The following is a 288358-nucleotide window of genomic DNA, read 5'->3' as shown; positions in this document are numbered from 1 at the left end:
TTTTTTTATTTTTATTTTGCAGAATAGAAGTAGAGGGTTAATAATAGTACAGAAAACAATAGAAAAAGAGAACTTTGTCTCATGCGCTTCACTGTCTTGTCTGATCTGTGAAAGTGTTAGATTTTCTACTACTTAGACGATAGGCAATAAAGAATTGGAGGTTTAAAGCAGGCTCCTTTTGGTCACCTAATAAAGTTTTGTAGTTTGTAGCTTTTTGGAGGGAAAAGCAAATCCTTGGATCCCACCATATAGGTCACTAAGAAAATATTGGTATAGGTCACTAAGAAAATATTAGTATAGGTCATTAAGAAAAAAATTCCAACACTTATAGAAAGTATTTGCTATATTTTAGGTAAGACTTACAGGAAAAGAAAAAGAAAGAGAAATATTATAATCAAGAGAGAAATAAAAAATTGCTATTAAACTACAGACAAGTCCAGCAGAATTTGCACATTTAGCAGAAATTCTAAATTTAAATATATACAATGAGGTATACACTGACACTGCATAATCACAAGGATTTGAGGAGACAGAGGATAGATATATATAGGTCAACCAGGCTGAAATATATTTTTGTATGTGTCTTGGTTTAGGGACAAATTTGGGAGAAAACCCCTGAATAGGATCCCTCTGGGAAGCAAACCTAAGTGGCCCCTCCCTCCAACTGGTCTGGTAAAAAAACCTCTTTGGAGAAAAGTGGAAAAAACTATTTCACTAAACAAATGAAGTGCATACAAGTATAAAGAATGAATAATATGAAACAATAAAACCTCTCCTTCTGGAGTGAGATGGCAAATTGAGAAAGTCCTTGCCGTGGGTGTAGCTCGGCTCTCTCAGTCTCTCCTCAGTCCCAGTCTCTCCGGCGCTGCTGGAAAATGCCGAGGTCCAGCCCCGGTGGGCCGCAGGTGCAGCCCCCAGTGCTCCCCTGGGTTTTCAGTCCAGAGCAGGTTTAAACAGTTCCAAGAAAAAGGAAAAAAACAGTCCAGGGAAATTCTCTGCCCTAGCTAGCTGAAACTAACTAAAAGCAAAATAAATCTCTGTCCTGCAGTCTCTCCAAGCCTCCGCCGAACACCCCGTCCGCAGAAGAATGTGGAGTAGTCAGGCAGTTTTCTCAAAACAAACTCCGCACGTCTCCTTGCTCTTAGAACCAGTCTTAAAAGCACAGGACTCAATATACAGCACAAACAGAACAGACGATTGGGGATACAAGCATCAAAAAGTTACCCTATGACAGTATGCTAGGGCTCTCTATGGATTAGTTCCAAAAACCTGAATGGTATGGAAGAAAAATATTACTTTTTCTGTTCTCCTGCTTAGAATAATGAACAAGGAAAAGTTACTGGGGATTCTGCTCACACAAAGCTGATCAGTTATTTTGAGTGAAAACTTGGGAGTGCACTGACATATATTTAGATGCCCACTGGACCAGGATGCTGGCACAGTGAAACAGATGATTTGTCTGGCAGCAAATACTTACCTGTTGAGATAAATGGAGGAAGCAGGTGAATCTGGTCTTGAAACATAACATGTGACATAACACAGGATTTAAGTGGTGGATTGTTATTTTATTTGTAACAACTGATGTAAACTAAATATGTTTTATAGAATGTTTTATATGTTTTAAAGAATTAGAAAGAGTTATCACAGTCTCTAAAATTATTATAAAATTAAAAAGTACACAAGTTAGCCTATAAAATACAAACAAATGATGCACCCTAAGAAATAGGACAGATGAGGAAGTTAATATTATTATTAATTTATCAGAAAATTAGCTGGTTTTGTATTGCAAATTGGGAATAAATTTGCTAAATCTACAGACAAATATAAATTCAAGCCCATTGTGATTTAATATCTGATAAAATAGGAACTTTACCATGAGATATTTTGTCCTTACTGTAGATGGTGCTGTAGCATAAAATATGCATTGCACTCTGACTCCTGATTTTAAACAATTTAGCTATGGCCAACATACAAGTCACTTTGTGCATAGGATTGAGTCACAAATTATTGCGAGGGATCATGTAACTATGCTGTAATTTAAGCATGGTCTTATTTGAGCAAGTGTTTGTTAAAAAAAAAAAAAAAAAAAGGATTTTTTTCTATATTACTAATATGCTGGTGTATATTAAATAAAAAAAATTCTTTACTGAAGGGGGTGTCAAGCTCTGGAACAGGCTGCCCAGGGAACTGGTTGATTCACTATCTCTAGAGTTAATTAAAAAGCATGTAGATGTGGCACTTGGGGAGATAGTTTAGTTGTGGGTTTGGCAGTACTGGGTTAACGGTTGGACTCAATGGTCTTAGAAGACTTTTCCACCCTGAAAGATTCTATGAATCTATGATATGCTATACCATATAAAAGTTTAGAAATATCTGTGGGATATATTTGTTGAGAAGGATAAATCTCTCTATTTTTCTTTGTTTTATACAGATTTCTTCCTTCATTCAGAACCAGTGTGAATTAATTTTCTCTATGCAGGACAAACAGAGAGCGATGGCAAAAAATTTAGTTCAATGAATATGTCACAAGCAATTATTATTTCAAAGAAGTCTCAAAACCCACCCAGTTGTGATGCAAACTAGGGCTAACCTCAAGGGCTGGAGTGACCCCAGGAGAGTGGTGCAGAAGAGGGTAGGTCCCTGCCTATTCCCTGGAGGCACCAGCCTCTTTATCTAAAAGGTTCTTGAGGAGTCCATGTTTTTATTGCATATTGTCTGTACTACCTTTTTTGGAATAAAAATGTTTTTCTTCTTTCTTTCCAGGCTGCTGGAGCTCCTCTTTCCAGATCTGTGCTTGGCAGATATCTGTGTGATGGAAGACAAGAGCTTTCATAAGATGCAGAGTGCATGGGATAAGGATCTTGCTAGGCTGACCAGCAGATGTGCACAGAGGCAGGATCTTCAGACACACCAAAAAACCCAGTCTGACTTTTCATTTCAAAGAATCACAAAATAGCTAAGGTTGAAAAAGATCATAGAGGGTTACCTCTGCACTCAAGCAGGGCCATCCTAGAGCACATGGCACAGGATTGTGTCCAGATGGTTCTTGAATACCCCCAGGGATGGAGACTCCACAGCGTCTCTGGGCAATCTGTCCCAGTGCTCAGTCACCAGCACAGTAAAGAAGTTCTTCATGTTCAGGTGGAACTTGCTGAGCATCGTTTTCTGCCTGTTGCCTCTTGTTGTATTGCTTGTCACCCTTCCTGTGCATCAGTTTCTGTCTGTTGCCTGTTGTATTGCTTGTCACCATCAAGAAGAGCCTGGTCCATCCTCTTGACACCATCCCTTCAGATACTGACAGACATTGATGAGGGCCCTTCACAGTCACCTCTTCTGGAGGCTGAAAGGCCCAGCCTTTCCTCACAAGAGACATGCTCCTGTCTCTTTATCCATAATTTCACACTTAGTTTCAAATGAAAGTTATCTCTGGTGTAGCCAGATTTCTGAAGTCATCAAGCCAAGAACTTCTCTAAGTAATCTTCCCATACAGCTTTGGGTGAAGGAGGCCCAGTCTTACTTATCTCTTCCTCCTAGCATCAGATTTTCAGAAAAAAAGCCTTTTGCTACACCGCAGTGTTTCTAGTACAATATCTGCTAAATTTGGAAGCAACAGCTGCCTCCTGAGCCTCTGAGACTAGCCTGGAGCTTATTTTACCAAGTGCTCCCACATTACAGTTTATTTTATTCCAACCCTTTTAGCCATGGAGGAATCACTAGTTCACTAGTGGAACAGGTCGCTTCCTAAGCCAAGAAAGCATTATGCCAAAAGGGGACACGAGGGAAGAGATGCAAATTGAGAACACTGACTCCATCAGCAGCATCATCATTAGAATGAATATTCTGGTAAATACAATTTAAGTTTTTTATCATCAGCTTGTACTTGTTTTCTAGCCATAGGTTGTTTTTTTTTTATTAATTGTCAGTCATAACTCTTAAATTATTAGGGAAACAGCATAGGCAAGAGTTCTGTCCTTAATCTTCTGGGTGGTGTTGGGAGAAGCAGAGCAAGGGCAGTTGCAGAAGAGTGACCTGTTTTGCCTTCACGGACACGGGGAACGTGAAGTAAAGTCGAACTGTGCTTCTATGCACTGCTTTAAGAAAGATGCTCAAGCACGTGCCTCCTCTGGCTCCAGACTTCTGCATGTGGACAGAAGAGGTTGAAAGCAGTGATAGGATGGCCTAAAAGCAGACATTCTAAATACTAGTTTGATAGCAAGACTGATAAGTAGTCAGTGGCTAACTCTTCTACAGTGATGTCCTCAGTAAAATTATCAAGTGGCAAGACTGTCAAGCTGAATCGCATGTCTGGGCAGTGCAAGGGAGTCTGGTCTGCAAAAGGTGCAGGACTGAACAAAGGGATTGTAGGAGTGAGCTGAGGTCAACCTGTCAGTGTTTTCACCATAGAGGGTACGATTTGTTCCTGTCTTTGGTGTCTGATGGGAGACAGTCAGGCTGGGGGCCAAGGGGAGGGACTGACCCTGGAGGTACTTCTAAGCTTCTGATGTAAAAGCTGAGAGGTCATCTGTTGTTTTCTGCCCTCACCCATTTGTTTTCCAAGCCTAGCTGCTGTTTCCCACATCCACCTCCTTTTCTAAAGTATTGTACAGGATGAAGCAGAGCAGCAAATTTAAAATATGCCAGTTCCAGTCAGACACTGGAATACCAGCAGCCTGCATTATCAGAAAGTTCATTAAGATACAAATATAGCAACAGAAGTTGTCAGTTCTGATAGCTCCTTGAAATTATTTGAGAAAACTCTTCAGCATTCATAAAGTGCTTGTATCAATAAAAACCACAGGCCAGTCACAAGATATTTCTAAAAAAATAATTGATTTGTCTTTCTGAGCCTATTTATAGTCATATTTCTGTTAATTGCCTTAGACCTATGTACAATAACCAACATATGTTAAGAATAATAACATATTAAAAAAACCCCAACAAACTAAAAACCCAACCCCAAACCAAAAACAAACCCCCGATTGCTTTGAGTGACTGCTGAAAAATAAATAAAATTCCTGTCATTTTCATGGGAATTCTTTTTCCTAGTTGTGTAACTGATGCAATATCATTGATACATCAGAGAGTATGTCTGCTTTAGCTTTACTATGACTTCCTTGACACAGGTTCACAATAGCTTGACCACTCCAGTGTCCTTCCAAATGGTTAATATATTGATATATTATTTCAGTGACTAAATCTAAAGAAGGAAATAGCTCAGGCTATGGATAGGCTTTTAGATGATAGTTTTGAACACTGAATTCTTGGCTTTTGATGCTTTTAAAATCCCACTGAGTGCATTTCAGCTTTATTGAGTTTCAAATGCTTGTACACATCTGGCTTGTATAAATTTCTTGTATTTCTAATTGACTTAAAGATTTGTACTCTTCTAATAGATTTTGTCTTTTAAAAGTGAATTTGAGTTCTACTCATGACCTTGAGTAAATGGAAGTCTCTGGAATATTCTGTCTTCTGAACTGTGGGCAAGATCCATAGTTAAGGTAGGTCAATTTAGATGCACTCTCTTCACTGCCAAAGTACTGCATTTAGGAATCAGACCTATTGATGGCTCCCAATTTAATGGAATTAATAAAAAACGTTTAACATAATTGCCAGCTGACCAAGTATAGTGCTGAAAAATACAGCTATGTCATTTCTCCCATATGTTCAGATCAAGTCTTTGTATCTTCATTTGTACGCTTTCCTACAACTGCTAGAAAAAAGCAAAGAATATCTTCTATTACAGAAGGACACCTGAATACAAATTAGCATCATTACTATAAAAGAACTATGTAGTATTTTTAGCATATGATTAATTAAGACAAAAATTAATAGCCCAGATAAAGGCTAGTTAATTTAGGTAGTTCCTACCTCTGATAAAATACCTTATCTACTTTCTAGTACAGCATTGATTTAGCCATAATGGAAGTATGAGTGTTTTAATTAAACTGGAAGACATGCTGTTAGGCTAAATATATCTGGCCAGAATAGCGTTAATTTAGAATTTTGATGTAAAAGCGAAATTCTGTTGAATTTCCCAGTTTGAATTTCACTATTATTTATATCTTAATGTGTATAGTTCTTACTTAATGTGTATTTTTATGATGCATATTTTCATCTGAACTATATATAAAACAGTAGTGTTGCGTTTAATAGGGCTCCTAGACTCATAACTTACAGTATGAAACAAAATACAAGTATTTTGAAAAGTGTAACTAATGAGGTTGGTTAAAGTGAATATGAAAATCTCATCTTCTCAAGGGCAAAGATTCATCAGCCCATATATAATTTTTATTTTAATGATTAAAAGTAGCAGGTATAAGTCCTCAACAATTGTTTCTGCAGTTTTGAAGAGTGAATCAGCCAGCACTGCAGAGGTTTTTAAATTAAATGCAAGTACAGAGTATTTAGTAACTTATATCTGTAGAGTAAAAATTATGTGAGGAAATTCATAATTATGTCCCTTATTTCAGTAACAGGATTTAATTTTGATTTTATAACATATTTTTTCCACAGATAGAGTTTAAATTTTCACCAAAATGCACCATTTCACTTCCTGCATGTGAAAGTCCTTTAGACAGGGCCAAGTTGAAATAATTTTCTTTCAAATATATATTTACATCAGATACAAAATACAACATAACTAAACCACGATTCTAAAACTTTTTTTTTAAAAAACATTAAATATACTAACTCAAAATGATATCATAAACTCAAAAACTTGACAAGCCTCTCATTTTGGTGAATATTAACTTCATATGCAAGAGAAAGGGGAAAACCCAAACAAGTTTTCCTTATTTTGCTCTCAAAGATTGAAGCTGAGAGAAAAATCAGTTGGATCATTTTACTATAATTCATGTTTTTCCACTTAAACAAACACATCTAAATTATAAAAAAAGAGGAATAAGAAATATTAGAGACACCAAACTCCCAGCCAGCCTACACTACCCGGTGTACCGATCAGCAGAAGTAAATCTGATCTATAGTTAAATTATTTCTGTCTTTGGGATGTTCACTCTGCAATAAATGCTGCAGATTAGCAGCGTAACATAGGTTTTGATTCAGACTTTCCACCCCCCTTTTCCATTTATAGTGATGTAGTGAAATTTCAGCTTTGATGGCAAAGGTTTGAAGGAAAGAAATGTCGGCACTGGCTTCAGGGACTTCCTTTCAGCTTCACTTGTCAGATGTTGTTGCATTTTTGGGCAGAGCTCAGCAGCAGAGGATCTTGATTGCATGCAGTATCACTTTCTCTAACAGCTTAGAGTGGCTCTAACAGCTTCAGTGTGGATCCCATGACATGCAATGCCATTATAGTGTTTTAGTTTTAAAATGTAACAGAACTTACAATAACATTTGTATTAATTTTTATTTTAGTGTCGATATGAAAAATACTGGAAAGAATTATAAAAGAACAGATCTATTTGGCCACTTGCCATTTTACAACTTAGAAGACTCATGGAGGGACTGGGATGACTGATAGCTTCCAATAAGGGCTTAGAAATATTAAGGTGCTTGATTTAGGCCAATTTATGGTCTTGTGCAGACAACCAAAACTCCCATGAAATCATCTGGACCAGTGAAGAGATTTACTATGCTCACATTTGCAACATCTGCAGCACCCAGTTGAGCCATTGCACTTATCACAGACTGTTCTCAGCATGAGGAGCTCCTTGATGGTTGTCTTGTCTCTGAGAGGCCTGGTTAAACATTGATTCTCATGGTTAGCTGTAGATGTTTCACTGTCCAGACTGGGACACTTCCAGTTTTGTGAGAAACTGTCCCAGTTGTTGAGCCCAGGCAGTAGTGGTCAATGCCTTGTGCTCCACCTGAATGCCTGAAGCAGGTGAAGCACCTCAGGACACTCTCCTCTGTATATCTTTACTGGCAAAGAGGAGGAGGAGGAGGAAGAATAAACCATCATGAAGTTTGTGGGCAGGGAGCTGAGCCTGAGCCAGCACTGAGCCCTAGCACCAGCAACATTCAACAGCATCCTAGGCTAAGGGGGAAGGGAATATTTTCCATGCTTGTTAAACAGCTTCTGGTCTACTCTGTCCAGGAGAGGATCCAGTATAAAGTGGAATGAGTTCATTGGAGGGAACCAACATACTTAGGGGATAGAAGCACTTGCCCTGAGAGAAGAGGCTGAGGAAGATGGGATTGTGCAGCCTGCAGTAGAGATGCCCTTCGGGGAACCTGACAACAGCTTTGAAACACCTGCATGGTAGTTAAAGACAACATGGAACCAGGCTCTCTGCTGAAGTCCATGGTGAGTGGAAAAACAAGTTGGTATACAAAACAGGAACAAGTTGCCCAGTGAGATTCCATAACTCCCTTCCTTGCAAGTTTTATAGATCCACCTGGCCAAAGAGCTTAGAAACCTAGTCTGAACTTGGTGTAGTCTCTGTTTTGAGCAGAAGGTTGCAGTATAGCCAGTGTGAGTTCCCTTCCAGCCTGAATAATTTTGTGACTTCTTGATGCTACAGGGCTGGATAAATTATTACAGTGGCAGATAGATTTTGCTTTGAAAATTAAACAGAAAGACATATAGTTTAACATCACTGACTCAGCTTATTTCCAATGATGCCAGCAATTTTTCTTGTGTGAATTACTTTTCTTTCTTTCCCACTTCATATGTCTCTCATTTAGGTAAAAAATTCCACTTCTACTTTTTATTCCAAATTGCTACAACTTGTGGCAATGCAATTTTTTTATACCATTCTCCCCGCTTCTTTCCATACTCCTCCTTCTTCTCACTTTTTTTTTTTTTTTTTTTTTTTTTTTTTTTTTTTTTTTTTTTTTTTTTTAAATCTTCAGTGTTTTCAACTGCTGTGACATGATCAAGCTCATTCACAAAAAATATCTGGAGTCTAAATCACTATCTAGCTCTCATTGTTTAAGGCAGACTTTACATGGCATGTGTCTGAAATCACTGGAAGTAGTCGAAAACCTCCTCATTCTTTCTATATTTTAGTTTATCTCTAAAGCTTTCACAGTTCTCGCAGACCCTTTCACAACCACACTCCAAATGGTCATCATTGCTGCTGTCTTAATTTCTTCTTCCCTCAGTATTTCCTCTTGATAAAGGAAAAATTGTCTCCATGCCATGGATAATGGTAGAAAATTATGGTGATGATTGCTTTTCCTGACTACTTAAGCAAATATAATGATTTATGAAAATATTTACAAATGAAGCTTCCACAGAAGCTTCCCCAGGATGTTGCCCAAATCAATGACAATTGCATACAAAAAAACTATTAATAAGGCAATCATATAAAGACATTCCTTAAAAGTTACAAAACCTCACACTGATACTGAAGATTTGCTACACAATGAAAACCACTCATATAACTGAGACAAGACATTGTAGTACTATCTGTAATGCTGCCTGAAAGTTTTGGTAGAGCCGGCTGTTCACTGATAAATCGTCTCTAGAATCCCTCTTTATTCTTTCTCCCCAAGACTATTGCCTGAAACCATGTAGAACAACCATCACTGTAAAAGCTCTGCGATAAATGGCAAACACATTTACACAGCTAAATAGAGCACAATACAGAGATTTCCAAGGTTTTAGATTAATAATTCACATTGCATAGTCAGGATCAATATAGACAAATTATTATGGAGCCCCATACATAGGAATTAGTCTGTCAGGAGTCACAAACTAGTGATTTCTCACTCAAGCTGTCTGGTTAGAAAGTTTGAGTCCCAATGCTGGGCCCTACTCCAATGACATGTGGCCATAAGCCAGGCAAGCCTAAATCTGTATGTCTCTGCTGATTAAATATGTACAGAGAAGGCAAGGATGGTTCATGACAGAAACCTGTTTTATGTGACTCATGGAGGTCTAGACTTAATTTCTGCCAAGTTAATGCTTAGCAAACATCAATGATAAACTATGTTGGCTTAATAAACAAGTATTAAAACACTTTTACACTATCAGCGTAAGACTGCCTTGTTTGCAGTGCCCATGCGATACAGTGAACTAGAAATTCTGCTACCACTTAAAAGTATGTTTAAGGAAACTATGATGGATTAATTAAGAAAAGGATTATTAGAATCAACAAGCCAGCATTTATTGCTTATTTGGGCAGATATTTCAGTCTCACTGAGACCAATAGCAGAATTTCCAGTGCCTGCAAAATTTTGTTAAATCTTAAATTTACTCTATTGCTTACTAGTATACCATATATATATATATATATATATATATATATATATATATATATATATATGCCCACAATGTTGATGTTTTAGCATCAACATTGTGGGAATCCTGATTCACATACAAATATGGGAGAGAGGATGTTGCGGTTTGACACTGGCCAAATGTCACTCACAAAAGCCAATCGCTCACGCTCCTCTCCCACAGTTGGGCAGAGGAGAGAAAAAAATTAACAAACGGCTCATGAGTGGAGATAAGGACCAGGAGAAAACACTCCAAGGGCAAAACAGGTTCAGCTTAGAGGTAGAAAGTGAATTTACTACTAACAGACGCAGAAGAGGAAAATGATAAGTAAAATAAGCCCTTAAAACCCACCCTTTTCCCCCCCAACCCCTTCCCACTGATAGTGTGGGAGATAGGGCATGGAGGTTTGGTCAGTTCATCACTGAGATTGTCTTACACTGCTTCAGGAGAGTAGTCCTTCCCCTGCTGCACCGTGGGGTCCCTCCCACAGGAGACAGTTCTCCATGAACTTCTCCAGTGTGGCTCCACTCTCATGAGCAGCAGTCCTGCCAAAACTGCTGCAAATGTGCATTCTCCTCTTGAGCACACAGTCCCAAAACTGCTGTGACGTGGGTCACTTTTCCATGAGGTCAGTCCTCCAAGGACAGGCTGCTCCAGCCTGGGAGCAGGGGCCTCCTCTCTCCACCAGGTCTTCCACTGGATCACAGCCTCCTCCAGGCATCCACCCGGACCAGCAGGGGCACCTCCCCATGGGCTGTGGGTGGATCTCTGCATCCCTGTGGATCCCCATGGGCTGCAGGGGCACAGCTGCTCCACCATGATCTCACCACAGCCTGCAGAGGAATCTCAGCTCCAGTGCCTGGAGCACCTCATCCCCCTTCTTCTCCAATGGCCTTGATGTCTCCACGTGGTTTTCCTTCACAAGGTCTCACCTTGTCCTCTTCTCTGACTTGAAGGAAAATTGTGTGTGCCCACTTAGTTTTGATTTTTATTACTATGTTATCACAGAGGTGTTACCAGTCTCTCTCATTGGCCCTGTTTTGTCCAGCAGCATGTCCATTTTCAGGGCCATCAGGGATTGGCTCTGCTGGACATGGTGGAAGCTTCCAGCAGCTTCTCACAGAAGCCACCACTATGCCTGCCCCCCGACTACCAAAAACTAGGCTGTGTAGAACCAACATGGAAGGAAATAGAACAATTGAGTGGAACCAACTCAGTCCAGGGCAGGAATGCAATGTGGAACTGATTTTTAACTCTCCTCCTTATTTCTATCTCTAAGAAAGCTGTATAGTGCTGAACAGTCTTTCTCTTGGAAGTTGATTTCATGCTTCTGGCAGAATTTTATACCTTTTATATCCTCTTATCCTAAAGATCTGCAACAGGATGGTAGAGGAAATCAGGCCAGATTAAGAAAAAGAAAATATTTCCTATATAAAACCAGTGGCAACAAAACCAAAACAATTTATTAAGACTGTAAATTCAAGTAGGGAGGATACTTTGAAGATTGTCTGTGACTTTTGTCCCTGTGACTTTTGCTTGCTTGGATATATGCTTGTATCTTTTTTTGCACACAAACCAGTACAGCATTGCTTACGGCCTTCAGTGTATTCTTGTTGGGCTCAATATGTGGCCCCATGCCATAGTCACTGTACACCTTTTAAATTCATCTCTAATTCAGAATGATTCCTTTGTTTGTGGTTTGCATACTAATATCCTAATCTCAGAAGTCAGTCTTGGAGCAATCTTGGAGTAAATCACAAGGGTGCTGGAAATGATGCTCAGAGCCACAACAAGATAGAATTTTTAGTGGTATGGGTCAAAACCCCATACGGATGACTGTAAGACAAATATCAATCACAAGCCCGGGCCTTCTTTCCTAATGCAGATGGAGTCTGTGTACAAAAATAAAATGGCTCTTTATACTGACCACTCTTGTCTACAGCAGTCCTGGAGCTGCATCTGCTTGTTAGCTTCCTACAGGTTTGACAGTGTTTATTCTGCTACAGATAATACCATCTGATATGGTGTCATTCCTAATTTGACATGATCTGCCTATTTGCTGAACATGTAGTTTATATGATATATGTTGCTGATAATGAACAATGTCAGCCCTGCTATTGCCTGGTGCCTTCTGGGGGTAATGTGAAGTGGATGTCAATTTGTCAGTCTTGTGGCAAGCTCAGAAATCTGTAGAAGCCTATGGGTATATCTGCAACATCCTATGTAGCTTTTGGCAGGGAAGAACCCCAAAGCTGGGTCCTCAATGGTACATCCAGAAATGAGACACTGTCTCTATGTGGTGTGTGCAAAACTAACAACACTTTTGGAGTTAAACTGAGTATTTGTGGATCTACTTTTAAACTGTAGACCCTATAGAACCTGTAATTGATTCTTTTTACTGCAAGAAACAAGAGTTCAAGACAAATTGAGTTGTCTTTTTTTTTTTTTTTTTTTTTAAGTATTGTAGCAAGAGTTTAATATTTTCTCTCCCTGTATAGTGTGGGTGAATTTTTTACTTCTGAGTGATAAATGAAGCTCATTAGAGCTGTTCCCTGTTATCTTATAGTGCCTTAAAGTAAATCCTTTGTGCCACAGTACATTGCTGTTATGTCCTACAATGCAGAAACAGAGCATCATTCAGCCATTCCTTTGAAAATGCAATGTAAATTTGACAACAGAAAGGAAAGAAAAACTGTGACGGGACAGTGAAGGCACAGTGAAGCTGGTAAAACCTCATTGTGACTACTTTAAACATATTTTTGATATCCGTTGGCAGTGACACAAGTCAAATAATTTGTCAGTTTTTGTAACTAAATCCTTGCTGTATCTCTGGTCTAGATGGCATTAGAATATGTGTGGTGGTGTGAGAGTTGTTTTGCTAAGTTCTTAAGTATTTTATGTAAGCAGTTTTGTATTTTTAAAAGAAGATCTTTGTAACGGTTCATTCCATGTATCCCTTGTTTTCCCCAGTGGTTTCTCCCTATGCCTGTTATCTGTCAATCACCCTACCCTACACTTGTTCATATCAATCCCCTCTCTCTCCCCTCGGTGCCCTGTCTATCATTTCAGGGCCCTTCCCTGGGTTCTGGAAAGCTCCAGGGAGGGCGTCGAGTGATAGGCTGGTGCCTGGGAAATCCCCTGCTCCCTGCCTGTGACTGGCTCCCCTGTTTCATGGTTACAACCCTGGTTCCACCCCAAGTTATGCTGATTGGTTGTTGCTTTGTTACCTCCCCTTGATCCTCCCCCATTTATAAGTTCATGTTGAAGCTCTGTTCGGGGCTCTCTCTGGGCAGCAGTGGTCAGAGGCAGAGCTCCCGGTCAATCTCCCCTCTAATAAATCTTGTTCAACCCTGTCCAAGAGAGTCGGCTCTTTGTCTGCTGCCAGTGTCATGATTACATCCAGTCCTATCACCGGTGTGGGGGAGCCAAGGCCCCTCAGGGAGGAGGTTGCCTGCCCTCTTCACAACCCCGACCTTACACGCGTTAGCTGCAGTGATTTGGAACTGAGCTAGCCTGCGGTCAGTGCCTTCCTGGCGTGTGCGAGGACACTGGGACAAGTATGGGGGTTTTTTCCTGAATTATACGTGGTTCCATGTTTGTCACAATTCGTAAGCCTTAGGAAAAGTATTTTGCATTCACTCTGGTTTGTGTTATTTTTTAATTGCTGCATTCAACAAACAAAGCTATGAATGTTTTTTTTAAATAAATTTACAGATTGTTTTCTACAGCTATTAAATACAAGAATATTTACAATTTTTTTTCTCATGTTTTCTTTCAAATGAGTATTTGATATGAAAAAATACATATTCTACTGGTTCCTGAAAATCCAGAGAGAAGCTCAGAGAGCAGAAGTAACTAAAATACACAAAACAAGGCTTTCAACACATCCTCATAGGTAAACTCAGAAAGTGTGAACCAGGTAAATGGACAGTGAAGTGAATTGAGAACTAGTTGAACAACAGGTCCTGGAGGATGTGATCAGTGGAACAGGGTCTAGTTGGAGGCCTATCCTTTATGGTGTCCCTCAAGGCTCAATACTGGACTGATAATTTTTTAATTAACTGAAACTTACTGACTTAGATGAAGGTGCAGATGTCTCCTTCAGCAATACAAATCTGTGAGGAGTAGCTTGTACCCCAGAGGGCTGTGCAGCCTTTCAGAAGGACCTTGATGCGTTGGGAGAACTGTGAAATTCAACAAAGGCAAGTGCAGGATCCTGCATCTGGGGAGGAACAACCCCATGCACCGGCACCAGCTGGAGGCTGATCTACTGGGAAGCAGGTCTGTGGAGAAGGACCTGGGGGGTCCTGGTGGACAACAAGCTGCTCATCAGCCAGCAGTGTGTCCTTGTGGCCATGAAAGCCAAAGGTATCCTGGGGTGCATTGGGAAGAGCATTGCCAGCAGGTCACAGGAGGTGATCCTGTCTTTCTACTCTGCCCTGGTGAGGAACATCTGGAGTGCTGTGTCCTAATCTGGACAAGAGAGATGTGGAGCACCTGGAGCAAGTCCAATGGAGGGCAAAAAAGAGGATTAAGGGACTGGAACATCTCTCTGATAAGAAAAGACAGGGAGCTGGGCCTGTTCAGCCTCCAGAAGAGGCAACTTGAGAGGGAACCTCATCAATGTCTATCAGTATCTGAAGGGAGGTGTCAAGAAGATGGACCAGGCTCTTCTTGGTGGTGCCAGGCAGTAGGACAAGAGGCAACGGGCAGACAGTGATGCACAGGAAGCTCCACCTGAACATGAAGAAGAACTTCTTTACTGTGTGGGTGACTGAGCACTGGGACAGATTGCCCAGAGAGGTTGTGGAGTCTCTATCCCTGGGAATATTCAAGAACAGTCTGGACACAATCCTGTGCCATGTGTTCTAGGATGGCCCTGCTTGAACAGGGTGATTGACCCAAATGACCCACTGTGATGCCTTCTAACCTGACCCATTTTGTGATTCTGTGCAAGTTTTAATAGCGTGCAATGGAATTGTGTTTAAAATTAACTCAACCAACAGCAGTAAAAATGAGCTTACATTTCTGAAAACACAGTCAAATTTATAAAAAATTGTAAAAAAATTCATAGACACTTCTGTATGTAACTGTGCACATGAGAAAGCTAAAAAGTCACCTTCAAACTTGCATTAAAAGCTGTAATCAAGACACAATGTGTTAACCATGAGTCATGTGCAGAGATCACCGAGGATACAAATACCAGAAAAAATGAGAATGGAAAATATTGCCATACATTTGTATAAATGCAATTAATTTACCCTCCATTTCTTAACATATTAATCTGTATTGCTTATAGGTCCCTAATTTATTTTTTGGACAAAGATTACCAAACCACGGAATCTCTAAAGATTCTAAATGGCTAGTATGTAAAAGTGGCAATGGGGATAAATAGAGAAAAAGGAAAATATATTTCAAGAGCATATGTCAGTGGTTGAGAATAAAGCATTTATGTAAATTAAATTAAATATCTGACTTTGAGAGAGTATCTCCGTTTGTGGGCATGTTTGGTTGGTTGGGTTTTATTTTATTTTATTTTATTTTATTTTATTTTATTTTATTTTATTTTATTTTATTTTATTATATTTTTACTAAAGATTAGACTGGAGCCAGAGAAGAATAGAGTTATTTGTCATTGTTCACAAAGAAACTAAGAGCACATTTTGGATTTTCCAGAGCAAATACCGTACTACTCTTCATTTGCTTCTCTGGAAGCACTGGAAGAGCCCACTTATTAAATTTTAACATACTCTGTCTTATATTATTAATCATGATAAAGGACATTAAAACCCTAAAATGTTTAAATAAGAAGAAAGAAACTATGCAAGATCTTTGTTAAAAGAAGTTCAAAAGTATCTGGACACTAATGCTCCCAAAATAGTGATTTTTTTTTTTCTGAATTTTTCCATTATCTTTTAAGACATTTTAAGATTTTTACGTGGTAGGTAGATTATGATGGTCCTAATAACAATGAAAAGCGTACTTAAATTTCTATCTGAAGCCTTTCCTGAATTCTGTGCACATGTACAAAATATTTTGCTGATTTGGATCCCAAGTATCTAATTTTAGAGAGCTGAGGCTGATTAATGGCTGCACTAACAAAATTGTTTTATGACTCACAGCTCAGAAGAAAATTTTCATAGTTTTCAGCCTCATCAGACAATGGCGATGCTTGGTGCTAATTTGCTGCGTGCATGCAGGCTGTTGCACAGTCCTTTGGATGACCTAGCCTCCTTTGTACTGAGAACCTTCTGTTTGCAGATGTGGAGCCTGCCTTCCCCCAGAGGAGGGGGATGCTCATCACCCCAGCAACTTGGACAGGATCTTCCAGGGCCCTAAGCCCGGATTTTCCTCTCCATGATCTGTTCTTGTGGCCTTGCACCTGCTAAGTTGGTAGTGTGGCTGTGGTGGGCTCTCAAAGGAAGCACTTATGACAGGCAGGATAAACACTCAATCTTGACCTATTTTCACCTCTTTTGGGTCTTCAGGGTAAATTGGAGATCCAATAATATGCTTCATACTAAGCGCAGCAGTGAGGATGCAGCACCAGCTCCAGTCAGCACATCAGAGATAAGATCACATAGTCAGGAACCATCAACAAGAGTTTGAACATAAATCTTTATCTTTACTACAAGAGAGTGTTATGGGGAATCCCCGCTGCATTGGAGTGGCTGCTTACCTGGGAACCTCCATCACTTCCTGCTGGCCACTGAAGAGAATTTTCTCTTTCTTTTTCTCTTTGTCTTTTACCTTTTGATTTTATTTTTTCCCAAAGTAACTTTCACTGTTAATACAATATATGCCATGAACTATGAGCTCCACTTGCAATTTTTGTGCACCTTTCTCAGCATCCACTCTGTAACAATGGCTCTTTCTGCAACTTGCTGATAAATTCCTGCACCCACTTATCTTTTGTCACCTGGGGTTTTACAAAAACATTTTCTACATCCCAAAGTCCATGTTCATTACTTTTTTTCAGAGCGCAGTTGTCATCTGCCATTTCATGTGTGTGCTAAAACCTACAATGTTGAAAAACAGCTAAATCCAATCTCATACAGATTTACTAGCTCCCTGCTTAAATTAGTATTCAGCTCAGAAAACACTGCAAGCAGGTTTGTACCCCAATTTACATGCAGTGTTCTGTTGATATCCCTAGTCTCCAAAGCTTATTTGTAATCCTCCTTTCTGTGGTACCTCATTTGGAAGGAAAAAATAATTCACTTGATGTCAAGTTCCTGGGTGAGATTAAATTTTGTTTTATTAACGTGTTACAGGTTGCCTCTGACAGCAATTCAAATATTTCATTTCTTTTCAAGGGTATATAAAAACCAAAACCCAGTAATTTGCTCAAAACTAATGAATAAATCATTGGTAAATCATGTAAGAAAGTCCCAGTGTATTACAGTGGGAGGCAGGAAAGCAGCACACACACGAAGGTTATGCAGCAACAGCCCAATTTATTAAGACCTCGTGTCCTTCTATACATGAGAAGGCATGTGCAGTCAATCCTCATTGGCTGAACCAGTTGCCACACAGCCAACCAACCAATAGCAGCCTGAACCTCCAATGGCCTTGGTCTGCTCTCCAACAGAACTTACTCGCTGAGTTACATAATTAAGGTAATTATGTAATCAATCAAATTTCAGTTATAAGATTCTAATTAATTACAACTGTGGTGCCTGCAGACCAGCTGTAGGCGACCACACCAGTGCATCTGCAGGACTATATATGAACACTTCCACACTGTCAACTGCACTTGTTTTCTACACTGTACCCTGGTTTTGGAAACTAGATAATTCTATGTATATATGCCCATCCTTCTGTTGAGGTATTGCTGGAGTTCAAGCAAATATCTTTCCTGTAAGAAAAACTTAGATCAGATGTAGGATTTCACTTCAGAAATATTTTTTTATGATGCTTTAATTTTGGGGATATTAGACTTAACTGGTTGGATCGGCCAGTATGGTTGATTGAGATGTCTTCATCATCATGGCATTTTTTTCAGCCTCTATTTACAAACTAGATTAATTCATCTATTGAATATATTCAATGGACCTGATGTGCTAAAAGAATATGTCCTGTTTAAAACAAAAGAAGGAAGCCTGTTTGTCTTGGGTTGCAATATATAATCAAAAGCATGTATTCTATTCCCAGTCTGTTGAAACCAGTTGAAGAGGTGTTTTTTCTTTATCTCACAACTGTGGAGGGAGAAGGGGGCAGGTGCCATCTGTTAATGAGCCAGCTGTTAAAAACCAGGTGGAGCAATGTTCCTTATCTTTTCCACAACCCATCCTCTCTCCCGGGATATCTTCTGTTAATGGGCCATTAAGGCTCACCAGGTAACTGATAACACTACCTCATTCCATTGCGAGATGCTGCACCCAGTGGGAGGAGCCAAGCATTCCTACCTTGATAAAAGCTGAATTCAGAACACCATAGCAGCCTGTATTCCACTGGATTCTCAGAAGAAAGATGGGACCTGTTCTCACCACCACTGGACCCTTCTACAGGATCATCTCTGCTCCAACAGAACCACATCTGTTACTCCAGGAGGATTTCTTTGGACTGCTTCCAACACCCTGATCAACAGGGTGTCAGGTTGTATTTTGACTCTGTCAGTGTTTCAAGGGTTTTTTTGATTGTTTGCTTTACTACATTTGTATTTTTAACATTCCTAGTAAAGAACTGTCACTCCTATTCCCAAACCTTTGCCTGAAGGCCCTTAATTGCAAAATTGTAATAATTTGGAGGGAGGGGGTTTACATTCTCCATTCCATGGGAAGCCCAAACTTTCCCTGGCAGACACCTGTCTTTTCCAAACCAAGACAATGCTGAACTTCTCACACAGCCAGTAAAGTGAGCAATTCAGCATGAATCAAAACATCTGGGTCATTCCAGGTAAAGCCTAAAGAAATTATTAAGCAAAATTTTGAAATAAAAGAAATATATTATTTAAGTCAGCTTTCAAACTGACTTTGAAAAAGGAAAAAGAAAAAGGAACATTACACAAAGTAACTGGAATACTTCTGTGTAGGTTCTGAGAGCTGAATGCTAGCGCTGGTGGCTGTCTGAATAGTTCAGGTTTCAGCCTTAGCTCTTGAAAAGAGTTTCTGATTCTTTTATATCAGTTAAGTGGGGCAGAGGAGATGCTTTCAAAATACTCTTCTAAAATCCTTCAAATTTCTCTGTTTTTCATCTCACTCCAACTAATTGACAAGAATTTTGCCAAAGAGCACGTGTACACACAGGCAAACACCCCCATATACAAAGGCACGGAAACAGATCAGTTTTAACACTTTGCAGTCATTCTTCTTTTCAGAGTAAATTACTGTAAGACAAGCAATAAAACCCCCATAGAACAACATTTAAGCAGTTCAGATAGGATCCTTACACCAAAATGAATCCTCAGTAGCAATTTGGGAAGGAAAGAAAGGAAAACCAAAAAGAAAGAAAGAAAAAATAAAAAGAAAAAGGGTGAGTTTAGAAAGAAAGAAAGAAAGAAAAAAGATTAATTTAAATCCTATTCATATGTCTGCACCTAGTCACAAAATAATTATTATGTACAAAAAAGATCTTGGCAGTGGTATTTTCTTCCATGCTGTGTGAATTTAGGGCAGGTATTCAACACAGTATTACCAGAGAATGCTGACAAGCAAATGTTAATTCATCATCTATACAATTCTCCTGAAGCAGGTCAGCTATTATACAAGGGGATCACAGAAGTGGGTCAAACATGCATATTGGATCAGTTCAGGAGTTATTACATTGATCCTTTTCTGTCACCTAATGGAGATGCAGTCTGTACTTCCTGCAGGGCTGCCAAAATGTTTAATTCAATGAAGAGTCCACTTATCACACCTTACTTTTTTTCTGCAAAGGAAGGGCAACGCAACAAAGCTGATAAGGCATAGCAAGCTTATGGGAAAAAATGAAAAGATACTTTAAATATTTAACATAAGCAATTAATCTCATATATTAATAAAAACAGAAATAAAATTATATACAAAATCAAGACCTCCTTATACTGCTAACCCTGGATATCAGTCGACCATGACACAAATCTAACAGCATCAGGCCTGGTCTCCTGATCAGTGTGATCTCCTGGGATGAGTTGCATGCAGCTGTAGAGTCCCTGTGAAATCTTGTCTTCTCCGACCTGTAAGCTGTTAGGGGATAAGGGTCTATTTGCAAAAGAAAAGATAGATCCCAGCAATTTGTTCAGGAAAACTCATGTCAGGGTCAGAAACGAAGGTTTAGATCTTGGGTGCAGAAATGCATTCTCCTTCAGCCAGGAACTGAGGTTTCCGGATTGCCTAGGCTTAGCTGTTTGATTGCTGTACTTGATCTAGCCCTTGGGCACATATGTACTTTTATAAATACTCTCTGATGAAAATGAACAAAGATTTTCTGTTGAAATGATCAATAGTAAATGTAGTTTCACTTTGGAATAAGCACAGGAAATTCTAGCAGTTTGTGTAAATTCCTGTCTTGCGTGAAAGGCCAATTAGGAGACCAATCTTTATTAAAATAATTAGTTATCTGTAAATGCCTAGAGGTTTGCAATATATCAGTGTTAAAACAAGGGGTTTTTCTCTGTTGAACTGTATTGAAGGAATGCTGCAGACAGAATACTCAGAAAGAGGGCAGAGAAGCAGAACAAAGACAACTGATTCAGGACAGGAAAGGAGAAGTAAATCCAGGCTTGTAGTTAGCATTATCTTACTGTCACAGTGCTCTTCCTGTTTTTAATAATACTACTGAAGTTTTTTGGGGTTATGTAAAAAAAATGGAGCTCCTTCAGAAACCAGAAAACTCTTTGAAATATATATATATGTCTAATTTTTTTGTCCTTTTTGTCATGTATATCAGAATAGCATCATAATGAATAATAGGCTAGATGAATTGGGATAAATGCAAGAATGTAAGAATGTAGTTCAGTCATGGGGGATATGAGAATGTTGTTGGAGGCAGGAAAGCAGTTTGGATGTCAAAAGCAGGGAAAAGAGTCAGATGCCCACATGTTCAATAATCTTACCTACACAGGCAAATTGGATAGCATAAAAGGATTATATTTGAAATATTTCATAAACATCTAGCTTTCTCATCGCAAATTTTTACTGAAAATGTAAGTATGTCTCAGGAATACTTTTTAAAGTATTAAGTTTGTTGCCACTCCTAAGTTTCCAGTGTACTGAAAATATAATTCCTCTCTGCTGTTAACACTGAAGAATTTTTGTTGCCTCCTTTCCTTAAAATAAAAAATCTCATTCATAGCTTTTCTAGTAAATAAAGATTGCTGTAATTACTTAGAAGTATAGTGAGTAAGAGTTCTACTGCTTGTTCAGATTAGGCTAGCAGTTTCTAAAGTGTTTCTACAGCCTGCAGAAAAATACCTTGTAGGCATATAATTATTTATTATTACTTTTGTTAAACAAATTTCAATTGTGTTTATCAGATTTTTGTAGTGCCAGGTTAATTAAATAAAACAGTGTCTTAAACAAAAATTTTTACCTATTTAAGATGCATCACAAAGCATCTGGAAACAGCTTTCACAGGAGGTATCTCAGCTGTCAAATATCAAACAGTCTTTATTTTAACAGGGAAAAACCTCAAGTTGAAAAGATAAGAGGATTGCATAAAGATTGCAAACACCACCACCCCCCCCCCCCCCCCGCCCCCCCCCCCCCAGTTTTTCCCAGGGGGGAAAATATAAAATAGGGCTGTAACATTTGCATGCATTTTGAAATTGTTTTAGCTTGGGACTTGCTTTCAAGCTGGGCCCCCTCCTGCTCTCTGCTGCATATGCTGCACAGCAATGCTCATGGCAGTCCTCTGTTGATGTGAAACATAAACCTCACTTGTAGGCTCATGTCCCAGTCCAGCCTTGTCCCATCCCCAGTCCCCAACAAGGTGCCCAGTGCCTGGGCTGAGGTTGCCACTGTGGCCCTGGCTGCTCTGCTCTTGGTCGGGAAGTGGGACATGCCCTGCTTGAGTGCCCCTGCCCTGCCAGCCCAGGGAGCCTCTAACATCTCCAGGAAACTACCCTAAAATAGCCTCCAGCTCCCATCACGCCTTGCATAGTTCATTAAGCTTAATGTAGATATCTGTGTGTGTGGTGTCTCTCTCTCTCAGAGCCCTCTGGCTCCATTTTTGCCTCAGCTAGCTTGAAAGACTAGCCACAGCTGGAAGGATTTTTCCTAAGGGCCCTAAAGATCCCAGAGCGGCTGTGAACCTTTTCCTTTAGAGAGAGCAGGTACGCGATGATGGCAAAGGAAAGGGTCTGCACTCGAACTGGGGGGAAATCAGGGCTTTATTCAGTCTTTCTCTTGTGGTCCTGCCCCAGCAGGCTCAGGAGTCCAGTTCCCGTCCCCCAGCCAAGAGTGAGATACATGTGTTCTTCCTGGCATTTATCCAGGGGATGGGCTAGATGCAGGGACAAGCCACTACCCAATCAGGGGTAAGGTGGGAGTGGAACAGAGTTGGATTACATTCCAGTGTGGGAGGATGGGCAGGGAAAAGGAACAGAGACAAACCTTGGGATGATACATTTTCCAGAGGAACTGGGGGGTACAGAAGAAACCATTACAAAACCCAATATAAAAATGAAATACAATATAAACTCAAATAATACACAACAACATGTGTGTTATATGTATAGATTTGTGATGCTGTGTGCTTATGGAGCATTAACTTCATCCTCAGGTAGACAACTGAAGTAAGTCAGAAGAGTAGCAGAGGAGCTGTACCATGAAAAGAGTACATTGGCCCCAGAACCCAATAAAGGGACTGACTTTAGCTACAGTCAGAAATCTAAAATCAAGTGGTGTAAATCCTATTCTCCAACCTTATCTGGTATATGGAATAACAACATGAAGCAGAATGTATCATGACGTGCAACATAATGTTGCCAGAATTCAATACGTGTTTATTAAGCAAATCAATAGAGCAGATTCACAGAAAGAGCACTGTCTGACTCTATCCATTGAAATCTCAAAGATTACATCCATGTGGGGATACACGCATAGATATGGAAGTTTTTGTTCTGGTAATTAATACAAAAATGGAAGAAGAGCAGGTATTGCACCATTTATGAAAAACATCAGAGCACTTTTTACAAGCATGAGTGACTTCACATGTCATAATTTTCCTCATTTATTTTAAACAAAATTATTTATGATTTTGTTTTTTGTAGTGTGCCCTCAACTGTGAGAAATCAACAGCCATGTCTGCTGATTTCTTAAGGAAGACTTCTTAAGTGTCTGTGGAGAAAGAGACACCTTATATGAGTTGCTTAAATTTCTTCTTCCTATTGTTGCCAGGTTTCTTCCACTGAAGGTGTATATCTATTTATTTGGGTTTATGTTTAGCATAAAGAGAATTGTCACCAGAGTTTGCAATAATCCAAGAAAAAGTTTAAAAAATACTACAAAACACAAGAAGGTTTCTGTACAATAAGCTCACAAAAATACTCCCAAGGTACTTATCTCAACTAAGAAGACAGGTTCCCTTTATTTTGAAGCTATAATACACACCAGACAGAAGTGTGGTCTCACCAGCTCAGAAAGAGCTCAAAGAAAATAATACTGCTTTACTTGGGAACTGCCTAAAGGAAGAATTTCTGCCCCAAGAAAGAAAATGGCAGAATTCTACAATGTGAGGACTTGTTCCATGTGAAATAACATCATTCAATGAGTTTATTTGAATAATATGTCAGAGGAATATAATGGGAAAATTAATTCATAAACAGTCAAAATGGGTTAGAGCTGATTATGAATAGCATAATTCCAAAACATAACAATTATTTAAATTCCTTCTGGTAAAATCTGTCATTGTCACATATTTCTTATATTTTAATTAAAATGAAGAGTCAGATTTGATTTTGTAGGGTCCAAATAAGCATTAGCAATTTTTCAGAGATATAGTCAGCATGCTCTTTGTAGCCAGCATCAGCTTGACTATCTTGCCACCAACTCTACTCACAAATTTTTGTGGTGGTCAACAGTCTACCTACTTGGTATTCACAGATCGTTTGCAGCAGATCGGAGTCACTAGTATAAGTTTTGACATGGCAGAGTTAAAAAACTTGGGGTATTGCTAGAGCTATTCTGGATGCAAAATGACCCAAAGAAGTTGAGAGTTTTGTATTTTTGTTCAAATTGATAATAGAAGACAGAAAAGTCCTACCAATTTTCTCAGAGACTGGAATATTGTTAAAAAAAAAAAGTTACAAATGCTGTTGTATTTTTCTTTGTCAAAGAAGTTAGTGTTTCTTAAATGCTTTCCAGCTGACATCTTGGTTACTTATCTTCATAGTGAAAAATATCTAAAAAATCCCTGAAGCATTGTGGAATAAACTTTGATCCATAACTCTAAGTCTTTCCATTCACATAAAGGATCATGGGATTTTAATGACCCTAATGGGTCACTACCGTTGATTTATAGCTCATCTAATGGGGCCCTAACCTCACCCTGTGCTTATTTACCTTTACTGTTATTTGGCTATACAGAGTGTGGTACCAATCATTATTCTTTATTTTAAGAGCTCAAAAAAGAAAGGGAATACAAGGCTCTTATTTCAGTCATGTCAAAAATTATCAAACATCTGAAACTGGGCACTGTAATGTGTAGTGCTCAGACAAGCTGAATGACAGATAAGTACTGGGAAAAAATAACAAAACCACAGTTCATTTTGAGCATTGGCTGAAGTCTCTCATGGCACTCATCCAATATTAACATTTTTTATGTTATTCAAAAGATAATGCTCATCCTTTCCCTTGTGGTCAAATCTCATTCTGCAATCAAATCAGCAAAATAATAATTAACTACAGTTAATTTAGAAATCTCAAGAAATCATGAGTGGAAATAAAGGATAAGCACTCCAAAGTTTTTTGGTAAAAAGTCAGAGGACCAGCATGCAGGTCATGTGTATGATAAGCAAGCAGATGCACAAAATACCCAAAAGGAGAATGGGAAGAGCATGATGATCCTGATGGAGGGTGGTCTGCCTACCGCTTTCCAAGCGTTGTGCAGGCATCTCAACATCGCTCTGCAATGACATGGAGTCTAAAATCACAGCTCTTAGGCTGCACCATGAAACAGAGCGCAATCACCTGCTGCGGAAATGGTCAGTAGACAAACCTTTGCCTTTTCACTGACTTTTCAGAATGAGTTCAGCCCTGTGGCTTGGACAAGGCTGTCAGCCTTGTGGTTGAGTTTCTCTTGAAGTGTTTACCTCTGAGTTAAGCCTGGGCTGATAGGGTCTGCCTGGACGTTGGCTGTTTTTGCCGTGTGCCAGAATTGGTGATTCAGCATGTGGCCCATTACAACAAATGTATTCTACTGCATCCAGCGCCACAGTGTCTTTTGCCTTTTTCACTCTACTGTACTATCTTTCTGAGGCAAATATGATAAAGTAGAAACTGGCAAGTGGTAATAGAGGAACAAAACTTTCCTGGGGGGTGGAATTTGCCTCTGCAGTGATGGGCACACCATGCATCCCCAGCTGCCATCGGTATCCTAGCAAAATTGGTTTGCTGTTTTGGGAGTGGGTGGGTGGCCATCAGCTTGGCAGATGTTTGTGCTTTCAATGCCGTGCAGGTCCGTTCAAAATAAAAATCACTTTCCAGGCTGGGAGGGCTGATTGTGATATTTTCTTGACTTCCAATATCCAAAGGGTGTCATCATGTGACGGATAGACTTCTGAAGAGAGGTATACCAACTTAATTTGCAGGCTGTGAGACAGAATGAAGAATAGTAAAATGAGAATGTTAATTCCTTCTTAGTTTTTCACCAAAAGCCATACATATTAGAAAATTACACTGGTAACTTAGCTTTTTAATTGCCAATGCTTTTAACTAACTATAAATGTAAAAAAAATATTATTATGAGTGCTGAAAGGCACAATGGAATTGCTATGAACACTCACAGAAATCATAATAGAGTTTTAATATTTTTCATTGGAACAATCTAATTAAAAGGCATATGATGCTAGACATAAGGCTCATAGATGCTAAACAATGCTGCTAAAAAACATCTCCTATTTTGTTTTAATTCAAGTAATTAGTTCTGCTTTTACACATCTTGGTCGTTAGTGGAATAAAACTGTGTTTTGAGTTTAGTACATATTTAATTTGAAGTGCTGAACTTTTTTGCTTCAGTCCATTCTCTTACCTACCCCTGAATGTGCTTCACTATTTATCTCAGTTTCTCAGTTAAGCCTTTACAGCAGTATGAATCCATCCACTGCTAAATACAAAATCGAGCACACAAAAGGATCAATTTTGTAAGCATCTGAGTAGCACAGAATATAAAGCTCCTGTTGTAAATTTTTCCCAAAAATGAGCCATATTTTTCCTATAGTTTTGATAAAATTATCTGAAGTTTTGTTGGCTGTTTTTTTTTTTTTGCCATCTCAAACCAGCTGGCTTTCTCAGCCCTGCAGGGTGCTGTGCTGAGCGTACCAACTGACTTTGCAGACTAAAGCACCTGCTGTGATGAGTCACTTCTAACAGCATTCTGCAGCACTGCAAAGAAAGTTCGTCCAATATTATAATTCCACCAAAGTTTAAGGAAGTGTCATTTTCAGGGTTTATGTTCCTTTGGCATGGCAGTAAAAGCATACAAAAAAGTAAGAACATTTATCCAAAGATTACAATCTGTCACTGTCATATAACTCAAAACAAGAGCTAAAGCTAATTTAAATTAGAGGCCAATGACAATATTTTGGGTTGAATGACTATGAGTAATCTTGAGAGTAAATTCTTTTGTGCAGAGGTAAAATAACTGTGGACCAAGAGTGAAGATACTTAAATTGCGACAGTCTTTTTAATGTGGTTCGAGTATGCATAGGTGGAAAATCAAGAATGTTATGGGTTTTATTGTGGTGGTTTTTTGTTTGTTGGTTTTTGGTTTTTTTTTTTTTGGTGGTGGGGGGGGATTGGTTTGCTTTTCTTTACTTCTAAGAATATCACAAAACATGGGCCAGAGTGGTAAGGGATAAGCAATTTTGATTTGAGACCATTCAACAGATTCACTTCCTGAATAGTTCTCCTATACAAGTTTCCATCTGAGCCAAAGACATTATCCAAACCTAGGGGAAAAAAAAAAAAAAAAGCCATGAGGCCACTGATGAATTCCATCAATAAAAGCAGGATGAAGGATTATATAGATTTTCAGTATTGAATAGTTAGTATTACTAGAGCTCTTCAAAAATTTTAAGAGCTTTTTAGTTTTTAGAAGACTGAAACGCTCATAATAATGTGAAGTGCTCTCATAATTTTAAATCACTTTATAGTGCAGATTCCCAAATTCTTATTACTGTTCCGTTTCAGCTGCTCATCTATTATCACCAATATGTTGGTTTAGAAAAGTGTTTCACTGCCTTTTTTCACCAAGTCTCAAAACCTCATTCGAACTGTATGATGAAATTAGCTAGGCCTTATGAATCATGTCATTACAAATGCAAAAATATTAGACCAACAAATGAAGCCACTCAATGACCTTGATAAAAACTTATTATCTGAAATAAAAACACAAATGGCTTGTTTTATGTAAAATTTAATTTTTTTTTTAAATATGGAAATTAAACAAACTAGAATACACTTAGCTATAACATTCTCCTTTCCTTTGTATTTGTTAATTTGTTAATCTTCTTCTAAGCAATCTACTCTCAGGTAGCTAATTGACTCTTTTCTCAATTCAAAAAGTATGAGAAATAATGGTGAGAGATTTACACTAGTATAAGAACCACAGTTTACAGAGAAACCATGCAAAATACTCCTAAAACCCATTCATTTTCTCTTTACCTAAACAGAGAATCAAAGAGTCATTGAGGTTGGAAGGGACCTTTTGAGGTTAGCTAGTCAAATCTCCCTGCTCAAGCAGGATCAGCTACAGCAGGTTGCCCAGGGGCCTCTACAGATGAGATAAATGGCCTGACAGGCATCTCACAGTTCAATATGGGAAATGCAAACTCCTGCATCTGGGAAGGAACAACCACAGGCACCAGTCCACACCAGTGGATGACTTGCCAAAAAATGGCTTGGCAGAAAAGGACCTGTGTGGCCTGGTGAACACCAAGCTGAACACGAGCAGGCAATGCACCCTTCCTGAGAAGGTGGTTGATGGTATCCTAGGATGCATTAAGGAAAGTATTTCCAGCAGATAAAGAGAGGTGATCCTGTCCCTCTGTTCTGGGTGAGATATCATCTGGAGTTGGGTGGGCAATCTGAGCTCCTTGGTGCACCAGAGACAGCGACATACTGGAAAGAGTCCTGAGAAGGGACACAAAGACATTTGAAGTCTGGAGTATCTCTCTCCTATGAGGAGAAGCTGAGAGCTCTGAAACAGCTTAGCCTTGCAAAGAGAAGATTCAGGGGAGAGCTTATCAATTTGTATAAATATCTGAAGAAAAGGTGCAAAGAGGATGGGGCTGGACTCTTTCCAGTGTTGTCCAGTGACAGGAAAAGAAGCAATGGGCACAAACTGGTATACAGTGGGTGTCATCAGGAAACTGTGACTAGGAGGGTAAGTGAGCGCGGGTACTTTTTGCCCACAGAGGCTGTGGAGCCTCCACACTTGGAGAGATTCAAAAGCTGTCTGGACATGCTCCTGGACAACTGGCTTTAGGTGATCCTGCTTGAACAGGAGATATTGGGCAAGATGAATTCCAGAGGTTCCTTCCAACCTCAACCATTCTGTGATTCCATTTTTAAGCACTAGGTCTCACAGAGCACCTTTCCTTGTTGTTTCCTTGATCAGCTTTTGTCAGGAAGCTGTCAATGCTCTCCAAAAACCTTCTAGATTGCATGTACCCTGCTGTATTGTCCTTACGATTGTGGGTAGAATTCCCCATGAGGGCCAGGGTCTGTGAACACAAAGATTTCTCCAGTTGTTTGAAGAAAGACCCATTTACTTCTTCCTGATCAGGAAGTCCATAGCATATACCCACTGCAACAGCAGCCACATGCCAATGCAGTGTCCTCATGGTATTTTTGTTGCATTCAACACCAGTGAATTAGCCACTTTAAATTAATCTGAAAGCAGAATTTGTCTCTGAATTTAGAGGGATAAATAAAGGTAACCATGGTTGATTGGATAAAGGAATAAAGTTTAAATAATAAAGTTAAGAAATGCCTAAAAAACGATGGTTTTATTCTATTTTCTGATTCAGATGAATCTCTGAATTGCTACCACTAAAATTTTTTGGTCTAATCCCATAAAAATTAAGCCCTGAAGATTTGCATTTGCTTTTGCTACAGCAAGAGAGAGATAGGTCCATTCTGACAACCTCCTGTTGGGGAGGTTTTTCTACTGGTGCCTGCTGTGATAGTGCAGTCTCCTCTTGTACTTAATTCCTGGGCCTTTTATGAAGTCACATGGCCTTGCTTAAGGTGTCATTTGAGGAATGAGTTCTCACTGGTGAGATATGCTCATGTGACCTTGAAACACAGCTGGAAAACTGACTGGATGCACCTCATCATTGAAGATATCTGTTTGTTTGCAACCAGGTATTTTTTTGCTAGGGAATTATTATCTAGTGTTTTCTTAGAGCAATTAATAATAAGGGACAGTGTAATCCCACATCATAACCAAGGAATTCACTGAAATCGGAAAAAAAGTAATGTGCCAGCAGTGAGGTTCAGTGTGCTTATGATTGTGTGGCATACAGCACTCTATATGCAACATCTGAGTGGTTTAAACATTATGTGCTTCCCTTGGGCACTTAGATAAAGCAAATACCCATTCACTTGAGTTTGGATTGTAGGTTTTCGTGGAGCTTTCCCCAGAACAGGTATTGCTCAGCTTCAGTGGGCAACTGCACTCATACTCCCTCTAAACTTCTGTCATACAGCTTCCATGCATGCTGAAAAGTTGAAAAACCCAAGAAAATGCGTAATTTCTGCTAACTCTGAAAGAGGACAGTTTTGGAGTATGTCCGGTAGAACTTAGTTAATATTTAGATGCTGAATTTAGATACTAACTAGGAGAAAATCAGACAAATTTGATTCCCTCCTCATGTGCACTGTCAGGAAACAATGGTTTATATGCAATAGGAATGGAATGAAAAGCTTATTTATGTATCAGTATTTTTTATTCAACACCTTCATTTACAGAATCTGTCTGTAACTTTATGCCCATGGTTGTGTAGAGATTCATCACATATGTTAACAGCTCCTCAATAAAATGCAATTTGATGATTTTTTACAGTGTTGCAAAATGGAGCAAAGATTTTAATGGACAGTAGGTTCGCAACCATTACCAATGCATGTTCTTCCATCTTCTGACAGCTTTTAGGGATCAGTGTGGAAACATTTGTAGCTTCCTTTAGTGTTAATGCACGTAGCAGAAGGGGGGCATGGTGGATTAATTTCATTTTCACATTCATTGATGTCTGCAAAATGAGTACACACTGATCAATATTAATTACAAATTGCAAAGGTATTACTAATTTCTCATAAACATAAATTAGGATTCATAAATGAAAGGCATTCTACACTTTCAATGAGACATAAGATAAAAATCTGTATTGTTACTGTTTAAAGGACAAAGTAGGGGACTGTTGTTGTTTTTTTTTATTTTTTGATTGTTTGTTTTAAAGCTGGAAATGATAGGAAAAAAAAAATGCTGCTTTCATAATCCACCAAAAGCTACAAATGACAACTGGCTGTATTTTCAAAATCATAAACCCTAAACTTGAGAGCTGTTCTTGCATGAGTTTATGTCCTTAGATTTTACTTCCTTTATAAACATATTCATACTGTGCTCTACAGAGATAATGAAAATAATAATGCAGACACACTTCTGTATACATCTAGGCATGATTTTGAGAAGCCAGATTTTCTGGTTAGCTTTGGTTACAAAATATATAACCGTAATTTGTGATATCAGTGCAAGGATGGTTGTTTCTAGATACTATATACATTCTGTAAAATGACAATATCCCTGCAGAAGGTTGGGCAGATGAACAATTATCCATTGGAAAATGTATATACACATACTGTTCTTGAGGCCTTTCAAGTTCTTTCACTTTCTGATTATGTGATGAAATGGGAAACAGCAGTGCAGGACAGAAAATGCTCAGTGAGGGAAAGAAAGGGGTCTTTTAATACTTTTGCACCTTTCCTCTTTCTGTGTAATATTTACTTGCATGACTGAATTCACTTGACTAAAAGTAGGTGTCCAGCGTTGTTTTAGGTAATTTACCATTGGTTCTATATATCGGACAGCTTGTTTAATGTCTCTGACCAATGGTCCTGTGAAGCACTGCAAACCCTGTGGACAACTAGTCAAGTCTTAAATGTCTTCTCTTTTTGGTTTTATTTCTTTCCTTCTCTACCACAATGTTTGATCTGCTATTTCACTTATTTTCAATCAGTATTAGAAACTGACCTGTATTTACGGACTCAGTTTAGCATTGTCACTGAGACCAGTTTCCATCATTGGAAATAGGATCAAGCCTTAGAGTCTCAAATTTTAGCACAAAAAAAATAGCTGTGTTCAAAGATAGTTATCAACTAAGACAGTCAAAAGACTATCATGCAGGAAAAATCTAAAACTTCAGAATCCTTAAGAAACAATTACTTTCATAACAGTTCTTTGAAGCAGGAAAATAATGTGTTCTTCAGAATGAAGATTTCTGAGTATTACTCCCTTCAAAACTACATTTTGATTTAATGTTCACTGGTTTAATCATCATCCCAGAAAGAAAACCTGCACCTTTGCCTGCACTGTAATTCAAATGTGTTTCTTCAACTTCTGTAGATCCACAGTCATGCTATCTGCTAACTAGTTAACTTTTCTTCATCACTAAATTGTGTCAGATCTGACCAGCCTACCCTGCTACTCAGAGAGCAGTGGTGTACTAAAGCAAAGTAAAGGGTTATCTATCAGGAGTATGACATTCCTTAATATAAAGGAAGGTAGAATATTTTAGCACTAAATGCCTTCCTGAATCAATAGAAATTATATCAGTCAAAGCCCAAGTTAGGAAGCGGGAATTAACAGCTCTCAGAATCCTATGCCTTTGTCAGCAATCCACTCTGTCTTTTCCAGAGCAGCATATAATTTTGAAACCATCTGCAGAAATGTTAAGCTCCATCTTCCTCATTATATTGCTTGATTTATCCCTAATTTGCTGAATATTTAAAAGAATGGGAACATATTGCACAAACATGTGTGGAACAAAGTGCTTTCTACTGTAAAACTCAAGTAGCATCTGCATAAGTGGGTTTTGATGGTTTTCCTTTAATAAAGGCATTGCTTTTTAAGTATATGCAGCAGCCTGTTTTCTTGTAGAAGATATACAGTCTTTTGTTTACATTACTGAAAATACTTACATATTAAAAGAAACTAGGACAAGGAATTATTCACTCATTTAACTTATTTATTCCATTTGCTGCCAGAACACTAATCTATTGAAAAGGTTTTATTATAATTTATTTAACGGCTTTATTTCTTTATATAGTATTTATGTGGGAGGAATTCAGTGGATAAATAGAATGTGAATAAAGGAAAGAGCTGCAAATTTCATCTGACTTTTTCCATACCAGGTATACAATTAGAATGAAGGGCTTTTTATTCCACTTTCACAGAGATACTGATAAGCAGACTGCTTTGTGGATGAGCTGCAGCACTTGCACTCAATTTACCACCATCCATAACATATTCTGAAATACAGCCTTTTTGGGTTTAGTTTTCTCTCATGTTCTTAAAAAGCAGAGATGAGTGAATATACACACACACATATATACATGTATATATGAGTATATGTACACACTCATTATAAACACACATTTGAAATGTGAACAGAGAGAATTCATTCTTCATAGCATGAAGAGTGAAAGTCTCGAAATATTTGCCACATTCTCTTTCTAACCTATTCTACTAAAAAGTAAATGTAAAAAGAAAACAGAAGATGAAATTATTATTAAAATAACTGAAAAATGTTCCTGTGAAAATGTGCCAGAAATATGTCTGTTTGCTATTTTTCACCTGCTCTACTTTTGTACCTGCAGAAGTAATAACTTCTAGCAAATCTTTTCACAGCTATTTGGGGGAGGGAGGTTGTACCTAAAGTGATTATTAGTTTCCTTAATTTCACTTATTCACTTCACAGAATTTTTTTTTTTTTTCACTTTTACTAAAATTACTAGGATGACGTGACCTAGTGGTCCAGAGTTTAACTTTTATCTAGAACATCCATTGAAACAATGCCGGGTAAATGACAACTCTCTGTCATGCTGTTATGTTGAATGTAGGAGGAAGCAATGTATAATTCTGATTTTCTGCCTTTTTTCCCCTTTTCTCCTAGCCATTCCACACCCCCCCATCCCCCAGGCTGTTAATAGACTTGATTTTTGCTTAATTGGGCAATTTTTTGTGCCATTTTTCTATCATCAACTTGATTGATGGATCAGGATGGGTAGAGATTGAGACAGCAATTCTGGAGAACAGAGTTTTAAGTTTTTGTGTTATTATACCTATAACCCCAAAATGCTATCTACAAGAAAGTATAGGAGTGAATTCACATCTGATGAGCTATGGTGGATTTTAGCTGTTAGAAAATTCAGAAATAAATAATAGTAATAATAATAGTAATAACAACAACAACAACAACAACAACAACAACAAAACAACAATAACACTAATAATAATAATAGAAGATACCCATACAAACTGGAGCCTCAAAGTTCCATCCTTTGCTTGTGCAGGTTAATTGCTCTTCTCCTTGTAACTGAAATCCATAGTAACATGTATAAGTCACTATAGATTTTCCAGATTCTGAACAGTATACAAAATCACCATGTTCCACGCTCTTGGGTGTTCCACATAGTTCATCTATAAATAGAAAGTCTTATTACAGGCTTTTAAAAAATTTCCATCTTACACTTGCAAATGGATGGCATTCTCCATTACTGCTATAAACATTATCTTCCGTGAAATTTTTCACATGTTTTAAGGTGATCAAGACTTAAATTGTTAATTTCTGGAAAAGAATAAATATGGAATACCAGGGGTTTTATTTATAATCCTCATAAAACTAGCATTACAACATAAGAAGGACATGGACCCGTTGGATCAAGTCCAGAGTCGGGAAACATTGATAATCAGAGGCCTGGAGCACCTTTCCTTTGAAGAGAGAGTCTGAGAGTGTTGGGTTTGTTGTTGTTGTCATTGTTGTTGCAGCCTGGGGAAAAAAAGGCTCCAGGGAGACTTTTTTGCAGCTTGTCAATTTAAACTAATCTTTTAAGAATGATTGGAACAAACTTTTTACCAGGAGCCTGTTGCTATAGGACAAGGGGTAATGTTTTTAAACTAAAAGAGGGTTGATTTATACTAAATATAAGGAACAATTTTTTTACAAGAACACTGAAACACTGGCATTAGTTGCCCAGAGAGGTGGATGCTCCATCCCTGGAAACATTTGGATTCAGATTGCACAGGGCTCTAAGCAATCTGATTTAGTTGAATATGTCCCTGGACATTGCAGGTGGGTTGGACTAGATGACTTGTAAAGATCCCTTCCAAGCCGAAATATTCTGTGATTCTATCATCCCACTTCTAAGTGATAGAAATACTAAAGGTCTGATTCAGACCAGCAATTCAAGATCTGCCACAATGCAGGTCAGTACTTCAACTGCCCCTCCCCTCCCCTCCCCTCTACTGGATTACCTTCCTGATAAAATTCTTGCCAAGCTTCTAAGTTTATCCCAGGTATATTGTTACAATGCTTAAAATCCTGTGGAAACTTTCCAAGTTGAAAGGCATCTGACGGCACTTCAGAAATTCCTGTGTTGTCACAAATCACACGGGACAGTGAATGTTTTCTGAGTTCATGCTTTTGAGCTTCTGTGAAAACATTATCATTTTCCCACCAAAATCTGGAAAGATTGATAGAAAATTTTTTTGAAAAGATCAAATTCAAAGAGCTGGCTATTCTTGCTTTCACAGTACCTTATATAAAAGACAAAAAATAAGAATTACAGCAAAAATAGATGAAATATAACAATAAAAAGAGGAAACGCCATGACCATACAGAACCGGTCATAAAAAGGCTAGTGTGTGTCTGATGTACTGATCAACTCAGGTTATGTGTTAAACCCAGCAGAATTGCTTTTCATTGATTAAACAAGTCCACAAAAGAAGTTACAATCCTGAGAGGAAAACTTGAGACAAATTTGATTGAACTGGATCCTTATTCCTACACACAATAATATGTGCTGTTCACTCATAAATTGTTTAAAGCATAAATTACAGAAGATTTGGAGTAGTAACCATAATAGATTTCCCCATACCAGAGCTTTTGAATTCTGCTTGCCCTTACTGAATCACTGCAAGGAAAACAGCTATTGTTGAATGGTTAATTAGGAGTACTTAAACTGCTAAGAAACCTGTAGATATGCAGATTAATTATACTAGAAAAACATAATTATGTTTTTGACCAGTAATTAGGAGTTTGATCATACAAAAAGTATCAAAGAGACAAGCCATGCTTATTTTTATCAGAATAGAAGTGTGGTGTCAGAATAGAAGAACCAGTTGGTGCTACAAAGGTATATCTATTAAATGGTGACTGTATAAAATATATATGTATGCATACATATACATCTAAAGGTAAAAGGAAAGAAAACACTGGGGAGAAAAGGAAAGACAAACATTTTGTATATAAAGACATGTAATTAATGGCAAAAATACTTCCGAAGGGTTTGATAGAGCATCTCCATTAGTACATTAAACAGTGGTAAGTGCTGCTTAGTTCCCTGTGGGTCTCAGGCCAGGCCAGTTAGGATTTTCCCAAATGCTAGGCAGGATTGGTGGTAAAATGCCTGAGGACAGTCAGCAGTAGATATGGGAGTGATTACACTGTACAAACTGACCTCAGATTTAACACAAGACATACGATTTATAATACAGGGGGCACATGGCTGAGGTTTCTAGAAAGTCTGTGAGTTTTTGTTTACATTTGCCTGATTAGGGGGAAACAGTAATATTGACTGTAGACTCTATGCATTTGAATATTGTTATGAGCTCCCTGTAAAGGCACCATACAAATGGGAATTCTGATTGTGGTGTTGGCGGTGTTTGGGAGGATGAGGATTGCCAGTGTGCCCTAGGGAGGCTTTTCAGGGCAAACTGATCCTGCTGCCAACAGGAACATATCTGCTAAATAAGGTAAGTGCATGTGAAATTTTGGAAAACTGGCTTTATTTATAGGCCAATTATTGCCTTCAGAAGCCTGATTTGTTAAAAAAACTCATCCCATTTTTCCTAATTGAAGGAGGAGGCAATGTACAGAAACAGAGTGGGAGCGAATGTCCCACATGTTAGCAGCACTGTGACAAGAAATGCAGGAGATGGAAGTGCTGGAAGAGAGAAAATAAGAAAGGAGCCCTCCTCCTACACCTCATCTGCACGCTGTCCCTAAACTTCTCAGAGCATCCTGAAACCTCATTGATGATTCCGAGGTGCTTTCCCATAACCAAAGCCATTAAAGTCTTTTGTCTGCTCAGTTCTCCTACATCTGTCATGTCCCCTTTCATATACATTAAAACCTATTCTACTTTCACCACAAAATTCAGTTATATCTTCAGGCCTAAATGAAAAAAAAAATTTTTTTAATCTACCCAACAGATAGGTGTTTAACAAACATTTTGGTTTACTCCATTCAATCTGTATCCGGTGACCAAATCCCTATGCAAAGAATGACAAAACCTCAGAATTTTTGCCCAAATATTTCAAATCCTGAGATTGCAAAAATATTCAGAGGAGAAAGTGGTGGAAGAAGGCTGATGGATCAGAAACTATTTTTTTCTATTGATGTGGTTAAGACACTACATGAGTTTAGTAGATAGGAAGAAGAAAACTTATGTTTTGTCAGATTACTAAGAAAAAGGTTTTAGGGCCATCACAATTTGGAGATCAATCAGATGACAATTCCAGGTAGTCCTGAGTTTTGAACTTAAGGATTACATTAGAAGAGTTATTTTTAAAACCCTGCACACACACCTTCAATTAGGGTATCTAGTGTGTTTAGTGTCTCTGGTGCAGTTACAGGTAACACCCAACACTCTACCTGAACCAGAAACTGCAATGAGTGTTAGATTTTCCATTCTTATGTGACAACTATAACAGGTTACATACTTCTAACTGCTCTTAGGTGGTTTCTTTGTAATTAATGACAGAATATAATTTCACATTTAAGTTAGCTGCCACAAACTTTGTGGTAGAAACCCATGGAATACTTTCATTATTAGAACTCTCTTCCTCAATTTGCAGTTAATGTATTAAATTGTGCTTATGTTTATTTAATGCTAGTAGCATTATAAGACACTGAATGTTTAGTAACAGTGTAAAGTACTGAATAACAGAAATGAGACTGGAAAGACCTCCATAGATGCTCCTTCCCAGATAGGGACAAGTATGCTTGTACAATTCAGAGACTTTCAACCATGCTTTTAACACAGCTGAGTAGAATATTTGTTGTTTATACAGTTTCTGCAAATAAAATACCACATTTATGATTACCATTGCTTTTTCTTGTAAGCTAATTAATTAACATTTTTTAAAGTTCAGATTTAAATTCTGCCTTGGATGATTATTTCCATAATGTTTTTTTTTCCATAACAGTGACTTATAAGAGGAGCTTAAAGGTCATTATAAGGACCAGATGTACTTAAAACGTCCCTGCTAGCATGGTGTGAGCAGTTTTAAATTAGTCGTCAGTCGTCTCATGAGATCCAAAATTACTGCCACAAGTACAGGACAGAAATAAAAAAAGGTTGGTTTTATAATTGCTTCACGAGCAGAAGCAAGATATAAACAGTTTATTGTACCCTGTTGTGACCTGAAGCTGCATTTCTCCTGCTCTTCTGGTATGAAGGGCTGTACTGGCACAAGATCCTGGTGGCACTCCTGCAGGGTTCATTGAAGTGATATCCTATGCTGTGTCCAGTGAGGCAACTCTGGGAACACTCTGCAGTCCCAATTCACACAAGGCCAAGTACATAGTGTTTTTATTATTCCCTCTATGAAGCCTGAATTACAGCTTTTTCCTATCCCTTCTGAGTTTGCTGCAGTTGCCAAAGAAAAATATTGAGGTTCTTCCAGCTCCTGAGCCCAGTGCAGCCCTCAGGGGGAATAAAGCCTGCACAGTACTACATCCATCCAAGTTACTGGCCCTTGTCACAATTACCTTCTGCATTTTCAGCAGGAGTGTACAGCTGGACACCTCAGTACCATAGAAACAAACTCCAAGTCATCTGGAATTGAGACTATGTACAAACCAAAGAAGAATAATCAAAAGCTCACCCAACAAAACTGAAGGAATTAAGACAAAAATGTGCAAGATGCAGAGAATGATTTGTTAGAAGCATATTTAAGTGGCTGTAAAATCTCCATTGCTACTGTGTTTCTACACATGATTTGACTGTATAAGAAACTCACCGGTCACCATCCCTTAGTGCTTTCATTTGCTTTCCAATTATACATGCAAACAGAGGACCAGTCCTAGCACCTGGAAGAAAGTCTTCCACAAGACCGCCAAGCCAAACATCAATATTGTTAGGATTATGGTACAGTTCCATGATTTTTTCAGTGACATTGTGATTAGTCATGACTGTATTCAGGTCAGTGTGAGTTTCCAGTTTTGGTAAACCACAAAATTCTCGCCATTCATTATAACCTGCAAATACAATGTTTAAAGGAAGATGAGATTTTTATGTTAGGCATGATAAATGAAATTAATAAATTTATAAGCACTGGGTTTTGACAACCTGGATCATTGTCATGGACAGTTATGTATAAAAAAGGTCTACTAATATTGGTTAAATTGATGAGAGAAATTATGGCAGGATCTGAACTAAGTTCCTCCAGTCTTCCTCTAAGCAGGTATATCCGTGGCCCGATGGGCTATTAACTCCTTGACTGTTAGTTCAATCTTACCCTGGGCTGACTGGAGTAAAAAATCTAGTGCAAAAAACCAGTGACAAACATGTAATATTTCTTAAAATGTGCAGTACCTAACTAAGCCATCTCACCACTACTGGAGACCTCTGTCAACACCTTCTGAGGCTGGTGGAGCCAGTGAGACTGTGCCCAAATTGATCTATCCCACAGGTTTGGGACAGCCTGCTGATGGGAAGTGGCTGCTTCAGGCAGAACACCCCACTTCTCAGAGCTGGTTCCAGCAAAAGCAAGCCTGGGGTACCTACACTGAGCACACACTGATCCATTCACTAGTACTGTTCTAGATTCCAAATTTACCAGATTATTTTAATTCCAAAAGCTGTCAAATACTCTCCATCAAAGTTAAGACTGTACATTTTGAGCAATGTACATTTTAAAAGATACTTAAATGTCTTTCTGATTACCAAAGATATTATTTAAAAGCTTATGATTACATCCCAAATATAAGCAGTTATAGTTCAATTACCAGTTGGAAGAAAAAATCAAGAAAAATCAAGAAAAACCTGGGAGTCCATGATCACGGCCACGTTGTAAATTCAGCGATGATAAATCAAGTGAACCATTATTGGACAACACAAACAGTTTTTCTGTTAACTCCTCATTCAGCAGTTGATCTTGTACCTGCAGTTTTGCTGGATGTGCTAGAAGACCCCTTATTAAATGATCCAGGCCTCCTTCAAAGATTAAAATGATGGTATTATAGCATATATATAAAACTTATAACTTTTGTAATAAATTTGAATGCATATATGTTTCTATGTTTTAAAACATTGTCCACACAATGTTTTTACATTCAAACATATACAAAAATTTCCTTTAGCTTAAAGTAGAAGCAACAGAGGTATGAAAAAGCTCTTCAGGTCTAAAAGAACTTGCAACCTCTTGATAAAGTCATATGCAAAAAAGTCCCAGAAACATCTTCATCATCACTCGTCCCTCCATTGCAAATTTACCACGCTGGTTTAATCTGGAGAGTAATGTTTTTCTGATTCAGTCAGCTATTTCATTGAGAATAATAATTCAAGTTCCTTTTAGTGCTCTGGAATCCAATCAACAACTTAAATAAATGATTTAATTAAATAAATATTCCCATTCCTAATTCAGGATAACTTTGAAAAAAATTTACAATATTCGGAGGAGAAAAAGACCAGAAAGCAACAGAAGCAGTTTAAATAAGACCATACCTTCTTTAATGAGCCTCCAAGGACTAAAGAAAACTTCATGCAAATGAAGATTTGGGAGTTCAGGATCATCTAAATACTGTGCATTCAATCGCCTTACTATTGGTTGGATTGTTGCATGACCAAAACGAAAAGCAGCTGTTGAAAATACATTAGAAACTGTAGGATTCATTGTGGGATCATAACCTGTATAAAGGCCAATATACAGATTAAAAGCATCTGGACCAATGATTTTGGGAATGTAATCTCTTAAAGTTATAATCTGAAAGAAAAGAAAAAGAAACATATTTCAGCTTTTCTGTAGAAGAATAGTAATGGATCCCAGGTGCTAAATGCTTTTTTCTTCACTCATCTATGCCCAGGCATTTGGCATAAGTAAGAACAGTGCTTCCTGGAAAACAGTATCAGTCTTATTTTTTCAGTAAGGGGACAAATGATCAGAGAGAATCTGTGGTACACCTCAGGACAGAGCAACAGTCAAGCCCTGTTATGTCTTACCATAAATGCTAGACCAAAACCTCCCGAGCAGAGATCACCAATGCTGTTCATTTACAAACCACGGGGCTAATCCAGCTCACAGGATGTGTGCTGAGATTAAAAATGTAAATTATAATGGCCTTAAAAATGGCAATGAAAGCATAAGCACTATAATGTCTTTCAAGAGCACTTTCTAATGTGAACAGATGCTATTTTCAGACATATATTTATGACACAAATCCTCTTTTATTATTATTTGAAATGATGAGGCTTTAAAATACTTGTGCCCAAAATCTCCTTGTAGACATTTTATACCAAACTTAGGCCAATTTATGGACTTCTAAAAAATGCACATCAAAAATGAAAAGACTGATAAGCACCTTCTGTCAAATGCTTTTGTAATGTGTTACAGTGGCATGAAAAAGCATAGGACTAATCACGACGAAAGGAAAGAGGGGAAAATGTTCTACTGTACCAAATAAAATGAAAATGCATTATAGGTTAAAGATTATGCTGAACTCAATAAAGTAATATGAGACAAATATGAAGCACAATAAACTCAATAAAATACCTCATAGATTCAATATAATATGCAATAAATACACCGACAAATGTACTTTGAACTTGATATAGTGCCTATTGAAAAAATAGCTGCCATAAAAGGACCTTTTAAAAAACTTGTATCTTTATTTTAGGCACAGAGCACAGACAAGCAAACCTTTCCACAATTGGATCACTTTTCTCAGAAAGCAGAAGTTTAGGTTTTCAGGTTAGGTCGTGCAGTGAACAAAATATATAAAAGACAAAATGTAAGAATCCCTTTTTCAGCTTATTTAATGCAGCATATGAAACAAATGAAATTATTGCAAGAAATTAGTACTGACAGTGTCATTTGAAAAGCTAATCTTTTGCTTTATTCACAAAAGTTTTGCAAGACAGGAGTTCTAATTTTAGATATATAGTTTTTACAATCAAAGACCTTATGGAGGAATAGGTTAGTCACGTATACATGATCCTGGTATGACTAATTTTTTGCTCATTTTAAATGTTCCCAAGCTAAGCTGGTCAGGAAGGCCAGACTCCCTGAAGGAAAGGGCAGCTCAGATTTTTCATTTGCTCCAGAGGTAACATCTTCATTTCTGATTTCCTTGATAGGAAAGGAGGGATTGCCATTTCAAGACATGAAAATTAAAAGGCTGAGGGTTAAAACGGGTCCTATGCCTGCCTACCCTGCACTAGGAGAGGCATCTCTTTGATGGAAACTTCCAAAGGCTAAATGAGGCTCCATCAGGTAAAGGTGAGTTTTAGACAGTACAGGCTAAGTTGTTACTAATACAGAAGAATATGATACTGCTACTGGAATCTGCCAAAGAACCACATATGAAATATCATCTAGCATTTGTGTAGTCTCTGGATGTGGCTAAATTTTTCTGTGTGAAGCCAAGGAGAGGCTCACTATAGGGTCTCACAACTGACACATATAAAAATTTTAAAGATAATGCTAACGGCGGAGAAGCATCAAAATTATTTTTGTTAAAATTCTTTTACATGCAGACCCTTCTCTTAGAGATTGATATAAAAGGTTTATTTACTTTCATAAATAAGCACAGTACTTTCTTTCAGTAGAGTATTTCTTCAATAAATGAGATTCTCCTGTGGAAGCAAAGGAATGTGCTTGTTGCAAAATTGTCAATAAAATCAGACAGAAATCGACTACATGGGAAAGAAACCCCAAACTAGTATAATGAATGGCTCCATCATTTCTGGCCTACTTTGAGTATATTTATTAACAAAAAGTTAACTTTTGGGTGTTTGCAGCAGCACAAGGAATGTATGTGGATATCCTGTGTCTGAATCTACACGGTACTGAGTGGTCTCAACACCTTGTGACATTTATGAGATTAGTGGTAATCCAAGCTCTTCTTAGGCTTCATTTGTCACCTCATAGCATCAAATCCAAGCTCTACAGAAGCTTCATGAAGAAAAAAAGTTTAATCTATAACATCAATACCTCTACTATCTCCTGGCAGTCATTGCTCCAAAAGTACAAATGAATAGAAATTTATGACAAATGAGCACTGTTTTTTAAACAGAGGCCCATACGCTTGGTGTTTATATAAGATTTTTTAAACTAAGATCATTTAAATGTTATTCATTTAGCTGTAGCAGAGAAAATAAAACACTAATTTCTTAGCAATTGAGCCAATCATTTGGCAAGTATTCAGACAGAAACCGCATCTGAGTGTCAGAAAAGGCTTTGTATGGATTATGCATCATATCATGAATCCCATGTGCACTGTTTACAGAAAAAGTAACTGAATCCTGACCTGTAAACACCAGAATACTGTAAGTCAGATAGGATGTTACTGTTAAAGGCAACACTCTTCTCTTTCAGAAGGCAGAATTGCAACAGGGGTTCCCAAGGTTTATGAATTCACTGAGTATCCTGGCTGCATTTTTCTCCAGGCTGAGCCACCTTCAGCAGAAGGCAACCACATGTTATGTATTTGGAAATAGGTTACATAATTTCACTTTATTTTTGAAAATTTTTTTTCATGTTAAACATTATTATCAATTAGATTCAAAAGATCCAGAAATTCTTATCACTTTTCATAGAGCTCAGGAGAATTTCCTTGCAAAAACCCAAACAAGGATATCCCAAAGTAGGTGTGAATGGGGCACAATGACTGGAACAGGGAGAAAAAAAAAAAAGAAAAAGAAAAAAGAAAAAAGAAAAAAAAAAAAAAAACAAAAAAAAGAAAAAAAAATAAAAAAAAAAAAAAACAAAAAAAAAAAATAAGGGCTGGAACAGAGAATACAAAAATATGTGAACTACCATAAGGATAAATAAGGCCAAAAGTGCATCTTGTTATAACCATTGTCCAGCTGTAACTGAAGAGGAATAGCATCTCGCTGAGATAGTGTAGTGCCAATTAAATGAATCTTCTGCGTTTGGAAAAGATTGCAGCAATAATAGAGAATTATCAAATATATATGATGTATAGCTAGGATGTATAAATTAACACTTTAATTCATTAAAGTGCCATGCATGGTTAGTTTGCAGTTTGCACTGAAATTACTAAAGTATTTACAAGGGATGAAGATGATGTTGAAGTCCTAAATTTTTGGGTAAGTGGTGATTTTACAAGGGTTCAATTTTTAATTAAAAATTAACACGTTGTTATGTGTTCTGTTAATGGTCCAAACTACACTTTATAAACGTGAGTTCTGACATTGTTCAAGACATACTATTTTATAATATATAATATTTATCTATCTATTTATTATTTTTAATTTCATATTTCTGAGAGGAGCTATCTAATCACCTAATTTCACAAGCAAGTTTCATCCAAGTAGTTGATGTATACGTCTCAGAAGTCATCCCCTTTTAACCCATTACTTGGACCATGCACGATGCTCAGAGAACACAATGTAGAGATGTAGAAGGAAGTGAAATAAACACCTATATGTACACTGAAAACTAAAGGCATAAATTTAGGATCAAGTGGGAGCAACCGCATTCACTCAGAGATGGTTCTCTGGTACTGTAATAAATTAAAGAGAATTGGATTCAGATTGACCTGTGAAAGTCCTGCTCCATCTGACTAGTGCCAAATCATCCTTCTTTCATAATCTAAATGGCACATCAGGGGAAACTCTCTCCGAAAAGAACAGCATAGGTGTGTGCAAGCTACATATGTATGAGATATTAATGTTAAGACTAGCAGTTACATAATTGAACATCTTTTCTTCAGCTATTAAACAACAATGAAAAAATGTCTTTTTGCACAAAACATGAGGTAAATCAGAATATGTATCTTTACCACTGTATACTGCAGTGTTAATACTTTATATAAAGCTAAGCATGTGTAATTCCCATGAAACATAAAGGACAATTACAACTCCTTATCAGTGAAACTGTGTAATGCAGCCAAAAAAAAATCTGTTTTGTGCAGGATCTCAACAGACAATTGTTATATTTGGTAACTCTGTCGAGTTTCTATTCTCAAATACTTGTCACTAGATATATTTATGGTGCCAAAAAAACATCCAGGAAGAAAAGTATGATCTAAAGAGAGATTTTTTTTCATCTTCTTTATTCTGGGAAGAAGAAAAGTCTTTTTGTTCAATTATCTATAATTACACACCCACAGGCAGGACTTATGCTTGAAAGTATTCCTTAAAAAAAAAAAAAAAGAGAATTTTAGCAATGTGTAGCAACTGGAAAGAAACTTGATATTGGAAATCTCAGGGTAAATTCAACCAGAGCTTTCATTAGCGCGCCAGTTAACATACCACACTAATAGAGAAACTCCAATTATCTTTCCTGAATGAATGTCTCTAAACCTAGAGATATAACTAGATATAACTCAAACACATTTCTAATGAGCCATAGGCAAATCTCATTAGTCTGTGATACCAGCAGAGATAATGAGCAGTGCTGATCCATGCAGTGCATTGCCTTGCACAAAGCGGTTTCTATCAGGCCATAGTGTTTGTGAATGTAAACCAGAGGGGTGTGAATGCACAGAGGCCTGCTTTTGGACTTGCACTTTTCTTCTAACAAGTATTAACAACTATTCTGACTTGTCAATGCCATTCTTTTAATGAAAATAGCATATTTATGGCAGAGGAGCTCATCTGGTTAAAGCAAACAAACCCCCAAACATTTCAAAAGAACTGACTAAATACAATTAAGTGAAGTATGTTACTTCTCTGAAATTTTATGGTTTTGAGTGCAAGTAACAAAAGACTGAAAGTCTTTCTTATGCAGGTGGTTTCCTAAAAGAAACGTGCTTCATATTCTATTCCACTGTCTAAAAATTGTGGCAGAAGAAAGGAAAATTTTTTTATCAGAAAAGCAAAGTTTTCTTGTATCCTTCCCCCAATTTATCTTCAAAAAAGTCTCCTTTGTTAGTGCAAAAAACCTCTAAATTGTAAGAGTCAGAAAACATGTCTAATACAAACATTCTTATGGACTCTTCTGTATTTTCCCACACTTATTTCTCCTGCTGTCTCCTGTCAACAATAGCCCCTGAAATTTGTGCATTACTACTTCATTGAGAGCTTCAAAGGCTTTTTTACACAGGGCATTTATTATTTATGCAATACCTGTGAGAAAGTAAATATTTTGAACATTATATAAATACAGAGACATTACTTTTAAATAATTTCCTACACACACACACATAAAATCTGAAAAAGCCTCTCTTATAGACAAAACAGACATTGGAGAAGCCTGCATAAATATGTATCAGAGTAGAAACTGCCATGAAAATCAGAGCACTGAGGTGCCTAGACAAACTAAACACTGGGACATTGCAATTAGGAAAGTGGAAAGCAAAATGAACTTTAAACATGCCATATTTGAAGCATGGAAATAGGTGGGAACAAAAAGGTAACATGATCTCAAAAGCCCCTCACAGAAGCATATTTTAAGCTTTGTGAGTTCTGTTCTGAGAAATTCACTGCAATGTGTAGATAAGCAAATAAGCAGCCAACCTGATGCAGAGCACCAACAATTTTGCGTGTCTCCTGGTAGACGGTCTCGGCGCTCCAGTGGCCGTTGATGCGTTTGAGGGCTCGGGCCAGGCGGTTGTGCTCTCTCAGCCACAGTGTGTGCATGGCAGTCAGGGACGTGACCTCACTGGACCGGCTGTCCCCAGCCAGGAAACACTCCAGCCTCTCACCTCCACTTGCATTTGACTCTTGTGCACAAGGGGATGGGATCTGGTCTGTAAAAGGCAGGTATTCCCGATGATTATCATAATACTTTAAGTTTACTCTAAGAAGGCCTTCTTTGCTTGTAAAATTCCTCAGTTTGTTTTCAACAGCAGGGGTACTGCCATAGACTGTAGAGGCATCAAGGAAAGAAGTTAAGCCATTGATCTGTTGTCTTGTATTTAGCTCTGATATATTTCCAAAGAGAATAGCATGATCACCAGTGCCGCATGCAGGAGATGAGCGGTAGAAGGGCAGGCAATCCATCCCTGCAGATAATGTATCATTGGTGGTTACCTGCATACAAAATAAGGGTATTTTCTGAGGCAAGGAGAACAGCTGTGGATGCTGAATTGAATCTTGTATAAATATTTACATTCACTGTCTCAGTTTTCCATTGTTCAGACCTCATCTACTGGAGTCACACAGTCTAAATCTATATAGATTGTTTTCCCTTAGATTTAAGGAAAAAGATGAATCTTTTTCAAGCAGAGACATAGAAACCCCAAAATTTTTACTGTATCATAAGCTATTGATGTTATACATCTGCATCTAAATCAGTTAGGCTTTACAATCAAAATTCATCATAAAATATATCAGAGCGAAGACGTGAACATCTGGCCAAATTCTGGTCTACTGAAGAGCAAGTGAAACAGCAGGTTGACCTGTATGCATAAAAACATGATGAGGAGTTTCAGTGTCAGCAGCACCCTGTAAAAGCTTTGGTTAAATTCTGATTTCTAATCCAGTTGTGTAGCTAAAAAGGACAGAAATAAATATTAATTCTGCTTTCCGCCTGCCACTTTATTTTGCTGCAACAGTTGTCTTACAAGTACTGAATTCTGACCATCTTTATAAAAAGCAAAGGCTGCACATAAACTTGGCTAAATGAAAGATTGCCCAGTCCTTTATTGGTTTGATCCTCACACAGTTGAGACACTGAGGTCAAATAGTGAGGTTCAAAAATCTGACTAAGACAAAATAAATGTTTTGTACAGACACCTGAGCAACCCTTATTTGTATTCTATCTGCTTGCTTTTCATTTTTCAGAACTCTGGCAGAAGACAGTGAATGCTGCATATGTGATGTAATTTCTTCTTCATTTTTCTAACAATCTTTGCAGAGATCAGTCTGCAAAGATAGAATAGTCATTTAATTGGGGTTAACAGTAACAATTTTGGAGTGAAATTAACTAAATTTATATAATAATGTTACCTCATTTATTATACCGAGTAAAATTTTCTTACTACTGAGAGTTCATGTCAGTAGGGATTGATTCCAATCATTTACATTAAGAAACAGTTTAATTTTGTTTTCAATATTATTTGGTAAATAAATTCTACCAATATTTCTCCATTGTCTGGATTTTAGAAAATCAAAGTAGGTTATGTTTGAGGAAAATAAGTAATTTTCTTTCACTGATTTCTGAAATCAATAATTTCTCTTTCTTGTGTTTTCTATTCAGCATTTGTTATTAAGTCTTTTGCTATTAGTGTGGCTTCTTTCTCTCTTCAGCTGATAATACAAGCAGGCAACATATAACACAAATATCTGAACTTGACAGCCACAGCCCTGTATGTGTTTGAGTATCTCCTGTTTCTAGTTATTAGGAGATACTCAGAAAGAATTCAGATATTTGAATTATCAGGTAGGAGATGCCTTTATGCTGTTAAACTGCAAGGCTCACAGCAAAACATATCAACACTGAATGAAGTTCATACTGAATAATCTTTAGTTAACTGCCTCTGCCATTTCAATTCAATCCATTCTAGTCCCCAGTGGAGAAAAAGCAACAGTAATGAACATTAAGGGACTGGCAGAGCTGCATAATGCTGTCCTTTCCCTATTCAAAGGGTAAGTAGTTTGCAGTCAGTAGCTGAATGTGTAAATTAGAGGTTTTTTACATTATTATTCAAAGATATTAAAAATAAACTGATTTATTTTTAAATCAGTGAAAAAGAGAGACCCTTTTCTGCTGAAATAGGTATTGAATAACATTTTTTTTTCAAAACTAAAATCCATATGATTCTTTTTTGTTTGTGTAGCATAGTTCTAGAGGGAAAAAAAAAAAAAAGAAAGAAAAAAAAAAAAAAAAAAAAAAAAAAAAAAAAAAAAAGGTAACAAAACCCTGATTGGCCACAATAGTTTTCCTGTATAGCTGCCTGTTGATTTAAATAGTTACTATATATGTATAGTCAAACCTGGTTATGGTGAAATTCTTCTATGTGTAGAAAAATGAAAAGCAATAATTATTTAATTGTGTACCACAATGTCTAAACTGTTATTTCAATTAAAGAAAAATAATTCTTATTGTGAATTTATTCTGTGGGAAATGACGTTGTAAGGGGATTTTTTTAGTAGATTTAAAAGAAAGTCTTGTTTATGGTCTGTGAAAGTTTGAAAAAAAAGGAAAATATTAATGCCTATTTGTGGATATGCAACTTGGAGAAGGATCCATGATCCCATCTGACAGGGAGCTGCTGTTTCTGAAACAGAAGAAAAAGGCAGGGACTCACTTTGCTGGTTGTTGAGTGCAGATGACTGATCTATTTGTAGCTGAGGCTAAGCTGTCATGTTATGTGCCACCTTTTTCAAATCACCTTACTTTTCTGTGACTGTTTCTTTTCCACCTTTTTGTATCTCAGGTAACTGATTGCTTTTCTGGATTGCATCATGCTAACTGTATGTGTCATGTCTAACTTATTGGCGGCAATGTAATTAATACTGAATAAAGTCAGTAGCTCTCTTATGAAAGCCTTTCTGATGCTTCTTTATGTCTCAGCCCTAACCTGAAATAATAATCTGAGGAATGACAAGTTATCTCCACAATCCTGTTCTGCACATCAGGCTGTTATAAAAGAAGCGTAAACAAAGGTTGTGAGTTGGTTTTTTTGTTTTTTTTTTTCCCTATTAGGGGACAACATAAATATACAGAAAAAAGAATGTTCAGGCTCTACCAGAAACTGCAGGCTCTATGTGAGAATTTCTGAGAGAAATTCTGTGGTATTTATTGTAAGAATGTTCAGAACAGAAAATCAGAGTTGTTATTGGTAACCTATGAATCATTTACCTACATTTGTTATTAATAAAAATGCACTATTGCAGCTTTCGATCCTTCCTTGAATTGCACTGAATGAATATTTTCTAGGCAGATTCCCTAACCTGTGCAGTCAGAAGCCTCTTCTCCCTGCTGAAACCTCCAGAGAGGACGTGCAGCTGCAGGCACGGTTGTCCTTTTCTGTGGGTGGATTTTTCCTTGGGTGTCACTTTTTTAGGAACAGCAAGAGTGCAAACTGCAGCCTCTATGTCTACATTGTTGTATAATATGCTATTGATTTCACTGCCTTTGGAAACCAGCCACAGTTTCTTCATATACAAAATGTATGTATAAAACTAACTGGGGCAGTTTTCCAAATATTTAATATGTGGAAATTTATTTAGTTAATAATTCTGAAAGAAGATTAGTTCTAGAGGGTAATAGCATCTTGTTTCAGTGTTCAAAAATTAGTTTGTCATATGTTGCATCACACTATTTACTGCAACAGCCCTTTCTTTTTAAAATTTTTTCCTCTTTTTAAATACAGAATCTGTTTTCTGTCTTTGAGAAAAAAATCAGTCACAAAACACTGACCATATATAATAAAAACAAAAGAACAACCATCTTTGTATCTGTCCATCAAAGCTGTGAATAACAGGTGAATAACAAAATGGAGCTGAAAAATTCATGGGACTGTAACCATGTAAAGGGGCTACAAGTTGGGAAACTTATCTAATACTTACAGGGTTGTGACTGAATTTTTTTGTATGTCCCCTGCTATGGCCAATCATGGCTATATCGAAGGTAGCCTTGAGCCATTCTCCTTCTGGGCTACACTGCTGAGTAGAAGCAGCATCCAGCTGCTACAAGGTAAATACTCGATAGATTCAGTACATTCATGAGCATCCTTGAAACACCCTCTCTGAATCTCGTTGCAGCTCCAAGACAGAAATCCAAAGTCTGTGCCTTGTTTAGAGCACTGAAGGATGCACGTTGCAAGTCTATGCCATGGCAATCCGCACACCTTTTATCCCTCTGCACTGAATACCTCTACCACATGAATAACGTTAGTCTTGGAGTCTTCTTTAAAGATTAGACCACTGTGGTCCCTGTGATCCACATGTCATTCAAGTTATGGGAAACAGTATGAGTCTCCTCCCATGTGGGGTTTTACACTTAAAAATCAATACTAATTGTGCTATTTCAAAGAATATATCATAAACACAAATGACTTTTGAAGACTTTTGCAGTTTTATAGCTACAGCAAACAGAATTTTTAAAACTGGCAGTCAATATATGGTGGTATATGTTTCAGATGGATCCATCTTCACATCATACAAAGCACTGCTAGTCAGGGAGTGGATGTTGCCCTAGCCTCTCTTGGTAAGACTTTGGGAATGGGACTATTTTTAAGACTATTACTTAAAAACATAAACAGAAAAAAACCCAATTTCTTTCCCCAGATGGAAATTTGAAACACAGCAAACTAGAGATTCTAGTCAGAACTATGGCATACTCTTAGTAATTAGGGCTGTTGTGGCTGATTCAGGTTACTCAGTGCTCTCAGTTGCTCACTGTCTGAAAGAATGTGGTTCTTTCTGAATGTTCTCAAGACATGTTTGCAAACTTTGAAAAGTCCCTATCTCCAGGGTGAAAGGGACTAGATTTACCTGCTTGTAGTGAAGTTGTAGTCAATCATTAATTTCACTTAACCTTCCCTTTTAAATTCTTTTGCCATAGGAAAGATGAACCACCTTTTAACACAACCAGATTTGGTTCTCTTTACAGTTAACCAAATATCTTCCTCTATGTATAATGAAAGAGGAATGAGGCACTTAAAGCAAAAGGAAAGTTTATCAACTACAGTAAGCTGAGGCAAAAAAGGTTTTCTCTTTTGATAGAAGCCCTACTCGGCAGTACATAGAGAAGCTGGTCAAGCTCCAACGCTAAGTAAAGCAATTTAGGTTGCTCTGACTTGTACATCACCAAGGGCTGTGATGGATGTAGGGCTTTCCTGTAGCCTGAGTTGGACAGGCTGTGCTTTGAGAAACAGAACCATAGTTTTACTTTGCTACTCAAATTTTTTGGAGTGAAAAAAGGAGCATGCTTTTAAATTAAGTGATCAAAAGTATGGTAACCTATATTTATACCTATTTATGTTTCTTCTAGCCCTCTAACAAGCTTTGAACTCATGTTTCCCATCTGCTCAAAGTAAAGATGTTATGTATATAAGTTCTGGCAGCTCCGTGGAGATCATTTTTATACATGCATTGAAAAGATAGCTCTCTTTGAAAGTTTGCATTAAATGGAAGAAGTATCTTTTCTTTCAATGAGTAATGTCAAGATCCTTTCCCTTTATCTGGCTGAAAATGTAAATGACTATTTTGCTATTTTCCACAACAGAACTCAAAACTTTGAAGCATGAGAACAATAACATTAGGAGGGACTGGTAAGGTTTCTCTGCATCATAAACCTTAGATAAAAACAAAACAAAACAAAACAAAACAAAAACAACAACAACAACAAAAAAGTTTTGATTAAGTACATTAACTATAGTTTATTATCTCTAAAAAAAGAAAGTAAATGCCTACCTCTTTCATTTAATAGTTGTACTGGTTTCTATTTTTGTATCACTATCTGCTCTAATATTTCTTGACTTTACTCACCTGTTTAGAGCCTGGAATTTCTCTTGAAGAATTAAGGTTAGAATCTTACCTTTATTGGAAAACATGGGTTTTGTTTTTCACAAGTCATCTGACACTCCATCCCACTTAGGAAGGTGGTTCTACTTGTGCTCTGGGGTGTGAATGCAATGTCATGGTCTATGTACTGTCCCCATACCATAATGATATCAGAATACAGGTTGTCTTCAGTAATAGCTTCATTAGGAGCATGAATAATTTTTCTTGTCACTTCACGAACCTGATAAGAGAACTAATTTACCTTGAGTATCAAACAGTTTTTATTTCTCACAAAATGATAAAACACTGAAAAAGTAGGGGGAACAGTGATAAAAGCTATCTTCCCCCTCTTTATACTGTAGAGTGTTTCTAATGGTTTGCCTAAAACCAAACCAAACCAAAACAATCTAACAGCAATATAAAATCCAACCTCTATCAGGCTTTTATTTCTGTTCAGGAGCTGAGACCAAGGTGCCACAAGCAGTTTCAAAGACGTTTCAGCTGAGTTTTTCTATATGTTTGCCAGTGAGCAGTGTATCTTTGATCTGTTCCATTCCAGAAATTTTTTGACACCACACATTTATTTTAGACTGTGTAGAAGTTTTCTTTCTATTTTTCCTGTTTTCTCCTCCTTAAATTAAAGGATTTGATGGGAAATCTCAAATCACTGTTGATACTCAGAAGGTCTGAGCTGCTCCATACATAAATGAAGGAGCATATGCAGCCCAGGACATGAGGTAGGTTGCAAACACAAGGTAGCTGAAAGTTCAGCCTCCTTTTCCCAGAGAGGGAGAAGCCAAAAAATATTTCTGATGCAGTTCTGTGCAAGATGCACAGAGATACAGATGCTCTGAGGAGGAGCACATGGAGATACCTATGTTACATATGTCCAGCCTACATTAATAACCAAGCAAAACCATCAGGGCAAAATCAGCACTCAGCCTGTGGAGATGTAAAGGGTATCATAATTCACAGATTCCTCCCTCATGCTGTAAAATATTCCCTGGCAAATAACAATTGCCTTGGAAGTTATGCAACTGAAAGGGCAGCACATAAAATAGACTCACAGAGCTTGTAATAAATATAAGGGCTATTTAATGAATGTGCAAGGCAGGTTCAGTTAAATAGGATTGGTGAGGACAACAGGCAACATGGGACTTGTTAGGAACATCAGGATTTATACTGAAATAGTTGAGAGAAAGCTATCTACAGCTCATCAGGAATTCAAATCTTTAGATCAGTATTTTAACATCTTTGTTGGCCACAAAGCACAAACTTTTTCTTGAAGTCAGTAAAATTTTCCTATCAGTTTTGCTTCATAGTAATCCTCACACATATCTATTGCTTTCACACTATTTTCATGTTACTTTTAAAAGGATATAGTTAGATAGCTAAAAATACAAAAAAAAGAACAATTATGTAAATGAGAAAAAAACATTTATGACATTAGTTTTACCCTATCTTACTCCAAAACAAAGCAGAGAACCTTGCTATGGTGGGACATTGATGATTCGATTCGGTACAGTTATATAATCTTTTTTGAGAATGTTTCACATTACAAACATACACTAGTGAATCTAGAAAAAGGTGGTTTGTACTATCTACTGGAAATTTGCCTGTGTAAATGTCAGATTTTCATCTCTGAGCGCTAAATTGTGCAGCTTAGAGACAAAGTTATTTAATTAATAACATGAGTTGCAGGTGACATTAACACTAAATTCTCTTCCTTATCCTTATTAAACATACAATGGTTAAAATAACAAGACTTTGAGTCCATTAAAAGTCAGGTTTCAATGCAATGATGACAATTCACAAATTGTAAATCCAGCCCAAATCATTGTACACTGCACTGGGGAATTTTTAACCTAGTGCAGTGTGCAAATATCCTTTTTTTCAAACTCCCCTCTACGGCAGGTCTGCTATTTCTTAAGTATATGAGGGGCTAAAATCCATAAATATTGCAATAATTTCTAAGCTGAGTAAGTTGGACCAGTGAAAAAATGAAATTATGATTTGACAGCAACGCTTGTGCATTTATGTCTTGCTAGCCCATGAGAAATGGCATGCATACACACATGCTAGCACGTCTATGTGCTTTATGTCTGTTTAGTTAACAACCAACCCTCTTTTCCCCCTCCTCCTTCCCTGAATAAAGGTGCCATTATTAAAACAAAGAATCATAGAATTTCTGGAACCTCTAGGCTGGAAGGGAACTTTGGAGACTACAATGTGCAACTTTAGATTGAAAGCAGGGATTAAGTTATTTAGAGCCCCATCAAGACAGATTCTGGGTATTTCCCATAAGGATATGCCAGAAGTTCTCTAGACTGGAATCCACATTCCAACAAAAATCTATTCCAACATATAATTTTGCTCACAATAAATTTAATTTCTTGTTTCAAGACAAAATTTTCTCTGGAGCAATTTGTTACCATTGCCTCTTGCCATGGCAGCATGTGCCCTTGTAGATGCATGCTGCCATGGCAAGAGGCAATGGTCCCTCTTCTCTACAATTTCATCATCGGAAGGTAAAAATTAGGTCCCCTGTGCACCTTTTCTTTACCTGGGCAATCATGACCCTCTGTCTGCTGGCTGCCTGGTTCCTGCCAGGCCAGGCATTTGGCTGGCTCCTGACCTGCCTGCTCTCCCCTACAGGACTCTTTGGAGGATGGGGCTGCCCCTCAGAACAGTCAGTGTCCCCTGCACTCCTCCATGGATTTACCCCAGCCAGGGGCAAGAAACCTGTCACCATGTGGCTGAACTTATGCTTTAGCAAAGCCATTGGCTTCTTAACTGAGCTCCACAGATACTTTTGAAGGATTTCCTACAGATACTTCATTTACTGATGCAAATGGAGCTCTGTGGTGGCAGGTATGATAATAACCCATGTAAGTGTTTCAAGTGATCTTGAGGTACACTTCCTAACCGAGGGTAGCTGGAATCCATTGTATTGGACACTGGGATCCCATCCTCGCGGTTGGCTGAGGCCATCTTCATACGCTGCTGGAAGCCACCTAGCCAAGGCTATGTTGGATGCGCCCCATCTAGGATGTTCCCTATGAAAAGAAAAACAAAACAAAAAATCCCCCAAAAGAAACAGCAGCAGCAGAAGCTCTGAATATATTCTGAATCATATATACATATATATAGGATATATATATATATAAATTATATTTATAGTTATAGTTACATTCTGAATATAAGACCTGACCAGAAAAATATAATAATAAAATAATATGAAATAACCATCAGCCACAGAGCAATATGCCATTACAATAAGATGTTCATGTAGCAATCTTTAAAAGCACATAAAATATTTGTCTTCATGTATGCCAATATTAATTTTACTCAAAGGAAAATAATGAAAATTTAAATTGGTAATGAATTATTGTTATTTTACTCCTGTTTATAACATAAGTTGTTTACCTTTTGACATTTTTAAATACTTTAAATTTAAATACCTTTAAATACAGGTGAGTTCCTGTTAGAGTCCTTACTCCCCATAAAGTCAGATATACTCTCAAGTGCCTTTGCATCTTTAAAAAGATATTTGTCTAGAGTAACAGTGAGGAAATCAAAACTTAGGAAAATATGAAAAAAACCTAGAGTACAGGGTAGAATAAAATGAAATTAAATGAAAGTGAATGAAATGAAAAATGGACACTAGTCACAGAGAAGAAATTATTTAGCAAGAACAAAGGAGCCCGGGCCAAGGAGATGAGACCTAAATCCAGTTCCAATGATCCTTCTGGTTGAAGCTGTAACAATTTCTTGGGTCCATCTTTGGGAGGGCCTGTGCACAAGCCCAGGTACTGAACTATGCTAAGTTGCCAGCACTAGCCACAGTGTATTTTTTTCTCATAATTTGCTTTTCTCTTAATGTCACCTGCCTGAGCATATCTTGGCATCATTGCATAACAGGTTTTCATCCCACAGCCAGCCTATCTGGAAGTGGGAAGGGTAGTAAAAAAGTGTAGAAAAATGAGTGAACGTAAGAGGGTGGCAAGAATCAGGTCATAATTAATTTGAGGGTCAGCAAATGATTCTTGGTAATTTCTATTTATTAATATAGTCAGTGAGCCTTGGGTTTGACCCAAATAATTTTCCCTCTATTATGAGTATTAGAAATTTTAGTATTTGTTTTTGTTTTATTGTTTTTCAACATGTCCTGTTCAATATATTTCATAATTGTTAAATATATATCAACACTAAAAATAATAAATAATTTTTTTGCGATGCACTCAGTTGACTAAAATTGTAAAGTAAGCTAACAGAAATATTTCTGGAACCCTGGTAGAAATACATAGTGTTAAAACATACATTTACCTGTCTATCAGTATGCTAAACAATTATTATATTAATATTTCATTGATCTCCAGCACACCGAAGAGACTGAATTTACCAAGCTATATGGTGCAGTAATACACTTAATTATCCACAGTAATTCACGCTTGAAGGTTGAAGTATGCTTTAATAAGCATCCAAATTAGTTACAGTTGATTTGCCTTTATTGAAATTGCATAAAATACTGCACATAGTGTAGTGCTATTTCACTCAATTAAAAATAATGAAATGTTAATGTAGCTGCTTAACCAGTGATTTTTCTCCTGATTGCTTTTGTATTTTAGCAGATCACTAGAATGCTACTTTAGCAAAACCCCTCTCATATGTTTTTTTATTATTGCATTAAACATGTTAATGTCTTGGAATCTTGCTTGAGTTAAAAAGCTGAAATATGAGATTTTGCTACCATACATATTTATAAAGTACTCAGATTTGATTACTATATATGCTGTTTATGGAAGGTGGAAGTTACTTGTGAAATACTGGAATTCTAAATTCTATTCTAAAATCTGGATTTTGTTTTGGCTGCCTGAAAAGCAACCTGGAGTCTTAAGCCACCATTCACTCTCCAGATGTTTATCTTTTGAATCTTATTTTAATGTTCTGCCTAGTTTCAAGTGGATGGAATGAATACCATTTGGCAACTTAATAATTGGAGTTTACAATGTTTTATATTGTGCTGAGCTATGATGCGTGTAACTTCTGGAAACATGGGACACTTCTGGAAAATAAGCCTGCTGATAATTGAACACGTAGTTTGCATTGAGATGAAGTAGCTAACGCAAAGGAAACATCTCAGTTCCTTCTCATGGAAGTCAATTATTTCAGTCAGGATTGCTCATTCTTTCTACTTGGTGAGCCTACTGTATGCTCATATTCCTAACTGCTGGTACTGGACCTCCAGACTGAGCATCAGGTCCTCACCTGAGATAATGGTTAATGACACAACAATGAAACAGAAATGCTGCAGATAAAATTCCTCCCAGATGCCTCAAATGTTACGTGTACAAAAGGTAAGCTAGTTATCTAACAAGTTGTCCATCAAGCCATAAAGTCAGACAGTTCCTGGGTGCCATCCTGTCATTCCATTCTATTTCTCACTATCAGGAACAGCCAAAGATGCAGCCTTGCAGTGGACATATAACTACCTCTGAAAGCTAACGTTAGGTGAAGAAAATTGCACTGTAAGAGTCCATTTCTTTAGAACCTGTAATTCCTTCACCCATGAATTTTTCTCATTGAAATACACAGATCAATGCTAGCTAGTTGGGATTAAAAAATGGGAAAAAAAAAAAAAATCTCATTGGATTCTCCTTCTCTCCCTTATTCTTAATTTTAAAATAATACAATTTTATTTTTCTTGTTTAGGAATATAGGAGACTAGAATCTGTTAATATCTCTCACTAGTAAAAGTGGATAATAATTGCTGGGAATATCTGATATTATGTTTATATTCTCCATAGAAAGTCATGTGTATGCTATTTTACTACACCTTTATTCTAGGAAGTGCACACTAAAACAAAGCAGTCTCAGTGCTGTGGAAAAAATCCTTTGTAATTGATCTGATTTGTCCCAAATGTGCAAACTGATTTAGCAGAGCACCTGTAAAGAATTTCCTTGCTCACTTCTAAACAGATTAAAAAAGATTTTTCTTGTGGACACACAATTAATTCCACTATAAATTTTGTTTCTAAATTTCACTCATGAAATGCAGCATTTACTGATCTATAGTACAGCTACATATTCAAACAGAATGAGCAAAAGTACAAATGAAACATAGGTCTTGATACATTTTCTGCATGAAAGTGGAAGCTGTAAAGCAAGGAAAAACACAGACTGGTATTTCATTTAATGCCTGAAACCTTTGAAGCTGGCTTACATCACAGAATATATTATTTGAATTACACTGTTACAGGCTTTTTAAGCTGATGTATTTCAGTAGAACTAGAGGTATTTCAAGGGGCTCACAAAATTTTTAGACTTAGTTAAGGTCTGATTCACTGGTTTCAAAGCCTTTGGTTTGGAGGCTTTTACACCTTTTACAGACACTTAGAGCAAAAAGTGTAAAATACCACCAAATATGAGTGGTGGGTTTAAGTTCTGATGTGGTACAAGCATAAAAATACACCAAGCAGAACACAGTGACTACAGACCAGACTCAGTGAATCATATTTACCCTACCCAGCTTTAGGTACCAGACTGAAATTCCTGTTCAGTCACTAAGGAGAAAAGGGTCTTTTACCTTACCTAGAGCAGAGTGCTTCTCTCCATCTCTAGGGGGAAAGACTACACAGCCACGCATGTAAATTATGAGCTTCAGCCATGTGTCTAAGTTCAGCTGCATGAATCTTGGCCAATGTATTCAAGCTCTGATGGAGTTGTCAGTGCAAATATTGTACTAGCTGCTAGTTCAGATTCCAAGCAACTCTGAACATGCCTGGGGGAAATTATGGATATCCACATAGTTAGATTTATAACACTGATGTATATCAGGTTGTGTCCTTTCAGCAAGGAGCTTATCAGGCATGTTCCTTGCAAATGACTTGTGATGTAACAAAACAGATTAATCTCATAAGATCAGACTCGGTGAATAATAAAACTGCAGAATTATACTGCTCTCTATTCACCACATTGCAGAGCACCTTAAACTGTACAATGGGAATGGCCTTCCATTTTCATCTCTATAGCACTTCACTTGTAAACTTACAGTCCACCTTTCAGTTTGTGACCTTAGGTCTTTGTATCCAGAGGCAATATTTGTATTTGAGTACAAATATTGTTTACCCTTGTACTCAAAAGGGCTCTCATTCTCAGTTTTACACTCATTGCAATGGAGGGTTCTGAAAAGACAGGCACATCTCTTATGTTGGGTTTTGCAGGAAAAAACTGCCAAATAGATTAGGCAACAAGTAGATACTCGTTGTAAAAAATAGCCACTAAATATATACAAAGCGATATGTCAAATTATAAAAATAACACCTAAAATTTTTAGATTCATGCTTGCCAACTGTTAGAGTTGTGGGAAAATACAAAAATATTTGTCCTTGGGAAGTAATATTGTTTTCCTTCTTTATATAATTTTATCCAATTCAATGAAAAATAAATGCTGGCTTAGAATTAAGTTTTCTTTTTATATAGAAGAAGGTATCTACTAAATCAGTTCTCCCTAAATATAAAGTTCCTCACATAATCCTAGAAGCTTTCAGAGGAAACTCTCTTTATAAAAGGTAGTGCACCCAAGTTTAAATGATGAGTTCTTCCTCCAGAAAATTTCACAGGCGCCTCATTTACAGACACAGTGATGCCAGCGTTAACTGATTAACATCAAGTCACCCTTCGCCAATTTCCTCAGAAAAAGTAACAGCTTCTTGGGTTTAAAGAATGAGAAAGAAGGATTTTTCAGGACACAATTTTTATCGTACATACCTGTTATTGCAGGCACCAGTGATGAGTCTATATTTATTAGTTAAGCAATTATTTGGACATTTTGGTGGCAACATATAAGGCAGGCATCCAGAAGTATTAACAACCTTAGTGAGCAGATCAGCTGACAAATGGTCTGAAAGAAAGAACCCAGACAAGCAATTTACTCTATTGAATTTAGCTGCTAGAGTAGAAAAGGCATTATTTTCAGCTTCATTTACAGAATTCTCCCTCCTCCTTGGAAAGAGCACTTAGTGAGAAGTGCTGCAAGAGGCTTTGTCAGGGACTTAGAGGAAGGTTTTATCAGCTGATGCATAGAGAATGTGAAGAAAGAGGTCCAGCAATGGCCGAGAACTGAGGTTGACCTGCTTGCTGCTTCCTTCTTCCCTGGTGTTCTAGTCCTTTGCTTGCCTGGTCGCTGTGTTTTCAAAAAAAGTGTAAAAAAATGCCATTCAAGAACAAAAGTATATGCCAAGGAAGAAAAATGTGGGACTGGAATGATGCAGAAATTTAAACACCCTGCAGCTGACTATAGAATTCAGTGTTGAGTGGAAGACAAACAGAATTATGAGCTGGAATTTGGAAGCTAGGTAAAATCAAGTCCCTTTATACCAGTAGACAGCATGTTATAAAACTATTTCTGATACAATCCAAGATGGATCTCCCAGTAAGCATCTGATGATGAAGGACAAAGCCACACCATTATGTAAGCTGCAGAGAGCTGGCACCTATTCTCACCTCTGCAGCTATTGAAATATGTATGGCCAGTTGGAAGTGGATGTATGCCTGAAAGAGGAGCAACCTGGTCTAGAGGAAGGTGATGCTGGCCATGGGAGGGGGCTGGAACTAGGGAGTCTCTGTATTCTTTCCAACCCGAACCTTTCTATGATTCTATCCTTCCTGAGTATCAGAGAACCTTTGACATTCAAAGTGGCTACAACCGTCACATGATGAAAGATGAGGGTAGAGGTAATATATAACTATTGCCCTTGTCTCCCCACTGGCTAATGCATGTCACCCAATCCCAATGTCTATTTGTCCTGCCCATTCAGCTCTGAGGTAAGCTGCTTTAGTCCATTGTTCAAACAAAATATTAAGCCACAAAGACAAACAAAAAAGATTCAAGAACCAAATTAGTTCAAAAAATTTTTCTGCTGAGCAGTTAGAACCTGTACAAGGCAGTAGTGAGAACACAGAGAATAGGCTGTTAGACTGGCTACATAATCTTGTCATTATGTACTAATAACATGCCAAATTTGTGGCTAGAGCTGTACTTCCATGTTAGTTCAGGTTAAAAATGATACCCAGAGGCCAGCTCCCCAGTTATCTGAGCTACCTAGGCAGAGACTCACATGTTTTCTTTAGAGCCGATTTAGTTCTTTAATTCATGTAAAACTATTCCGTTGTGGCACATAGACTGTACAGCATCTATTCACATCCTGTTAACATTGTTTCAGCCCTGAAAATTAACAAGAGCTTTGTGCACTTCTTCTGCAGTTTAGAAATTAAATTTCTCTTGAAATCACAAAGCACAAAAATAATTGTATCTGTGTATGTGTGTATAATTTTAGTTCTACAAATGTCCCATTAGTTTAGTAAGCCAGATATTTCTGCAAGGAAATAAAATAATAACTGTGAAGCTTTATGTTTGTCTACAGCACTCTAATGCTTCTATATCTTGGAAAAAAAAAATGTTCTAATACTAAGACATAACACTTCATATAAATGACAGAATTAAATTATGGGGTGTGGGGGGGAATTCAATGTTTCTCATATTTTGAGCCTTCCAGACAAAAGACAGACATAGTGAAATTTATCTCTAATTAACAGCAAGTATTTTTCTTAGAAAACATTGAACTTTCTGCGCTATCTCTCTTTCCCCATCTAATATAAAAATTCCAGTTAAAGTGGAAATAAATGTGTAACAGCAATGACTTATGAAATCAGTGTGGGAAATAAGAACATATTTTTTTAAAAAGGGATATGCACATGTTGAGAGGAAGTGTGTTTGAAAATGCCATAGTGTGATACACGATCAAGCACTAAATCCAAACTGCTTGGGGAGGACAGATATTTCACTGTAAACAAGAAGCTTGAAACACTGAGGATATACAGGCTGATTTATAGGCAATACAAATACACAGTCATGAGTTCACAGGATGCCAATAGCATAATACTATTCTCCTCAACTATAAGAACACCACCCACATTCCAGCAAAGAAAAATGTAAACCTATCTGAGATGCTTTCAAGAACAAAAGAAAGTGCAAAATAAAATAAAAGTGAACTTAACTGAACTTTAATCTAAAATACAGCATTCAGCAAATCAATAAGGTGGTTTGCCAGTGTCAATATACTGTACCTGTTAGATGCAATGAGCGTTTGTGCTTCTGGCAAACTTTTTGTTTCAGCACCTGAATTGACGTTTCCATTCGTTCAGCTGCTTGGGAAATATCTTGACTCTCTTGATCAGGAAATTTTGAGAAAGCCAGCAGCAAAGTAGGTGTTGCTATTCCCCTTCCTTGGATCATTCTATAATTGAGATAAATACAGATGGTTTTGCAATGAATACATTTTTTAGAACTTTTTATAACTATAAAGCTGTCTTTGTTGGATATGTTGTAAGTTTAAGGTACTTAAGATATATTTTGGTATATTAAGGTATATTTTGATTGAAGAGTACACTGGGAAAGCAAAGAGGAAGGTCATTTTGTGACCTTGTCCTGCAAGGAAAGTTCTAAAAGAGAGATTGTACTTCTGTTGGGCACCCACAACAAGAGTTTATTTTATGGGAAGCCTTTAGGATGAGAAAGAAACTATTGGGGTGAGCCGAGCCTGCAGCACTGTGGAAGACTTTGTGCAGGATAGTCACAAAAGAGGCCTCCCAATTAACTGCTGTGAGTAAGCTTTGCTTCCATGTAACATTTAATACCCAGGACCATCCTCAATCATCAACAGGACTTTTGAGCACCATTTCTCTTTAAAGTCTATATATCCACATACCCAGTATTTCAAAGGAAGCTTAATAGTCTAGTGTCTATATTCCTAATAAAATTTAAATTCCTAATTGAAACAATCATTGTTAAGCATTTATTTTAACATCTCTTATAATTTATCATATTTAAGATATTGACCAAATTATTGCCACAATATCCTGTGAGACAGATAAATATCAGTATCTCCATCTATTCCGTGAGGCAGTTGAGCCACTGAAAGCTTGAGACTTATGTTTTTAAATTTTAAATGCCTTAGGATTGTCACCAAAATACAAACACTAAAAAGCGAGAGTGACCTCAGTCTCTACATACATAGGGGCTACAGTTCTTGACAAGTTCTGTCTGTATAAACAGTTAACACTCACAGAGCTCTGCAAATAATGACTCATTTTCAAATCACAGAGATAACTCTTTAGGAAAGTCTAAGCAAAAGTGTGGGGATTGTACTCTGAAAAACTTAGTTGATGTGTTCCAAATTTTGGAGAGAAATTAATTTTGTGTTGCACAGAAATCTAGTCAGAAAATTGTTGAAAGAGCTCATTCTCATACTATAACTCAAGCACAAAGGAGTTTTCCTCTAATTTGTTACCTATCCACAGTCCAAGATAAAAGTTTTATTTCCTTTCCCTGATCTTTCTTTACATTTGTTGTAGATGAAAGGGGAAATACAACAGTCCAAAGCTCCTGATGCCATAGGAGTCCCTGTCTCCCTCTGTGCTGGCAAAAACATAATTAATGTTCAATAATAGGTCCATGATTTTGAGCCATGCTTTAATGGAATTTGTTGTGCTATTTAATTCAGAAAAGCATCCTTATTTACTTTTGTGTTTCTTATTTTGTCTCAGATTTTAAGGGAGCAACTTATACAGTGATAACGCACAAGCTCATATTGGATCAGATGACCAGTGACATAATCATGGACTGGTTTGGGTTGGAAGGAATGTTAGACATCCCCTAGTTCAAATCCCCTTGCCATGAGCAAGGTCACCTTCCTCTAGACCAGACCCCTCAAAGGTAATGGAAGCAGTGATTTTGTGATTATATGGGTTCTCAAAGAAACAGATTGACATCAAACTTTTTTAAGTTTTAACTTTTTAAACTTTTGTTATGAAAGCTTTTTTCCTGAATACATTCTTCACTTTTTTTTTTTTTTACCTTTTAATTTCATAATGTGCAGCATAATCCACCAGACTAGAACCTTTCTGGATAGCTTTAGTAATGCAGTCATCTTCAATTTGTTCTCCACACGGAAAAAACAAAAAGAAAAAAAAGAAAGATAAATATGTTAATAAATAGCATATTTATTAAAATATTTACAATTAGAAAATATACAAGTTTCTAATATTAAGGTACAATTTTTACCTTTTCAAACCATCTCCATCAATATTTTATTCCTGAAGTTAATGTTGTGGCTTCTAAGCTTTCTAAAAGGTAAGGTAGGCATGGTAAATAAATTCTTCCATAATTAATAAGACTTGGGGATTTAGATTTCCTAGCTTGAAATATAAATCCAGTTATGGACATATTATATAGGACCAAACATAATAAGTCCAGCCGAAACATGTTGTGTTCTCTGTATGCAGCTGTGTTCCTTAGGCTTCATATGTATTTTTCATCAAATTGTCCTTGGATTGACAGAACAAACCTGACCTTCCCTCACAGGTAATATGAGCTAGGCTGAGCCACATGAGGAATTCAAGTCCATAATCAGGAAAATTAAGACCTGGGATTAGGCCAGTGCATGAAAGCCCTATTCTCATTTCTTTATCTATGTTTGATGGAAAGTTACATATATATGAACATAATAATACTTCAGCTATGCTATTTTGCATAATGCTATTACGAGGCTTAGCTTATCTCTCTTTTGTGTATATGTTGCTTTATAATAAAATAATCAATAGTGTTTAAAGTCCAACTGCTTTATTTCCATTGGAATTTTGAGGGATGGCCCATTTTTTTCTTAGAAAACAAATCATAAAAAGTAATATAAATCATTTTGGTGCAATTGTTCATCATTTATATATGGTGTAATTTTAGGGGAGCATGTTTTATCTGTAGTCCATACTGTGCTATTCCTATAATCCATTTTTTGAATAGGGCACTCAGCTCAAGGAAGAAAAATGTATGATGAAGAGCAATCTCTCCTAGGCTAAATTATACTAAAGTTTTCAGTTTCTAAATATAGCAGTAGTTACTTCTCTTTTTCACCTATGCATAATAAAATATTCAGATGATTCATTTGGTGTTATCATTTGGATTTCTACTACTTCTGAAAACCTTTTTGCGTCTACGTCAGAAAACAAATTTGATTTTTATAGGCCATACAATAAGTAAGTATTTTAGAATTTAATGTAGCATATTTATAAATTACTTTTAGAGGGCTTGGCTCTGAGAAATATAACATGCTTGAAGTATTTCTTATTGTGTCATATGGATTCTGACTCTGATATAAAAGAGAATACCCACTTGCTATACTTAAATTCCATTTTCTCCCTTCATTTTCTGTCGGGGGCTTACCCCAACACTGAGGTGGTTTCAGGGTCCTTTGCTCCCCTGCATAGCTCTGAACCAAGCCGAAGGAAGAGACAGAGTTCTCAGGTTTAGATTTTTCAACGTTGCATACTTCATTTATTGTTTCTTATCTTACAATTTTCTTGGAGTCCGACAAGATGTTCGCAGCTGCATGGATTCCTCACATCTCCCCCCGAGCTGGGCTGTCCTTATCTTTTATACTAATTACTACGTATTTCTTGTTTACTATTTCTTACCAATGTCTATCACTATTACTAAAAAGGTCATCTTTACTTTGACCCAATCCTCACTAACTACTTTGTGCCACGTCAATGCAGCAATGGAGTGAGGGAAGGAGAAGGAGAAGAAGAAGGAGACAACGCCCCAGATTCTCCATCTTGTCACCATTTACTTCAATGCTAGGAACCTAAAATTACTATTTTCTCATTCTGTGATAAGCTAAACTACTATTTCTCACATTCTTGTGGCCTGTAAACCTTCTCTCAGTGTAGGAAGTTTTTCCCATGGACTGAAATCAAAGCCAGTGTCTCTCTGAGCTCTGGGCTGGGGTCCCAGACCCCCCTGCCCAGGTCTCTGACCCTCCAGGGCAACCAAAGGAATGCCCTGGACTCTAACAATTTTCTACTAAGAAGTATGAATTTGGTACCAATGCACTGTCTTCAAAAATGTGGTTCTTGAGTAATAAACATTATTTTGTATTGTCTCATCAGACCAAGAACATTCACTATAAAAAGAATCATGTTTCACCTATTCTATTTTTATAGTCCATGTACATTTTTGTATATTGGTGCCTTCCCGTGCCTTAGGGAAGGATGTGAAAAGAAGAGAGAGGGACTTCTTATATGACAGGATGAGAGGCAATGGTTTTGAACTGAGAGAGGGCAGGTTTAGATTAGATATTAGGAAGAAATCCTTTAAGGGATTTGAGGGTGGTGAGACACTGGAACTGGTTGCCCAGAGAAGTTGTGGAAACACCATTCCTGAAAGTGTTGAAGGCCCTGAGCGACCTGGTCTGGTGAACAGCATCCCTACACAAGGCAGGGGGTGTGGATCTGGATGACCTTTAAGGATCCTTCCAACCTAAACCATTCTATTATTCTTGGATTCATTTTGTATTAACTAACATATAACATAATGTGGTCATTTTAGAACATACATTTTCCATACAATTTGCATGTAAGCTTAGAGTAAAGAATCCAGTATGGAAAGCAAATCTGATCTCCTGTTTTGCAGTGATGGTACAAAAAAGATTTCTCATAAGAAGAAATAACTTGGAAAATTGTTTTTAATTTAAATTGTTTTACATATTATTTTATTTTATTTTATTTTATTTTATTTTATTTTATTTTATTTTATTTTATTTTATTTTATTTGTGATTCTGCACTAACTTCAGGTTAGGAAAACTCTCCTAGAGAATCATATCACCAGCCCTTATGTATACAGCTATATAAGAGACTGTGGTTTGAAATCATACTTCTTTACTATCTCTGCCCTAATTTCATGTAAAATCAGTTTCTGCAGATTTCTTTTAAAATTCAGTCCAGTATTTGCTACACTTCTATTTTATTAGATTTAACTGATTTAAATTGAGCAGATACAAGTGATGGTAAAAATGACAAGATTACATTTTTTGAACACAGGGAATACTGCAATCTGAGATGCTCTATAATCCACAGGGCGCCACCAGCCAACAAGTCCACAGGAGAGAAGCACCCTTGTGGGACAGCCAGGAGGGTGCCAGGTGGGACATCCTATGGCAACTGCCTCTAGGCCAGGATGATTAGCAGATGGAGAAAGAAATCCAGCAATCATGTTTGGCAACATGTCACCTGACATATGAATGCCACTATGAAAGTAAAATCACTCCTAATCAAAGAAGGGATTGAGATACATTACACATACAAAGTTTTACTTACTGAGTTTATGAAATTGCAGTTTTAAAGAAAACCTTTGTGGAATAATTCTCAGACAAGCCAGATAGTGTATTTTGCACACAAAAGAGATTGAGCTATACTGCCATTGCTAAACTCTCTGCAGCATCACTGTATTTTCAGCTTAACAGTCAACATTAGAAACTAACTTGTATTTTAACTGTTACTTACCAAAGATGATGTCATTCCCTATTTGAAGGAAAGAAAAGAAAACAGCAGTGAAGGCTATAACTGCTGAAAATCCCAAAATAATGAAAACTTTCATCTGCAAGAAAGAAGAGATAACAGTTGAAAATATATATACCTTCATCTTCTAATTATAAGCCAGACTATAAATAATTTTCTATATATGGCAAATTTTACTTTAAAATTAGATTTCCAGCCACATTCTGACTATGTTTTAGAAGTTCAAAGTAATTCACTTTCTCTTTTTCCCTTCCCTACTTATTACTTTTCTTTTACATTTTGAGAATCTTCTAGCACAACTATACATGTAACTATTTTATAACATAATATGTTCTCACAATATCTGCAGCACTTAGCCTATATATTAGAAATTCATCTATATTTTACCCCCATTCATTTTGAACTTCTCTGTGCACTACACTCATTTGGTTGTAAATTAGTGATTGCACATAAGATAATGAAATGGCCAACCTAATAACAATTACTCAGACCCTAATTTATGCTCCTATCCATAGGTAACTGTGGCATCAAAGCAGCACAGTTAATATGCTCACTCAGCTGGGGTGAGCTGCATTCTCCATTTCAATACTGAAACTCTGGCAGTTCTTACAGCCGTGCAAATATATAAACATTGCAAGAGGTATCATTTATCACATGCACTGTGTTGACTGCAGACTGAAAGATTTGAAATATTTTTAGCTCCATATCCTATCAAAATTTTTTTAAAAAAAGATCAAGTCTGAAAATTGTCTGAGAAAGTATACTGCCAATAGAAATTCAACATGAAAACATCCATTTACATTTCATGAATTAATATGATTAATTTTTTCTGGAAAATGGCAAGCAAAAATTTTATTGTCTGACCTTTTGTCTGCTGAGGAGATTGTCTTCCACAGTTCTGTACTTTATCGATGGCAGTAACTGTTCTGAATTATGAAAGCCAACTACTTTCCAGGGGCCCAGTTTATGCTATCAGCTTTATGCACTGGTACTCACTCAAGCTTTAACAGTGCAAGTTATTTCAAAATCTTTTTGGCTACAGTTATGTTCCCACAAAGCAGAAACTGACGTTAATACTTGACTTGTTTATTTTTTCCTGCTGAGAACCAAAATATAACTGTGTAGTCAGTTCTTACATCAGAATTATTTCCCTGAAAATGAGAAGGAAAATAAGTTCATATTAAATATATATGTGTATGTGTGTGTGTATATATATATATATAATTGCCATGTTATCGAGTAAAATAAACCACTTTTCATTAGTTTTTCTCTGTCTAAAAAATTTATTTGACAAAAAAGCAACTTTGTGACCAACTTTATGCATTCTATAATTTGTGCTTTACCAAAATAACCATTTGGAATTCAGATGTTAACCTCCAGGTTGCCCACCAAAATTTTTCCAGCGCTTCTTATTTAGTCTTTTTCTCTGAGCCTAGCTATTTTTCTTTAGTTACACTTTTCAGCCCTATTGCTTCTTTTAAAGTCAGTATTTTGACCTAAAGAATTAGTTTGGCTGGATGTTTTTTCTTTTTTTTTTTTCCCATTTTCCTATAGAGGCAGAGAGATCAAGATGAGATCTGGAATCAGTATTGAGGATTCCCTCATTTGCTCCTTGCTGGTCACGCCAGGGAGATCACAAGGTGGAGCCAAAGATCGGTGTTTTGGTCTCTGCCATAAGGGAGAAGGCGAGTGGGACGTGGGTAGCAGGGAGCATCCTGGAGCTTGGAGCTGACGTACATGATGGTGAAAGGGAAACCTAGGAGCCTGTGAACTGACTGGAGGACAAGCTCTAGGATGTTATTAAAGCAGTTAGGGAATATCATCCATAACCTGTTCACTGCAAAGATGAGTAGACATGGTTGAGGAGTAAGGACAGAGCAAAGGAAAACAGCCCTCTATTGGAAAAGTAGTTTTATGCTCCTCGGCTGGAGGATTTAAGTTTGCAGAGAGGAAGTCAAACTTGCAATACCTCTTTATCCTGTTCCAAATTGTAAATCTTTTAAGATGTTTCCTTACATTAGAAAGTATAAAGGAGATTGATTTCTTCTAAGGCACAGCAAAATATTGAGAAAAGCAGATCCATTCCAAACACCTAATAGAATAAAAACCTTGCACTATATCCTTTCATATACTTCACAAGTACTACAGTTTTAATTTCTGAGAGATGAGAGAGTTCCTTAAAGTGAAAAACAGGTTTGATTTTCTTTGCTGTTTCACAGTCAAAAATCAAAGCTTCCCAATTTAGTTCAAAAAGAGCATAACTACTTCAAGGTTTGTTTGAATGAGGATCTCAACATTTGCTCATTGGTTGCAGTTGAAGTATTTGTCAACAGTGGGCCTTAAATGGTTACATACAGTAAATTGGTCTTTGATTAAAAAATTGAATGGCAACATTTATTTTGTTTTTTTCTGAGTATGAATATTTAACTGCCCTCTGAGCCACAACCACAGTTTTAGTTAAAACCTGCGTGAAATCTTAATTACACTGGACTCACAGACAGGCAAAGCTGAATTCCTATTCTTATTGGAGCACATTCAGAATTCTTTTATAGAAAACTGATGAAAGAGAATTAAGAGGGTAAAAATTAGTTGCTCAAGAACACCCTTAATTTTTAAAATCCAAGATTTGAATATTGCCATTGAAAGGGCAGAAAATTTAGATAAATATCCTGCTGAATGTACCCTCTTTGTTCCAGATTTTCTGTTAGCTGTCCTTCTTAAGCAATTCTTCCTGCAGAGAGGGTGTCAGACCTTTCATGCCCAGTGAAACTGCACCGATCAGTGATGGTCTAAACATGGAGCACAAAACAGTATAAACCGATCTTTATGCTAAAGAAAACTCTTGAGAAAAGCAGCAATGAAACTTAACAATTAACCATATTTAAATTGTTAAGTTTAAAATTGACTTGTTCAGTTTGCTATATTCCCCAAATTTAAATCTGCCCATGAACACCAATGCTGTGTCTGTGTTCTTAAAAGTTAAAGACCTATAAAATAAATCTTTGAGTTGAGGATAAAAAGATAAATTTTGTTCAAGGAAATACCCCAAAGCAATAGAATTCCAGATTACTCACATATATGAATTCTGCAAACCTACTATGGTATTTATAAAATTTAGTTCATACTTAAAATATTATTCAACTGCAACTGATGTTTGATATAGGAAACAGATACAATTCTATAATCTCAAAAGAGCTTACATTTGCACTGTAACAGCCTGCAGCCCTGCCAGGTTCTCTAAGGCATCATCAGTTCTTACAAATATTGGATTAGCATGAGAGACCTCCAACACAAATCTGTGCTGCTGCAGGAGCAATTTTTGACAGCAGATTACAGAGTTTTGTAGCATTTATTGACAATCCTGGGGTCTAGCAAAGCATGAAGGACATCGTTAAGTGTTTCTAATCTCTGTTGGTTTTTAAAGTTCTAAAAACACACTTGCAAGAGAAGAGACAAAAAGTGCATTTAAACTGCACAATACTTCAACAGAAGCAATTTTTCTGAAGTTCCAGCTTAACTACATAGAAGCAACAGCAATAAGCCTCATTTTAATATGTTGAGCAAAATATCACAAGTCAAAAAAGGCAAGAGGGTGAAAGAAAAGTAGTCCTGTAGGAAAGATCAATTTAGCTGTGTTTCAATGATGTCATTACCTAAAGAGAGGAATAGCAAAAAAACCCCCTTTCTAATAAAATTAAATTGATTCCAGAAAAAAACTATGTACTTAAAGTAATCAGAAGTAGAGAAGACCTTGTAGAGATGTCTGTAAGACAAAAATGGAATGAAGAAGGTGAAGAGGCATAAATCATTCACAGTCTATTCCAGCAGAGAACTAAAGGTCACACAGGTTGAAAACAAAGAAAAAAGTATTGTTATTTAGACAACACAAAGCTATACCATGAAACAGCTTGTGTCTGGTAAAAAAATTCATGTAAATTCATAGAAATGTTTTCATAATTTCATGGAATAAAAATATATTAAGTCTTATGAGGTACAACATTTACAACAGGGACTCCTGAATCACAAATTAACTATGGCTGGAATTTTTCTTATCCTTTTTTTTTTAACAGGCTTCTCCCAGCATTAACTATTGTTTGGGTGGGTGTGTGGGTGTGTGTGGGGGTGTTAGTTTTCGGGGTTTTGTTTTGTTTTGTTGGTTTTTGTTTGTTTGGGGTTTTGTTGTCAAATAAAATAATATGATGCTAAATGACTCTTAGGGCTAGGTGGATGGCTGGGTCCAGAAGGTGTTGGTGAATAAATGCTGCCACATCCAGTTGATGACCAGTCACCAGTGGGGCTCTTCAGGGTTTAATATTGGGGCCAGTCCTTTATCAATTATTTGGACAAGGGGATTGAAGGCACCCTCAGTCAGTTTGTTGATCAAACTAATTTGGGTGCGAGTGTTGATCTGCTGGAGAGTGAAAAGGCTCTGCAGAGGGATCTGGATATGCTGGCTCAGAGATGGATTTGGTAATTACATACTAATTTTAGTGTATGATGCTGAAATCATGTTCTCAGATAAATTATTTTTCTCAGAAGCATGTGGAATGTAGCACTTATAGAATATGAGATTGTTTTGTTAAAATGTTGATTTAAACTCAAACTGATGCTTTATCTCATGCAAGCAAGCATTAAAAACTAGTTACAGGAAGAATCCCTCAGAGGTTTTGTTGTTATGGAGTAACCCAACTTGCAGAACAAAACTGTGTAAAGGTAAATTTAACTGCAGGGAAGAGCCCACTCAGTTTCTTGTGCCTGAGTTCATGCAAATCCTGTATATTACTGTTTGAAAACTCTGCCTTAACTAATGAGAAAATTGTGATTTATGTGAAAGGATGTGGAACAGATGAACAATTTTTAAGGTCTATAGAAGTCTGAAATTCAGTGGCTTGGATCACAAAAACTTTTCCTTTTGAAATGAGACAGAAAATTAATCTTTCATCTTCACAGAGCACTAGTTTCAGACCAAACCCAGACTCTTTCAGACAGATCATTTTAATTGCAAGCTTAATGGTGAACTTTCTGCCTTCTTCCAATGTGCAGCCTTCTTGCAGAGACCACTGCAATTTCATATGATGAAGTTTATGGCTTGGATTTGAGGATGGTCAGTAGATACAACATATCTCAGATAGTCATTAAGCTGATCAAATACTAACAAGACACGATCTTTTGTAACAGGAGAAAACAGAAATGGATTTAGCAAAACAAAAACAATGACCACATAATACAGTTTTGACATATGAATTTTAGTATTCAGCCTGCTGAGAATGAGGGTCTCAGGGTGGTTAGTGACAAATCCACAAAAGAATTTAAGATTCTAGAAGGGAAATTGGGAAGTGAAAGAAGTTACAGTGATTCATTATCATACTCAAAAGATGGCAGATGTTTCTGTCCTGCTGTTGTAGTGAAATATTTCCATGGTAGGAATCATGACAAATAGATGTCTTACTTTAGAACCTCTTTTGATAGTACTAGGATCTGGACCAATGCCTTTGACCTCCTGTCTCCCAGGACTAACTTACTGGGTAACTGCAGTCAGTGACAATGTTTGCATTTTGTATGCATCATTTGAAAGAAAAACAAGGTGGTGTAGTCAAAGCGCTCAAGAAAAGGAAGTGACATCTATAAAGGGAGAGGAACAGGGAATCATAACAGAGAGAGAATCTGCCCTGCAGATCAGCGTGAATGCTATATCATGAAGAATGTTCTATGGTAGTTTTGTGTTCTCAGCTGTTCTAACGAGCTGGGTCAGATATCTCAGTCGGATAGTAGTACAGTCCATTCTGAAGAGTGCCATTATCTCTCTGCACTGTCTGAAACCAAAAAGCCTGGTTTTTTTAGGCTATATACTATGCCCAAATGAGGCATTACAGATGGTTGTGATGTGGAAGCCCCTCTGTAGACACAAATACTGCAATAACTTGGAGAGCAGTGCTTGAATTCCTTCTCAAATTTAAATGCTTTTTGCTGTTCTGCTTTAGTGACCTGCCTGGTAGGTTACATCTTCCCAGGTATGGCGTAGACCTTCTAACTTTATTATTTAATTTTTAATTATTTGTTTTTATAAATTCAAAGACAAAGGCTATGGTAGATATTAATACAGTAAGAAATCATTCTGGAGTTGGCATTATCAGTTTGGAAAAATAGGTAGTAAAGGGAAACAAACAGCCAGTGATGTTTGATGATCTCAAGATGGCCACCAACTCATTAAATGAACTGTTCACTAGACACATCCTACATTATAAACACATTTTGTTAATTGAAAACCACATTTTAAATCTGATGAGTTACTCTTGAACTGTTTCATCCAAGTTCATATTCACTCAGGCAAATGAGTATTGCTTCCAAATTAATCTCCAAATTTCCATTAGTCTGTCACAAATCAGGAAGGTAAATGATCTGAAGAAGTTAAATGAAACATTCTTCATAAGGGCTGATATTAAGAGGTCACAAAGCACTACTCTCTGGAATATTTAGTGTTCAAGTGAGCCTTATGGTGGAGTAATAAAAACATTTTGGCTATTTGACGTCATGTCAAGGTTCCAAAAATCTTGAACAGTTGTTTTTAATGCCCTGATGGTTTTGAAGCATCCTGTAGCTAAAGTACATTTTAGAAAACTCTCAGACTGAGCAAACAGGAGATGCTACAGCTTTCTTATTTCTGTGTTAAAACATTCAGCTGCAAAAAGCACATAAGAATTAATAAGCATGCAGCATTAAACAGTAACAAAGGGCATGCATGAAACCTATCACATTTAAATGAGCATTAATAGGAATCAATACTATGTGAAAAATAAGCTGAGGTTACCAAATAAGTGAAGGAACAGGGAAGAGTATCTGCGTGTGTTTTTATGTACATACTAATTATATATATATATACATACTCACTCACACACACAGATAGGCACAACAAAAGAATATATTTTTTTATTGAAGTCTTCATACCTTAACTGAGGCAAAATTAATAACAGATAACATGATAGACTGACAAATAAAAAAAAATACAGTCAAATATAAAGTGGTGTCTTTGGAAATAAATTTTATAGATAATAAACATGTGATAAGAGAATCTGGAGAAACTGTGACTCAGGAGAAAGAAGAAGATATAAAAGAACCATTTAGTACTGATTCTCAACAGACTTTTCAAGTTACTGCTCTGGCAAGAGAAAATAATGTGCATCCCTGATATATAAAAGGAAAAAACCAAAAACAAACAAACAAACAAACAACAACAACAATAAAACAGCTAAAGAAGGACCCAGTGTCAACATTTGGAATTAGTAACTGTACTACAAGTTCATCACATCCACTTTTGAGATCTGCAGACTGTGAGTAAGCTTGAACAAAGTGAGGCTTAAAGGAGTGAAGGAGCTTAGTTTGACGCGAAAATGCTGGTTTGGCATTGTAAATGGTTGAGCATATACATTTAAAAAAACCCTGGCAATGAAATAAAATATAGCTCTTAAAAAACAAACGAACAAACAAACAAACAAAACAAAACAAAACAAAACAAAACAAAACAAAACAAAACAAAACCCACCCCAACAACAACAACCAAAAACCCACTACTTAAAAATTGAAAGTGGTTACAAGGGTGTGCAGTGAAGGAGAAAGAGAAGAAGGAAAGCCTTCTCCACAGGGTCTCGATCCCCCAGGCCTCCCTTACTTCAGGGCTCCTTCATACAATTCCCTTGGGTCCCAGCGTCCAGTAGCGTCACACCAGCTCTTTGGGAGGAGAACCAACCAAACTGACAGAAAGAACATCAGATTTGTGCCTCCCCCCTGCCTCCCCATCTTCTCATTACTCCTCCTGCAGACTGGTATGCAACACTTAGCTGCTGCCCTTCCCTGTGCTCCTGCCCAGCTTCCCAGCCCTGCTCTTCTGCAGGCAGCCGTGAGCTCTGCCTGGACATCCCCCATCCATGACCACCCGTCTGGATGCTTTTTCACACAGCAGTTTATTGCAGGGTATGTAGTAGTAGATAGGCATTTAATCATGGGTAATCTGGGATCAGTTCATTGCTCTAAACCAGCAAGATGTTTTGCATATAATTGTAGGCACCACAGTTAGAAAACCATCTATGTCATTTTTCCCTAACAATGTACCCTTCATTTCTTCAGGTATGTAGTTGAACCCTGATGCACAAGATAGCCCTTTCTAAAACAACAGAAAAAAAAAAAAATCTATGCACAATTCAGATCAATGGTATTTGACAGCAGAATTGTTTACCTTCTGTGAGGATCACAGTTCCCTTGAGAATTATTATATTTTGTGTTAATGAGGAATAAATACTTGAATGAAATGTCCTTTCATGGGAAGTGGCTTTTGTAGCTGTAGTACCCTGACAACATGTGCTCCCAAAAAGAGTTCTAACCTTATTTCATCAGACTGGTTAATGCTATCAAGATACTATAATGCACATTTTTTCAGGATTTTGATACCTGGTTCCTTTTTCTAGTTTTCAACAAAGTCATCACAAATTAAAGAATTTTTTATTCACAAGGCATGCATAGAAGACACGGATGCCTTTCTCTGGTACAAGGTACCAATGCCATATGGTGGAACTTGTGTATGAATACTAGAGTCCCTGAAATGGAACACTGCTTCTGCAGAGTGAAACACTACAGATTTCATCCATAGTACTGGAGATCTCCAAATCCAGATGAGCGCAGTTACACAGCCTGTAACAAAGAGCATCTGGCCTATGCTAATTCTTTAGCCATGCCTAGGGGCATTTCAGCACACTGTTGACTGGCCTGGGGAAAAATTATATCAGAGACAATTTTCACAAATTTACCTTAGGGGAATCCATAACCCAAGTCCCAACCATTTCCTAATACAGTTTAACTTACTAGTATTGGAGCCATGAAAAGGTCTTCACTAGAGAAACAACTTGGTTTATAAAAGGTGCTCTCTAATCAATTTTTCAAGGTGATTGAATGTGGCCACTATGGAAGACAGAAGCACATCAGACTCTTCACTGTGTGATATAATAGTCTCAGGCTCTCCTGATGACCACTCTGAAGGACAAGATGAACTTTCCAGAGCTCTAACAGGAGGACATGATTAATCAATTTGTTGTGGGTATCCATTCATAAATAAGAACACGCTGATGACAGAACCAGCAGAAGCTTTGTGACATGACAAATACAATGCAATTCTCTTGAAGGACCATGAATAAGTAATTGCTCCTCTCCCTGCAGAAATTATTAAGTAGGGTCTGAAGCTGAGTGTGTAACTCATACAGACATGTTTATAATCATATATAATTTTAAACCAAATAATATTATGACAACAGGTAGCTTTTTTAATATAAATAAATCAAGAAAATAATGATGCCCATACCCTCTTCCCCCAGAGGCACAGAGAGGTTAAGATCCTCACCTTTCTTTTTCAGTTGCTGCATCTGATAGCACACAAGAACCTGAATTTTCATTAATTAAAAGTCATCACATTTGCGTGCTTGTGCAAGAGAATAACTAGCCAGCAGCGCAACAGTGGCCCAAACAGCCTGTGACATTGCCTCAGGGCTCACTCCCAGAGATTGTTCTGACTCAAGCCTGTCTGTAACAGATGAGCGCAGTGGAGTGTCCCCAGTTAACAACTGCTTGGGCAGAGGGGAGATCTGTTCACAGACAGGGAAAAGCAGTAGGAAGGGAAGGAAAGAAAACTGCTGATGAGTGCAAATCTGGTATTTCATGGAGATTTGACCACAAAGCAGTGTTGACTGCTCTGAATTAATAGTCACCTCTTAATATCTAATCTGACACATACAGCAGTTTCATTTCCCCAGGCACTGAACATATCTGCCTCATTACAAAGATCACTTTTATGAAAGGTTGCATAAAAGTTGCTAAATACACCACTGACATTTTAACATTAGCTCAATATGCACAAAGATGCTAAATACTCCACTGCTATATCAACACTAGCTTAATATGACCAAAGTTTTTGCCATATAACAAGCATGTCTTAGGCAATATGATATACTTTAACTGTCAGAGACACAGATTAGCACAGGCTGGGAAAGGCAGAGGCAAGCAGGTTAGAACAAGGTACATGGTGGCAGAAAGAACAGGTAGATCCTTTAAAGGGGGAACACCAAAGAAAAAAAAATGGCAACAGCAATGGGCAGAAAAAGACATAACTTTCTTGGAATTCTGCCTGTGCCAGTCACAGTAATTATATGGCAGAACTAACCTGCCAGCAGCAAAGTTTGTTTTCTGTGCAACAGCCAGGCTGTGGTATACATAATTAGCAAGCAGATGGCTAGAGCCCCACAGGGACCATAGTTTGTGATGACTTTTGCACTCCACTGCTTGTGCCATAACATTCTTTTTAAAATAGTTCATGTGCCAGGTCTGGGTAATGGTTTAACAGATGTCTCATCTTGGCTGCAGGACAGCAGATGCAGGGATGTTTCTCTGAGAGACAGGAAGGAGTGTGTGTGAAGCTATAGATATTCCAGTTTGTACAACCTTGCACAGTGTATATATGCTCCTTAAGCCCTGAGAATGCCAGGGATATATAGATTCAGTGTGGGTATTCAAGAAGGAGAAGTTGCAGAAGACCGAGAACTCATCTCTTCACATAAGACCCCAACAATTTTTAGCTAATCTTATGCAGTGAACTGACTGGTTTGCTCAGTTTTGTGTACTGAAAACTTTGAATCTGAGATCTAGAGGCCAGATGCTCTTTTAGAAAATGCTGGAAGGCTGAAGAGACACAGGAACAAGGTGCCATAGTTACATGGGCTCTCTTACAGAAATGTGGAAGGTCCTCAATTAAAAATGTTATTAGTAACACCCTATGTCTAATATTATTTTTATATTTCATAATATTTTGTATTGATCAACTACAGCAGTCCTCAAGAATAAAATACTCAGAGAATTAAATAGGTAAGAATGAAATGACAAAGAACAAGAGGCTTTGGATATGCTTAGAAACAATACTTTTACAAAACTGAAGTTGTGGTCTGTCATTTAAACCTGCTTTATGAGTCAGTGTTACCTGACCCATGTGTGTAAGCTGTTAGGTTCCGGCAGCTTAGCTGTCTGTATCCTTAACAGACTGCTCTGACTTTGCTTTTCCTCACTTGTTTCTGTTGAAACCTTCAGTAACTTTCTCCTCTTTTCTTTCCAGCTGTATTTTACCTTCATCTCCTTTATTTCCTAAAGTTTCATCTTTCTGTGTTCCCCGCATTGGCCAAAGTTTTGGGATATAACTGTCTCATTCTTTCCTTAAAGTGAGTACACCTGATGTCTGAGTTGGATAAGAGCACAATTTGCAACAAAATAACTATGAAAACTGATAAGACTTAAATATTCTGGGCAAGAAATTAAAATATGAGACCATACCCTTTTAAGGTCCTTCTTTCCAGCTTTGTTCCATTTCCAGTAATTTTGAATAATTTTATGCTTGCAACAAGCTGTTCCACTTACCTGCATCACCAGGAAGTGTCTTACCTGACAATGCCTTTTCACCCAGATCTATTCAGAGTTTCCATCCTACTTCCTGCCCCTTCACCCCAGTAGCACACCTCCAAATGCTCAGTATTGATGTCTGAGAGGGAGCAGCCCTCTAATTCTCAACCAAAGGTAAAGGCATTGGTCAATTTTCCAGGCAAGGACACCCTCCCTACATCTCCTAGCTCTCCAGCCTTTACATCCCTCAGTGTCATCATGTATACCCCTCTGTCAGACCTCACATTTTATTTTCAGTTTCCAGCCTTTTACCATGCCACCACCCTCAATTTGCTCAGACTTTCTATCTCCATCTCTCCCTCCCTTCCCAGTTTTGCTTAATATTTGTCCTTACCCTAGTTCTTCTGTTGTGGGTCTCTTTTAATTGTCATTTAACCATTCTCTTGAATTCCATCACAATTTTGTATAGAACAAGGAGGGATTTACATCACTTAAAATCCCCTGTGCTGGGGAGGCAATAAGTATTTCATGCAATGGGAGTTTCACAGATGGCAGAGATACTGAACAAGTACTCTTAAGTCCTACTTGCTCTACTTTTGACACCATCAAGTAAAGTCCCCCCTTTGGATGCACAAAAGCTGCATCTGAATCATTAAACAACACTGGATATGAATAACAAAATCCACCTCTCAAAAGAGAGAAAATGAAAACAACCTCTTCTCTTTAGATACTTAAAAATTAACCCAAACTTTTCTCTGTCAGGTGCAATGCTGCTAGCGCCAGTTCATGGGCTGTAGTGCAGACTGAGTACGACCTAGTTTAATAAAAAGGAACTGTGAAGTACAGCTTCTTTCATTTGCATAAATCACTAATTTTTCTTATGATTTTTAATCATAAGAAAAGAATAAATGCTAATGCTTTAAAATTTGCCACTATCTTAACTTTTTTTTTTTCTGCAGTTGAAAAAGCCCACTTTTTCCCCCCAATAACTAGGGATTTTCTTTTCTTTTGAGCTACATACTGCAGAAAGTAGTTCAGCTCTGTCATTCCAAGCATGAAGTAGAACAAACTACCTGAAATAGTTAATTTAGTCCAAAGCAATTAGATGTATTGACATGAAAAGCACAATTTACTACCACAGGGAAGTGAAAAAGTCCAATATGTCATAGTAAAATGGACTTAAAGCTGCACATAAATGAGGTCTTCCTCACATCTCTGCATATTTCATTTTGGAACCAGAGCTCAGGATCACCCCCCCCAGATAACTGCCTGTCATGGGTTAACACAGCTTGTTTTTTAGTTAAAAATAAACAGTTCCCTGTCACTCTGTAAGGACCTGTTAATTTCCTGTGGAAAGGACAGGGACCTGTCAGAGACAAATTTTTAGATACGGATATATTGTTTAACCACTGAGGAACCTGAATGCAACTTTGTGAATACAGATATAAAGCTGAGACTCTGTCCAAGTCGGCCTTTTCTTCCTGGTCAGAGGAGCAGGTAACAATAACAACCCCTTCTGTTGTGGGAGAACTGGCCCTGGCCTGGCTGCGCCCCCGGGGCCGTGGTTGCCAGCAGGGAAGGGGAAACCATGGTTGTTAACATCCAGCTGGCTTTAAGGCCTGCCCCACACCACTGGCCCGGGCTGAGGTGGATGTCCCCCGGGCCCCAGGGAGCAGCTCTGAGCCAGGCCACCCCGGATGAGACCGAGGGGTGGAGGGGTGGGCATCCATCAGCCTATGTAACTACTGAGATCCTGGCAGCCGTTTCTGAGCGTCCCCCATCCCCGCGGCTCGGAAATCCTAGCGGCTGCTGCCCGGCAGAGATTACGTGACCACCGCAGGCCCTGGGCAAGATGTTAATTCTTTCCTAACACAGATGAAACTTGCGGAGCACTGATCCTTCTCTGAGTGAGAGGAAAGAGACAGAGTGAACCGTGGAGAGACACTGCGTGAGATGGAAGTCAGTGAAGAGAGAGAGTTAAGTCCTAAGTGGAAAAAAGGATTGAGGATTTGCCTTGTTTAGGCTGGACTTCTCTTATGAGGCCATGAAGAATGAACTAAAATTCCCCTGTAACATATAGAAAGCTTTTTTAGGGGGATCCAGAGATCTAGTTAGAGGGGTAGACTGATATAATGGAGATTTAATGGAGAATTTTGAACAGAGGAAGATAAAGTGATATGAAGCCCTTTGCTCCCAGGGTAACAAAGAGCTCTGTTCCATGAGATGAAGATGATTTTTGAGAGATAGAAGAAGAGAACCTTTGATTTATACTAGAAGAGGCATCCTTAAACAGTACCCTAAAGAAGCTGACAAGCTCATGCGTGCAGCTAGGGGAAAAGCTGCCAGATGGGAGGGATTTCACAGTTTGCAGAGGTTTTTTCTGGGCAGTGGCAGATTCGTGATAAGGGAGCAACCAGAGGACTGTTTTCTTGTGGCGATGTCTTCATGGGAGTTCTAAGAGAGACTCCTCTCCCTAAGAACTGATGAAAGATTATTTTTAAATGGTATAACTGACTGAAAATCACAGGTTTTGCTTCTTTATGTTGTCAGTGGGAAAGTGAAGAGTTTATGGGGAGGGAGGAGGGTTTTTGAAAGTTTCATTTTGATTCTCATTTTCTTCTTTTAGTGTGTATTAATACATCTTTCTTTATACCCTTCAAGTTTGAGCCTGCTTTGCTTTTCTCCCAGTCTTATATCACAGTAGAAAAGACACTCAAACCACTACAAAAATGGTTCACTGGCTGGGAAACCAAATTATTGAATGTGAAAACATTATACTGCCCTGCCTTCTGGGTGACCAAAGTTTGCACCTTCATCTGTGCTTACTTTCCCTCTCCAGCAAATCTGCCTTCTCCCCTCCATAGGGGCACAACCTCAGCAGGAGGCCAAAGAGTGCTGCTATTCACAGCAGCCTCCTGAGATAATAAAGGCAGCTATGATATCAGACTCAAGGGCTCAGGCACATGCAAACAGAAGCCGATGCTTCAGGAGTACACAGCCCCACAATGCCTGCCCTGTCCTTCCTGCCCTGTTGGTCCCCCCGGGCTGTATACCGAACTTGACCTCTGCAGGGACTGCTGGACTTAAAATGCCAGAATGTCACCCACAACACAGGTAGATACTCTCCTCTGCTGCCTCTTCTCAAAGGGTAGCCCTGCAAAGAGATGAGGGACAGTCAGGCATCTAAAAATTTGTCTGCTCTAGGAGCTCACTTGCTAAAAGAATATTTTCCCCTTGAAGCCAGTGCTGTAATCAATGGGCAGTTAAATGTTGGTGTTACTCTGCCTTTCCCCACCTGCCAGCACATACTTTAATAGAAATTGCAGCTGCCTGGGGAGACTACACTCTGAAAATGCACTGTAGCACCAAACCTTTTTGTGGACCAAGCAGCCTTCCTCCCAGCTGGCTTCTGCCTACATGTGACACATATAAGAATATGTGGGAAATTTGTAGTATTAAGGATATGCAAAGATTTATAGTCTCTATGGACAAAAGGCTTTTTCTGTGATTGCTTTTTCATTCTGTTCTTCCAGTTTAGTTGTCTGTCTTACTTCAGATTCAATTTTGTTATACTAGGATACCTCTGGATTGAAAGACTAAGTTAACACATTTCAGTCACCCCTCCTTTTAAAGACAGTTTTTAGGTTGTCTTTGATGACACTGCTATTGTCAGTATCTAAGATAGCAAGCTCAGCTCCATTACAAGCACACACTATTTTTCTTTTAGGTTTAAATGCAGGATTTATACTTTTCCTTCAGAATATAAATGCATTTTCTTCTTATAAGCTAGATATACTAGAAGACATTAAAAAAGAAAAATACCCTGTTTATAAAACTTTCCTTAAGTCTCTTTTTCCAAACATCTGCCTGGTAGAGGTGACTTGGTCCTGATGTGCCATATTTTTTCTCTGTTAGCAAAGCAAGGAACAAATCTAGAAGGAATCTTAGATTACAAATCTTAATTATGCCCAGCTTTAAAGGCTGCAGACATTTTGTTGTTTAGTACTTTTCAGTTCAGAATTTCAGCACTGATCTGTCACTGGAGCAAATGTATACTGTGGTCATTATCTCCTTCAGTAAATATCAGCTGGCTGCATTTAAATCAGGGAAAATTCCTTGCTATGTTTCCCTCTCTCCATACCTTGATTTCCATGGGCAAATTGGTCTGGATGACTGAAGGAAGTTGCTGTGGCAATGTCCTTTTTCTGGCTGATTACTAAAAGGACTGGGGGCTGTTCATGGGTCATACCTTGGCTTCCCCACAGCAACTCGATCAAGCCAACAATGACTTATTGCATGAAAAGGAAAATGTGACTAAGTCCTTTACTGTTCTAATTACAAACCCTTAATTTTAAAAACTAAGAAACCCACTAAAATTGCTGAAGATAAAATATAAAACTCAAATACCTTATATTTATTTCATAAATGAAAAAAAACCCCAACAAACACTAATGAGCAATAAATTCTTTATTCAAAAACATCTATACAAAATAACACTCTTGGAGATATACACTTACATTTTTAAAGTGCATCTCTTCATTGCTACAATATTTGATTTGCTAATTTACACTGTACATTCATAATTTATAAAAAAAATAATTGGTGAATATTTCTCCAGTTGGATGCTAATAACATTGACAGGGAGCACATATTCCATTGTAGAAATAATTTTTGAAGTGTGTACATATACAAACCATTCATAACGAGATTTAAAGACAATACTGTGACAATAGCAAGAGTATCACTACAAAGTGGAATTACAGTATACTGTACGATAATAGATTCTTGTTATAAAAGGTTATTTAAAAGTGCAAAATATATACACTCTGCCTTTATATTACTTCCTAGTTTAATTTTTACTACTTATTAAATCCCTTTCTGACTTCCTGAACAGATAAAATTACAGTAATTTTACACTATGCAAATCTATAATCATGCACATGTTGAGAGGCTGCATCTCCAATTAAAAAAAAGGAACAAAAGCAAAGCTGCACACACAAGAAAATGATGTGTTTCAGATGTCTTTTTTAATTTGCCAGCTGAAGCACATAAAATATGTAGTAAAATATATAACGAATACCATTTAGATGTGGAACATTATGAGTATGAAAAATTTTTGTTCATTTTATTTTGATCATTATTGGATTACGTGCAAGAAGTTCCCTATATTGAGATGATCACATATCAGTATAGAGAATGCTCATTTTGTTACATTGTAGCCCTCAGTACTACCTTCCTCCAAAAAGGAAAGAAACCTGCAATATGCAAAACCCCAACGCGCTTCAACAAACATTTAATTACTACATGGCAAAGATGAACAACGCTCAGTCTATGTGTCTATGTAGAATTTTGACACCTATTTAGGTTTGGCTCTTACTATGAACTGCTGAACTAATTTTCATTTTTAGGACAGATGTAGTGAACTGTCAGGAAACATTTAATAAGGTATAGTTACTGGCTGGAATAGAGTATACTAATTCAAATGTTATTCTTCAAAAAGAACTTCTGAGATCACGCTGTGTAAAGTTTTAAAACTGAAAATCTTGTGCCAATTACCTGCTGTAGATCACTTTTTCTCCCTGTTCCATAGACTGCAATATACTTGATTGTTCAAAACTTATATCAGTTACTGAAGAAAATATGATCTTTTCCTTTCAATAAAGATTTACATGGTATGAATAAGAACAAGTGGCAAGTAGGGGGGAATACCTGAGTATTATTGTCACCACTGACTAGTTAATCCCAAAACCCTGAGTTCTTAAGGAATTCTGCCAATGCCCACTGACTTTCAAAGGCATGTCTGGAAGTGTCTACATATCTTATTTCCTATAAAGCGTCTACATATCTTATTCTTCTTTGGGTTAATAAAAACATTGAAAGGAATATCTGAAATATAAACTTTCCCCCCCCCCGAACAACAGTAGCCAGGAGTCAGACTTATGCCACATTGAGAGTTACTGATCAGAATATGAACCACCTCTGGATATCATTGTCAATGATTCTCATACACTGGATTCTCATACACTGATTTCATTAAAAATCTCCATCACATATTCTTGCAAGTTTTCACCAAGAAGTGGCAATTGCCTTTCACTTTGCAAACAAGATTTCATGATGGAAGGGTGGAGAAGCAACAGCTGCATATTTCAAACTGATTATTTTGGGATGGAAATTCCCTCAGATGTACTGTGTGGCTCAGCTACTGATGGTGCTTGCCACGCACACTGGACAAACTGCGGTATTTAAGATAGTAATTCCTGGGAATATTAATACAAAAGTACATGTAGGAATACTCCTAATACCAATTTCAAGTAGCTTTCACTTCTTTTCACTTAGCACTTTCAGAAAGAATAAAGTAATTTCCATTTTTACAGCTAAGTACATCCCAAAAAACTTAAATTCCTTACTTTAAATCATAAGTGATTGTTATCTCTATCAACATAAGCCATTGGTCATATTTCTAGTGAAACAGGACTAATACTCAACTAATATACTACAAAATGTGCTCAAATAGTTAAATTAAAATTTACTTCCCCAATATAATTGCAAAAAGTTTCTTCTTCTCTTTTTTTTTTTTTTTTTTTTTTTAATTTGCTTTCCAGTGGATACAAAGATAAATACAGATCTGAGCATCTAACATCATATATTGTTATTAACTTTTTGTAAAAAAATCATGGCTTATATAAAAAATATTCAAATTTTTTCATGTAATGGAATAAAAAGAATGCAATGAACATGAATAATTAATCATTAATGTACACCTGATAATGCCATGTCAGTGTAAAAATTTGAAATAACTGACATTTTTTATTGTCAATATAGTACGCTATCAGAAAATTCCAAACAGGACTAAAACTCCTATCTCCATCTGCCTTTGAGAGATTTAAGAATTTCAAAACATTGGTTGCAGATAAGAAGTTTTGATTGAATTGCTTAAGAGAACACAAAATTTGATTTCCAGAGGCACTTGACCAGATATGAAAAGAACCCAGCCACTCAAGGATGCTCGGTGAAAAAATACAGTAAATGGGAGGAATACGTCTAGTGAACAGACGCCTGCCATGGGAACAGTGAATGCACAGGGATGACACAATAAAATTTTCAGTGACCACCAGTGATTTTACCTCTTGGAGAATGGAATTGCATCCTCTGAAAGAATATTTATAATTTTCTCCAAAAGGCGTAATTAGTATTATAATCTGAGAAACAGGGCAGTGAATTATACATTTGCATGCTTCAAGAAGAGGTACAGAAAGTACAAAATTACTCACAAGCACAAAAAGGAAATCAAAACCCGAAGATTTCACTTTCTCTGATAAGACCACTGTTCCATAACAATTAAGCAGTATTTCTGCTCTCACTGTGTAATTGTTGAATAATTCTCTTTTCCTGCTCTCCACATTTGTAACCATTTATGCTGCCTACTCTGGTCTGCATAACAGTTTCTCAGGACTCAGTGTATTCCCAAGCACCTGGTTATATGCTGTTCTAGTTGAGCTCATTAGTTTGCTTTTTAGGTTTGTTTGTTTTCTGTTCCTATCCCAAGTTTTTCATTTGAGAGAGTGCTTTTACAGTTTAAATATATTTTTCTCCATCACTGAATTGGAATTAAAAATTACTTCAAAGTATTTAAGTAGTGTACCTAACTGTTTATGAGCAGAGCATGTGGTCCTGCTCTTTATTTCAAACACTGCCACAGCTATGGCGTAAAGAAAATGATTCAACAGTAGTAAGGTAGCAGTGCATAAAAGGTGGTTAGAATCACAGATATGTGCTTTGCAGAGCTTTGTGTTCTACAGACAAGAGCCTTGTGAATGCAGCTCTCTCATTTACAAGATGGTTTTTATATAAGTTTTGCCTTTATGAATGTAAACACATATTGCATGACAACTACTCTTTTCTCAAAAAAAAAAAAAAAAAAATTGCGTTAATATTAAGTGTTTGAAACTAAATGAAAATCACTCCACTAGACTGGTCTCTATTTATCTAATTAAAATTAGCCCATTGTTGCCTTTACAAGGTGAACAAGAGACAACTGCATAAATTTTAGGCAGTGATTTAGCCCAGCTCTATGTCTTTGGCATGAACAGGCACCATTTAAAACAGTGGTGGGTGCTGTGATCATCATGGTGATGAAAAAGCTGAGGACACTCAGCTAAAATCATGGAATCATATGGAACCAAGGTGATCACGGAACACAAAGAGAAAGAGGATATTCAGGTACCACTCAGTGATTCACTTCATAACAGTGAACTTGCTTCTTCCCTGATCTGCAATATGGAATTTTTAATGAAAAAAGGGTATTTCTCTATTTCTGACTGGTTACCCCTAAAGCTCTGCTGTTATTAGAACAGAAGAACTTGGAAACATCTTTATAATCCAGGGCCTGTTTTCTGAAATGAAGTGTGGCGACAGGTAAACTCACAGGCTGAGAATTCCCCAAGTACTGGATCCTGGAGCTTCAAGTCTCTGCTGTCTGGACTTGGATGGATTGATTGCTGGTTGAGAGGTAGTGCCATATGCACAAGAGTTGCTCTGGGATGAATGGAAATCTACTTTGTTAATTCATACCAGCAAGTACTCTTCCAAATTCAGTTTATAATTAATGTTAGGGTATCAGAAAAACTTTTTTTTTCTGGAGGCAGAACAGTTCAACTAGGAAAAAAAGCCAACGACAAAAGTTAAGCATAGATGACCAAAACATGTACAAGAAAAAAAAATCAAATTAGTATATATCTCTCTATAAATATTTATCTTCCTTCTCCTTGTAACAGTTGAGAATCATACTTTTGTTTCACCCTGTGCATGTAGAAGGCGGGCAGAGGCCACATTTGATTGCTAGCACCTTTAAAGCACTTGTAATCCTATTTGACCAATTCATGGAGGCTTGGAGGAATGTTGAAATATTTAGGAACACCGTGTTAAATTAAAGGTTTTTTCCCCCCCTTTAAGATAGCTTTTAGAAACAAAGGAACCATTTGGATTGGAAAAGAATACCTGCCCCGTTTTTGTTTGTTTCAGTTTTGATTCAAGGAAGGAAAGTATATTTTTTCTAAGTCTAAACATAAAACTTCCTCACTTTCAAAAATCTGAGACATAATTTATATAAGAAATGGTGGCTCTTTGCTTTCTGACATAGCAGCACATGTGCAGGATGAAGGGCCTCCAGGAGTAAGTGGGGATGGCTCTGGATAATGACACAAATGAGTCAGGCATGCATCTAAAGAGAGAAACATTAAGCAATGATGCAGCTGAACAGGCAGATGCTCTGAACGACCTCTCACATTTGAAAATGTGACAATACTACAACTTAAAGTATGAATTTCCTACACTGCATAATTATGTTGTCATGAGTACAAAATAAATGGCTCATTTTGATATGATTAGAAATTCTTAAGAGTTTAAAAACATAAAGATGGATTTCAATAGACTTTTCAAGTACATCAAGGGTGCTTATTTTCTTCTGCTCTTAATGCAACTACTTGCTTGCTCTCACCACACTAAGAATATTTTGCAGAAATTTTTTTTGTATTTTTAATTTAATTTTAAACCCACCATTGAGGCACACTTCTAGTGGGGCTAATCTATTTGACCTGAGAAATCCAAGGATAGATTCACAGATACGCAACCATAGGTAATAAGGCTTTTACAGCTTAATGATGACTTCTACTCATCAACTGAGGCACAGCCATCATTTATATGCACACTCCCAGCTGGCTGCAGTTATTAACTGAAAAATGCTCAGTGAAGGTCTAGGAATTAAACGTGAGTGCCTAGTGTGAGTAGATTGTTGTACACACAGCAATTTTTATCTAGGGTGATCTAAATAATCACTTACAGATAATACTATTTCCCACTGCAAGATCTGCTCAGCAAGGGGGAAGTCAATTATGGAATTCTGTTTCTTGAGCTTCCTGTGAAGAAACCCCCAGGACATTTAACAGTTTGGATTCTCACTGTCCTCACTAACTAGAGTTCACAGAACTACAGTTTTATCAACACATAAGGAAGGTCTTGCTTGACCACCCTCATGTCGTCCTATGGCAAAGTGACTTGCTTAATTGTTGTGGATGTAGTCTATCTAGACTCCAGTGAAGTGTTTGATACCATCTCCCACAGCATTCTCTTAGAAAAATTGGCTGCTGGCAGCTTGGATGTGTAGGCTCTTCAAAGAGTAAAAACTGTCTGTCTGGGCCCTGAGAGCTATGGTGAATGGAGCTAAAATCCAGTTGGCAGCTTGTCACTAGTGGTGTTCCCCAGGGCTCAGTATTGGGGCTGGTCCTGTTTAACATCTTTATTGAAGACCTGAACATTGGGCTCCAGTGCACCCCCAGTAAATCTGTAGATGATACCAAGCTGGGTGGGAGGGAGCATTGATCTGATTGAGGAAGGCAGGAAGGCTCTACAGAGAGACCTGGACAGACTCCATCAGTGGGCTGAGGACAACTGCAGGAGGTTCAATAAGGTGAAGAGTCCAGCACTTGGGTCACAACAACCCCCTGCAGTGCTACAAGCTGGGGGACAAATGGCCTGAGAGCTGTTTAGCAGAAAGGGACTTAGAGGTGCCGGTAAACAGCTGGCTTAACATAAGCCAGCCTGTGCTTATGGCCAAAACGCCAATGGAATCCTGGCCTGTATCTGCAAAAGTGGGACGAGCAGGACCAGGTCAGCGATTGTCCCCTGTACTCAGCATTGGTACCTTGAGTACTGCATCCAGTTCTGGACCACTCACTTCACAAAGGACATTAAGGTACTGGAGTGTGTCCAGAGAAGGGCAACAAGGATTGTGAAAGGACTAGAGAATGTGTCCTGTGAGGAACAGCTGAGGGAGCTGGGTTTCATTAGTCTCCAGAAGATGAGGCTCAGGGGGGACCTCACTGCTCTGTACAACTCCCTGAAAGGAGGTTGCAGTGAGCTGGGGGTCAGTCTCTTCTTCTGTGCCTGCAGTGAGAGGACAAGAGGAAATGATCTTGAGACAGGTGAGATTCAGATTAGATATTAGGAAAAAATGTCACTGTTAGTGTGACCAGGCACTGGAATAGCTTGCCCAGGGAGGTGGTGGAGTCACCATCCCTGGAGTGTTTATAAGAGGCATCTGGACCTGGAGCTGGGTGATATGGTTTAGTGGTTACAGTGGCTTTATGATCTTGGGGATCTTTTCCAACCTTGATGACTCTATGACTCTACCTTACCCTGGTTAAAAGCTCTGTATCCTTATAGTGGGTGTTTAAAATACATCATCTCCTTGTTCTTTGTCACATGGAGGTTGTTCTCTGATGGAAAATCCTACAGTCTGCAGATTGCCAAGTAGGACACAGTGAATGCTGCTGGGTTATATTGTCAGGTGCTAGAGTTCAGCTTTTAAAGTCTGGTATATGACGCTTTAAAATGACAGGAACAAGAGGTCTGTCTACAGAAGAAATTTTCTGAAGAGCTGAATTAGTCGGGGAAATTCCTTCCTATGTATTTTTTACTGGTCCCTGGCTTTTCAAGATGATAAACAGGCAGACACAAAATGTCCACATGGCTTACAAAACATTTTAATATAATAAACCCCCACATGCCGGATGCCAAAATGTCCCCTCTTCCTTATAGAAATGTTCCTAGTTTTTGCAATGTTTAATGAAACACCCATTTCCTCAGTTGCAATTTTATCTGCAGTTCAAATAATTAAAGTAGAGCTGCACACAGTTCTGGCAGCTTCCAAATTCTGGTGTTAAACAATAGTGTACAGTAATTTGCCCATATAACTTGTGAGGTTATTTCACACAGTTTGAATTCTTAATCTTTTATTTTGGATGGCACATTTTCCAGCTACACAGACATAATTCTGGGTGTGTTTTGAATGTCAGAATTAAAAAGGAATGCGTGAAAAAGAAAAATAAGATGGAGCATGCAACCAGAATTTCCAAATATAACTTTCTTCTCATGTTTTGTCAAAAGAAAAAAAAAAGGAAAATAAAGAGGAAAAAATAACATCAATGAAGCAAATTGTTGGAGAACAACTACAGAGATATTTTTTCAGGTTAATAGAATTTTTTCAGTTTTTTTTTTTTTTTTGAAAGCACTGTGACAAATGAACATATAATCTTTCAGAAAAATGACCTTGATAAAGTGAAATTGGTATGATAAATCTAAGGGTAGTGTTTGTTGAAGATTAAAACCCATCAATAAAAATGAAGAAACTGATTAGCAAACATTAGGCAAAAAATGAGAATATATTGTGCATATTGAAAATAATTTTAAAAAATAACTCCTATACCTTACCTACCTGCCTGTATTGTTACAAAACAAAGTATCAGTCATGTCAAACTAGAACATTTTCTATGAAGGCAGAGGAGCTGAGCAAATCTTAGTGAAAAGAACCACTTGGTGACTGACCTTGAAATTTAAATAAAGAAAAGAAAACAAAAACCCAAACCCAAGAAACCTATGTATCTTTGTTAGATTAAGTAAAATCATGAGAGCATGCCATAGAAATGGATTTACTACCAATGAAAGGCACATATTGTTGAAGGCTGTATAATAATCAGCATGGCAAAGACCTACTATACTGCTGTGCATATTACAACATACCAGATAAAACTGAAGTATGGTAAAAGTTTTTCCAAAAAGAAAATCAGTAAAAGATCTTCATGATTAAAGCAGAGAAACCTTGTTTACATATTTTTCATATAAGCATTCAGAAACCGTCTTTTTAGGGATAATTTCCTGATTGCAATTGCAGATATTCTGCTACAGGATATAATACACTGAGTGAGAAACTTATTAAGAAATTAAAAGAAAATGAAAAAATATTGAGGTAATAGAAATGTGGCAACAAAAGGCACTAGAAGCACTTGGCTTTATAGAGTTAGGTTGACAAATATTGTAATGAAACAAAAGAATGTTAAGAGTAGTTTGAGATATTAGTAAAATTCTATAGTGCAAAAGAACACAACAAGCAAATAAACTCAGAGAGACTATTTGCAGGAGTGGGGAGACATGCACTCTGTGTAAGTGACCATGAACCCAGAACCTGATGCTGTCATAAGAGCATTTTTACCTACCGTATGGAGTGAGTTAGCTGAAATTCCACAGTGCCTAGGTCCAAAGGAAGGTAAAGGGCAAATTAAATGTAAGTTTGGCCATGAATCTGCTTACTTTTCCTTTCATCCTGCTATGAATATCCCAGTGATAGGAAGAAATAAACCTCTAATAATACTACAAATGCTGATAAAAATAATTCACTGGAATGAAGAACTGAATCCCAGAAATATCTGTGACATTCAACCCTGCAGTCATTTGGATGTTGCTGTTTCCTATTCTCTCTGGCTGCACACATTTCCTCTTTTGAATTCTAGGAAAGCACCAATATATCTCAAGCAGGATGGTGTGATATGTGCTAGTAACTGCTTTTGTGGAAGCCACTGTGCTTTTAGTTATAGGCAAATGAAGAAAACTCCTGCCCTTACTCCAAAGATTCTTCATTGTATTGAAAGTTATAGTACAAGGCAGAGGCAAATCATAGCACGTCTCTAAGATGTAGTGTGATAAATTTAAGAAGCAGCTTTTTCCAGTTCTATCCAGGAATAAAACACACTTTTGATTCAGTAAAGTACTTCTACTTTAAAACATGGGTAAAGTTTTATCCCTGAAACCAATTTTAATATTCATATTCACTCCAGCAGGGAATACTTGTCCGTCTTCTGTGCAAAAAGAAAACAATGAGCTGATTATGTACTCTGCTTATGGATGTTGCAGAGCAGTAATACAGCTCAGTTTGGAATGTTAATTGAACAAAGTGCTTAAAGACACAGTAGAATGTCTCTAATATTTTTTTATGAGTAGCTCTGTGTTCCAAGAGTCAGTGCATCCCCTGAGACATAGAACTCATCAATGAATTAATACAATTTCTACTGTCTTATTTTAGAAAAATCTTCTACTAAGCCCCAGGTAATAACTGCTAGCTGGAAAAACAGGCTAAGACCTTTTATTCCCTCCCCTCTGCCAGTTACGTGGGATGACAGAATTTTGATTTAAATTTGATTCAGTTCGGGATTGTTTTATTTTATTCTCATAATCCTGCAACATTGCTCATGATTGCTAATTTTTATTGTATCGGTACATAAATCTGATATTGAACCTAGCTATAGAAAATTGAGCTGTCAAAAATCTCTGTGGCAGTATAGCATGTTGATGGAGAAAGAAACCTTCTCAGAAAATTATTCAATCCACTGGTTTTAGGCATCTATTGCAGGAAGAAATAAAGCACTCATTGGATTTGCTGGTTTATATCTATTGGTTATGAGGTTGAGATCAGATGATTAACACAGACTGGACACCTAATTCTACATTAATTCATTAATAAGCATCAAGTATGACATTTCCATCATAGCTGAGAGACTTACAAAAACCAGTCAGTTAACATAGAAATATTACAGAAATAATGTTCCAAGAATAATTGGTAGTGAGGAAAGAAAAATAAAGTTCTTACATTTAACTTCCTTTCCCTGCTTGGCTGTCTTGCAATCCTAGAGATCTAGGCAGCTGAGATACTTCTACCACTCACACCTCTTGATGTTTAGACTTACATAATAGATCAAATCCTTGCACTGAAAAAAAGTCTGTGATCTGTCTAAACTAGAGGTTGGAATACCTGCATAAGTGCAACTTGTACAGGGTATCATGATGGCTGTTCCAAAAAACCCCAAAGATTTCAGCTTTCAGTCCAAATAGTTCTGATTTTGATTCTCTACTGAAAAGTCAGCAGTTTTTTCAGTCGGAATAAATCCTTTAAGAGAATTTGTAGGCACCTGTGCACTGAGGGAATATTAGAAAAGAAACTTTGTTCCTCTGTTTATTATTTAAAATCATATATCTTTGTTTCAGGCAAAATCCTGCGTAATTTACTGGGACTTAAAACAGCAGTGGATTTTGGATCACGTCCATGGAATTTGATAACTTCAAATTTCATAAAAATATTTTACTTAAGAATTTTTTGTGGTTGAACCATATTGGAATACATATTTGATTTCATCTTGCATGCTACACAAATCTGTTTTGCATTTAATAAATTTACTACAAGGTCTTCAGTTCACATAAGATAATTGCTTCTCTACATGCTTCAACACAAAAGTACCTAAAGATTTTCAAAGCATAGGTTAAAAAAACCCCAACATGATTACATGAGACATTTTACATTTTTTTCTTTGCAGTCTTTAACTTTTCAGCATACATAATGAATAGAAATTCAAAGTAGGAGAATTACACTGAAAGATGAATTTCTTGATGAAGGAAATTTCCAAAAATGAGTCGAATTAGTTCCTAGAGGTATTTTTAGCTTGCATACCTAAGTGAAGGAGTTTTTTAAGATTTCACAGTCTGTCTGTCTGTCCATTCCTCCCCTGCTTACATTTTTGTGGTGCTTTGTCCCATTTATCATGCACAGGAAAGAGGAACAGAAATCACCACTTTGCGCCTCATGAGAGAATGGAGAAAAGTGCTTTCTTCCTAACATTTACCCTCTGTGCTCTGAAAAAGCTTACTGAAGGACACAGAAAAACTATATTAAAAGAAAATCAACCACAGAAGTAAACGAAAAGAAGAAAAATTGCATTGCCATTATACACACCTCACTTTGAGCACCGTCACAGAGCAGATACCCAGGTGGGCAGGGAAGTGTTATAAAATAGTGACAGTATTTTGATAGAAGCATTTATGGAGATGTACTTTAAAAGAAATTCAGGCAGTTTTAAATTCTTCTTAGGCCACTACAAAAGATCAGACTATACATAAATGTTTTGTGGAAAACACATGCCTCACCTGAAGTTACTTATGAATTAATGTAGTTCAGATATAATACAGGATTTTAGATTAATGGTTGCAAAACTTGGCAGAGTTTAGTTTTCCTCCCCCAGAAAATTATTTTTTAAGCTTCAGGCCTACTGGCTCAAGGTTGAGAATAATTTTGAAATACTTTTTCTATGATCCTAACCTTAGAGGAATTCAGCCAGATTTCCACAACTTCAGCTTTGTATCAGCACAGCCTCAGCCTCCCAGGTTTTATGATTACAGGCAAAAATAAAACAAAATATTATAGGTTAGATTAGGTCATTGAAATGCTCTAGTAACATCTAAATTTATAACTAAAATTGTCAGGCCTTGTATTTTATCCCTCAGGCCAGCTGGCACAGCCTGGGCATGTTCCCTCTATTAAATGCTCTGGTGTTTTCAACAGGGTAGCACAACCAAGCCATGCACTGAGAAAAGAGCTTAGCTGACTTTAGCTTGATTGTGAATAAGATTTTTTCTGCAGATTTTAATTATGTTAGAGCAAAAAATGCCAGAAATTATATTAACAGATCATCAGTATGATTCAAGTCCATTGCCTAAGTCCAGGCTGTACCAATCCTTAATTTATATGTCACTGATGGATGTTGTTATAATTTAAATCAACAGTACTACCCATTTGCTCAATATCACGCTTGTAGGTGGGATTATTTTTAACCCAGTCTTGAGTTTAAATAAAGGCGTAAAGATAATTTGGACACACACACACAGAGACTGTCCTCTTTTTACTCACTTTTAATCACAATTTTGGGATGGGGCCCAATTTTATAACTATGTTTGTATGCTTCCTTCCCCAGCCTGCTGTTTATGGTGCTGCCTTAGCAAATGCTTGTCTTTTTCTACTTTGAATTCAATTCTGGTACATCTTTGTCTCCCTAGAAAAAAAAAAGGAAAACTATACACAAATACATAGTGAGGTAGTAGGACTAAAGCTTAATACATCACAAGTATGTAACAAAAAATATTAAAATTTGTTTTATGATCTCATTAGAAATTAAATATTTGACATCTGAAATACCTAAAACAGGTGTCCTCTAACTCAGTCTGCAATTCCTGACGGGTGACTGTGGAAGGTATCTACCAGCAGATTGATTTGTAAATCCTACTATATTCCTATTTTGAGGTGTTTAGTGAGCTGAAATATGGTGAAAATACTCAAAACTTTGACAGAGAAAAATATATGCATGAAATATGATCCACATTCTGAAGGCAATGACATGCTAATATGCTTTACTGACCATTAAAAATTTGACAAAGGAACATAAGCAGCTAAACAAATTGGGAGTGCAACATTTTCAAACATGAGGTAGATGACTAAGAAAAGCAAGGTGCTATAGAAGTCCCACACAGCCCACATAATAGCTGAGTAACTAGCAATCCATTAGCTTTTCCCTGGCTCTGGCAACTTCCTCAAAATCTGGCCCTTAGTCCCTGCCTTGAGACTGTTGCAGAATGTGAAGGAAAGGAAAAAGCAAGTAAGCTAATAGGGATCTTCAAGTTCCTCATAAAAGAAATGTTTGGAGAATTATATGTAAAATACAATGCTAAATTTCATGGGGTGAATTTATAAGAATTTTTTCTCTAATATTCCTTGAGATTGATTTGGTCATACAGAAGAAAACTACTGTCTTGCAAATACAGTAGCTCATCAAAAGACTAAAAGAATTTAGAAATTCCATTAAACAAATAACAAAATTACTTAAAATCAGCATGAGTTACTTCATATAAGAGATTTGAAAGTGCTAATGAAAAAAAGTGCAATATTCAACTGCTCTGGAAAAAAAAATCAGTAATACTCATTTTGAATTGCAGAACTTTTTATTGGGAGGAATGAAAAATTATTTAATAAATTAGGCCTAATTTATTTTAAGGTTTTATTACAGTATTTGGGGAGATATGTTAGTTTATTAATCACATGATTCTTAAAACATTAAGTGTAGATGTCTGACTGTAGTACCAGTTCAGTACTAGCTAGTACAGTTTTCTACTGTAACTACCATGTTAGCTACAGAAAAAGAGCTGTAACTCTTGTCTATGAAAAAATATTAGAAAAACAAAACTGAGTAAGTTCCATAATGCTTCATCCAACTGAAACCGTGATGCTTCTAAACCGTTCATGCTAGTAAACTGAATTGAGAATAGGCTGTAAGAAAGATATTCTAATGTTAATGCTGTAATTTTTGAATGTTAAAACCTCAGTAAATACAATGAGCTGAAAATAAAAAGGAAGGTTGAGAAGTATATTAAACCTTTTCAATAAATGAATGTTTGAGAAAGAAAAGTTTTTAAATTAATTTTTGTTTTAAAATTAATTAAAATTTATTTTTGTTTTAAAATTATTTTATTGAAATAAAGTTACTATAAAATTGAGATTGCATATGTTGAAAATACAATAATGGCTACAAAGATTTATTTTAAAATAATAAAAATTGTTGGGGAGGATGAAGCCAGAAAGCCCTATAAATATGACTGCTTAGATTCTGAGAATGTGAAACCTGTAAGTGAGATAGACTTGAAAGCAAGTTTTGATGTTTGAGAGTTACTGGATGTCTGGGAAAACAGTTATATGACCAGCTGAAGGTTACCTGCAGCCAGACCCAGAGGTCAAATGGAATGTTCTGTCTCACCCCCCAATGTATGGTTCATCCCACACCTGTACCCCTCCCCTGAAGTATCAGGTATCTGTAACCCCATTGGCACAAGGCTTGTTCCAGCCCACCTCGAGACCCCTTATCAGGGGGCTGCGAGGGTGGGTTGGTCTCTTTGCTCTTAGCTCCTACCCCTTTCCCTCTCTGCCTGGCACCCTTCCCCGAGGACTTTCCTCTCTTGGAATTTTCTCTCCCTATCTCTCCCTTCCCCCACCTCCCTAGGCCTTGCCACGAGCTGCAGCCTGGCAGCTCAGAGCAAGGCCTCATATACCTTACAATAAACCTCATCTTCTAAAACCGAACTTCAGAGATTTCTTGTCTACATTCATCCACACTGTCCTGGAGTCTATAGCAGCAAAGTAATTTCTACAAAAAATATTTATCACATTTGCTAAATATTTTTTTACCCGGAGTTAGCAGTCCTACTATGCCTCATTGCAAGCAACACCGGAAACTTAAAACAACACTGGAATTACAAGCAGAGTCTGCACTGTTCAAATTAATTTCTCTACGAATAACTTAGAAACAAGTAATCCTCCTGGCAGGATTAAATCACCTGCATTAGACACTTACTCTGTGCCCAAGCTTTAGGTGGACAGAAAAGTATCCGTTTGAAGTGCGTGCTCCACTGCAGTCTGCCGAGACAGCTTAAGACCTGAAGGAGAGAATTTAGGTGACTAAACTTAAGCACAGAGTTTATGTAAAAACACTCCTCACTTGAGACCTTTTAAGGCTCTAACCTCTTTTCCTTAGGATACAGTAACCTTAGGCTATAACTTTAGCAGGACACCTGACAAGACTCCTAAAATTTAGAGAGAACTTTGATGAATTCATTCCTTATCCACGGCATCTACTTAAGTTATCCTACGTGTTTGATTTTGATAGTTTTATTTTCTTGATGCTGCCTCAAAAGTACAAATGAAGAAACCCAAATCTTCTCTCACAAGAACTTGCAATATTTGGGGTGACTTACAGGGAATATGCCCTAAGACTAAAATATCTTCCTTTTAAATCTTTTTTTTCAATGGCAGGAAGCATTATCTGTGTGTTTAAGATTATGATTTCAGAAGAAAGGTTAGGCATATATCAAAAGTAAAACAATATTGTTTCCTCAGCAAGGACAAAATCCACTATACTTGAATATAAGTTAAGGTTAAAGCTACAGGAAAAAGAAAGGCAGATGTCCCCAAAATATTTGTTTTGTCATGTTCATCTTATTTTGGAAGCATGTTCCTCCAAATAAAAGCTGTTCCCAAGCATACAGAGCATTACATCAAAGGATGGTGTCAAGTCAATCTACAAATGAACAAATAAACAGGCCATGGAAGCTTTATTAAAAGATAAGAAAACCCTATGGCAATTTTCTTGAAACTAAGGGTCTGTAGTCAGGCTTCTCAGCTGAGTCTAAAGCTCTTCACAGCTGATCTGCCATGATGCTTAAATACACACTTAACATTACCTTGCACATTCACTGGGGCTACTGAGCATCTACTTAACTGTGCTCCTACATCTGAAATAGAGCATTTAGTGTTTTGCAAGAGCTAAAATCTCAGGCCTTGAAAGAACCCAACCAAAGAACTACAATTTTTCAAACATACAGAAGGAAGGTGAAAATTCAATTCCTACAGCAGTGTCTTCAATAATTAGTTATTTTCTACAGTGAAGATTGTAGTAATTGTCTGTATACCCAACACTTTTCAAAACAGCTTTATAGGCCAAATTTTGGATGTACACTTTTCAAATGTCACTCCACATTACTGTCTAATAAGGGGGAGAATGTATCATCATGAGGGCAGAAATCAAAATGACTCCAAAAATATTTCTGAATGAATATTCACTTAGAATTTTAGATTAATACTGAAGATGACAAACTGACAGTATTTTTTTAAGTCATAGATTCAAAATAATTATCAGATTGTGAAAACTCTTAACATTACAGATAACACAACTATAGGCTTCTTATAAAATCACGAAGTTGCAATATTGTGAATGAAATAACTACTTTTGTTAAGAAAATAATTTATTTTCCATAATCACAACATGTAATCTAGTATCAGTTACTGTACATATATTTTCTTGCAATACTCTGACTGTCTATGAATACTGGATCCACAGATGCCACTTTTGCTGCTATAAAGGAGTGAATACAGTGTAACACTGCCGTCAGATCCTGAAATTCAAGTTCCTAAAAGAAGTAAGAGAAAAAAAGGGAGAAAATTTGAATTCAATTTAGGTTTATAAACATTTTACATGAATACAGAGCAGACTAGTTAGAAAAAAATAATGGCCTTAATGAAAATTGAATTTGTATAGGAAACTGTAAAATTAAAATTGGTAAGAATAAAAACTGTATATCCATACCTTGTTCATGGGCAGTGCCAGGTGTCAATTTAGTTTTCACTCTGTGCTACTTTATTTTTCACGTTGTACTCAACTTGGACAATGAAATCAGTCAACTTGCAAGAACATTCAAATATTGCAACAGAATAATTCAGGCTGGAAAAGATCTTGAAGATCACTGAATCCAATTATTAACCCAGCACTGCCAAGTCTACCAGTAAACCATGCCACATTTACACTTGAAATATCTCCTGAGATGGTGACTCAACCACTTCCCCATGCAGCCTGTTCCAATGCTTGACAACCCTTTTGGTGAAGAAATTTTTCTTAATATCAAGTCTAATATCCTGGCACAAGCTGAGACCACTTCCTTTCATCCTATCATTTGTAACTTGTTTCAAGGCAGTTGTAGAGAGTGGTAAGACCTTCCCCGAGACTCCTTTTCTCCAGGTTAAAATCCCCAGCTCCTTCAGCCACTCCTCAAATGACATGCCCATTCAATCCTTCACCAACTCTGTTGCCTTTCTTGAAGTGAAGGGCCCAGAACCGGACACAGCACTCAAGGTATGCCCTCACCAGTACCAAGTACAGGGGATAATCACTGCCTTGGTCCCGCTGGCCACACTATTGCTGATTCAGGCCAGGATGCCATGAGCCTTCCTGGCCACCTGGGCACACTCTGGCTCATGTTCAGTTGCTGTCAACCAGCACCCCCAGGTCCTTTTCCTCTGGGCACCTTTCCAGCTACACTGCCCCCAGCCTGTAGCACCACAGGGGGTTTTTGTGACCCAAGGGCAGGGCTCAACACTTGGCCTTATTGAACATTATTAAAGTATTGGACAAATTAAGGCAGTATTAAGGAGGGCAGGCTGAGGAAATCACATCTTTTGTCAGCCTCTGAAGGAGAGATGAGAAGCCAGAGGCAGGGTGAAAGATAAGGTGAAGTCACACCACTCCTTAATGATAGAAACAAACATGGCTGGGTATGAAATTCATACACACTGATTCACAAAGAAAGAGAGAATTATTCCTAAACAGTTCTCAGATTTGTTTGACTTTTTACAACATATTCCATCTTCTGTGCACAATTTAACTTTCTTTTTCCCTATGAACCCAGACTAACAGAGTGATGGTCCAACACAATGATATGTAAATATAATATAATATAATATAATATAATATAATATAATATAATATAATATAATACAATTAATGTAATGTAATATAATATAATTAATGTAATGTAAAAAAACATGTTCAATTCAAGTAATACCACTATGCTCAAAGTCTGCAGCTGTTAAATATTTTGTGGGAACACCTGAGACAATTTTCAACAATCCACTGGCTATCTAGTTGTTTGTTGAGACACACTCCCTATGCTTGTTTTTAGGCAATAAGCAAAGCACTGGACTTCTGCTTTTTCTGTAACAGAAAACTTCACAGTGTGCTCTAAACAAAATTGACCCAATATATTTGGAATTCAAACTCTGCCAGAAAACCTCACCATCACATCATTTTGTTATCCAAGGCCAGGTATTTACTAGGCACAAGTCATCCTACTACTAAGAAATTGTTCACTAGTATTTGCGGGGCATGATTTTGAGACACTGTTTGGGGCACAACTGGGAAAATTTTGGGAATGGAGGGACCTGCAAGCACAGCCTCTTCAAGGAGAGTCCAGGGCTGCCCTGTGTTCACATACAGCATGTTCTAGGTGGGTCCAACTAATGCACTGCTGGGTACAGCTGAGCCCCACAGTGAGGCAGAGGTACATCAGGGTAAACAGTTGTAAGAAAGGGCAGAAAGTTTCTCAAAAAGGTAACAAGGCCAGTGAAGTAGGATGTGCTCCATGGCAGAGCAGGTAACACCCCTGAAGGAACTGAAACTGATGGAGAAGCCACAGTGGAGCAGAGGAAAGCGTAAATGTATTTAAGCCCATGTCATCTTTGTCATAAATTCTGGGGGCAAAAAGCTCCTGTTTTTTTCTATTTTAAATTACATTTAACTGAAATTTGAGGAGCAAATATGGGAGGAGGTTTCTTAGAATTAATTTTATTGACAGCAGATATTGACTTGAAATATTAATATAAATTAATATAAACCCTTCTAGAGAAAAACCCCTACAATGCCACTATTTAAATCTCCTTATCTAAGTTTTATAAAACTAAACTAATGTACACAGCCATGATTGTTATGAGATATGAGATATGAAATAATACAGGCCTCAATACATAAGTTTTGGCTCCATCAAATGTTTTACATCTACTGAAATTCCATCTTCAAAACCAAGAAATAAAAAAATATGACCATTTCAATTTATCTTAGATTTGCTCCAAAATCAACTGAAATCACCCACCAATTTCACCTTAGGTTCTGACACTCAACACAGTAACCAAACACAACCAAACAGAGAGAAGGGAGCCCTTTACAGAGTTCGCATTTCTCGACTCCGGCTTTATGCACTTCCAATATATAAATATTTATGGAGATAACCAAACAGAGGTAACCTAACACAGACTGTAGACAGGATTTCAGACTGCTCTAACAACATTATTTGGAGAGCTTTGGGTTTAGGAATGGGCAAAGACCAGAGTATCTCATCACTGTGAGTCAGTCTTTCCCAATGCCCCAACTGCAGATTCCTCTCTGTTTCCATCACAGTTCAGAGCATGGATCAAAGTGCAGTAACCCCTCCTCTGTATCTGAGAGAAGTAATCTAATCGGTTGTGAATAACCTTTTGAATACTAATATGCTCGTGTTTCTGTAAGATATAATCTACAGAGAGGTGGAAGACTAGCAGTAACACTAAACTTTATGTGACAACAACACTATTTTCTGCAGTTAATACTTCAATTCCCTCATTTTTGGATTATTTTGGATTATTTTAAAAGTTATCACAGAGCTGAAAAGCAAAATGTGTGACATATAAGCACTCCTCATGCAGTTTACCAGCTGGTCCACTCTTGTCTCTCACATCTTCACCATTTTATGTTAGGTTTGTGCAGGGATGAGCAATCCTCTGGGATCATAAACCAGGAGCAGAGCTCTGGAAATGTCTTGCAGACCTAAGTTAGATGCAGCCACCTATGGTGGCATCAGAAAAGTGGGGCTCATCTGAGGCCTCGTGCACCAGGACCTTCCAGAAATGAAGCTTATCACAGCAGTATTTGATTCAGAAGACCACTAATGGGGTAAGCATGTGGAGCTTTGTGTCTGAAGGATGTTTGATGCCTGTGCTGGCTGCCTTTGCAATCCTGCAGCCAGCTAGTCGGGCACGGATAATGAGGAATAGCCACACATATCTAAGGATCAGCTGGGATAGGAATTTGCTTGCGTGTAGGTTACAGCAGGGAAAGGGGAAGAGGACTGGGTGTTTGAAAATATGATTAGTAAAAGGTAATGATGGCCTTCTGACTTGGGGTAATGTAGAAGTTGCATAGTCTGAAGACTGGGACACAATAACTCTTTGCTATCTTGAATACAGTTTTATAGGTGAAAATTTAGCCTCTTTAGCTCTGGAATGTAATATGAATTCTTCCTAGAAAATAACTCTAATGACAATTCATTCAAACCAATACATTGGTCTGACAGTTTATTTTTTTTTTTTTGAGTAACATTTCTGTCTGTACTCAGTCAGCCAAATCAGTAACTCAGCATTTTATTTGTGCTTTACCATCTAACAGCACCATTATGTTTGCTTTCCTTATCTGAGTTTTTCTGCCTCTTTTTTTCTTTAATTGAGATTGTCAGTTTTTAAGGAGAATCTGTGCATGTCTAATATTTCAATAACCAAAGTTATTTCAGTTTACTGTATGTACTGTAACAAGTAGATTAAGTACAACAAAGGCACTAGAAGGAATACACTGAGAGAAGAACACAAAAGATTGGATTAAAGCAGTGGGAGGACAAGACTGCAAAACTTCCTGCTGGTACTGAAAATATAAAACATGAGCACACTGCACTGACCTCCTTCACTGTATGTGCATAGCCAAGGAAGAAAAATATATGCTCTTATTATCCACCCACTAGGAGAGGTAGCTTCATTACACATCATAAAGAGCTTGACAGGCCTGTTGCATTATTACCATGCACACAATTTTGTTGAGAACTTCTCAGAGCTGTTGAATCACTATTTGAACAAGACATGAGCCTGTATCACATAAAAGGCAAATAATGGAGATGCTGACAGATAGTGTTATTGTGCCCTGCACATTTCATGATTTTAAGGACATTGTTAAGTCCCAGTGCATGTTATTTGTTGACCAGAATAGAACTATTACCACTGTATTGTTCAAGACATGTTTTCCAATCAGACTGTGTTGGTTTTTTTCAGTTGTTCTGGTTTTTTGTGTGGGGTTTTTTTTTTGTTTCATTTTGTTTGTTTGGTTGGTTGGTTGGTTTTGGTTGTTGTTGTTGTTTTGTTTGTTTGTTTTTCCCCGGGTTAAAAGCCCGAACAGAGATACACATATTTTAGCTCCAGACAACACTGAAGTCAAAATGGAAACCAAAATTCTAAATTTGGTTCTGCATCTCAGCAAGTATAGCAGGTTGCCACATCATGGATATATGATGAAACTTCAATATGGCTCACATAGATGACAATGATTTCTTATCTTGCTTCAAAAAATATTTGATACTAAGTAAGATGAAAAGGGAAATGCTCAATTAAAATATGCTTGAGAAGAAAGTCTTAACTTCCAGATATACAGCTTTGTTTAGCAAAGGGAAATAAAGCATCAACACAACCTGGAAGTATTAATATTTTTTTTCTTTTTTAGAGCAACCTTGAAAATTTGGGTAAAGAATATCTATTATTATTAAGAGTACTTGTAATTTCTCAATACTAAAGGCAGGGTAGGTTCAGGGAATTACAGAAGTGGGAAACTATACAAAGTTTTAGGGATTATGAAAAACCTGAAGGAGAAACAACTGACAGGAGTCTTTTCCTTATTATCTCCTTTCAACAGAAAACTTTCTAAATGGAGGAATGTATTGTTCATCTAAAAGTAAAATGCACAGGAAGAACTTGGCTTAAAATTTAGAAGCCAAAATAGAAGAAGCAACATCACATCTAGCTAGCGAACAAGACACAAAACCAGAATCCCCAAATGTGATTTTTTTATCCCCAAGAATTCATAATAATATACAATTAGACATAGTCTGGAAAATTCTTTTGCAACCTTGACCCTCTGTTTTCTGCCAAGGGATCATAAGTCATCTGCATCAAGCTTTCTTTCGTGTATAGGGGCTCATTCACCTGGGAAAAATGCAACTTCTATTATTTGATAACATTTTTTATTCTCTTTATTGGCTGCATTTCACTGTACAGCACCATCTGGCCCTATGAAATCTCTTTCAGTGCAATAAACAGAGGAAAATACTGGATTGTACTATGGGTATTAGTGCTGGGCATTTTTCAGCCAACCTGTAACTCTCAAGTCTAAGAAATTATACCATTTAGGTGGTGGTATATATTATATACTTGATTACATATACCAGTAATCTAAAGTGGAGAGGCTGTACAGCAGTGTCCCAGTCTCATTTAATGTGAAATTCTAGTGGGTACATTGCTCTTTGCAGAGGCAGTTGTAAAAGGTGTAATCACTGAAATGCTGATAAATGCTCAGCTACTGAGTATCAGCCTTTCCTCTGGCCTTTAATGAGCTTTTTTTTTGGATCCTCCACCATTTACAACACATATGTACATTTAGGTACATAGATATTAAGAATTTTCTATGAACCAATAACTTATCAATTTCCATTTGATACTTTCAATGTACCTCACAAATCTTGTGAATTTTGCCAATTATGTTTTCATTAGAGCTATGTGAAAGAATAATTTTTAATATTTGAACAAATCTGTCTCCTGAACAAAATCTACTGCTAAAGTATCATAAGGACTCATTTATAATAATTTTTCAGAAAATCAAATTTTCATAAAAATGCTAAGATTTACAGTTTTTTTATCTAAAGACTGAAATCAGGTAAAACCAATGAAAACCAATCTAATTTGCACAATAATAATAATAAAAAAAATAAAATTTTAAAAATCAGATTGTTTACTGGGGAGGCTGTTAAGCCAGACAGTGTTAATACAAACATACTCCTCAGGAGAGAAGCCAGATAATAATATAAACATGCCCCCTTAAAAAGGGAGCAGTTAGACCAGACAGAATATAAACACAACCCCCTAAAGTAGAAGCCCTGGCAAAGAGCTCTCTATGTTACGGTGAAGAAATGTGCCAATCAGTTATACCGTATTGGTTCTCTTTTACCCCAGCCGATTGGTCCGTTTTGGATCCTCCCCCTGATTGGTCCCTTTCCCAATTCCTCTCCCCATTGGCCAAGTTGTGAAACCCCACCCCTAGCTACCCTATATAATCCCACTCGCCTGGCGCTCTCAGGCTCTTTCCTGCTCCAGACCTGTGGAATAAAGAAGCTTTCCTGGAGATCAGAAAGACCCTGTCTTGCTCTTACTCCTGCATCACCTGGGGTGGCAAATGCGGCTCTGCTGTTTAGGCAGCTCCTCAAAGAGCAAATCACTTTGCACTTGAGAGTGATGCACTGGAGAGAAAATCACTTTGCACCTAAGAGTGCACAAAGAGCTGAATCACTCTCTGCCTGAGAGTGCCTGTGCCTCCATCAATCTAGGGGGTCTTTGTAAAGACGCTTCTAGTGAGGAAGGTTGCGGCACCTTCACCACCCGACCGTGACAGTTTAACGCAACAGAAAGAGGAATGATGCAGTATTAAAGTAATAGAATTCCATTATAGACAATGGAATTGCAGCCCTTGGGTAATCACACAACAGGGACTATATAATGATTTAATGCACAGAGATACATAAAGCAGTTTATGCATGAGTACAATCTTCCTGTCTGACCTGGAAGAAGTAAGCTCTCTGCAACCGATGATCACTTATAAAATGAAGATAGTAGTCCCTTTCTGTCTTCAAGGACTACTGTGAGAAATGAAATGGCAATACCCTGCTACTAGACAAATTATTATATGTTGTACCTTTTGTAACAGATATTGTAATATCTTTTGCAGTAGAGCCAAGAGGCAACTCAGGTCAAGCTTGTCAATGAAATCCTGAATAATTTACCAATACAGATGTATAAAGGAAGATATATTGCATGTACTGTAACTTGATGATAAATAAGGAAGGTTATGGCCTTCTTCCTTACAATTTTTTAAACATTAGAAGGATAGGTAATAGATACATTTTGTCTATGGTCACTCTAGAAAAATATCACTTTATAAGTTACTTTAACCTTCCAAATCCAGGAAAGAGTATTTGAAACTTTCATAGGTCTTCAGATAATTTTCTGTTGTTTCACTGGCTTTTGTCAACCAAAATCCAGTTGAACCACACTCTTATATGTCATATCATACCAAAGTTCTCCTTCTTTTTAAAAGCACATAACTGAAAAACTGTCTATTTCTTTATTCAACAGCAAGCTTGGGATCAAATTTTATTTTATCTTTTTTAAATGCAGTTTTTAGAGATTCTATCTACTATAGGTTGACAGAATAACATCAGAGAATTTATCTTTTTGAGAGAGTAAAATGCCATCATAACACAACTTAATAACAGGTTTGGAGAAATAGCGCAAAAAGTCTATGGGTATTACGTTGCTTCAATGTAATCTATGGGTATAACATCAAATAAACTCCACTTATTGTGGAGCTTCTAAAGAATCAGCAAAAAAGGATAAGCTGTGATGTGTTCACCATATGCATGTCCCAGTAAATGGAATTTCTGATGCCTTGACAGTAATTTTATGTCATGTTTAACTAAATTGAAAAAGAGGATGTTGCTTACCTTAGTCTCAATTTGTTTGGTGTCTAGATTTTGAAAAAGCAGCTTTACTTTTGTTTTCCCATCATCTGATGAGCCTTTGAGCTGAGAAAATTTAAACCTCCATAGCACATTCTAAAGAAAAAGAAATTTGATTAAGGACTCTCCTACATGTTTTTACATAGAAGTATAGAATGATTATCAATATTTGTGTACTAAAATAAAGCAGTACAGCAGTAATGCAGTGCATGATAACAGGCTCTTTGCAGAGAAATTAAAATTAACAATTCTGTACCCTTTGTGAAAGCAAAAGATGCAATATTAAAATTCACTAATTAAACTATTTTGAAATTCTCTGATATGTGTTTCAATTGCCTACATAGCATAAACATGGCAAAAGCTTAATTCCATAAAGATCCATGAGGATCAGTTTCAGTATGAACACAGTTCCATGTCATAACTTGATCTTCCATATTTCAGCTGGGTCATTTGCATAATGTAGATAATTGTGACTTACACAGACATTGCAAAGCTAAACTTACTGAAGCGTGAAATGCGGCTTGAAGTTCTCAAAAAAGCTACAGAAATGCAAAAATATTATTATTATTGAATGTAGTCTCAGAAACCACAAAAATGTGTCCTACATTACATAATGGTTTGTAAAATATATGACTTCTAAGCTTCATGGTCTCCCACAGGTTTATGCATGGCATCTTACTAGTGTTGGCAAATTCTAGATATGACAGATGTGCTCTAATATTTATGGAGACATTTAGTAAAAACAAAAATTGGGAAATCATTCTTGAAATCAAGATAATTTTCGGTATTTATTCTAATGTTTTCTATTCATCACCTGAAAATGTATAATTACAAAAACCCACAAGGTAACAACTTGCACCCGGACTTCCTGCTGATGTTTCCTTTAATGCCTATAATCTTAATGAAAATTCTCTGCACATGTTGAAATGTGCTTCAGTGCCTGGACACTGCTGAAGAAGCACAATTTAAATACTTGGCAAGTTATTTCAAAAGCACACATGGAAAAAAGTTTGCTGTGTTCCATTTTCCAACAGGCCTCTTCTCAAAATATTTTTTTTTAAGTAGAGCAGTGCTACCACTGGTCTCAGAACCCTATTCTCAGTTTAAAATGAAATGTCCTATAAATAAAATCTATCTCCTGGCTCCCTGCAGACATAAATGTCACCACCTTCTTAGAGAGATAACAGATGAAGAAAAACTGAAGTATGCTATAGCACTGCAATGGTGCTAAACTTTACATTTACAAACAGATTTTAACTGGGTCCAGAGGGCCTAATTAGACCACCTGAAAAGTGTTCAAAGCTTAAATTAGTTTGGCTCAAAACAGGATAGATGAATGTTTGCTATGTAATATAACTGCCAAGGTGGAGATGAATCAAGAACTTAGAAACAATTTAGTAATAATAAGCATTGCTGGAGTCATCATCTCTCTCAACAGTTGACACCAAATGGGAAAGATGAGAAGTAGAGAGGACTGGAAGACAGAAGAAAATGCACACTTTGGGATCCCTTTATATTGGAAGAGCGGCTGGAAGCAAGGGATGGGGAAGATGAACCAACCAAGCCGATAAGAAAAAAAGAATCTCTACAATGAGATATAAAGCAGATGCAGGCTACAGAAGTATCTCAGTGATGGGCCCAAAAAAGATAAAAGCTGAATGAATTAAGCCCATAAAGAGCCTAGAATAGAATATGAAGGAAAAGAAACTGTTCTAGAAAATATCTTTAAAGATATATTTCTTGTGCTGGAGAGACGAGTGAGAATGTGGGAGAGAAAAAACCCTGCAGACGCCATGGTCAGTGAAGAAGGGGGAGGTGGTGCTGTTTCTGAAGGACTGCACCTGGTGGGAAGGACACACTGGAGCAGTTCATGAAGAGCTGCAGCCCGTGGGAAGGACTCATGCTAAATTCTGGAGGACTGTCTCCTGTGGAAGGGACACCATGCTGGAGCAGGAGAAGAGTGTGAGGAGTTCTCCTCCTGAGGAGGCAGGAGGGGCAGAGAACACATGTGGTGAACTGGCTACAGTACCCATTTCCAACCTGCCTGTGCTGCTGGAGGAGATAAATAAAATGGGGAAGCAGAGAGGGGTGGGGGGAAAGTGTTTTAAGATCTGTTTTTTATTTCTCATTAGCATACTCTGATTTGATTGGCAATAAATGAAAATAATTTGCCTGAGTGGAGTCTGTTTTGCCCCCAATGGTCACTGGTGAGTGACCTCTCCCTGCCTTCATCTTGACCCACAAGCCTTTTGTTGTTTTTCCTCTCATTTTCCCAACTCAGAAGGATGCCAGGGTCAATTCTGCACACTCCAAAGCAAAAATTCTTGTGCTTTTTATTTCAGAATTCGTAATAAGAAGGCCCTTTTAAAATTGCTTTTCCAAGTGTGAAAAAAGACTCTTTTTCAATGAGTACATGAGCTGGTTGCCCAAAATTTGAGATCCAGATTTAGAGTCACAGAATAGAGAGGGGACTGGCCCTTTTTTAAATAATTCTTTTTGAACACCTGCTGGGGTATAAGAGCATTCTTTGCATAAATAGAAAACCATAAGTTTTTCATTAACTCTAAGAAAAAATAGGTTCTTCAGTAAAAGTGCTATGTCCCTAATGAACTGTTAATTGCTTGATCACTTTAAGAATCTTTTTTGCATTGGTAGGAAATATTCTGAAATAGCTATGCATATGGGAAAACACAGTAAAGTTCAGGTGACAATTATGTGAAGTAAGATGAACTGCAGAAGTCACCCATTACTGACTCACTCAGGCTTAAGGATGCAGAGAACACCTCCATCTCTCACACAGATGAAGAAGAAATGCACTTGAGCTCTCCAGAATTTTTACCACTTAGTAATGGCATCAGTCTATCTGCTGTTATTCTATGTTTCTTCTTAGGTAAACAACGTTTCATCTAAATCCTCCTCATTATCAATACTGAAGGTAGGTACTGTGACACAAAGTCCTATTAATAGAGTAAGGTTATAATTTTAAAGGTGGGAGTACATGCAATCATTCTTCACAATTAAAAGAAACCCTTTCTATAGGCTAGAGAGATTACTTCTTACAGTTACCTTATGGTTACGTGCAAAATGTGTACAATTGTGCAAAAAGCAGGATTCCAGAATGCAGTATCACCCGAAGGAGAGAAGGCTATACAAAAGTATTTTCTGAAATTTTATCCTGCTTCATGAGATGCACACTTAATTAGTCTAAATTTTCATGCAATTTTGGTCATTGTTTCTTTGCACTAATATTTCAATAGATTTAAAAATTTGGGGCATTTTGGCCCCAAACTCACAAAATGCCAACATGCAAAAACTAGATCCTGCATCAATATTTCAAAATGCAGTGCCTTTCCTCTTTTTTCAGAATGACTGACTGAATTTTTAAAAAATAATTGAGAAGACAGACCTTCTGCTGTACAGTTCTATGAATGCAGAAACATTTTTTTTGTATAAATGTTTACTTCTACTGTCAAAAAAATGTAAAAATCCACTTAGAATAATATACATTAAAGGACCACTATACAGAAAATAGTAGCATTATAGACAGGGCTTGGAAGTTGGCATGTATCATTAACCATTCCCCATAGGCACTTTCTATACAGCCATTGTTTTGCAAGATAAGTGCATGTAATCTTTTAGATTCTGACTTTGAAAAACATTTGCCTTTATTCTATTTACTTTAGACATGACCTAAATTTCTTATGATGGAAGAATAATTAATACTATTTTATATCTCTGTCTTCAAAACAAATAGAATCAGGTGACATTTCATTTTTTTTTCATGACTTGTAATCTTTTATAAATATTGAAGTTTCTTCATTCTAACAAACCAAGTTCTCTGCTAAATATAACCTCCCTTTGTTTTTATTACTTGAAAAAGAAGTTACTTTTTTATATCTTTCTCCAAAATGCATCTTTACATGCTATACAAATACAATCACCCCTTTCAAGTCCCAAACTGGTTACATTTCAGAAGGGCTAAATAAATAATAGTACCTTATATTAGAGGAATAAATACTGGATATAAGCATAAAGAAAATGCAATAGATGATAACTTCAATAACTGTAAAAAATACAGAGTTATGCTTTCCTTTTCTTTTGCTCTTACCTTCGTTTTACTGTCAAAACAGGTAAATCCTAGAGCAAAGTCAACTGTGAAACACAGGGTATCCCCTTGCCAACTGCACATATAAGTTTTAGACTGAAAAAAAAAAGTATAATTTTTGAGAGGACAACCATCACTGTAAATTCTTTAATTAAAATAATATTTTATGCAGGTATTTTTGGCTGGGAAGACACTCACCTGACAGCACTGGTACTGCTTTATACTACTGTGTTTGAAACTGGTCAAAAACATCTGACTGTAAATCAGCGTCACATCTGTCAGCTAGACTTTAACTGAAGGCCTTTCACATTTCAAGTCACTCTTCTACAAAATTAATATATTCTTGAAAACCAACCCTTGCAAAACGCAACACAGAACAAACAAAGCCGAATCTGACTACTCTAAACTTTTGGAAAACTGCTTAGACCAGAGCTATTAATGACTTCTGATATCACTTCCAGCAAATGTGCAGGCAACAGTGCCTATATGTTTAATCATTGCAGTCTAATAGAAAAGCATTCGGTCTGTTTGACCTCTCCATCCGATTTAAACTTTGTAGAGAATCCTTCTATCTTACAACACCTTTCAATTTGGGTCTGGTGATGTGCCAGCACAGCACTATGTTAGTGTTAGTTAATGCTATTTAATATTAGTAAGCTATCACATCTTAGTTAGCACTGATACTTGATAGACACTGCTATCTATACATCAATTCCATGATAACCTTCAGATTAGAAAGGAAAAACGTCTGTTTTATTAACAAAACTCAGAAGTTCTGGTTAAACTTATGAATAAGCTTTACAGTAGAAAGTCAGTTAAGTCTTTCCAGGCATTTTTAAGGCTCACTAACTTAGGTTTATGACAGATTCTGAAAAGACATGAACAAGATTTGTTGTAGTATGGAGCAGCCTTATGACATTCATTGCTGACAAACAGTTACTAGCAAAAAGCCCACTGCCTTCAGCCTGAGTAGACATCAGATCCCGTCTCCAGTCTTTCCTTGCCACACCTTATCAGTCCTTTTTAAGATGATACCCTTGTGCCTTCTTAAATTTGGAATTTTTTTTGTTTCTTTCAAGGAAGTGTTACTTCACTGGCATTGGATATATCATGAATCTCAATGTTGCCTCATGCTTAGACATTTGTTTACACAAAATTTTTGTATCTGGATAGTTTCTTTTAATTAAAAAAAACCCCTTTTACGTACAAAAATGCTCTAGAGGAGACTGAAAGCATTAATAAAACTTGCTTAAAATGCAAACCATCATTTAAGTTGTTTTTTTAAAAATTTTTAGTATAGTCTAAAACTTTTGGATGATTGCAAAGGTTTTTTCACTCCAGTATTAACAAAAATAGTTAGTTATACTAAAGTAAGCATTTTTGAGTTACAGTTATGACATTTTAAAAAGGATTTTGAAAGGGCTAGGAGTAGTATCAGTTCATAAGTGCAGATTAGTATTATAATCATCTCCACAATAATGAAGATGTATAATATTTCTGAATAAATTAATTCGCTCATTGGTTGTCAAAGATCATATTATTTGGCATTTAAAAAGATTTCAGTGATTGATTTTCAATTAGAATGACATTTACATATCCTTACGTTTAATTCAGTAATTAAAAGGTGGCATTAAGCACCAGTCATAACTTATTCTCTATTATTTCCCAATTAAAAAGGTCATACTAGCTGAGCTCTGACTGAGCAAAGCAATTTTTAAAATGAATAAAATTAGATTCCCATAATGTGTAAGCATCTAATTGCTCAGCCATGAATGATGAATACTAAAATGAACTATGCACAAATAATGAGCTTGGAGTACATTAAAAATATTCAGTATTGGGAAATAAGGGAACCAGTTTGGAAATTATTCACAAATACCAGAGATAAACATAATATGTTTCATTTTCACTGTTACTAAAAATAGATACGTGTTTTGTACTTACAAAACAGACTCAGAGTTTTCTTTACAACATAATTAATTTGTATTTTGCCATATAAATTTAAAAGCCTGCTCATGGCACCTCCTCAGTAACTTTGAACAGGTTCTCTGAAAGTTCTAGAGTAAAGACCCTCATCTCAATTCATTAACACTAGAAAAGAGCCTTATTCCTTTCCATTTTTGCCTTTGGAATAAGATTCCCATACATTTGCAATTGTGATCACCCTTAGCTATCTAGAAAAATTGTTTACATGGAAAATTAAACATCAGAGGTCTAGGCTAAGCTGCCTTTAAGTGAATTTTGCAAAAAAAAAAAAAAAGCCCAAAAAGTAGTGCTGCATATTAGCCAACTTGCTAAGTCACAGTCTAAACAACAGAGAGAAGAAAAGGCCTCATAGTGCAATAACTAAGAAAATTGTACTATACAAACTAGATCAATCATAAAATCTGAGCCATGTAACAATCCATAGCATATTATATTTGTAATAACAGATAAATAAAAAAACTTTTACCTGTGTAAGGTCCAGGTATCAGTATCTCAATGCGTGTTCTTTTAACTCATGAAAAGATCATTCAGTTGATAATATCACTGTTCAAATAGCAAAAGAACAGTGTATCTGACTCATTTATGACAGAATTCCTCAAACAGACCTCCTGTCACTGATCAGAAGACTCTTGTCTATCTCTGGCCCTGGCACCTTTCCTGCAAGACCCTGAGGGCCTTAATACACTCACTCTCTTTCACATAGACAGAGATTTCCCAGAAATAATTCAGCTTTTAACTGTTTGGTGGTCAAGAAACAACCGTGCATAGCACTTAGTGCTGTGATCTAGTTAACAAGGTGGGCATCAGTCTGGTTGGACTTGATGCCACAGATCTTTCTCATCAGTTTTTACAAAAGGACAAGGAGAAGGGACAGTTTGCTTCAGTACTCTAAAAGAAAGACTGATGTAGACCTCTGTCTAACAGTAAGAGACATTACAAATATAAACAATGATGAGCCAATTAATTCCAAAACCAGCTTTTATAGTTGCGAGTTACTATGACTCTCAACCTCAGGGGAGAGAATGTGTTTGTAAACAGATCAGCTAACACAAAAAGAAGGGCTTTGAACTCAGTTTATAGGTGTTAGGTACCGAAGAAAAGAGGTGAGTAAACTCTCAAACTGGAAAATGAATACATGGAAAAAGACAAGAGGGACTTATTTCCACTCAGAGAGGAGAGCGCAAATATACCTCAGGTGTGTTAGAGAGCCTGAGGGACAAACAGAAAGAGGGACCACTTCACGGGAGTCACCATGCTGTGGTGAGGCCGAAGCACAAAGACTGGGTCAGTAGCAAGCACCACTGCAGCCCAGACACAGAGGTTTGGGGAAGTAAAGGCAAGGACAAGGAGGAACCCTCCTCTGCAGTTTCCTTCTGTGTGTTGGTGTCCTTGTCCACATTAAGCAGCAGAACAATGGCAGAAGGAAGCACACAGGCCCCCCGGATCAGAGAGGGCTTCTGATTTCTCCACCCACGTGGGTCCCCCATGTAGGGTAAAGCTGTAAGCACATTTGGTTTCTTCTGAGACTGGGCAGTTAAAATGCTTCTAAATAAATCATTACATGCAATAGATTATTTGCAATAGACTTTTGTTGCTGAGTTTATTGCAATGCTTTAGATGAAAAGCTTAAATTTGCCCAAGTTCTGCCACAGGCATTCAGTGTAGTATCTCCAAATTCTCTTTTGAAGACATGGAGTCTTTAATGTTAGTCTGATGTGGGATTGTATTCTGTCCAAGAAACGGGTTCAACTTGATTTTGTTTTCCAGTAAAATTCTTTAAAATCAAGATTAATAACAATAACTGTCAGGTGAGATAGCACATTCTGAGATCATCAACAAAGATTATTAGTAAAAAATACCATTTAACATCATTATTTAAGAATCAGGGCACCAACCTTTTCAGTCAGTACTCCTTTTCCTAAGTTCATGGCAAGTTTTCTAAGTCTCAAGTGAGACTCAGGGATGTTGCACATCTAAGTGTAACACAGAAAAACGACATAGTGTATATTCATTTCAAAGGAAATCATTTTTACAGCTCTAATGGTGTTGGTCCTAATATCTCATTAGATTTATAGTTTCAAAAATTCAGCTGATGATTGGCTACAGTGCAGTTAATTTTTGTCTTGAATGAAGGAAACCCTCATTTTGCTTTAACTACAGCACTGATATGCAATATATTCATCAATTTTGGACTCAGCCATGTTCTACTGAGCAGGAATTTTAGTGTTTTTAATCAGCCAAAATACAGAAATAATACCTACCTTCTAGTCTAAGTGAATATAAATTGGGCATGAACATTATTTTGCTTGTTTATTTTCCAAAAAGCAATTGGCAAGGCGGCAATACCATTACGCTTTCCTGCTTGAACTACATATTTTCCCCACCATGCTACCTACTTTATAGCTATAGATATACATTTGCTCTAAAATGAGCTGTACAGGTTTATTACATGTAAATGGGACACACAGACATTATTTCTCACTATACTCATGATATGGAATTTAACACACACTTTCTAAAATGAAATTATGACCAGACAGCACAGCATTTAGGCAGTAGCCATACCATGCAGTGCACATATTGCGTACTGTATCAACTTACTTACTTTAAGTTAAAATATGTTCTATGTGTGGAAATAATATGCCATTGACATAAAAAACTGCTAAAATCTTTCTGAAAATTTGCCTCTTCTTAGGAAAAGTATTTACATTAAAATTAAATTATGCTAAGAATCCAAAGAATATACTTTTGGAGTAGAAGACTGCAGCATTGCCAATTTGAACTGATAAAATTTTAGCATCTTCTGAATATCACTTCTACTTGTTTCTTTTTGTTTCTGAGACCAAATCCCTCCCCACATTGTATTTAATATTTTTCTTAATTTTTCTGTCAATGTCAGTAAAAACTGGGAGGAATTTTGTAGGACTTGTCAGAGGAACTTAAATGCCTGAAAGAGAGAAGGACCTAAATGATGTGTTCTTTTATTCTGCATTAGAAATAAAATAATGCACATTAGTTTTTAAGATACAGTGACAGGGAGAGAAAAAATTATACTAACAGCAGATGGCTTGGAACACACATTCTTGCATTAAGACTTCATACAGCAGCTTTTTACAAGCTTTTACATCATACAGGAGTGACAGGAGCAAGGTGTCTTAACACATCCAATGTATTTAGAAAAACACAGAGTTTGGTAAAAACCTTAATATGGGACTAGATATGTTAAAAAAAAAAAAAAAAAAGTCTTCATGAAAATTCTACTTTTAGCATTAAAAAAATCCAAGCAGAATGTGAAAATTAATATAAGAGCAACCAGAGTTATGGTTGTACTGAGAAATACATATCAGCCCACACATAGAGAGCATACTAGAAGGCAAAATTAAACCCCTGAACACAGCCTGCAAAACCTTCAAGAGTCTTTTTGCATAGAATTACTTGTGCTAAACAGAAATGCTTTCTAAACTCTTTGAACAGCAGAATCACTGAATTAAAAATGCAGATGCTTTGGCTTTCTCATATTAAAAAAAAAGGTATTTTCACATAAAATATTGTATATATAATCCCTTTTTTTTTTTTTTTAAACAAAATGTTCAGAACATGTTTATAAAGTATACCGAAAGCATTGTCACTCTGAATTCACATTATATATGAGAAAATGAAGCAACAATGAAATCTGTCATTCATCAAAAGCATGAATTTTCAGTAATTTCATCTAGAACAAACTCCCAAAGCTCAGGTATTTTCCTGTTCCAGATATCAGTAAAAAAGGATCAGTGAAATAATTTCAGTGAGAGTGATCAAATGAATATCACCTTCACTTAAAAACTGTGGTAGATCCACTTAGTTGCCCACACCTTTAAGGAATTTTTCATATCACAATTAAAAGTATGCTGAACTTTGATAATTACGGATAGATACAAATAAAACCACTTCACTGAAACAAACCTGATCTGATTAAAAATCTTGTATATGCCTTCAAGATCTGCTGTTGCTGCAGCCAAAGAAATTACATTTTAAGATCCTAAAACGACTCTTTTTTTGCATACCTTGCTGGTATCAGTATGAAAAGTGCATTCTCTTATAAAAGATGGCACTGTAATTGGATGATTTCAAGACGACATTATAGTTTGTTTTTTTTTTTTTTTAAACATTTATGCACCTTTGTGGTTGAGCATATATGTATCCAAGAGACACTCTGGCAGTAAAAATAAGATTTTTCAAAGGACTCAAATGATGGCCCATTATATTTTTACTGAATTTCAAAGAAACCTTCTACTTATTTCAGTAGAAGTGAGACTAGCTCAGTGCTTTAGAAAATAATACCTAGATTTTAGACACCCACGTTTTAAATGCTGGCTTTCTCAGCATACTGCTTGACTAGAAACTTTTCCCTTTAGGTCATCTATTGAAATAACTGATCTATTATTAATTTTTAATTTGTAATGCTCATGACATTATAGAGGTTAACTGCAAAAACGGTTTGCTTAGTAGAGAACTCATTGGAAAGATTGTCTTTTCAGAAACTTTCGGCATAGGCATTAAATCACCATTCAGATATTAGGAATACATGTACATGTGGGATGAAGTGAAATTTACTCCACAGGGAATTGTGTTCCTGTTGGAAGACTGATGTGAACTTGTAGGTTCAGCTATTACTTGGCAAGACAGATAATGTCATCAGGTCCAACCTGGTCTTGGACTCCTTCAGGGCTGGGACATCCACAGCATGGATGGGCAACCTGTTCAGTACCTCACCACCCTCCTGTACAGAATTTATTCCTAACATGTAATCTAAATCCGCACTCCTTCAATTTAAAGCCATTCCTACTTGTTCTATCACTATGTGCTTGTGAAGAAGTCCCTCACCAGCTCTCCTGTGATTTCTTCTTCATTCAACTCTATAAGATCCACAGGAAAATAATAACAAAACTAAATTCCCATGACATAATTTATATCTGAATATTTGAATTTATAAATAAACATATGTAATATACATAATATAAAATTCTTTCTATATAAATAAATGCAATTTTAAGAATATCTTCTATTTTCAGAAATAATGATCAATGTTTTCTATTAATCATGTTTAACATACAGAATACAGAAACAAGTTTGAGTCCAATAGCCTTGTAAATTGGTACATTCCCTTGCTGTTTTAAAAATTCTAATAAATGCATTGCTTGATTTTCATCTGTAATGTAAACAGTTGAATTATTAATAATTATTGAAAATGTATTTACTATTAATCTGTAGGGTTCTCAGAACCTTTCTTTGTGTTAGAGAATGATGGGGTTTTTGCATCAGTGTGAAAATGAATTAGAATCTAACACTGTTTCTAAAGGTGACCAGCTAAATTGGAAGTGCAATAAGTTTTCTGTGCATAATGAAAACAATCTAAAACTTAATTGTGTAATTAAACTGAGTGCTTCTTGCAACAAACTGGTGAATATCTTTTAATGACACTATAAATCTAACCTAATCTAAATGCTTTTTAATATCTCACCTGAATATAAGGAGAATATTTGCTTAAATGTTTGTCTCAGCAATTAGTTCTAAAATTAGCATATGGTGGTATTTCCATTCTTAAAGGAATGGAAAAGTTTCATATAACTCTGTTTCACATATGCTTTCCAATCATTACATCATCATCATCATCATCATCATCATCATCATAGCACTGCCAACTGTATTTAATATTTTTGTAATTCGATACATTATTTGCAACTCACAAGGCATATGCTGTGATCAACCAATCACATTTTATTCAACCTCTCAGGTCACTATGAAGAATTAATAGAATCATAAATATCCAATAGCGGATCATAGAAATGACACGATATTAAGATTGCCTAATTTCTGCTAAGTTTTGTCTATTTAAATGGATTTCTTTTGGCTCAGAGGGTGGTTTAGACTACTATTTCTGCAGCACCACATAATTCCCAAAGATGCCCAGAACCAATGAATGTGTTTGTTTTGATGGCAGAGTTAGAGACAGCCAAAGTTCTTAGCATCTCAGGAGTCAGGCAGTTGTAAGAGTTAAGATGTGATAGGTGAGTGGAAAGATAACTAATCTCTGACCAAGTTCCAGGGGACACAGTCTCTAAAATCTATTCTGATTACATCTAACTTGAGTTGTAGTAATATCAATTCAAAATGCCACTAAAGAATGATTAGAAAACACATTTTGTACAATATTGCATGAAGAAAATACAGGAACTGAACTTCTTACAGGCTGTCTGGATATGAATATCACAAACCTTTCTGTTTCATCTAAATCCAAAATCTTCAATTGAATTTGAACTATTCACGCTAAAAAAGTAGTTTCAGATGGGGCTAATTCCATGCAGCTTGACTCCCATACACTGGGAATGCAAGGAATCCATAACCCTGACCAGCACACATCACTAGTTATATTCTTAGTAACTTGTTGAACACTCAACTTTAGCAAATATAAAGGCATGTTGCTAAAATATGCATTGAAGTTCAGTTAAAAAAAAATAAATTAGAAGCCATTTGAACATCTATGTAAGGGAATTTCTCTGTCTAGCTCTCAATTTTGAAATAATGAAGAATTTATAGTTATCTCCAGTGGACAAAATAAATGCCTAACTAAATTAATTTTGGCTCTTTCTTGAGCTGCTCAAGATGTGGGAACAAGTTATCCACTAATTTGGTGAAAATATGAAGTCTTGAAATCTTAGTGCAATTTTATGTAGTACTTTCTTTTTGATCTTTCATCATTATATGGTTTTATATACCATAGAAGCAAGCATGTGATTTAAAATATAAACACCGCTTTTCATGTTATGAACCAATTATTGCTTGTGACTGGTTAGTAAGTAGCATGTATACATACAGTCACTATTACACTGTTACTTTATTCAATATAGTCAACTGAATGCTTTTAAAGAGAAAATTATGAGAAAAAATACTGGCTTCCTCGAAAGGTTATTGAGGTCAGTTGGAAAGAACTTAATCACTTCTGTATGTCTTAAATTAGTTGTAGTGAACTCTTTCAGACTATTTTTAATAAAGATATGCATCTAAAATTAAGTAACAATCTAGAGCAAACAGTTGCAGTTCTTGTAACAAAGAGGTCACACAGATTATTTCCTGAGCTGCGAAGGAAGGATGAGAGGGAAGAATTACATGGAGAAGTTTTATAAAGAAAACTTTAAACCCATAAATCTTTACTAGAAAACCAAGAAGTGAAACTCAAAACCTGTCAACAGTATTCTGAAAGGATTTTTACAATGAACAATATATGTTTAATGGAAAGAAACTTCATTTTCTTAGATTAAAATATTATGAATACATTAGAAGTTAATTCAAACTGATTAACTAGCAAAATCTATGAAAAGGTATTACAAAGAAATTAAAAAGATGGATAGAAGAGAGGATACCAAAAAGTAGCCAGGACCAGACATTTAATGAAAAACAGTCCCATCGAGGAAAAAGACATAGACATATAAAGATGAAGAAGAAAGGTTATTGAGTTAACCACTTCTTCAAAATAGTTACTTGATTTTTTGGTTGATTGCTTGGTTTTAGTCATCAATAACATAATTGCAGATTCTTTCCGTATTTCATACAGATCAGCCTGAAGAACACACAGTGTATAGGGGGAAATGTTAAAGTGGAACAGCAAGATGGTGAACTAAGCCTTGCATAAGATATATCACTCTCATGTCTGTCATCTTTTTTAAGCATGGAAGACTCAAGGTCACAGAGGAAAACAGTGACTAGCTGGAATAATATGTAAAAACAATTAATTGTTGCTTACAAAACAAAACATAATTATCAATTGCACTTATCTATTATTTCATTTTTAGGAAATTTCATCATGGTGTTTTAGCAGCACAATATTTGTAGAAAGAAAATTAAAAGTTTAATGTGAGAATCCTATAGTAATGAAGCTCCAGGTCTATGTGAACAATTATTCCCATTATTTTTGCTTTATCCAGGAATAGACATAATCTGTCTGAGAGCAATTCTGAGTCACAATGATTCTGAGTCATATATGCAGCATCAAGAATATTACTATAGAGAATGGTCTGGTGTTAACTCCTAGGAAAATAAAGACGTTAAACATTTGTACAAAACCATAAAACATCCACAGAATATGGGCTTTACGTTAACTGATTTTAAGAGGGAAAACACAGGATAATTGCATTATAAATTTACAGTCATTATAAAATGGTTTTGAATTCCAATAATGTTAAGTAAAATAATTTGCAACATTCATTAATCTTCATTTGTTTACTTTGTTTGCTTGCTTTGTTTACTTTGACTTTATTTGTCATGTAAATTCTTCACATGAGGACAATGTATCATTCCAGGAACATGAATTTTACTGCTAAAACTTCTCTCTACATTCATATCCTCAACTTGGGGGAAAAAAAAAAAAAATTCAAAGGTTTATTTCTCTGTCAATGTCAGTCACTGAATTATGGAACAAAACAGAAAGAAATTAACTAGAAGTATGTACCTTTAAGCATGGAAAATAATGAGGCAGCAAAACTTCTTGATTATTCTGTTATAATTGAATGGAATACAGCCTATTTTAATTCACGGAATAATTCACATTAACTCAAACATTTTTTTTGTCCATGCAACACAAAGAGTTTCAATACAGTAGGTTATTCAGGTGTATGAGGATTGGAAAGAACTTGCAGCATCTTCATCACTTACTGCACTACGACAATCACAGATGGCAGTATGAAGGGAAAACTTTATTTTGCGTTAGAATTGCTAGTGAGGAGAGTATGTAACCATGTCTTATCACTATATACCAACTGAAGGTACTTTAGAGACACTGTGGTAGATGATTATCCCACTGCATGATTTCTTTCAGTCTTCTGAGAATTCTTTCACTTGTAGAGCAGATCCCTCTCCTCTGTCTTCTTACAGCCATCAAACAAAGCTTACATGTACAAGGTTTCAAGATGAAAAAACTGTTGGTCCAATTTTTCTACAGCTGACTATAAAATATATTACTTTCACTCTTTCCTCTGTCCACTACCAGATACTATTCCAATATTCTCCTCCATCCTCCTTCTGAACAGAACTGATCCAAATCATCCCTTTGATATGTTTCTGCATTAATTTAATAATCATATCCAAGACTCAGATGAGTCAATGTAATTTCCTCTGGAAAAAATAATCTGAGGCAAGGGAAGAATACTGATTGAGAAATTTAACAAAAGACAACTTTGAAAAAATGTGGAATAGTATCCTATGCTACTGACAAGTCCAGCCTGAAGGGTCAAAGAATTAGTAAGCACTCTGGAAAATGTGCTAGTCTCTTATTTTTGGAGATTTTCTACACCATAAAAATCTTGAAAAAAAACCAGAAGAAAAATTACCTAGTGTGAGCATCATTTATTCATCTTGCACAGTTTAGGATGTTCCAGGTGAGACGAACATTCTTGCTGGGATTTGTTGAAGATGATTTAACTTCAAGATATGACTGAGGGGATTTCATTGCAATGCTTACTTTTATTACCAGCCTCACAGAAATACTTTTTAACAGCACTTTTTCTCTCTTTCAATTGCCTTTCTGCCTTACTTCTACTGCATTTTTATCACTCCCATCTATCCAAGTTATGCCATCAGTAACTACAGTAGTTTTCTAGGAAAAAAATACATGTACTTCTAGTACACGGATTCAACATCTGTTGGTTTGTTATCATTGTCTACAAATAGATTAATTTCACCAGAGTCACTGAATTTCAGGGTTTCTTGGTATACTTTTTGTAAACAATTGCACCTTGAAATAGGGCTTTAACATAGCTGAAAGGGGAACATTATTGTGAGGGGTGGTTTTTCCTGCTTTATTGCATTCTTTCTGTCATCTACTGCTGCTACCATTTTCAAAGGAAATGTAAAAAAAAATCACATAGCACGGGCAGATAAAATTCAAAAGGACCACTGCACCATAGCTTTTCTTTTCATAAACTGTGTAAGGACAGAATCTTCTCAAAAATACAGCTCTTATTATAGAAACGCAAAATACAAAGGCTATGTACAAGATAAGGTTTACAAAAACTCACAGGCAAGATCCTAACTACATTCACAGTAAACAGGGTCAAGCCTCATTTAAATAATAATGGCTGAAATGCCACAATGCAATCCAAGAGCTGCCATGAATCTTGCCCAATAAAAAATAATTTCCAAAATTCTCCAAAAGAAAGAACATTTACAGAAGGACATACCAGTGACAAGCTTGAATTTTCTGCATACTGGAATGCCAGTTCTTTTTCTATGACTTGAAATTTTCTATGTAATATTAAACTGAACCTCATTCATGCCATTCTTGACACCATTCTGAAAAAAAAGGCACTCACAACATCATTTATACTTTGAAGGAAGAAAGAAAATAATGCAGTCAAAAGATTTTTGACTGTTGGAGAATGACCACAGTACTCTGAACTCTACTGACATAGTGGTTTACAGTGAATTTGGATGTATCCAACTATGTGCCGGAAAATTAAGACATAGGAAAACACATACTGAGACTTGAGCACTGTAATCAGGATTTTATTTGAGTTACTTTCCTGGAGGTTTCAGATACATTAAACCACAGCTGCAGGAAATTTAATGTCTTTTGTGTGGAATGAGTCTAGATGGCTTTTTGATTCAAATGACAGAAGATCATTCCACAAGCAAAGAATCATTCCTTAATTCTAAGGATGTAAAGGAAAAGAAAGTTTTGAGGTTTAACAATAAATATTCAGAAATTTAATTAGATAAAAAGCCAGCTAATCTCCAGCTTGTTATATTTAATTGTAATTATATGTTATCTAGCTTTTATATGGATAATAAATACAAGGATTGAATGGTTGTTCAAACAATTGTATCATAATTTCTTGAAGAGTTAATGTGAGAAAATACTTTATGCATATTAAATATGCATTATTAATGCCTCCCTGATGCCCAAGAAGTTTTCAGAGAATCCAATTATTTCCTGAAGAATTGTATTCCTTCTAAGAAGTTCAGGATTAGGAACTGTTACAAAGTCTTTTTGTTCCTTCATCACTCTAAAGAGACAAACACAAGAGTTCTAAGTGCCTTGTTAGGACCCAGAAGCCTGGTTAGAATCCCAGAGACTTGGAAATTTAGATGGAATCCTGCTCCTTGCAAGTCGTGTTAATACAATAATGTGATCCAGTGTTCTAAGTATTTAAATTGTCTTTAGGAGGTCGACAGGGCACTGCAAACCCAGCATACCAAATCAAGTTTGCATTTCTGTTAAACTTCTAAAATATATTTTTAATCAGAGAAGGCCTATAGTCTAAATGCATACACTCCCATAACATTCATCCAGTTCACTTGAGAGTATGAGTCTAGATTTACTAGCCAGCAGAAAGTGATAATCTGCTGTTTAATTTTGAGAATTCAGGAACTTCTTTTCACTTTTATACTGTCTTAAAACTCACTTTTATACTGTCTTCAAACTCTTCCAATGTTAACAAGGACAATCCCAATTCACAATTAACAATGTATGAGCAAAATATTTCTTCTTTGAATACAGAAGCATTATGTAAAACACACCTTAAGTGAGAGGAAAATTAGCTTTCTGGAAGAAAATGTTCAAGTTGGACGAAATAAATTCCTGAAGCTTTTATAGCAGTAAAAATGTATTAATTTCCAGTTTTCAATAATCAAGGTGAACTTACAAACTACTGCTTTCAATTTTCAATGCTCATTGACAGTTATTACACAGTCATTGACAGAAAAATATTGATGTGATGAAGCTTTCAGAAGTCTTCAGTGTATTAAATGTACTCAGATCCTTTGTCATGGAGGACATAAATTGGATGCAATTATTAAACATACAAAGAATTTAAACTCTTGTTATACTTATTTTACTGATTAAATGATTTAAATTGTTCACTACTTACCCCTGTTCTTTGAACTTCCAAGAAAATTGCTCTTTGAAATGATTTCTCCCACACTGCCAATTCACTGCCCAGCTCTACATTGAAATAATGGCTCTTGCCCTGTCCAACCATAACACTGAAACAATACGGCCTCTGGTCTTCAAGATCAAAGTCCTGGTGAATACCTAAATACAAGTTTGCTTGTAGCCAGCAATCGTCAGCAAGCCAGAGCTGAAAAACATGTTTCAGTACGTCATTTTTCATCTGGCAAAATCAAGCAATTGAACCAACAGTGTCTTCGGCAAGTGATGAGTACTTGGATATAGTCTGGTGTTACGTCAATGATTATGCTGAAGAAATGTTCTAGGCGTTAAGTAATCATGTCAAGGGCAGCTTCTCTCTTTGCTTCTTATTTCTTTATCCCCTATCTTTTAATCCAAGCTACTACTACACTTCCAAAATACTGTCAAAATTACCTAAACAATACATATGTAATTTAAAATATGTTTGTACCAGTATATTGTTTACAGTGAAACAAAAAGGAAATCCCTGAATGTTTCAATACATTCCAGGAGCTGTGTACCAGCTCTACAGGAGACTATAATTACTCCATTCTACTTGGGTTCCAATATGCTAAACCCCAAGGAATGCAGTAATTTATCAAGTATCCCTGGGCTAATTCTGGAAATGACAACATGAGCATGTCTTCTGATAGCTATCAATGCTGTTCTGTAACTACAAAGAGACTGAAGGAAGATCCTGCCATCAACTTCAAGAAAAAAAAGAGAAACTTCACATTAAACTTTCACAATAAAAAATTTACCTGGAATAGAATGTTTTGTAAATGTAAACAAATTAATACAAGAAACTTCCCTAATATTTCAAGACTTCATTGGTTAACATAAATATATAGGAAAAGAAAACTAAATTAAAAAGCTACTACCTACACAACTAATTACTTTCACAGCATTAATTTCCAAATTACATGTATTTTTATTTTTCTATTTATCAAATAGGACCCTTCCCTATCCCCATTTCTCTATGATATCATGAGGCAGAAAAGAATGAAACTCCAAAATAATTAGCCATGTTTCGTGGGGCATCTTGGGAGCAGCACATATTGCCACCAGGATACACAGCACTGGGTTGTTAAAATTCGCCCTGCAGCTACCTGAGGAGAGAGCAGACTTGATAAAGGTCATTATTTTACAACATTCCTTTGCACTGTTGAAAAGAAGTTGAACAAAATTCCTGCATATATTCTGCTGTTCAGCAGCCATGGAGTGACAGGTACTACATCTGCTTCAAGATTCAGAGCCGCATATCCTGGCTTGTAGACTACTATGTTAGGGGGTTTTTTGTTTGTTTTTGTTTTTTTAATTTGCATGTAAAAATAACAGGCAATAAAAGAAAATAAAAGACAAGTGACTTTAAAAATGTACAGGATTACAGTAAAAGTTTGAATTATGAGGCAAACTATAAGAATAAACACATATGATGCAAGACATTACATTTAAAATCATCTGGTTGTTACCACCAAATGACCAGAAATATGCAAGGGAATATTATATATATGAATTTTAATTCATGTATTTGTGTATTTATATGTATGTATACATACACCCAAATCTAAAATATATTAAACATTCTGATTTAAAATTTAAGTTCCATGTTGGATTCTTATTTTCCATGTTTAATTCTGAGATCATAATAAATATAGATGAGAAGCTTACAATTGGGTGTGTAACAAGAACACTTTTTAAAATCTATCTTTCATGAGAAGGTACAATAACACACTCTCCCATAGTTTTGCACTAGTTCTAACCAACTTCTGAAAATCCTTAAGAACACCCTTCCCACATGGTAGCTTTTACAACATAACTCTGTCATATGTAATGCAGAAAACTTAATCTCTTACAATTTTTGTATTTTTTCTGTTTGCCTCATTGTCATTTATAACAAAGAATCAACAGATAAGAGGTTAAGGAGATCAATTTGAGCTTTTGCACTTTAGCTTACGTATTCATGAAGATTAGCAATTAAGAATTCATTTGTTAAAATGTCAAGAACATTAAAGAATTGAATCTTGGGTAGTTTATTTCCCCACTTCTTTTTCTTTATGAAAAAGTACTGTGGAAGTTGCTCTAAGGACAGAATATCCTTGTATCCTTGAAATAACCATAATATTCCAGGAAGAATGGAGTTCTAGCCATAGCTCTTATAGAAGAAAAACCAAAACCCAAACCATGCCAAAATCTTTTTAAAAGGCTTAATATGTATATATTTCATTGGTGTCTGACTTGTATATGAGCCAAAAGTAAAATTATAAAAAATATGAAGGAGACTAAATAAATGATCTGTGACAGAACATTTACTTTTTGTTGGTATCTTAGTGATGGGCAGGACCTGAATTTGCCCATATGTTCCCAGCTGGAGACATGATCACTCAAAACTAATGCCATGCCTACAGGAATATGGCTCTTCTCCTGTGCTGCTGGAGCTGAGCTCTCTAGTCCTGAGCTCCAGGACTCCTGTTTTCCTGGAATGGCAGTGCCAAAACACTTCCTTCTCATATCCTGAATAACTGTTGCATCAGAAAAAACCCCAAAAAACCAACCAACCAACCAACAAACCAAAAAAAAAAAAAAAAAAAAAAAAAACAAAAAAACCACACACACAACCAAAAAAAAAAAAAAAAAAAAAAAAACCACAAAAAACCCAACAAATAAAAAACCCCTACAACACAAAAAAACCTGTACACCCCAAACTGAACCCAAGCCCTTAAATGTTTCTGATTCAGTGCAGGATTCATTACATGTAATAGCAAAAACCTGCCTTTTCCATGACATCAGTGCATGGTCAAAGGACAAACAGCAGAGAAGGGCAGCAGCTGGTGAGAACTAAGGATGAGCTTTAATTTTTCATTGAAACAGTACAACATCTGTAAAGATGAATTTATTTTTCTGAAAATATTTTTACTGTACTAGACAAATAGGCTCTCATAGTAGCCTTATCTCACCTGCAAAGGTTTTGTTTGGGTTGGAGAACAAAATTAATCTATCTAATGCAATTCATGAGAAAATATATTCTATAAGTCAATTATTTACACAAAGTGCGAAGATTTTGCCCCAAATCTTTGATCAGGACAAGCTAGAGAGAAAACATGACTGTATCTAGTTGGGGGAAGAAAATTAGTTCTTTGGGACACAAACCTAACATGTTGCCCTTTGCAAAGAAAAACACACTACAATACATGATACAACAATCAATACATATGATACAACAAGGACATAATTTTATATTTTAATTACTACGATGAAAATATGTTTATACAGATCAAGAATTACAGTAACAGCATTTTTCGTCATGTTTGCTTGAAAATCTGATCCACTAGGAAAAAACCAATATCATTATGCTTAGCCGTATGTCTCACTGATATTTCATACAGTGCTAATACTGAAAACTTTCTTCAATAAGAAAGCATTTCAGTAACTTGCTCGCTTGGAGCTTAACCCACTTTCCATATTTTCTTATACTTTCACAGCTAATGCACTAGCAATTGCAAATAGTTTTTCATAACAACAGATGAACTATATGAATGCTAGTTATTCCTAGTTCAGATTAACTTGAGTTTATCATCAATAGGAAAAGGTGAACTTTCTTTACTAAATAAAATTATTGGAACCATTAGGAAACCCACCTTGTGAATTTTAAATAGAACCTCACAGAGGTTATAGATTTTTTCAGCTCGTACCCAGTCTAGTGTGCTTACCTATAATTAAAAAAAAAAAAAAAAATCAACACACAATTTGAAAATCATGTTCAGATGAAGAAAACTAAAAAGGTTTCACCCATCATTAGTCTACTGGATCCTTTAAATACAGGCACATTACAATGTTTAATATCTAGCATTTAGAAAAGCCTGTCAAATAGTAGTACATTTTTACAGAAACACGAATAAAAGGTGTTAAATAATTTCATTTTTTCTTTTCCCAGTATGATGGAAACCTCTTTGTAATCTCTGTGGTTAGTTACACAAGCATTTTTATTTCTCAAGATGTCAACACAGACAACTCAGTCTCAAATACAGAGTCATTCAGCTTCATGTCTCAATACTAAAAAAATCTTACAACCAACAGATCAAGATGTATTCCTAAATTCAGTTCTGAGTTTACATGCACTAGGGAGTCAATAACTCAATATTTAGTCTAAAAACAGAAAAGGACTATGTGACTGCAATATTTAAAATCAGGAATCATATCAACTGTGTGCTCAATAATATGAAAATACTTTTTTTTTTTTCCCCTTTGGTTTCATTACTGAATCCTGTTGACATGCCAGGCTGTTAAAATCTGACAGCAAGAATGATGTTTGAAGTTTTTACCAAAATTCTACTTAATGATAGAAAGTGATAATCTGTTTTCTTTTAAAAACAGTACCTAGCCTACATAGTTCAAGAAAAAAAATAAAAAAGAGCTCACACACAGGAAAAATTCAATAGGAATAAATTATATATATATATATAATTTTTTTTTTTTTTGGCCTATATGTTTTAGAACAAAATCCTAGCTCTTGGGGAATGCACAGGAATGGCTGCATAGATAAATGAAGGATTTGACTAGGTTGTAATTCTTTTTGGCATATGGAAATAAGTATTTTGGTAACTTTAATAGTAACTTGGATAATTAAAAATTCTAAGGCTGATACAGCTTTGTCCCCCACCCAAAATGAAGAAAGCAGAAAAAATAAATCAAAACTATTAACATAAAGAAAAACTTGTTTTCAAACATCTGGTTTATGTGGATGAAACCTAACTAGAAAAAACTATGAAATTCAGTAAGAGATTCTTTTCCTCTGTGTTCACTGTAGCACGTAATTCACCTTTTAAAAAATTTAGGATTGTTCCTCATGATTTACTTGGAAATATCAACATGTTTTTGTTCTTTTAAAATTTATTTTAATGTTTAATTTTCAAGTCTCTAAATTCTAAGCTGTTAAACAGAATTGTAATATCTTGATGAGAATCCAAACAACTACAACACTTCCAGACCTCTGATGGGACTTCTGTTGGTTATGAAATGTTACTTCAGAGTCCTTTAGAGAAGTAATGTGAATTTGGTGTTAATTTCTTTTTAATCCTAACAACCTGAATTAATTCTTAATAATCTAGCCTTCTCTCCATTTCTCTTAGGTTTAGATTAGTTTTTTTAGGTGATTAAATTTAGATATTATAAATCACCTACTGAAATGGGACTGAAGAACCATAGAAGTTCTAGCATTATATCTTTTCCGGATATAGAGGGACTCACATTCTAGGATTCTCCATTTCATAATTTCTATATCTTAACAATCTAATGGCAAACATCACTTGAATACAATAAATGCACTAGAATATGTACAACGGGTCACACACTTTGTTTTACTATGAGCAATATCTCAAAAGTAAAAGCTCAGAACATTACATAAAGTTAATTTTAAAATTGCATGATAAAAGCACACAGTACTACTTAAAATTTTTCAAATTTAAATCTATTGTCAGCTGGTTTAGAAAAGAAATTTAAAGAAATTTTAGGCATTAACTTGTCCTCCCATCACTTTAAAAAGGTAGCAATTTTTAAAGACATGCCTTTCTATTTTTCAGATTTCCATTTCTATTTTTCTTCTTGTAAGTCCATTCAATCTTTTACTTGAGTTTTGTAATTTAATTATTGTACAAATAAAAAATAACCAAGGTTTTGAAACAACTGAAACAGAAGACTTATAAAGCTAATTCATAAAGAAATATACATTTAAACAGGCTCACAATAGAGTAAGTACTGCTGGTCTCTGCTTAATCTGATTTTCAGGGAAATATTTTGTACTTTGATGGCTGTTTTGAAAAGAAAATAATTAAATAATACATGTTTTGCCCCATACTGTTGATCCTCCAAAGGGATATTTATGTTTCTTGCAAAATAAGGTTTATAGTAGAATGGGGGCTAGTTAGTTCATTATTTGATCTTGAGTTTCTCAAAGGGAAAGGATCTTTTCTATCTCAGTGAGACAGCAGGAAAACCCTTTATTGCTGTGACTAGACATAGAAGCATAAGCACTGATTCATCTGCTGATTATGAAACTGACTTTAGTGACATGGGCTATGACCTGAAAGCTGTTGAGATATGAATGGACTTTCATTTGCTCATATAACTTGTTTTGATTCCTGAAGATTAATTTTAACTGTTGGAGTTCTTTGCACTATTAATGATGGATGAAGGTGACACTGCTGTGCCATTAAATTCACTCTGAATACTTCAGACTTCTTCCCATTATTCCATGCACCTCTTTCATCTTTTGATGCTGTGTAACCTCATATGACTTTTTCAGCAGAGGCAGGCAGTGACAGTAACAACTGCTGGCACCTAGATAAGTCAAGGTTTTCTTTACCTGTGTATGTCAGAGTAAGGTTACCAATGCACAGAGTGAAACAGTCTGAACACCACTGTGTGCAAGGTGCTCAGAACACAAATGACATGTTGAGAAGAATTTTAAGGAGGAAATATAAATATATTATAAAGGAATACTAGAATCTAAACAGACAGCTGACATTATGTATAATTTTATCAGAACTATCATAGTATGTCTAAGTTTAAAATATTACTGTTAGAAACTTCTCTACTTTAAAAAAACCCACAAATAATTATATACTCCCAGTCAAGGAGAAAAGCTGGAAATAAACAGGGAAGTTAATGAAAATTGCAATATTCTTCATTTGATTTAAAGAATGTTCCAGTTTATTGCAGGTTATCCATCATCACACATGTAATAACTGGGTAATAAGTAACTAAGATAAATGAGATACTCAAGTATATTTCTTAAGCAATAAAATAATTTTTCTCATTATTTCCCCTTGGAATTGTTTCTGCAGGTATTTTATACATTGCAATTTCTTGCAATTTCTTTTTCCTGAAGCATTTGACAAAACATTTCAAACAGCTATATTCAGAATAGATTAATTAATGAGACATGCTTGCATTCATATGAATTTAATTCAGACAGTTTCAGAAATGGTGTCAAAATATATTAGTTTCCATTAGCGTTCAGAAAGCTTCTATTTTAATTCATATTTGTCTACTATATGAATTTATGACCAAAAGGCGATAGATGTTGTTATATTATTGACAGACCAACTCCTTAGCTAACCCAGTGCAGTATGTATTGAATACTTGCTTCTGTAGACATTTAGCTTATTAATCCTTTCAGGAACATTGCAAAACTAAGACATTTGTAAACTCACAGGTAACACTGTGCTAATCAGAAAGATAATAAAACCAGAGTTACAAAAAATAAGAACCTGAAATTACAATCCTAGTCTCTAATGAGAGACTGAAATAGGTACATAGAATTACAGAAGTCCAAGTGTTGCAGAAATACTTTTTGCTTTAGCATGAGTTTCTGCAATCTTCTCATGGTTTAAAAACAGGCATTACAGTGGAGTTCTGAAAATAAACAAAGTGGCAAAATCTAGCTTTACATAGACCAAGTGATCTCAGCATCACTTCAAACTCATATTCTAATATGTGTGTTAATCATTGGCTTTTCTTTAAAAAGTTATTATTTAAAATAGAGAGAAAACAAACTAATTTTGACACACACACACACACGTTAAACAATTAGCTCATGAAGTTACTCTCTAGAATATAGCTCTGCAATTATAAAATAGACATAAAAGACTTTCATGCCTGCTCAGAGATCGCCACTAAATAAAGAAGTATGGGTGAATTAAGAGAATCATACTTCAAAACTCACTAAAATCAAATTAACATAATATACTCTTGGACTTTCTCTGAACACAGAATCTGATTCCAGAAGACTCCAGAGCCCCCCTAAAATATTAAAAATATTTGAATAAATTTAAAACATTAAAAAATCCAACAGTAATGTCCCCTAGCCCATATTCCATAAAAACATTAAACTAATTTCTGGAAATTTTCAAAGCTATAAAAAATAGTTTCATTTTGAATGACAATTTACAATACTTTTTTGCTCAATTTCTTCTGGTATATCAATTTACAACTTTTCCAATATCTGAAAATTGACAGGAATTTTATAGATACTTTTAGAATGTAATGAAGTACTGTTTGTATATTAAAATTCACACAAGAATAACTTATTTTGGTTCAGTGGTGGTTTTCAGATATACAGCTTTCAGAAATGAGTCACACTTCTAATACAGTAGTCAGTAAATGAAATCTGTAAATTTTTTAAATACAATCAGATACGCCACTTCAGGGATGAAAAAGACTGTTAATCACACCATTCTTGATATTTACTTCTGTGGTGAAGCCTCTACATTTCTAGAATCACCATCTGAGATATTGTAGAAATAGTGTATAAATAGAATGTTACTTGTCAGACTGATTTCTTTCATAGTGTAGTATCCACATTTTCTCCACAATTTTTTTTTTTTTCTCATAGATAACTACATTTTCCATTATTATGAAAATTAGCAGCTGTATTTACATTCACATCATCTTTTGAACACAATGAAATAGAAAAAGAGTGGAAATTTTACTACATGCTTTTACAGACAGTTGTAAAATTATGGATAAAGACAATTGTAGAACTTACAGGTCATCTACTCTGTGCACACTATATTGATACACTGTTATACCACATTGATTCAGAATACAAACAGCAATAGCATCATCTCTGAAATAAAACATGTTAAAGGTCAAGCAAGATGAAACATTTGTATTTTTGTGATTGAAAAATCTACTCCCCCCTCCTGCCCCCCACTTAGGATAGTAAAACCCCCAAACCTCAGCAGGAGCAATGGTAAGAGTAGTTGCATCAAATATCTCTAAAAACAGTGAAAGAGCTGTATGCGCAATTCTGCATGGGGACCTGTGTTTCCAGGTACAGAGCTGGGACACGTGACACAGAACCAGTGCCATGGGAGCGCTCCGGGGTCTGGCAGGGCAGGGTGCCTGCAGTGGACTGACCTTGTCACACAGCCAAACACCCACCCACACAGCCCCTCACTAACTCCCACCCCCCTGCTATGGGATGGGAGAGACAATAGGAAGAGCAAAACTGAGAATATGCATGGAGCAAGAAGAGGACAGTTTAATAAGTGATGGAAAGGGAAAGAAATCAATTAATGCAAAGGTGATTCCACACTGCTCACCCCAAGCAGACCAATGCCCAGCCAGCCTCCAAGCAATGGCTACTTTTGAAGACCAAATCCCCACTTTTCATTACTGAGCATGATGTTTCGTGGTATGTGAAATCCCTTTTGGTCTATTTAAATCAGCTGTCCTGGCCGTGTCCCCCGCAGCCTGCACCAGCCCCAGGCTGTTTGCTGGGTGAGCAGTGAGAATGGAAAGGCTGCACCAGCCCAAACCACCATTTGGTGTTAGCTCTGCTTTAGCCCCATGTAGGAAACCACTGCCACACGGGCTGCTAGGAAGCAATGACCTCCATCCCAGCAAGGCCCAGTACATATCCCAGCCAGGAGCAGGGCAGCCATGGGCACTGGGGCAGCCCCAGCTCTGGGCACCAGCCATCTCCCTGGGAGCAGGGATGGGCTGAGGCTGGGCCTGGACATGGGCCCCTGGGCAGCCCTGGCTTGTGGGGCAATGTCTGGGCAGGGCAGGGCTGCGGAGCCTGAGACTGGCCCAGCTGCTCTGCAGGGCTGCTCCACAGGGCTGCACCAGGATTGTGGAGCGGGCCACCATCAACAAAAGCCAGGGCTGGAGGTGCCCTCAGGAGACTGATAGTCAGCTTCAAAGTGTGGATCCAGGTTTGAAGTCTCTAGAAAGAAGGTTGCTGGAAACTGCTAATTTGGTGTTAATTTTTGGGAGCTTTTCCCCTGATGAAAGACACTTGGGGAATGTCAAAAGAGCAAGAAAACTGGTCAACAAGTTTTATGTTTATAAACTCTCAGAGTTACTGGTGCATCATAGTATTGAGGTGACAACACCTTGATCAAAGGGATCTCCTTTATGAAAGCCAGGGTTCCTACAAAAAAATTTTTAAGAGCATAACAGATTGTGTCAAGTAATTTATACTATACCATCCCCACTTGTCTGTTCTTAGTAGAGTGATGGAAATGGTAAATGGAGTAGTTTATCCGAAATTAGTATTGTATAGATGTATAATTTCAATTATACCAATAATGCATCTTAGAAACAGGTCTGAAGACAATAATTAAAATTTATAGAGGAAAACCATTCATGTAGTGTGTTATTTGTTAATATTTCTGCATAGTTTTTGCATTTTAATTGGAATTAAGTGATTTAATCAAATTTTAGTTCTTTTGCTTAACATATGAAACCCCCAATTTTTAGAGGGGGAAAGCCCCTGCTTTTCCTAGATATGTTGTCTTATTTTAAAAAGAATACTATTAGCCATTTTAGAATGTTTGAAGTTAATTGGAATCATTGGATTATTAATTTCAGTCTAGAGAGGGAGAAATTTTACTTACTGCATTTCATTGAGGTTCATAAATAACTTTTGAAAGTATGTATTTCCCAAAAGTACTGAAGAGAGTACACATATAAAGGAACTGATTTTCTTTGGATCAGCAGACAAAATTGGGAGACTGAGCAGTTTCTGGGCAATACTGTAAGCAAGTTGTAAAATTGAAATTGTATTCTAAGTCCACATTTTATTCTTTTATCATTTGTTTAAGACAAAGGCTTTCTGGAGAAAAAAGAAAGGATTAAATATTACCATGTGGCAAGTATGGATAATTTTTAAAACAGTTTAGAATTCTACAGCTCATTTCCATTTCACCCTTCTAAATTAATTTTTAGAAAAATATTAGATAAGGCAGCTGTTGTGAAAGAGAATTCATGTTATGAGGTATACAAATTATCAAAGCAAGACTTGTTCAAACTGTACACTTAGCACTTCAATCCCTTGCTTGTGTGAAAAATCCACAAGTATTTATGGATGGTTTATTTAATGATGCATCTTATCTTTCAGAAAGCAGAGTAATTACCAGCTCATTACATCTACAAAATACCTTAGAATAAATAAGGGAAGAAATATTAAGCCTAACCAACCAAAATAAAATCTGACCTTGATAACTTCAAAAACCAAAACATCCCATAAGGAATTCTTTACACTATCCAGATACAGCAAGTTTTTCAGAGGACCTTGAGAGAGGCTAAATATCTACAGTTTATTTAAATTCAGTGGCATCTGTGGCTTTAACTTACATTGAAATCACAGCCTAAAACTTCACTTGATAAAGGAAAACAAACCCAGACGTAACAAACAGGTTTCCATTTACAATGAAACTGACATAAAAATATCAATTTTTTTACCGGTGGAGTGCTGAAAATGTAGAAGGATGAACCCTTCAGGGCCAGAAACTTGAATTTGTAGAGCTGAGATGAATCAGTTCCTTCAAGTCTCTCATTTACCCACCCCATATGTATGACCTGTAAAAGAAAATAATTGAAAATTAAAGTTCTCTTTCTCAGTGGATCGTAAGAGTGGTTTTAGTAGAACAGTATGCATCAGCTACTTCATATTTGCTTTCCAACCATCTCCATATTCTTGAAGTGTACAGTATCATGCTAGCGTGTCAGAAGTCCTTGAAGAGACTCAAACTTGTAGTACCGGTAGTCTGAATCTTATCTGAAATAACCTCTGTTTTAAAAGCCACCTACACAGGTCAAAGCAGACTCTCATTTGAACCAGAAGAAAACTTACATGTACTGAAGTAGTTCAGCAGTTTATAAAAACCATAATACCTTTTCTATAGCAGTGCCAAAACTTGGACATACTGACATTTTTATTACATGTACCTCTAAACAAATACCTCTAAACAAATCACTAGATTTATTTGAAATCAAACCGCTTTCACCAGGCTCACGTTTGCAACTGTTAAAAAAGTCTTTGTCACACTTATTGTCTTTCAGAGTTTACAGTTTTTTCCATATACACTTTATCACATTTATGTTTTCAAAGAATTAGATGTCAAATTCAATGTTAGCAGTGTCACAACATGTGCTTTTATTTTCCAGATAAATTAATGCTAAGAATAAATGGAATGAAGAAGTAAAATTGCATGCTTACCTTTTGAGGTAAATACAAATTTATAAAGGAATTCCATAAATAATAATGCCATAGTGTGGTAGCAGAATATCATGAATGTCTTTACTGAAAAATAACAAACCAAAAAACATTCCAGGCCCCATTTTGCATATATTAAGGGAAATATATTGCTCTTGAAATAGGTACTTAAATCTAGAGTGAATCACCAGTCTGAATGAACAAGTATTGCTGAGTAGCTTGCTCATTTTCAACTACGGCTACACATACAGACAGTAATGAGTTACACGAGGAAGAAGTGCCAAAGCACTAGCTAATAGTACAGATGAACATCCATACTTATATTATGAAAACCTCACAAATAGTTTTCTAATGTTGGTATTTGATGTATCAGTTATGTCTTTTGTCAATCAATTTATCAATAAATGAAAAATAAATCAGTATGTTGAGCCAGACAATCCTTCTCCATACTGTTCTACTGACCTCCGGCACTAACATTTTAAGGAAATCTAAGAAACAGCAAAATAAATACAGTAGTCCTTCAAGTTCTTGATTTGCTATTCTGTAAATTGAATAACTCTCACCAAAACAGTTTTTCTACAGTAGTCAGCAATAGGGTAGAAACAGGTTGTTCAGACACCGCATTACTTTAAAAAAATATACAATTTTATTGTTGATACTTTATTACAATGATATTATATATTCAGTTTATCAGGGTCTTAATATCAAATAATACAGACAAAAAGAATGATATCCAATATAATTTTAGGAGTTTTACTTTCTTTCTACATATCTTATTGACTGCTTTATTTAATGGCCCTTTAGATTTCAGAAATGGAGAGAGAATAATTCAGTTCAACAAAATCTGTATGGAACAAAAGCAAACAAATGTTTGTACTCAATAACAAGCTGTCTATGGTTTACTGGGTTACTGAGATTTTAACTGGATCTTAGTACATGGGTGGGAATGTTAGTCTGGGATAAAAAAAATCTTCCTTTTGTTTGACTGAAACCTGCCATTTGAAGTTTTCAGGAACTACAAACTGTCTCTTCTCAGCACTGCTTTCATTACCATTTGAAAATTACCTATACATCATTGATATTATTAAGTTTCTAACATGTTCTAATACACTTTCCAAAAATACCTGTAAGAAGAAAATGAGCAATGACACTCATTACAAGGAGATAAAACAAGTCACTAACAAAATGTAATCCAATCATAGCAGATAAATGAAAGTTCTTATTTGCACTTACTGTTTTCCTACAGCATTAAAGCAGCTAGATGCTGCAATGGCTAGAAATTTAACATATTAAATTTAATAAAGAAGTCAGTACATTTTGTATATAGTGCTTTTAGTTAAATACTTATGGAAAGTAAATGATGCAAAATGCTCAGGAGGGAATTGAAGAAAGAAAGTCAAGTGGATCTCTGTGTCAGAACAGACTGATACACTTATGAAATTAAAAAGGGATAAGAATCTACAAGAGATGCCAGACTGACCTGCACGTTAAGAATGGTGTCATACTATGAGGCACAATGGAACTACAACAAATTAAGAAAGCAAAGAGAAGTACATCTTGAGGCACCTTAAATAAATTTTAGGGTCTTTTCCAAAACAAGTTACCACTTGGTAATGGTATGGCATATTTTGAAGAGAACAGCTATTGGGGGCAGGACTGGGATGGGGGGAAAACAGTCCTAACACATATATAAGTTTAACTAAAAAATAAAAATAAAAAAAATAAGTTTGAAATGCTGTAAGTTTTGATGTATTACATTACAGGTTTCCATTGCATCAGTTGCATTTGGTTATGTCTGAATGGCTACCATTCAAAATGAAATGTTCTAGACAGCAAAGTATAGAGGACCCTAGAAATCATGACGCTCAAGTGTTTTATATGCTTTAGTTCAAGAATTAAATTTATAACTCCAAGCTGGGCACAGTGTCAACACCACAAATAGTAACATATTTGCACTATGCTGAAGGGAACTATAAAGACAGGTGTGTATCTGAATTCATATGTCTTCCCAGGCATTGTCTGCCTGGGCAAAATTTAGATTGCAAGTAGTTTTGGGTAGCAATAATAGTTTCAACTCTTTGTTTTCTTGTTTGAACAGGTAAATTGGACCTGATGTCTCTCACCTTTACTCATTACAGTCTTCTTGTTCAAGTTAGGATCCAAAGAACAAAACTCTCTCTTGAAGGTAGCTACCACCAGTAAGTTGCCTTACTGGTTATGCATTCTGATATTATAGCAGATCAATAGCACAATTCATATCCTTCACAACTTTTTCTTCTTCCTTTTTTTTTTTTTTTTTTCCGATGCTTGGTTTGTATTTTAGCAATATTACAACAATAACAATTGGAAAAATAAAGAAGAAACCATTTCGAACTATAGAAGTTTATCTCACAGAGCATATTTAACCCACAGCGTTGAACATTAGCTGACCAGAGGTTAAAAAGTTTAGTGTTTTTAAGTGCTACTTCTTCTGTTAGAGTAAGTTCTTTCAATGAAAGATCTTAGGTGCCAGAAAAAGTTTCTGAAGCAAATCAAGGCATTTAGTCATGCTCCCTTTCTACAGGTGTAAGTTGTAAAATTATAGTCTTCAAGAACCTAACTTTTCCAGACTAACCATTAGGATAAAGTAATTTTATTGCTATATATTATATTTTTAAAAACATTTTCCTTTGTTTTGAGGAAAAAAAAAAAAAAAAAAAAAAAAGAAGAGGAAGAGAAAGAGAAAGAAAGAAAAAATGGTCTTTCCAGAGTAGGTGGAGGGTTTCTTGTATGCTGAAGGATGAAGCCAGGCAAACATGTTCATGGCATGCCTGCAGCAGCAGTTCCGCTATGAGGAACAATGAGAAAACCCTTAATATTTTAAAAGTTTCTTATTGGGAATCATGATCTTATAATTACCAAACACAGGGTAGAAAAGAAGCTTCTGAAAAACTTAGTACCCTACTCACTCCAAAATGCAGTAGCCATTATACCTGTTTAATGTTCTCAGGACCACTGCTAGTGGAGGCTTCCTATTTTCTCTCTCAACAATCTACTCTAGCAGTTGATTTCTCATGTCAAGCCTAAATCAGTCTTCCTGTAATCACAATTAAAGACTTTTTTTTGCCCTATCCAGTAAAGATTCAGATGATTTTCACCTTAGAGTGGAAGAATTAAAAAAGCTTACTCAGTTCACAAATGGAGCAAATAATCCACGAACAAGGATATATAGCTTGTGTGGCATCATTCTTTACCGCTTTTCACAACTTATTCTCTGAGCACAAAGTTATCATTATCAAACATTTCTTTCATACTTCTGTATTTCTTTTAACCTGTCTACGGAGGCCACAGAAAACCTCTGGTCAATACCTTTTCAGAAACCTAGTGCACAAAATGAGAGGCAGTATTCCTCTCAGTAACAGTAACACTTAGCGTGCCTTGCAGTGGCTGGCTTAGGTACAACCCACAATGCCTGCCTTTCTCAAAAGCCACCAAGCAGACATGGTTGTTCTGGCATGCTGGTAGGCAGCCAGCCTACCAGTTGTTAAACTGGCAAGGCAACAGCATGAGAAAGTGCTGTATATTGCTCATGATGTGAAGGGAGGAGTTGGCTGGTAGCTGAAGCCAACAAGGGGTTAAACACCAATAAGGGGGTAAACCAGAAGGTGAAAAACACTAAAAGAAAGTGAAAAATGGATGAAGAGTGCCAAAAGATAATGAAAAAGGGGACTGACTTACAGACAGCTGGGGTGGTATCACAGATTAAGGTTGAAATAACCAAATAAGCATGTAAAATTTGGAAAAAAATAAGGGCAGTAAAGGGTAGGTGAATTCCTTATTTGGGCAGAGAAAAAGGGGAACAAAGGAATATAAGGTAAACCAAAGTGTTGCATCATGTGGCAACAGCGATGGTGTCCAGGGAGGTTACAAGCACCGGCAGGGAAACAGACAAGTCTCTGTTGTAAGCATGAGAATCCATTTATTCCCCCCTACCCCGGACCAGGGAGGGGGTGAGAGCGAAGAGGGATGAAGACAAAGAGGATGAGCAGAGGCAGGCTCATGGTTTTTATCAGGTATTCTAGGGGAGGAGTATTAGGTTCTGCTCAAAAGGGGGGAGATCAGATTTCAGCCTTCTCAAAACAGGACTCCACACCAAAGGAATGCAAGTATTTTGGTCTCTGTTGGTCAACCCTGTATCTGATTAAAACACGCTGATGTAATAATAAATAATGATAATAAACCATAGTAATAAGTCTTAAAAATGAACCTGTTGTTTTTCACATTATCTCTATCTGACTGGCTTATGGAGATAGGGGCATCTCTGAGTTCTAGTAAGACAGTGGTGGATGAACCAAACCTTTCTAAAAGAATTTACCACCCCAGATAACCATCAGGCATTTTCCAGTAATAACCTCTTCAGTTTTTTCCAGTCTTTTAAATATACTTAATTATTTTTGCATATATTCTGTGTCTTAATTGGCTTCAACCCTGGTTTTCAGACTCATTCTTCAATATGGCAAGATCATTCTTTTGTTTAACAAGGTGTTTTACAGCTTAATGTCTGCAAAATTAGCGGGCTTATGTGGTGGTGCAAGAATTGTTTTATCAAGTTCTTAAGTAATTTTGTAAGTTTTATAAGAAGTTTTATGTTATGGTTCATTCCACTGTGCCCCCATTTTCTGTAACGGCTCCTCCCCTATGAGTTTGCTATATAACAAGTTGTTTCATGTCAATCATCCCACCCCTCCCACCCGTCCTTGTCAATCCCCTCTCCCCCCCACTCTGGGGCATCCTGTCTGTCACTTCGGGACCCCTCCCTAGACTTGGGAAAGTCCCAGGAGGGGCATCGTGTGATAGGCTGGTGCCTGGGAAATCCCCTTTTCCCCTCTTGTGAGTGGTCCCATGTTTAAAAGTGGACACCCCCTGTTATCCCCCCAAATTCCCTGATTTGCTGACCTGTTGTTGCCACCCCTTAATCCTCCCCCGTTTATAAGTTTGGGGAGGGAAATTCAAAGGGCTCTCTCTGGGCAGTTTGAAGAGTGGCGGAGCTCCCGCTGCTCGGACCTTGATAAACCATCATTACACCTGCCTAGTAGAGAGTCGCTCTTTTGTCCACCGCTGCAGTCACGACGCAATCAGGGCCAGCCACCAGTGGGGAGCCGAGACCCACAGGAAGAGGTTGCTCGCCTGCTTGCAACCCCGACTGAAACGCTTTGGCCGCTGTGCAGATCTGAGCCAGCCAGTGGTCAGCGCCTGCCAGGCGTGGAAGGACACAGCCACCGGCTTACTTTTGCTAACATACCATAAAGGCAGTATTCAAGGGAACTAGATCCACGTCAGACCTCTTCAGCACTTCTAGTCAAATTTCCATGTCAGTTTTCAAATTGAACCATCTCTATCTAATATTGGATTACCCAACAAATCCATATAATACTTGTTTAAAATATTTTCATGTCAGAAGTTGCCAAAAACCTTGCTGGAATCAAGATATACTGTAGCAAGCTCCTGTCACACAGGATATGTTACATGTTCACAAGAGAAAACTAGATTGGTTGTCATGATTTGTTACTGACAAATCTTCAGGGCAGTCCTTAGTCATCTTTCTGCTCCACACAGGTATTTTGTTTATTTATTTCAAATTTCTTTAAAGGATTAAAGTCAAATTGACTAGTCTCTAATTATACAACTTCTCTTTCTTTATTCAATTAGCAACCATAATGTTTGCCCCCTTCCTATTGTTTAGATATGCCATTTGGCAGACACAAATCCCCTGAAACAATCATGATAAAAGTTTAAGTGTTAAAAACATAAAAAAACTATCCAGCAAACAAACCAGAAAGAATTGCAAGGGTTTTTTTTTTTTTTGTTTTTTTTTTTTTTATCTGTACGGAGAGAGAATTGGCTCATTTACTTTCACAAAAATAAAAATCAATCCAGCAGTATATATTTTTGGAAAATTGAGCCCCAAATCTAATAAAGAATCAAGTGCTTTCAAATCTCTGGAGTATTACAAGAAATTATATCAAGCAAAATCAAAAGTTACAATGCTTAGATGCTGTCTTTAATCATTGACACAGGTTACACTGGAACTTAGAACCAGAGGTTCAGCAATGCTACTTATTAAATACCTTTCCAATATGTGTAATCCCTGAGTATTTCTTAAAATCTTGTAGTCCTTGAGTTGGAGTAACTAGCATGACTTGTCCTGGTATAACTAGAACACACCAAGCTATTTCCACAGACAGTCTGGGATTTTGTCTTTGGTGGTAATAATTTCCAATAGGCAGTTTAAATGCAAACACCCTGCTTTGGTGGGAAAAAGGAATTTAAAATTGTGGAAGTAGGTGGACCAATTAATTTCATGTCCTGGTACTGTTTATTTTAATGGTATAAACATATTGATAATGACCACAACTTCTACTACCTTGCCTAATACCTTTAACTTTGGATCATAGACGCTGGGAAAAGATAAAGAATCAGAGAATCACAGAATATTCTGAGTTGAAAGGGATCCACAAGAATCATCAAAGTCTAAATTATGGCCCTGCACAGGCCAAGAATCACACTATGTTTGTTTGACATCTTTTGGCAAAGAGACCCATAAATAAAGCTGGTTTATACCCAAGAACCAATATCAGTCCTTTCCCATTTTCTTTATTTAAATGCATACAGAATTAATTATGTTCCGGAGATTCAGTTTGCAGTAAAACCAGTCAGAGGCAATATAGAAGACAAAGAAGAAAGCCAGGTTTAACAAAGTAATTTTTTTTTTGTTTTACATTCTTGATAACCCTGAATCCTAGGTTTTTAATGTCTTGTGAAAAACAGAATTTGAATGAAACATATCCACATCTAACCTTCTCCCTTTATGAAAGGTTAAGCTGGACTCTAAAAGCAATGAAGAAAACTCAGTGCAGGCAACACAGTAATGAAACTCTAAGGACCTGTTTAATTCTTCAGGAATGTCTATTCTCAAAAGGAAAGATAAATTTGCAGCTATCACCAGTTTTACTTCAAGACAGTTCTTCAAGTGACCTTCAATTTCTTAAGGTTATCCTTTCTCTAAATTTTAAATCAATTGCCTTAATAAGAGCTATTCAGGTCGGTACAAACATTATGTAACTGACACTAATAGGCTCCATTAATCTAGGCCAGAAAAAGTCCTCTTCTGCTTTCAGTTACCATTGTCAAGTTTTATATGGTGCCTTTGTGATATATATATCTGAGAATTCACATTTTGATTGCTTTTAAAGCAAACTTTCACAGGACAGTTGTTCACAATTGCTGTGTTTTCTAGTTTTGTTTACTTGATCTGCCCAAATTCTCTCTTTTTTTTTTTTTCCTCCCTTTTTGGCAGAGAACAAGACAACGTTAGTTGCTGTCAGTTGTACCTTAAATTTTCAGCTTCTGAAAATAAGGTCCTGATTATCCTTTTTTTCATACTTGGAATGGAAAAAGTGGGCTAGATTTGTATTGCCTAACTTTAGGCACCTACTTTAGATAGTAGCTGAGGCAAGCCAAGACAGCAAAAGTGGCTCCTTTAAAGGATGATTTAAAGCACTGATACCAAGTTTCACATTTGAACAGCTCTCTGGAACAGAATAAGTTTCTGCACTGATTATTTAGGCAGTTTATGGAGACTAGCCTGTTTATTTAGGAAATCAAATTATGTATCTAGTGATATGTATAGTTGTATGACTGTCCCCAAAATTTTTTGAAAATTGAGGTCTCCTTTTTTAACTGAACTCATTATGTCTGCCCAAACTGATAAAGAAAGAACTTTGAATAGTTACTAAAGTACTTGCAGTAGACAGTTCATCCAACAAAACTTACCCAAATCAAATAGCTTTTCCCCTGGCATTCATAATTACCTGTTTTTCATATTGGTTTAATGAATAATTAAAAGCCATGGCAAAGAGAGTAATTAAAGCACAGAATTATAGAACAGTTGGGTTGGAAGGGAGCTTTAAGTGTAACAGAGGTCAACCCCACTGCAAAAAGCAGGCACATCTTCAACTAGATCAGATTGTTCAGAGCTCCACTAACTTCACCTTGAATGTTTCCAGGGATGGGGCATGCACCACCTCTCTGAGAAATCTTTCCCAGTGCTTTACCACCCTTAATGTAAGAAAAAAATTTTCCTTATGGCTAAACTAAATCAACATTCTTTCATTTTAAAATTAGTACCTCTTGTCCTATTACAATATGTTCTAAAAGTTTGTCTCAGTCATTCTTATGAGCCCCTTTAGATATTGAAAGTCTGCAATAAGGTCACCCTGGAGCCCTCCGTTCTCCAGGCTGAACAGTCCCAGCTCCCCCAGTATATCTCCTCACAGAAGTGGTGTTCCATCCCTCTGATTATCATTGTGGGTCCCCTCTGGATCTTTCAGAGATGGTCCATGTACTTATTTTGGGAGCCCCAGGGCTGGATGCAGAGATAGAGGGGTCTCACAAGAGTAGAGTATAGGGGCAGAATCACCTGCCCTGACCTGCTGGCCACTCTACTTTTGATGGACACAGGACACAGTTGGCTTTCTGTTCCCCAAGTCCTCCCTGCCCTTCAAGTGCCTTATCACAACTGCAAGGAGGATCTGTTCCTTGATCTTACCAGGAACATGGATGAGCTGACAGGTTGGTAGTTCCTGGGTTCCTCCTTTCTATCTGTTTTAAAAATGGGTGCAATGTTTCCTTTCTACTTCTCATCAGGGGCTCTACCTGACTTCTATAACTTTCCAAGCATCATATAGAATGACTTGGCAACTACATCAGCCAATTCTCTTGCGACTCTGGGATGCATCTCATCAGGTCCCATAGACTTAAGCATGTTCAGGTTCCTGAAGAAGTTCCTGATCTTTTCTTACTGTGAGAGGGATTTTGCTCTCCCATCACCGATCTTGCAATGCATCCACTAGTAAATTTTAGAACTGATGGGTATATGCAAGCTCGACAAATTTTCCAACAATGTAATCACACAAATTAAGAAAAAAATTGGATAATATAATGGAAATCTTACCTGGTCAGAGGGAGAACAGCATTTATTTGCCATTTTCATCTACAAAAAAGAGATGAAAGAACGCATAAAGTTATTAATATGCTGAAGAGTTTCTGTGATGCAATTATCATTGACTGACTTAGTTATTGAATACTATATTAATACTTCCAAATTATATTTGTAAGAAATTTTATCATTCAGTGCTTAAATACTAGATTTTTACTATTATAGTGAATTTGCAAAACCAAGGACTTGAAAGACAAAAGCCTTTTATCAGAGTTTTCCTTAAATACCTCATTAAGATAATGCATTTATGAATTAAACTTTGCCAGTGTGAGTGAAAATACTATAGTATACTGTAGATGTCTCACTTAGGTCTCAATTTAACAGCTGCTTAAGCAGATTCTTAAATAACGTCTATGGCAGTTATAGTTTGTACAGATGAGTGGTGGACAAATATTGTCTTATACAGCACAGAAGTACTTCTTTAAAGTGTAACATTTTTTGACATTTAATTTTATTCAGTGTAGATAAGTATTTAGAAATATATTAGAGTGGAAAATCAGACTTCCCTACATGCTAGGAGTAAGCTGAAAACTGTCCTAGAGTTGATGAGTACTTCTAAAGGACCTTGTTAAAAAGCCTGTTTTATTAGAAACTGAATGCTTGTGATCGAAGACCAAAACCTTACACCTATGCACTGGGAAAACTACAATTGCCATAGGAAACGAGCAGAGGAAATCCAGGGCTATTTCCTGTATCCTGGGCATACCAGATTTGTAAGATGAAATCTGTGGATGTAACTCAGTTAACATGGTGATGCCATTGACTGCTGTTGTGGGTTGACTGTCCAGTAGCTGAGCACCCACATAACTGCTCATTCCCTTCTCCCTACCAGTAGGAAGAGTGAAAGAATAGGAAAAACAAAAGCAAGAAAACTTCTGAGTCAAGATGAACAGAGCTTAAGTGGAAGAAACAAGAAAAAATCAAGGGATATAAATGCAATCATTCTTAGTCTCCCACAAGCAGGCTCCAAGCCAACAGTCATCTTGGAAGACAAAACCACACCTCCTTTCTCCACTATGCCATTTCAATGGCTGAGCACAACGGTGTGGAGTATCTCTTTGCCCACATTCAGTGAGCTGTTCCGTCTGTGTCCCTTCCTAATTCCTTTTTCCATCCTTTGCTGAGGTGGGTGGGGTGTGTCAGAGTGAGAAAAAGTCAAAGCCTTCATCCTGTGCAAGCACTGTTCAGCACCAATCATAACATTGGTGTGTATATTAGTGCTGTTCTAGCCACAAATCCAAAACACAGCACTTGCTGCTATGAAGAAAGCTACCCCCATCCCAGCTACACTCCGTACACCTGTATGAGCCAACAGACCTTGTGTTATGGTAATGACTCAGGCCTCAGGATGTGTCATGATTTATACACACACACACACTTGCACCTAACAGATGACATAAACAAGTTGTTCTCCTCCACAGAGCGAAGTATCTATGATTATAAACAGAATAACCTTATGACAACAGGAGTCTTGACTGTATGGACAGAGGGTGATAGAAATGCTCAGGGCTGTAGGTGCCTTCTAGTCAGTCCTAACCCATCATGGGCCATCAGGGTTTCTTCTCACTCACTTTTGCAGCCCTTTGGAATTGAATTGTGCAGTTAAACGGTGACAGGTGCGCTGGTGGGTCAGACAGCTGGGAGTGACTGAGGGCCTGAGGTAGAGGTGGACAAGCTGCCTCAGGCATCTGCCTGGCTGTCACCTTGGGCTGTGTGTTGGGACATCCTGCCAGCCTCTTGGAATGGCCCCACCAGCAACCTGCTACCCTAGAGGAGGAGCAGGGACTACCACAACAGCGGCCGGTCACAGGCTGCAGGTGCTGGCACCCACAGCTTAGAACAGGCAGGGAGCAACAACGAGGATGGAACTACATTTCAGCTGCTGAGCAGAGGCACCCCAGCAAGGCTCCTAGCAGTCATGGACATAGGTGTGCCTTCCTCAGCCTTGCACAACTGCAAGACTGTGCTGTGCCCAAGCTGGCCTGGAGCACTGGCTGGGAGAAGAGATGGCTCGGCTTCTTGGTGCCCACGGGGGCCTCATCAGCTGGAACAAACCAGCTAGGATTCAAGATCCTCACTCTGGAACCCGGTTAAAACAAATTGGTGACATGCCCAATGTTGCAGAAGGAAGCAGTCACCAGTCTGATTTGGTGGTGGGCTTAATCCTGCTAGAACAGTTTGCATGACAGTGAAAAGATGCCTGGAATAATTCAGTGTCAGTAGAAATGCTGATACACCCTGCCCATTAATCAGATCCAACCTTTCTCCTGTGACTCAGACACAAATACATACAGAAACTATACAAAATCCATTTTATACACAAAGATAATATTTCCTTTCAAGTGTGTCCAAAACCATACTCAATAATAAGATTACTATGGCACAAACAAGGGCAAGTAAATGGGTTCAGATGTGCCTGAAAAAAAGTGTGTCAGACTGGCCATGCAGGTTTTCTGCCCCAGGCAGGTAGAATATTGTGAAGAGCCTCCTCATAACCAGCTCAGCTTCCCATTGGTAAGGGTAATAGGGAAGAATGCTTTAGATTCCAAGCTGTTCACTGCACAGACCACTCGTTCTCTATTCAAAGCAGGATGGCTGCAGCCCTGATGTAGCCGTGGGGGGAGGAAAAGATCTGCTTCTATATCATATTACATCCCAGTGTGACAGGGCTGAGAAGTACGAACTCTTCATCTCACCTGGCACCACACGTGCCCTTCACATGTCTCCACAGCAGGTGCAGACAGACAGGAATACAAATGGGATAAATTTACCTTGCTGGCAGCGCATGAACTCTCAACACTGCAGTATAGAATGCGAGCTGGACACAGCAGGGGAACTAAAATGAAAAACCTGGGTCTCCAAAGACTACAAGCAACTTGGAAAAGGAACTATTAAGCAAATAGCAATTCCTATACTCTGTTCTAAATGGATGCATACAGGGCAGGAGCTGAAATACTTCAGAACCATTTACCTAAATCTAAATACCTCCCAGGCAGGTATTTATTTCACATATAATATACCTTTTTCCTCTTTCAAGAAAACAGTGATAGTGAAGGATCTTGACAGGAACCTGTTTTTTTTCCTAGCTATATTAGTATCCTATGTGACTGTTTACTGCTTGACTAAGTTCAGGGGATGTGGGTCCTATCCTTACTGACTTCCCTTTACAACCTCTACAGCCTGACCTGTGGTGCTTTCAGCTGGGAATTCTGCATTTAAAATGACAAAATGTAGCAGTAAATTAATATGTGTTCTCACCCTGGGAATAGAATTGTTTGTATAAGCATTGAGGCAGTCAAATTTGTATACTGCTTCCTACAGACATGGATTTTGTTTCCATCTACATTTACCTCACATTCTGCTGTGTAAGGAAAGCAAGACCTTCTCAATCTTCTGTCTTGTTTTAAATTAATATTTAAAGCTCGTATTTCATAAGTCTCTCCCTATTACAACAGAAATTTCACACAACTGCAATACAGAATATCACCCAGATATATGTTTACATGTAGAAGGTTTATGACATATACACATACAGACTATATACAAAAAAGCTGTCATGGTCATATCAAATGTGATCTGGATTAATAACCCTACTTTAATATCAAATTTTAAGTTTCTACCATCCTCCAATAAAACTGCTGTAATGATTTATAAAAATCATAAATAATGTTTAAAGAAGCTCAAGCACATCATAACTTGTTCTCTGATCTGCTTATGACCTACTCATTTATTTACAATTTTTTTTAAAAAAGGAACACTACTAGAGTATACTGGAAAAAAACACAAAACCTTGAGAAAGCTTTAAATGTAAGAAACAGATCTCTAAATGAATTGACAGCATTACCTTTATGTGCTTCTACTGATTATGACTAAAGTTATGTTCAGTGTTATATTTTAAAAAAGAGAGAAAACCTGCATTTATCTGATAGTTGTCAATCCAAAGAGTGAAAAACAGAGAGAGAAATCTAAATTATCCCAAAGACCTTTCCCCTAAAATATTGTAGCTACCACAGCATTGTCACTTCAGCCTACAAAGAACCCTTCAGCTGAAGAAATTAAGAACAGGAGCAGTGAGAAGCATCTCACTATATGAGTTAATGCAGATTAACCCGTTTCCTGTGGTTCTTATTTTATCATGGAAGACTCACTGCCAGTTTCTGTTACCTCTCTTCCCTCAGTTTCTTCAACTGCACCTCCTTCTGCAAGAAAAGAGGTGAAGAAATGAATCTGAGGTGCTGTATTTATTTCTGCCAAAAGTAAATGTAAAAAGCTTTGAGAACACTGAAAATGAGGGTTAAATCACAAAGGAAGATGACAGAGTAATTTCATGCTGGTAGGTAAGTATGTGAAAAAACAGAAACGAACAGAGAGATGAATAACTTGGGGCAAGGGTCCTCAGAAATAAAAGTAAATGCATGTAAAAGCTGACTGTAACTAGGAGATTTTCTGAGCTAAGCATACAAAGCATGTATCAGCAATGAGGGCTGAAAAGACACCCTTACATTTTTCTCCACATTGCAGCATTCCCTGTGCTCCTCTGTCATCTAAGAACTACGTCCTGGCTGGTACCGGAATAATTATTTCTCATCTACCAAGTAAGACTCAAAATATGCTAATGTACAGGGGCAGCACTCCTATGAAGTGACAATTTCTCACACCTTCACTGTTGAAAGATGACTCCTCCTATACCCTTGATCCCCAGAGAGCTTGCCTTTGTATAGAAGTTAGATGTTTCAGTACTTCAAAAGTGTAGTCTGAAATTAGCAGAAGTGTCACATTGTGGCAGAGCTATTTTTGCACTACCTACACTAGGACTGTCTCCTGGCATCAGCAGGAGATCTGACAAAGAGCTGCTGAACATGACTGTAATAGGGTAAAATTTAAAAATGAAGCATATGAGGGTAAAGTGATGCAGAAAAGATTGGGTGCACTGTATGAAAACAATTAATCCTTATTAGGGGCTTTTCAAGAACTAAAATTCTAAAAGAAATTATTCCAAATGTCATGCAAATATGTAGGACAAAAAGTGTATATGAGTAACACAAATAGGCACAATTTAAGTAAGAATGACTAATGTGAGAAAATTTGCCAAAGTACATGAAGGTTGCTGGTACATGAAACATTTTGTTTTGTACATGAAACAAGTACCAGCAAAACAAAATGTAAAAATGTGCAGAAGTAAAACATGAATAATTGTAATTTTTGCTTAAAAACCTAGTAATATCTCAGGTAAGAATGCCCACATTATGCCAACAGTGTTAGCAAAAAAAGTCCATTGTGACCATGTATCTAGTAATTAATTTCCATACTGAGATGATGGCGTGGGACAGAATAGGAAATCAATAGTTTAACTATTTAGAGAAACAACTGAACTTCGAGTCATCAAGTACTCACAAAAATACCCCAAAATCAGACAAAGAACTCTGAAACAATTTCTGAACGAGTAGCGATCATCTTCAGTCTTGGAGAATGGGGAAACACGTTACAGAAGTGGAGAAGTGCAGAAACAGGAAGAAGCTCTGAAGGAATTACAGATTCATTCCCTAATGTCAGTGTTAGAAGTATGACAAGAAAAGACACATTTTTTTAATGATAAGACTAACCTAACAAAAAGGATTCCAAATGGACTTCCAAGAAGCCTAATTTAAAGGCCCTGTCCTAAGCACTGTGGACAGTGATCTGTTTTCCAGCTGCCCAGATGCAGAGAGTTGTCCAGCCTTCTGCTGCACTCCAGCCTCTCAATCCTCATCTTAAAAGTAGTTTACAACAAAAGGGATTCTCACTGACTACTGCATCTCCCGCTTATGACAATCAATAATTAAATAAATGCTCTGACCAGACCTTTCCAGTTGTACCACAGGCTGCACACCTGACAAAACCTGTAAAGCTGCTGACTAAGCAAAAAGGTTCACATGCTTCTCATATGAGTTGCATAGAATTTACTTTGTAGCTCACTAAGAATACAAAACATGGACATTGATCATGTTGTTTCCCAGGCCTTTCCTGGGAATAGCCAGTAATATGAACACCAGATAAACTACTTTGTTGACAGAATTCACTATTAATAGGTAGTGGAAAAGACTAAGAAAGTACTCCATTTATAATAAAATATTGCTGCCAACAGGCTGCAGCACAAGTGAAGATACTGTATGAGGACAGAGTTCCTGCACACAGTCCTCTTAAAAAAACAGACTAGCACCTTACGACTAACAAAAGCTGCCTTCATTTATTTTTATTCTTATTCACTTATATCCTTGGAGTGGCTTTTATTCAATGAATTTTTCTAGAAAGAAAAAAAAAAAAAAGCTTAATAACTATGAATTGGAATTGCTTGAGAAATATTACCATACACTTTCTTAGAATTATCAAAAAATCATACCCGCTAGATTACGTGAGTCATGAAATAGTATTTAAAAAGAATGCATCATAAGCAAAAATGTCTGATTTTGACAAAGAGATTGCTTAAGCAATTTGAATGATTTAAAATAATTAATGGAATAAATGAACTATTATGATCAAATGTGATTAATGTAGCTTTTGAAGACTAGGTATCATGGGTTGGCATAGTTTTATTTTCTAGTTACAGAGAAATGCGGAATGTGTTTCCCTGACAGGACCTTAGAATTGCTTTGGGGGGGGCGTGGGGAGGAGGAAGAGGAGGAGGACAGGACAGGGACTTATCAGAAAGCTAGCCAAGATATTGGCAGCTAATTTAACCAATGAAGATGCCAATGCGACTTTGGAAAGGACATTTAAAACTCTCATCTCAAGCAGATTGCTCCTTTTCTGTGGAGTTGTCTATGATGTAATATCGTGGGCAGCCGGGGGGCCCAGGTCGGGCCTCGCTGCCCTCTGGGCGGCTGGGCCGGGCCCGGCCGGGCCTCCGGGAGCTGCTGCCCGCATGGGAGCGGCCTGAGTTGAGCCCTTTTCTCCTGGCTGCCGGTGGGAAGAGAAAAAAGAACAGCTCAGCAATGCCACGTGTTTACAGCTTTGTGGCAGCTCTGAGCCGGGCTGCCCCGGATGAGACCAAGGGGTGGAAGAGAGGACTTCCACTGGTTTCTCCTGTTGGCACAGCTTTGCATTTCTACAGCCCTGCAGCCCGGAGCAGGGAGCACATGGCCCCCACAGGCATGGGCGGATTTAACTCTTTCCTAGCAACATGAAACTCCTAAAGCACAACCCTTCCCTGAGAGAGAAGAAGTGGATATTTTTAACCAGACTTCTCTGGGGTAAACTGTGGAGAAACGGACTGTTCTTTGTAGCATCTTAGTGTAGGTAGGGAGAATGCCAATTCTAATCAAAACTGAGGACTGATGTGATTGAGATTTAATTAAGGACTTTAAAGCTCCCGCTTCTTGGTTAAAAGGAGGTCTCTGCCTTTGAGACAAAGATGATTTTAGACTAGAAGTATTCGTAAACAGTACCCCTGATACACTGAGAGGCCTTGCTGATAGAACATCGGAGTCTGCGAAAAAAACTCCATGCAGTTGCAGATGTGTGACATTGGGAGTCACTGAACTATTTTGTCTGGTGGCAAACGTCTCCATGAAACCCTAGAGAGACTCTTCTCCTAAAGCAATGAATGATTATGTTTAAATAGTGAAACTGACTGAAAATCGCAAGTTGTCTCTTTTTATGTTGTTTTATAAGAAAGTTAATAGTTTGTAGAGGGAGGGAAGAGTGTTTTGAAGTTTCATTCTGTTTTGGTTTGGGTTTTCTTTTCCCCAACTTTTTTTTTTTTTTTTTTTTTTTTAATTCTTTTAGTGTGCGTTAATAAAACTATTTTGTTCATTTTTAAGCTTCAGCCTGCTTTGCTTTTTCTCCTAATCTCTCTCCCTCAGAAAAAAGAATAAACACCAAATTTAGCAAACAGAATTTGGCGAACATAAAACCACTACATTAATTGTTGTTTCGGCCCAGTTACATTAAATTAAAATCATTACACTATGAAAAAGAAATTAAATTTTAAGTCTGTTTTAACCAACAGGTTTTAAGATTTATGTTGAAATGTAATGCAAATTCTACACAATAGAATCTGGAGACCTAAGCAACAGTTTGTTTAGAGCACCAAGGACAAATATAAGTCAGGCTACTAAATCATAATTTATGAATTAAGTTACAGACTCTACACATGTAGAGAAAAAAAATATTAAAACCTGCACAGGCAATTCTTTCAGGGATAGCTGTGCTACTTTATTTTCATCACTGAATTCTATAATTTCTTAAAGACAAATTTATTTTTTAAATTGTACATTATTAAGTTTCCTATTTAGCTTTATGGTTAATTCTATAATTATCAATATTTTTAGCTGCTCTTTGTTGGAATAATAAATGCACTGTCCAAAGAGTAATTTTATATTTCTCTGGGGATTAGTTAATACTTCTACTTAAAAAGGCAGTCATTACTTTTTGATTTACAGGAGTAACTTAAAATAGCATGAGTATCTAGGAATTCTAGGAATTCTAGGAATTGAGATGGAATAATGTGACCTTAAATAAATCAACTCTCAGATAACTTAGAGATGTTAAATTATGGTCTCCAGTAAGCCTCAGTAAGTCATACTTCACTACCTACAGAATTTTCATATGCTTGTTTCAAAATCAACAAATGCTAATTTCAACCACAGTTTAACTACAAAAATGTAAAAATGAAATGTTTGGTCACATCTAAAGCTCTGTGAAATAACCACTATGGATAAATATTTTGCCCTAAAAATCTTTAAAATGATAAACATCAGCTGATTTTCTACTGGCTTCCATTCCATGCCAACACTGCAAGCCTTGAAAACTTCTTGATACTTTTGATCAGGCAACCTGCTTTTTCCTTTCTCCTTTTCCTCCCCATACACTAGCATTTTATATATTGTACTTAAAGGTGAATTGTTATTTACCCTTTGAAAACTAGAAATAGTTTTACAATAGCATAAACGAGAAAATATGCAGAAAGTAACATACATTTTGAAGTGTCAAATCACTGATGTTAGTTGACATTGCTCTCAGCCAGTCAGCACTCTCCTGGGCTGTATAAAACTGAAGTATCCCAGTACTAACTCCATCGAGTGCCAGCACTTCAAATGCATTAGATCTGCAGTAAGAAGAAATATATCCGTAAAGGAAGATATGTCAGTTTTCTGAAACTGCCCAATAATCATCAGTGTTCAAGTGATTTTTAAGCCTTTTTACAAGTTTTTGAGTGTTTAATTTACCAATCAATAGAAAGGCAACAAAACCAAGGATAATAGGGCAGTACCAAGAGCAACAGATACAATAAGTACTTTCTCTGTACCAATATATACATGTGCTGATGATAATTTACTTTCCCTGAGTATATTATGTTCATAAGTATTGAACTTAGTGTAGTCAGGAAATATACATTGGGCCTTTCTGGGAAAAAAAACCCTGAAAAAAAAAAGTGTTTTTTTAAACCAAAATACCAATTTTTTTTTAAATTGAATTTTGGCTTAATTTACTAGGAATGTATGAAGATTCAAAGCACTGTCTTCCCTAGCTTTCATTTCTTGGATTCCTAAATTTTTCTAGGCAACATTTAAAGCAATGCTTACTTCAAGCACTTTTATGTCATAGGAATTTGAAAAACATTCTTAGAAGTTTCTTCACAACATTTCCTTAAATAGTCTTCTCAAAACAGCATTGGCATAGGCTAATGGGCAATTGTATTTTATAACTTTTAATGAAACTTTTATATGCTTATAGCAACTTTGTTCTGCAAATACCAATGCTTTCCTTTCCTTACTATCTGCAGTAAGTTAGGCACTGTATATGTACCTCTGAAATCCCCTGCATCTGAATGCTGGTGGGATATGCTTTTTTAACTCTTAAGATTATCCAATAGGAACAACAAAATCTCATTAAATAGCATTATGGAAGTACACTGGTCTAAATTTTTAAAAAGTGACATGCAATAATTGCAGTAACTAAACTTCAGAAAGATATCCAGATTATTTAAATGCCTATGATTGCCAGGAGAATTAGATTTTTGTTTTATACTATTGTGAAAGACAATTATAATGATCTCAATGATTGCGCATATGTTAGTTTTGTGTATAATATGGAGAATATCACTTCTACCTTCTACATTTGTAAATTAGATATTTATATTTATCAGATATATTGCTCCATTTCTGGTACCAACCTTGAAGAAAACCAACTACTGATTCTGAATACTGCTCTATGAAGTTGCTGAGTCTTCCTGGAGTTCTCTGATCTAAGGTGAAGACCTCTACTGCTTAATCGATGATGTACATCAACTTTCAAAATGACATAAAGTTAATGGGCAGTTATTAATTTCTGACTTATCAAAAAAGTTATTAACCTAATCTTTGTCATTTGTAGGGAGTTTGATGGTGAACATGAATACTGAACTCTACATACTTGCCAGAAAAGGTAATATAACTTACCCATTATACACAATATAAATAAGACTAAGTATCTGAATCGATATATATGAGATGCTTTTTTTTTAAAGGAGTTATAAAGCATTATATCTGCTGCTTGCAAAAATTAACATGCTTGGCCTGAAGACTTAGATGTGTATCAGCTGATTGCCCACTTTTCTTTCATGACTGAATAATCACGGTAACTACTAAAACTTGATAACAATGGCACAATTCTCTGTCACTTTCATTTCAGTAATCTCTTGCCTCTTCAGAAAGAAAGAAAAGATTTTAAAAAAAAATCCTTTTATTGCCTTCAAGTAAACTGAGTAAAATAATCACCTCCCAAGCATAGTGTTCTTTTTACCTAAGGTTCTGACAGAGATCCCAACAGTGCTGTAATGAAATGACTTATGGTATGATCTCTTCAACACCCCACTGAGACAGTGAGAATCTGTCAGCCCTTATGCATTGATTGCCTGGAAACAGACTTAATTTAATGGTGTGAGGAGAATCCATTCACCATGCTCACCCTAGATATCCAATTCCAATATCAAAGCTAAGATGCTAGGGTCCTTACACAGCAAGAGGACTGTCAGAGCATTTAGGGGAGCCAAGCAATATATATGTTCTCCATGGAACCACAGGGTACCTACATACCAACAGCTTCAGCAGACACCAAAGATCTTAATTCCTTATCCCAGTGGCACAAAGTTACGTAAGTGGCTGATGAAAGACCACAGAAGGGAACTCCTCAGCTAACAATTTATGCAACCAAAATGGGCAATCAAAATTTAAAAAGAAAACCTTTTATTATAAAAAATACCAAATATTTTATCATTTGAAACATGATGCTGGTGAGAGAATGAATTACACTAAAACTCCTGTAGTTCTTTATCTTATTAAAATATGATGATCAATTACAGACAGTTAATAATATTCAGTATTCATCTAGAGATCTAACACTTCGCTAACAAGATACGTGCACAGAATCAAATGGGGTGCGAGGGATCCTGCAAGTCCTCTAGTCCAGCCTCCTCACTAACTTTCTTAATATACAAATCTTTTCCACAGGAAGACCAAAACTGGACACAGAGGGAGCTACCTCAGGTGTTGCCTCAGGAATGCAAGTAGATGAGAACAACCATTTCCCTTGACTTGTTGACTATGCTATTGCTAACACAGCCCCTTATATGGGACTTCAGCACTGACTTCAGCTGACTCCTGCTCTGTGGGGAGTCTGCCAAAATCCCCAAGCCCTTCCTGCAGAGCTAGTTCCCTTGCTCCAGCACACTGACACTAAGACATCCTTTCCCAGAGTTCAGACAAATTCAAGGCTTCTGATGTGCCAGTGGAGATCACTGGGCACACAAGACTGAGACCTTTGGGGCACTGCTGTCCCCACAGTGCTGACTTGGCAGAAAGGTGGTTTTACCAGAAAGCAGTTCAGTCTAAATGACATGGGATAAAAAACAGCCAGGGCTTTTCAAAATTTACATATGCTATTCATGAAGTGACTGGGAGTAATACAATGGTTTTGCCCTGAATCTTAATAAATTTTACTATGATTATTTCTTGCTTTTAGTTACAAAAATTTCTCTCTGAAGATCCCATAATATACTGATATTGTTCCATGTACGAGACTGTGTTCTGAAAAGCATAGTGTACACAAGGCTACCAGTGAAAACAGATATCCAAAGTAAAAATAAAAGCTTAAAAAAATAAATCCTACGGCTATTGTTTTAAATGAAACAATCAAAGCAAGCACCAAGATGGCACTGGAATTCACAGGAAAACAAATCCTACAGGCTTAAATGACATGCATTTCTCTCTGCCCTTTACTCAAAACAGAGAAAAGAAAAAATGAGACACAACAAAGCATCTATTCCTGTTAGGCGTCAAGAAGGAGCTTTCCATTTAATACGAAATATTAAGTTTGAAAGGTTTCAAGATGCTATAAAGTTGCTGTAGGGTTTTTATTTTCTTTATTGATTTGGATTTTTTGGCTTTGTTGTTTTTTTTGTTTTCAGGGTTTTTTTTCCTGAGGCCTTAAGAGAATTTTAAAAAACAGACTGAGGAAATTGCTACATCTTCTACTACTGCAGTTATTCTACTGACTGCTGCAACTAGAACAAGAAATTAATATTTGTACTTACTAAATACTAGGAATTTGTGTTGCACTGCAATCACATTTCTTACTTTGAGATTTGTCTCCCTGTCTGCAACTTGGTTTCTTTCAAGCATTTTGCTAAGCAGCATGAGGCATTGTTTTCCATACTCATGTCTTTCTATCTCACTTTCATGGTGAAATGATGAATAGATCTGCATATGGCATTTATTTCTTGCAATAAAATAAACACTACCTTTGTGAGTATGGCAGTCAGAATAACAGGTCAGCATTGGTAAACTTTAGATTCTCTTCTTGAAATTGGCACCTTTAAACAAACACTATTAATAAATATTTAAGGAGATTTTTCCACATAAGCAGTTTGCTACTATAGGGGTGTTAAATCCAAAGACTTTTCTAAGATAGAAAGTATTTTCAGTGCCAGTTGAAATGGGAAAAGCTGAATTTTTCCTTTACTGGAGGCTAAGAATTCCAGCATAGCATGTTTTTAGATTTTTTAGTATCTGTGGCATGTGAAACCATGTCTCTTAGACTTATATAGGTATTTTATGATACAGATATTTCTACAAAAATCTAGATGTAGGTTTGACAGCATCTTTATCTTTACTACCATGCTGATACAGACAGACAGATTTGATCAGCTTTGCCTTTTCCCAGGTCCTGAATCAGTATTCCCTCCTGTTTGTATGATTTTTTGATGTTTGAGTTAGTTTTTATTGCTTTTGTTACATTTTCTTGTGGCTTGTTTATATTACTACGGCCCTCTTGCTAGAATGTTTACTTAAACTGAAGTTTTAAGAACTATGGGTAGATCTGAGTGGAAATTCTCCAAAAAGAAGAACGTGAATTACATAATCTCTTTCAAATGTCATATTAGAAGTAATGGGATTTTATATTGTAAATGTCACAGAACCTCATATCTTACAAAATGTTTAAATGTGCACATATAACTGGCCTGTTAACAGAAAATACATAGCTCAGAAGATATCAGAGCATTTAAATTAAACTTGGATTGTATTGCATGTTTGTGGTTTTTGGGGGAACATTTTGCTTCCAATATTGTAACTTTTATTTTCATTACAGTTACAGCAACCAAATAAGAACTGAAGTTACAAAGGCATTTATGCTTCTACAGATATATTCTAACTGATGTGCCAGAAAACTGTGAGGAAGCTCATTCAGATTTTGTAACTCAGTGAGATTGTGCTTAATTCCTAGATGTTTTTCAAAACGGTTTATTCAATTTCTTAGTTTTCAATTTATTTACCTAATTAAAGGCATTTTCTTAACTTACTGAAATGATAAATGGAAAATACCATTCTTCAGGAAGGATCTGTTAAGAAACCAGTGAACACATTAAAAAAAAAAAAAAAATACACAATACTTTGGAGTAATTGCAATGGTCAGAATACGAAGAAATAGAAAATAACATCTAAACCTAATTAGGTTGTTTTGTAATTGGCATCATAGATACATAGGCACATAGCTACTGGGCCCAAATTGCTTTCATTCCACTCACTATTTCAGTCTTCCATATCCTAAATAAACATTTTTTCTTCGGTCTCTAAACTCATAATGTTCATGACGTTATAGCTATTGTACCTTTATGCAAAGCTCCAGTCAATACGCTCTGTAAGAATTATTATACATTACTATCAGTATCAGCTGTAAGGACCAAAAATACTCATCTGCATTTTACCAAATAACAATTCCATAACAAAAAGGAAATACTACCGTGCATGAGCTACTCCACCTTCTAAAAGACGACCTATGTGTACTTTTCTATCTTAAAAGAACACCCCATCCCAAGCTATAATATGAACCACAAATTCCTTTGAGTGAGAAAAACTTACTGATATTATTTCTCTGTTAAACTTACATCACATTTATTGACCAATTCAATTCTCAACAGTAAAAAAAAAATGTTTCCATTGCCAGCTAACAATTAAGAGTATTCACATCAAGAGCATTTTCACTATGTTTTTATTCTCTTACTTCTTACAGAGAAAAATTACATTGATGGATTGGTGAGAAGTCTAGAATAATAGAAACAGTAATGCTATATAATAAAGGTAATAAAAAATATTGAATTGCTAAGTAATCAAAAAGACTAATAAACATGCTGCATATATAAATATATTCAGTTAGACTCCAATCATATCAACAATGTGAAATACACTAATTCAAGTTGATTTCAGTAGTTAATGCAATGTTTAATCTTCCACTGGGAACAGGAATGACATCTACTACCTTTATCTTTCCTTTAAAATATTCTGAGGAAATTTTTTTTTGCTTTTGTTTTGTGGTACTGATAAACATATTTGACATGCCCAGTGTGCAGTATTTTCAGCCATTCCTTTACATGGAAGGAAAATATCTATCCCATTCTCTCGTGTTTCTGTTAATACATATGGTGTTAAGAGAATTTAAAATACATGGAAAAAATATTCTTGTGTCATTAAGTCACAGTCTATCGACTTCCAGTGAAAAATACAATAAAAAGTCAAGTGAAATGAAAAGGCAAAGGCAACTCCTTTCTCTTCACATGAACAATAAATAAGAATCAAAGAGATACATGTGCTTTTGTCCATCTCGTGACACAAGAGTATGCTGAAAGTATGTCTTTTTTCTTTTGGCAAAGCTACCAGAGAACTCAGCTGAAGTACAGAATAATTTAAACTGCACAGTTTAGCCACAAAGGAAATAATATTACCTAATCTGATTAGAATGGACCAAATTTGATCTAAGGCACACCAGAAGTATGCTACAATCTAACAGACAACTCTATCTAAGGCATTTCTAATTAAAAAAATTATTTCCAGTAAAATGCTGACATGACATACGTTGTAATATTTTGTATTTTTTTTTTTTTAAATAAAGGCACAGAAAGAGGGCCTTTAGTAAATATCTGACTCTTATGAGAGACAAGTTTTTTCTTGTTCTAAGGTTTTTCACACCACCAGAAAAAGAATGTTGAAAATATGAACCAATCTTGAATATCAGGGAGAAGTAAAGTGAATGAGGTCACACTGACAGATGGCAGTTTACCACATCAGAACAGCAAGAGTAGTTGTATTCACAGGTATTATACGTAGGCTAAACAATACTACATATTTTTAAATATCAGGGTATACTAACAAAAGTATGGTAAGTTCTGCCATAGCCAACTGCAAGAATTCCACCGGTGAAAAAGATGTTTTTACATCAAGGAAATGAAGGATTGAAGAAAGCAGAATGTGCATTTCCTGTGAGTGGATAGCTGATCTTTTAATAACCTTTCAAATGCCATAAAATTTAGCATAGTTAAAAAGTTATGTTGCCAATGGACTATAGATAATTTTTTGATAGAAAGAATTGTATAGACCTCTGTGAATTTAATTCAGGTAGGAAGTAGGGAAAAAGACCATTCATACAGCTCATCTAGCTAAGGAGCAGGCACACAGCTGTGTATGTGACACTATAGATGATAGTTCCAATACTCCAACAACACTGACTTAAAAAGTAATCTGGCTGTACCAACACCAGAGCACCTTCGCAACTGGAGTAACTTAGTGGATAATACATAACAAAGCATTGCAACAAAGCACAGCTATGAAAAGAACGTGCAGGAGACAAAAAGTTACAAGTATGACAGACTCATGGACCCATACAATACAGGAAAAACAGGCATGCTGTCAACCCATATATGCAAATAGGCTCCAAGTAAATATTCAGGGTATGGTAAAATTAGGAAATTGGTCAAAAAGATTTGGAATCCATTCAGAGGAATGAATTCAGACTCACTCCAATGGCTTTAGACTGATGGCTGCAATGTAAAAGGGAACAGAGATGGTTGAAAGCAGGATTTTTACCTAGACTGATCAGAGGCTTTATTTCATGCAAAACAGATATCTGATTTTAGAGAGCAAGACAAATATTAGACACTATGCATATATGAACATGGGGAAATGCAAAAAAAGGATACCAGTAATTGGATAATAGCAAAACCACATACATATATTTCACAGTATATGGTAAGAGCAGTCTGGTGTCCCTCAGGCAAAAAACAAACACCTAGAGTAAGAATATGGGGAACACCTCATCCACAGTTAACCTCAAGGCACTATCCCTTTAATGCTCATATATCTGTTTTTGTTGGTTCACCAAAACAAATAAGGAGCACTTTAGAAGTAAGGAATCATGGGATGCCAGTAGGCTTTATAGAATTATTTCACCTTCCTTCAGAGTGTTTATCACAATAACAAAAAACCCCACTAGTAATTAAGGAGTTGAATATATACTAAATAGATATGGGAGTGAGATACATCACAAGAGAATATGTCTCTCTCTCCAAGACTAAAACTGAAAGCACTAAGTTCCTCAAATCTTACAAGAAAAATATATCTGTGATGGGTTGATCTTGGGCCAGCAGCCAAGCATCCACACTGCCATTCACTCTCCCAGACCTCTCCAAAGGCACAGTAGAGAGAATACAAAGAACAAAAAACCTCATGAACTGAAATAAAGGTAGTTTAGTAACCAAATGGAAGAGGGAGAGAACACAACGAACTAAATTACAACAGAAGAAGTGATGCAAAGGCAACCACTCACTATCTCTCACAAGCAGAATAATGTCCTGTCAGTCTCTGAGAAGTGGCTTGCTCTCCCCAAGCCTCTCTGCTAAGTATTTGATTTATTTATTTTATTTTATTATGCTGGGCAAAGATATTACACAGCATGGAATATCCCCTTGGTCAATTTGGGTCACTGGTCCTGCTTGCACCTCCTCTCAACTCCTTGCCTACCCTGGGCCTACTTACTATGTAGAAGCAGACCAAGAAAAAGAGAAAGCCTTGATGGTGTGCAAGCCCTGGTCATCAAAAAACCAAAATACTGATGTGCTATTAATATTGCTTTAGTCACAAACCAAAACACAGCACCATACGGTGCTACCATACGGACTACTATAAAGAAGATAAGCTCCATCTCAGCCAGACCCACTACAGTATCTGAAGGTGTTTTACTTCAAAGAATTCTCAAAATGCACACGCTACTTTTGGGGAACTGGAATCCCTTAGAAATTCTCCATCTAATGTGTAAAGTGCACAGCACAGTGGTGAAAGTGCTTCAAACTGAACTGACTGGTAACTGAAGTCAGAGGTTTAAATGTTCTGTCCTCTTCCGTTTATCCTTTAGATTCTAGAACACTGATGATAAGTTGATGCCTACATGTGAACACTGAGATTTGTTTACTTAATTCACCTAATGTATAAGCCTTGAATGTTTGGAGGTCTGTGACAGATTGGACAAGGCTGGACAGCATAAACTTGTTGGTTGAACTAGGGAGGAAGAAAGTGAATGAGACACTAAGTGAAAGAGAATTAAGAGTTCAAACAAACTAACTTCTGTGGAATAAGCTAAAATTTTTCTGGACAGTTTTTTATTATTCCCCTGTGATTCTTTAACACAAAGTCTGGGAGAGCAGCCGCCAACTGCCTTTGATGATGAATAGCTGTAAGTTAAAGCATCATATCTGTCCTACTAGAAAAATAATGCTTTTCAGGTTACTTTTAGGAAAGAGGTAAAATTCTGGCATATATCAAGAAAGGTATTCATATGAATTTCTGGTACCACCTCATAGCAGGTGATCTGTATATTGATTCTTCAATAGAGATTCCAATTATATCTTTAATATATATTAAAGGTGAAAAAAATAGGACAACCCATAAAGACTGCAAAAAATGACAGCGAATGAACTCCTATTATGATACATACAGAGAACTGTGGACTGCTTGGCCTACAACTATTGGTAGATTTGAGGCAGTTGTACCACAGAATGGTTTGCAGAAAAAGCTTATGTATGCTGCAATGTGTTAAACTTTCTCAAGCATATTATTTATTGAAGCTTTATTAAACTTCACTTTTGCTCTCATATTTCCTGAAGCCCAGTAAAATAGCTTCTGACATCCTATTCCACAATTACTTTATGAATAATTAGTTATGTTTCTGAGATGCAAAAAAATTCTATGATCAAAACTACAATATTTCGGACCATGTACTTTGCCAAAATCTCATCAATATGAGTTTCTATATGGCAATGATACAGACAAAGCTATATTACATGATAGCTCAGGCATGATGATTATGCACTGGGTTATCATTTATAATGGAAAAGGAGAGTTAATTTACAATATTAGAATTGGGGAATATAGAAGTATCCTACTATCAATACAAAAGGAAATGTAGTAGCTTCAAAATAATTCACATAAAACCAGGACAAACTTTTGTACTAGCTGCTGATGCTACCTGAATTTCCAAGATACAACAGATTACAGAAAAATATTTGTAGGCACTTTACCTTATCTTTGATCATCACCATGCATACCATTAATCTTAGGAGATGATAAACAGTAGAGTTTTTATAAGAAGAATTTCCTATCTCCACTCAATTCTTATAAAACAAATAATCTACAGCAAAATACTATGTACAGCTAACTAACCCTTTTAGATTACAAACCTTAATTTATCTGTTCCGGTTTTGTACCTTGAGATTCGAGCCATCGACAGAGGAACTGATAAGGTGTCTAGCCAGCGCTTCTCGTATTTTGGTTCATTAGCTATGGGTGAAGAAGGTGAAGAGGGAGCCTGTGCAGAATAAATGAGAAACAGTAGGAGAGCTTATAAAACAATATAGTGAAAAACCCATGAATATGCATCTCTAGCTCTGTTTGTCTCAGAAGTGAATAATCATCATAATTAAAGTATTCAAGAAACTCAGGATGGGGTACAGAAATGAAAACCCATATGCTACCATCTTGATATTTTGCTCTTGATGCAACTTCAGTATTGCTTTAACATTAAACATATGTAATTTTTTGTAACTATTAAAAACTGATACTAGAAAAGAAAAAGTTTATCATAAATGCCATGATTTTTTTCTAAATGCAACATAATATAAAATTGTAGTTTAAATTAATTTGTTCTGTACAACTCTTCTGTGCTTCCATCATCAGAGAAAAGGATAAATAATATCCTAATTAAATACTACACTAGAAAATTTATCTGTGCATTGTGACTTTTAGCTATTACATCATTTAACAGCAGATTTAAAATTGTGATTCCTGTGCTATCATACTATAGATGGATGACTTTTGAAATTTTATCTTTGAAGTCTTCCTTCAAATGCCTCTAGTAGAAAGGCAAGAGTTGAGCATATCACTCTTTTATAAAGACAGCAGTAAAATTTACACAAAGGTGGCTGAGAAATATTCACAGATGTACATATTTAGGTCAAAGTTAGGCATTTGTGCTGTTTCTGAACCAAAATTTTTTATCCCGCACTGTGCAAAGAACTTTCCAGCAGAGAACAGAGTTGAAAGTTAGTTATTTTTCTATGAGCAATAAATAAGCACTGAGTGGTATTTATGAAAGCAAAGAAACAACAGAATGACTCAAATCCAGGTCTGTTCTGCCCAGGTGTTATAAAGCCGTAAAACTTACTCAAAATAAGAAACATTCTGGGAATTGTCTTTTTCTTGCTCATAAGGATTTAGGATTACTTTTCCCCCTAAAGCTCCTTCTTACAGTCAACAAAGACTAATCTTTCTATTTACTTCTTTAAATAAATCAAAATAGTGAGCTTCACATTCAAACAGTATGACTGAGACTTAATGACTGAAGTACAATTCCCTAGTAAATGAAAACTTTGTAATGAAATTACTGGAGTTGGTAACACTAAGGAGTGTTTTAGGCAGCAATCTTTTTGGGGACAGGAATTTCATTTAGAGTATTTGTTATACCTAGAACCATACAGCTTTCATTTGACAGAGATGTCCTAGTGTTTTTGCAGTATGAGTATTTCATAATCAAGTCCACAGACTAATTTTGTTTTATAAAATTAGACAAAAGGCTAAGCTGTCTTTAAAATCTAGAATAAATTTATCAGTGTCACAATGAAGAATCTGACACATATTACAGAATTCTGCACAAACTAAAATAATTGACAGAACCCCAGGCAATCTGAAATTGAAAAGGATTAACATAATCTAACATTGTCTGGAAACCAAAACGTCTAGGAATAAAATGTAGATTATTGCAGTCAAATATAAATACTTGATTATGATCACTGAATTTAAATCCAAGAATGAGAAAATAAAGGAACATAAAAATTCCTGCAACAACATAATCTATTGTTCCCACCCTCTAAACTCTCAAGATGCAGAAAACATCTAGACAATTCATTTAAATTAAAATAAAAATCTATCTTTTTCTTATGAACTATTAGCTGTACTTCTTTTATCAGGTTATTGAACAATAGTCTCTAATATTCTAGGTATTTTAAGAGCATTTGGCAGCAAAAAAAATGAGTAGGTCATGCAGCCAATTTAATGTTTTCATTTGAGTTTCTTACACTTCAGTCAAATGCTTCAGTAAGGTATCAGTGTAAAGAAAAAGTATCTCAATGTCAGTAAAAGTTAGAATTTTAGAAAATATACACCACAGCTATTAATTAGGGTAATGAATTGAAGGGGGAAAAATGGCCAACATCACTTGGCCAAAAATCTAGTAACCCTAAAGCTATGAAACTGCAGCATAGAAATATTCACATCAAAATGCTAAACTGTTAAAACTGCTGTAAATTCCTAAAGCAAATGGGTCTTCCCCAGACAATTTCAAAGATTTGATATTTGAAAAATACACTAGAAGGAGTAGTTTGTGTTTTTTTTCCCACAGTTCCAAACTACTTATATCTGCTGAAACTCTACCGCATGATCCGAACATTAATGGAAGAATAGCAAAAGGATACCAAGGGGTCAAGCTAGTCTAAGTTTCAAATATGTATTTCTTATGAAGCCATATTCTACTAACCAGTTTATGGTAGAGCATGAAGTTGGAATTACCCCTGTCCATCTTCTTAAGGACAACCAGGGCATACATGTAAGACTGTTGCATAGAAACAAAATACTATCATAGGACCAGCAGCTCATTTTGTTTTATTTAACCTATAATCTATTAACAATTCAGTCTGAGATTCCTTCATATATACTCTTCAAAATGCACAGATAAAAAGAAGAAACTGAGGAGGAAGCAAGCAAAAAACCAAACCAAACAAACAAACAAAAACAAAAAAAACCAACAAAAAAACCCCAACAAAAACAAACACACAAAAAACCAAACCAAAACAAAAATACCCCCCCACACAAAGACCCCTAAAAACAAAACAAACAAACAAAAAGAGAAAGAGCTGTGAAAGAAGTTCATTACACTGAATGAGAGATAAAAGAACTGCTAAAAATTATAAATAAATGTATAGCAGTGCACATGTGCACATGAAGAAAAATATTATAAACTTCCCCCAAACTGTAATGGGATATGAACAGGTGATTACCAGTCAAAATTTAGATCTTGAAATTTAGATGTTGAACAGAATTGTTTTTGAACAATTAGGCTACAAAGATTCATTGGTCTGGAAAAGAAACTGCTGAGGGAATTGCATGAGCGAGGTATGTAAAAACGTAAATAAGAGAGAAAGGGGTTAAGAAGCAGTGGTTCACTTGCCATTTTCACATAAGAAGCAGGGATATTGATTAGAAGTAAAAGACAGTAGGATTAAAAGAGAGAATGAATATGTTAGTCTGTATAACAAACTGGTTCAGGAAGCACCTACATCACAAATTACAGGAGGTGCAGGATAAATATTCCCTAGAAATTATTTCCTCTGTTCTTGCATTCTCTTGAGAGCATCTGCTGGGAACAAGCTTTTTGGATGGATGGTTCTTTGGTCAGACCCAGTGTAGTGAGCTGGCTGACCTTCAAGGCACTTCACTAAACAGCTGCTGCTACTCATCTTGAAAACTTTGCATCATTCCTCCACAACACTAAAATAGAGATTATCTCCATAATCACAGCTTTTATGCTCTCAGTCATTTTATACCTTCAGTTTTCTGCTTGAGGTTACCAACGATGTTGCCAATTAATGCCAATTTGCTTGTAACACCTGTCCATTAAGAAATGGATTGAACACAAAAATCTCATTTTTGATAGAACAGTGAACAAGAATCAAGTTTTAATGATGCATAATCACCACCTACCTGGGACAGCTGTGTACTGCTGACCTGGAGGGTCTCACTCTGCATCCCTTTAACAGTCACTGACCTATGAATGACACTATAGGCAAGTGCTTTAGTGCTTTCTTAAACAACTCATTATCGTGCAACCAAAATATCTTCCAAGAAGTAGAATAAGTCCAGAATGTCCTCCACTAATGGGGAGATGCAATCAGACATGTCTCTATAATTAATTTTCTTCTAAGAACATAGGAAGGAAGGGAAAAGATCCCAGCTGGCTGGGACTCAATTTTTCATCTTTTTGTGATGTATAATTTGCAGAGTTTGGGAAACTCAGTTATTTTACATTCCTTTTAAACTGACATTGATTTTAATCACTCCAAGAAAAATATCATGTCATCAGAAGAAAATCTTTCTGAACCCTCTCTAGTAATTTAATTTCCAATAAATGCTAGAGCCCTACCTTGAAAGCAGCCACAGTGATTTTAGGTTGATACAGTTTTTTATCAAACATAGGCTTCAGGAAGGCTGAAACTGGATTAAGTCACTTGGAATCAGAAATACTCAGGGTTATATTACTCAGCATGATTAAGCTTGGTTTTAAATGTATTTCTAATCTCATATTACAGTGTCTGCTTTGCAGAAAGGCAAATGATGCCCCATCTTTGGAAGTATCCACAGCCTGGCTGGATGGGGCTTCGACCAGCAACCATCCTGAGTGCCATCATGTGGCACATGCAGGACAACCAGCTGATCAGGTACAGCCAGGATGGGTTTAGGAACGGCAGGTCCTGCTTGATCAACCTGATCTTTTTTACAAGACCGAGTGGATGAGGGAAAGGCTGTGCATGTTATCTACCTGAACTTGAGTAAAGTTTTTGTCACTGCCTCTCACAGCATTCTTTCAGAAAAGGTGGCAGCTCACGGCTTGGGTAGGTATGCCCATCACTGGGTAAAAACCGGCTTGATGGCCAGGCCCAGAGAGTGCTGGTGAATAGAGTTACATCCAGCTGGGAGCCAGTCACAACTTGAGACCCCCAGAGCTCAGTATTTGGGCCAGTCCTGTTTAAAATCTTTATTGGTGATCTGGAGGAGACGATCACTGTCAGTCAATTTGCAGAGGACACCAAGCAGGGTGGCAGTGTTGATCTGCTGGAGGATAGAAGGATCTGCAGAGGGATCTGGACAGACTTTCTCCACTGTATGAGGTTCAACAAGGCCAAATGCCAGGTTGTCCATGTGGGTCACAATGATCCCCTGCATTGCCACAGGTGGGGGGGAGAATCACTGGAAAGGTGGAAAATGACCAGGGTGTGCCCAGGTGGCTAAGATGACCAATGGCTGGAGAAAAGGCAGCTCTAGGGGCCCCTTTTCGCTCCCTACAACTACCTGAAAGGAGGGTGTAGCCAAGTAGGGATTGGCCTCTTCACTCAAATAACAAGTGACAGAACAAGAAGAAATTGCCTCAGTTGCACCAGGAGAAGTTTAGGTTGAATATTAGGGAAAACTTCTTCTCAGAAAGGGTTGTCAAGCATTGGAACAGGCTTAAATCGTTGAGTCACTGTCCTTGGAGATATTCAAAAGATATGTAAACAGGACACCTAGGCAGGTGCTCGTTCAGCCATTCTTGGTTAAGCTCAGATTAGATTTGATGATCTCAGAGGTCTTTTCTAACCTAAATGTGTTTATGGTTATACCATTTTGTAAAATAAGAATCAAGTGTGATATCCATTAGAAAAAAATATAACCTTTTACTGATAATCTGGAATTTATTAATTCTCAGCTTTAGAGGATTTAATATTTCAAAGTGCATCATTAAAGCCTTGATCCTGTTCTGTAAATACATATTTCTACAAAGCACATGTAAGAGGTATGACTAATCTTGATTACTGTCTTTGTTGACACTGGTTCAAAAAGAGATGATGATGCTATTGTTTATTTCTCAAAGTAATTTTTACTGTTGCCATTCTAGAGAGCATTGCTGAGAATTACTGAAAAGAAAATAAAATATCTCTCTTCAAAATATGCATATGAAAATGGTAGCAATATTAATATATTTGATATTTATATATTGATATATTTTCCTGGTAAAAACAACTCTTTGGCTTAAATTATAGAAACATAAAACCATAGAGCATCTCAAGTTGAAAGAGATCCATAAGGATCAGTGAACCCAAGTCCCTGTTCCTCACAGGATTACTTAAAATTAATCATGTGACTAAGTGTCTTGAAGACATGCCTTAAACTCTGAACTGCTAAAATAGCTACATTGCCTTAAGCAATAACTGAAAACATTGGCGATTAAGTTTCAGTGGATTTCATGAAAATATCTTAGATTAGAAAATACTAGCTTTTGTGCATCTTTTTGATGCTAACTGGAATGTTCTGTGCCAAAGCTCCATTACTAAAAATGTTTCAGCGTGCTCAAGGAAAAAAAAAAAAAAAAGCCTTCAATATAACATGCTTTTCAGACAGCTTTGACTTAGACTTATTCTGAAAAAAGATAATTAGAGTTACATAATTTCTTGCTAAAACACCCAGCAACATTCAACTCAGAGTGAATTGGATGTGCTCTCCCTACAGTTTTTAGTCCGGTCTGTGAGTGAAATGTATGTATATATACATTTACAGGTAGGTTGATTTTCAGTACATCAGTGAACTGATCTGACCTATGTATGGCTAAGCATTTGCTAATACTTACTTATTACAGGGACAGACAGAAAGCAGGGGCTTTATATTTATTGGAGAAGAAAACATGAATGCTACATTTTTCAGTAAAAGAATCTCACATTAGCTTGCTTTAATTGTTGAACAACAAAAATACCAAATCTTTAGCCAGGAGTAGAGGCATGAATAAAACTCTTGTGATGCCCAGCCAGCAAAATAAATTATGGTGATACCTACTGTAAACAGGAGTCAGAGCTTTCAAGTTGTCTCAGAATTTAGAGAGAATTAATTATGGTATCAAAATACCTGTGCACTCCTTTGATGCAGCATGAATTCAGAAGAGGGTCTGTATTTATTTATTTTTAATGGAATTCTTAGATGCAGGTGCACAATTCTGTGACAGTTTTAAGAAAAGAGTAATTATCTGGTAAAGTATGCATCACTGAATCATTTAATAGATAAAGGCTTCTATAGAGGAAACATGCTCTTTCAGGTGAAGTAACAATTTGGACTTGTAATATGATGTCATACAAGCTCACTGAAAGCAGCACCTTTTCATTACACATCTCTATCTACAATATTTTAATTGACAGACATTTAATTAAATGGGAGGAAGGTGAAAAAGCATGTGAAAAACTCCTCTCCTATCACAGAAAAGGAACACTTAATTCTAATGTTGCATCAGATACATGCTTTTGAAACATAATGATTGCTCTGTAAGACATTTAATTCTTTTTATTTAATACATGAGTTTGCAGACACTGAGCACCTATATATGGTGCTTACCTAGAGCCTGTAATACAGTACATGTTAGGGCCTTACACTGCCTTATTCACTGCAATAGCTATGCATTTAAACCAATTGGATTACTATTCTACAGTGTGAGGAACACATTTAAACCCTTTCAATTATATAAATTTCTCTAAAGGTGATTTACAGTGGAAATATTAATGAATATTTCATTACATCTGTGCTGCTAGGTGCTAATACATTATTTTTAATGTTTTTTAATGAACCAATAGTGTACAAGCCTGAGTAAGATATTTTTAGAGAATACATATGGACTATTTGTCAGAATCATGCACCTTTTTCTTTAATTTGTTTCCCTTGAGCTAGTATGTAATTGGTTTCTGAGTAACCTCAACAACCTTGCCTGGAACACCTTTCCAGATATAGTCTTCCTTTGGGGGTAGGGGACAGGAGCCAGAGTAGGTTATATTAAATCTCAGCACAAAAAGTAGAAAGTAATTATGACTCTTAAAAAACTACAATAGTAGTTAGAAATCAAATCCCAACAGTAAATGTACACAAGGAAAAGATACAGTGTTGAAATCATTACAGTTTTACACTATAAATTCAAGTGTACTCAAACTTCAGCTATTAGACACAACTTTTGGCAGCCTTTTGTATTCCCAAACGCAGCATGCTGTCCTTGCTTAGAAAAATTAGCTCAAGGATAGGGAAACGCTTTGAACAGTCTGCACACCCCTTAGGATAAATCAGAGCCTTGACCCTTGCTTCTCTCTCTGAGATCAGTGTCAATTTGTTGCCAGAGCTTGTGGAAAAACACTGGATGCAACCTAGCGGGAGAATTTGTTACCTCAATTTTACTCTCAGTTTTCTCTATAAGCCATGTACTCATGTACCTGAACTGTCAGGGTTCATCTATGCTAACATCAAATTTAGAAACATTTTTCTTTTTGCTATTGCTGTTGCAAACTCAAAATTAGACAATTGATAAGAACTGTAAAAAACAATGTATTCACATGCAAGGGCTGAAGAACTAAAACCACATACCTAACAAACTGCGAAACTTCTCTGCAGAAGAAATGATCAACCTGAACAATCAAATGTTAAATACTAGAAGAAATAACTCTGTTGAAAAGATGAGCAGTAATCCTTTCAGCAGAGCAATAAAAGTATTAATAAAATAAATTACTAAAAGTAAAGGATAAGACTTTTAAAGATACCTTTTATTCACTTCATTAATGTCATAGTGAAAGTCCCAATCAGCTCTAATCCCAATTAGAAAAACACAGCAATTCTGTACAGCTAAACAAACATTTCAGTCCAAAAGACTTTCCTTACAATTCTGTTGTAGTGGAGTAGGAAGGTGTTATTTAATTTTTTTTTCCAGCTTCCATTGATGTGATTTCCAAGAGGTATAATCAGAAACAGAAAAATGTGGATTATTTTTCACTGAGGTGGAAAAGGGATAGTCACTTCATATTTTGTTAATTGAGAAAAACTTACTTGCAGTGTGTTTATCTCATTTCATAGAGGTCTTCAACACAGCAGCACTCCAAACTATTTAAGTGCAGATAGTTATGTTCATATGTTTTACCTTTCCCTTCAGTAAAAATAGGAAGACATGACAGTAACCACTGTGTACCTCTAAGTGAGATATTTTTTGTACGTATGACATTAATCATTTCATGAATTTACATTGGCAAATAATACACTGTGAACTGAAAATCAATTCAGTTACCTCTTTTTCATACTCCACGAGAAGATCATGGATTTTCAGATCAAGAGTTGGCAGAGGCATTCAGTATCACATGTGAAATCATTCTAATAGAAAAGGTACTGAATTGAAATCCTGAAGCTTATATTCCTAAAGCATGCTACAGAATGACAAAAACTGAAGAATAAAATAAACTTTAAGAATGATCAGTAGTGTGTTTGTACTAAAATGGAAGACACTACAGAAATATTCAAAAAAGCAAAAGTATTGAAGCTTTCATACGTAGGGCACCCATTCAATCTCAATTCAGTGTTCTGGTCATACATTCCCCTAAACCATCCATCAGAATGATTTTACTCTCAAAACAAGCATGTCCACATCCCTGTCTTGAATTGTCTTCCTTTTTGCTGTTTAGTGTTAGGGATGGAATTGCATCATTCTCTCACTCTGGAACTAGAACTGCCATAGACATTAAAAGTGTAGCATTCTACTGGTCCCATCAAGAGCTGAGCATTTGTACTTTTTTGTCTTTTGATGATGAAGTAGGCAATGTCTTTTCTAAACAAACAAACCTGTTTAATTTAGCAGATGAAAAAAAGGCATCAAGGAAAAAATATTTTAAAGCAATTTAGAAAAATGTGCCTGTGTTCATCTAACCAACTAAACTTAACATACACTACCAAATTGAAATTAAGAATTCTTAAATTACATGAACACACAGAAAATACCAATTTACTCTGGTCTCACTTCACTTGTTAGAAGATCACTTTTAGACAATTCCAGGAAACTGGAATCTTAAACAAATGAAAACCTAGTATATCCTGCCTTTGTATCACAGCAGCCCTCTCCTTAGAGGATAGAAATGAGCCAAAACACAGACTTCTTTTTTATCACAGCATGAAAACAGGTTTATTCCTCTATATAGTTTAGCCATCCTGACTTCAACTATTCACTGACTCTGGCTTCAGCAAGCTCCTACTGCACATTTCCCTTGCAGCCTCCGACTGCTGTTATTTACTGCTAAACTATGACTGCATGAATTAGTTTGCAGACTCTGACTGCAGGCTTTTACCTAGCCAGACTGTGACTACAGGTCCCAACAACAGGCTCTAACTGCAGACCCAGACTAACCTCATAGCAGTGATTCTCTCCCCAGGATCCCTTCTTCATGCTCCTATCATCCCCTCTTCCTCAAAGTTCCTGTTCCTTCATGATCCTCCTTGGCAGCTAAACCACTCCCTTTTATGACACTTATCTTTATTGGCTATAGCTGTGACTCATCAGGGGCAAGGATGTATTGGGTAATGGCTGTAACTTATCAGGGGTAAGGTCACTTGTATTCCCTTCTCCTACACCATTGCACTGCAACTCTCATGTTATCCCATGGTGTCTTAAACAGTAATTTGTTTTACTTACAGTATATTTTTTCCATCACTAATTTCTCCAGGGACCTAGCCTGGATCTCTAGGATATTTGGACATTTAGTAGGATATCTCTACAGCACATTGTTTTAGAGGTAGAACTCTCCAGGTAAGCAATCTGTACTCAGTAGCCTTGAGACCACTTCCCTTGTATGTTTCATGTTCCCCCCTGGAAGTTTACATTGAGTTCAATAAATCACTTATAAAGTACAAATGAATGTAACTGTCACTGTCAATCCCTATAGCATTTGTCACAGGGTCCAAGCTGAAAATAAATAGGCATGAAGAGAGCACTTCAGCTCATGTCTCTGGGTTTCAGAGAATTCCGTTAAAGTGCTGTACTGCAAACTGCTCTGATGTAAGTTGTACATAAAACCTGAAGATGGTATCACATCACATACAACAGATGCTTCACAGCAGAGATGACAGAGACAAGTTTTATTAAAGAGGCAAGAACAGCACCAGAACTGAAAATGATACAATCATATTAGGCAGAAAGAGCTTGCTGCTATGATGGCTAAACTACTGCCTCTATTATACAAGCCAGCTGTAGTGCATCGGTATTGTTTTTCAGAAGACATCCAAAATGACAGCTTGGTAAAACTGTCGTAACAGTAACTCCTTAGCTCTCATTCCTGTCCTTTACATGCTGTGCTTTTTGGAGTAGAATTTCCACTTATAAATACAGGTGCATTGTCTATTATAGCATGGCCCTGAGTGTGGTTAGGAAGGTAAACTGCAACATAAACTCACAAGATGCAGTGTTCAAAGTGAGTCAGATCTCCCCTACCAGGGTGAAGTAAAAAAGGGATTCAAATATCATTAGCCTTACTAGGCAATAGCATTACAGGAAGTGTCAGTTATGCTTTTACTTTACCATAAATCTGAAAATATTTAATTGAATTAAATAAAAGTGCTCACTGGATGGTAGTTGAATCACATTCATAATGACTTTTCAAGATATGATCACAGCTCAGTTACACTCACAGCTTAGTTCGGGAAAAGTTTGACCATACAGCATATCATCTCAAAATCCAGTCAATCCTGCTCAAAATACTTAGAGCCTTGCTTTTGAATTTCACAATAAGATTCTAGCAATTTTTCATTTAGTTTTCTGTGAAGGGAGATCATTACATTTATGATCTATGATGTAGATTGTCCTGTTTATTACACTTCTAGGTCACAGTGTCTGTTGTATACACAGCTCTCCAAGTGAGTTTATGTCAGGCTTCAGAAAAATTAAGTGGTGTATAAAATCAACCTAGTACCTTACTAATAAACCTTTTTTGTTTTCTGTTTTTTGTTTATATTGCAAGCTTATACCCAATATTTTGTGTGCTATCTTGGCAGCTAACTCTAAATTACTCTGTTACAATTCTACAGGACTCTAGCCATTTATTTATATTTTTATAATGCAAGAAGTTCAAAGTGTGCAATTCCCAAAGTAGTCATAATGATTATTAGAAATTATCACAACACACTCATTCTAGCATTTAGCAGGCACTAATTTACTATAATGTGCTAATGCAATCACTGGCCATAGCCCTTTTCTTATAAAGCAAGCTCTTTGCAGAAAAGGACTTTCTTTGCCTGCAGAGAACCTGGTAGACAGATGTTGTAGACTGCTGGACCCTGCAGCTTGGATTCTTTAGTAAGACAACAGTACAAGGCAGTTAAAGTTAATAATCATCTGGATAACTGCAAACATATAAACATCAAACCTTTTGTATCTATGAGCAGTTTGTATACCAAACACTAAGGTACAGGCCTCAGCACAGAAAAGCATATTTCTATTTGGTTTTTTTTTACCTATGGTACATAATGCCTTTCTATTATAATAAACAAATATATTTTTAGCAGATGAAAACAAGCTTTAAGGAGTAGTACAGAGAGACAGTGCTCTAGGAAGTGCAAAGCTTGAGAGAAGTAGAATCAGCATCAGATAATGATACCACGGTCTGAGAAGAAAAGTAAAAACAGAGGAGAAGCCTTTTGTCCATTCCAGCGAGCATTCTTTCTGTATAATTTAATATCCAACAGAAAGACTAGAGCTGAGATTTGTTAAGTGTCAAATAGGTTTTAAGCATGAAGGTCCACATCCTTGTACAGCTAGTATTTACATCTTCCATCTTCATTACTAAAAGGACAGCACTGTTGCTTACTAAGGCATCCTGTCTTCTTTGCTGACTATCATTTTTCCTGGAGAAAGGAACTTCTTTTCTTTTCCCACAATGCTGCAATTAATTTAATCACAGTTGTTCACTGCAGAAAAGAGAACTGAATATCTTCTGGGTTAAAGAAAGAGACATTTTCTCCCTTTTCTATTTCTTTCTCTTTTTGTCCCTATCTTTCTTATTTAAAAAGTTTGCTTCAAGAATTCAACTCCACAATATTTTCTTAATTCCACATGCATTTTAGCATCTCTAGCTGGATTAAATTCAACAGTATAATGTTACAATTCAACAAAGTATGACAAAATTTCACATGAATTCACGTCTAAATAATGATTAAATCTTACTGTGTTCACTCTTCCAAGCTTCTCAGCTGTCTCAGAGTAAAAACCTAACAGTTCAGGGCCATGCGTTGAGGACTTTGTAAGTACAAAATTTTACAGCATAAGCACTTAAAAATCAATCAAAGGAAACAACAAGAAGAACAAAACTAGGGTGGTCTTACTCTAGCATTTTGAAGCTCAAAACGGGAAAATAACTTACAGAGCTTACATCCCCCATACTTTAATTATTCATTTGCGTACCGTGTTAGTTGAGTTTCCATTTAAATGTAAGCCACTGTCAAAGAGAGGTGATGAAGTTCCACTGCTGTGATCACTGGATGGTCCAGGAGAACCTGGAAATCAGATCAAGAAAAATAACTGCTGATGTTAAAATATATATGTATATATCAGACAATATTTATTCCAGCTGTAAAGCACAGGAAGATTTTTTAATATAATTCACCAAACCAAGACAGAAATACTACTTGTATTTTGAAAGACAGATGATTAAATATCCATATAGTATACTGAATCCTAGGAAGAAAAAAGTTATCTAGAAGTCATCTGAGAGGGGCTGTGCTTAACTGTTTGCAGGATTAAGCCTTTTTTTCACTGAGAATGAGATATTCAAAACTAAGTAACAAGTTCAGTTACACAAAAGGCATTTAATAATTTAAAGACAAATTTTCTATCAAGACTTGGAATTCTCACCTTAGAGTATAACCATGTACTGCAGCTATATAAACAAAGATAATAGGAAGTTCTCAGGCAAAGGCTAACTGGACATGTACATACACTTTATTATTGGATATATCTTTTTCTTAAAATACAATTATTTTTAAGAAAGATGCTCCTTCTCAAATTCAGAAATTGAAAGCAAACAATCACCCTGAACTGCTGATACTATGTCAATATACAGTTACACAGTTATAGTCTTTAAAATATCTCTCCTTTCAGCAGTTATGCATCTTGATCTTTAGTAGTTAAAAGTGACTCCAGGAAAGCTTAAAATTTTGGAACATATAATAATGGAAACAGCACAGAGTCACATTATTGTGCAATTTCTGCTTAAATGTAAGATGTTAACAAACAGCACTAATGATAAACAATTACTGTCAGCACTTGGTCTTATCAATAATGCACATAAAATCAATTGCACAGCACTATATCCATCATCACTGAAAACTCATTTATCCATCTGAAGAATTCATCTGAAATTGCCTGTAAATTATCTCACATTAATAAGTCTGTCAAGTCTAACAACACACAAGTCAAAAAGACATTCTTAGTCATATATTTTTGTATGTATCTTTTCCATATATCTCAAAGATTTAGCAAAATGGAGCTTAATTCAAGTAAAACCATTTTCTGCATTAGAGACCTGCCAGTTCAATGCTGAGGTCTCAGAATTATAGCCTGAATTCTGGAGTTTCAGCATGTTTTTGTTTGCAGTCCTTTCTGTACAGTATTAGGTCATGTCAGCAGAAGGAGTCATTATGCTTTGCTCCTATGGGTCTAAACCAAGCATTGACTCTAGTAACTGCATTTTGTAGTTCCAATATATGTACAACAGCCACAAAAATTTATCTTCATAGTCGCAGACAACTACAACTTGACGGAACAGAAGAAAATTTTAAATTTTTTTAATTAAGAAAAAGAAAAACCCAAAGCCCCAAAAACTTGGCATTAAATTCTCCACTGAAGAGTCTGCCTGCTGGGAAATCTGACTGTCTCCAGCAGCAGACAACTATCACAGGTTCATGAATCAATCAGATTCTGAAAGTGGAATTATCCCACCTATTCAGCAATTTCAGCATATCAAAAGACATGAGTTCAGGTATTCACAAATCTTTAAATCCAAGATTTACCATAACACAGAATACTACATTAGAATAATTGACCATTTTTAAGCAGAAAAAACTTACATCCATCACACGGAAAAGCTAGGAATAAAAGGTTAAGAAAGAAATTTCCCTCCTTTCACAGTGCCCCAGCAGATTCATTTTTCAGCGGCTTTCTCCCATTTTTTGTGTATTCCTAGCTACACAGCCTATCTCAGGCCATGCCACCTCCATCACTTGACTGCAAACTATTTCATAAGTCTTTTAGTTTCTTCTCTGCTGTTTCTGCCTCACTTACTCATGGACTACTCCTTCAGGACCTCATTAAGCATTTTAGAAGTTGCCACTGCAAATGCTCAGCTACCTTCACGGACAGTGCAGTGCTGTCGTTTCTCCAAGGAACCCTGTTTGCCTTCCCACATGGCAGCCCTAGGGCAATCAAGGCTGTTCCTCCCTGTTCTTAGAACAAAACACAATATGATCATATACTACCGGCTACTGCAGCCCTTGCCTAAGTAGATGAGACTCCAAATCGAGTGCAAGGTACCAGTCCAAACTCTGGAACATTACTTCGAGAAAGATTATCAAAATGTTTATGTTAAACAAAACATCCGTGAGGCGTAACTCCACATTCCATAGCCATAATCACAGAAATCACTGAATATTCCAAGTTAGAAGGGACTCACAAGGATCTTTGAGTCTAACTCAAAGTGAATGGCCCGTAAGGGGAACAAACCCACAACCTTGGTGTTATTAGCACCATGCTCTGACCAGCTGAGCTACAGCATCCTGCTGATGCTAGATAAGAGGCATTTGCTACGTTGTGAAGTTTCCAGCAATCATTACTGCCTTGATGTGTGATCCCATCCAAATCATAGACAATGGGCCTAAGAGAAATGCAAACCTACCCTATGATAGGCATCACCCGTTTAAGTTGCTTATTCTCAGCTTTTGGCATTCTTGTTCATTTGCGGAAGCTGGGTGAGCAAGGATCCTGTGGGAGGGGAAAAGATCTCTGCCTGATCTTTACCTGAGCAATAGCTGAGTATGTTCAGAGGAAAACAAACAAACAAACAAACAAACAAACAAACAAACAACTCATCACATACCCTGTGAAATAAGAAGGGGTCAGAGAGACATAGAGATGGCAAGGTTATAAATCTGCAGTTCACAGAGGAGACTGAGATGCCCCTGTGGGTAGCACAAAAAAAACAGGCAGGACTTCAAGGTGTGGGAAATAAACTTTGTAAGGATCACAGATGATTTTGGAGAGCCAGCAGTAACCCAGGAAGTCACCAAGTTAGCTGACATTAAACCTAATGCAAGAATTCATTTGCAGGTACAGGTAGGAGTTGTTTATAAATCCTTTCATAATACTTTTGACAAAATGAATGAGATTTTTCAATTAAAGATATTAGGTATTTTACTACTTATTTTAATAAAGACTAGATTTTGTTTTTAACTTTAAAAGCCTTGTACTTTCCAGACCTAGAAAAGTCTCTATTAAAGTTCTGGACAACTCAATAGTTCCATCAACAGGAGGTGGTTTATTTCAGTCATGAATTACACTAAATCACTAAATCACAAACAACCCTCAAAACACACAACAGCAGAGCAATGTGCAGCCAACAGTCAGCAAGACTTTATTATTAACAACAATTTGTCTTATGACTGACACTGCTGAATGATACTGGAGACCTCTTGTACATAAGTAAAAACTTGTATCTTGAACTTGCTGATTATGGCATAGGCTATCCCCAAAAGACAAAAAGTCCATTACAGAACAACCACAAAATTAAAGTCAAAGAAAACACTCCTGGTTTTTAATTACACTGTAAGCTTTGCAAATATTCTAATCATTAGGTATAACTATCAAATAGAAAAAAATATTTGAAAAGTCTGTTTTACCAGAAAGTGTCCTGAGGAGTTTTCCTAGCAGCAATGAATCTTACTTAAATGGGTTTTACATGCTCAGCTTAACTCTGGGATGGGTAATGAACTGAGATCCAGAGAATCCTTAAAGACAATACCCGGAGTTGATGCCATAATTATTCTGTAACAGGCTAACAAATAGCCTCATAGTCAATTTTAACTTTCTGACCCAGCTCAAAAATCCAAAATTCCTCCTCTTGGTTTCAAGAAAGACAAATCTATCTTCTCTCTAGCTGACAGAGACCTTAGAGAAAGCCACAGCCATGGGATGAGGAATCATCGTGCCACAGAGCTACGCAACCCAATGAAGCAGAACTTACTGGCCCATAACAATTCTGATCCAGCCCTGATAGTTTTTCGAGAAATTATGATTTGCCCTATGCAAAATTCTGCCAAACATTCTACAATACTTTATAAAATTGCTGATCAAAGAAATAACTAGCAGAGAATATTTTTTTGAATTATTTCACTTACTATTATGGACAGTCTTTTAATAGTCTAGTAAGTACTAAGTATTCTGGAGAGCTGTGAAAGAGACGAGGATCAATACTGGCATATCACCTTTGATTGCAGCCGCCTCCAAACACAGAAACAAGCAGTCCTTGTCTCATCCTTAAGTGATACTTAATCAGTACCCATGAATAAACCCATGCCAAGTTCTGTATTTTCAGTTTGCAATAATGAAGGAGTAAAACAGATAGAAAAATATAACTAGAACTGTAGGTAGATATTTCCATGTTGCAACATCTTGTGCTTTTGCCATGACATGAGATGGTGTAGGGAAGGGAGACGGATGAGAAGGAGGCAAGGGAGGCAGATGCTGTTCCTGATGATGTGCTCATAGTGATGATATGGGTTAATGGGAAGAGACAGTATGATTGTGCAGTTGAAGTGAACATACTAGAGCACTAAAAATGCCAGCACAGCAGCTGGTCTGATCAAATGCTGGAAGGTAGGGAACAAAGTGCCCAAGTCTTCTGGGATGCTAGAAGAGGCCAAGATACTTCAGAAGTATGCACATGTGCACTTAAATCCTACCTGCAGTGTGATCGGGAAATCTTTTTATTGCATAATGGAACTGCTACTTAGCTTTTTATATGTGTCATTGATGCTTTAAGACTGGAATTCCCTTTTGTGGCATGGACTTGAGAAAAGCTCTTCTTGAAATGGGGTGTTATTCTTTGTAACTCCATGACTATTCTCTGTAACTCCAGTTTATTTATTGTCTTAAATCAGAACTATTTTCCATAATCTTATCCACCTTATTTGCTTATTTTCTCACCACAAGAATGAATATTTATAGCAAGCCATTTACCAAAGATCGCTTGACTCACAGACCTTGGTTTCAGCCTCTATTGGGTGGCTACACAGAACATTCTAGAGAGGCGCATGTAAGCTCTTTTGGAGGTCCAGGTTCAGCTCAGGAGAAGGGTAATTTCTCAAGTTTCTTACATGTGTGATCATACCTAGCAAGTTGTTGGTTTGTGGGGTTTTTTTTGTTTGTTTTGTTTTGTTTTGTTTTGTTTTGTTTTGAGCATGTGGTATAAGGCTGCAATCAGGCATAGGACTCTGCAAGGTAGTATAATGCTTGACCAAAAATTTCCTCATGCTCTGCATAAAGGAATTAAGTCCAATAAACTGCCCAAAATATGCAGAACTGCCCAAAATATGCAGTTCGTACACAAGATATCTCATTTCAGAAACACTGCTGTGCTCCTTGATAGTCTGATAGCTTTTCTAAAATGGCACTGTCTTTTCTATTCCAGAAAAGGTTTTCTTTGAGCAATAGTAATCAGGGGCAGACCCCAAATACTGCTAGCTGGTCACACTGAGAGGGGAGATGGCCTCACTGATGATCACTGCTTTCTCTTTCCAGAAACAGCATTTTATGGAAGCAGTGCCATGATCTCAGCCTCCTAGACAGGAATGCTGCAGTATCTCCAGGTGAGAAAGCCAAGTTCCCCATGATGTACAAAGAGGGCACCAATATTCCTGGACCTATGTGAACTACTGTGAAGGTGGCAGCCAGTTTATGTAGAGCGTGTGCTAGTCTTAGTGGGAAGTGTTTATCGAGCGGGATGTCTCCAGAAGTGGGAAATGGGTGGGGCTGCCCTGCGCCAGACACAGACAGTTCCAGCTTGATCCCACATTACCACGGAGCTGGTAGCACCACTGGGAAACTATTTAACAAAGGGTAAAATGCAGAAGAACAGACGTAATAGTAAGGAAAAGAGTGACACAATAATCAAATGAACCTCAAGATCAGTGAAGAAGGTGATGGGAAATCTATTTGTCTTTGTTTCTCATTGCTTGAATTTATTTTAATAGGCAAGACATTTATTTAAGTTTCCCCATATTGCCTCTGCTTTGGCCATGATGGTAGTTAACAGCTAATCTCTTTTGACCTAAGGGCTTTTCTGTTCTATTTTCCCACCATGCTGTGTTTGAGAACAGGGAGTGAGAGAGTGTCTGAGTGGAAGTTTGGCCCTTAGCTAAGGTTAATCAATGACAGGCAATACAGTTCAAGTATGTGATGTCAGTCTATATGATGAGATACAAGTTCTAGTAGGACTGTAATAGTCAGAAATTAATATGTCCAACAACACAGACACTACTGGTAAGGTGCTGTCAGTTTGCTAAAATCATGTTTAAGCTTGGACACAGTCATCCAAGGCATTGTCAACACAATTTTAGAGTTGTCTGATGATCTAGTAGGAAAAGTTGGAAGACCAAACCTGAAGATTCATTATAAAGAACATTGACAATATATTTTCAAATGAAAATGATAAACAGTAAGCACTGAAAGAAACACTTTAGCATGAAATGTATAGTTCAGCTTAGTAGAGGCCTGTCAAGATGGCTTTTGACAGGTATAAAAATCTAGATTAAAGGATTTCTTCTAATGAAAAGACCTAAACTATGACACCTATGAGTGTTGAAATTAGGAAAAACCAAGTACATGGTTGAACCCAACTTAAATAAATAAAATCTAAATGTATCCAAAGAACGAGACACATTTCCAAACTTTTTGCTTATTTTGGAGAGAAAATAATCTGTTGAAATAAATTGGTGTAAAATTATTTAATCTAGTTAAATAAACTGATTTATTTACACTTTTCTACTTGCAATGCTGATCACAACTGTGCAATTTGAATATTTTATCTGCTAACCCAGAGGCCCAAACTTCCCTGATCTGTATTGTTTATCCACTTTTTAGTATTGCTACTGTTAAACTACTCAATTGTCTCAACACACTTCTGCTGACAAAAGCAAACAAAAAAGCGAAGTAATTTATGAAATATATCACTAATGTTATCCATTTGTTTGGTAAGTGTCCTCAAAGTACCTTTCAGTGTAAATGCATATTCAAATGTTTGCAAACACTATTTTATTGTATTCAAGCAAAGCTTCAGTTGAAAAACTTCCAGCTGTCACCCATGGCTGTTTTGCATTTCAGTAATTTTTTCCAGTTTTATTTTTAATGAATTATGTGATGTGTCTCTCTCTCTTCCAGAGCCCCGGCTTTGTTTTTGCCTCAGCTAGCTTGAGAGAGAAACCACAGCTGGAAGGATTTTTTCCTCAGGGCTTTAAAGATCCCAGAGGCCGCAAACCTTTTCCTTTAGAGAGAACAGGTCCTGGTCGATGGCAAAAGGAAAGAGTCTGCCCTTGGTCCGGGGGGAATCACGGCTTTATTCTGGGGTCCTGCCCCCACAGTGTCCAGAGCTCAGTCCAGTCCCCATCCCTATCCCTGTCCCTGTCCCAAGAGCCCAGAGAGAGCGATCCACATGCTTTCCTTGCTTTTACCCAGGGGGGATGGACCTAGAGGCAGGGACAAGCCACTACCCAGTCAGGGATAAGGTGGGAGTAGAACAGAGTTGGATTACATTCCAGTGTGGGAGGATGGGAGGGGAGAAGGAGCAGGGACAAACCTCTTGATACATTTTCCAGGGGAACAGGGGGTACAGAAGAAACCATTTCAAAACCCAATATAAAAATGAAATACAATATAAACCCAAATAATGCACAACAACAATTATACATAAGCGGCAAGGCAATATGCATTTGATTCTTATATGTTAAACAGTAAAGTAGACAGACAACTTTCTATTTCTTCCTATAGAGCACTCAGAGATTGAATTTCTATTTTTGTCACTGTCAGCTTATTACAAGAATATTACAAAGAGGAAAACAAATGACTCCTATTCACTAATTTTCTCTTACCTAATGGGAGCTTTAAAAATGATGGAGCTTCCCTGAGGTATTGAACTGTGATGGTAACTTCATCGCCAGCATTTCGCAGTAGGTGCACCTGTCAGTGTGAAAAACAACAACTACTTTAAACTAAAGAACCATCATTACTTACACTGAGATAAACATTCCTGTTGATCTGTAACAAACTCAGTGTAAGTATTTCTGACTTAGTATGTTGAATAGCTTGAGGATCAAGCCACACCAACAACAGAAAAGAGTAGGCAAGACCAGTGGATCAATGTGAATAAATAATTTGCTGGTCAACCTGAAAACCAGTTGGTATTACATACCAACTGAACACAACTTCCACTAACTGAATTTATACAACTGACATAGGGTAGCAGGGAAATATGTGTTTATTTAGAAATAAGACATAATTTTGTCTGCATACAAACAGAAAAACACGTGGAAATATATTAATACATCATACACATCTTGATATTAAGTATTTGGGTTGATTGCTTTCGGTAACAAATTAAGCACACTTTTCTGTTTCAAATATAGTCTCTAGTTTTGTGTCCTTATTGTCTGTAAGCACTTGTTAACCAAAAGGGAACACACACACACAGAGACGTTTTAAAGCATCAGAATTCACTTTGAGGCATAGCACACCACCACATAAAGTGTTATTTTAAATGCTGAACTATAAATAATATCTCTGATGGAATTCAGTTCCTACTGCAGTGCAGAGGTATTCCCCAGTTTCTTATCCATGACTCACAGGAAACAGGTATTGTATTTGATTTGCATGTGACCTGTACACACAGGGTCTGCATATCCCTGATCCAGTTTGTCAGAAATGGATCCTACAGCTTGTGGCCTCTAATCTGCGCACAACCAGAGCATTCATCCACCAAGGAGAAAGGTAACTAACTGCAGCAAACTGACTTATATAGATGCATTTAATGGTTTAAGGTACTGGGAGGAAGCTGGTGGTTTTGTTGTTCCTGGCCACTGTTTTAACACATTGCCATATTGGCCACCAACATGAGATGCAGGATTACATCAAACATTTTAAGTTTTCCACTTGCGTACCTAAAATAATGCTTACACCAGAGACTGATGTTTTCACTTACATGAAAGTAAGTATGTCTGATGGAATCTAAGAATATTTTTTCTTTTTTTTTTTTTTTTTTCTTCTGCCCCCCATCCCCCCAGCTCCATCTGCTTTTAAATTATTTACTATGAAAAATACAACAGCCAGTGCTACCTACTCAACCCCAGAAATCTGAGTGTTGCACTTTTGTAGAAAACTGACTGTAAGAGAACCTGAGGTCTCATTGTTGGGAAAAACATGGTGGAGAAAAATAATACAATCACTGATTTTTGACTAAACCATTTGAAGATGGTCACAACAGGAGCAAACAAGAATGACAGTGTAGCAAACTTTGCATGTTTCTTCAAAGTCATACATAAGTGTGTTAGGGCAGCAAAGCAAACCAGTGTCTCTTAAACCCTAAGGTGCAAGAAAACTATGGTCTCCTGAAATCCTCTGCCCCTTATTTCCTGCAGGAAATTTCATATTTCCTAGTTTAGACATTGCTTATTACTCAATAAACACAAAGACGACTGGTAGCTTTGCTAGTCTCACTCTACTGTTACAAAGATAGGGCCCCCAATATATTCGCTTCCAAATTAAAAATGTCAGAGAGTGTCAGGGCAGGGAGAAGTCACAGTTGGCAAAAAATACAAGATCCTGTTACCAAGTGCTGCTGTACTTGTAATACTATTTTACTTTTCATTGCATGGTAAATCTATTAAAAATGCCAACTTTGGTTCACAATCAGTACAGAAAAAAGAGTGTTTTGAAAAATTAAATAGAAAATTTCAAAACCAACAAATTTTAAACATAGTCATGATAATGTCCTGATATATCTAATGGGAAGAAATATAAACCAAATAAAATTCATACTGAGAACCCACTTTTTTTATTCACAATTGCCTTTTCAAATAAGCAAAAAAAGTGATGTACTTTAATTTTAGCTTTGGAATAACAAGAAAGAATTTTAATTTCTGAAATTAAAAATAGACCTTTCGCAAACAGAGGAACAACTATGTTTCCTCTTAATTAAGCAAATAATGCTTGCACACAAACATTTATATTTGTCAAGTGATGAGAGGGGACAGCATGACAGACATATTGCCTAATGTACTTTTGGAAGACAGTCAAATTTGATGAAGTTAAATACAAAAACTATTGGAATGAAACTAAACAGTAGACTAGAAACCGTTTCAATCTATGAGATTTCATTTTTTATTTCAAATTATATTTTGAGAAGGAAATAACTCTAATATTAATTATTTGGTTTAAAATTTCTGAGCATCAGTACTACTTTAAAAGATATTCACACTCTCTGTCACACTCCCATATCATACTCTCCTAAATCTGCTTAGTATTCTTTGGGTAGTGCCTGAAGAGGTCAGAGTGTTGAACCACACACATTCTAACAAAACTCAATCAATGTTAGTGATCACAAGAAGGTCTTAACAGTCAGAAGGTCACTAAAAAATGCACTGCTCTGTGATGCTGAAGCTTTTGCAAAAGTCCACTAAGTCCAAAAAAGAAAAATCCAGTACCTTTGGAGTGATATTCACTGTTACACTGTTGTAATAATAATATAAAATGAGGATTGCAAAAGTTAGTGGGTTTTGGTGGTTTTTTAAAAAAATTATGATTAAATGCATTTAGTACACCTAATTCTGTGTGTGTGTTTATGCACTTACTTGTGTTCATATATATATATAAAAAGGAAAAAAGGGCTGCAGCTGAAATGTTGCTTTTCATGCTAACTCCAGTTTGCAGGTTTTGCATGTCTCTGAGTGCATTTATCAATCTAGGGTTTGTTATACTTCTCTTTCTCACATGCATTTTTCAAGAACAGAACAGAGATAATGTTACAAATATTATATAGGATATATAATAGGATATTAAAATATATATAAGTAGGATGTATCTCAACTAACTACAGTAAAGAGTCTGCAGAGAAAAATATGACTCATATTTTAGGAAAATCTAATGACCTTTGTCGTCTCATTTTTACTGTCAACACACAATTTAGGGAAATGCTATATACTTCTAAGCAGACAAGCCAATGGCACAATGCATAGCTGCTGTCCATTCTTTTAAAATTCTGGTTCCTTGTGTTTACTGTGATTTCTTCTAAATCTTCAAACATGCCTGAACATTAATTTTCACACTGCTCAGAGATTTAGACAAGGTTTTGTCTAAAGGCTGTTTGAAGCAGGTTCTGTCTTATTAAGAACAGCAATTAAAATTGGAAAAGTGAATGTTTTTGATGAATGAATTTACCCACATGGCCCTTTAGCCAATATCTATTCTGAGTGTGGAAGTCAAATTATTTCACTTTGGCCATTTAAAAGATTCAACTTAAAGTATTTGCTAATAGATTTTCTAGAAATCAGTAAAGATGTTATGATACAAAGAAATCCTCATCCACAGATATGTATTTCTACATATGATGGATGAGATGATGATGGATGATAACCTTACACTTTAAACATATGAAGTTAGATGAAGTTAATCTTATCTTGCATGTATTGAAGAATATCTAAGTACCTAACTCAGACTAAAAGTCTGAAGCAAAGATTCTGAAGTAGAAGGAAGTGAATAACCTGATGAATGCCTGAGCTTGAGGTACAAGCATTTCACAAACAAAACACTTGAAAGTCACCTGAAGTGCAAGTCTTGGATTTGATAAGTATCTGGATGGAAAGTTATGTACAAGCCTGCAAGAGAGCAGGCAAACAACCGAGATATAGTAAAATATATGAAGAATTAGACCATAACACATAATAGTAAAAAAAAACCCTAACCAACCAATGAAATTTAGAGAACTAAAAAATTTGAAAAATTCTTCAGTCTTCAGAAAGAACAATAACTATTTAACACTTAAAATGCCTCCTAGGCAAAAGTATACTTGGAGGCACTTCAGGAAACTTGGCAGTTTCAACTCAAAGCATAAGAACAGGGCTAAAAAATCTGGTATTGTACTTATATGTTTATGAGTAAGCTAGGAAGATGTGTGAACAGACACCTTGCAGTACAAGTAGACTTTAAAATAACAATTGACACAAAATGTATTTAAAAATACTTTTTAAAATTAAAATTGATTGCAATTCATATTGGAAGACCATGAAGCAGAACTAAGCTAGTTCAAGAAACAATGATTTCTTGATACTTGTCTCTTTTCCAGTGGTCAAATATGGAGTGGTTTCAAAGAAATACTTTTGATTCTTCTCTTCCTTTACTTTGCACTATTCAGTGAGCAATGATCTCTTTCAAAATGCTTAGCTGGATAATACAAAGCTAGCATTTGTGTCTGAACAATTTATACAAATTTACCAGGAAAAATGACAGTCAATGCAGCTTATGGAAATTTTCACAGATTTAAACTAAATAGTAACTTCTCTTAGTTTACTCAACTTTCACTTTTTCTCCAATTTCTGCCTATAAATACAGAAAAAGACATTTTTACAGACAGCTTTAGTATCAATTTAAACAAATAATACTAGACATTATGGACAAAAAAAAGGAATTATTTTTTTTTCATTATTGTGTACATGACTTTTTCTATTTAATTACACACTCTAGTGTGTATTTAGCATTGTGTAAACAATTCTTGCAAAAACTATCCAGAATATGAAAGACACTGTTACATACTGTGCTTTGGAAAATAAATTTTGAGTCAACTCAGCTGTTCCCTGAAGCAATTACAGTTTAAATAAATTTGCTTAAGGATAATTATTACCTGAAGCATGAAGACCCATTCCTGAGATAGTAACATTTCCATTTTCAAAAAATCCCAAGAATATCAGAGCATTATGGGGACTTCTCTCTGGAAATGCAGGTCGGTCTCAACTGTGATCAGTGCGTTATAAATAAAAAGGGTTCAAAGCCACAGAACTCAAAAGCAAAGAACAAGCAGTATGTTTTATTCCTTATCTACTGTTATGCATTACTTGTAAAAAGAAAGTATTGTCTCAGGTATCAAAAACTCCCAACAGATACACATATCTGACTACATGTAACTAGAAATGCATATGTTAAAGTGGAATCAGTATTCACAGAATTGCAAACATTTCTGTCCTAAATGCAGTCCTTTTCAAGCAAAGAAATTGGAACATCCAACCCTGCAGGTTCATATCTAGAAATCTTTTGTAGATGATAGTCAAGTGGTTGAGTTTGTACAAACTCAAATGAGTACAGATTGAGCTAAAAAGACTAAATGCAGGTTTTCATGTAGCCATTACTTTCCAATTTTCTTTGTTTGCTTGTATCTGTAACATAACTGCATAGCTCTCAGAAACAGATTTTATCTGACCTGAAGTTTCTGAGGAGAGAGGTATCAGCCAAAACCCCCTGCCATTATGTAATGGCAATGGTATAAAATTATGATGAAGGTAACTTCAGCTGAAGGATGGGCAATATTTAATGAAGGCTGTCTTATGCTACCAAATGTAAAAAACCAAACCAGAAGGTTTTGGAGTTGTCAAACCCAGCAGGTCATATGCTGCATTCTCTGATTTAGAAATTGTTAACAATTTGGACATTTCTTCTTTTTCTCACAACACAACAAACTTTTCCACAATGATCCCCTTGATTTAGGTCTTCTAGGCTAATCTAAACTTAATACAGGATTAAAGATAGGAAGCATCATGAAGTGCTTTTGTTGCCTACACATTAACTGCTGAAGTACAACCCAGAAGACCCATGGAGTAATCAGTTCAATGGAGTGCCCTGCAGTTTGAATCAGCCATAGAATTTATTTATAATCACTCATATATTCATCCTTTCAGACTTAAAGGACTGGGGCACCTAGAAAACAAAAACATTTCTCCTTTACTCAACTCTTTACAGCATGTAGATGAACATAAAAGCATAAAAGGAATGCCTATGGATAAAGTTCAGCACTATTTCATAGTAGTAACACCTCTCTATGCTAGCCCTTAATGCTTCTGTTTCCCCAGTTCCGCAGACATGGAAGTGCTACTATCACCATAAACCAGCAAATCATCTGCAATATTCAGCACACATCAGAGAGAAATCTTTTTTAGGCAAAGTCTCATACCTGAAATTTCTGCGTACTGTCTCAGGACCATAGTCCACGATGCCTTGTAATTTTGGTACTGTATAGACTAATATTTATTCAGCACAGATCACCATAAAGCATGTTATTTTATTCAATACTAAAAATTTCCTGTACTGGGAAAACACCATGCTATTTGATACGGGGAATATCATTCAAATCCCATTGTCATGTTACAATCTTCTGACTTAATTTCTCTTCCCTCAGAATACTGATTACAGTTAGAGCCATACCTGTTTAAATACAGGGCTATACTTTTTCTATTAGACTTTTTGATGCTTAATATCATATCACACACACAAAAAAAACCCCCCAACACAACCCTTTGATTTCCTAATCCAGTCCTTTAATACTTTTGACCCAATGTGCTAGCTTATTTGCCATTTGAAGTGTATGAATACACTCCTGCTCTATGAGTCTTTTGTCTGCTCTCTACAATAAGGAAAAAGAGAAGGTGCTATTATTCATCCTCCACTCAGCAGCTGAACAAATGAGCCTGAAATATTAGTGATACCTATAAGATCTATTCACTTATGTAGATCACACTCCCATTAAGCCAATAACTTTTTGAAGAGAAATAATACTTACGTACAACTTATACTGTGAATTTCTTGTGATCAGCAAGTTTTTTTCCTTTCAGTTTCTCAGTCACAGTTAAAGGGGACACAGAAACTTAAAATCTGAGCCAAAAATGGGTGCTAGGCTGTCTGTGTCTCAAGAAAGAGTCTATTACCAAATTTTAAGTGCCTTGGATGATGGCGAGACCCATTGTTCAAAGAAACAGCTGAAAAATTTACTCTCTGGTTGTTTTCTCAGTTTCCACATGTATCATTAGAGCAAATAAGCTTCCCAGAATTTTGGGAGGCTATAACGAAAAAAATAGTTGAATCTGGCTCTTCTAATAATAAAGAAGATGCCAATTTTGCTTTTTATTGCTTAAAAATTAAGTTTGCATTGCAAAAGCAAAATGAAAAGGGAAAAAAGCCAGTTCTTTGTGGATTTTCCCTAGTTTGTACCTTTTCAGGCAGTCTGAGTGCTCAAACCTCCTGTCTCAGTGCTTCCCAGGTGGGGGGAGTCACAAGATGGAGGGGATTCCTTTATCCAAAATGGCCAAAGCCATGTGCTCCTGAGCCATGGAGTCTCTCCTTTGTCTGTCCGTCCTTCCCGCAATCCCTTCTTCTCCCCAGACCCCTCCTTCCCTTCAGTGCTGCCCTCAGCACTGCCCTCTCCTCTGACTCTGCCCCCTACCCTCAAACTTCGCCCTCCGACTCCTCCCCATGTGACTCAAGCCTCCAGCCCCTCCCTGTCCCTGGTTCCCACGGTTTCCCTGCCCACAGTCCCAGTTCCCATGCCCCGGAGCGAGGGGCGGGGGGGAGCCAGGAACCTGGAAGCGATCCCAGCTTTTCTGCTACCCCTTTCACATATCAGCAATCAAAAAGAGGGGGTGCTGTCCACAGTAACTGGGACCCCTTCCCCCAACAAACGATTCAGGGTTTATGCAATGCTCAGGCCAAATTTTGATATGAAAGAAAATACTTTTGCAACCATTTAAAAACAAATTTAGCAAGGAATACTACAGTTCCCTTTGACCTCCAAAAAGATTTACTTCCGGAGCTTTGACAAAATCCTGAAATGGCTGTTGATAATAAGAATCTGCCAATTCATTTAGCAGCCCAGCCCAATAAGTCTTTCCAACCTTACAGTAAAATAAAGCAGCTTCCATCAGAACCTTTGATAACATTTGTGGAGCGATTAACCCGAGCTGTCGAGTTACAGGTTAAGAATAAGGGAACCCAGGAACAGGTCCTGGAGGAGATGGCTCTGGCTGATGCAAACGAATAGTGCAAGGCAGCCATCCTCAGCCTGTCCATAGAACCAGCTCCAACTTTACATGACATGCTCCAGGTGTGTGCCAGGAAGATTCCCTTCATAACAGCTCATCAAAACCACAATTCCAGAGTCAAGCCACCACAAAAAGTTGCTGCTGCAGACACCGTGCCTCCTGTACCTGTGCCACGGCCACCACCCAAGAGAGGAATGTGTTTCCTGTGCGATCAGGCTGGACATTGGGTATCTCAATGCCCTTTAAAGAAGCAATTTCTGGACTTTTGGGACAATGGGGGTGGGAGGTCTCAAAGGTTCAAAGGGAATTTTTCAAAAAAAATAGAAAATGTAAACCTTAAACTGAATAATCCTGCTTTAACCAGTTCTGCCTTTCAGCAAAAGTCACTGGATATGATAGTAAAGGATCCAGCGACCAGAGGAACAGAAAGTCCTCATGATCAGGTCACCTGGGGTCGTGGGTACGCCTATGTGTCCACTGCCCCAGGTCTCCAGCGAATGCCAGCTGAGTGGGTGAAACTTTTCATCCCTAAAACTACAAAGCCACCTGCAGAGGCCCCACAAGTGGCCAGTGCTGCCTGGAGGAGGAGAAAGCGCCAAACCTTCTCCTTCTAATTACCATTATTCCTTAACAGTGTTCTTCTAAACAGTTTGTTTGCACTAAAGGTCATTTTTCTTCTGCAACTTTAAACATACTCAAGGTCCGAACTCTGACCATCTCCCACGAACCGAGCCTTCCTCTTTCTTAATTAATAAGAAAAGGGGAAATGTTGTAATGCATTAATTGGGTTTATATTGTGTTTCATCAGATTTGTAATCACGTGGTTTGTCCTTGCTCAGCTGTAACCCAACCCTGTTCCCCTCCCACTTTATCCCTGATTGGATGGTGTCTTGTCCCTGCCTCCTGGGGAAAAAGCCCAGATATGGGCAGGTCTTGCTCTCTCTGGCACCGGTGAGCCACCAGGGAGATCTCCAGCCAAGCAGGGCAGGACTCGAGAATAAAAGCTCTTATATCCCACCCAGTGAAAGAGAGCAGACTCTTCCTTTTGCCGTCGGTGGTTGTCTAGTCTCAAACCTCCACCTATATCCCCCCCATCCTCCCCACTGATTTACCCACACATAGCTTACACCCCTTTGTTCTTATTCCAAGCCCCTTTTTTGTTCACATATTTAACCTACCTCTATGGTACTCAGTTGTGTACAGGTGGGAGGAGGAGGAGATGGAAGAAAGCGTCCCAGTATTTATGACTAAAGCGGCTGGTATAATGTCTCATAAATCCTTTGTACATCTTTCAACATTTATTAATGAAATAAATAGAAATTTAAAAGGGTTAAAAGAACCACCTTAAAAAAAAAAATAAAATTTAAATATCTTACCTCCTTGTACCCTTAGTCATTACTTAAAATTGTAGCTGACCAGTCACACTCTGTTGTGCTTTACCTAAGTGCTACATTTTGTGTCCACAGCTTAACAGAGATTTCAATTCTTCCTAGAGCTCCTTTGTGTGAGGTACCTGGATTCTTCCATCGGTTTAATTATAGTCATTCTGCTTTTGTGCTTAGAGATTATGCACATTGTAAATGCTCGTAATGCCTGTGTATTTGCACAGGGAATGAAGTTCCTGTGAAATGATGGAGATAAAATAGTAGTGCTGAACTACTTAATTGTGAATACATCCTTAACATATTTAGGGCTTGAAATAAAGTTGGTTTGCACAATTACAAAAGTTGTGTAATATTTTGAGGTGTACATTTTACACAGGTACATATGTTACTCAATTTTTAAAAAATCTCTGAAATTTTGTTATCTCTTACAAAAGCAGAGTAAAGGTGCAAATGAATGCAATTTTAAATGGAAAATCATGTTTTAAAGCATAGGAATTTATCATTTGCATGTGAAAGACATTGGAGACCAAAAGCGTCCTATAACTTGTTTCCTAGTGAGAAATATTGCCAGATGCATTCAGTGAGGAAATAATCACACTTAGAGCATCTGGAAACAATGAGGATGAATTGTACATTCCACAAAATTTAAAAGTTATACTATAATTTGATGATTTTATGTAGCTTTATTTTTATGCAGTTCTGGGATACAGAATACTTATGACAAATTATCACCTGGAGAAATTAAGTTAAAAATAGGTTTCAACCAAGCAAGGTGAAAATCATTTAATTATTTGTCTCACTGTCATGATAACTCCTCTTCTGCTGTGACTAAATCTCCATGAAAGTAGCTCAAGAAATTCTATAGAAAAACTTAACTTGAAAGAAAACTATGTTCAGCAAACAGCACATATTAGCGTTCTTGCTATTGATGTTTATTTCTGCCCACCTATATAGCAGCAGCAAATTTTCTGAAGTACACAGTAAGTCTTAATGAAAGTGACTACACTAAACTCATTAATAAATGCTGCTCAATAAAGGAGTTTGTTCACTTCACCCAGTTCCTGCCTCAGGTTTGATGCATGCAGCTCTCCTGCAGATATACATTCAGCATTAACAGGTATTTGCTGTCCACATAATAGATGACTAAAACATTCTTTTAGAACTGACTGAGGCAATGACATAGGAACACTGAGAATGATTACCAAACTAAAGTTAAGAAAGTAAAATCTTCTTGATAACTTTTCTTTGGGGTGCGTGTAGTCCTATAAATATATTACAACACATTAAATAAATATAAACCTCATTTTTTTTTCATGTTTAAAGAGCTTCCCAAGGAAAACCAATTTATAGAAATGATGCAGTTTCTTGAACAGCTGTGTGACAAAGTGCATTTCTTGAAAGTAATCTACAAACGGTTCCTAATCTATATGTTCACTTTGGCTGATCCCAAATACAAATCTCCTAATAATAAAGAGAGCAAGCTGTCAGTCTGAGATAATTTCAGCAAGCTCCATGTCAATAATACTTCTAGGTAATGGATTCTAACCATTTTGTTTCTTTTCACATGTCTTTGTGTAACTGGAGTCACTCTCTTAGTCTGGAGCACAACAAAATGTTATGCCACTCAAGATATACTTACTCCATGCCCCAAATTGTCCATTTAAGGAAAATTATAACAGCACCATATTGGGAAGACAATATGTGTAATCAAAAACTAGTGAAACTTTCTTAGGCAGAAACTAGTCATAGAAAAATTAATATGTAAAACCCTCTAAATTTATTTTAGAATATCAAATGACAATATAGGTCAGTGTTGGAAAATAGCTAGAGCGAGAAAAGTACAAGATGCTAAAGGTTTTGGCTTAAACTCTAAACAGAAATCATTTACTATAATCTAAACAATCTAAGGAAAAAAAAAAAAAAAAAAAAAAGCAATCTAAACAATCTAAAAGCAAACTCTGGGAATTACCGAGAAGATGGGAGAGCCATGCAGTTGAAGAAAGGAATCAAATGGTTTCATGACATGTAGAGGAATGACACAATCTTCACATGATGTGAGAAAAACTCAGTTACTATTTCTTCTGGATCTGGTAGAATTACCCTTTCAATATTAAGGGAAGATTTCTTCTATGCTGAGAAAACAAAAAAATTGCAGTACAAAAGACGACTATTCAAATAAATCTTGCAGAGCCTTGCTAAAAGTTCTGTGAAGTTTCATCTTGTCACCATTAAGACAGACCTCCAAGAAATGAAATATACACAGTTTGTCTACATAGAAAAATATTATTTTTTCCCTCATTTAAGTGGTCAAGCTCTCATTTTATACTTGCCATACTTGAATTACACTGTTCATTTTTACTTAACATCTTTTCTGTTGGGTGAAAAAGGATGTTCAAGCCAAAAAACTTACCACAGGAAAAAATGCAGAAATTCAAGGAATAATTTGAAGTTAATAGTCTTGGATCTGAAGTATGTGTAGGTCTGTAAGGGGATCTATACATGTTAGTGTAGCAACTACCTGGGTAATCTGGCTGAACAAAAAATTCCTTGAACTTTGGTCTGTATTGTTTACTATTTCTAGCAGTAATCTCATGTTTCTAAAACTTCTGTGTAAAACAAATAAAAACTTTATTTTTCATTTCTCTAAATGTCATAAGGTTGTTGCCTCAAATATTAATGAATTGCATATTCAAGTATTAACTTGTAGTTTAACTAACACAGCACTGCAATTTTCACATTGAAAATATATATCTTAATTTGTTTGAAGATTAACTATTTTAATAACAGCATAAATCTATAAAATCTACTCATTAATATGAGTATAGATATTACTACAGTAATATGTATAAGTAAAATTTGTAAATAAAAATATTTTTGCTACTTCTCAAGCATCTGACAAGATACTTCATAATTATTTTTATGATTTTATTTTATTAATCCATCACTCTAGCTCTATGTCTTTTATTATTTTATTAATTTTGATATATTTGTTGAGTAGTTAACCATTATTTGCCTATTCTAGCTATGTATTCTCCAATAATTCTTCTATTTGATATCTTTTTTCTGATATTATATGAATAAAATTCATAATCTGTATTCCACCATTTGGAACTGAATTCCAGAAAACCATGCAGAGAACTTAAATTCCAAAATAGCTAACATAGAATGGATGATGGATTAAAGGACAAGTGAAAATAAAATCTCAGTATCTCAAAGAAGATAAGCAATTTTCGGGTTTCATCCTTGTATCTCAATTAATCAGCCCAATGAAGAACACACAAGTTCATCACTGCCAGCCAGACATGCCAATGACATATTAAATAGCATTACAGTAAACATTTGAAGTACTAAATATTTTGAAAAAAATAATTACTATTTACTAAAAACTGTTCAAATTCTGAAAATCTAAAATAATTCCCACTGAATGTATTATCAGTTTTAATAGATATTTATTCAGCAATGTCCTACTGTGAGAATATTTGTAAATAAAAATAAACAAATATTTCCAAGTACTTTCCTGGATCAATGAGCAAAATTTCAAAGAGATTAACATTTGTGTGGAAAACTAAAAATGTGTGAAACATACTAATTTAGTATAAAATACATGAATAAGATATAGTAATAAAAAAATTATGCGAAACACTGAATTTTGCGTAACTAAACTCTCTCCTACATTTTCTATTTAATGGAAATAATCAGTTGATTAAGACTTGAAATAAGATTAATATCATACATACTTACATTTTAACTAATCATAGACTTTGTTAAAAACAGTCTACATGAGATTATTTAGTACCCTGTCCAATTCCCCTTTGAAAGGCAACAGTGATGGGTTTTCATCACATCCACAATTTGCTCGTGGTGGAAACAAACAGGTACTTCTAGTGCATTTCAGCAGAGGGCAGTGCTTACCTCAGGGACTCACAAAAATATTTCCCAATCTTATTTTCCTCTTTCACTCAGAACAGGGAGAGAACAGTACTCAGACTCACATCACAAAATGCCAAGATGTGTATTCAGCCCTGTGATTATCAGGTGAAGGTGCTCAGAGGGCTGGAGCCCCTCTCCTGTGATGCCAGGCTGTGGGAGTTGGAGTTGTTCAGCCTGGAGAAAACTCAGGGGAGACCTTCCAGAGCCTAAAGGGGGTCTGGAAGAGAGTTGAGGTGTTACCCTGGTTTTTCTGAGTTTCTTTGTTAGCCTTTTGATTTTCATAAATGGAGTCAGATCTTTTAGTTACTGTAGAATATTAGAGCAGTTTTTCTACCTTTCCCACAGAAGTAATATAAACAAATCCTTTGTTTTTCATTCTCTGTCTTTTGTTTGCATATTTCTAACCTGAAAACAATTGTAACGGACAATTCGTCTGGCCACTGAGGCTGAGGGGTGGAAACCCCAAAAAGCCAATCTTCTGCTAGACCCACAAATGTATAAAAAGTAAAAGAATAAACAAAGGGGCTCTCTTCTCTCCGCTCTTTCAGCTGGAAGCTGGATCAGAAGAACCTCTGTGAAAATCTCTTGTCTGCGTGTGATTTCTTTGTGTGTCTCAGTGACATTGAGGAGGGACTTTTTACAAGAGAATGTAGTGATGGGACAAGGGAGAATAGTTTTAAACTCAAGAAGGGGAGGTTCAAATTAGATATTGGGAAGAAATTCTTTACTGTGAAGGTGGTGAGGCACTGGAGCATGTTGCCAGAGAAACTGAGGATGCCCCATTCCTGAAGTGTTCAAGGCCAGGTTGGATGGGGCATTGAGCAACCTGGTCTAGTGGAAGATGTCCCTGCCCATGGCAGGGGTCTTGGAAGTAGATGATCTCCAAGGTCCCTTCCAAACATGCGATTTTATGATTCTGTGGTTCTATGAATCTAAAAAGTTCTGTTGAATCAGAAAAGTGTCACCCTGTGTTCCATTTCCTTTCACAGTTTATTGTGAATATCTTGGAAATTGAAGTCTCAGCCAGAAGAACACCAAAGTGGTACTTTTACACCTTTGTGAGCTTCAACCAAAATTCTCTTTATCTTTAATTCCCTCTTTCTCACTGCTCAGGAGATCTGACTGCTCCTTTCATGTTATGCACAGTGACAACCTGATTAGCCACCAGGGAAAGAAAATTAAATTCCCTCTCTGATATACCATACAGAACCTATATTAATCTCTGAATTAACATTTTCTGCATTCATATTGTATTACCTACTACAAGAGCAGAATTTTTCTTGGCACTGATTCTGAATTATTTATTTTATCCATACTCTTAGCCAGAACTAATGTGTGGTAGTAGCAGCTTGAATAATTGTGGAGAAAAACAAGTTCTAGTACCAGAAGTGAAAAACAGGAGAGCCAGTTTGTTGTAAATTGTGGCTGACAGAGTAGCTAATTGTTTGGCTTGTTGAGAAGTAATCACCATTTAACACTGCTGAAGTTCAGGGTCAAGAAACAAAACTACCTATTTGGTACAATCAGGACCAGCTAACTACGTAAACATCTCAGGAGGGAAGAGGGTAGGTAGCAGATAGAACAAACTGGACTCCTTTCCCAAAGTTCTCAGATTTTGTAGCCTTCTCTCCCGTGTATTAACCCTAGTGGGTTTTAAGTCTTTAACACCTGTGAGCCATTCTGACATACAATTACACTTAAGCTTGAGTTTTGTAAAATAAAGGTTTTCTGAGTTTGTGCCAACTGAGTGCACTTCCTCACATCCTGTAAGGGTGAACCAGCAGGCATTCTAAAATGGCAGAAAGTAAGAACAAACAGGGAAAAATTCTGAACAGCGAGGAATGCCATTGGGAAACAAACAGAATAAAAACAGGAAGAAAATTTTTGAAAACATTTATTAAGAGTTACAATTTTAAAAAGAAAATAATCAAACTAAAACAAGACAAAAACCCAACCAAACAAAGAAAAACAGTTCAACACCAAAAAAAGTAAAAAACATATTTGCTTCTGCCCCTTAATGGCTTGTCACTATAGTTGGACTGGTGGAGTAATTCCAAATCTCTACCTTTGCCAGCAGCAGCACTTGTAGCAGTCTGTGGTGGGTTGACTCCCATTCCCCCCCATTGGTAGGGTGAGAGAGAATAGGAACAACAAAGGAGGAAAACCTTTATGATACAGTTTCTCAATGAAGACAATTTAGTAACTTAAATAAAGACAAAGGTAAAAAAACCCAAAACAAATTATGCAAAGGAATTCAGTCACAACCTCCTGATACCCATCCAGTCTCTGAGCAATGGCTGCTTCCTCCAGAAAACGCTCCCCACAAATTTTACTGCTGTGCATGATGTTATATGGTATGGTCAGTTCAGATCGGCTTTCCTGGCTGTATTCCCTTCCAGCTTCTGGGCTGCTCTCAGCTCTCAGAGGGGAAAAACTGAGGAAAAGTGTGTGGAGGTGCGAGAACTGTTTTATTAGGTTTTTATAAGAAGTTTATGTTATGGTTCATTTCACTGTACCCCCAGTTCTGTTACCCTTTTATGTTTTCTGTATAATAAGGTGTTTTGTGTCAGTCCTCCCACCCCTCACCTGACTTGGACCATCCCCTCTGTCCCCCCTCGCTCTGGGGCAGCCTGTCTGTCACTTCGACCCCTCCCAAGGTTGCGAAACCATTCGGGGAGGGCTTCAGGTGATAGGTCCCCTGGGGCGGAATTCCTATGGCCCTTGATTGTAGTGGTCAGAGGCTTGGGGGTGGGCACACCTTGTTACCCCCTGAATCCCCTGATTTGTTGTCTTGTTGTAACCTCCCTTGAACCCCTCCCCCAGTTATAAGGTGGAGGAGGGAGATTCAAACTCTCTCGCTCTCTCGCTCTCTGGCCTCTCTGGCCTGAGGTTTGGACCAGCTCTAGGACTCCCACAGCTCGGCCTAAATAAACATCTTTTAATGTGCTAAACTGAGAGCCATCCTTTTCTTCTTACTGCCGCTGCTGTCACGACACTATTTAGTCCAGCTGCTGCTGAGAAGCCGAGCCAGCAGGTAAAAATAACCTGTGTGCCGATCCGAACTGGGAACATCTTGTAGCTGTGCTGACCAGAGCTAGCCGGAGGCCGGCGTCCGCCCGGTGCGGGGACAGACACAGCAACAAGAAAAGTGAAACATTGATGGCCTACAAGCACTGCTCAACAATAACAGACACACTGGCATGTTACTAATGTTGTTTTAGTCATGAACAAAAGTACACCATACTGGCTGCTACAAAGAGAGCTAACGTAGTCTCAGCCTAGACCCAGTACACAGTCCCTTGGATCACACATTCATCACCTGGACTCATGAGTTTGCAAAAGAGGCCTCCTGCATCCAGAATGCAAGCAGCAAGGAATGTCTTCAAACTGTACTGCAGGATGGTGTTTCAGGAGTCCCGCTTTGAAGTAGATGACTGAGTAGATAAGAGACCATGGTGCCAGATGCATACAAAGAATTACTCAATAACCATTGACAGGCTTAACTTTAAGTACATTGCATTATGTTAACAAAGTTGTGTAAACTTGAACCCAGAGTGGATTAAGAATACCCTCTTTGATCAGGGTCTTTTGAACAGAAGTTCTGGAGCACCCCTCTTTTAACCTGAGTGACATTTAGAAAACAGGCCATCCTTTACAGAGAGAGAAGATGTAGGTATGATTTTCTAAAAGTCAGATGAGCCATCCTTAACATACTGCTTTCTGGACAACTACCCATGATCACTATATTACTAGCTTAATATATTGTAACAAGCTTTATATGTTATATACCTTCTCCAGTGGGGTTTCTGGTACCCAAACCTTTTTTAAAGCATTTCCTTCAAATTGAAACTCCACCATATTCAAATAAAGAGGACTTTATCTCAACCACTATTTCAAAAAAATGCAAAGACATGATTTTGGTAAAAGAAGAAATAATAAATCTTCCATTCTCTCAGGAGCTTTGGCAACAGCCCACTTCATTTCATAGAACCAACTCTTCCCTCTACTGCCTGACACATTCTTTTAACCCCATTCTGAATATAGTAACAGGCTTTGGTATTAGCAATTTTCCTCAATGCTTTAACTGAATTCCCATGCACAGGGCAAGGAACAGCCCTATGCATTTCTCTCTCATTCCTCATCTCTGTTGTGTTACACTGACAGTTCTGGAGCACTTCTTGATTTTTACAAACAATCCTTAAGGGAAGTAACTTACCATTTTGTGAGGAGTAACTTTCTGGAAGTTTAAATTTTTTTCTGTGCAATAATACAAGCAGCAGGACGGCAGTTCACCAATACACAATAGATCTAACTATGCTTTACTGCGTCTGTCTGTCAGAGAGTCAGCTTGATGGTATTAATCAACACCAAGAAAAGGACTGCAGGATCATGCAGCTGCACTTTATCTTGGCCTAGAGAGATCACCTTCAAGTAATAAAAGCCAGTTTAGTTGCTTTGCCCATGTAATTTCTGCCTTGCTGATAAGACTGTGAAAGCCCATGTCATTTATGGTTGCTACAGATGCTATTCTGAGATACTGTTTTCAGTGAATCAACTGATAACTGCCAATAAACAGGCAACAGGGGGTAACAATTTTTATCTGTATGGCCTTGTACTGCAGACCGAAAAGCACTGCACATCGAGTGAACGTGAACTGCTTTGTCCTCATACAGTCAGTCTGATAAATGAAACAAATCAGTAAAACAATAAGTTATTTTGTTTCTGGTTAGACCAAACATTGTAGTAAATTGTATTTCAAGATGGAATTAAATAACTGGAAAAGTTTTATAAATCAAGAATATTACAAATCTGATGATAGCACTGTCTTTAAAGTAAAAAGGAGTAAATTCATTTGAAACAAGACCAGAGACAGAGCAGTTTGGACATAAAGATATTCTGTATACCAACAAAAAATCAAAGCGGAATGACTTACCACTTCTTCATGGGTAGCACTTTCTACATTTATACCATTAACCTAAAAACAGATACCATAAGGAGAAAATTATTTGTACTGTGAAGATAGTTACTGAAATAAAAGCAAGCATGAAACAAATGTCTGTGGATAAAAGTGAACGTTTACTGACCTGTATTATTGCATCTCCTATAAATAACATTCCTGTCTGTTCAGCTGTGGGATTACAGAAGGAGTAGATTTTAATTGATAGTAGTACTAAAAAAAATGCTATATTCTCTTCCAGCAATTGGTTTATCACACTCTTTGTAATCCTCATTTGAAACTGATTCATTTGTGAAAATACCAATGGCACAGCAATCAGTATTAATCCAAAAAAGGTAATAGATTCCTAACAAATTAAGAGAGCTACCTTCCAAGCATAAAGAACTTGTTTAGTATGGAATACAAATGGCAAGTCTCACTAATGAAGGATTTCATTAAATTATGTGGAAAATGTGATTCACACTTTTCATTATTGTTCCACAAAAGGGAAACAGGAGTTTCTGAAACTACTTAGCAATTCCTTTCCCCCTGAGCAAATTTACAGGGACTACTATAATTAAAGAGGTTATGACTAGAAATTAATACAATTCTTTAACATGGAGTCTGAGTTAATTTTGTTACTAAGAACAACACTATTTTGGTCTACAATTTGCATGTTTCCTGCCTTACAGTGTTAATGGGAATACTGTAATGAAACTTCAAACAACTCACCATAGATAGAAACAATGACATTTTTGAGGTCTATTCTCTAATTTTTATTTTTTTTTTTTAATTTGAGGATTTATATCTCATGAAATGCATTAATTAATTCAAAAACTAAGCCTCACAACTTGAGGCTTAGAAGAATGCCATCAATGTTAACGAAGGCAGTAGTATGAGAAAAGAAAATAGAAGTAAAAAAGAAAGAAAAGACTGCCTAGTGTTCTTATTTCTGCAATTTAGCTGTTGCTACTACAAATGTACCTTTGTTATAAAATAGCACTTTTTAAAAAGAGAAAATTTTCATCACTCTTTTGGCAGATAAAAGATTATATTCATTAGTCAATACTAAGGAAATAAATCACTATTTATTTTAAAAATCATGTTACAAGCTGCGTTGGAGGTCTTTACCCCACTTCTCACCCTACTTTGTATTTAAAAATATGCATATAGTTTGTAATAGCTGGTATAGAAAAGACATCTACATACAGAAATTTAATGGAATTAAAGCAGTTCAAAACTGTGACAAAGAATTCTATAGTTGTCTGTTCTGGGTACTTACACAGGTAGAGGTGCTGAACATTAGCTTGGGCATCTCAATACTAAATTTCTAGTTGAGATGTTAATAATACATACACCAATAGTGAAAAAATGTGAACAATTTTTAATTGAGTGCTTATGTTAGGGCCATTGGGGTGTTTTTAAAAAAGTGGAAGCATCCTTGAACTGGAGATAGAAGGAAGAGGGTGAGTTTGAAATTCCAGCTGTGGCAAAGCAGAAAAGGATGAACTCAAGAATGCATGCTTTGTCCACCGTGTCTGATTGACTCAAGTGAGTGGAGAAATTTAAAGTATGTTTGTATCAGCAAGCTGCCATGGTTTAACCTCAGCTGGTAACTATTTACCATGCAGCCACTTGCTCAAACCTCCTTTCCAAACACATTCTTCTACCCCATGCCAGACCTCAGGGATAGGGAGAAGCCTTGAAAAAATAAACAACCAAAAAACCTCATGGGTTGAGATAAGAACAGTTTAATAATTGAAGTAGACTATAATAATAGTAATGGAAAGGAGACAGTGTGTGATAAAACCCAAGAGAAACAAGTGATGCACAAAACAATTCCTCATCCCCTGCTGACTGATGCCCAGTCCATCCCTGCAGCAACTGGCAGCTCCCAGTCAATTCCCCATAGCATATATTCCAAGGATGATGTTCTATGGTATGGAATATTTCTCAGCTATGGGCTGTTTTTTTGGCCTGTTCAGGTCACCTCTCCTGGCCATGCTCGCTTCCAGCTTCTTGTGCACCTGTGTGTGGGCAGAGCATGGGACAGTGAAAAAAAATACTTGATTTAGGGAAAGCACTATTTACCTACAACTATGAACCCTTCCCCGGGACTGTTGACTGCCAGGACAACAAAGACCCAAAGACCCATTGCTCATTCCACAGGGGTTATGAATACTACAATATCCCCAGCCACCTCATGTATGTTAGCCAATAAAGTTTATAGTTTAAGAGCACAAAGCAATTATATCCTGCCTGCAGAGTCTCTAAAACCAATCAAGGCTGTCCACATAAGTAAATGAGAGAAGGAGCATTATTTGGTCAATACCAAGCACTCTAGAACTGAAACAAGCACAGCATTGGGACAATCAGAGAATTTTCTCTAGAACTGCATTATGCTGGATACTAAACCAATAAGCTGGAAACCTGCTGCTGCCATCATGGCTATGCTTTCATGTGTGTGATGACAGACTTTGGCTTTAACCAATGGTCTATAATTTAAAATCAATGGTGATTACTAAAAAGTACATTTTCCATAAATCAAACTGTAGAGGGTGTGTCAATACAATGCAGAATTTACAATACCGTTCAGAAATATATTAGAAATAAAGTGAAAAACTATTTGGAGACAAGAAGTCTGTCCTGTTTCTCTAAGGCTTATTTTAAGCCTTAAGACAAGACATCTATTATTGTTTTCATGAAATCACATTCTCTCTACATGACAAAAAGATTAAGTAAAATCTTCCACACTATGTGAAAATTTCTCCTACTGGCAACATCCTCCTATACAAAGGTGCTTATGAAAGGCTGCTCTAAAATAGTCGCTATGTGTAAAATGAAGCAGTACTAAAACCAAAATACTTCAAAAAGCACTTTGGGCTGCCACGGAGCATATAACCTTGTTCACTGAAAAAATAAATGCAACTTTTTCAAAATCCAGTTTGCCTCTTGAAGTTTTACTTGAAATAATATTTTCATTGAACACGTCCAGAAAAAAGACTAAAAATAAGCACAAAGTACTGACAAGCAGAGACATACCAGGTTGTAAACGAAAATGAGGCATGTGTCACAATAAATAGCACAACATCACCTTTGCTCTTCATCTTAATTATCTTTAAGGAGGTTTAATGCTAATTAAATGCTGTACATTGATTAAATTCAAAAGTAATACTGAATGAAGGAAAGCAGGATGAAAACCTAAAAGGGCTTATGCTAAAGTAATGGTAGAAAATAATAATTAAAAACCCCTAAAATCTTATTTTTGAGAATATTAGATTTGAAAAACTTTCCCAGATGTAAATGATCCATCATCCTAATCTATTAAAAAAAAAAAAACACAAAAAACAACCCCCCCCAAAACAAAAAAAAAAACAAAAAAAAAACCAAACCAAAACAAACAAACCACCAAAACACCAAAAAACCCCCCACCTTGGACAGAAACATACGCTATTAAAAATTCTTTTGCACTCTGTGAGAAGGGAAAACAACCAGTAATTCTAGCTTTGTTTTTCTTACTTTTCCTATCCACTAGGGCTGAAGAAATGCTGTATCAAATTTTCCAAAATTTCCAAGGTAGTGAAATAGTAAATTTACTGAACAGAGTCTCTGGAACTAGATAATTGATGCACATCTCTATGCAGATTTGAGTCTGTAGGTAATCTGATGTCTTTATATTTTTCAAATTTTTCATAGTACATATTTTCACACAATTTTTGTTGAATTCCTAAATCACACAAGAAACATACAAAGTACTACTTGTGAGCTTACAGTGAGCTGCACTGACTTCATGGACCTCTCAATCCACAAGTTTAACAATAAATTTATGCATAAGTATTGAACAGCATGAAGAAAATCTAAAGGAATAGCAAAGAAACTGGATGAAATGAAAAGATTGGAAAAATTACTATTGAGGATGCAAAAGACAACTTCAGCATATCCAGATGTGTTTTTCCTCTCCTCTTCCATGAATTGGACATGACTACACTCATGACTAAAGATACAACTGCTGCAAGGAAGACCTTTAATCTGTGATTTAAAACATAACTATATTAACTCAATTATTGACAGACATTGGACCTTAAATATATTCTTACAAGGTTGCATAGAAAAAAATTCCTGAATAAGAGATCAAAATACCTTGCTTCTACTTGTTGAGTGATCTCCAACAGCTCATTAAGATATTCCTCCTATTAAGACGTACTGCCTTTCACGGCCTGTCTAGTCTTGAGAAGGCAACAGTTAAAAAAGGAATCCAAAATGTTAAGAATGTTCTTCCATGCCTTCTGAAAATAAGTTCAAAGATGGAGGCATAGGTCCATGAGAAAGAACAGTGAGTATGCTTACTTCATATATCATTACCTTTCTAATAATAAAGAAAAATAACACTGTCAAAGATAACAAAAGATTGATAGAAAATAAGATGAATGCTAAAAAGAAAAAACCTGAAGTTTATAAGTGATATTAGGAAATAATGTCCAAAAATTAAACACCACCCGGCTTCAACTACCTTATATTCTAATGAAGCCTTATATTCTAATGAGGCTAAATGTTCAAAGACAGCCTTGCATTCAGTCCTTACCTTCATTAGCACATGGTGTAACAAATTTTTGACCCATTCTGTCTTCCTTATAAACCTAAATACCTCTACTTGTGCTTAACTTATTCTTAATATTGAGCTTGCTAGCTCAGTGGAATGAACCTCCAAGCCTGATGAAACTAAGGTGAATACAGCTGTAGGGATCAATATGATGTGTAGTAAACATCAGCTGTGGACACAACCACGCTGTGCAACTTGGTGCAATGTCACGTTATGCCCAGCAGCTTCTCCAGACTAAGCTGGGTTACCGTGCTTGTACCCTTTTGGTGACTGGAGTCAAAACCAAGACCCAGAAATATACCCATGGTATCACATACAGTTTCACACCAAACTGTCTTTGTTTGCCATGTAAGTGAAACTGTTAAAAGCCCGCATCAAACTGATGCCATGTCCTCCAGATGGTCCTGAATGCAGGCAACCAGGATGTGTTATTTGGACACAGTTTGTGTTAGCAGAGCACATGGTGTTAAGCCAAGAATGTTTCAGTTGCTGAATGTCTGGAGTTCATTCCAGTCCTGCCAGGGTATACAGCAGCAGTTAGAAATGGACTTAACATAAAACAAGATTTTTCAACACAGCAGAATGTGAGTTATGAGTCAACTTTTGATACAGAAGGTGGGAAATTGCATTCAAAATAAGATTTTATTAATTTTGGCTCTTAAGGGAGAATTTTTTTGAAACTGGCACAATGCAGACTAACAATTGGGTTTTATTTAATTTTATTTACCGATTTTCATCATGCCTCATGAGCTGAACCCACTGCTCTGTTTCATCATTGCTGCTTGTCTGACTCCACACATTACATGAGCTATGAGCAGAACTTGCAGCAGTAGTCAGATTACTGCAGAAGGTCTCACAAAATGAAAAGTTGCATGAGATGAAAATGTGATTGCTAACTGGATAATTCTGCAACATAAAATAGTACTGTTTAAACAACCAGAATATCCAATATTATACACAGTAAATCACTTGTATATAAGAGGATGTTAGATTTCAAAACCCATTCATTTTTACAACCTCCACCATCTAGATTCCACAAATTTATAAAGAATCTTTAGTAATCAAAAATGGAAATACACAGAGAAAGATGTAAACATATAAAAGCTTGTACACTTTAACCACATACAGTATCTGAAGATTCTTTGAAGTATTTTTAATTGATCTGATGGATTCACTGTACAACAAGTAAACCTGACTGACATGATTCCTTTCCAAGTTCAGGACATTATGTTACTTAGCTCTAAGGATAGGACTCTACATTTATTTGACTGTAAGCCTACAGCAGTATTTGTCCTAAATAAATTGTTAATACTATTATAGCACATATATAAAAATATTACGCACCTAGAAACTAACAGCAAATCACCAATCAATGTACAACAAACACAATGTACTGTATCTTAAGCCACTTTCAAAAGGAAAACAGAAGAAAAACAATACTGCATTAAATTACATTAAAAAAAAAAGAACTCAAACCAGCCTGAATCAGGCTTATAGAACATTACTGAGAAGTTTCATCGATAATTCTTTTCATAATCTGGGAGATTATCAGCAATGTTGCTAATACGCTGAGTCAACTGATGATTTGATATATGGGTAGGAAAAAATCCTGGGTTTTGAAGTGAAATAATTTCCTACGGGATGAAAATTCCTCTGTGGCTAATTATATCTTATATATATATATCTTATATCTAATTATATCTTATATATCTATAACTATATATATATAAAGTATATATATATATACTTTATTCTTGAGTTAATAACTCTACATTGTTTTTTTAAAGTTTGCATTTACTTTTCCTCATTCTGTCTGGCACAGAACTTTTTTTCCTCTGCAATTGCCTTTAGCAAAAGGTCTGGAGGTAGGAAAAGAAAATGTAACCTTTGCTAGAATGGAAGACAGAATCAATAGAAAAAAAATGTAAAAGGCCAAACTTGGTGATGAGTCATTGTGATTAGCAAAACTTATTCTAATATTGTTAAGAATGACGTGTTCAGGACGTGTTTGTGTGATATAAATATGTGATTTGCAATACACTGGACATCAATCTCCAGCACTGGGTGACCAATTAATCTTGTACTTCAGAAATATAAAGTTATGTTTCTGTGTGTGTTTCAGTGAACTTGTTCAGGAAAGGAATTATGTAGAATAACTTCATTTGAAACTTATAAACACAGTGATCACAGCTGAGAGGTCAAAACTGTAAGAACAGTATTTATATGCACTGCTGCTACAGATTTGCTTCTGTTGAATAATGAAATGAAATCCTATTGAAATGTTCATCCTATTTCAAAAACTGAAGCACAAATGCTGTCACCTGATGCTTAGGTTAGTACCAACAAAACCACTTATCCGATGTTTGGAAAAAAAATTAAACAGTACAAAAATGGACAACTAATTACTTTATTTAAATAATCTAATAATCTAATAATCTAATTTTAGATTTAGAGATCTAAAAAAGAAGCAACTCTTTTATTCTACTATTATGCTTCTACCTTTGGAACTAAAAAATAATACTATATCCAAACAAAGTAAGGTTGGAAACATGATTTTATAGTGTTGTCATATAAAAGGCACTAAATTTCATGAAAAGCATCACAAATTATTTGAGAAAATTAGCTCTTCAGTTATTAAGGAGAATTTTACTCATGTACATTCAAGCATTTTACTCAAGTACAGAAAACAGTAAAATGTCTGATAAGAAATTGGGGGTTTCATCAGGTAAATTATTTATTTTCTAACATTACTGCACAACAAAGCCTTTTTTATTTTTTAAAGTTCAGTATATTTGCTTGAAGCAGCAACCAATCTCACTGCTTAACTAAAAGCCACTCTTAAAGCCAACCGATCAGTTTCACTGTTATTAGTAGATTGTGTAATGAAAGTCCATTGGTGATTTATCTAAATCATGAATATGCAGATTTTCAGTCCAAAACTTAGTTTTAGATAAATCTGTACTGGTCTCATCTTTCTGTCAGTTATAACACTTCCTCTCATTTTATTAAACTTTTTGCAGATTAGTCTTTTATGTAAATACATCTGTATTTCGGTATACATATCTCTGTATCAATACAGATATATTATATAAATGGAGAGGGAATGCACATATTTGTAGAACACTTCTTATTTTCCCTTAAATAATATTACTAGATTGTTTTCTCTTGCATTAAAACCCTAGAATCTAAACCCAGAAATATGGCCTCAATGTCACCTGTGATATACATTTAAGATGTTCTCTTACTTAATTTCCAGTTATATATGACACTAGAAGAGTAACACTGTGAATCGATCTGAGAAAGATGGCATGAGGAGTGATTTTTAAATTTGAAGTAAAAAGATGACCCCATAAAAATTATTGTTGCATTTGTTACTCTACAAGTAAACACAGATAAAGAAAAACTACTCACAATGTACAAACCTCTGAATGTAAGTATTCTATATACAAACTCACTACTAACCTTGGCTGAAAGTACCATGCCCTAAGAGAGCAGGACGTAGCTTTTTTTGTTGGTGACGAATTTCCTGAATTACTTACTTCCCTTAGATCTGATGCTTATATTAATTTATTATTATTATTTTCATGCACATTTTCTTGGTATTGTTTATTATACTAGATATCTGATGAAATCAGGTATTCAAGTAAAAAAGGGACCCACTGATGAAAATGCAGAGGAGAAAAATCAGCACAGTTTGCGACCTAGTAAAGCTGAGTCTAAACATGGTGTCAAGCAAATGTGCTTAATCTCGATTACAGCAAAACAGGAAAAGAGCCTGATGAGTTCAAAAGATCATGTCAGTGGCTTTGAGACCTTTAAGGAGCAGGACATGCACTGAGAATCACAGTCTTTGTCTTTTTTTGAAGGAAAGGTTACATGGAATGGATAGATTTATACTAGGGAAGAGAGAAAACACATAGAAGCTTTGGAAGACAACAAGTCTTAATATTGTAAAAGAATGCCTCAAAGAAAAGAACAAACTTATCCCATGTCCACATCCACCAGAGAAGAGAAAATTACTTTGCTTTTGATCATCTAAGATCCTTAATTCATGTTGCAAGGCACTTCCCACCTACATGAAACTTTTCCTCACTAAACAGCCCCTTTGTTTTCCAGACCCGTTCTCCAACTTGCCAAGTTCAGTTTCAGGTCTGAAAAAGTCTCCCAAAGGATCCTTTTGCCAGGTAAATGTCAATGTAATACTTAAATGGGATAGACTATACTGATTTAGATGTTGTGTTATCTTCACCATAATAAACATTACAAATCACTCGCTGCAGGCTCCTAGGCACAGTTAATTATACTGTATAGCAGTGAACTACTGTGTGGGGAAAAAAAAAATTGGTTTGTACTTTTTCTATCCTCTGCATTATAAAAGTTAAGTGCATCAATAGCTTTCCTCTGCCAAACTTATGTTTTTGCAAGTAACTTTAAATATTTTGTTTGTAACATAACTGTCTTACTGAAGTAAAAATGGATTCCTGAAACTATTAATAACTACAGTACTATATAAGCAAACAGCATAAGTTACCTGCTTGGTCTTTGAATATTTTTGATATGACGACAGGCACTTTGTGCTCAGCACCACCCTGTAAGAGAAACATATTAACCATGAGAGCTCAAGACTGAAGTGGTCATACTGAAATTTAAAAGAAGAAAAGAGAAGTTACCCATACCTTTATGCTCAAGCCCAAGCCACCAACTGGTTGTCTACGAAGTGTAACAGTTCTGTGCTTTAAAAAATTGTAGAAAAAAAATTTAGGTGAAAATACAATATTTGAATGAGCATAAAAGATGTTCCTATGCTCTCATATAATTTAAAGAGAAATATTCTTAAAGGTAGTCTAGAATCTGAGTGATCAGTATCATTCATCATTGCTTTATAGGCACTAAATTCCTTATCACAGAGAGCAGAACTTGCAAGTTGTGTATTTAGACTTTAGTATGCTTTTCTATCTCTGATACTCTTCCTGAATATAAAATTTTGCATGCTTTTCCTTTGACAAGCAAAAACTATAGGAAGACCTCATGTCACCCTGGTTTTTCTGAGTTTTCTTAACGCTTTCTGATTGTTCATAAGGTGGAGTCAGTCTCTTTAGCTTTTGTACAGTATTAGGTGCAGTTTTCCCTTTTTTTTCTCACACATGTAACATAAACAAACCCTTTGTTTTTCATTCCCTGTCCTTTGTTTGCATATTTCTAACCTGAAAACAATTGTAACTGACAGTTGGTCAGGCCATTCAGCTGGGAGGTGATAACTCCAGAAGCCAATCCATAACCAGACCCACAAACGTATAAAGAGTAAGAAACAAACAGGCAGAGAGGCTCTTGGCCTTGGTTCGGCCTTGGGCTCTCTCTCGAGAAGCAACTCTGCCCTGCAAATCTCTTGTCTCCATGTGCTTGCTTTGCATGCCACAATCACCTCAAATGTGTGCATTTTCATAGCTATCATGTATGCATATTTGTTTTAATTTTTCAACCAAAAATACCAATGTTTCTAGTCTGCATCTTCTGATCTCTATGTCATTTTTTTGCAGCATATGCTGAAAAATTTTGGTGATAGTATGCTTGAAATGTTTAATGTTTTCCATTTCAGATTTAAGTGTATAAGGAAGATAAACCTTTGTCAATATTTTTCTAGAGAAACCTATCACATGTTTAACAGTACACTGAATTTGACATTTCAAGAATGTGTAACACATTGTGCCTGACAACATAATAATAGCAGTTCATCTGTTGACAATAATTATACAGTTGATGGGAACTTTTTTGGAACATGCTGAACAGTAGCAGATAGAATGCCATCTTTGCAGTAATTCCCGAACATATAAGATTTTTTTTTTTCTTTTTCTGTGCATTAGAAATGATATATAAGATTACTCCTATATGTATACTTTCTGTCTGGGTGTTTTACAATTTCATTATTTGATTATGTGATTCAGATAAATATAAATTTTTATTTCAGTAGTCAAGAACATAATCTTACAATAACAATAACAAGTTATTTTAATATAAATAGCTCTTTTTTTGTAACACTCATCATGCTATACATATGTTCATATTGACTCAGGGGAAAGTGAAACAAAAATCTGGAATTTCAGTTTCCTTTTAGGTAGATAAAAATAATCCATATGGTGTGGTGGTGCAGTACTGTTTTATTAGGTTTTTATAAGAAGTTTATGTTAAGGTTCATTTCACTGTATCCCCAATTCTGTATCCCTTTTGTGTTGTCTGTATAATAAGGTGTTTTGCGTCAGTCCTCCCACTCCTCACCTGACTTGTAACATCCCCTCTGCCCCAACCCCCCTCTCTGGGGCAGCTGTCTATCACTTTGAGGGGCCCTCCCAGGTTGCGAAATCTCAGGGAGAGGGCTTCAGGTGATAGGTCCCCCGGGGGGAATTCCTTTAGCTCTGGATTTTAGTGGTCTGAGGCTTGGGGGTGGGCACACCTTGTTACCCCCTGAATCCCCTGATTTGTTGTCTTGTTGTATCCTCCCTGGAACCCCTCCCCCGCTTATAAGGGGTAGGAGGGAGGAAAAAAACTCTCTCAGCTCTCAGCCGCTCATCTGGGAGCTCTGAGCCTCTCTGCTCCTCAGCTCTTGAGCTAATAAACATCTTTTAACCTGCTAAGCTGAGAGCCAGCCTTTTCTCTTCTGCTGCTATGGGCTGTCACGACACAATTGGGTCCAGCTGCTAAGCCGAGAAGCCGAAACGAACTGGGACCTTCTGTGGCTGTGTTGACTCGAGCTAGCCGGAGGTCATCTCCCGCCCGGTGCGGGACGTAACCAGACAAAATATGGTAAAAAAAAATTAAGAATCATTTCATACGATTTTCAATTTTCAAAATTGCTTCTGCTCCCATGAATACTGTACTACATTAGTCTATGCTAAAAATGGAAAACTGCTGCATTATGAACATGGTACCTGACATATCAAAAAGTTTGTATGATTCAATTTCAGCTGATATAATTCAGTTTCTTTGAAATCTGTGCTGGTACAATTTTTTTTATAAATTTTTTCTTCACTTGGAACGGCATTAAAACTTTTGATCAAAATTATCACGCTCACTGACAAAGTTCAGATCTGATCTGAATCAGAATACATCCCTAACTTTGAATTCAGTGACTCATTCCCAAGAGCTGCTTTCCAGGAACTAATGGCTGTCTGCTTACTTAATTCTTGTTTTACTCCACCTCTACTTACACCTTGAAAATATATTATCCTAATATATCCCATCATGAGGACATGACAGAATAAATATTTGCACATTTGCTTTAGCATGATTATACAACAAATAGAAAGCTGTTACATGGATAGCTTTACCTGTTTTACAAAAAAGACAAGTAAGGTACTATTATTGGCATCTGATACCTTCAAATAGAGCTCACATGCATTTTTATATGATTGATAGGTAGCCCTATGAAGCAAACTACTTGCATAACATTGATATAATCTTGCTATTTCTATTTTAATATTTCATAGCATCTTATTACAGATATTAAAATATTTCTATTAAAAGAAGACATTAAACTAGTACTTAAATGATTCTTACATAACAGCTTAGTAAAGACTATGTTTAAAAAATGCAAAACCTTTCTTCTTTCCAAGATGTTCAAATTGCAAAGTAGAATGCTAAAAGCTGAGCATGATTAAGTATCTTGATCAAGATCATTTACACAAATTTATTTCAATTCTATGATCATATATAATTTACTATGACTAAAAAGCATAACTTTCTTGCCCTGTTTGGCTTTTCTAAGGAAACATTAACAGTTGTTGTCGGCTCAGGAGACTTTAGGTTTGAATCAGTCCTGAATTTGTCATGCAAGGACAAAACTTCATGACTATGAAATTTGGACTGAAAACTTTGGAAATAACTATAAAAGAAAATACTACTCCAAAACATCTTGCCAAAACATCTTGCCAAAACTGAACTGCAATATTTGTGGGGAAATAAACAAACCTGTCTTTTTGTGACATTAATGTCATGCACATATGCAGCTGAACAGTCCAACATACTTATTTCACTTTTTGTTTGCCTGCAGGCAAGATACAATTTTTCTTTCCAGACGAATTTATTTATGGTTTTAGAGCAAAGTGAGACAGACATTTGTATCAGTGTTAAAAAAAAATAAGTGTTATAGTGCACTGTGTAATTTTAATTTCATTATAGGCAAGGAAAACTCTTTAGACAGTCTTACTAATTATCATTCTGAACAGTAAAGCTGAATTTTTTTTTAATTAAACTTTTTTGCTTTTTGACTAGCATTTTGTTTTGTTTTGTTCAATAGTATCTACAGTTTCTTGAAACTCTTTGTTCTCATGGGTTCCAAAGCACTCCGTGTGTACTCTATAACAATCACTCATTACAGGTGTGCTACCAAGCAGAAGCAATTATGTAGCCCCCATGGCACAACAGCCTGTTTTGTTTCCTGTTTCTAGGAGATTAGAGGACAAAGTACTACCCCATATAAAACTTCAGGATGCATTTGAATAGACAATAAATAATAAAGTAAGACAGTAAGTAATAAAACTGTAATTGGCAGGATACCAATATGAAATATTCCTATCTTTTTGAGACCTTCTATTGTTGCAAGCTGTCAGCTGGTGAGGCAGAAAATTTCAGGAACTCCAAGAATGATGCCAGACAGGGAATATATTGAAAAGCAGATACAACAGAAAATTTTAACCATATAAGATGCAGAAACCATTCAAAAGAACACTATGTCAACAACTGTACAGAGAAGAGACTACTTGGTAACAGGTGCAGTGCTGCTTATGACAGTGAAAATGAATAATACAGCTGAAAAAAAATCTGTACTTTTATTAGTTGCAAACTGAATGACACTTTCAAAGGTAAAGGGGAGAACTATATGATCAAATATTCATATTTTAGGTATGAGATAGCTCTACACAGAAGACTTATTAGATTCTGTTAAAAAACTGAATAGCTTAATAGAAAATTTTATATCTGGGAAGTTCTATTATGTCTTTGTATTTGTTCATATGAAGTGGAGCTTAATGGGCAACATGAGAAGACAACTGCAGTGCTTATTTCTGTTGCTGTATTTTAGGAAGATTTTATATCCACCTGCCAATGCCTACCTAATATGTCATTATTGCCATTATAACCATTATTGTTAACACCTTTATTTGTAGTAAAGGATCTCTCATTAGAAAGAAGTATTCCATCTATCTATCTATCTATCTATCTATCTATCTATCTATCTATCCATCCATCCATCCATCTATCTGCCTATCTATCCATCTACCTTAATAATGTACTATGGGGATTTCAGAAGGCAATTCTGCTTGAAGCACTCCAAAATCATTGATATAAAGAGAAGTTATTGAAAAAAAGATTCTGTATGTACAATATTTTACTTTTCTGTTCCAGTTTGCATGAAAATATTAATGAATACATATATTATTTCCAAGCATCAAACTGAAGTACATAGCAGAAAAGGCTGGAGCCCTTGACACGGACCCTGTTCTTCAGGTTTTGTAGAAACTGTTCTAAGAAACAAGCCCATTCACAATGGCTAGTACTGGTTGGAAGAGACAGATTACCAATGCTTTAATTTAGTTCTTTTCCCTTCTATTTATCAGTAAGACTACTGTAATGACCCTACCAGTGTTCTCCTGATCTGCCCTCTCTCCACAGCAAGGAGGTCAAGTGGGGAACCCCTGTGCTAACTTGTGTCCTGTGTGGGCATCTTTCCTGCTGCAGGACCTGGATGCTGACAGCATTAAATTTGGAGAAATAGCTCTCTTAGGGTAGGACCATAGTTAGGAGCTGGGCAGAGCTGCCAAGGTCACACCTCCTCATGTTCCCAATAACGGCCTTGGGACTGACCACTGCCCCAGTGTGATGGTGTTGCTTCCTCTCTATCTTTTGGCTTCACTGGCCAATAGCATCACAGGGTGAAATTCCTGGTACCAACTCCACATGTTAGCCTGAGTCTGTGCCCATGGGCTAAGAGTAGTTGGGTTAAGCTCTGCAATTATCGAGGGGTGCTATGTGCCTCATACTACTTCAGATATTGGCAAAAATGGGTCAACCAGAACCAGTAATGTTTGTAACAATGGCCACACCAACAAATCGTATGGAATGAAGGGGCCAATAACAGGCTCAGTATCATGACACATCATCAAAATTACCAATTAAGACAAAAATTACAGACGCAAGTAGACTGGTCACCTTTATTTAACCCAGAAAAGGAACAAGTATAAATTATATGTCTTTGATAAAAAGCCATGACTAAATGTGCCTTGGTACCTGAGCCTATCTAGTCGCCACATTCAAACCACAACAGACTATCGCCTTAAAAGATACAAGACTAGTCCTTGAACATAAAAAGGGGATAAACAGGAAGATAGGAAAAAGTGAACAAAGAGAACAAATAAATAATTTCTGCATTGTTTACAGGATTTTTTAAAATAAATTTATTCCTACTTCTAATTTGCATCTAGTATTTACTGGAAGGAGTATTCTCAGAAGTTCTCCTTACTTGTTGAATGTAAGATGTCAAATCAACTACAGATACTACATGGCAGGTTTGCAATAGAAAAAAGAACAAAAAAACCCCAGTTTTCTACCCAGGGCCTTGGGAAAAAGCAAAACAAACAAAAAAAATGCAACAATAAGACTTAAAAGAGAAGCCTGTAATCTGTCCTAGATGGATGCAAGGGAAGAAACAGTCTGATACCTGAAGAGGTAAGAAGACAGTTTGTCCTGATTTCATCTGGTATAGAGTTAGCTTTTTTTCTTAGAACTTAACATATCAGCCATATATTTCTTTTCTTAGCAACCCTTGAAGGTACCACATGGAATGACTAAAGGTACCACAAGATGACTAAAGAAACAGATCTTGTAAGAATGTGAAAGCCAGTAAAATGTATCACAAAAGGCAGACATTCTGCTGGTTGTTGCACGCCCCAAAAGAAGAAAAGAGGATGTGGTGAACAAGGATATGTTGAAATTCTTCAGAAAATTTTCTCCTCAAGATGAGGAGTTCCTATGATGGGGGTTTTCGCAGCTCACACCCTCCACCTCTCCACACCTCGAGCTTCCTCAGCCAATTTTTCAACATGTATTTAGCATTTTTTAAAATAGATATTTCCACTTCCACTCATACAACCCTCACCTCGCACTCATTGGCAGCAACATTCCACCTACGCTATGGCTGCAGGTTGCCATGCACCTGCTGGCTGACTGTGCCAGGATGTCTACCCACACCCTCCTCTACCACAGATGGCTGGTGCATATAGAAGAGATAACCCAGAGGCTAAAAGGCCCAGCAAAGGGTCATCTCTGGCACCAAAACAGCTCAGACCTCAGCTAAGAATCAACATCTTAGTCTGGAGAGCAGATGTAGGAAGAGATAAAAGAAATATTCTTGACTAAGAGACACTTTTACAAACTATAAAAGACACACAAGTTATCACAGAGGCAGAAGCCTCTTATACCCTAAAGTGTTTGAGACTTCTTCCCGGAGCTGGGAAACAAACCCATGGTTACTTCCCTCTGGGGACTGAGGGAAAGGATCTCAGTGTGTGCCCCACCAACAATTGGATGGTAAGATCCATTGATCCATTGAATCCTAAGTTATATTATTTCTTCGCTAGCTGTAACAATAATAGGTACCTTTAACCTGGCGCTGCATATATCTACTAGTAGATTCTCTCTTTATCCTTATTCTTGTGCAGTATTAGTTTGTTTTAAGTTTATGTCTGTTACTTTTTTGTCTACTAAATAAATAATTCATTCAATAATAGATCAAATCAGCCATTATTAAAGAGCTTGCAAACGAGAGTAGGTATTGAGGTGCTGGCTGCCTCAATAAAGCTACTGCCTGCTGCCAGAGGCCTGGGCAAAAGGCAAGGACTTATCTAACCCCCCACATCCCTTCGTAACATGGACTTTCCTTGTAGAAATATGGATTTAAAAGTACAGTAGGGGCTGCTCTTGCAAAATTATTTCCAGATGGAATTCAAAAGAAACACCATACTAAAGGAGAGTGTGTATGTGCAGCACGCTAACAAGAGATGGTGCTGGATTATGGTTAACCACTAAGTCTAACAAGGTATCTACGTGACAAGGCTAGAACCACACAGCCTTATGAGAATATGATATATATTATATATCATGCAGCACACCAGATGAACTGCAATGTCAACACCTAGGACTGGAAAAGATTCTTTCTATCAGTGTATGGCAGTCAGGATCTAAGAATACTTGACTTGAAGCCAGAAAGAACTGAATTTTGATTGCTGTTTCCTTACTCATTCTTGTTACTACTTATGTATGTCCTGACTCTTATGTAAATCTTAAAAAATGAGTGCAGCATGAGGAAAATGCAAATGTCACACATCGATAGTCTAACTGAACACGCCATGCATTTCCACAAGTGCTTAATACTGTCTTCTCAGGGAACTGTAACCATAAGCATCTTAAAATTAACCAGGTAAACAACCAAAGAATGCTTTGAAAAATAATGAAGCAGCTTTTCTTTAAAACTACAGTGGAGGTAGAGTCTGAATTTAAGCACTTTATTACAAGTAGGATTTGCTATACTGTTGGTTATAATGTCTGGTTTCCAGGAAAACCTTTTTGTTCATGGGCGTCTTTATAAACTTTAGTTACAAGTCTGGATCATTTTGAATAGCCTTCTATATTCTTAGAAACACTTGTATTGTTAAAAAAGACAGTGTAACTCATTAAATGGAAAAAAAATTATTGAGACAATGTAAATGTAAATCAAGAAAACTTCGAGAAAGAGAGGGAAACACAAATTAGTCCTCCGTGATAACACATGATAACTTAATCTCCAATTCCATGAAGTAAAGGCAAGATGTAGGAACAGGTAGACAAAAATCAAAGTATTATTTTGAATGGGAGAGTTTTGAAGCTTAAATTCTTGCACTGCACTGGTTCTCACCTTTTCCTAAAAGGACAGGAAGAATGCAGTACAAATTGACTGAGGCATGTCAGTTGCTGTTCAGCTTTGTATAAAATCAAAAGCAGATCTTTTCTTGTGCTAATAAAGACCCAGGACATCTGCAGATTAAATATAATAACATTTTTATCAGTTTATATTATTATCTTATTATAAATGTTACATTATCTTATTACCATTTATAAAAGTTGGTGAGTTTTTTGTTTGTTTGTGTGGGGGTTTTGTGGGCTATTTTAGGGTTTTTTTGAGAGGAAAGTGGATTTTTTGGTAAATTTCTGTGGAGTTTTTAGATGAAAATGAAGTCACTTATTTCATTTACAAAGCTAACCAAGCTAAGGGAGGATTATACAACAGAAAACCAAAAGCAAAACAACAAAAATCCCCAAATAATTGCTCTCATAGGTGTACAAAGAAAAAGCATTAGAGGCAACAGTCACAACTCGCAACAAAGGCAATTCCTACTGAGCACAACAATAGGAAAAACTTCATACGGTTAAGCATCAAGAGCTGCCCAGAGAGCTGGAGGTATTCTAAACATGAATGGACAAAGCCCTCAGTAACTTGGAAGCTATCACCACTTTCAGCAGTGGGTTGAATATGATAACCTCCAGAGATCCCTTTCAAAATAACTTATTACATGATCTGTTCTAGTTAAAATGACTGACAAAGCCCACGGTGTTTTATTCCTCTGAAGGAATGAGACTGTGTCTGAATGAAACACAGTCTCAGTATGACTTCAGAATAATCCTCAGGTGCTCCTCCACTGAGTTGTCAAATACTCAGTTTGGGACAGGAGCCTTTTTGGCAAGTGGTGTGAAAAGTCCCCAGACTCTTCTCAGATACAAATTATATCAATGCAGATCATCTACAAATATGGATTTCCAGAGTTACTAATAACATATATATGGGGCCTGTGTCAAGATATGATAATACTTTTTCCATTAAAAATTAGCTGATTACTTTCAATTCAAAAGGCATCCTGTAACAACATATTATAGCTAAATCCTGCCAGAATACAGCTTTTCTCTGAATAATGCCAATCTGCATTCAAATTTGCGCAGCATTTCACAGGCTGACTATAGTGAAGATGAACAACAGAGGTTGAATCCATCAATGTCCCAAATATTGATACTGGAAAGCCTCATGCTTCCATCACAGTCAGATGGTTTTCTCCTAACTGTTAATAGTTTTAAACTGATACAAGGCCTCTCACAATGTCTAAGCTACAATTTACAAGTCCTGATACTGTCATAGATTTATTGAAATTTCAATTAAAGGACACATATATTTATGTATATGTGTGGCTTATCAAAGTTGTGATGCCTTTCTTTTATCTTGTTGGTATGAGTACTCACTCTCAGCTGGACTCTTTCCACATTTCAGGAAGAGATTTTTTTCAGGGATATTCAGTGTCCTTTGCATTTCTCTGTTCAATTTATCAGTCTTTCTCTTAAGTTACTTATTCTTTCTATCTTTAATAATAAAGGGTTTTTGTCAGGCTGAGAAATACTCATATTTATTTTGAGATGTGAACTTCTAACTGTTCTCAGAGAGGCAGCAAGACAATCGTATGATCTGTCATAATAAAGTTCCGAAGGAATTACTTGATAGCTATCTTCTAAGTATCTAGGTCAGCTTTCCAGAGCATGAAAAACAAATAACAAATGGTTAAATAATGTATTTTCTCTATACAAGTGATCTTAGTTTCAAAAGTAAGACTCTGAATAATTCCCTTGATGCTTCAAAAAAGATTAGGAAAAAATAAAAAAAAAAGACAGAAATTGTTCATTATTAGCTTAAAAAAACCCAAAAAACCAAAAAAACAAAACAAAACAAAACAAAAAACAAAAAACAAAAAAAACACCCCCCCAAAAAAACCCCCACACCACACCAGCAATGGTAGAACAGTCACTGGGCAAACTGCAATATTAGCAGTTCTTGAGACAGAAATTTCCTTGGGTTTAAAAATAAAAAAAAACAAAACAACAAAACTTTTAGATTTTTTTGCAGATATGTTCCCTAGAGGTTTTCTAAAGTAACATTCTTCTGTGTCCTTATTAGTGTCTGAGTTATAAAAGGAAAAATCCATAGAAATCTCATCAGGGATTTATACAGTATTTTCAGACACTGTTTCTATTTTTTTAATCAACAAAACAACTAATCTTGCTGCTTTTCTTCCTTATTCACCCACTTTGTTTCATTCTAAGACACAGCTTGTGAAGCTGGAACATTGAGTATCCAGCATGCAAAGGTTTTTGTTATCCTAATTCTATCAGACTCGAATAAGCCTCTGAGGAGTCCTCTTCCAATCAAGTTACCCTCCACCTGCATTCAAAACCTCTTCGCCTGACCCCTGACCAATTCAGAGACAATTCAGCTCTGTGAGAAGGACCAATTTTGATAAAAAACCCCAGATGGATTTCTGTTAAAAATAAAATACAAAATAAAAGAAAGAAAATGCTTATGAAAAGAGGAGAGGCATAAAACTGTTGACTGTCAACAGGAGAAGGATAAAGTAATATACATGGATGAAAAACAAAGAATATCAAGGATGAGGTACTGTATGTAAGATATTAATTTTATCAGGTAAAGTGAGAAAGAGGCAAAGTACAATAGTACCTCAATGAAGTAAAAAGTTTAAAAATTAATGCCTTTCTATTTCTCCTTTAACTACAATTGATCTCTCCCTGTCTGTCATACAATTAATTTATGTCTGTTAGTATGGTTAAACTTAAAATCTGGGGGGAAAATATCTTTCGATAAAAATACTTGGCAATTAGAGAAACTGTCTATTTATTTTCGATTCACCATTTCTGTCAATACTTTTGTGCTTGGATTCTTTGAGCGTGCACCAATTCAGAGAATCACAGAATGAGTCACAGAATGAGTTTGGAAGGAGCCACAGTGGAGCATCTGGTCCAACCGCCCTACTCAAGTAGGGTCATCCTAGAGCACATGGCACAGGATTGTGTCCATACTGTTCTTGAATATCTCCAACAGAAGGAGACTCCACAGCCTCTGGGCAATCTGTTCCAGTGCTTGGTTACCTGCCTATGAGGATACTGTGAGAGACAGCATCAAAAGCCTTACTAAAGTTGAAGTTCAGCTGTTATCCATACAGGTAGCTGTTTCATCACAGTGGGCAACTCCACCACTGTGACTGATGCACCCATACATTCTCCTTTAAAATCTGAACACCTCAAACATGACACCGAGTCATGAAGACTTGCTTAGAACATTAGAATTTGACAAGTCTGAAGATCTGAAATGTGCCTTATTGGAATAATTACATGTTTAGCACATAAATATAAATTACATAAATATTTATAAATAATTATATACAATTATAAATGTAATATAATATAAAAATGCGCCACAAAATGTTACTTCCCTAATTAGCTCCAAATCCAGAAGGATTTTTAGAGATAATTAAAAGCAGCTTGTCTACCATGAAAAAATTGAGTACCAAAAAAACCCAAAAAAACCAACAACAAAAAAACCCAGCTGATTTTACATTATTTTTTCTATATACACCCTGAATTTCAAAATTCAAGGTGTAGACAGAAAAACATGTTTTTCTCTCATTACTCTCTCATGCAAGTTGAAGATTGCAAGAAGAAGTGAAATGGGCTGAACTGTCATTAAATTACAAGCCAGGTATAAAATTTCTCATCAAAGGTGAAGCTTTCCCAATGCTTAAATGTAGCACTTAAATGAATGGCAGATTACAAAATGTAAAACAGGAATAGACCTAGATTATGGTAGTAAAAGGTATTTTATAGTAAGAGTCTTTTATCCTTCAGTATAATCTCTATTGCTGAAAGTCCAACTCATCACAGTAGCTCTAGTGATCACTGATGTCTTTGCCAGTTCTCAGTGTAGCATTCAGAAGTACACCAGACTAACAGAGTTAAATATGAACAGCTGCAAATCCTGTCCTCAGCATTCCTCAGGATTAATGAACCTGTCAGTAAAAGGGAGCCTGTCAGTAAAAGGGAGCCTGCAACTCCCAAATGCTGTCCCATGTGAGTGGCTGGAGAAAAAAAAAGTATTACCACAAGTAGAAACAAAACTTTTGTTTTCAATAATTTTCCATTCCAGTATCTCACCTAAGAGAAAAAGTCATTCTACACCCAGTTTTTTTTCTATTCCCATATATTTCAGGTGAGTACAAAAAGAAGGCAGAAGTTATTTCTATTTTTGTTGCAAATAGACTAGTTTGATGAATGTCCATGTGTGAAATAAAGATTAACTACGAGTACCTGAAAATGAAAAAGTAGAGAGAAAGGAGAATAAATCAGTAAGACAATGTGATCATTTATGACTGCTATAGCATTGACTTTCAGGTCACAATTTTCTATTAATATTTTGAATCATATAGAACAGAGATGAAAACTATTCTCTTTACCCACTTGAAATATAAAGCATTTATCTCTGGAATTTCTGTCATGTAACTGTAATTGTAAAACTTACCAAACTCAGTGCTAGTGAGCTACCAGCTATTTCAGCCTGATTTCAAATTCTGCTTTTGAGCTCCTATGTACTAGAAATTTATACAAGGTAAAAAACCCCAGTGTTTATCTCCACGTTACACTCAATTTGTGTTCATATTAAATGCTAGTTGTCCAGAACTAGCTGTTGTTTTTATTGTTCAAATTATAGTGAAGAAAAAGTGAATATGGCCATGAAGACAGTCTAATCCATTTTTCTCATTAGTTTGTCAACAGAATCCTGTGAGGACTGCAGATAACACTTTCAGAAAGGGACCTTGGGGAGATCTTGTGAGGGACACAGAAAAACAGATAAGACCCTTAAAATTTAGTTTTCAGAGTCTTCAGTGAGAAAAATTAGGGAAAATAAGGATAATGTTAACAATATTTTCCAGGAAGCGGCAGCTCAGCAGGACTGCCCACTTATTTCTCAATAGTATGAGGTAGGAAAGATCCCTTCTGAATGGGTGTCACGCCTAGAGTCACATAATACTTTGCAACTCTAACCTAAATTACCATCTGAATTATACTTGAAATTCACTTACTTTTAGACACTAACATTACATCTACAACCAAGAAAAACTGTCTTTCTTTGCCACAGTCCCGGGAATCACTTCTTTCTAGGCTCTACCTATTACTGTGATCACTAGTGGTGATATACAACCAAGGAACTTGGACTCATTTTGTATGCAGTGGCTGCATATCCCAGCTACGCCTCCTCTGCAAGGTCTATCACTTTCCTAAATTTGTTTCAAAATTCAATTCCTTAAATATTATCAAAGCTTGTCTCCCTGCCCTTCCATCAGGAAGTACTATTTAGGGTACCCATGAAATGTAAAAGGCATCAAAATCAACCCAAAACTTGATACTAAAAGGAAGGGGCAGTCTTGGGTTGTTCGGGCTGGGTTTTTGTACTGCTTTAGGCTGGAGTTTGAGAATGTTGGGTGGGGGGTGTCCTGCTGTATTTTAGGTTTTGATCAATACATACACAGGTTTGATACAGTATTTTCTCAGATGCAACTAGCTTGTGTTGATTCAAACAAGAAAAATCTAGGACTATGTAGGATAGAATTTTGATTCTTTTTCTATGAGATTCATACACAAGGAATTTAAACACCACTGAGTCCATAGCAATCATCTATAATAATATGCACAGACACTATATACTGAAGTCTCATTATATTTTACTATGACTCTTGCAGCTAGTTTGCATACAATTTATCAGTATTACCAGCAATGCCTGGTAAAAAAAAAAAGAAAGCTGTACTTTTTCATACTTCTTGGTGAAGCAGAAAGTATATGCAAAGCTGATGAATAAGGCTTATACTTATCTCAGCAAACCAACCAGAAGTGGACATGCCTTTCACTGATCAACCTTTTAAAACATTTTAAAGAGCAAGTCATGTTCCACAGAATTCCATGGAAAAGTACATAATGTTTTGAATTGCTAGAAGCTATTTCAAATTACTTTATCTGTGATATTAAACAATTTATACAAATACTTACTGCAGCAGGAATGAAATACTTACATATTATAGAGGCAGACTTTCTAACGTACATATACACACACAGACACAGATTATATGCTTTTTTGCTTATAATTCTTAGCAGAGTACCACAAACCCAGTCGATGTCCTAAAGTGCCAGATTTTAAGTTTACATAACACATGCAATACAGCAAGCAGACAGAAACACTCTCCCTTGGACCCCTCTGAGTAGGTTACCATGAATTGTGCACTCTAAGAAACACCAACAAAGTGCATGAAATTGATTTTACTCAGTTAAATTAAGTATATGTATTCTAAATTCAAAAGTATATGTATTCTGAATTCAAGAACACTGTTTCACTGTTTATATGAGGAAATGAAATACATTACTTAGGAATGTTGATAACCTAGACACCCTTGCTGCACTGCTTATGCAAAATGCCACCAGTTTATCTAGTGACATTACCAAATGGTCACATGGAAGATTCCTCTATAGCTTAGAGGCACCACAGGCTTTGAAAATGCAACATAACTGAATTTTGGTTAAAAAAAAGCACCATATACGTGCTGGCACTGATTAAGCTCCATCTGTGCCTGAAAGAGAATTACAGTGGAATAAGTGCCAGTCAAGTGTTCTCTCAGTCAGCTCAAATGCCCTTGAAGAGACATCCTGTGTGATACACAAATGAAGAAATCTGTGGTGTATCAGTTTAGTTTTTAAATGCTTTCACTGGGAAATAGTTTTTCCTTTTCTCCCTTAGTTTAATGTCCCAGCAATATTTGGTGGAAGAATGCTTTAATTTTGGTATTTACAGATGTTTTTGCTTCTTTTAAGATTATAAATACCATAATAAAGTATGTATATCACTGGTCAAAAATTGCAGTTTTTACACTTATGAATGTAGGTAAGCACAGAAGACCCAGCAACTGATAATTACTTGTATTTCCATTACCCAGTAAAATCTCTTGCACTCCAATACAATAAGGTGACTTCTGCAGAAGACACTAAAGTGCACAGTCAAAAGCACAGAGATATAGAAGCACTTACATTTGCACTGTGATCACTTCCACTAACACAGACGACATCTTGTTTTTGAATTGTTAATACCTCTTTTGTAAGCTTCAGTCGGATGTCATAAGCATTTTCAGATACTTCATCATATAGCAATGCAATACCAGTTTTAGTCTGTAAATAAAAAAGGCATACACAAAAATTTAAGAATATGAACATTTCATAATGGTGAATAACAAGCTCTATCCCATTCAATAAATAAAAAGCATAAAAAGCATTATTTACAGAAAGCGGGAAACTGGTCAGCTTTTCAGTCTTCAGATTGATTTGGCATAAAAAGCCTCTTTACTGGAAAATACAAGCTAAGTGGTCTTTGAAGTAGACATTAATATGCAAAGAGTAAAAAAGAAAATTACACAAATTTCTCCATTGTACTCTTCCACAAAGAAGCACTGCCAATTAGCAATGTCCTATTTGACTTTATTTATACAAAGACTTATGAAAATGTATTAGAAACAGACAGGTATGTTTAAATGTATATGAACACATTTTCTAATTTTGGCAAGAAGTGGGGAAGTGAAATATTGTTCCTGTCTTAAAAATGTTCATTCCACTCTGTCAGAATAAAACTGTACCCTTCATAAATGTTGCCATTAAGATACAGAGTTCTGTTATAGCAGTAAACTATGTTTTCACATTATAAAACACATAATCAAACCCAATTGTTACAGAAGTTATATTGTTTAGGATAAGATGAACATACATTTCTTAAGTCACATCATCACTGGACAAATAACTAGTAAACTCCATAGGACACCCAACTATTTGGTAAAAACAATGTTTTCTCCATAAGTAGTAGAAAGGAAACTTTTTTTTTTTTATTATTTCTGGTTTATTCATCTAAATTTCCCTCTAAAATTCAGTCAGATATTTCCTTAAACAAAAAACTGCGGTATTAAAACTGCTTACAGCTATTTTTTAAAATATGCAGACAAATGAAATCTCAGATCTTTACATTCACTGCACAGAATAAGAAAAACACCTGTTCTGAAATGAGTGTTCATATTTAAAAGTACTTTATTAATTTATAATGTATATTAATTTGTTTATTAATTTATAATGTATATTACAGCATCATCACAGCACTGCGCATTATGCAAGTGAAGAAAAATCAAGCATGATTTAAGTTTTAGCTGGAGTATTTGTTTTTAAAAGAAGATTTAATATAGAGTTGTTAATCTATGTTTTCTTAAATGGTAGACTGTATAAAAGACAGAGTAATGGAATTAAAGAAGAAACATGTCCTGTGTACTGAATGAAAACTTGAGAGATTTTAAAATAGAATTAAACATGAAAACATGAGCCTCATAATATTTCCATTTCTATAAAATTAGGGAGAAAGGTCTCTGGTGATTATCAATGAAACCTTTCGGTCTTTAAAAACAGGATCAGTGTAAGCTTAAGGCACTTAAATTTGGTGTAGCTCTGTGCTGCAACTGAGTGTTAAAACCTCCCTTATAGCAGAAATAGCAAATGCAGCCTAGACAACAACTAAATTTATTCTGAATTATATACAGAGCAGTTGTTCAGGTGAATTGTTCATGTAGTTGGGCTATCCCTAGGCACAAAGCAATTGTCCCCATGTATGTCACTTCTGCCACTTAAGACACTGAGATATACTAAGACCTCTGAGCATGTAAAGCTGACATAGGCTTTTTAGGATACCCAGGTCATTTTCCAGCTGGAGGCATGATCAGATTTCCATGTTTATAATGAGATACAAACATTGGTCATGTCAGTAGACATCCACATGTAGATACTTTCAACTTGTAAGGGATGTCATTAAGGGTTTACACTGCAGAAATCACAGAACAGCCAGTGTTTGGAGGGTCCTTAAAGATCATCTACTTCCAACATCATGGAAGAACACCTCCCACTAAACCAGATTGCTCAGAGCCCTGTCCAACCTGGCCTTGAGCACTTCCAGGAACGGGACATTTACAACTTCTCTGAGCAACCTGTTCCAGTGCCTCACTACACTCACAGGGAACAACATCTTTCTAATATGTAACTTAAACCCATGCTCTTTCAGTTTAAAGCTATTCTACCCTGTCCCATTACTACATACCCTCTCCAGCTTTCTTGAAGGTGCTCTTTAGATACTGGCAAGCTGCTCTAAGGTCTTCCTGGAGCCTTCTCTTTCCCTGATTGAATTCAATTCTCAGCCTGTTTTTGTAAGAGACACCCAGGTGTTTAGAACCTGTCTGGGCAGCAGTGAGCAACAGCCACCTCTGAAGCATGATTCTATCTGATCTCTTTTATACATCTGTCTAGAAGGGAACATGTGAGTCACAGCGGTCTACTTTGAGTTATAAGGTAAATATATATAACAGCTCAAATATAAGCATCTAATTGTGGGCAGAGAAATCTATTCAGTATTTGCTAGGTATGTCTAAGGGAAAGAAAGTTCAGTCCTGGTATAAAGCCTTAATCATTCTCACTTGTTTGGAATCCAGCATCTCTTTATTTTTCCAAGATTTTGGGTCTTTTCACATTGTCAGCATGCAACATTGATAAGACAGAAAAATGTCTTATCAATACATTTTTGTGAATGACAACATATGAAACCTATGCCAGTACCATCTGCCTAAAAGCCATGCTGCCAGCAGGAAGTATTTCCAAACAGTAGAACTACAGCCTTGAAAAAACACTGTGCCTGAATTTTACTGCTGTTCAGATGTTGTGCATCACTGTCCCACCTGGACTGGTGACCACAGTTACTTTTGCTGTGTACCAGAGAATGCTTTACAGAAACACTGGAAGAACATAGCTCTGGAGCATTCTTTATACAGCTCACACACAGAACAATTCTCTGGCTAGAAATTGTTACATATGTGTAGTGGTTTAGGGCAAATTTTGGGAGGAAACCTCCAAATGGGGTCTCTGTAGAAAAGCAAATTAAAGCAGCCCCTCCCCCTACTAGTTTAGGAAAAGATTACCTTCAAAAAAAAGTGGGGAAAACTGTTTATTTAACAAGCAAAGTGCTTACAAGCATAAAAATTTAATAATATTAAAATAAAACCTCTTGCTGTTCTGAAGAGGCAGCAAATTCATAAAGTCCTTGTTGTGGGGCGTATCTTGGCTCACTCAGTCTCTTACTAATCCCTCCTGAGCTGTAAAATGCAGCATCCCAGCCCTGGTGGGCCACAGGTGTGAGCTCCTGGTGTTTTTCTGGGTTTTCAGTCCAGAGCAGGCTGATCCAAGGAAAAGCCACTATACAGGGAAATTCTCTGCCTCAGCTAGCTAAAAAACTAACTAAAAGCAAAAGAGAGCTCTCTCCATACTGTCCGTGCTGCAGACAACGCAGTCTGTGTGAAGAGAGAAATGCAGGAAATCAAGTGCAGTTTCTGAAAACAAACCGTGCACTTCTTCTCTCCCCCTTCGCTCTCAGAACCAGTCATAAAGGTGCAGAACTATCCAGCATAGAAAAATAGATGATTGGGGATACAAGCATAATAAAGTCACCCTAGGACAATATGTTTAGAAGAAACACAATGAAAAAAGCTCTAAACTGTCATTTGTAACAGATGATCAGGTAATAAATGAAATATGCAGACTGACCTATTAAATAGTTTAGCATTTTCCATCACACTATTTCAACTGAAGTCCAACTGAAGCTCACCTAGTACTGTTAAAATACAACACCTACATACCTACTACATGAACTCCTGAAGTGATCCAAGATGAGGCACAGCAATACCTTATTTGCTTTCAGAATCAATAAGGTTAATCTGGCATTCTCTCAGCCTTTCAAGTCAGCTTTTTTTAGACCATTATAAATGGCTTTGAATCAAAGTTCAGCATATTCCCTTGTTCTCTCTTTGTGTTAAAGAGATGGCACACATAACTCTAGTGGGAAAAACCAAGTCCACACAAGGGTTTCTTCAAACAAGGACCTTTAAAATAGAACTTAGTCTTTGCATGTATATCTCACATTTAACTAGCTGTATTCATCTCAATTGCTCATTTAAAAACTGTTTATACATTAGCCATTCTAGGTAACTGATATCAAAAGCTGAGAACTGAAAAGTCAAAATGATATAGCATTGTTAGAGATCATACGCTTTGTAATAAAAAGCATGCAGAAAGTTCATAGGGAGTTTCATCTCAATAGGATTTCAGTGCTTACACTGAGAGGTAGGGAAATACAAATTTAAATTCACTTGGGCAGAAGAAGAAATTAAATGTTGATTTTCATATCTCTGACAGTTTTCTAGGCATTGGCTTCAGAAGGAGGAGTGTATGGGTGTTATGTGCATGTTCACTATATGGTGGGAGGAAGAGTAAAGAAGATCAGTAGTACAAGCATCACAGTAGCTGTGACTTTTAAGAAAGCATAGACACTGCTCTGTCTTTGAAAAAAAGAAAAAAAACCTGAAACCTACTTTCTCAAACCAGCTTAAAAACTGTCAATACCACAGAAAACATTCCTCTCTAGAGGGAGAAAGAATGGCAGATGAATCCTTTTATCAGTTTTATTGTTGGCTACTTAAGAAGGTCCCTAGCCAGAGTACTTGCTTTAAAGCACTCCCTGTTCAGCATAATGTTTTGGGACCCTACTCAAAGTAACATGACTCTTTCAATATGCTGTATCTGCAGTCTAAAGCTCACAGCTACAAATTATGTTTCAAGGTAGGCATCTCTACAACAGTCTTCAGTCTTACTGGTATAAAATACTTGTCTTCACTGCTGTGAGCTTTATTCTAAAACAGCTTGCAAAAAAAAAAAAAAAACAAAAAAAAAACAAAAAAACCCCACAACAAACAAAACAACGACCCTCTGCATTGAGTTACATTGGTTCTCCAGCAGAAAACACCATTTTCAGATCTTAGTCCTTAATAAATACATCCATAGCTTCAAGGGCACACCAGTTCAATTTTTATCTCCTAAAATTCATTCATAAATGAGCTTTATTCATAAATAAAATTCTTTAAGCACTATATTTGAACATTTTTTCCCACTGAAATGCCACATTATATTTCCAGATTAATATTTATCAGCAACACTTATACCTCACAGATCTAGAGAAAATTCTCTAATACAATTTCATTTCTTAAAATGAAATTAAGTCTGGTGAAATTACATATCTGTGGCATACTTGTGGTTGGAACACCTGCTGAGGACACACAACAACCTGAGTCACTGATTTTTATCCTACATCATTTAAGATTAAGAAGAAACAGAATTTAGGCAGCCCTACATACTTCCCTGAGCACTGTTACAGCAGGCTCACATCTACTCTCTCTGTCACAACTGGTTTGATGTTTTCTACACCACATTTCCTATCATGATCAAAAGAAAAAGATACTTTCTCTGAGAAATTCAAATGTACAGTATCTTTGACTAATATAAAAAGATTTTAAATGGGATGAAATATAAAGGGGAAAAAAGTGCAAGGTATTAAACTATAGGAAGAACAGTCATCTGTATGGAGGAAGAAAAGCTATTCTTCACCATTTATTAAAGAATGGAAACAGGCATGTAGCTCTGAGGATTGGCAGAAAAATAAGGGTATCAATATTTTGTTATTGCAATAAAGGCAAACATATGCTTCCTTCACATTCTTTCCCACTGATTTGTTTTTTTCTCAATCTTACAAGACAGTACCTAAAAGTGCAAATAAAACTACAGTTCTTTAGTTGGGTAGTAGAGAATGTTCCTTAAACACTGCTGAGTGTAAGGGAGTAAATTTCATGCCCATGAAGTAATCCATCACCAGTGTTTCATTTAATACATCTTAGTATATTGTTTCCTTTTATACAGTATTATGTCAGTGTTGTTTCATGGCTACACTCCATCAAAGAGGTAATGAGCTGAAAAGGGTCATGAGAGAAACAAACAAACAAACAAACAAATCAGAAGTGGTCAGAGATCTGTAAAATAGGTTGTGTAAGTAATTCAAGATAAATTCAGGTTATTTCATTTCAAGACTGCATATACAAGAACATAGTGACAGTTTTAAGTACTTCAAAATCTATTACAAATAGAGCAATCAGGAAAGAAAATAATTCAGAAATCTCCTCCTCTGAATACATTCCAGTTATGAAGAAGTGGAAGCCCTTGAAGAGATTGCTTGGATAAATTATGAATATCCATGGCTAAGGGATTCTGAAAGAAAATTGAACAAACTTCTGCCCAAATGGTATCAGTAATCCTCTCACAGGGAAAAATCCCAGAAAAAAAAAAAAAAAATCTCCTTTAGATCTCTTTCACACTAATATTCAAAATTATGTGACTTCTTGCATATAAACAAACTTCTGAATCCAAGAGAAAACCTGACTGGCTTTACAAGGACACCTGGACTGAACAACAACTGCCATAGGATGGGTGAAAAATAACTAATAAAGCCTGAAGAAGTTTATCACTTAGGAGTTTTGATAACGGATGAGTGACATTTACAACAAACTTTGTAAATACTCATAATTTTCATAGTACCAAATCTGAAAGATAAATGTACCCTAAAATGTGCCCATGACTTTCATGATTAAAAGGTAATTCCAGGCCGTAATGGTTTTAATTTAATAAAACCGGGCGGAAAGACTAATTAATGTAGGGGTTTTAGTATTAATTTTTTGTTGGAGGGAGAGATTAGGAGAAAAACAAAGCAGGCTTAAGCTTAAAAATGAACAAAAAATAGTTTTATTAACATATATTAAAAGAATGAGGAGGAAAGAAAAAAAAAAGAGAAAAAGAAAACAAACTAAAACAGAATGATACATTAAAACACACTTCTTTCCTCTTGCAAACTATTAACTTTCTTATTGAACAGCACAGAAAGACACAACCTTGGATTTTCAGTCAGTTTCACTTTTTAGACATAACCACTCATTACTTTAGGAGAAGAGTCTTTCTAAGATCTTTTTATGAAGACATTTGCCACAAGACAAAATAGTCCAGTGCTCTCATTGTTACACCTTCTGCTGCCGCCCGGAGTTTTCGCAGACTGTGATGTTCTATCTGCAGAGCTTCTCAGTGTATTTGGGGTATTATTTACGAATACTTCTTCTGATCTAAAATCATCTTTTGTCTCAAAGGCTGAGACCTCTTTTTTGACCCAAGAGCAGCGGCTTCAAAGTTCCTAAATAAATCTCAATTACATCAGTCCTTAACTTTGATTAATATAGCATTCTACCCAAATAATACTAAGATGCTGCAAAGAACAGTTCATTTCTTCATAATTTACCTTAGAAAAGTCCGATTAAAAATGTCCACTTCTTCAATCCTATTCCATTATTATTAGTTCTTTTACTTCTCACCTAACTGACTTCATTCGGTGTCTGTTCTACGTACCCTTATGTTTTCTTTCTTCTTTCTCTCAAAGAAGAATTGTGCTTTAAAAGTTCCATGTTGCTAGAAAAGGGTTAAATCCGCTCAGGCTTGCAAAAGGCCACATGCAAGCGCTGAGGCTGCAGGAGCTGAAGAAAATGCAAAGCTGTGTTGATGGAGGAAGATGGTAGATGTCCTGTTTTCCACCCCTCAGTCTTATCCAAGGTGGCTCAGCTCAGAGTGGTTATGGAGCTGCAGGCTTTCTTTCTCTGCTGCCAGCGGCGATTAAGCTGGGCCATGGTTTGGCCCCTTCTGCTGCGGTCTGAGCACATGGCCCCGCACTGCCGAGCTGTAGCCACCCTTCTTCCCTGCCAGCCAAGCAGGGGAAGAAGTTTAGCCGACCGAGGCCCTCCCTGTGTGGGCAGCGGCCCTCAGAAGCCCGCCCGGCCCGGCCTGGCCGCCCAGAGAGGCAGCAGGGGCCGACTTGGGCCTGGCCCGGCCCAACCATGATGTCACCTCATGGCAGATCCCCGAAGCGAGATGTCCAGCAGTTAGTTTTTAAATGTCCCCTCCAAAGTCACATCGCCATTTCCCATTGGTTAACTTAGCTGCCAATATTCCAGCCAGCTTTTTGATAGGTCCTTGTTCTCCTCCCCAAACCACTCCACGGTTAGGGCAGGGAAAAAAATATCTCGAATTTTCTATAACTAGAAAACAAAATTGTGCCAACCCATGATACAGGCTTAAGGGGCCTTGAGTAAGAACACAAATACACACTATTCAATGGACCAACATGGGACAAATGGATAAGGCAATAGATAGTGAGAGCGGTAACACATCTGTGGAACACAGAGAATCGATGATTCCATTAGCATCACAAACACACAAAGAATCATTCAGTAAAACTAGAAGCAGACAGAAATAAATTATAACTTGCTGAAAACAGTCATACGGAGCTCCCTTAGAGAATATGTTTTTTCCTGTAACTACATATGTAGTTGCCCTTATTATCAGCTTTACCTTGCCACGACTTTTATATCTAATGACACAGTTTCACAAATGCAGAAACAAAAACACTTAACCTCAGTACTCCTTCCTTTAAGAAATTCTGACTATAATGATAGTGAAGCCATTAAGCAGACTATTTGGAGAATAGGTTATGGTTCCTCGATACTATGAGGGTGAGGGGTTCTATGAACAAGTCGGAAGAAGCATCTTGAAAAATGTAGTGGATTTGTCCCATATCTCAGAAGAGTAGTTCAAGACCCCTATATTAGGAGAGACAACATCATTTTACCATCACATGTAGGAGATGATCTGCAAAGGTATGAAGCCCAGCCTCAAAGCAAGGCTACTCTGTGACCAGCCTGGCTGAAAGCCTCTAAGGATGGAGGCTGTTCCCCACTGTTGAGCAACCATCACTACTGCTTGACTGTCCTCATGAGGAAAGGCTTTTCATTGTGTCTTGTCACTGTAGGACATGAAAGAAAGACGAAAGACTCCAAGTATTTCAGAAGCCAAAGAGTATAGAAGGCTTTATTGTCTAACTCTTATCACCTTTTATAAGGTGTTCCAATACAGATTTAACGTGATTGGTGACTAGGAACGACACCTCTCTAATCCCATTGGTGAAACTAGAGAAACAGCAAAACACCACCTGGAGAAGGATTGTTTTGGGAAAGGATAGTTGTTTTGCCAAGATTGTTTTGAGAAGAGGTTTTCTTGAGAACTTTTCCCTTGGGAAAGAGTTAGCACTGCTAGCAGGCTAAAATCTCTTCAGACTTAGAAATGTCAGGCCCACAGTGTCCCATTTCAAGCTCTGCTTACTGTCTCCTGTCTACTCAGACACCACTAAAAAGAGCCTGGTTCTATCTTGATCTCCTCATTGATATAGAAAACCTGCATTTAGGTGCAGATGAAACTGTCTCCAGGCTGAACAAACCCAGCTCCTTCACAGGGAAAGTGCTTCCAGGCCCAGTCAACTTGGTGGCTCCCCAGCAAACTTCCTCTGTGTTATCAATGTCTTTTTTGTACTGGGGGGAATCTAAAATGCATACAGTATTCTACAGCACTGGGTAGAGAAGGACAAACCCTTCCCTTGATCTCCTAATTGTGCTCCTCCTAATACAGCTCAGGATAATGTTCACTTCTCTGCTGCTAGCTCACTACCCATCACAACCCCCCAAGACTCTTCATATGAGCTGCTCCCCAGACAGGCAGGCCTCAGTCTGTATCACTGCCAGGGCCTCTTCGTTCCCAGGAGCAGGATGTGGCACTTGTTGGATTTTTATGAATTTAGTTCATTAATTTCTTGAATTTCTTGGCAGTCTGTTTGTTAGCCTGCCTAGGTGTCTGTCAATGGTATACTGACTGCACCCTCCAGTTTGGTGTAATCAGAAAACCAAGCCCACTGTGCCCTCTTCCAGGTCACTGACAAAAATGTTAAAGAAGATGGGTCACAGGATAGACATCTGAGGAACATCACTTGCCACAGGAATCCAGACAGAGGATAACCACTACCCCTAGTATGAGCATCAAAGCAGTTGTCCACCCATGCATCTAGATGGAGGTTATGGCAACAAAGTAGCAAACAAACATTTATTTCCTTAACACTAAAATACTACTAATACCAATAACAATGTTAATAACAAAACTGATTCTTTGTCTTAAGATATAAATGCATAAAAATAAGTTATTTTTTAAAAAATCAGGAAAAAATCATCATGCTTATTGCCACTATAGATAAAAATGTCAGAAGATGATACAGAAAATATCTGGATGAGAGCAGTATCAAGTATCTTTCTGCTCCACTACTGCCCTCTCACAGCAGTATCCAATTCCTATGGACAGAAGGATGCAGCAATGCCCTTATATTTACTAGGCCCAGCAGTCCTGCCCACCCCATCTCAGAGTCCAGGACAAAGGCCAGGACACACCCATGGTCATAGCAGGAGCCAGAACCTCCCTTTCACACTCTCCACATGAAGCCCCACATACTGTCCACCAGAAGCTGCTTCTGCCTCCCTTCCCAAAGGAGAACCCCTGCAGCTGGGAAACACCACCAACACCAGCACTGCTGCTGCTGATGAAAACTGTGGCTGCTGCAGTGGTCCAGCCCTTACACTACTGCTCATGTCTGAAGGGAAATATTTTGAAGTAGCTTGAAGGGAAATATTTCAAATTAAGATAAAACCAAATTAAATCTGAATTTCATTCCAGTTGGAAAGAAACACTGTCAATGTTAATTTTTAACACTGAACTATTTTTAGTATCACAAAATCAACAACCCCCCCCACTTTTTAAATTAGAATAATATACAATATGCTCATCTAAGAGCTACCCAACTTTTATGATATACTTGGAAGATACACAGCTTCTTTCAGCTCCTATCCAAAATAAGCACACCCACAAGACAAATGCACATGAAATTACTGGGGAAAAAAACCAAAAAACAAAACAAAACCCAACCAACACAACTGCTTTCTAGCCTCAGTAAAAAGCTAGTAAGACTACTTATGTTTGTCATATCATTTTTTGAGACTGATATTGGATCATGCATTTTTATTAAAGCTGTAACTCAATTTCACAATTTCATAATGTTCACAATTGTTCTCAGTGAAGAAAACCACAAATTTCTGATAACTCCTTTCACAAAGGTGATTCACATTCACAAAAAAGCCAATGGAATATTATCTGATGGACACAATTGATTCTCATGTAAGTCAATTATGACTAATACTGAATTAAAATGTACTGTAAATTTTAAATGCACTCTCTGATAAGAATCAGCATCAGAAATAAAGAGGATCAAAACTAGACATTTAGGAAACCTTTGAGTGAATATTTTCCAAAAGCACTGATTACATCTGAAATATGCTCCTTCAATAGTACTGTTTTGATAAAGATTTTTTTTAATCTGCATTTAATAATAACAGTATTATGGATTAACATTTCAATATACACAGCTGTAAAAGGTGTATTAGCATTACAAGTTTTTACAAGATTTTAACTTCAGCATGACAATATCACTTTCTAACAGCTCAGAACATTTTTTCCTAAATTTTTGAGGGCGATACTCAAGGTAACAGAAGTTGGAAAAGATGCTCTCGATATACAAAATTTAAAAGTCTATTTTGTTGCTTACATCACAACCTATTCAATAGTCAAAAATAGCCTTAGGAATACATATCTGTTAATGACATTAGCCTTGCAAGAAAAATGATTAACAGCTGTCTCACAATATCTGTGATCTTAATCAGGAAGCACTAGTATCTAGTTTAATTACTGCAAGCTCAGTACATCATGAGCTAATTAGATATGATTGATTGTTGTCATTCTCATGCACCTCTCAAAGCATCAGACATAAATATTTGAAGTCTGTATTGCACATTTGAAAAATGAACTTCCAGAATGTCATGTCAAAATAAAAACTGCCTTTTTAAAAACTCTTAACAAATGCTAATAGAGACACATAGTTAAATATTCTAATAGAAAGTCTAACCCAGAAAATTGCCAAGGCTCAAACTATTAGGAAAATTGCCTAGTTTTATTTTGATTTAGATAGTATCTTTAAGTAAATGGATTAAGAATATAAAATCTCAGAATATAAAGATGCTCCTATGCTTATAGCAGTTTCCTACCAGTCCAACAAGAAAGCATAAATTTCACACTTCGAACTAAACCACTTAGCACTAGCTGGTAAAACCCTGTGGCAGTGCAAGAATTGTTTTATCAAGCTTTATAAGAAGTTTTATGTTATGGTTCATTCCACTGTGCCCCCAGTTCTGTAACGGTTCCTCCCCTTTGAGTTTTCTGTATAAAAAGTTGTTTCATGTCAATCATCCCATCCCCCCTCTTATCCTTGTCAATCCCCTCTCCCCCTGGCTCGGAGGCATCCTGTCTGTCACCTCAGGACCCCTCCCCAGGCTCAGGAAATTCCCAGAGGGGTGTCGAGTGATAGGCTGATGCCCGGGAAATCCCCTTCTTCCCTTTGGTGAGTGGTCCAAGGTCTAGAAGTGGACACCCCCTGCTATCCTCCCGAATTCCCTGATTTGCTAACCTGTTACTGCCACCTTTGAATCCTCCCCCACTTATAAGTTCGGGGAGGGAAATTCAAACACGCTCTCTGGCTGGGCAGGTGGACGAGTGGCATAGCTCCCGCCGTTCGGACCTGAATAAACCATCTTTAAACCTGCTTAGCTGAAAGCCGACCTTTTATCCACCGCTGCCGTCACGAAGCAATTTAGGTCAGCTGCCGGTGGGAAGCGGAGTCCCTCAGGAAAAGGTTGCCAGCTTGCAACTGGGGACCGAAACGCTTTGGCCGCTGTGCAGATCTGAGCCAGCTGGTGGCCCGCACCTGCCCGGCGTGGAGGGGCACAGCCACAAAACCCCACAACATTCCCTTCGGAGATTATTTAAGAAACAGATTATCAGAAAATTAATGTGATTATTTCTATTGCTGATACCACAAATATTACCCTAGTGGGGCGTCAGCTGTTTAATAAATATTTCTGTCATTATATCAAAAGACAAACAAAAACTAAGCATAATAAAAACACCTCACCTATTTTCTTAACCTACAATAGCCAAGTAAGAGCAATATAAAGGCACCACTTTTTTATTTTTTTTATTAGAATACCAGATTTTGATTAATCCTGCTCCTGCTCTCCTTCCCCTTTTGACTGATACAGGTCCACCACATTCATTCTTTTTCAAACTTTTGCATAAAATTGTTGGTAGGGTTGGGGTTTTTTTGTTTTTGTTTTTTTTTTTTGTTTGCTTTTTTTTTGTTTGTTTTGTTTTGTTTTGTTTTTCTGTCCTATTAAACCTATTAAGCGGTTGTGTTACTCTGCCAAAACCAAGAAGAAAGCCATATCTAACTGCTTAATTTCTGAATAAGGTGGAAAAGAAACTGGGTCTAGCTAGGAAAAAAGTACTAAAGCTTTCTGCAGAAGACAAAAACAAGGCAAAAAAACAAAAGAACAACAGGAAAAAAATAATAAATAACCAGTTTCAAGATTTTAAGCAGTTATCCTTCAGAAACTGGAAGTATATAAAGAAAATAGCACAGAAAACCTAGGAATGATGAAGGATTTTTGCAATACCCATTAATTAAATAAAAACTGCAGGTAATTTAAGTATTGAAAATTCAATGATTTATTTGAATTCAGACTTCAGACAAAGATTTCTTAAGATGAAGAATGTGTTTTCTAAACCACTTTTCAAAAGCAAGAAAACATGTGGAGATAAAACAAGTATCTCCACAAGTGGAGATACAGATTCAGCTCTCATTAAAAAAAAAACCCAAACCAAACAAAACCCCCATGGTCTGGGATGAATGAATGTTTGCCCAGAATTAAAAGAAACTCCTATTTTTAAAGCATATACAGGCTAATCTCATTAGCAAAAAGATCAGTACTAAGAAAAAAAAAATCTGGAACTGATGCTAAATCTGATTCTGGCAGCTGCATATAAAACTTGTTTCATATCTTTCTCAACCTCAATAATTTGCTGATTGACAACCAGTAAATGCAACTGACTGATCCACAGGCCCTGTAACTATTTGACTTAAGCCAATGGAAGTGCATTTACACATTTGGATGCATGTATCAGAGAACGAAAATAAAACTAGGAAAGGAAATTAGGTAGGAAACAATCAAACATTTCTAAGTAAAAAGGATTCTTTGAGAAAGAGCTGGATATTTTAAGGGTTTTGATAAAATGTTGTCAAAAATCTGTATTTCTGAATAATAAATGTGCAGCAGAATTTAATTTTATCAATCATCATCTCTCCAATGTCATCTGTCCCTTGATACTGTTAGTCACAGAGCACTGGACTGACACTGTACTTGACTGACACCACATGGAAAGTCTCATCCCCACAGACTGGAGGTAAAGCTGATCTGGATCATCCACTGCAGACCATGGCAAAGGTCACTGAATGAGCTCTGACTGGACTCGTAGGGGGAGCAGGAAACTGAGGGAGAGGAGCATCAGCTTCTCTGAGCACGTTGCAACAGCAGCGACTTAGGAAAGGAGAGCTCCTGCATAAAGTTAGCAGCAATCATTGCTTAGCAAGGCAGAGCATTAAATAGAAGTCAGTTGGCAAAGTGACATCAGAAATTTTAACCCAAGGACTTCAGGAAATCTTATGATAACCCTCCTGTCCCAGAAAGGTATTCACCAGAACAATGCAAACTATTGTATTGTGAGAAACTACAATCTATCACTGAGAAACAGCAGGAGAAAAGGATCAGACTGAGGGGATTTATTTTAGTTTCAAAATATGGAACCAAAGAACTAAAACAGACTCAAAACCAGCCAAACCCCTGACAGTTAAAGGAAAAGAAAGCAGAAATTTTAATTGTTCCTTTCCAGACAACATCAACAGCATCATGAAGTCGTACCAGTACCATCGCAGAACTACTGCCAGGTTATCCTAGCGGTATTTGAAAGAGGAAAGGCAGAAGGAAGTAAAGTCCATGAATGCACAAGTATTTTGGTGACGAGACACTGAGAATACAAATTCCTTTTTGTGTATATTTGAAGCATACTTACGAAAGGCCTGTGTTCAGAAAGGGTACATGACCTTAAATACACTATCAACAGTTTCACAGTTTGTCTTGGTTTGAAAAGACAGGTGTCTGCTAAGGAGAGGCAGGCCTCTCCAGGAAATGAGGAATTTAAATCCTTCCCTCCGTGTTATTCTAATTTGGAAGATTAAAAAAAAAAAAACTTTTTAGTCAGAACTATGGGGAAAAGGAACAACAGTCCTTTACTAGTAAATATAACAGGACAGACAAAAAAACAACAGCAATTATAATAATAGTAAAACAGAACTAAGAACCCTGAGGGCAAACGGTGGAAGTTCCAGCGCTGATGGCTGGAAGCTGGGCGCGGTGGACTGTCCTCGGCAGGTAGGGGGGTGTGTCCTGGCAGGCAAGGTGGGCAGTGCCGGAGATGCCGCAGCGGCGGGACCCAGTCTCACCCAAAATCCAGCAGGACAGCGAAGAAAACTCCGAATTCTTGGGCGCTCCAACAGATGGTAGAATTCCCAGGACCAGACTCCTCTGTTAACCGTGGACTCCAGGCAGCTAGCAGTCCCCCGATCTGTGCTCCCTGGAAAAACTGCCAGCTGTGAGACCACCACCCTCAGCTCTCCCCACGAGCTTTCTCCCTCCCCCAAAACTAAGTGATCAGCTTCTTTTGTCCAAGTTAAGCACTCTATAACTACTAGCATTTAGTCTCCTAGCAACTTGGGGGATGGGAAATTCTACAGGAAACTTAACCCTCAACACAGTTTTATGCAAGTATACAAGTCAAATTTACAAGGTAAGAAACATGATTGTATTTTGGGAAGGAAGGCAGTAGAGGTATGTATGTCAAAAGACAAGAGAATAGTTCTTGGTATAACAAAGCTTAATTAGGGAAGAGGAAGAGAAGATTAAAATAAGAACAGAAAACAGTAAGAGGAAATAACAGTAATAAAGGGGGAAAGAGAAAAAATAAAGAAAATTAATATTAAAAAAGAGGCAATTTCTAAAAATTGTATGCTTAAGACAGAGTAGCTGCCCACTGACAAACACATCTAACTTTTGCAGGAATGATCACCATAGGTCACTAATCTGTAAAAGAATCTGACATATTAGCTCTACTCAGAGTATTAAAAATATGTGTGAAAAATAGAAACAAAATTTACAAAAGCTATGTGCAACAAAAGTGGTATCCAGTACTTGGAAGTGTAGCTAAACAAGAAGCCATAAAACACAGCTGGTGGTAAACAGGATCCTGCCTGAGGTTTACCACTGCTCCCTCCATTATCACACAGCTCTCTGGGATGACCAATAATGGAAACTGTGCCTTTGCACTCTACTACTTCCTTCTCATCTTGTGCCAACACAAACATGAATGAGCCAATCAAATGATCACTGATCATCGCTCACCTAATCCCATTTTTGCTGCCACACCTATACTTACGAGTGTTTTATACCCCTTTTACATACTGCCATACTGTCTATTACCTCTTTTTTGCACAGCAGAAAACAAGCAAACTATGTGCTTTTCTATGGAAGTGTTAAGGGGATAAACAGTGAGAACATTACTGTTTCAATCTTTCTGTGACATACTGGTTTCAGACTCAACAATTCCTACAGCTGAAAATTTACTGTGCTCTCTTTTTTGGTTTTTTGGGGTCTTTTTTTTTTTTTTTTTTTTTTTTATGACATAGCATATAAAGCATCACATGTCACACATGTCAGGATTTTCTGTTTTTCAGATAAGGATTTTTTGATTAGAAGGTGCAGTACAGGGCACCTCTCCTGCTCCTGCTTATGTTCACTTCATTATATGAATGTCAAAGGCTTACCTTAGCTTTTGTTACCCTCCTTTGATTTCTGTACTACAGGGATACATTTTCTGCATTCAGATGATTCTCACTCGTGTTCAAGGGCCATTAAAAATCCTGGGAGTAATCTCAGATAATCTCTCTCTATTGCTTGTACCTGAAACTCAGCTATTATTTTCTTCCTGTAAAAGAGGAACAGCATTCTAGCACAAATGCTAAAAAAAATCCTAGGGATTTAATTTTAGTCCCAATGAAGCTGAAGTCAATTGAAAATTCTCAGTCAAGTCAGGCTTTCATTGTAAAAATTATTAGTTTAAGTTTTGTCACAAATGTTGACAGCTGTTCACGTTGTAACATTCATAGCATAGTTATTACTATAACTATAAAAATTCATGTAGAAGGACATATTTCAGGATTCTGCAGTTTTCTTACATGAAATCCACCTGAACCATTTTGTCAACTGCTATGAAGACTCCCAAACTATGCCGGTTTTCATATTCATTAAAAATTCCTACAAGTTTCTGAATAAGAAAAGGGTACATTACCAGATTATAAAAATATGCAACATCATGATTTAGAAATGAAAATGACACTTAAAAAAAATCTAAGTAGTATAGTTTTAAATTCTACTATTTCCAAGACAATCTCAGAATAACAAGAGCCCAAATTACCTACTAACAATGGAAATATTTGTTAATATTGAATGAAGAAAAAAATCACAAATGAAGCTTTAGTAATTGTATTTTTTAAAAAGACAGTGAAAACTGAACATAAAAATGAAAACCTAATCAGACAGTGTAGGAACTTTTCAGAAAATTATAGTCAAACAACAGAATAGAATACTATGGAGATGTTTAAAAAAAAATTAAAGAGAAACAAGGAAAAAAAAGAAACAACAAAAAAATCCAATCACAGTTATACCAAATAATCTACTTATAGATATGCTAAAAAATCCATGTTAGTAGCCCTCTTTATTGTTTGTTTTCCTGATTGTGCTAGGGTTTATTTTTTTTAAGAATGACCAATTATTAAAACAGAAAGCAATACGGATCTTTTTTCTGAAATCTGATTATTATTATTATAAGCATGGAAATGCTAATCATACTCATTTTTCTGCTCTCGCAAAGTGAGGCTTTTTTTGCTTGTTTGAGACTGTACACTTAATAAAAAATTCTCAAACTTACAGGAAAACACTAGAACAGAAACACTGAAGGGCTAAAGATGGAAGGGGCTTCTGAAATCATCTAATTCAAAGGCCCCTGAAAATCATAGAATCACAGAATGTTAAAGGGTTGGAATGGACATTAAAGATCATCTAATCCCAACCCCTCCCTCCATGGGCAGGAACGTCTCCCACTACACCAGGCTGCTCTGCTCAGGATCATGTGCAATTGGGTTTTGAGTACTGCCAATGATGGAGATCTTGGATAAACCAAGGTGGACCTTTTCCAGTGTTTGACCATCCTCACTGTGAAAAAAATAAAAAATAATCTTTATTCAACAGAATTTCCTGTGTTCCAATTTTTGTTCATTATATCTTTCAGTGGTCACTTCTGAGAATACTCTGGCTCAGTCTTCATTGCCACCTGCCAGCTGGGAATTTTTCCACGTTGGTAAGACTGCTCTGCTATTCTATTTAGCTCTGCTGTCACAGCACTCTCCACCTCTTCTCATATGCCAGATGCTCCATATCCTTGATCTATTTGGGCCTTTGTTGGACTTGCTCCAGCATGCCCATATCTCTCCTGCAATGGGGAGCATAGGACTGGACACAGGACTTGAGATGCTGCCTCACAAGGTAGTGCTGAGCAGAGGGGCAGGATCACCTCCCTCCACCTGCTGGCAATGCTCTAGCTAATGCTGCTGAGAGAGCTGCTGTTCTTTAGCCACAAGACTGCATTGCTGGTTCAGTTCAATTTGGTGACCACTAGGATCCAGTCCTTTTTCTGAAAAGTTGCTTTCCACCCCCTCAGCCTCCGGCCTCTACTCATGTCTGGAGTTATTCATTCCCAGGTGCAGGACTGGGCACGATCCTTTCTTGAACTTCATGTCAGCCTATTCTCCAGCCAGTGCCAGTCCCCCTGAAAGGCAGCACAGCCAGTCTTCCCAGTTTTGTACCATCTGCAAACTTTCTGAGGGCTTTCTCTATCCCAACATCCAAGCCATCAGATGGTAAACAGTACTGGAGCCATTACTGATTTCCTAACTATGGCACTAGTGACAATCCTCAACTTGGACTTCATGCCACAGATCACAACTATTTTGACTATGGCCAGTTTTAAATTGCACTTTCCCATTCATCAAGTACATATTCCATCAGTTTGTCTATGAGGATATGATGGGAGCCAGTGTCAAAAAATTTGCTATATGCAAGATAAACATCCACTCTTAGGCCCCCACCCACCAATCCAATGTTTTCATTAGGGATGACTATGATGTTGGTCAGGTGAAATTTCCCCACTATAAATCACTGCAGAGTACTTTCAAACACCTTTTTGTCTATCCTGTTTGGAAGTGGTTTCCAGGTGAATTTTCTCTACTACTTCTCCAAGGATCTTGCCAAGGATCCATGTTTATTGCCCTTCTCAAAGACAAGGTTTCCTCCAGTCCAAAATGCCACGATGTTTCGAAAATTATCAGGAGAGGCCCTGGAATACCATCATCCAGCTCCTTCATCACTTTCGAATACCTTCTGTGAGCTCCTGCCCACTTGTGTATATCTGGTCTGTTAAAGTGCTCCATAACCTGATCCTCCTCCAACAGGTCAGAGTCTTTCTTGCTCCAGATTTTCCCACTAGTATGGGGCACCTGGGTTTGCAGATGCATTAGACCATTACAGGTGAAGAGGGCACTGACCACCTTGGCCTTTTCCACATCCTCCATCAGATTCTTTGCCCCACTCAGTAGTGTCCTTTTGCTGCTGATGGACCTCTAGAATCCTTTCCTGTTACCCTTCATGCCCCCTGAGATTCAAATCCAGGTGGCATTTGGTTTTCATAACCCAATTCCTATATGATGATACAGTATCTCTGCATTCCTCCCACATCACCTGTCCTTACTTTCACCTCTTGTATGCTTCCTTTTTGTATTTGAGTTCAGTGAGAAGCTCCTTGTCCATCACGCAAGCTTCCTGCTGTCTTTGCTTGTTGGAATGGACTGTTCTTGAGCTTAGGGGAGGTGATCCTTGGAAATCAGGGAGGGGATCACTCCTAGACCTCTCTTCTCTCCAGGACTCTCCATGTATCCTATGGGATTCTTTCAAGCTGATCTCTGAACAGCCCAAAGTCTGCTTGCCAGAACCCTGAAGTCAGGATCCTGCTTTTCACCTTCTCTCCTCCAAGGGGCTTGAACACCCATCATCATGTGATTGAGTAAGGGAAAGAAAAGCAACTGACAATATTGTAATCAGATCTGGAAAAACTGCAAATGTTTCTTAAAATTTATAGGTAAGTAGAAGTTCTTATCTGAAAATAGACAGTTGATGAAGAATTGAAGGAAGCCCTTGCATTTAGAAAAAATATGACTTTTAAACATTTTTAAGTTCCAATTTCAACTTAAAGTTATTTATATTACTTACATAATTTACTGAATTCCTTTCCCTGATAAAGCCTTAAAGCAGTTCCTAACTAGTTTGATTAGGCTGCAATATAATTTTGAAATATCAGTATCTACAAAGTCAAAGTAAACACCAATTCTTGCCGTTCTTCTCCAGGAAATAGGAAATGAACATATTAAATGACTAGTCCTGCAGTTTCAATAGGAGATTATAACATTTCCAATACACACACACACACACACAGACACAGGTGTATATCTACTTTTTTCCCCACAGAAAAAGACACACACATGGATCATATATATAAGGTAAAATAGTGAATATTTACATGATCTTGTTAGACTAGTGAAAAAAGATAAGCTGTTATAACATGATGAGTTGGAAAGACCAGATTATCATACTGAAAATTTTGTCCAGTTAGAGCACCACACTGCCATGATTAGATCAGGTCAGTCACTTCAGCTCTTTGTGTAAGGACCTCTAAGTGCATATGAGGATTGGACTTCCACATTTGAAATTAGTTCTGCGGACTCCTTTGGATTTTTTAGTCATTAGATTCCACTCTTGCTATGTTCTTACAGGAGGCAGTGTATTGTTGGGGGTTAAGTTTTCCTGTGGAATTTTTCCCCCCCATAAGTTGTTAGGAGACTAAAAACTGATGCTTAAAGGGTGCTTGACCTGCACAAGAGAAGTAGACTACTTAGTTTGGGGGGGAAGGGAAAGGCTCAGGGGCTCCAGGAGCTGAGGGTGGCCCCTTCTGCTCTTGGTTTTTGGAGAGGTCGGTCAGGCAACGGCTAGCTGCGTGAGGAGTCCACTGTTAACGGAGGGTCCGGTCCTGGGAATTTTATCACCATCCATCATCTGCCAGAGTGCCCAGGAATTCAGAGCCCCTTTGCCTGCCCTGCTGGAGCTGGGTCAGCCTGGGTCCAGCTGTTGTGGCTTCTTCAGCACTGCTCACTTTGCCTGCTGGGACACCCCCTGCCTGCTGGGACACCCCACCGTTTCCAGCCATCAGCCCCGGAGCGTCCCACCATTCCAGCTTGGTGCTCTTGGGGTCCCAAGAGATCAGACTGCCCGGGGCTTGTGAGACAAAGCCCCTCAGGGTTCTTGGTTCTGTCTATTATTTTTATTATTGCTGCTGTTGTTTGTTTGTCCTGTTATATTTACTAGTAGAGGACTGTTATTCCTTTCTCCATAGCTCTGACTGAAAAGTTTTTGGTTTTTTTTTTTAATCTTCCAAATTATAATAACACAGAGGGAAGGGATTGGAATTCCCCATTCCTAGAGAGGCCCTGCCTCTCTGTAGCAGATACCTGTCTTTTCAAACCAAGATATGTATACATTAGAAAATTGTTTCAAATAATTTTGAAATTACATAAAAATGCAAAATATGTAAAAATGCTTGGTTTTAATTTTACTTGTAAAAGCCATTTCTAAGTTCATAAATTGCCTGTCAGTCTGTAAGTAAAAGACAGATTCTCCTCCACATTACATGCTTGTTTTCATCCAAGGATCATAAGATCGGCTCACTCCATGCAAAAGATAAAGGATATTATAGATAATTGGCTCTGAAATTGCTAAGTCTATGGTCATAAGAGCTGAAGGATAAACGACCTAGCAAAGTCTGAAGTATCTTTTGTATACTAAGAAATATTTAAGACTGTAACATAAAATGAAGGATACAGGAGTTAAGAACAAGATATTCCTCAATTAAGCGTAAGGGGACCCCAATAACTCCCATTGACCATTTCTCTACTTCATCAGTGAATAAAAGAGGCGTTTTGGGAGTCAGATAATAGAAACTTGTTCAAGTTAACTTAGAGTAAAATTCTGAAGTAAACCTACAAGGAGACTGATTGCCTAGTTGCTCTAACACACTAGCACAAAATGGCAAGTGTATTCTCATTTTTTCAGCCAGGTGTCTCTACATAAAATATGAGCACAGAGCATATGAAAACAAGCTTGGTGGTATAAGTGTATTCTCTCACTCTTTAAAAAGCTTTGAAAGTTTTGGAAACTCCGACTTGAGGGAGAACTTAGAACAGCTTTAGTATTAGGCAATAACATTAAAACAGATGAGGGATAAAATTGCAGGTTTTAGGGCATCCATGTCAGTCACATCTACCTGATGAACTCCTTGCCGTTCTGACAGACATTTATTTCCATTTTTTCAAAAAGGGTTTTCAGCATAATTGAGCATTTGATAAAGGCTGGGAACAACAGTTATAAAAGTAAAAAAAAAAAAAAAAAAATTAAAAAACATTTTAAAACATTAAAAAAAGGGAATATTTTCGCAAGCATATATATTATAAATTGTAATTTTTAATTTAATAAGAAATTATTGAGTAATTAAGAAATTATTTTTTTTATTTTCTGTTATATGTGTTCAACACATCTTAGGACTGGACCAATTAATTCTTTTTGAACAGCTTCAGTGCCTTCTACAGTCAAAAGCAATATAACCAAATCTTTTAAAAGTTACAGAGGTAGAAAAGGGATTACTTATCCTCCTTCTAAGTGGATTTACTGATTGTACATAGTACACAATAGCTAGAACCTTCATTACGGACCAAAATCCCTTGTTCTGTCTGTACAGAGGTACCAAGATAATGTAGCCCAAATTCATCATCCCAGATTCTAAGTACTTTACTGAAATCCCTAAGATAAGAATATATTTATACTAACCTCCCTGAGAGGTTTCAGTGAACAAAGATAGTGATCCCCAAAGAACTCAGAGATTAACCACCCTTTAAAGGTGCTTCTCATGGAAGATATGACCTAAAGCAATCTCACAAAAGAGAAATGCTGCAATAGCAATTTTGAGTAAACACTTTCCATATATTAGAGATGAACCATAGTGAACTTTTTTTTAAAAAAAATTAACCCATTCAAAAATAAAACTTCCAAAAACATAATTTGAAATAAAACAAGTTGTGAGGAAATCAGAAGCTGGCATTATGATCTGATGACAGGCAAAGGCCGGCCTCACCACCAAATGAGAAGAAATGAGTAAGACAGAAAGAAGCACTAACAAAGAGGAAAGTAGTCTTTGAAATGGTATAGAAGGGCAGAAAGAGCAAAAAATGGAACAGTGAAGAAGAAAACAGTCTCACATCCTGTTCATAAATCACAGGCCTCCCTAGCTCAGCCACTTTATGTTCTCTCCACATAATATCCATCCAGCTTAGGTTTGTCCTAGCTGATCATTCCTAATTGTGAAGATCAGGTTAAGAGGACAGCAAATAGTTTTCACTTTTTTCAGACATGTTCAAGTCACACATACCTTGTAAGGACATCTTCCCAGGTAGAAGAAGAGCTGTGAACCCAGTTATTAACCCCAGTTAAACAACTAGAACTATGCTTGTTCCACCAGCAGTGCATTTTCTCAAAGTATAAGTATTCAATGATAACGTTATCATCATTCAGAAATATATCCCTGAAAAACTTTATCTGGAGGCAGTGAAATACAAGTGAAAACTTGAAGTGTCAATACTGTACCAACCATGGCATGCATGCCATCATAAGCATCATAAACATACAATCCTAGTGCACACAAAAATCTAATTTTTAAAACTATCAAAATTAGCAAATAGGCATACCTAATGTGTATTCAACTGTTACCCATACATACAGCCAGTGGCTACCATAAGTGAGGCTTACATTTTTAGCTATAAAAGCTCACCTACATTTAAAGGGTCTGTCTCCAGGGTTCTTAAAGAGCTGCAAATGATAGCATTATATAATTCTAATTTGATCCTGAATTTGCTTGTTCAGCTTTCCAACTTAATATATGTAAAGATGTAAAAATGATTAAGTCAGACGTCCTAAACAAAATAAGCATTCCCCAAAAGATATATTATCTCTTAAATGAAAAAGACTTTGTTTCATGCTCAGAAATGCAGCAAGTTTCCACCTTGCCCATCTCCACTATTATCTTCTCCCCTGCTTTTCCTAACCTCTCTCTACCAAAGCATTTCTGCAGGTGTCTGCATAGTCACCTACACCTTCTCCAACATAAGTTGCCTCTGGTCTTGTTTTCTTGATTGTTTGTTTTTATTTTTTTCTTTTTAATTACCACAAAGTACCCCTAAGAAAGGCCTTTCAACATTTCTGACTCAGTCCTCTCCATGTTAAATTAGGGATAATTCATATTTCATGTAAAAAAAAGTGGGTTTTTGTTTGTTGGTTGGTTTGGTTTTTTGTTTTTTTGGTTTTTTTTATATTGGAACATTATTTTGGGGAATCACATTAGGTTTAAATGTGAAAAGCATCCCAAATTATTATGTAGGCAGAAATAAAAGTGTGAGCATTCTTTTGAATATTTAAATTTGTCCTACATGAATACGGAAATAAGTCTTCCTTTTATAGTCAGCGTTATTCATATCATTGGCACAGAATTCCGAAACAGTACAGCTAATTCACAATACAAGAAGACATACTCCTAATTATTTTTCCCCACTATAAAGCTGAGCTTTTTACAACTGACAGCCTCAAGATGGATCTTTTCCTACAGGTTTTATTTTTTTCTTGAAAAACAATGTGAAAACAATGTTTTTGTGTGCTTGTTTGATATCTTTCTATTGCTTGTTTTCATACATCTTGAGATAGCTGTAGTTCGGAGAGAAAAAAATAAGCAAAATGAGACAAAGAAAATAACATCCCTATTGAAACAATAACATAGCCTACAGCCAGGGATTGTCACTTCTTCACAGAAAAGAAACTGACAGAATTCTTTTAGAAGATATTGGTGACACTGCAATGGGGGTAACCTTCCTTAAGATGGCAAATCCACCCTAGCAACACAGCCAAAGGGAAGATCATATCTATGTGGAATCAGTGAGCTTAGGCTGATTATTTTAAAGAAGCTTGTGTGAGTGGGAAAAATAAGATTGCAATAAGCATCATGTACTGGACATGAATTCTGCTGTCCTACACTACATGATTTCCATCATGAATTTCAATAGTGCCAGAACAGTTCTTACATCTGAGACTGGAAAGAATACACATATAGAATATCAGTGCTCTGCAACCTGTTCTCAAACTAGTTAAGATCATGGAAGACCAGCAAACAGGATTTGGCCCTCTATATTTTTGTTATTTTCTAGGCAAACATTGCTTTCCAGTATAAAATGCTCTCAATCACTGACAGAGAAATTACTGTAAGTATTTTAAATTATTCTAAAAATTAGTAAGAAATTATTTCATTACTAAAAGGCACTGCACATTCCTTAGGGCTTAAAACATCAGTATCCTATGCCAAAATACAGTAGTATGTCCCAATTATTTAGTGCTGAATAAAGAAGTAAGTTTTGCATCAATTCTGTACACTCATGATGAAATTTTGCATTGTAGAGAGACATTAAAGGTCATCAACATCCTTGACACATGCAGGTATGCCACCCACTAGATCATGCTGGCCAAAGCCCCATCAGTCTGGCCTTAAACATTTCCAGTGATGGGGACAACTACTCTAGGAAATCTGTTCTAGTGCCTGACCACCCTCATGTAAAGAATTTATTCTTAACGCCTACTCTAAATCCATTTTAGTTTAAAACCATCAACTCTTATCACTACACGTCCACATAAAGGCACTGGAAGGCAACACTAAAATTTCCCCAGAGCCCTGACTGTTTTCTCCAAGCTGAACAACCCCAGCTCCCTCAGCCTGTCTTCACAGGAGAGGTGCTCCAGCCCTCAGATCATCTATGTGGCCTCACTTTGGACCTCCTCTAATAGGTCCACATCTTTCCTGTGCTGGGGAGCCCAGAGCTGGATGCAGCATTCCAGGTGGAGTCTCGCCAGAGTGGAGCAGAGGGGCAGAATCCTCTTCCTTGCCCTCCTAGCCACGCTGCTCTGCATGAAGCCCAGGGTGTGGTAGGTTTTCCGGGCTGCAAATGCACACTCTTGGCTCATGCCCAGCTTTTAATCCTATCTCAGGTGCATCCTGTCTCCACAGGACCTCATCCTTCAGCCAAGTCAGTATTTGTTAATATCAACTTGTTGGGGGTTAGATTTGTTCCTTTTTGTCTTAAAGAATTTTTCCCCATAAGTTACTAGGAAACAAAGTGCTGATACTTAGAGGGTACTTGACTTACACAAAAAGATGTGGCCGGGAGGGAAAAGAAAACATGAAGTTTGGGGGAGGGAAAAAGGACAGGGCTGGGGAGAGCTGGGTTTCTTTTTCCTGCTCTCAGCATCAGAGAGGACTGTCAGGCTGCTGCTTGATGCGTGAGGAGTCCACTGTTAACGGAGGGTCCGGTCCTGGGAATTCTACCATCATCCATCATCTGCTGGAGTGCCCAGGAATTTGGAGCCCCCTTCACCTGCCCTGCTGGAGCTGGGCCAGCCCTGTCCAGCCATCGCGGCTTCTCCAGCACTGCTCACTTTGCCAGGACACCCCCCTGCCTGTTGGGACATTCCCTGTTTGCCTGCTGAGGACCCCCGCCATTCCATCCACCAGCCCAGGAGTTTTCCACCATTCCAGGCTGGTGCTCTCAGGGTCCCAAGGGATAAGACTGCCCCAGGCTTTGTGAAACAAAGCCCCTCGAGGTTCCTGGTTTTGTTTATTATTAATGCTGTAGTTGTTGTTTGTTTGCCTTTGTGATATATGTCCTAAAGTTAATTCGTGTTAAAAGATATAAAATGTAATACCATCCCTATAAGTTTTGTTTTAATCCAGTATGTTAAGAGTTAACTCAGAGGAAAGTAGCTCGGTAAAGGTACAGGAATTTCTCTTGCCTGAAAAGACAGGGGAGGGACACGAGACAAAACGTGATTGGAATTACCAGAAAAGGAGACACAAACATGCCTCTGCTGGGAATCGTTAAAAAAGGAACAAAGACGACGGAAAAAGGAGATGAGAGCCCGGAGAACCAGTGATTACATCAGATCAATATCTAGACCGTCCCCTCCTGAAATTAACATCTCCACACCACACCTGGCCCCAGCCATTAATGGCATTGTCCTCCCCCTCCGCCCTATTCAAACTCTTAAAACTGGAACATGAATGTTTAATGAAGATGCCTCGGAGGAAGGACCATCGAAAACCCGAGTTTCTCTCAGCGATCCAGTGTATAAAAAGAGGCTGCTGCAAGCCAGAAATGTGAACTTGGGGGATAACAGACTGGCAGAGTGTGTTATCATTGTTCACCCAGCGCCGACCCCAGGCTCGACGCTGTCCTTTTAATTGTGGCTGTCCGAGACTGTTATTCTGTCTCTCAATAAAATTCCGAATTTTGATTTATCGAATTTGGTCGATCGTATTTATTACACCTTGTTGTACTTAGTAGTAAAGAACTGTTATTCCTTTCCCCATAGCTCTGACTGAGAACCTCTTTAATCTTCTAAATTATAATAACTTGGAGGGAAGGTATTGGAATTCCCCATTCCTAGAGACGCCCTGCCCCTCCCTAGCAGATGCCTGTCTCTCAAACCAAGACACAACTATGCACATTTCCTTCCAGAAAAATAATGTAAAATGCAGTGTATGATGCATACAGAAAGCCTTAGCCCTTGCCCAAGTCCTTGGTCATCAACCCACCAAAAAAATTATTTATATATATATATATATATATATATATATATAGTCCTGTGGATTTATTTCAGTAGATTAATTATAGCATAACAGTAGCTTACTGGGGTGGGTCAGACGGGAGGTCAGACTGAGTGTGTGTCAACAAATTTATTTATTTAAAACCATTTTAGGGGATTAATTAAAAAAAAAAAAAGTGAGCTTCATACATTTTAAATAACATTAACCATAGTAAAGTCAGGTTTTGCAGTCAAGTAGAAATATTCCATACTCACACATAGGCAAATTTGTAAAATCACCATAATTATTCCAGTTCTTATGGGGATACACATAATGGCTAGAATGAAGAGCTGTCACTGTCCTAAAAAATACAACAATTTGAATGTATTTATATCAAATTGGAAAATAAGGCTAACAGTAAAAAATAGGTGAGCTAACAAAATAGGTGACCAGTCAGTGAATCAAAACTTTCTCAAGACCGAACTCACCAAACCACTTTACTATGTACTCAGGATTTAACAAGAGCACTACTGAAATCCAGTTCTACTAAAATCAACAGCTTAGAACAGGCCACCAGCGCCTAGCCGGGTGTGCCACACTTGGGGACCTCCACCTTGCTCTGCCTGCAGGATCTCAAGTGGGCTTTTGGACCATGACAAGCCCTAGCAGACTGTGGGAAGTGGCAGCAGCACATGCAGAGCAGGATCAATCACACTTCCAGCCAGGGATGGAAATGTGGTGCATGTCAATTGAGATTGTTTGAAAGTTTGTAGAAGTCACACCAGTACTAAAAAGATAAGGGCACACAAAAATGAGCAAACCTTAGAACAAAACTGTACTTACAGAAGAACAAGCCTTATGCTAGAGAATATACCCTCTAAAAATACATGAGTGAATTAATTGGCTGTAAAATTCTCCAGAGTGTTCAGAGACCCTGTGCTGTAATTTTGCACCCCACTTGATGGACTGTTCACAAAGCTAAGGTCTAACAGAGAGAATGAATTAACAGAAAAAGGAAAGGATGCTGAAAGGAACATCAATGACAAAATGCAAATAAATGGCAGATCACCAGCCTAACAAGCCCAGATGTGAGCGGTCAAGAGACCAAAAGAACTAAAAAAGAACAGCATAAGCAAGAAATTAAGTGAGATTAAATCATTAAATCGTTAAAGATAGAAATAAAAATACTGAAAGATAGGAAAGTCCATTAGAAATCAGCAAAAATCAGGCATTATAAATTGCAAAAACCTGAGAAAGTAAAATAAAACCAGAAGGAAGATAGGCTTTTAAAATTATGATAGTTGCCATCAGATAGGAATAGAGTGCAACTCATGACACCTCAGGCCACTGAGGTTAATTAATAAATCATGGAATAGCAGGAAAATTCCAAATTACTATTGAAAACACCTGTTGCCCTTAGATAAGCAAATAGCACATCCTAGGTAACTACAAACAGACTAGCATCTATTATATACAAGTAAAATAATCATCATTCTCTGATATTAACACACTGGAAACAAAGTCACCAAAGTTAAAGGAAAACCACCTTCTCCTTCTCAAAATTACTTTTATTTCTTGGAGAAATTCACAAGTCAGTTTGATAAAGTGAGTGCATAATGGAATTTATTTATTCTAAAAATATTGATAAATTTGAAAAATCTGCAGTGACCTGGTGAATCAAGTGGTTCCATGGAGCAGCAAAACTGATCTTGCTCGGTTTTACAAAGATTTCCATCCAATAGCCTCATAAAAAGCCTTTTTTTTATGTTCCCAGTTGACCTTGTTCTCCCTTACTAAGTGTCTCCCAGCATTCCTTGTGTTCCACCCATTCCACAGGACAGGGCAAGCGGCTGGACGCCAGGGTATCCATGAATACCAGCCACACCACAGCCATAAGAACTGTAAAGGCACTTTCCTGCCCCTGCTGAAGTAACTAGCTCAGCTTTCTATAACACGTTAAATTTTTTCACAGGCTTCACTTCTTTGACAGTAATAATTAAATAGTCACCAAGGGAAAACAAAGGAAAGAGGAAGGTGGACTAAGGGACAATTAGACCAGTGGACTCAAAATTGGCACACATGGCTAATATTTAGGTTAAAAATAAAGGCCTCCAAGATGGCTTGTCAGAAATAAAACTTAATTGAATGGTTAATGAAGAAAAACCCTTCATTGGGGAGTTATAATTTAATAGTGTGATTTTTGATAATGAATATAAAGAGCTATATTTTAAAGACTATGCACAGAAGAATCCAGAAGAAACTCTGTGAAGAAGCAAGTAAAAATCATTGCCCAACTCAACATTCCAATACAATGCAACCTATTATAAGAAATCTTTAATATGAGTGACAGCTGATAACTACATAGTGTCTCTGCACAGCACAGGTAAAGCCAAAACCACTCCATTAATTTATGCTGTTATGTGTTAAAAAAACCCCAGAATTAGAAAACTGAGTAAAAAGCTATAAAAATTGCCTTCAAGAGCTGAATAATGAGAAAAATATGTGAAACGTTTTAATTTTAGTGTATTAATCAATTATAATAATAATTTGATAGCGATATTTATCTAATTATTGCCAAAATATAGTCTAAGTTATCAAATTATTTATTAATGGATATTCCTGAGATCTTGAATGGTCGGTTTGTTGTTTGGCTTTTCAGATTTTGGTGTCCTTTTCATTTAAAGTTAATCAGTATGGTTTCCAAAATTGTATCATTACATCTTTCCAGTCATCTAAAAAAATGCTGACATAAATTCTTCATTAAAAAAAACATTTCATTTCTTGGTTCAGTTATGAATAGTTAGATAAAATTTTGCAGGGCTTCATGAAGTAGAAGATGCCAACAGGAAAAATGTTCCTCAAATATCACATTGAATATCCAGTTCTGTACATTTCATCTAGGTTGTTTGTCATGAAAGCTGTATTTTGGTGAATGCTGACTAAAAACCCCTGGAACTGAGCAGGACATTAAAATGAAAAAAATTAGGCATTCGAATGAGCTCTGTCCACTGCCTTACTGTCTCTCTTACCAGGGCAGGCAAAAAATGTGCAAGTGGAAGAATGTTATTGTCACTCTTCATAATTTCAATTACACAAGCGCTATTATCCTATGATTGCAGGAAAACAAAAACTTCTTTAACCAGTAATTTTCTTTTCTGCATATTTAAATTCACCACTCAAGATCTCCAGGATGTCCTCGAGGAGTTGGCAAGAATCCATTCCCCAAAGCCAAAAGAAAATTTCCTGTGAAAGTACAAGAAGCAAGGAATAAGCTCCTTTCTCATTCCTCAAATTCCCTGAAAACCCATGTGAAACTCTCATTTGTCTGCAATACTGAGGGCAGTTGTAACTTGTCTGTGGTTCAACTGGCTGCTGACTGCTACCGCAGGATTAGCCTTCCAAACACATGGCTTTTCTCATGGACACAGGGTTCCCCAAATTGCAGAGGGAACAACAGCAGGTAGGTCAAGGAAATGTATCACCACTCCATTTTTTGGAGTCTGCACAAGGAGAGAAGGCATGGCAACCTGGGTTTATGTGCAAATGTTCCCAGATACATCCGTTACCTTCACGGGCCTTCAGTCATTTAGTGAAAAAGTCCTTTTCATCAGCAAACATCATAGTCAAGAATAATCTGAAATCTGTCACTGGTCAGTAAAATGTAGGGGGAAAAAAAAGAAAAAAAGAAAAAAAAGAAAAAAAAGGAAAAAAAAAAGAAAAAAAAATAAAAAAAAAGAAAAAAAAAAAAAAAAGAAAAAAAAGAAAAAAAGCCAAGTCCTTGGACTACATTCCTATAATTTGTCTTTCTACAGTCACCTTTTGTTTTTGGTTTTAAAATTTACAAGATATTCACTGGGTTAACCAAGTAAGTATGATAAACACATTTGGAAGAGACAGATTAGATAAATAAAGCTGTTATCAAAAAAATTAGTGAGTGGTTTATTGCGTGGAATGCATTTAGTCTGGAAGAATTTGCATTATGGCTTAATTTAAAACTGCATTTTCAAGAAGTAGTTTCCCATATTTATATTGAACCATTTAAAAAAGAAGACACGAATCTAATGAACATTGTGGCAGTTTTCAGTTCTGCTTTACACACACAAAGACAGTAATAACATAATACTATATCTGAGTATAAGAATAATTCAAGAATAATAATAACATAGTCCAGAAAGACCTCTTGGTATATAATGCAGTTGAATATAATTGGACTTCATATTTCTGTCACTTGATCTTTTACCTGATTTGTAAAAGATCCAACTGAAGCAAAAGTCATCCACAAAATATAATGGAGACATTAGGGCAGGAAAAAAGACAACTGTCAATATTTCACTGACACTGTTGCAGCACTATCATTATCAGCACTCTCATTCTCCCCTTCATTAATCTTCCTCCTTCTAGAATGAAAAACTTGGATTCCCCTGTCTTACATCCATGCATGGTGACAGCTCTGTAAACTCCTTGTGCCTGTCTGCCTGGATTTCCACAACCATTTGCATTTTGTTCAAAAAGATGTATTAGAAATTTGCAATGGACTTATTCAATAAAATATTATTATAAGCTAGTTGTGATGTCATTTGGACACATGACATTGTCATCTCATCTTTCTGTGCTTTTTTTACTGCCTTTTCATACTGTAAAGCCCCAACTGGGACTCCAGGAACATGCCCAGGAACAGAACTGACCAACACCAAAGGAATCTCTTACCCATTAAGATTTTTTTGGATTAACATTAATTAGCCTCATGGTATTTGTATAATCCAACATTAACTTGAAAGCACTTTAAAGAGCAATACTCTTTCATGATCCCCCATCTGACTAGAAATCAAAGTCTGGAAACTGCTACTGCAAGCACCACAGTTGGAGCTTTCCTTTCAGTGCTGCTCTGCAGAAGGACACCACTCTGTACAAATTACACTGCAGTGATAGCCCAACTAGATGGCATTATCTACATGTTTTAAAATTACATTCTATACTGAAAAGGAATTATTTTATCATACATATGGAAGAGCCACTAAATTAGTCAAATACATTGAGCTTGAGTGCCTCCAGTAGTAAATAAACATACAGATTCAAAGATTAAGAAAGGTATTTGCATAGAATTTATTTTGTTAGCAATACAGAAAGGAATTGTACGTTACTATAAGTTAAAAAGTTATGTATAGACTGAAAAGAGTGTACTTCTTTGTAAAGTGTACTAAATCCAACCAAATACAAAAAAAAAAATCACTAAGGATATAAAAGACCATATTCAGTACTTGATATAAGTGTACAATGAAAAAAACACCTTTTAGTGGTTTCACGTTTACTAAATTTTGGTCTTGGTACTTACTTTTTTTGTGAGAGAGAGACTAGGAGAAAAACAAAGCAGGCTCAACCTTAAAATTAACAAATAGTTTATTAACATACACTAAAAGAATAGAAAAAAAGAAAGTTGAAAAAAACCTAAAATGGAATGAAACTTCAAAAAGACTTTTGCCTCCCCTTACAAACTGTTCACTTTCTTACAAAACAACATAAAGAGACAAAACTTGTAATTTTCAGTCAGTTTTACTATCTGACAATAGTCTTTCATCAATTCTTTAGGGGAATGGTCTCTAATCTTAGAGTCATGGATCCCACTGACAACTTAGAACAGTTCTCTTGTGGGTTTTAAACTGTCACAAAAACAGCTGCCCAGGGAAACCTGCCTTTGAGACCCTCCCAGGAGCAGTTTCCCAAGCTGCTTATGGGTCATGGGTCTTAGACTTTTGCATACTGGGGTGTCACTTTTTAAAGATGAATAACTCTAAAGCAAAGGATTCTTCACCTCAAGGTACAGAGATATCTTCTCACTTCTTCACTGGCGCAGAGGGCTTCTCATCTTTATCTCTGTTCAAGCATCTTATAGGATATTACTTAGTTCATCACAAACACCTTTGCTTAAATCTACACACAAATTAAAACAACCACCTCCCCAAATGCATATCTTTCCCATGATTTAAAGGAATGACCTAAATATAGAGTTCATTTCCATGGCTTAAGTAAGAATAGAACAACCAACTCTACAACCCTCTGTCCCCATAGTCTTTTCACTCTTGCTCTACTGACATCATGCTGTTGTTCTTTATGTTCACTTTGTCTTTCTTTACTCTCTCAGAGAAGGGCTGAGCTCTGGAAGCTTCATGTTGCTAAGAAAGAGTTAAATCTGCTCGGAGTCTTTGTCTCTCTCTCTCTGTAGCTCCTGGTGTTAGATGTTCAAGGCCGAGCTGATGAGGGAGGAAGAACTCACAGAAACATCAGAGATTGGAGCACTGAGGCAGTCCAGAATCTCAAAAAAAACTAGGCAGGATCATAAATGCCTTCTCAGCCCCACCCTCGGTGTAAATTGGGGTGGCCTCGGCCCAAATGGTGCCCATAGCTCTTATCAGGGGCCCAGCAGAGATCTCTCCCTGCTCCAGAGAAGTCTGAAGGAAGTAGCTGTCACAAAACAGCAACCTCTCCTTCCCCCCCACACCCGGGAGCCGATGGAATCCGGCCAGGCCTCAGGCCAGCTCCCCCCAAAAAGAGGGGAGCAGCAGACCCAGCTCAATGTTACCTGTCTCTCTCTGGCCAAAGGAAGAAGAAAAAAGGACCCACCTACAGGAAATTCACAGTGTTTTATATAGTACTTCCCAAAGTCGCAGCTAACAATTTCGGTGGTCAGAATAGATGTCAATACTCTAACTAACTCTCTGATAGGTCCCTGTCTCTTCTAAAGCAATTCCCAGGTCCTGACCTGGAGAATTATTTTACATTTTTCTATAACTAAAAAACCAAACTGTACTAACCCATGACACACCTTCAATCTGCAATACAAAGTTATGTGCTATGTCACGATACAATAGACAGACAATATCACATACTGGAAGATTCTCTATACTACATTTTGTTTTCTTAATAACTGTAGATACTAGGATTTCCAATGGACTAATGTGTAATTAATGCTGCATTCTTCCAATTAAGGTGAGAAATACTCATTATATTGGATTGTATCACAAACTTTGCATTTTTAGTGTTTTACTATCTAAGGTTAAAAATCTAGCACCAGCAGGAGTAGCACATAAACACAGTAATATAATGCTGCACATACAGAAAAAGAAACAGTATAGTGTGCTCACTGTATGCCCAGCTAAAAAGCAAGATTGTTCTGTTTTGTTTTCTACAGCAATGCATGAAGAAATTTCAGTATTATACTGCATTACACTTCACAGAAATGCGAATGTAACAGTTTCTGTTCTGGAAAACATACTCCTGCAACACCATTAAATCTGGAAGAAAGAAAAATATCAACAAATATTCAATAAATTATTATCAAGAACATCTCCTAAATTATACTACCTCTTCCACATCAACTTTGTCATTACTAGAAGGGGACATAGAAAGCCTTTAATTTATTCATTCATATTACCAAATTAAAACCTGCTGAATCAGAAAGCATGATTTAAACATACTGCACTCCTGCAAAAACAATAGTGGGTGAAAATGGTGAGAGAGCCTGGAAAGCAACAAAGTTCCACCATAGTCTTCAAATGTCTTATTCCACGGGAACAAAGGACTAAACATTGAAACTCATCGTAAAATCTCATGCTGTACTTCTACATCAGATATCCCCTTCATCTCCACCGATTTTATTTCAATAGTAAAAAATGACTTCAAAATTGTCCCTACCCCATCACCGTCTGAACGCTGCTATTCCCAGCATATGAAAATATTAAATCTACATAGGAGCATGCGGTTTAACAGATCCTCCACAGCAGTTTGCTCACTGTGGTCTACTATTATCCTCAAGTAAACAGAGTTATGTTATGAAAAGAGGTAAGCCAACAGACATTCATCACACTGCAGACTGATGATGAGACAGAGTTACTTGGGAATAAATGACCCATTTTAAATGCACATACTCTTTGCACCTTTGAGATTAAAAAAAATAAGAAGTGCATTCAGTGGCAGACAACACAGTAAATAGGCTGCATAATAAGAGTTAATACTTCCACTAGGAAATAATAGGGAGATCAGTATTCAGGCCTTTACCGTCACAGAAACTAACACGGCTATTCTCAAATATTATTTTATCCTTTTATCATTCCAGATGTACTACCCTTTGCCAAAGACACAATGCTATACTAGGCACTATTTTAAAATAATTTATTTACAAAATAGCTCTTTGTTTATATTTGGCATCTCCATAAACCCTAATTGACAGCCCTATTTTTGACATAGGTGTGAATGCAGACACGTACACTCCATGAAACACTTCTCCCACAATGCAAGTTCACAGAGCCTCCAAAAACCTACATAACCCAGACAGAAATGCTTTATTCAGCATTTACTGTATTCACCAACAATTTATCTAGTTTAGACCTAACAATGTGAGCTCTAACATCCTAATTAGTATCAGTGAGAAGTTGATTGACAGGAGAGAATGAAAGCAGAAGCAGAGCAGCCCAACAGATGCGGGAAATGAGCACATTTCAAGGTCAAGAGAGCAGCTCTAGCTTACATGGGAGTATTTCCTATACACAATGAAGTTGTAAAGAGGTTCTGAACAAGTAATTTATAAAAAGCATGTCTAACTATAAAGCTTTAAAAATTATTTTTGCTTTTGCAATAACAGCATAAAACATGCAGAAATTCTTCTGAATAACTCTCCCTTTGCATGCTCAAATAAACTGGGAAGCAGCTTAAATTTTATTTCTGGTAACTGAGTATTACAGAGCCTCATGAAGGAAAAACCCCATAATACAAACATGAAGTTTAAATTCAAAGAACAATCTTAAAATGCCTTGTGTTCCACCAGCCAATCAACGTGTCTTCACAATCCCTGAAAGATACACGTAGAAATTTTGTTGAGGGATCCTAAGGATCCTACATATGGCAAGTAGTTTATCTGTTTAAATTTATAGAAATACTAGATTTTGAATTTTTACTTCACATTTGCTGTGTAATATTGGTATTGCTACTGTCAAGGCAATATAGTTACTGAGTCACAATCTTGTTTTAAGTTCAAATTTTGCTGGATTTAAGATTTTGCCACTGGCAGGGGGGGTGGAGCGGGAAGCTCTTTGATTTTAGGTTTGTTTGCTATAAATGGATCAGTTTGTTTTGATGTTCAATTTACAGGAAACACCTAAAAAGTACCTACTGAGTTGTATGTGTCATCTGCATGCCTCTCCCCCTTCTCCGCCCCAGTTATGCTCTGCCTTTTAGTAAATTGCAAATCCCTATCACATAAAGATCAATATTGAAGGTATTGCAAAGGTGAATATGCAAAGGCTTGTGAAGCCACAGGCTACACTCCAAAAAAAAAAAAAAAAAATTCTAGATGGAGCCATCTGACGACACAGCACATGTCTGTTAAGGCATTTCTGAATGAACCAGCAAGTACTTGAATTATTACAAGATCACCTTGTGTTAATATATATATACATATTTGGATTTGATTACTTTTTTTTTTTTTTTTTGTGTATAAATAAATGCATAACCCTAACAGACTATCTTTCCCGAAGAAATCAAAGTGGATTAGAGAAAAATTTAGACCAGAGTACGATCTTTATGATCTTTCTAAATGCTTAGGTGTGGGAGATCTCTTTTCCTTTTGAAGGACCTAAATAAAGATACACCAGAGAAGTGAAATAAAAACTCTTTATAACCCTTGAAAAAGACAGGTTTAGCAGGCCAAATCTTCTGGAAGCTGTGATGCCACAAGTACCAAAATCAAGATTTCAGCATCTCTCCTTGAAGTTAGTATTTTACAAATTGCCCCAGTACTTTCATCCTTGCAAAACCTAATTATATTAACTCTCTATCCCCATTTACATCCTTTCAGATAAAGTAGCCCCTGCATAAAGCAAAGCTGAACTACTATGCCTACAAATTATGGTGTCACACACATTTAACTGAATTTCATTAAAAAAAAAAAATTACTTCTTTATACACAATATACTTAATTTGTTGTTCCTTATTGGTAAGACAGATGAAGATAATTCATTTTGTATATTAATATTTGTATTTCTTGTGAGCCCCAATCTCTGGTTCTGTGATATTAAGGGGAGACTGGAAAATACAGATCAATTCAAGATGCAGCTGAGGGCACTACAGGCATAGTACACTTCAGAAACTCAGCTCCATTTAGCATGGTTATGAAGTTTGCCTCTAAAGTAGACAATATAATGGGAACCATGGCAACTGCTCAACTATGGCAAAAGAGGCAAGAGCATGAACTATAAATATTCATATTGCATGCAGCTTATAATTTTGCTTTTAAGTATATGATGAATAAAGAACCATTTAACTTTATACAAAGTCTGGTTTTGTGTAATTTCCACCACTGCTGAAGTCTAAAAGTTTTCAAAGGCTTCTGAGGAAGACACAACAGCCACAGTGCAATGAGGAGGTGGCAGTCACGTTATGAAAGTCTTAACCATGAATCATACTAAACATGTTTTATAAATTAGGTTCTTATATTAACACCACACAGCAGAGCTTAGGACACCCCAATCAACACTTAGGTAGGAAGTCACACTTTCTCCTCACCAGCAGAAGGCAGCAGTTCAGGGTGCCCTTCTACACCCTGGTCACTTGTTGAAGAAGCTGAAATCTTCCTCTGAATTTAACTGTATTTACCTGACCTCTTCTAGTTCCTCAATGTTCTAGAAATAAAGAACTTCTTTAATACTAGTCTTTTGACTGCATTTTTTAGAAGTCACATGACAAAATAGCCAATTGCATCTCTACAACAGCTTAAATGTGTCTAATGCAAGAGGTATCTTTCCTTTTCCCCTTCCACTTGCATATTCTACCTCTTGTTTCACATCAGACTGATGGAAGATCACTTAAAAGTTTTTCTAGGTTTAATGTTCAACAAGAAAAATGCCTTGGGATGGGCCACCAAAAAGTTGTACAACTTGACTGCAATTGTGATCTCTGAAAATAGGTATTAGCTTAATTGAGTAAAATATGATGTTCTCAGTATCTAACATAAAATTTTAAAATTGTGAATTTTTTGTGTTTTAAACAACTGCAATTACTTTAAGAAATAAAACTTAAGCAAAAATTATAAGAGTATAATCATGCAGGTCAGGAAAGCATCCTGTATTTTCCTGACGCTAACTGTTACGAAATCATACTCATTTTGCTCCTACAGGATTAAATGGCAGATCAGCTATTTTTACAGATGGCAATTCATCTTTCAAAAGTATACACGATTACTAGTTTAGCTATAGAGAAAGCACATTTAGATTCCTAATTTAGCATTGCAAACAAATTAATTTGGACCAAAATGATGCACTATTTTTCTCCATTTAATCCCACAGAATTTTGTTAAAGATATGAAATGGAAAACTGGCTCCTCTCTTTCTTGGTGTGAAGAATTTTCAATTCAAGAGGTAGCATCACCTTCAAATTATAGAATCACAGAATATGCTGAGTTGGAAGGGACAGGACACAGGATCAGAGTCCAATTCCCTGTCCTGCACAGGACATCCCAAGAGTCACACCATGGGCCTGAGAGCATTGTCAAATGCTTCTTGAGCTCTGTCAGGCTTGGTGCTGTGACCACTTCCCTGGGGAGTCTGTTCAGTGCCCGATCACCATGTGAGTGAAGAGCCTTTTCCTGATACCCAGCCTAAAACCTCCCCATACACAACTTCAGGCCATTCCCTCAGGTCTTGTCGCCAGTCACCACAGAGAAGAGATCAGTGGCTGCACCTCTTCATCCCCTCATGAAATGTAATGAGGTCTTCCTTCAGTCTCTTCTTCTCCAGGCTGAACAGACCTCAGCCACTCCCCATACGGTTTCTCCTCAAGGCCCTTCACCACTTTTGTTGCCCCCCTTTAGACACTTTTAAATAGTTTCTATCTTCCTTACACTGTGGTGCCCAAAACTGCACAAAATACTCAAGGTGAGGCTGCCCCAGGGCAGAGCAGAGCAGGACAATCCCCTCCCTTGCCCAGCTGATGATGCTGTGCCTGATGCTCCCCAGGACAGGGCTGGTCCTCCTGGCTGCCAGGGCACTGCTGACTCATATTCAACTTGTCATTGACCAGGACCCCAAGGTCCCTTTCCATGGCACTGCTTTCTAGAATCTCATTGCCCAGTCTGTACAGCCAGGGTTGTATTCTGCCTGTGCAGAATCCAGCACTTTCCCTTGTTGAACTCCGTAGGTGATTGCCCAGTCCTCCACGTTGTTGAGGTCTATCTGCAGGGCCTTTCTGCCCTCAAGGGAGTCAGCAGCTCCTTCCAGTTTTGTATCATCTGCAAACTTGTCCAGTACCCCTTGCAGTCCTGCATCCAAGTTGATCATGAAGATGTTGAAGAGCACAGAGCTGAGGATGGAGCCCTGTAGAACCCCACTAGTGACAGATTGTGGTTGGATGTCACCCCAGTCACTATAACTCTTTGTGTCTTGCCCATGAGCCAATTGCTCATTCATCAGATGATGTGTTTATCCAGCTGTGTTCTAGACATTCAGTCCAGAGGATACTGTGAGAGACAGAATTGAGAGCTTTACTGAAATCCAAAAAGATTCCATCAACTGGCCTCCCTTGGTCAAGTAAGTGGCTTACCTTGTTCACAAAAGGAAATCAGGTTTGATAAGCAGGACTGTCTTGGGTTATGTAACCTAAAAATGTGTAGTCTGTTTCATCTATTGAAAGCTGTTTTTTGGGAGATGTTTTGTCCTTCTCTTGTGATTCCAGGGAGGAGGGGGGTGGATGCCTTCTGATAATGGCCCAGCCATTAAATCCAGGTGGGGCAGTGTTTCTTAACTCTTTCACCACCCCTCCATCCTCCAGGGGACATCTTCTGATAATGGGCCATTAGGGCCCACCAATGACATGACACATTCCATCATCCCATTGTGAGATGCTCCACACAGTGCGGGAGGAGCCAACTATTCCTAGCTGGATAAAAACTGGGACTGATGGACACAAGGTAACAGTTTTTTTCCACTGGATGCCCGGAGAAAGACGGGACCCATCTTGTTGCCACTGGACTTTCTACGGGACCATCTCTACTCCACAGAACCACATCTGTTACTACAGGAGGATTTATCTGGACTGCTTTCAAAACCCTGAGCAACAGGGTGTCAGGTCATATCCCCAACTGTGTCAGGGTTTTTTCCAGGATTTTTGTTTGCTTGCTTGCTTGAGTTTTTTTTTTTTTTGTACTACAACATTTGTATTTTGCTTTTTTTTTTTTTTTAATATTCCTAGTATAGAACTGTTACTCCTATTCCCGTATCTTTTTCTGAAAACCCTTAATTGCAAAATTATAATTTGGAGGGAAGGGGGTTTACATTCTCCATTCCAAGGCAGGCTCTAGCTTACCCTGGCAGACAACTGTCTTTCAAAACCAAGACAAGGACTTTCCTCCCATCAAGTTTGCTCACTCTCTACAACTCCCTGAAAGGAGGTTGTAGCTGGGTGGGAGTCTGTCTCTTCTCCCAGAGAACCAGTGACAGGATGAGAGGACACACTCTTAAGCTTACTAGGAGAAGTTTAGGCTAGACATTAGAAAAAAATAAATCAGAAAGGGTAGTTGGGCCTTGAAATGGACTGCCCAGGAAGGCAGTGGAGTCATCATCCCTGGAGGTCTTCAAAAAAAGATGGGATATGGCACTTAGTGCCATGGTTTAGTTTAATAAGGTGGTGTTAGGTCATAGGCTGGACTTGAAGATCTCCAAGGTCTTTTCCAACCTAGTTAATTCTGTGATTCCGTTCCATGAGAGTACTGGCCAAAATATAAAAATGGTCTTTCCCTGGTTTTTAAAATAAAGATTTCAGGTTCCATAACATTTGCTATTTTTATTATTTGTCCACAAGTTCTGCTACCTAGTAAATAAATTGATACAATTCCCCAGAATATGAAACTTATGAAATTAATTCTCCATTGTAATGAAGCATTGCCAGCAATTCTCATCATTGTTTAGTGTCAGACCTGCAACAGTTCTTCCACTAAATGATCACTTTTGGCAGGAATGGCTTATTTCATATATAGCCTATTTTAAAGTACACTCTGTCCTAAGCAGTCTTCTCCTTAAGTATAATTACACAGAGTTTCTATCAGGATGAATGAAACACCACAGTATATAGAGTGATTTGACATCTACCCATCCAGTAATTAAACATACAAATTAGGGTTCTATAAAAATGCCTGCAAGGAAACATTTTAAAATGTCAAGACAAGTACCTCTGAACATGAAAGTTTCAAATTTTTACAATTCCTAATTCAGTACAGATTTAGCTCCACACTCTTAAAACACCATATGCAGTTAGATCTGAAGAGAAGTATCACTTAATTCTTCACCTAAAAGGTCTCAGATACTACAAGACTCAGTTTCTGCTCAATACTTCAGTTCAGCTAGAGATTACCAATAAAACTGAAGGAGATGACCACAACCAACTTACATCTTCAGTCTGCTTTGGCCTTTAATTTGATTTACAGTTCACTTAATATAAACATCATGTTGTTTCTAAGTACTCTTATCCATTATTTTTCTACTAACACTCCTACTCTATTTTACAGATTTCCTTACTTATAATTCACAAATTACCACACTCATCTTTCACTCACGTTGTCACAATAATCTACAATGTAGTTCTTAAATATTATTGTAAGGATATCCACCAACTATTGTTTGATCACTAATAATCCTGATTATACATCAGCTATATCATGTTTTTAGGCAAGTGTCATTCAGTAAATCAGTCTATGATATACCTCTAAATTACTTGCCTGTAGCACAGGAACTTTAATGGCTGGCAGTTTAGCAGTGTATTGGCTATCTCCTGCCAGTGAACGAAAATCAAACTTCTCTTAAAGGAATCTAGTATTTCATAATAAGGACTCATTACCTGTGCTCCTGAATCAATGTAAATTACTATCCTATTGCTACAGAAATGATAAAAGAAATTGCCTTCATTACAAGAACCTCCTCATAACTGATGAAGCACTTATCCTTCCAAACTTAATGTTCTCTCTAATTATGCTCTCAAGACAATTAGGATCTACATGCACAGAGGGTTATTTTTCTGTTTGTTTGCCAAGACTGCCAGACAGTAACCTTGACTGAAGGGGGCATTTGGTTGTCTTTAGTAATGTGTTGTACTCAAAACATTTGATCAAACTGGAAACTCTTCTTTGCTAATAAAATTATACTGCTTGCACAATGAAGCTGGACTCTCTTGCTGGCACAGACTATAGATAATAGCAACACATATTTATACCCATTTGCTAAATGTAACTTCAAAAAATAATTGGCCTGCCTTCACAAAGTGATTTGGAAACCTTGATTTTAAGTTGTGTCGGTTTTCAATTTCTTTTTTTCTGTTTTCCCTGCCCTCTAATTGACCCTAATATGCAAACTCCTTCCCAGTTCCATCTTTGATACCAGTGTCCTGAACAAGGAAGAAGAATCAGACATTGAGACAGTAAACTAAACTCACAGCTTAGTTCAACACTGTAGCCTGCTGAAGTAGCTACACAAAGCATTAATTTAAAAAGGCATTAATATTTTTTTCCAATACTCTAACTTTCACAGTACCTATTCATCAAGGCAGAAACAGTAAGATGAAGACGTAAACCACTTTAGACTCAAATCTAACTGCTTTATGCTGATGCCTCCTGCCTGGTACTCATAGATAAAAGCTTGTTTCTTATCAAGTTTATGCAATCCTCTGCCTCTATGTGCTTCATTCTCCTGTTCCATACTCCAGTGAGAATCTGACCCTTAAGGGTGATGAACTGGCAGTGGATAAAACAGTTGGGAAATGCTGACAAACAAGGTTTCTCTTTCTACCTAGTGTAACAGAATGTGGCTTTCAGAGTCTTGAAGTGGGTCTTTACACATCTCTTTAATATACTAAAGACATGATTCTGGAGAGTATTTTTCTCCAGATCAATATAAGGCTTTTTTAAAAACAAACAAACAAACAAACAAACAAACAAACAAAAACCCACACAAAAACTCAACAAACCTTCATGGCAACTTTATGAGGGAGTAAGGTAAATAAAAAAATAAAATAAGGCAATTGCATTCTAATTGTTGTACTCATATTTCTATGTCATATAAACGTCTATACCAGTATTTACACATGCACACAAATACATATGTTTGTGTGCCTATATATACACACACACACACACACACACACATATATATACTTATACGTGGCATGTTAATAAAGCAGAAGGCTTAAGATTTTTCTAGTATATTTACTCAGTCGCTTTACTGTGATCAGTACCATGGTAAGAAATTTGCAATGAGTATCGAAGTCTGTTAAACCACCTGTACTCCACCTGCACTTTTGCAAGGACGTATAATTGATAATTAAAAGCTCTTTTGACATGCAAACTTGCATTGCTATGGGATGTTTCAGTTATAAAAACTAAAATAATAAAATAATTACAAGTAAGACAAATTATGCTACCCTACATATAATCTTTTATACTCTTCTCTGCTTATTGCAAGCAATTATTTATTTCCTTTATGAGGATTTGGAGGGACTATTGTGTATGTAAAGTACTTGTATTACCTTCCACAGGAAGGTAATTGGCAAGGATGATTTCCTACTCTGACTTTACTGATCATGCAAGGAGACAGTACAATTTACAAAAGCAATAATTAAAGGACAGCATAAATACAAAGCATGATAAAACACATCATCATTATAACAACAATTGCCTTACACAACTTAATTTGGTATTGACCATCCTTACAGGTGGGAAGTTAGATTGAGGTAACCTATCAGAGATGTCAGTAAAACAAGAAAATAGAAAGCAAGAGACAAGTCTTAGAAAACATGGAACAGTTTACTGAAGGGAAAATGTATGAAACAGGGAGTGTGCTTGGAGAATTCCCCAAAGGATAATCTTCTGTACAAATTTTCCTAAGACTGCATTTATAATTTATTATAAAGTTTTTTCAAACAGAGAGAGAGAAGTTTAAAATATGAAGAGCAAGAAAGCAAGAATTGCACTTGCTCAATAAAATTGTTAATATTTGCTACTATGTTCAGAAAATACAAATATCAAGACTAGAAATATTAGCATCTCCATGGCTGGAAGAGAAGAAATGCTGCACGGAGTTTCTCCAAACTATTTATGTAGTACACTCACAGCATAAACAAATGTCACAAGGTGGTTGCAAACCAGAGCATGATAAAGATTTAAAACTGTGCATAATTCTAATGAATTCTCTTCAAGGAGGACTGAATTAAGGATAAGAACATTACAAGGAAACAGTTTGCTTTGCAATGCAAGAGAGGAAAGGAAAAGAAGACAATTGCTCAAACATGGCTTAGGTTGAATAGCTGGAAAATATTTCCCATGGATTATAAATCAAGTATAATTCATTAGTGTTTATTTTGAACTTAAACAAGAAAAATAAAGATACATTTTAAATACATGTTTATGTATACTAGATTGACAAAATAAAAGAGAAACTCAAAGTTTTACTCCAGGATTTTTCAAGTATTTCCTAATCATGAATACTTAAATTTAGTTAATAAAATATAATAGAATGGTTTGGCTTGGAAGGGATTTTAAAGATCATTTAGTTTCAACCCCCAACTACTTTTTTTTTTTTTAAGAAGAGAAACTAGAAATTACACTCTAAATCTACACAGGGCGTATCAAAAACTTGCCAAGCAAAACAGTGACCACATAATTGCCATTGTAGTTTCTAAACATAAAGTTTCATCTTTTCTTTCAATTAATAACTTACCTTACAATAACACTCAATCTTCTCTTTTAGTTGCAACGTTGAGAGGCTGGCAAACAGAAGGGATTATATTCACTCATTCGTAATGCATTTGTCAGTCACTTGTTGAAAAAAGCCTCTGATTGTGCCGCTCTGTCCACACTGGTTCTCAAGCATTTCTCCAATGTTTTTCCAGAAACCGGATGCAGTTTTTGTAGATCCTATGTTACATCACACACTTTTGACATGATGACAGCAAGAACTCTTCTCATTTGTAGATCTAACACCTGAAACATCATTTGCTAATTCTATACCTGCTATTGGTGATCTCTGAAAAGAATCCAGCTGTCCTGGATCCCTCTTTCCTCCAGGAACTGCATCCCATGGGATGAATCTGTTCATCTTGATCTCTGATATGACCCACAGGTCCCTAAACACAAAAACGGATTTGATCTTCATGCAAGCAGACCAGATCCTTCTTCCATAATCCTTGATTTTCTTCCCATAAACTCAAATTCTTCTTCTTTACCTTTCCACTTCGCACTTTTAATTCACCATCTATCATTCTCCTCAACAGAAGAGATAGTTTGAAAGAAAATAGCTTGTCTCAAGCTGCAGGACAAAAAGTCTTAAAGTCTTCTTTTGTTCCCAGCAAGAGATTATCATCTTTATTCTCCCCCCATTACCAATCTTGACTAACCCAGTTAAAATTTTACTATCTTTCAGATCTTGTCCAGATTTAAACTAGATACTGATTCCAGAACTCCCTTGGGTGGAATAGGAAGAAGTGACAGAAAGTGGCTTATCAATCAGAGATATAAACAATGGTAGAAGATTTTTCTCCTAAAAACATATGTCAAAGCATTGTCCAGAGAAATCAAAGATAATAAAAATCATAAAGACAATTTTTCAAAATGGCAACTTTTCCTGCACCGTCAAAGTCTCATTTTGTTAAATGACAAAGGGAGCTTACTCCTCAGAACTTCTCTTTGGAAGTTCTGTATCACAGTAATTCAAACTCTTCAAATTTCAACTCCCATTTTTTTTCTCGGAAAATTAAAACTCATTCACTGAACCTCATAATTGACAAATGTTTATTTGCAGATTAAACCATTCTAAGAACAGATGACACAAAAACTCTTAATTAAAAGGACATCTTTTACAACAAAAGGCTGAGAGAGTTGGGCCTTTTAAGACCAGAGAAAACTGACTGAGAGGGGACCTCATTGAAGCCTCCCAATGAAAGGAGGGTGTCAGAGGATGTTTCCAGGCTCTGTTCAGTGGTGCCCACCAATAGGACAAGAAATGGGCAGAAATTGATACACAGAAAGTTCCACCTAGAACTTCCATGAGGAAGAACTTTACTGTTGTAGGTGACTGAGCACTGGAACAGATTGCCAGATCACGCCACCGTGATCTCTTCCAACCATGCTGTGATTCTGTGGTGTGACATGTTGTGCAACTTGAACATAAAATCTCTGAATATTTCTGTCTGCAGAGAATACAAGACACTAAGTATACAAATCTCTGCTAACTTGAAAGGCAAGAAATAATTTCAGACAAATTTTTAACAAGATAGAATATGGAAGTAAATTTCTAAGTAGTTTAAAGACTAATTATCAAAAATCTGGTTATTTAAATGATTGCAACAGGTACTTAAAAGACACAATTTATATATATTTTCCTCCTCTTCTCAGTCATAAGCTGAAATATCTGTAGGTATTCATACATATAGATACACATTTTAAATATTCAAAGCACATCTGCTTATGGAATATGAATATGCATAATGAAATTACAGAGATGCTGACAGAGAGATGTGTAAATGAAATAGCTTCTCAAAAATACAAAAGCATATTGTATGCAGAGGTACAAATACACTGGAACTTCTTTGCTTTCATTGGGACTGCTGTCTATTGAGCCTACATCACTACTCTGTACAAGACAAAGTCCTTAGCTCTTCAAGATAATAAATGCATACAAAAACAACTATTACAAGTTCCCATTGCTAGGATACTTTGGAGAGAAATGGGGAGGTTTCCCAGCACACACAATAAGTTTTCCCATGCTATGATATTTTGGAGATGAAAGGGGAAATTCCCCAAAACCCAAACTGCAGCTTCACATAAAGTCAGATTAATTTCCTGTTAAATATTAAGGCTCCTAAAAAGACAGAAATCTCAAAAAAACGACAAACAACAACAACAACAACAAAAATGCAAACCAAAACAAACCAAAAGAAAAACAAAAACAAAAAAAACATAATACATCCAAAATAAGGTCAGAGGGCTGGAACACCTCTCCTGTGAAGACAAGCTGAGAAAGCTGAAGTTTTTCAGGCTGGAGAAGAGAAGGCTCCAGGAAGACCTTACAACAGCCTTCCATCACCCAAATGGGACATACAAGAGAGTAGGGAAGGGACGTTTTACAAGGGCATTAAGTGATTGGAGAGGGAGGAATGACTTTAAACTGAGAGAAGTCAAGTTTAAATTAGATATTAGGAAGAAATGTTTTACTGTGAGGGTGATGAGGCACTGGAGAGCCTTACCCAGAAAAGCTGTGGCTGCCCCATCCCTGGGAGTGCTCAACACCAAGTCTGATGAGGCACTGAACACCTTGGTGTACTGAAAGGTGCCCTTGCCCATGGTAGACGGGGTTGGAATTGATCTTTAAAGTCCCTTCCAACTCAAACCATTCTATGATTCTATGGTAAAAAAAGTTCAATACATTTTAGGCTGCAACTGTAATAGAAAAGAGAAATAGTTTGCCTGACAGTTTAAAACCACATTTAGTCTGATAAATGTAATGGATACAATTAGACAATCCATATGCTTACTTAGCATTGATATCTTTCTTGAATATGTTAGTTTTCTGAAGAAGTGTTTTCACTTAGACATTACTCCATAATAATTTAAGTGAACCTTACATACATACTGTCTCAAAACCTTTAACCCATAAACTGTCATTGAAATAAGCTTTTAATTAATAGTGTAACAATTCCACACCATAACAATGAAAAGTGTATTTGTCTTTCCATTGATTTTCTCTGGAAAAAGCATTGAAAGTAACAGATACGGTAAATCCCATACTTAGATGACTGACTTAAAAGAAGTTCCTGGATCAATTCTGAACAGAAATTAATGAAGTTTTTCCAAAAAATGTATTAGGTTCTAAAATTACTCTTACATGTCATGGCTTTTGAGCTGCTAATGAATTGGTGCACCATATTCTCCAATTCTGAGCTTGTTATGAAATCAATGCATGTGAGAACAGTCTCTGTTCCTGAAACTGACATGTTGTATCACTCAATTCAGAAACAATCGTTCTGAACACCAAAATTAAGATAATCCACACCAAACAGCACACAACAAACTATACCAGTCTTACTCTGGAATCTCTCTTCAATTTCCAATGATAAAATTCAGGGTATCCATTTGACGTAGCACAATTTCTACACAGAGTTCCAGTCTCTGTATCTCAAGGAAGACACAGCAGAGTTAGACATGTACAGCCAAGGAGTGGAGCAGCTGTCCTACACATAAATAAATTTGGAACTCTCAGAAGTAAAAGTCTGCAGAGAATATGAGCAGGTTTTATAAGAATGTAACAACAGTGGGTTAAGGTGAATACCAGAGAGCTTTTCACCAAGCTTTGTGCAACACCAAAACACGGCATCAACTTGGTAACCAAACAAAAATACCTCATTTAGACAGCAGGTAGGGGAATCTGTCATCACAAGCGTTCTCCAGGCTGACAGCATTATCTATTACCAGTATTACTGAAAAGAGAAATTGGCTACAATAAAGGAAAACAGTTTCCAAAGTTAAAATATGGCTTAGCATCTTGCACTGTCACTATCAGAAACGGATTGGTGGGGTCAGTTTGCAGCTCTGACCTCCATATGAACCTGCTTCTGTTTGAATGCTTAACTTCTATTTTCTTATCTCACATTTGAAGTGCACTTAGAGGTACTGCAAATCCTGACCCCACAAAGATCAGTTTCCCATCCTTGACTTCTGTCCTTCTTTGCAGGAAGACTGCTAGAAAAGTCTGACATTATTTTCATTACAATATTTAAGAAGTGAGCAGCACTATGTGAAGGGCTTCATTCTAGTATGCAGCTCACAATAAAGAAACTGGCAGCTTATCTGCATCAACCTTTGCTGAGCCTTAAAACATCACCACAGTAAAGCAGAAATGCTCTTTGACAGACAAATTATTTTCTAACTTGAATTTAGGTGCAGCTAACTTCAGTCATCAGGGTTATTATGTCGACTCCTACAAACAATTTTCACAGGATTCATTCAACCAACTGCGTGGCAACTCCACACAGCAGAGGTTAAAATCTGTAAGAAACAGATCTTGTACACACATTCATCTCATCTACTGCTTATGTTACCTCACACAGAGACCTGTGTATCAAATCTTGATCCTCAATCTGTTCTCCAGCCTGCTTTATCAGATTACTTTTTAGTCTCAGGAAGGTGTTTCATCTGGGGTTTTATCAGAGGGCACTACTACAAAAGAAGACAGGAAGTCTGCTTCTCACTGAAAACTTTGCAAAGATGAAGGCTTGAGAAAGCTCATGTAGTCACTATAATCCAAATTCCTTCCAAAAAAAAAAAAAAGCTTATGACATCCAAAAGCCTTCTGACAGTAGGAACGAGCAAAAAGTGTCAGTTTCATTGCTGTGGGATGGACAGATTAAATGTTGATTGGATTGACACAACAAAGATAAAGCAAGAAAGTAAAATATTTCAAAGAAATTATAAAAATTACTCCATGTGCTCCCAACTATGTATGGAAAATGGTTCCATTAAAAACATTTGACTTTATAATGATTATTATTATGGAAATGCCAAATAAAACTCCATGAAAGCTAACCAAACTAAAAAAAAGTTTCAAAGATGCCTTTGAAGAGGAAAAAAAAAAAAAAAAAAAAAAAAAAAAAAAAAAAAAAAAAAAAAAAAAAAAAAAAAAAAATCCCCAACCAGGATTGCAAAAGAAATAGAAATATTCAGAAGTGCCCTTCACAGTGAAGAACAAAATTTTATTAGTATGCTATATAAAATTTGTGAGGTATTACATTTTCGACAATAGGCCCTTTGTGGAAGAAATATCTCTGCAGATTGAAGAAGACTTTCTATGTGACAGGGTTCTGAACTTCTGCATGACAACACCAGAAAAAGAACAGAGTCAATAACAAAGATGAACAAAGATGTTTATTAAAGATACTTCTGCTGTGTGGCAGAGCCAATGAATATGAATTCACTACCTTTAAATTGTCCATCCCTTCCCTAATTTTTTTTTTTTTTTTTTTAAATTTCAGTTTGTGCTTATGGCATACAATGTAATGCTTCAGCTAGAGGTAAGATGATTACATAATTTTTGTTCCTATTTGTAGAACAATTCGCAAAGTTTCAACAGTAAATCCAGTTTGTAGCAATTAAGTCATTGTGAAGATTGATTATTTCTTCTTTTCCTCAGAAACTCAGAATTCTGAGAATATTCAGACCACAGATTACATTTCTTTCCTCAGTAAATATTCCAGCCCTGCAGGATACTGTTCACATTTTCATTTGTTCCTCTGAAACAATAAACATTTTACACGGTCATTTTATTCTCCCCAAAGTTTGCATTGACAGGTTGCATAGCATGTGCCCCCCGTATTATGTATATAATCCTCCTAAAAGTGTATTTATGATATCATTAACTCTGAATAACGTAACAAATCCATTACTCTTTCTTGACTACTGCAAGGAACACTACGTGCAACATGTATTATAAATGTAGCTATAAAACACTTACAGTACAAGGAGTTTTACTCACACTAGCATTCAATCTGTATTGCCAAGAAGTGCTACTATATTCCCTTACTGAACTAACAGCCATGATAAAGGTCAACAGGAGTGAAGCAGAGATTAAATATCAAGATGAAGCAAAAAAGTTGAGCAGAAAACTGATTGCCAAGCTCCCCTCAGTTTTTAATGCAAAATTCAACAGTGTTCCAGAGATGCTCCTGCAGAAACCTATTCTGGCTTAATACTGTAATTTCCTAATGAATACACCAGATGATTCCAACATGCCCATAAGGAGGATCCTTGTATCATACTTGTATTATACATATAATCCCTGTATGCATAACAAATATTTTCCACAATATTTGACATCATATGTAATTATACCATGTAGAAATTGCCTCCCAAGGATTTCCATCCCTCTTGTAAGGAAGGTATTAGAAAGCAAACCATTTCCACTTGTGGTGGTTTCAGGCAGATTTTGGGAGAAACTCTCCCATGGGGCCCCCCTCCCCTCCTCCACCCGGTTCGAGAAAAAGACTTCCTCAGAGAGAAGTGGAAAAAACCTGTTTATTAAACACGCAAAGCACTCCCAGCACAATACCCGATGACAAGAGCTTCGTGCCGCTTACGGACGGATAACGAACTTAAAGAAAGTCTCCTCTTGAGGGTCGTCACTGTGCTCCACCGCTCCGTCTCCACTGGCACTGGGAGAAAAGGAGATGTGCAGGGCTGGTCTTGGTGGGGTGGGTCCCCTGTGGAGGCCCCCGGTGCTTCCCCAGGTCCTTAGTCTGGAGAAATTGGAACAGTTCCGAGGAGAGGGCAAAAAAAGCAAAAAGGAAGGAAAAAAAAGGACAGAAAAAAAGAAAAAGAAAAAAAGGCAAAAAGCTTCAGCTATTCTACAGCGTCTAACTACGCTAGCACTAAACTAACTAACTGCCTGGGAAAAAGCAACAGAGCTTCTTTCGTCTTGCCATGTTCCAGCTCCCCCGCTTCAAGGTCACTCCGACGAGCAGAGTTTTCCTGGGGAAAAACAAACCACCCTTGCCCTCCCCCCCTGCACCCAACAGACGATTGGGGATACACAGTCACCCCAGGACACCACTTGATCCATCTTCACTTGAAATGTATGTGATTGTACCTCTTACCACACGCAAAATCAACCAAAAATACACAGACATGATCAGAACTGCAAACAAGTTAAGGAAATCCTACATGTTTTCCATGGTATAAAACATCCTTCAGTATTTTACATCTACATTTACATTACAACAATGCACCATGTAGATGTTAGGAGATACATGGAACACAAGCATGAGCACCTATCTGCTATCCTTCTAGTACAGAATCCTACAAAACAAAACTTAAATAATCTCACACTAACTTCTTTTTTTCCTTTTTTTTTCCCAATACACAGTCCACATTGCATGCAAAGCAATTATCTAGGATGCTACTAAGGCACACAAGCTCAGATGCATATAACCTCTGGTCTAAACAAGCAGCTTTAGGTAAACTCCGAATTTTTAAAATATCTGATTACCATTTTGTCTCTTTTTCTCAAATACTCTCCCTTTTCACTGCATTTTCCATTTCTCCCCCATGTTTTGCAAGCTCTCACTGTCTCCACTGCAAACCTTTTCCATGTTTTTGACTATTTGTTACATATTATCTCTCTGTACAGTTCTGAGTCCAGATCCACGTGCCTTACAGAGGAATTATCCCAACTGCTTGCCCTAGTCTTAATTTATTTAGGTAGCAGTGGAGAAAGTGCTTGTAAATTAAGCCTATGATGGCTAGCCCTGCCAGTCATCCAGATTTACATAAACCCATGGCCATATATAGATACATACCAATATTTTAGTGAATCTACAGAAGACAAATGTGACTGCACAAGAATTTTGAGAAAAGAAAAATGTTATGACTATATCCAACTTGAAATCTGTAGAGACCATATAACAGCACACTAAACCAACACTACTTTTAAGCCTGTTGCTCTGTGGGAGAAAGCACATGATGAAAATTTAAAAATGGTTGGAAATGCAATTATTAAAGGTAACTATACATAACTGCTGCACAAATTATTTGGGCTTCCCTAACACACTGATTTTTACAAGGACTTGGTCCATAAAATACCCTTAAGAAAAGCTGAAACATTTTCCCATCAGGTTTCTTTCATCATAAATGCCTTCTCATTTGCTAAGAATATTTTGTTTCTCAGTCTTTGATAGAAGTACCTAAAGGAATCTGGAGAAAAAAAAGGAGAGACTAGATGGACTATTGGGAGAACTTTTTTATAACAAGTCCTTCCTTAAGGTTTTATTAATAGATAAGTAAGTTACAATTTAGTAATATATCCTGAAATTATTAGTGTGCCATTAATAAATTAAGTATTTTAGTGTTAGCACACATGGCAGAAAAAAATAAAACCTGATAGATTATTAACAAAAGACACCTGGAAAGAACATGGTAGTGTTGTGTCCTAAGCAAATGCAGGTGAAATGGTGAAAAAGTAACGTGAATACATATGCATTTCAAAAGCACTCTTTCCAAGCACTGCAATGTGACACTTGTGTAAACAAGACTTCAAGATTTAATTAAACCTTGTTTGGTGGCAAAGGCAATGTAAGAATACAAACCAGCTCTCTGGTCCCCCAATCTGCAACCCCTTCAGTTATTTCAATGAAATTCTCTAAGGGGCCAGGCTGTAAATTAGTAGTTAATAAAATTTAATCTCAACTTTGTTCCAAATAAGACAATGAGAAACTACACTCTCGTGCTAAAATTATCCTTAACTTTTATATCTAGGCACATTCCTCCATAACTGTGCCAAACTTAAGGCAAGTCTGAGCTGCTGCCTTGGAATTTTTTCAAGCATCTCATTGCACAGCCAACTTTCTTGCTGTCTTTTTCCATAGAGCAAGAAATTAACTACAACCAACCAAACAGAAGAAAACTGAGATCATGAAGCACTTAGAGAGGAGGAGAAAAAGAATTCTTTTTAATTCCTTGGTCTGCAATTCCACATATCATTTAACTTTAATATAATGGAATGCTTTATTATATTTTATAGCTTGGATGTTTTTCTTTTTTGAATTGCTAAAGCAAATTTTACTTCATTCCAAAGAATTTAATCCCTCCATGATCAGTAACTGAACATTTCTGAGCAGTTTACAGCTCTGGGATATGTGTGTGTCATCTTCTGTGCTTGCAACTTGATTTCTTTGCTGTCACTCTATACCTCTGGTCCTCTGAGCTATACCTATCTCCCATGGTCATAGTTCATCTTACATGGAGTTTATTACACTATTAGTCATAGAAGTGCATGAGAGTCTGTGGGAAAAAATGACTTTTCAATACACAATCCTACACTACTAAACTAAAATCAAAAAGGATAAGGGAACAATTTCTTGGTCACTATGCAATGGCTATTACAGTTGAAGAAGCTGTAACAGAGCCCCAGGTCAGCCTAAGAAAGGTGCAAAGTATGCCTGACAAGCCTTGTCAGGAAGCTAAGTAAGGTAAGACAAGTCTGTAGTCAGTGACAGACAATGAAAATATTTTTTGTGATACAGGTGTGAGCCTGCTGTCTGAATAGGGTTCCTGGTTTGGAACCAGCAGCTGTGGGACTGCAAATAGCTGGTCTGTAGGCAGAGCAAACACAGAAAATGACACCAGAGACTTCCAACAATCCTGCTAGGCCAAAATCCGTCCCACGCACTTTTAACACTGGAGCTCTGTTAGATGTCCCGTGGCTGTACTTAACTGGATGCACATCAACCCCTGGCCACTGGGCGCAGATCTAGTTTTTTCAGCCAGTGTTCAAAGCTCAGCAGTTATTCTGCTGCAACACAAAGCCCAGAGAACTTACAGCAACTACTTCCAATTTGAATATCCAGTAACAATCAGATATACACACCAGGTTCACTTTTTGATGGTAAATTTCAAGTGAAGATGAACACCTATGTATCCCTCTAAATTCTTCAGAACTTAATTTCTCTGCACTCTCTCTGCTGAATACAGATAGTGTTTTCTGTAAGGATTTTGGCCCTCTTAATTTTTTAATAATTCGATTAAAGGAGCTATGTAACCCCTTAAAAAAAAAAAAAAAAGTACTATGAAGTACTATATGAACTAGGAATAAGGGATTAATCAGAAACCTAGGTCTACATAGAGAAAATCTGCCAAAATCTCATTAATTCACTGAGAGGTAGGTCAGCAAGGCAAGAAAAGTAATATTTTTTAAAGAGATTATTGTTCTCAGTCAATTAAATATGCATTTTTCACTTTTAAAGCAGTTATGTTTTGTCTTCTAAGGAAGGCAAAGTAACAAAAATATTTAGTTCTATATACCTGAATAATTTGTTAATACTTAAGAGAGTCAGCTAATATACTTGTGAAACTAAAACATATATCTGTTTATAAACTTACAGTTCAAGCAATCAATTACTAGGTCAGCAATCACTTGCATAAGCAGGTGCTAAATTTTGCTGATGCAAACACAAGCCATAACTTGACTGCCCTGCCCACACACACTCAACCATAAAATAAACATGAGTCTCCTCCTGATGTCTTCTCTTTATCTGTCTGCTCTTTATGTTACTAGTTTGGTAAATGGATTCTTCAGTATTTGCAGTTTTCTATGCAAGTAAAGGATATTTTGCTCAAAATATAAATTGCCAGCAACCAAGAGACAATGCAAATTATATTTAAGAATGGTATTTATTCACCCCTCCCCACGTGCAATTGCATCACGCTTCCACAGGTGTGGCCTTTCTGAAACTACAAGCCCAGTAGTGCCTTACCCATAAATTCCTGTTACTGCTCAGGCAATAGCAACCAAGGGAAACCAGACCACTATTAAAAAAATAGTGAAATGAACTGATTTTCTACTGGAAACATTTTAAGCCTTGGAAAGTCAGATCTGATAAAGGAGCATCCAGGAGTACATGGCTCAGAAGGAGAATAATCATTCTGAACCCCCTCCTTCCCACAGGAAGCCCCTGAGCAACAGGCTGAGCTGAGCAACCACGTGGCTGGAGTCTGGCTGACCCACTCCAGAGTTAAGACGCAGGACTGTGTCAATAAAAACCTCTCGAGGCACCCTGTGTGATGTTGAGCTTAAGTGGGAGAGTATCCAGCACAGTCACCAATTCAGGTCCTGCTCTGTCTAGATAAATCTTAAAAATCATTCCAGGAAAGGGATTTTATAGCTTTTAAACAACCTGCTCTCATGCTGCAGTACCATATCCTCCAAAGGGAATTTTCTTCCCTCCTCCTAAGCCAAACAACCCAAGCTGAATTTTGCAACCTCGTTATAGTACCTGGGAGTACTAAGGTGATTTTTTTCTCCATCAACTTCGTAAATGCCCCTCAAATACCTGGAGGCAGCTACTAGATCACCCTATTGCTTCATCTTTGACAATGTTTAGAAGTATAGCAGCAACACAACTGATGTTTATAAGGAACCTAAATTTAGATCCTTCAGAACCTGCCTGCTACAGAACCTAGGAACTTTTAAGTTATTTTAAAAGGTTTGGAAACTTCTACACCAAGTCTAGTAGCCAAAGTTACCAAAAAAAAGGAAAGCAAGTATCTCCCAGAGTAAAGGCTGCACAGTCTTGGAAGAGATTCACACCATAGCCATGAGAAAGCATGTGGGCGTAACTGACAGCAGACAGTGTTAATTACTAGACAGTTGAACAAATGACCACAACAATTTTCTGCAGCCACATAGGCTGTGTCTCTGTGGTGATCACCCTTCTCCACACTGCAGAAGCTTTTGCTGACTTCTTACAACCTGCAAAGTCTCCCTCTGAGTTCCCCTGCAGAGATGCAGCTCTGCACTGCAGCCTTAGTAAGGTCGTACCTAACAAACTGCAAGGCCTTCAGGCAGTCTTTTCCACTGGAGTCACCGGTGGAGTTTCTGAAGTAAAAAGGAGTAAATAAACACATAAAATCATTGTTTGAAATAAAGAGACTTTATATTACAGAATTCTAACTTTAAACTTTGCAGAAAAGCTTACCAAAGAGTATAAAAGCCCATAGTTTAACTGGTAGCTGCAGCAGACGTATCTAAAGCACAGCTATAATTTCTCTTTTTGGAAGGGAGATGACACTTCTGCCAAAGTATAAACAAAAGACTCAGCACATGTGTTGCTATGCTGGCAAATAATTCAGGGTCTTTGTCATGAAGTGAGGTTAAATTAATTACTGTAACATAATTAACATCCTATAAACTCAGGACCAAAAAATAATTTCTGTTGAAAACACTATTTAATGAGATTAAAAATTCCAAATCTAAGCTGACTTTATGTAATTCAAATTAATACAGGATTAACTATGAAGCATGCACTAGCAAGTTTGAGAAAAGTATTTTCTTTAAGTGTTATTTGATGTTCTTTTTCCTGTGAAGGCTGTTTACATGGCAAAGAATGGTTTGTAGCTAAATCTAGAAACACCAGATAAAAGTGGAATCTTTACAGCATAGACTCTGTTATTTGTTATTCTAGGACATTTTGCTAATCCTAGTAGGAGGAAGGTGATCCCTAAGTCACCTTTTCTATGGTAAAAAACTTCCTGAAGGAGTAGGGAATAGAGGTTAGGTGGCAATTAGCTCTACTTGTTCTTGTCTTTTGCATCCCCACCAGTCAATTTCCCTACACAGAATTAGAACAGATTTATTAAATTAGTATTCTTTCACATCCTTCTTGCTGACCATTTTTAAATTATAGCAACTTGGCTGAAGTTTGTAAGAAGTAAGATTCAGATATTCTACTGAAACCAATCCAAATTCATTTTTAAAGAACAAAATAGATTAAGAACTTACAATATATTAATTTTAGTATAAAATTAGAAATATCGTAAAGATAATTTTTATTCTTTGGTATTACTGTTTTTTACTGACTTCACTGGAATGCAGAAATAAAATTTTGGGTTACTAACATTGTAAGATGTGATATCACTGAGAAAAAGCAGACAGATATGAAATTACATTTATTGGAAAACGTAAATTGGATAAATCCTCAAATACATTACTCATTTTAATTCACTGCCTGACTCTTGTTGCCAAAAAGGAACAATATTCATGTGATGAGATTTTTAGAGCATCATAAGGGACAATGGATAGGCAAAGCAATTGTTGTAGATGAGAGGTGCGACCCTTCCCCTCTAAGAAGAACTATTTCAAGGGGTGTTCTAGCATTGTCTAGTTTTATACAAAGTTTTATATAAAGCTTGCAAAGATCAACAACACCAATTACTGGGTTAATCACAGTAATTAACTGATGCAGTTATTCAGTCAAACACCCTTGAACCAACATCACTCTTCCTTAAGATTGCAAAAAACACATGAAAAGCATGCTCTGGATAGTTGAATTTAGCTTCTTTAGATTCTTAAATGCTTTCAGTCATTTATGGAATTCAGAATATGAGTTGTCTGTACTGAGTTAAGGATATATGAGATTCCAATACTATCATTTCCTGAATATTGTAATTCTCCTGTAGTTTCTATTCCAATGTGTGTTTTGTGGAAACAGAGAAATAACAAATCCAAGAGATGTTACTGCTAATCCAGAAATATGAGGCAGCCCCAGAGCAAGGCATACTAGCATAAATGCAGAATCCCCTTCAAGCACCAAGTGCATGCCTCTAAAGACATGAGGCACACTTTTTTTCCCTGCTCTTGGGCTGTGGGATGCCACGGTAAAGATTTAGATTGGAGCGAATAAAGGCATCCAAGTATTTTCTGTTTGAACCCAATAGTCCTCTACCAGTCAATAAAATCATCTAAACAGTTTGGACAACTGAACTACACCAGAGAGAAAGGCTAGTGTCAAATATCTAGCAGCCCTCTCAGAGTGGGATACCACATTTTTACTAA

General features: G+C 36.8%; 2 protein-coding genes across 2 annotated transcripts; both read right to left on the bottom strand.

The window, feature by feature from the left end:
* Positions 1 to 30477: 30477 nt before the first annotated feature.
* TPO (thyroid peroxidase) lies at positions 30478 to 67739 on the bottom strand. Its single transcript, XM_040058174.1, has 13 exons — positions 67646 to 67739; positions 64166 to 64250; positions 62377 to 62546; positions 60019 to 60151; positions 55175 to 55304; positions 52283 to 52489; positions 46312 to 46827; positions 40336 to 40594; positions 39655 to 39825; positions 38630 to 38867; positions 34859 to 35067; positions 33854 to 34024; positions 30478 to 30578 (listed from the first exon to the last, which is right to left on the bottom strand). Exons 1-13 carry the CDS (start codon positions 67737 to 67739, stop codon positions 30478 to 30480), a joined length of 2484 nt encoding a protein of 827 aa, XP_039914108.1.
* A 31877-nt stretch (positions 67740 to 99616) lies between these two features.
* SNTG2 (syntrophin gamma 2) lies at positions 99617 to 245466 on the bottom strand. Its single transcript, XM_040058173.1, has 19 exons — positions 245334 to 245466; positions 241743 to 241932; positions 237552 to 237570; positions 229242 to 229379; positions 213935 to 213991; positions 213790 to 213847; positions 204807 to 204850; positions 204656 to 204697; positions 186428 to 186515; positions 178695 to 178786; positions 165838 to 165965; positions 155775 to 155904; positions 146775 to 146813; positions 137029 to 137145; positions 129417 to 129488; positions 125738 to 125947; positions 111852 to 111944; positions 107729 to 107839; positions 99617 to 99748 (listed from the first exon to the last, which is right to left on the bottom strand). Exons 1-19 carry the CDS (start codon positions 245464 to 245466, stop codon positions 99617 to 99619), a joined length of 1893 nt encoding a protein of 630 aa, XP_039914107.1.
* Positions 245467 to 288358: the final 42892 nt, after the last annotated feature.

The sequence above is a fragment of the Hirundo rustica genome, chromosome 3 (genome assembly GCF_015227805.2).
Source record: "Hirundo rustica isolate bHirRus1 chromosome 3, bHirRus1.pri.v3, whole genome shotgun sequence".
NCBI lineage: Eukaryota > Metazoa > Chordata > Aves > Passeriformes > Hirundinidae > Hirundo > Hirundo rustica.
This window is presented reverse-complemented; position numbering and strand designations above follow the sequence as displayed.

Coding starts and splice junctions, on each gene's coding strand:
- TPO (XM_040058174.1), bottom strand. CDS start 67,739: ATGAAAGTTTTCATTATTTTGGGATTTTCAGCAGTTATAGCCTTCACT. Junction 64,251..67,645: donor AGGGAATGACATCATCTTTG/GTAAGTAACAGT, acceptor TTCCGTGTGGAG/AACAAATTGAAGATGACTGC. Junction 55,305..60,018: donor ACTGGTGCCTGCAATAACAG/GTATGTACGATA, acceptor TTCTTTTCATAG/GGAACATCCTAGATGGGGCG.
- SNTG2 (XM_040058173.1), bottom strand. CDS start 245,466: ATGATCAGTGATCATTTGATTGGCTCATTCATGTTTGTGTTGGCACAA. Junction 146,814..155,774: donor GTGATTTGACACTTCAAAAT/GTATGTTACTTT, acceptor TCTTTTTTGTAG/ATGAAAATGGCAAATAAATG. Junction 99,749..107,728: donor CCAAACAAATTGAGACTAAG/GTAAGCAACATC, acceptor TACTTCTTTTAG/GAACTTGAATTTCAGGATCT.